The 207,807-nt window shown below is 40.4% G+C and overlaps 1 protein-coding gene across 1 annotated transcript; it reads left to right on the top strand.

The window, feature by feature from the left end:
• The first annotated feature begins 50,682 nt into the window (after window positions 1-50,682).
• ptprdb (protein tyrosine phosphatase receptor type Db) lies at window positions 50,683-205,138 on the top strand. The gene is made up of 42 exons (XM_082537853.1): window positions 50,683-50,773; window positions 75,074-75,099; window positions 99,064-99,139; window positions 100,285-100,329; window positions 137,581-137,727; window positions 148,934-149,079; window positions 151,743-151,884; window positions 157,940-158,128; window positions 159,401-159,409; window positions 161,962-161,979; window positions 163,688-163,798; window positions 165,253-165,522; window positions 167,407-167,516; window positions 168,363-168,560; window positions 170,130-170,255; window positions 170,411-170,558; window positions 170,641-170,789; window positions 171,654-171,798; window positions 172,612-172,914; window positions 174,034-174,227; window positions 176,053-176,079; window positions 176,679-176,796; window positions 177,076-177,663; window positions 178,056-178,150; window positions 178,777-179,033; window positions 180,717-180,810; window positions 181,533-181,757; window positions 181,856-182,016; window positions 184,015-184,026; window positions 184,335-184,447; window positions 185,081-185,178; window positions 187,149-187,272; window positions 189,443-189,618; window positions 193,007-193,126; window positions 193,558-193,712; window positions 195,259-195,544; window positions 197,904-198,082; window positions 198,167-198,293; window positions 200,009-200,134; window positions 200,226-200,380; window positions 201,484-201,619; window positions 201,714-205,138. Exons 5-42 carry the CDS (start codon window positions 137,646-137,648, stop codon window positions 201,780-201,782), a joined length of 5,781 nt encoding a protein of 1,926 aa, XP_082393979.1. The 5' UTR covers window positions 50,683-50,773; window positions 75,074-75,099; window positions 99,064-99,139; window positions 100,285-100,329; window positions 137,581-137,645; the 3' UTR covers window positions 201,783-205,138.
• The last annotated feature ends 2,669 nt before the right edge of the window (window positions 205,139-207,807 follow it).

The raw sequence follows: 207,807 nt of genomic DNA, 5'->3' as shown, positions 1-207,807 counted from the left end.
TCACACAGTCATATATGCCAAAATCCAAAATTGTTAGGCTTTTTTTAATTTTATTTACACATGCAAAAACACAAATAAAGTCATATGCACTAAGTGTAAGATGATTATACAGTAGTTAATACACTTGGGAATGTGAGACAGTCACTACTGGGTTTGGTTAGGGTATGAAATTTTTGTGCTCAGTGAGCTTAATTTAGATATAGCATGAATGAGGAAACAGTTGGACCCCCTAGAGAAAGGAAGTCCTGAGGTCTTGTGAGGAATTTGGTCCTGGTCCAATATTGGCCCACTCATCTGTAGAGCTGGGTGGGAGGTCTGACATAGCTATTGCATGCTCATCTCCTTGCTGGTCATTTATTTTGGCCAGGGTTGAAGCCATATTAGCTGGGTCAACTGCAGCCATCCTGGTGGAAAGGACAAAAGAGCAGTTGGCAGTGATTAGACCAGTTGAAACAGGAAAAAAGGAGAAAATATACAGCCGTCTGATAACAGGAACAACTCACATTGTTGTACAATGGTATAATATTAGGTTAGTGCTAGCAGGAAAATGGGATAAATTTCACACAAATGAGAAAATCTATTTTGCTTCACGCAAAAACAAAGACAGGCACCTTTCAAGCGATGAAATCGGAACACACTTTCAAATGGCTTGTTCGTAATGGTTGTCAAACTGCTGTTAAGTATGCCGCTCTAAGCGAATGTTAATATTCTCACTGGAAGGTCTGTTTATTTAATGATTTCCACACCAGATGGAGAAGCTTACAAACTGTGCTGAAATGAGATACCTGGGAGCTAATGACACACCTAGATACAAACAGATCACTTGACATTATTGAATAATTGCAGGGGATACCGTCCTGGCTGAAATTTTTAATACGTCTTAGTAGACTACCCCTCAAGGGCAACAATGCGGCTGTCCTAAGAGCATTTCCATTATGTTGCCTGGGTGCTGAATATTTGCACGTTACCCAGAATGCCTGATGAGTTTAATGTTCACACAGCTGCTTTGGGTTTTGTGTTGGGCTCGGGTGAGGTTTACGTTGGTTATTGTCAAATGGATATTAAGACATTTCTGTCCTCTTGTCTCTGACTTTCAAGGTGATGTGCATCATGCATTCAAGTGTGGCAGGCAAACATTCAATATGGATGGGAAGACTTAATAAGAGAGTGGGGCCTGTTAGGCCGAAATAGCTAGGCTAAAGGTGATTGTGTTGAAACTACCAGTCACTCAGATAGGAGCTGGATTTGGGTTACAGTTTAAAGCTCACTGAAAAATAATTTTAGAGCACTGTGGAGTTTTTTGTTTGTTTGTTTTTGTTTTTTGTTGAGCTGTTTGCTTGAAGTTCCAAGGATAATGAAGTACGATCTTTTTTCTGCGGCTATGATTTCAGCCAAGCACCCACTGAATTGTGCGTCAAAGACAGATGCCGTCCTTTCAAGTGAAACCTCATGGACACCAAGTTCAATGCAATACCAAAGACTTTGTCCCAGCATCTTTTGTTCAGGTACAGTTGTTTACAGCCACCTTGACTCTTGAAATACTTTTTTTGGGGGAAACATTTATTGCTAAAGAGTTTAAAAACCAAAAAAGTATTTAAAAAGCAAATTTTGTTTTCTATTAACAGGAATTTAGGTTCTTCTGATGACGACTGGATTGTCACTGCTGCTGCAAAGTCTCTTAACAAGGACACATTTCAAAATTACTGTGTCGACTGTTTAATAATTCAGTGTTGCTTTGTTATTGTCTGTGCAAGGCAGGCATCACATTTCTACTTGTGTCTTATACACATTCACTCGCTGAAGCAACACACAAATACACAGACTCTCAATCTCTAAAATCTCTGAATTTTTAGTATTTTTTGTTTACAGTTGATTGTCACCACATGCATATTTTTCACATGGTCTCTCACTGCAAGCACACAACTGTAGCTTAATTATTGAGCCAAGCCCACCGGTCTGATTAGCAAAAGCAGTGGTATTAGCCAGTAATGCTCTTGGTTCACGGGACTCACATTCTCATGTGACATTTTGAGCAGAATCCCGGGGCTATTACACTATAAAAGCGCCAAGAGGGAATCAGCTGAGAAGCACACAACTGGTGGCTCCTGACCTCCTATGCAGGTCAGTACATGATATTTAGGCAGGTCACAATGGAAAAGTAAGTAAGTGTAGCTGAGGAAAGAAATCAGTGAAATCTTGTATCTTGTAATCTGTGATGAAGCCTAGTGAAGGCTGCCAATAAAATTTAAGCTTTGTTGCATTCGATTATTTTTAAAGTTTAAAGTTAAGATTCCATTTTAATTCCGCATCTGTGAAGGTTGTTTGCACCTTCTGCTTGCTTGTCAGTCCTAAAATAGTTTAAGAGATGTCACTTTGTATAAATGCACAGCTCAAAAAAGTTAAGGGATCACTTAATGCATGCCATGTCCATGGAGTCTGGTCAGTAGTCCACTGGAGATCATTTTGTAGGGCTCTTGCAGTGGTCCTATCATGCAAAAGAGCTGATACCAGTCATGCTACTGGGTCGAAGCCCTGCAAAGCTGTTCTTGTGTAATGGTCAGTATCTCTTTCTCAGTTCTGAGACTGTACAGGGAGACACAGTGAACCTTCTTATGGTGGAAAGCATGGATGTGTCCTGAATTGACTGCTGGTACTGTCTCATGTTACTAGCAGTAACAAGAACACTAACAAATAGAAAAACTAGGAAAAAGGGAGGAGGGGGGGATAAGAAAACCATTCTGTTTTTAGGGAGTCTTGTTATTGCCTCTGCAGTACGCCTGTTGTCATTTTCATTTGCACCAAAGCAAGTGAATTGGATTCACAATGGTTTATGATTTCTAACAAGACAGATTGATGTCCCTGAAGTTTAACTGGCTCTGTGTTATACTGTGAAAAGGAAGCATTACCTTAATTTTCTTTTGAGCAGTGTAAGAAAAAATAAAAAGGTTGGGAAGAGAGAAAAAGGCCAGGCTTAAAGAAGAATGTGAACACTGTATATTAAATGTTTTGAATGCGACTTTGCAGTCAGCAGATCTCAAGTCAAATAAACACCTGTGGAAGATTGTGTGTTAGGTTGTGTTAGATTGCAAAATGACACAATTCTGGCAGCATTTTATGACTCTTAATGTTGTCCCTTTCCTTTATTTTTGCAGATACTCTCATGTGTGCTGTACGCATCTATAACACTGCAAGAAACACTGGTGAGAACATACTGTTGAGGGTCACCATTGCCCGCAGGCAGTGTATCATCACTGTAGTCATCTCCTGTAGTTGCCTCTGGTTCAACACACTCTTCCTCACATGCACGCTGTCGGGGCAGGCTGCTGCACGCACACAAACACATAAACAATATCCCTTTATCACTATTATTGCTCTTCTTGCTTACTCTTGACCTTCTACAAATTAACTGCACGTTGCAATGAGTCATGTAGAGAAATAAAAAAGTAGCCAAGTATATAACTGAAGCAAGACCATTCTCTTTTGTGAACAGAGGAGGAAATTCTGACCCAACACTGGATACAGTGGTCTGATTTCATCATGTATCAGTGTTGAAATGTTACCTTGAGCTCAGGCAACATCTAAAGCAATCATGTGCCAGTTCTGCTCTGAGTCCCATCTGTGATTGTAGCACTTTTGTTGTTACAGGTAGCAATCAAATGGTTTGTTTCGGATATCAGAGAAAAAGAAGTGGAAGGTGGCTGACACTAGTGCAAATGCAACAAATGTTAGTTGCATTCACGTTCACAAAAGTAATTAAAAAAAGGAGGGGAGTCTGCTTTACAAATACTGAGTCAGACAGATATTCATGCAATGGTATTGTACAAATTTGTGTTGTAAAAGAAATGTACTCTAAAATGAGGCTGTTTGATGTGTAGTCTAACCTAATCAAAGCATAATAATGGAAGGCAGGCTTTAAAGGAATACTGCTGGCCAGAGATTAACAAGAAAAGCATTTTTGCTAACAAGAAAAGATTAGAGCTGTAATTTTAGGAACTCAGGGGCTATAAAAGAACTGTTTTGAATCAATGTTCCTGTAGATCAAGTACACAGAAGCTGGTGCAACTTACTTGTTTTTGTGACTACGTTTGACGATATAGATAATGATGACAGCAGTCTGCAAAACCAGGAAAACTGCAGCAGTAACAGCTCCGATTTTCCATGGTTCCAAGCCTAATTCAGTTGATTCTAAACAGATACAATAAGGCAGAGAGAGATAAATTGCAGGGCAGAGCAGGTGGAAGCATTAGATTTAATACAAAGTTTGACATACTTGTGGCTGATGGGCAGCCACAAGTATGTCAAAGTGTCCAGCAAATGTACAAACAGGAAGCTCTTATATGGATATGTGCAGTCTAATTATACATGATGGTTTTTCATAGAAGAAAAGACCTTTTGTTTTTTGCCACCGCTACGTCATTTTAAACAATCTGCCAGTAAAATTGTGCCAGCCCAAACTGGCATGTGTCTAATGGCACTGGCTCCTACAAAAAATATGAAGCAAATACAAGAGGCAGAAAACAGCATGTTGTAGTGACAGGAGGGTCCAAACTTTCTGGTCTTCCCCCACCAGTTAGGGTATAGTTAGCCTGCACAATTGCTCAGTGGAATGGAAAAACATCAAGCTGGCCATCTGCATATTTTGCTGGCAGAATCATGATAATGATCTGTTTTCTTCTTCTTTATTCTGCCCAAGTTTTTAATGTGGAAAAAAACAAATCTCCTGTTGAATATTTCCCAAACTATTTATAGCCTAGGATGTGTTTCTAAAAGTGTTTGAGAACTACAGCAAATCTAATATATGACTTTTGGAGGGAAAAGTTACAGCTGCTATTGTAAAACTGCTGTAAAAACACACACACACACACACACACACACACACACACACACACACACACACACACACACAGACAAAAAGGTGCAACAAAGCCTAGAGAGGTCAGTCCCAGGGCAAACGCAAAGACCACATTGCAATCACCAATCAATCTACCATGCATGTCTTTGGGCTATGTAAAATACATAGTTATCTATACTGTAAGTTTAGCTTTTACCTGGATCTTTAACTAGCTCATTGGTCTCCCCCAATGCCTCTCCTTCAGTCCTCGGGTGTTCGGCTAGATCATCATTCATAAAATTATCCAGTGTAGGATGGGCATCAGCTGGGTCATACAGGGAAAGGTCATTGGTCGGGGTGATGATCTCATTGCTGTTAAATTTCTCATCATCTAGGTTTCTTTCTTCAGTCTCCACATCAATGAGGAATAAATCCACAGTGGAAGCCTGGTTCTCAGAGCTCTGCAATATGGTGGTTTCAGCACCACCATCAGGTTCTGGGCCAGAGATCCCCACCACATCTAGAAGTGAAGTTTAGTATGTGACACACACATGAAAATGAAGAGTAGAGGCCTAGACTAAGGTTTTGTCAAGTGGAGCAGTGGAATGTAGAATAAAGTACAGATGTGCCATAGCTAAAAGACCCTGGTGGGTCGTGATTTGTATGCATTTGTAGCAGAAAGTGTCTTTTCTTTTTTGCATAGGTCTCAATGACCAATGACCGTAGAGGAATGGAGGATTAAACTGGTAAAGGATTCATGTTTGTATCAATGTACTCAGAGTAGAAATGTCAGATTTTCTGAGTAAACAGAGCAGGACTAGCCAGTGTTAAATATTCTTATTTACATTATAGGGGTTTTCGGACATAGTCTAGTAACCAGCCTTTTTTGTTGCACTAAAAGCTGTTATAGTCCTAATTTAAGGTCTTTAAGTATGTTATGATGCACACAATGCAATGCTCAACCAAATCTGCTGAGTCTTATGCAAATGCAATTTTAAAGACCATGGCAGTTTTAAGTTTTTGTGACCCAAATTATGAGCTGGTTCTAGATATTCTGCATTTCAGATATTTAACAGAGACAGATGAACTAAGATTAAAGTTAATATGACAGATAAAACTTACTCTGTCTAAAAGATGAAAGATTATAGACTGAAACCTTATTTCTTAGTGTAGGTTACACTTCAGTTCCTGTGCATTTTCTACATTTTTGCAACTCCACCTCACCTTGATCCTTTTTTGTACTGTCAATTGAAGTCTCCGAAGCAAGCTGCTCCTCTTCTGCTTCTTTTTGGCCATCTCTTTTATTCACGAGCACCACTGATTTCCTCTTGATCACACTCTCTCCATCTCTGTCATCTACTTTTGCTTCCCCCACAGTTGTACCTCCTAATTCTACCTCTACTGAAGCTCCTTCCTCCACTAAATGACCTTGTTCTTGTTTTTCTTCTGGTCCATCTGGCTCTTTAGCTATGTTTACATCTTCCTCCTCAAGTATTGGCTCTCTGACTGCAGTTTGCGTGGCTTCTATCTGATAATTGTCCAAAAGCAGCGCTATTGTCTCACCTGCTGTTTTGTCTAGCCAAGTTTCTTTCTTATCTCCTATTTGTTCCACATCAGCCTCTCCAAGATTGAGTTCAGGCTCTCTGTGTACTGCCACCTCCTCAACATCCAGAGTTTCCTTTGTCTCCTGTATTTCTGTTAGTGTTGCACCTTTTTCTTCTGAAAGCACAGCCTGATCTTTGTTGTCCTCCTGAACTTTTGCCATTACAGCTGAATCCTCTCCTGTCTCGTCTAAAGTGGCTCCAACTCCTTCTACAACCTCATCACTGAATTCAGTTCCTAGAGTCTCATCAATAACCCTCACAGTGTCTGCTTCTCTGACTCCAGTTTCTACACCTGCTGTGGTTTTCTCCACAGATCCAGCTGCTGTTTCATGCTCTTCCATGACAACTCCTCTATCAGTTACATCTTCAGATGCATCCACCCCTGCTTCATCCTGCTTCTCTTCAACACCAGCATCTTCTTCACTGATGCCCATATTTTCATCCTCCACTTTCTGCTCCAGCACTTCTGCCTCAAAGTCAGCTTCTTCCTCAGCTGCTTTCTGGACTGTGCCCGGATCCACTTTTGCATCACTCCCTCCATCCGCTTGTCCGAGAGCGACCTCCACCACCTTCTCCAGCAGTTGTTTCAGCACTTCCTCTGTCCTACGACCCTCCACTTGCTCTGAGGCTTCCTGCACAGCTTGCTGCACCTCCTTCAGGCTAGGAGGGGACAGTACTGCTGGTGCCACCCCTGCAGAGGTTAGCTCTGGTTCCTGTGGTGAGGTCCGTCCATAGTGGGTGCCCTCAGTGGAGGACTGGATAGAGGTCATCAGACCTAAGTACACAGTGAACAAACGGGAATATAGTACGTTTAATGACATTTAATTATTTTTTTGATAGTGATGAATATTGATAATTTAATATACCTAAGGACTAGTTACTACATCTTTGTATATAATATGCATGACATTTTCACATGTAATGAACATATAAAGTATATGTGGTAGCATTATCTCAGATTGCCAGTGAATCAAATCTAAACACATCTATTTATACTTGTTCCTTCACTTTGTCATACTATTATTTATTCATTTTGTAGATTATAGTTAATTAAACTAGTGGTTTGGAATCAGTAAGCAGTTGTGACTCGTTCATCAGAACATCTCTGTATACATAATCACACCTATCTACTACCTCCCTACCTTGTATTATTAAAACCACTAGGAATCCTTTCAAAGCGCAGTACTCCATGTGTACTCCAAATGTGTACTCCAAAGCAATCACAGTAATTTCCAGGAAGATCCTTTTAATGTCTTTTGTTTCTAGAAATCTTGCTCAAAATGCCAAGTGTGAGTGTGTACACCATCACAAGACATACACTGAGACTCCGGATGGTTGGACTGCAAATACCCAAATGGAGTGTGATCCCAGCAGGTGACGAAGAAATGAGGGAGGGTGGAAAACAAACATTGCCATGTTAAATATTGTCACCTCAAGGTTTCTCTGTACCACCAGGTGTCCCTATGGTGTCGTTAGATGAAGTAGCACCGCAGCGCTAAATGGTTTTGAGGCTCTTACAAGGGTTGTGGTGAAGCATGGACGGCATGTCACACACACAGTGAACTCTGGAGGAGCAATTATAAGGAGAGTGTGAGTGATGCAACCATTTAGGCCTGAAACAGTGCTAGAGAAAGCAGAGCTGAGTTGGAGCCCAAAAGACTACAAACAAAATTTCACAATATTTAAAAATATTTAATGAGTTAGTTTACAGAGTGAAAAAAATCCCTTATGTTACCAGGTTTTTTATTATATAAAGCATTTGTTTCTACTAAGATGCCCAGTTCTCTGTTATCAGTCCGATGTGCACAGCTAGGATGTCGAACAGCACAGTGATGCCTTATGGTTTCCTATTGTTGCATCTAGGGTGTTTCTATTCAGTCTCTTGATTGCATGATTAGTGTGGAAATCCAAGGAAATTGGAAGCAGGTGTTTCATTAATTGGGTTGTTTCTGTGAATGCACATAGTGTATGGCTAGAGGCAATGAAAAATCCCTAGGTGGGTGTTTTTTTATGCAGTTTATTTATATTCATGTCTAGGTTAGCATCACAGAGGCACTCCAAGAGCACCAAACACCCACTTGGATAGTTTTGTTTTTTATATGCATACAGTCATTGAAGTAAGCATGCATATCCATATTGTAAAAGTACAACAGCCGAATAAAGTAACCAAACATTGTTCTGTTACTACACCTAGTTTATCACATGCTACCTCCATATATCTAGGGCTGCTTAGGTTGTCCACCTCTATGTTACAGACAGCAATATCTCAGGACTTTTTGGATGGTTGGATGCATGTAAAGCTTGACTGTGGTGATCAACAGCCATTTGTGTCTTTCTATTCATGCATGCATCCTAATGACTTTGCTTGCCTCTGATGTTCTCTATTGACATTAGGAGATTCAGATTTATGTCTTTGAGTAAAGAGACAAATAATCTACAGTGACCAACTAATTTATCGGATGACCATCAAATTTTGCTAATGCTTGAATTTGTTCACTGTGCTTTGCAAACTATAAATGCAAAACGGTCAAACTTTCTGATTGTAGCATGCTGATGTCAGTGCCATAGCTCAAAAAACAGCACACAGCACTATGTCTGTGAAGTTTGTTAGTTTCAAACTGAGATCAATCATTAGTAAATAGTAATCTTAGCTGAAGAAATAAGACCAATGTACTGCCTAAGAAGACAGAAACATGACCAAAAAAAACCCAGCAAATCCAAGTCAATGAGATTTTGATGAAGAAACCTTCTGCTGCTCTCTTGACCCAGTGAGAAGGGTCACCACAGCAGTTTTACACCAGATCTCCTTGCTTACACAACCCGAAAGGGGATTTGCATCTCTGGCTGGAATTGAACCAGCAACGTTTGCTTTCCAGGCAAATGTGTAAACACCACACTATGGAGCATATTCAGTGTGGTTTGGATTATATGACATCGTATGCACTTTCCATCTTTACACTTTAAAATAAGCTGAGTAATTTCATTAGCACAATTTATCGTCATGCTAGATTTTCGCTATCATCTCAACTTTGGTAGCATGACTAGAGCCATTCACTAAACATAAATACCTCTATTCATTCACCCCCACGTCAGTGTGTACTGGAATGTAACATTTTTTTTACCCCACCGCGACACAAGAACACACACCACCACCACCCCCATTCCTCGACCTCTGTAAGAAAAAGTAGTGCCTTTGATAGCTCATACCGTAGCTGCATTGTGATCTGCCTAATAATAGTAAGACTTCTGGGAAGCTTTAATGTATCTTGCTTTTCAATGAATCATCTGATCCTCACCAAAGGCTACACTGATTCTTTCACCACAGGACCAGCATGGCAAAATGATAAATTCCTGTCATCGAACCAGCAAGATTCCTTCATCTACAAGTTTATTATCTTTCAGACTCATCAGTCTATTGGTCTGTTCTGAGTTATGAAACCAAATATGGATATAATCATGTTTTTTTTTTAAAAACAAAACAAAACATCATTTTATGATAAGAATGTGTCAGTGGAATTCTCTGTAGTTCTTTGTGTTGCTTTTGAAGCCACATGTAGTGCTGCGCAGTGCTCCCTGCTTCATTTTGATTTTCTTGACAATTCACTGCCAAATCTGCACTTCTGCATATTAAAGACACTCTGTGTCAAAACAAACCAGAGATAGAAACTGAGACTTGGTTGCTTCAGAGGAGCAACAAGACATAACTCAATTGTTTTGTTCTCTGCTTTCTTTGTTTAATGCTTTTAAAGTCTCTTCAACTTTTACTTTCTGATCTCGCTCGCTCTCATTCGTGACTCCAGGAGATTTGGTCTGAAAGGTTAATACAGTCACATGAGCTTCACACTGTGCTTTGTGCTACCAGGCAGTAGCACCTCATACTTAGCTTGTGACTAAGTCTGGGAGAGGGGGATTATTACCAAGATGCATACTGTATGCATCCTAACACATATGTCTGATAAGTTTGATGATAGCTTAAAATAAGACAAATAAATGTGGGCAAGACACAGGTGAAAGCAATCACCTAAAATCAAACCAAACGATGTAGAAAAGGATAACAAGCAAAAGCTAACTCACACATGAAACAGGAGGAACACAAACTTGTCTTACTAAACCACAAGAAAACCATGACAAGGCAAAAAATGAAATTAGATCTTTATTAATGTGAATGGTCAGTGACCCATAGTTGACACTGTCCCTATTTATGCAACGGATTTCCCCGAAGGTGAATAAAATAGACCTTATTCTATTATTTTATCTTATTCCTGTCATCTTACCAAAGGGAAACTCTAGAAAGTGCACAGCCTCTGAAGCTGCTCTGTGTTTAGGGCTGAGGGCAGCAGCACCTTGTGCAGTGCTGTGAGTGCATAAGAGCTGCTATCTGTATTTTGCATGTCAGTGTTGGAATTTCAGAGGCGGTCTCTATGAAGAAAGGGCAGTGGAGGTGAGGAAACCAACATTAGCCTCTACCTACACTAAAATGACCCATTTGTTAGCAGCAGAAGTACTAGAAAACAATCACTTTAAGCACATAGCACGCAGTTTTATGTGGTTCTATATTGTTGATTTGAACAGAAAAGACTTACAGATTTCAATCATTCACAGATGTATATTAATTTCGCATCAAAAACGTTAACAAAAATGCTCAAGAAGCTTTTTCTTTAAGAAAACAGTGTTTTAGGCTTGAGTCATTGACACAAAAAACCGATCAGAACATAAGGTCATTATTGTCAGGTCTACATTTTCAGATAGATGTAGCTCCACTCTAGGCTGTATCATTTTTATGCAAGAAAACAACAGCAGCACTGTAGACTCCCTAATGAGTGTCATGCACATAGAAGGAAAACAATGAATTTACTAGTTTTGAGACATTTGCCACATGTAGGCGATCCACGATCAATTTTTTTTAAATTTGTGTCTTTCTTTTGTGTGTGTGTGTGTGTGTGTGTGTGTGTGTGTGTGTGTGTGTATGTGTGTGTGTGTGTGTGTGTGTGTGTGTGTGTGTGTTTTACAAATATTTTATGTCATTGTGGGAAAGGATTTGTCCTCCCTTATTTCCTGGAGTGATGCACTTCTTCAAAATATGTGGTCAGGGTCAAAGAAAATATTTTTCTAAAATGGAATGCACTTGCCCTTAAGCAGGTAGAATAACTGAAAACAATGAAGTGAAATTAAGACAAAAAACGAGCCCATGATTTTTCACAGTACTTCATTTATTACACCATTAAGCTACACAGTCTAAGCATGTAGTTGACTCCTGCATCATCTCTCCCAGCCCATGGAAGACAAACTAAACAACAAAGAAATGGATAACATGTGAAATGACTAGTATGAAATAAATCTGAATTGTTATATTATCAGAATATTTACAGTTGCTTTTGCATGTCATAAACAGTTCAAGTAAGTAACGTTAAAGTTGATCTTAAGTAGTAAAAAACACCAGTTATACAAAAGACAACAATATGCTGAACTTAAAAAGACTCAAGATGTTTGGGGAATGTAAGCTTTGATTTGCTTTCTTGTGTGAATATATTTTCCACATTACATCAGGGAATTCCCTGAAGCGGAGTGCCAGCAGGATCACACCGAGACTAAATGCTCATTCAGAGCAGGGCATCATGCTTGAATCATAGGTTAGTGTATCACAGGTTAGTCATAGTTAATCTTCCGTATGATTTTTCACTCGGTCTGGAAGTACTTACCATACCGAGTACAGATCTGGAGATAAACAAACATTTTGTCGTCTAAATAGAACAATGCTTTTGACTGACATTGCAGGGAATTGTTTGAATTTCTAAGTCATTCCCGACACAGGGAGGCGTTCCATTTCATCAAATCTTTTCCTCTTCTATCTTTTCTCTGCCTTTTCTCCATTCTCTCTCTCTCCGTCTCTTCCCTCTGTTTCGCTGTCTGTAGTTTCAGGAATTTTTCAAAAGGATGTTCACCAAATATCTAGGACATCTTTTTGGGTCACCATTAAAATGATCCTCCAAACTTGTAAAGCATGTGGGGAAGTTACCTTTTTTTTTCCTTTTTGCATATATGGAGATCTGAGCCTTCCTGCCGACACAAACAACAACAACATCAACCAGTACCAACAACAGAAATAATGTATGCTCTCATTATTATTCCTATTTAGAGTTCTAATTTATTCGGCCTTAGTGGGGAACAGCAGTTTCAAAGGAAAAACCATGAAGAGTGCCTTGTTGATAAGGCACGAAAGTTAAGTCAAATTATTCAGTCTTCCCCTCTGTTTTTTCCCCCTCTCGTTTTCTCTCACTCATGAAAACACAAGCACACACTCTACATGCACACATCACTCAGCATCCCCACTTCAAGCGGTGACAATTTACAATTAATTAGAGAATCCATATTTTCTTGCTTGTTTATGCTTTTGCAAACACTCTATGATCTGCAGCTCAAAGCAGAGCAGCGAAGACAGAAGCCCAAAACCTTCCCCCGTCAGCTCCATATGCTTGGAACGTGCTTTATCACCCAAAGATTGACAACCCAATATGAACTGCCAAATAAAACATCCCAGTCACTCCCCCTCATAAATGTACACCCAACAGCAGAGTAGAGCCCCACTAGTGATTAAGTCATCACTCATTTTGCTTTCATTTTCAATTGTTGTCTTATTTCTGAGAGGGGGATCTCTGACTGGAGCTCACTCGAATGTGGTTTACACTCGTGGTTAAGACATCTCACCCAAAGTGCTCACACATGTATCTTCAGTGCGAGCACTTTGGGTAAGAGAGAACTGCAGGGAGGAAGAGGGAGTTCATTTTCAACTGCTTTCAGCCAGTGCTCTCATATGCTCACACCATTGTCTGCCAACATACAACAGAGTTTCTTTCTCTTTCTGTGATGTTAAAAAAAGAAAAACAATACCTCCCTGCACACTTCTGCTTCTCCTTCTAAATGGAACACTTATATAAGGCACCATTGTGGATTACATAAATATCTCAAAGTTATCAATATTTCATCCTCTGTGCGTTTGATGTGTTTAGTAATTGGATATTTATGTTGTGGGCTTCCTCTCTCAAACTCCCCATTGCACTTTGGTATTTGTGCACATGCGTGTACGTATAGTACATCTCTAGCTGCACTGTATAGGTGTGTGTTTGTTTTCATGTATAATGCATGTGTGCGTCTGCATGCCAACATGCACCAGCAAGCATATATTTGTTGTTGTTGTTGTGTGTGGGCGTGTGCATGCGTGTTGTTTCCTCCTTTTGCTTTTGGAGTTTTCTTGGAAAGAAGGTTGACTTAGTGGTGAATTCATTGGAAAGAACAACTGCAAAGTGCGTGTGGGTACAGATGTTTGTGCATCTGTTTCTATGGCACTCTGAACTCTCTGTAATTTTAGACAGGTAAAGTCAAGGAGGCCACCCGGCAAGACAAAGCAAAGCCTGCGAGAGAGCGTGCCTCTCTCTCTATCTGTGTGTGTGTGTGTGTGTGTGTGTGTGTGTGTGTGTGTGTGCATGTGCGTGTGTGTGTATTTTGTTTTTTTCTGCTCACGGTGGGATGGTCAAGTAGAGGAGAGGACTGGGAGGTTTGTCTGTCTCACTGTGATGTCTCCCGGGGGCAGAGAAAGCTGGTTGTTCTTCTTTGATGAAGACAGAGAACAAGGACAGAAGAAAAAAAGGGGGAGGAGAAGAGGAGGAGAAGCACTAGCATGGGACTCCTTAGTGGGAACTTGAGTCTAATTAATGTTTCACAATCTTGACAGCTAATGTGACAAAAGAACTGTCTGTGTTTAGAAAGTATCTGACAAACCATTTAAGGACTGATCTAGGTACAGCGTAACACCGAGTGGTGGCTGGCAACCGAATGAAATATCAGAAGGAAAAGGGTGAGGGAGGAGCACTGTGCCGCGTTATTATGTGTGCAAGTAACGGCAGACGTATCTAGATGTAATTCCCTTTTGTCACCAAGCGAGGGAGCTGTTGGGTTTGATTTCAGATATCCCAAAGGAATAGCAGGACTAGCCTGCCAAGACAAAAAGGAAAAGAAAAAAAAACAGAGATGGGAACAGAGAAGGGAGGGAGGGAGAAACAGTGAGACAGAGAGGGAGAGGAAGCAAAAAGGAGACTGACTAGTACCTTCACAGTCCATTACATCACTGTTCTCTATGAGAATACTCCTCTCTAGCTTACGTCAGTGGGAAAGACTCCAATCACACTTCTGGTACAGGAGCAACACCTTCATCATGTCACAAATCCAGTCCTAGACTGCTGAAGCTACAGACCTAACAGTGGAGGAGATGTATGGCACACCTTCTATGCTTGTGAGATTTCGTGCTTTGGCATTCAAAATCCATAAAGATGTTAAGGATAGTGTCGCTTAAAGGACTGCATTAAGCGGGGTTGGTAAACATAAGAGCAAATGCAGCTCCTCATAGCTATTCTGGTGTTGACAGCTTTACTGCTCATCAGACTAACAGCACCTCTGCCCCACTGCTGATGTGCCTGCTTACCTGCCTGCCTCCTCAGCAGTTCAGCAAAAACTTGTCTCAAAGTACCAGAGAGAAGGGGAGAGGAAAAAAAGAGGCAGCACCAGAGTGCACAAGTGAGAGTTGATATGCAAAGGGGAACGTGATGGCACATATAGGTATTATTATGAGCACAGGTGTGACACATACATGTAAATGTGGTTGGGGGATACAGCCCCCGTATGTGTGAGCTAATGATTCCAAACACTCTTCCTTTGTGAAAGGAGCTTAGTGCCTGGAGGTCCCAGATAACCTGTTTGTGTGTTTTTTGCTGTGGCTGCGGATATTCCAGTCTTATCATCAATCATTAGACTTTCTCACTGGCTGTTTGAATCAAGTTTACCCTGCTGTGAACACATTTAGTGTAACAGGATCTCTCTGTGTGTGTGTGTGTGTGTGTGTGTGTGTGTGTGTGTGTGTGTGTGTGTGTATGTGGGTTTGAGTGAGTGCGCACATGTGTGAAGGTCCTGCTGTGAACGCAAGTACAGCAGCACTCAGCACTCAGCACTGGACATCACAGCAGGCAGCACCTGAGAGAGATTGAGAAAGTGTGTGGATGCATGTGTGTGAGTGCGTGTGGTTGGAAAGGGCTGCTTTATGAAAAGGTGATGGGTGGGGAAAGAGGATAGGAGAAGGGAATGAGAGTGCATTCACCACTGAGAACCTAACAGAGCTGTGCGGTAATGCTTGAGTTACATATGGTGCATCGTTCCACAGGCACACATGAATACACATACACCTACAGTCTCAGTCCAGGTGCAGTGGCTGGTGTCTGCTTGTGATGAACCATCTACTCCCAGGCAAAAATAGGTCAGACAGCCTCAAGGCCTCTAGAGTAAGGAAAGCTGGCCCTTTCTGCAGCTCTGTCCACGTCATGCACGCTCCCACACACGTTACATCAGGATGCTCAAAGTGTAAATTATACTCAGCTTACAAGTATACAAAATTAACTTGCTCCCTCATTTGGATGCAAAATCCATAACTGCACTCATGCTGTCCTTGTGTCCTTTCACTGTCTCCATCACTGTCTCTGCAGCCGGATAAGGAATCCTCGTCATCTGCACACACACACACACGCACGCCTGTGTATATCAGCGTGCATTTACTATTTGCTTGCCACCTGTCAGGTCTAAATGTAAGTACAAATACAGTAAGTACTGTGACAATTTACAGTTTTTCTCAAATGTTAAAACACAAAAGCCAATCCTGTAACCCAAATGACCAGTAGTCTAAACACATTTACTAAATGTAGCCACCATATTCCAGTACCATAAACACATGTCACATGAAGACACAATTCACAAAACACAACCCTCTGTACTCATAAATCTAAACACATTTTTCCTTGCTAAAACACATGTTGCAAAACAACTCTGCTCATATCCTCAAATGAAAGCCCATGTGATGCAAAATGCTTGCCACAGTCACCAATCTTTGAACACAGGGAACACACCTGGCGTCATTCACTACACACAGTGACTCAAAATTGAAGACACTTGTTGCTAATGCTGTACCCACATGTAAAAGCAAGTTCAGAGTGCACAGTATGCTGAAGGTTCCAAACAAACACAATGGATGAAGGCAGAGTCAGGGGAAGAGGAATTTGATGCAGAGGAGGGAGAAGAGCTGGCCCTGGAAGAAGAGGAGCAGGCCAATGAGGAAGAGGAGTTCAAATGAGAGGAGGAAGAGGAGCAACCAACGAGGAAGAGGAGAAGGTCCAGGAGGGAGAGCAAGACAACCTCGCACCATCATTACGGACGAGATGCGAGCAACAGCTCAGCGACATGATGCCGCACAGTGATTGTGGTGTGTGTGTGGTGTGAATAACGTAAATAAAAAAACTTCACACCCTGTTCATGTTTTCAAGATTACTGTTGTGTGCAATAGATTCTGTTTTTGCATTGAGTTGTGTTACAGTAGTGTACGTACATGCAGGATTTTCTATAGATTTATACTACTCATATGAAACTCACAAATCTAAATGCCTAATCCTCTGCAGAGATCTACGACGATCCGTTACTGTATAGCTTCTAAAATATGCATTGGCAGTTACGAAACAAAGAACCTTCTCACAAATTGAGCATTGTGTTTTCAATTGTTTTGCTGTAGTGTGTAATGCTGTGTATAGTGTTTACAGTTTTGACAGCTTCGAGCTGCTCTCTTGGTGTGGGAGTTTGAGTTTTGCAGTGGGAAGGTGTGGTTGTGTTTATGTAGCTTTAGAGAAGGGTGTTGTGTTTGGACATTGGGGGACCTGGTGGTAACGTTTGTGAAATGTGTTTTAGCATTTGAGAAAAACTGTAATCACAAGGCAATACAAAACATATAAGCACAGCCCCTTACCTGTCAAGTACCTGTCACTGCTGCAAACATAATATTATTACTTATTAATATTCCAGTGGGAGAAGGATTTGTTGTGCTTAATTACAGGCTTTTGGCTGAAATTGGCAGTTAAAAAATACAATTAACATAAAAATACTGTGTTATTATTAAACATGTTAAATAATTCGTCACATCAGGAGACCTGGTTTGCAATGATTTGCATTAAAGATTGTGGTTATACAAACTAATGACACGTGTAAGTATACAATTTGCATGCAAGTATATGAGTGAAAAGAATCTAGCCATGCAAACTCGCAGTTGGGCAAACACTCCCATGCTTTGGAACAACCATTTAAACCTGACAGCCTACAGAATGGCTGAATGAAAATAAAACAATACAAAATGATCAAAATATGATTTGCTTATCAGCATGTGTACTGATAAAGTAAAAAATCATGAAACCTGGAAGAAAACAACTCTTCTCGGTGTCAGGATTCATATTTGAAAATACCCGTGAACAGACAAATTGCAAGTGTATCAAGTATAATATGTTGGTTGCAATCTTTTGTTTTTATCCTTATGTATTTTTGCATCCATCCATCCATTTTTTAACCATTAACTAGAAAGAGGTAGGGACAGATCGGCCTGGACAGGTCACCAGTCTATCACAAGCCTAACCTAGAGAGGCACTCTGGAATTAACAGCACTGACAATTAACAAAATAAGTTTTTATAAGCACTTAAATCAAACATGTTAATGTTAAAATATATTTATTGTTGTTTTTCTATAAACTTTGCAGTTGAAAAAAACAAAAAATCAAAATACAAAAATGAAGCACATTGTTGTTGGTGGTGTTGTTGCTTATTAAAATGCAAAATTATAGTTGTTTGCTTGCGTTCTTGAAGAGAAAAATGTATTTTTTTGGTTGAATATTGCGCTTGGTTAGTTTCCGACTTCTCTGAGAAGTCCAGTGTGCCGGCTCACCAATGGTAACCACTGCAACACATTATCATGCTTTCATGTAATTATCTTATCCAAAAATACATTTTTAACTTTAAGTCAATGACTTGTGGTTTTGTGGCAGTTTAAAATGATAATTTTAGAAACTTAACCCCTTAATTTCAAGTGTATCATATTTGATAGAAAAAGTTTTTGTGAGTTATTGTGACTTGTATATCATCCGTGGGAGTTTTAAAGACATTTTTAAGCAATAATAATAATAATAGTAATAGTAATAATAAAATTTATTGTTTTTTTTAATAATAAATTGCAAAAAAGGCAGATGTATCAAACATGATGCAAATTAAAAACATGCAATAATGCAAGAAACATTCCTTTTAAATGCTTGATGGTTCAAGCTTTAAAGGATTAAATTGTGATTTAATCACTACTTATACAGAAAACAATTCAAAAGTGTACCGATGTTCACCAAATTCAGCTTTTAATTTCAAAATAATCAACAACACTCTGTTTACACAAGAATTTCTGTAACACCCACATTTCGACCTGCTGAAAGAAGTCAGCGACATTAGTCAACAACAGTTATATCGTGGTTTTAATGTGGTGTCTACTGGTCCGACACAGGCAAACTAACACAAACGCACAGACAGTGCCAAACCCCCTCTCTTTCTTTCCCTAGTCTCTGTATCTGGAATTGGGATTAGCACTTCTGGGTGAGGTATGGGAATGAGGCTTACCTGCAAGTTGGAGCCTAGTGCTCAGTTCCTCAGCAGAAGAGAAGGAGATTAGCCCAGCACGTAAACATTCTGGGATTACTCACTACCAAGGATTAATGGATGCATGCATTTTATGTTATGAAATTTATATACTCTCAAAGCAAGGGCCTTCTCCCTTCATGTTCATGCTGCTTACTTGCACTGAGATTACCCCAGCAGAGAGGTGGGGTACTTAGAGCCTTTCCAGTGTGGAAACTAACGGCAGGAGGATTAGTCAGCAAATCTAAATCGACACATGACAAACCGCTGCGATATCGCTCCTCCGTTCCTTATTTGAGTTGTGCTATTTTGTTTACTCACAGGTTGTGCCCATGTCAGTCAGTTTGTGGCTATTTGTTTGTTAGAATCAATACTGCTATTTTTTATTCTGTTTACTTGTAAGTTCTGCCCAGTCAGTGAGTCGGTGGCTATTTGTTTGTCCAGAATCAATATTTTTGTTACATCCTCACCTGCTAAGCAAAGCAGCTGCCATCACCGGGAAAAGACCTTATGTAACCACTCATGGAGTCCGCCAAAATGAACAGATGAGTTACTGTAGACAAAAACATATTTGTGTTTACGTGTGTGTGTGTGTGTGTGTGTGTGTATGCATGTGCTCGCATGCATATCGCCAAGGTTTGCTCTCATTTCTGCAAGAGCCAAATCAGGGAAGGGCAGTATTTCGATGTGCCTCATTTGAAGTACAACTTGGAAATGTAATTGGTCTCCCGACACACACAATTGCATACAAACACACATATGCTTGGTCTTTAACTTGCTCATTCTGTTTTCCATGCCTTTGAACCCATCAGAATGCATTAGCCAGAGAACAAAGACTGTGTACTTTGGGTGATGTTGATTAGTCAATTACACAACAGGGAGCATGATAAGAAAACTCTGGTGGATCTCATGAATATAATGCCTCATTATATCCTCTACCAACTGTTTCTCTTCAGAGGGTTTCCCATACTTTTACACAGTACAACCTGTGTTTGGATAGTAGTGTAAGTGTCAAGTTCATGCTTTATTTAAGCATGTAGTCCAACATCACAATTAACAAACTTGCCCCAGGCGGCTTTGCAATTAACAGTGTAGTAATATGACAGCACGGGCAAAAAGACTGACAAAATATAGGTAAATTATAAACATGTATGAAAGGTATAACCCGGACAGCAGCACCTTTCAATGCTCCTTAGTTGCATTATTATTATTATTATTATTATTAATCAAAACAAGGTTTCTCGCAATCAAATTCTCAAAGCATTATAATTGCTTACTGAAATTTCCTCTCGTAGGAGAAGAAGAAAGGAAATAGTTTCCTTTCTGCAACAGCGGCTCAGTCACAGCAACCTAATAAAATTGTACAATAAAATACAATATGAGCTCATCTTTCCTGCAAATCTGTTTTTGGTCCCTGGATACATATCTCTTGACTATCTGTCAAATATTAGGTCAGGCATTTCAGAGGAGCCTTCTTGTTTTTCCTTATTCTCCAGCTTACTGAGGGAGACATGAAGGAGCATCTTCTCCCTGCTTCAGGTTTCAAAGAAGTGTTACAGCTATGCACTGGAAACAAAGCAAATGTTTTCATCTCGACTTTTAAGAGAACCTACTTGCTATTTATATCCCGTCACGAGCAGAGGAAAGATGACAGCGCTCTCATTTGCTGCTTTCTTTCTCTCTAAAATTCCTCTGATAAAAAAAGTAATCAGTCACTTTCTTTCCTCACAACAGCCCTCGCTGTTGCGTAGCGTTGGCACGACGCGCGTGTCAGTGCGCGTGTTGTATCTGCGCTTGTAAATGTGCGTGTGTGTGTCTGTGTGTGTTCTACTTGGATGACAACTTCAGCATATCAAAGGCAGATCACACATGTAACTTTGTGAAATACACAAATGCATGTTTGACATTACATTTCAAATAAAGTGTCATTAGAATAATATTGGCTAACAAAATGAGTGCTTTCTGAGACACTAGGCGTGAGGAGGATTAAAGTAGCAATTCTGCTGTTATGCTAAGAAGGGTGGGGAAACACAGAGGCTCAAAGGAGGAAACAGCGAAGTGAGGACAGAAAAGAGGACAGAAATATATAGTCTGACAGGTGGCTGACTTTTTCTGCAGTGTTCCTCCCTGAAAAAAATAATAGGCCACTGTATAAAGAAAGACATTTTTTTTAAATTGGTACATTACAAAAAATTATGTTGGCTACAGGTTTTACCAGTATCTCTGCATCTTTTCAAATACATACCCTGCTGATAAGACGGTATAGCTAAAGATAATGTAATTTTAGGAAAATGTGTGCTTTCACTGTTTTATTTTGAAGCTGAAGGGTCACAGATACAAACACTTCCATGAGCACAAACCAAGAGTAGCCTGTTGCAAAAGTCCTTGTACCGAGTGCTTCTTAAAATGTGGTAGGTGTCACAGTTCAGCTTTGTACTGTATATCATCCCTTCCACCTACATATGTCCTCACCTCAGTTGTCCTTACCTACCTGGCACAGCCCCCTCACATGGGGAACCCAATTCCCCCAATTACCTCCCCTGTTTATATACTGTTCTCTACTTGCCTGCTACTTTTCTGGACTTTCATAGTGCTTCTGTTTATTGCATTTTTCATTAAACCACTTAAGAATCATTCCTCCCTTGCTGGGGTTATCCATACTTGGGACCTAGTCCTTGCTTTACTAAATGTCAAGGGAGTGAAGGCACTGGGGTATCGAAACCTATCGTTACTTGATAACATAGTTCCTATAGCTATGATTGTACATGACTGAATAAGAAGGCTTTGTTGACAGCTCCTTCACTGTACTTAAGACATGTTTTTTTTATGGCTAAAATTACATTTCAACTAGATATCAGCATATCAGTATTATGTAAAACATTATGTACAGGTGGCATTCTTGATAAAAAATCACATTCTTGATAATATTATTCACACATTAAATTCTTTTAACTTGTTTTTCTACTAATTTATACAATGTTCCTATTAGTTTTGACTGGACCTCTTCTAAGGCAAATGAAAAGAAAAATTCAAGAAGAATAATCTCTGCAACAGTTACAACAATTAATAATGATTTTCCGGCCATTGAGTGTAACACATCCTCATATAATGGGATTAATTTAATTACGCTGTTTTCTGGTTGTTGCTTTGCCTCTGGGCTCCCTAACTGTTAAGTTCTCTCGCTCTATCTCCCCTTGAGGAGCTCTGTAGACTTAAAGATCACAGACCCTGAGGAGGATTTTAATGGGTGCAAAATGAGCATTTCTTTAGGCAACAACTCAACTTTCTCCCACTCAGTAACTTTCCTGGAGCATTACCTCCAAACCACCAAGTACTTCTTCGCTGTTGCTTACTCTCTTTGTTTCATGCACAGTCCTTCCACCGATGCCCACATCCTGTCTTAATAGTAAGTGGAGAAGAGCTGGGAGTTCTTCTCATTGGAACTACCTCAAAGACCGTCTGCTGCTTAATTATCTTTAGGGTTTTGTGGTGTTTTATATTTCTTATAGACCCTTCACCGTAGAGGCAGTAATGCAGTATAGTGTACATACAGCTTAGAAAGTAGCCTGAAATAATATTGTTAGAGAGTGTCCTCTTTCAAAACTACAAACATGAAAGAACCCCTCTGGTCATGCAGACATCCCTGTAGTATTAAACATGATTGGCTAAATAATGTCATTGTGGTGTAGCATAGCTTTATAGCATCTGAGTGGAGACATAGATGAACAAGTATACTTAAGCCTCCAGCAAATGTTGGAGATGTTAGAGTTGTTAGATGTAGCGTTAGAGGCAAGGGCCCATTTGCATATACACCTATTAGCCTTGGTACAATAACCTTAATCTAATATTATGCTGGTTCACCTTGTGCAGCCGAAGGCAATTGCAACCCACTGGGGCATATAGATGGAGTCTCTGGGGACATCCGTGGTGTGTGCCACAGTGATGTTCAATCAGGACTGAGATCTACAAGTCTTGAGGCCATTTTCCTGAGATGTTTTTATAGCATGGCTTTCCAATAAATATACAATAACCGTAAAATGTTTTCTCACATAAAAAAAACTGTAAAAACAAAATCAGAAAATATGGCATAATTTTATAACTATGTGATTTTTATTTAATAAGTAAATCAGAATCAGAACAATTTGATAATCCCTATGGAGATTATGTCAATCTACAGGCATTAAAGAAGTGGAAAAAAAACTTTAAACAAAAAGTAAAATAAGTATAGGTTCTGTAATTTTATGTAAATGTGTTTGTTAGATAACACATATCTTGTCTAATTTTGAAGTTTACAAACAAGATGTTAAATACATTTTTAACAAGTGTATAACATCTAAAGCCAACAACAAACTGTGGAAATCTACTTTTTACAATTGAAAACAGACATAATTACTGTAACTTCACACTGTACCTTATAATAACATTACTGACCAAAACTATTAAAATTACACACAAGTTATAGTAATAGAAATGGAAAGGGTACTATATGTGGACAGTACAGCCTCATGAATGCCAGGAACCAAGGTTATAGTGCAAAACTTTGCATATTAACTAGATGATAAATACTTCTATCTTCACCTTTTAGTAGTTGTAACATTGTGGCTGGTTGACATAGCTCTATGCATACTAAGAGAGACAAAGGTGAAGAGGTAAATGGCCTGTATTTATATAGCGCTTTACTAGTCCCTCAGGACCCCAAAGCCCTTTACACATCCAGTCATCCACACACACATTCACACACTGGTGAGACACTCTGGGGAGAGGCGAGGCTGCCGGACACTGGCGCTACCAGGCCCTCTGACCACCACCAGTAGGCAACAGGTGAAGTGTCTTCCCCAAGGACACAACGACCGAGACTGTCCAAGCCGGGGCTCAAACCGGCAACCTTCCGATTACAAAGCGAACTCCCAATTTACAAATCTCAGTACACATTTGTAAATCATATTTCACAGAAATAAACTGAAATATTTTTACACACGTCTCCATACAGATCTTCAAACATTTCTGTTGCATTAATCGCTCCAATGAGTTGGGATCAATAGCCATGAATTCTTCAATATGTAACCTTAGCTTAGCAACAGTGCGTGCACATGGCATGAGTGAGATATTGGTCACCTAACACTTATCAACAAAACACTACTAACTGCAACACACATACTATAACAGTAAAAAAACTTAAGGGTGTAGTTTGTGGGTGTGATCACCCGTGTGTACACCTGTGAGCATGGACGCGCTTGTTTTTTTTTTTTTTAAAAGGTTCCTTCATGTAATGATCCGCTAGAGGGTGTGGGGGGGCCACAGCCCCGTCCTCCAGGGCATGAAGCAGGTATGGAGGAGATCAAAACTCCAGACATCCAGAGGCCCCCAGAACACAAGAGACCAAGGAAGACCAACAGAGGGGCAGCCGCACCACTGTCCCAGAAAGAGCTGAGGAGAGTCCCAGATGAGGGCTCACTCAGCAGCCGCGGAGCAGAAGCCAGGGGGAGTTGCAGTGACGCGCCCGTGAGCTCCGCCGGCAGCCAGCCGTGCCTGAGTAACCGAGCCCCAGGCCGAGAGGCCGGGGGCACCCCACCTCCGAAGTGGCCCGAGCGAGCCCCAGGCTCCAGGCCCCGATAAGCGGTCGCCAAGGAGTGAGCCGGTGTGTACCTGGACGCCCATCCCCGGACACAAAGAACCACCAACGCACCGACGTCTGAGGGAGTCCGCCACTGGCAGGGGAAGTGGTGGTAGGGGGAGATAGGCCTCCAAACCTTGGAGGGCCTAAGATGTCCCCAGAGAGGTGGCGCCTGATACCCAACCTGACATATAGACACAGAAATACAGGCACACACATATACAAACATCCATTCCCACCCTCATGCTCTCATATGTACTTACTCCACACTCAACCAACGTGGAGACAGACATAAAGAGACGCTGTACACACGATCACACTCCCCAAGCGTCCTCTACAAACCGGGTCTAGGTACCCTTGCCCCTGGAGGGGAGAACTGCACCCAGACCCAGGTGATGTTACCCTTTTCCCTGCGGTGGGGGGAGGCAGACCGCCCCGACTCTGCAGCAGCAGGAAGGCCCCACACTCCAGACCACAGTCGGACGGCCAACTCCTCCTCCTAGCCCCCCCGCTCCAGCAGGTCGCAGAGAATGGGGGTGAGAGAAGACTCCAAACAGTAAAAAACCTAAAAGCCCTTCCTTCATTTACAAAAACGTTACATAGCTAAAAGTAGAATTTTCTGTATTCCATATTTCACCACCAGTGATATCAAACTGGCCGCAATACACACAGTTTACACGTGTAAGCTGAGGTGCACAATCTCATTTACAAATAAGAAACAATACTAGTAACTGAATTGTTTATTGAAAGCCATTAATGAGTCCTAGCATGGAGGACAAGGTTGGTATATAGGTGAGCTGTCACATATAGTCGTCATATCTTAACTGCTAAAATCACATTTGCTACACAGCAGGTGTCCTCCCCCATCTGCAGAAGGTTGTTGTTTTCCAAAGGAGTTTCCCATTTCTTCAGTCATTTCTGCTAATCCACTCGCATGCATTTTTTTTTTATTTAATCTGGACACTTATGGCCTCATAATGGTGCCTGTTACACTGGCACCCCTACAGCGCTTTGTGCATGTGCTTTATTCCATATGATATCTGCTAAAGCACAGCTGCTAACTTTCTCTCTGTTGGCACTTTTTTAGTTTCTCTTTCTGATCTGCTGGAAATGACGGCATGCTCAATTCCAGTAAAAGAAAGTTGGAGACACTGAAAATATGCAAAACATAGCATAATTTACTCTTAAAAAGTGATAACACAGATCAATCACTTGAGATCCTCAGTGGTGCTGCTTTTGCTTTTTAGCCCAACTTTCACTGATTTTTACTGTGCATAAAAACTCAGACAGCAACAGCACAGAAGCAATTAAACAACAACAAACTTGATCTACTGATGATCTGCTGGAGAGTCGAAGCATTTCACATTGTTTAATGCCGTTAGCCAGTGTGCAAGGGAGTACACATGCTAAAAATAAGCCCTCTAGCTTGTTGGCTCTGCTAATCCTGCTGTCCTGTTTCATTCATTAATTGCCTGTCCTTCAAAAAGATTAACAAGAGATCAAAATCAAAGACTGCTCTGCTCTGCTTGTTCTTCCTCTCATGTTAGACTGAGGGCAGACACTGCAGTGACTCGCTGTATCTCATCTTGAGCTACAAACAGGGTACAAGTACATGCTGCTAACTACAGTAGATATTTCTGCAACACATTACACAGGCATCCTTACCACAGCATCATGGCAGTTGCTTTTAGAAATTCTTCCCATTAAGTTTAATACTTTTTTTTGTGGTCATTAATTTTTAGAAGCTAAAACCAAAAACTACATAATATACACCAAAAATAGACATGTGGCTAATAGGCCATGTTTATAATGTTGGCATCATTATTATCCTTGGCAGAGATCATCTTTTATGCGCTATAATTTTTGGTTTGCAACAATACAACTATTCTACAGGGTGGGCCATTTATATGGATACACCGTAATAACATGGGAATGGTTGGTGATATTAAAGTCCTGTTTGTGGCACATTAGTATACGTGAGGGGACAAACTCCTCAAGATGGGTGGTGACCATGGTGGCCATTTAGAAGTCGGCCATCTTGGATACAACTTTTGTTTTTCCAATAGGAAGAGGGCCATGTGACACATCAAACTTATTGGTAATGTCACAAGAAAAACAATGGTGTGCTTACCTTTGTAAATATTATACATTTCTTTCACTGTATAGTGATTATATTGGATTTTACCATCACAGAGCTGTGGCAAGAACATGCAGCCTTCACTGGTTGTGTTTCAGTCCAACATACTGTTGTCAGGCAACAGAAGACAAATATGTAAATAAGCTGATGATAATAACTTTGGCCATATCTGTTAAGGCTAAATATTCTCTTCTGCAAAAGGGGTCTTGTAGCCACCAACAGAACATTTGGTGTGACATCCTTGTGGCTGACACATTTTAGACTTAGTTCGAAGAGGCATCTCTATCAAGTAAATAGCAACGACAGACTTCTGAGTCTTACCACAAGAGGTATGAGGTCTGTTCAGCAGCCAGAGCAAGTGCTATACACAGGATTCTAACCAGAAAGGTTTGTTTAGAGACAGTCTTCCTGATTTATAGAGGAGAAACACAACGTTATCTCCCAAAACAATAAAAAAAAGAGTTGATTTTTTAAAATAAATGAACTACATTCATAGAATCAGACTCAGATGAATCTGTCATCTCTTATAAAGAGCTATGTGTGTTTTTCAAAATTTGTTGTTGTCTAGTTTTTATCTGAACTGTCTGACTGATTCTGATTGTTTTTTTTATATATATAATTTAGTGCAAAATTCAGATAAAATTACATTCATGTTTATGTTGACAAAAGGAGCCACAACCCTGAATTTTATTCATTATTAGACCCGAGCGGCTTCTCTCAAAATTAAAAAAACAAAACACTGACTGTTTTAATCATACCCTTGATCTTGTTCCCGTTTAGAGGTATTTCCTGAAAAACCATAATTATTTCGATTTTTTTAAAATTATCCTAGAATTAACCAAAATTGAAAGAAATCATTACTTCTTTCAGAGAGCAGCTACTCTCAGTAAACGTTAAGCCCACACAGCTTGATTATCTTGTCTGAGAAATAAAGCAATTATCAGAGAAGTCTGACTCGTGGTGCAAGTCACCAATGAAAATCTAAAGATGACACCATGAAAGCACGTGATTTTCCAAATACACTATTTAAATTATTTACATCAAAACAATCCTCTCTCAAGCTAAGACTACTACTCATTTGTTTATTAGAATGATAGACGAATAATTAAAAATAATAATAATGTTGTTGCTATGTCTAAATGTCCTATTATTGATGGGGGTAAACAAAAATAAACCCTGGCTTCTTTCTAGGCTCTGTTGAGCCTTGCATTCCTTCAACTCAGTAGTTATGGCTTCACGAGTCAAATTTTAACCAAATACACCAGGAAATAGTTCATGCATACTATGTTGGCTAGACAAAATTGGGACTGTGTCACCATGGCAACCACAAACAAAGCAGCTGTAGTCTTTACTTACCCAGTATTTATACCTATCATAACCAAGTCATGTTTAGTCCTAAACCTAATCAAATGTCTTTTTAATAGCTAAAAATAAGATAATATAAATGATGTGTGAATATCTGTAACATGTACGGGTCAAACTTGTCTCGGGTGTGAGTGGTGAAATGATTTGCTCCACCACTGACCCCTCCATCCCAGAAAATGTGAACTTTTTTGCCTTTTTACAGTGGAAGATATTGATTTCGTGTACATGGACACGAATCAGTACAAATGAGACTGGACAGATGAAAAATCTTGTTCAGGGACATGAAAATGACATTGGAAAATTCATGTTTAGGAACATGTTACATTTGTGCCCAGAAACACAAATCAGTGGATTAGTGGTTGTGACTATTTCACAAACAGAGACTGCTTGCCCCATCTTATCTTAAACCCTCATTATCCCCATTGAGCTTTTGGCTCTAAGAGTGCAGGCTTAATTGTGCTGTATCCAAAGGTACAGTGTAGGATGAGCCTTCAGCTATCAGGCTCCTATCCTGCAAAACCGGCGCTCAGTTTGGTTTGCAAGAGACAGTCTCTCCCCCTCTAATTTTAGGATTAGGCTAAAACTTTCCTTTTTAGTTAATGCTGAATCGGGTGACAATTAACCATCCCTTAATTCTACTGCTATAGGCTCAGTCTTCTGGGGGACCTGCAGTAATGTACTGAGCACACTGCACTCCCCTCCTTTACACTCCTCATGTCACCTCATGCAGCTCTTTAACTTTTGTTTATGCTTTCTATGCATACTCGTTGCATGTCTTTAATATTGTAGCATCTTTAGCTTATAAAATTGAGAGCAATGAGAGGAGTGACGTGAGAAAAGATGGGATCAACTCAACTGAAGGTAAATTGGTTGTGGTTTTCTTGCTTCAAGGTCCAGGTTTGCCATGAATTTCTGAATTCCCTTTCGCCTTCTATTACAGCCCATTCAGAGGAAAATTTCAAGTCTGCAATTGTTGTGCAATGTCCAGACAGTCTTGCAGATCAGAGTTCACTTTAGTTCGACTTTGACTGTGATCCTTTGCTATTCTGAGGGAATCCTTTCTGGTTTTAATTAGAGGGCATTAATTAAATATCTGCAATCCTCCTATTATGTTATTACATTGCAGGTTTTTGGAGAAATTTAAAGGCAAAATATCAAATAGAATTTTACTAACAGCTTTGCAATAGCAATAAATTACTGGCGACATTTGAAAAAAGATGAGAGGGTAACTAATCATGACAAGATAATAATAATCATGAACATAGTGAACACAGTGAAACTTGCTGTCCTCAAGAGAAAGCCTTTCACATTCTTCCCACTCAGCATGCGTGTGTTGATTTGCTTCTTCAACTTGGCAACCACACGAAACATTTGCATGTTTATACACTATATTTGGTTATTTTAAATGTATCCTTTACTATTTGATAGCAAAATCCTGGTGTCTGGCCTGTGTTTCACACTTTTAGTGATGTAATGTTTAAAACATTTCCTTCCATTCAATCCAAAGTCAGATCTTTAGAAAAAGACTAGATGTTACTGGTACGTCACCTACTTTCAAAATGCACAGAGGAGAGGTTAAAGTCTGATGTGGTTAAATATTCAGCATCACTTGTAGTGTAAAGAACAATTTTCTTATTTGACAAAGGTGTGAAGCATGAGTTCACACTCATTCTGACTTTATCTGCCAAACTATTACTGTGTCATGTATTGTTTTGTAAATCTGTGCCAGATTTGGGAAAAACAAATCCTCTTGGATTTCCTCAGAGCATAAAAATTGAGGCCTGAAAACAATATTAAACATTAAATCACATCAGTAGACTATTAAAAGTAAAGCATTGCGTGATTCTGTATTTTTGTAGTTATCTGCATAGAGCAGGAATTATATGTCATACTGCTAACCATATTTTTCACAAGCATATCAGCGCTCATATTATCTTTTCCCTCTTCAATGCAATGGGATTATAATTTTAGTACAACTTTGCTGTTGGCAATCCAAGACCATTTAACTAATCGAAGATTTAATGGCAGCTGTAATGTAGGACTGCTAAACTAATCCGCGTTAGGCATCGTGGCTGCAGAAGTGACAGTAGCTAAGATAAAAAGCTTGTAATGCTTGTAATCCTTGAAAAGTAATGCCAGCACAGTACACCAAAACTGGAGATGTTAAAAACGTGCTTTCACACATCAGCAGTGATACGTGCATAAATTATTTGGCAGGAAATGCTTCAACACAGTTGCAATGTGATTATTATGGCGTACAGAAGTAAGAAGTAAACACAGATCATTAATCTTTTTTTAATTTATTTACTAGCACAAATAAAAAAAAACTAAAAAACAAACAGCAGCACTGAGTGTCATCAACTTCTGTTTGTGGCTTTTAATCAAGCTCATTTTCCCGTATAGTAAATGGAGTAAGCTGGTTTTCTTCACTGCTAAAATTCCCCTTAAAGAGTGTCTCCTCGTGCACCTCTGGAATGCTCCTGCCACTGATACTGAACCCTGTGTTGAAGGTCCGACCTGGGAGAAATGTGCCAATGGTAATGCACAAGAAAATTAAGCAAGCACTGGCCACAGGCTGCAAAACAATGTAGGCTCTTTCACTTAAACACTGATAATCTTTGACATACGCACTGAGTCAGTGGGACCCAGATGTTGATGTTTAGGTGCATGGTGAAGTTGGAGATGTTGCAAGCTGCCAAAATGGACCTTGGATGTCTGTTTTTTGTCAGTATACTCATGAAAACTTTTACCCCTCATACAACAGGTGCACTTTCTAAGATAGATAAGTAGATAGATGCAGCTTTTTGTGGCATGTAGCTACACAATATTAGGGAGGGGGGTTTATTGTTATGGCTGATCATATTTGTTGTATTAATTACTGTTCTATAAGTTTGCGGGTGCCTTGTTGTTGAAAGAGCTTTCAAACGTTTCTGCTCTGGCAGTTAGGACAGGTGTGATTAACAACAGTTTTGTCAATTTCATTTTTTCAATAACCCTTGTTGCACTGATTAATTACATTCCATACATTGTGATCACTCATTCTCTTATGGGGACATTAATTTCAAGAGACTTACTCCCTACATTTATTATACTGAGTATTTTCTCCTCTACCTCATAACGGCTGGAAAACCATTCTCTATCACTGTGATCAGTGAGGCCTAAAAAGAGTAAGCCTTCTTCTTCAAAGTCCCAAAGGTTTTGTTCATCCATTAAGCCAAACAAGTGGGTTTGTAAATGTTAGCGAATGCTGCGCTACTCATCTAAAGTTGTGTCTCCTATCTTCTTCTTCTTCTCTTCTTGCTTGAACTTTCTAGTAGTTATGTATACATGCAAATCTGAAACTACAGTTTTGGTCAGAAGTTTACACACACTCATTATGGACATGGCTGTCGTGGTAATTGCTGAAGTTCTACAATATCTAATGTTGACCAAGCTGAGGCATATTAACTTAGTGAGCGTGACTGACTACAAAAACAAAATTGCTTGACGCTACTCATTGGACTGAACAATACTGAGAACAACTGTCAACATCTGGAAGAAAAGCCGCTAACCTATCATTAACTGGAACACCAGAGTCACTGTCCACAGTGAAGCTAATTTTATATATCCATTCACCAAGAAAGAAGACCCCGCTCAAAAATTGACACCTTCAAATAAAATTTATCGCTGGCCGCATGGACAAGCCAAATGCCTTCTGGAGAAAGGTTTTATACTAATTCCAAACTGCCATAGTACGGCTGTGTGGCAGGCACGATGAGTACCCAAATGCAGGACTCAAAAACTAAGAAAGCCAGCCTTATTTTGCCGTATGAAATAACACCAGATACAAGAAAAATATAACTCAAACTAGAAACTGGAAGACTGAGAAGCCAGAAACACAGAGACACTCAAATAGCAAATAGCTACATAGGGTAGTATGATGGTACAACGCAATGGACAGAGGAAAACACAGGGCTTAAATACACAGAGGGATAACAAGGGAATCAGACACAGCTGGGAGTAATCTGGCATAACGAAGCAAAACTGAATATACTGAACACAGGACAAGGAACTATCAAAATAAAACAGGAACATAACACATTCACAAAGACGCAGACCTGACAATGAGACATGGAGACATGACTGGCTAGTGGAACAGAGGGAACATCAACATGGGTAAAGCTTGTGGAATGGCCTTCCCAAAGGCCCAATCTCAACCCTTTTAAAAATTTGGTCAAGGTGCAGCCCTATAAGTGACATTTAACCAAATATTACTGGGAATAAAATATTAAGCCTGTGTGCATACTTTTGACCGTTTGGATCATAGAAAATCTAACATGAATTTAAACTTGTGCACCAAAAGCAAGCAAACAAACAAACAAAAAAAGCCACACATTATCTTTATCCGTGCTCATGATGAGTGTATGTAAACTTCTGACCAGAGCTATACACAGAGTGTTTGTTTTTTGCTCCCTTTGAAGACCATGTGCACTAAAGTGCAAGTCATTGTTCTTGCAAATTCTTACTGAACAATTTACATTTGAATTTTCATGGATGAAATTTGTAAACACAGGTGCATTGCTAGGTGTCCCACATTCCAGTATAACACATTACTATAATCAGTGCTGCTGTCATTACTTTAAAAAGTTGCTTCTCTTACAAGTAATGACTTTTCATAAAAGGAATTACTTTCCAGCGAAAGTTATTTGTATTACTCCATAAAATGACATGAAATGCATTGTCTTATAAACACCACTTAACAATAAAAACATAGGCTCCAGTCCCACATACCAACACAAAAGCTACACAACAGCAAAAGTTGTGTATTTTTCAGTAACGTAGTAATATTATGCAGGACAAGTGCATGATGGTAAAGTACAAACTTTGACCAGGACAGAACAACTGCAATATACTGCTAATGCAGCTTTGGCTCTTTGCAAGCATCTGTGCAGATGGCATGCTAAGACAAAGCTAGCAAAGAACCCAGAGTGCTCTTAAAGCTCAGTGTTTGCTGACTTAATCCAAGCAGTGAGACACTGAACTTCAACAGGTAACCAAAGCAATGATGAGCAGTCAGATTTGTGGCACTGAAGCCCCCATTTCTACCTCTTCATGTTTCTAAAATAGAATCATGATAGCGATCACTTTGACATCTCTTTGGGCTGGTTTTATACACTTTTGTTTTCAAACTTTAACATTAAAAGACAGATGTTGTGTGTCTTCATTAGGTTACAGGTTTGTGTTGTAGCCCAAGATTTAAGTTGTTAACTGGTAATTATGTGACAGTGCATTTCACAGCATGTTAGGGACCAGCGTGAAGGTAAAGTCATGAGAAGTGTAACCAATGACTTTCGCCAATGAGTAATTAAGTAATTAAGTAATGTACTGCTAATGCCTGTAGCAGTACTTATAAGAAAAGTAACAAGTAATGTGTAATATGTTACTTTTATTGAGTAGTGACCCCAGTACTGCAGAGGTGTGGTTGTTAAATTGATTTTTCCACTTTTCCAGGTGTGCAAATTCAAACCCATCATTTTAAAATTGTTTAAATGAATTTATCAACAACAGTCTCTTGAGTCTCTACATTAATCTAAACTGCCACAGACTGATTCTTTCAGATTTTTCACCACATCTACAGTAACTGTGAGCCAAAACGTTTAAAACATTACTGATTCAAATACTTGCATGGTGTTTATTATTCATTAAGCATAAGCAAGGCTTGTGTGTTGGTCTACATAAATTATTGTTCATGTATTTGGTGTCAGATGTGAGATTTTTAACAGCTAGACCATGCAGTGTTTGCTACTAAAACGTACCTCCTCTCACTCCATTTAGTTCAACTGCTCCTGTCTCGTAATTTCTGCTGTGCATTAAACCTGAGTATCCCGTTTTCAGTGGAAAGCAGCAAAGATTTAACTCTTCTCAAAGGTTTCATCTTCATGTCACCCACGAAAAATCAGATCTCATTGTAAAACAGCTGTAGGAAACACTCTCCAATAGCAATTTTATGATGATTTTTGTGGTACTGTGCTTTATTTACTTTTTATCAAAAATGTATTTCTTCCAGAACTTGAATGAATTAACCGGAGAATATTATCAAAACAGACACAAACTGGCACCACTGTGACTTGAAAAGAAAGATATTCCCTTCTGAGTCCGTGGTAGGCACAAGCTGGTTGCACATAACTATAAAGTTGGAGATATGCAGTAAAGGACCCAAAAATGTTAATATGCTGAGTAATCCTAATTGATCAGTAGGATTTTCCTCTTTTACAAGCATTTCCCATATGCTTTTCACATGTCTGGACAGAGGCAGGACATGGAGTCAAAGAAGTCCTCTTTAAAACTTCAATCAGAGAGCAACTGGAAAGAGCTGTAATCACAGGGAGTTCGTTTTTGGTCCCTAAAAGATGGTGTCCAGTAACCAACTGTGAGCGGCAATGACAGGAAAAGTAGAATGAACCAAACTGGCTGTTGGCTTCTGATTATTCCATTTTCAGCAGAGGTGTAACTTCTAGGTGACTTGTATAACCCAGTGCAGATGTCATATGTGATGCAGTTGGGTGGATGACTGAATGTTTGGGTTCCTTAGGGACTAGTAAATGGTAAATGGTCTGTATTTGTATAGCGCTTTACTTGGTCCTAAGGACCCCAAAGCGCTTTACACTATACACAATCATCCACCCATTCACACACACATTCACACACTGATGGCAAGCTACATTGTAGCCACAGCCACCCTGGGGCGCACTGACAGAGGCGAGACTGCCGGACACTGCCGCCACCGGGCCCTCTGACCACCACCAGTAGGCAACGGGTGAAGTGTCTTGCCCAAGGAGACAACGACCGAGACTGTTGAAGCCGGGGCTCAAACCGGCAACCTTCTGATTACAAGACGAACGCCCAACTCTTGAGCCACGATCGCCACAGTAAAGTGCTATACAAATACCATTTTACCATTCTATACAATGCCATTTTATTCTACTTTACTTTTTCTCATCACTTCATTTTGCATTTTGAATGGTTCTACAACTTGAGCCTTGTTTAGTTTTAAGACTGGATGAATCATGTTAGCTGTATGAGCAACACATTCACAACTGATCATTTCATTACATGAACACTTAAAACAATATAACAATTTGAGAAAATAGCCCTTTGCAACTTAAAGTGGGAGGAAAAACCGCTCAGCGACATCACTGACATTACACATTATACTGACATTACATTCATTACTGCATGCAGTATAATGAATTTCTGAATGAATGTCATTTGAAGAGTCATTAGCAATCAACCAATTCTGTCATTTATGTATGACGATGCGTTTTTATAATACATATTACGTGTGAGGTTTGCATCTTAAAAGAGTGGATTAAATATACTTCTGTCACAGTGTTAAAGGTTTACAGATGTTAAGACATAGATCAGTTGATTGTGATTATGTGACTGTTATGTTGTTACAAGCTAATGAAAAGATGCTACTGTAAATCTGTTGTCACATGAAGGACACATTCAAAGCCGCCGGTCTGTTATTACAGAGAGCTGCCTGGTTCTTTCTCTGTAACTCAGCTGAGTGCAGTTTCTGATGACTAAGACTGAGAGAGACTGTTCACTCGAGACCCTGCTCACAACCCTCCACCACCACTACCACCACCACCACCACCACTACCACCACCACAGCCACCTGCTTGTCATGAACGAAGTCTTTGTGATTGACACAACTCCCTCATCTGCCTTCTCCTCACGTCCGGTAAACACCGTGGCCAAAAAGCAGTGACCTAGTCTCTTTGATGAAAGCAGATGATAAACTTGATAGTAAAGTGTTTCCAGGGATGGCATTTTCATTTTCATTTTGAGCTGGAAATCATCTCAATTAAATTGGCAAATTACAACTGCTGTCATTGACTCACAGTTCTCCTTGAAAACATGGGAAATATCTCAAAGTCATTTTCACACCCTTGTCCTTCTTTGAAAGCTTCTATTCTGTACTTGGCAACAACACCGTGTATTTTACTCTCTCAAACAGGATACAGAATTACAAACACACCAATAAGCTATATGTCAAGCTATGCACCGTGCATCACAAAGTATCACGCCACAATGACAAGGTGTGAGATATAGCTTCAAACCAATATTAACAAAAACATCATAAGCTTCTCATATTGTTCATCATCATGTGCATATTGTGCAGGAATAAAGGAACCAGTTCATTTGATTTAACTGACAATAATTAATACTCTGTATGCTTGACATTTTCAACCTTTCCTACTAATAAATATTAGAAATAAAGCATACTGTATCTTCCTGGTTGTACTTTTTATTAAAATCCAGTTTTTTCTTAGTGTTAGTAATTCAGACGGTTGCAGTATAGTACTTGTAGGTGTGTAGATGTACGTATTATTACCACATACCCAGGTCGTTTGTATTAGGCTATGTATTTGGTATTCAAGTGGTAAAGCAATGCAAAGCAGTCACTTGGTTTTGTGTTTCTTGCGTTGTTTTGTTGCTTTATTTTTGGAAGGAAACTAAAGGCTTTAAGTGCAGCTGCAGGCTGGCCTGTTGGCAGCTGTATGCTAATGGCTTGCCTTGTTTGTGACTTTGAAATCAAAGCAAGTCTTATTCTGGTCAGTGCTGGCCTTAAGGCTGTCAGTTTTACGAATCTAGTGGAAAAAGAAGCAAACAGAATAAAACAAATGCAGTTGCTAACAAAATGGAGATTTCTGGCAACACTCGGGAAACTGTATGCCAGGTATATGCTAAAGCCTTGTGTTTAATTCAGGTACAGAGGTTCCAGTCATAAATGTTTTGGCAAAGTGAGTACATCATGCACAAACAAGACATTTAGAGCATAAGACTCCAAAACAAAAATAATGACAAAATCCCATGACGGCTGATGCAGATGAAGTGATCGTCACTGCATTTTTCTCTAATCAAGTGAGTTCTGTCACTTTTTCTTTGCATCTCACACTTCCTTACGTTACCTTTACGTTACCTTCCTCCCTGTCCCAATTCTTTACCTTTCACTTTCTTTTTGAGAGCTTTTTACTCCTCCATTCGTTTTCTATCTCTGAATCAACTCCCCTTCCATCTTCCACTTTCTCTACCTTCCTCTGTTCTCTATCTTTCATCCCTCCTTCCCTTCCACTCCTTTTAGGCTGTGATATGTAAATGCGCAGACAGCTGCTCTCATTCCCCGAGTTTTGATTCAGCCGTTGGCGTAATTAACAGCTCTGCGAACTGTGACTCATCCCGAACTAGGTGAGAGCAGCTCTGTCAGCCAATAAGCGCATTCTTTTTCCCTCTCTGTGCTCTCTTCTTTATGTCACTCTCGCTTTCTCACATGCAGCGACACATAAACTCACAATGCAAAGTATTATTCATTTATTGGACACTTGCACAGCCATCGCCAGAACTAATCATCTGGGGTCATCTCCCAGCAGCTGACTGGTGCATTGTTTTCCTGCTCTCTCTTTTTCCCCTAAACTTCCTGTCATCTTCTTTCTCATCTTCCTCTTCATCTCCGTTCTCTTTTCGGCTACACCTTGCAGTAACTTCTCTGCTCTCTGGCTCTCTTCTTTTCCCCAAGCCTACTTATCTCTTTAATGGGGATATCAATTAACATTGGAAACTGGGACCTCAAGGCCCCTTAGAGAATTAATGCATAACATCTTAAACCACAGAGACAGGCTCCAAAGCGCTTGCTCTCCTGCACATTTTCTTTTTTCCCCCCCTTCTTTCCATTTTTTATATGATGCTTTGCTTCTGCAAAAGAAATAATATTTCTGCGAGCACTCATTCTGGGCTTGTTTATACAGTAGCTGAAAGTTTCGTGTCACATTTTCATCATTTGGCAGGGGTCGGCGAGCAAGATGGAACACCTATCTCAGTGTGTTGCAAACCTATACTGTGTTTCAACAACATGGCAGGTGTTGAAATTGAACTAAGGTAATGGCCTAGAATGCATGAGTGCAGTGAAGGCAAAAATATTTTATAATTATATTTTTAATATAAAATTACTTGAAAAACAGAATAAATATTTCCATTTTGTTCCTAGTAGGACTGCATTGATACAAAGTTTAATTTAAGATGTTTATGATTTTTTTTCTTTTTTACCGAGGCCATTTCCCCTGCGGCTGTAAACACACATGGTAGCAATACTCCTGAGTTGAACAAAATAGCTTAGGCTTCAATCACACGATTGTAGAGAGGCTGCTGGTTGTCACAAAGTGAAATTAGCTGCAAAGAGGGTGCTCCACAAAAAACAAAAACACCTTTTGAATGGTTTGGTTGTTGGCAGATAGTAGTCACACTTCACAGTTTCACTCCCACTTGGAGAGTGGTTGACAGGTGTTTGCAGACGTCTCCTATGAAAACTACAGGACTAGCTGCACTCTGCTAGCAACCAAAGCAATCACAAGGATATTTTTGGTGCAGAACCATATGTCTCTTTGGAAATAGTTTCACCTCGTGACTGCCAGAAACCTCTGGCAACCATTCATCAATGTGTTGCTACATTTTCCTAGCGAATGGTGGTTGCTAGATGGTCACTGACCCTTGTCTAGGCTTGTCTGACCAGGGTCTCAGATTTCAGTTTTACACATGTGAGAATCAGCTATATATAGTGATCTATAGCTTAAAATGTAATGCAATGTAAGGCTGAATGGGAAGCTTTCAAGATAATAGATCCAGTCTGACAGAGTTCAGTAGGATTTCTTTAACTGCTGAAATAGATGCCAAAGAAATAGATGATCAAAAATGATCTGAGAAGCTTGTTGCAGATTAAAGTTGCAGATCCTGTTTCTCTTTGCATGGTCACATTAATGAACTAGTTTGTTTTAAACCAAACCATGTTATTTTCTTCAATTTAACCACTTCATTTTAGTGCTTACACCTAACAATACAGTGACAGAAAAGGTAAGAGATAGGTCAAAGTAAAAACAAGGTTTGCAGGTTGATATTCTTCCTCGTGCCGGAAAATTATGCTAAAGCGCTGTCTTGGTGCATCGGAAAATGACTCTAAGGGCCTGGCATTAAAATAGCGAGAACAGGATCCTGAAGAAGATAGTATGTGATGAATGATCGATGAGAATGGAATGTGCAATTTTAAATAAAAGGTAAGTTTGTAAGGTAATTTGGGGAGGGTTGTTTTTTTTGTTTTGTTCTCTGGTTGGGGGGGGGGGGGGGGGGGGGGGGTCAATTGCCCCAAAGATAACATTGCCGTAAAATGTTGGTTTATCCCAGGCCATGTACATTATGATTAATTATTCCTGTAAAAGAAGGAGGCTCGTGGTATGAAGAAACCATGCTCTGGAACCCACCATAAACCCGGGCCTTCGCACCAAGACTTTACACAAACACCACATTCTGTCTGCTGTGCATCTGCTGGGAAAGTAACAACCTAACTAAATAAATTAATAAGTCACCGTGACATGAAACCACCCTCAAACTTTACATTTGTTCTCACCGGGTATTATGATGACAGAAGCGGGTGAAAACAGATAAAAATATTCTTTAGGTGACTCCCAGGAAGATACGGTAGTGTCACACCGTGCCAGCTTTTTTTTTTTCTTTACTTGCAGACATGTCGACATGTCATAGCAGGGAAGTCGAAGGTGTATTTTACAGTATTTCAGTTAAGGAAGATCCTGCATTCATGCATGCTGGTTTACTGCCATGCCGTACTGCGATCCTTAATGGAACTGAGTCAGCAGTAGTGTTATTAATTCCACCCGCGCTTTTCCTGCTGTGACAAGTCAAAATGTCTGCTGTGATAAATTTCCATATGAGGGCCATGGAACTGAAGCAGCTGATGAAATGTATTATTTACTCCCGTGAATCTTGTCCTGTGACATGTCTGTCAGTTTGATTTGTGTTGTGACCTCAAGTTAAGACACAGAACAGGCAGTGGACAAATGCTTTAGCACTGAGGTGGACTACTTTCTGAGTAAGCACTTTGTCACGTTGTTTACATAAGCTAGCTACCAACTTATTTTGAAGCTAGATAGCTAAAACTCAGTATTACTGGCCTTTGTTTTGTCTTTGGGACCAAAAAAGATATTATCTATAACAGCCAAGCACAACATTAAAACCACCTGCCTAATACTGGGAAGTTCCCCAGTGTTCATTCAGGGGAAGAAGAGCTAGCTGCAGAAGATTGCAACTCTACAGGACAAGGCCTAGAATACCCCTGCATCTTGGAGTGACATTTTTGATTATCTTTTTACAAATTAAAAAACAAAAGAAACAAAAAATCTATGAAAAATGAGTCACAGTTTGTTTAGGCAATATAATTTTATCATTGCTAAAGATGCATCTTTTTGATCTAAGCTAACTGGCCATCTTCTCAATACATGAAATCTCTGGGTGTCTGTCCCTGTTCTTTTAATTCCCACTCTCCTGCTTTTTTCTCCCACTCTACCTGTCGCTCTCAGTTCTAGTTTCGGGATATTCCATCCTTGGGCAGGGCTCCCTTACGATCTGATCTAGTCTAAAGACGTGCTTCCCGTATACTCATCACTCCTCTGGATGAAAAGCCAGCTGAAACCTTCACTCTTTGCCACATCATTGTCACCATTGTCATGTTTTTCTCCAGTGTGTGGGCTTTGGCTGGATTCAAGTTTTTTGCAACTTGAAGAAATCCTTCAAAACCCTCTGCTTCAAGTTGGACTTACCTGCAGACCAAAACCTTGCAATCCCTCATCAATACTCACCTTGGAAAGCTCACCCGTACGACCATTCTCTGCCACTTCAGTCTTCCCGAACAGTCACCTGACTCCCCTATGAGCAATTCAATAAAAGGACTCGAGTAAGAACGCGAGCCAATTCCAAAATACACAATTCAATCCCCAGACTTACTGAAACATCACTAACCCGTGATCTCCTCTGTCACAGAGCTCTGCTGCTACGCTGCTCAGCCCCTTCCTGTGCTGCAAACGCTCACCTGCATTATACTCGCCTATATACAGACACTATTCCTTGCTTGTGTCGGTAGAAGAGTTAAACTTGTGTTGGTCTTCATGGTTTTACTATTGAGTTCAACCATTCTTGTGATTATGACACCAACTCCTACACAATCAGGAGTTGAGAAACCAAGTTTGGCACCCAGGTACATCTTAGGGCCCTGAAGCTTCTTACATATATGAGATATTATGACATTGTCAGGTTGAATAGCAGCCACTTAGCAACAAGTCAAAATTGCCCGTTTCTTAGCATTTATAGAGCTTTAGACCTTATAAAAGCACTCTTATCATTCTTTTAATTTCACAACAATAACACCTAATTTATATCCACAAAAGCTGAATTATATATGATATAATGTCATCATATTGTCTAGAAACCACTTAATGGGCTAAAATCTTATGCACCTACTTCACCTTATAAAAGCATAATATAATTTTAATTTCATGGCCACACTGCAAGAAATAGGCCAAATAATATGTAAACCTGTTTCCACCACAAAAAAAAAAAAGTATCCATAATTTGAAATTTCGAGTTATCTTTCTCTAAATTTTGAGTTAATAAGTCAAAATTTTGAGAAAAGCACCTTGAAATTTTGACTTTTTGTAGTAACTCAAAATTTCAAGTGCCAATGAATGACGTGAACGATGTCGTTTTCTTGTTACCCAGAAGGATATGGTGCAGAGGAATGCACATTGTAACGCCATGTGATTCAGCTTATAATACAAGGATTTCGTCATTTGTGAAGCCACCCTGAAAATACTCAGCAATTTGTGCATTCATGAGCGGCTGTAATACTGGTAGCTTAGCTGTAGCAGTTGTAGCTGAGGAAGGAAGGAAATGACGTCATTCATTACTGATTGGAAATTTTGAGTTGCTTTTCTCAAGATTTTGAGTTAATAAGTTGAAATTTTTTTTAGTGGCGGAAGCGGGCTTCCATAAAATAATACTGTAGCATGTGCATGGAGTTTTAGGACCATTAAAAGATATAGACTAAAGGCTTGTATTGCTTATGATAACAAGTACAGAAGACAAATTGCTGCCACTCTAAGCTACATATCACTTAAGAACATTTAAATAGCCTTTCTGACATGGATGAATACTATTGTTACCAGAAATCCTCAGAACTACATATACATTTATTACTCTTACATTAGTTTACACCTAAAATATAAAACATAAAATAAATATTTCTAACTAGTATGTGCAATGAAAGCTTTGTTAAGAAACCTTGCATGTGTGGAAATTAGACGTGTATCTGTATTTACCACACTCATTTAAATGGCAGCTCAGTTGCCTTTATACTCTTATAACCTTCCCCAAACCCTATTTTTTATTTCTGTTTGAATCTCAGTTAGTTTAAACTCAGTTAGCTTCTAATAAATTGTAATAATTTTAACTTGCTTATTGTTAGATTATTTAGTTATATTTCATGTGCTCCACACACACACACACAGTTGGTGAATCAAAATTAATTTTCAAATCAAATGCTAAAATTGGTCAGATTTGACCCGATAAGTATGTATGGTTGGAAATCAAGAAAGCAATCAGTATTTTTGGATTTATTAATCAAGTTCTTTGCAGTAAATTTCAGTACACAAGAAACAAAATACTTTAAATCTTAGTAATCTTTGGTTTAGTTGAAAAGAAAGTACAGTCTGCAATCTTCAGGATTACTTATGGTGTTAAGGTGCTCCCTCCTCTTCCTCAGCTGAAAGACGGTATTGTAAATATTTACTTTAATCTTCTATATCCAACAGATTGACTTGGCCTTACAGTTTAAGGTCACATTAGGCTTTTATTTTCCGCTGACTCAGTAACTAAGGTCTTAAGGTCAACAGTGAAATGACATAATCAATATCTAAATGGAGTAGCAGTTGGGAGGTGATGAACTGTAGTGGCAGCACAGGATACGGGCTCATATTAATGGCATTATCGATTTTCAGATTCATCTAGAGATGTTCTTAAAACTCACCCCCACTTCACCTTCTTACACATAAACAACCTCTGGCATTATAGGTTTGGACTAATTGTCTGAGAGATTAAATGTTTGCCAAAGCAAAATTTCCTCCCACCAAATATTTCAGAAGAAGAAAAATATGCCTGAATTTTATACCTATAAAACTTTTGCAAACACACAACGAAAACTTTTTACTTAACCCATCCAACCACAAAAGGCTTGGTCCCATTCATATCCCATACACTCTGAATTGGATCAATAGTGACAGGATCTGCTGCTTATTCCTCAAAGGCTGTCAACAGGAGAGACCCTAATCTATACAAAAAATGGCTGGCCACCAGTGTAAGCTGGAAGGGTAACGTATAAATATATATCTTATATATATATAGCTTATCTCGATATGTATGTGATAACATGCTTGATGTTACTGTGAATACAACATAAGCCAGAGGTCTATCAGATGGGAGGGGTGCCTGTTTCTTTGTGTGTGTGTGTGTGTGTGTGTGTGTGTGTGTGTGTGTGTGTGTGTGTGTGTGTGTGTGTGTGTGTGTGTGTGTGTGCGCATATTTGCTCGCGTGCGTGAGAATGTGCACATGCGTTGTCTCTTTTCCCCTTTTATGGCGTTTGAAACCTTTTTTTCTTACTTAAACCATGTTGCTTTGGTACCCCCTGAGCTTTCAAACCCCTGGGTGGTCGATATGGCCTAGTTTTTGAATTTCCTGCTGCACACGGAGAGGTACACAAACAACTGGCACACATACAATGCACCGTCAGCCCCACTCGCACAGCACAGATACACGCACACAGCAATAGAGACGTTGTAAGTGAATCGACAGAACATGTATGACAGGGCTTTGTTCTTTCCTTTTTGGATTCCACGGAGGACAAGAAAAGCATCTGAAGAGGGAACGGGAAGATGGAGGAAGGGAGCAGGTGAATGTAGAGGAAGGGGAGGAGATGAGGAGGGAAGAAAAAGGAGAAGGAAGAAAAGGGGAATAAAGTATAATAATGTGTCACAGTATATGGAGCCGAGCCAAGACACACACTGTGAATAATCTGTGGTGGGTTTTTGCTGAGCCGGTTGTTGTAGCATTAAAAATATAATGCCAAATATGTCCCAGTGTCTGGCTTGCCTTAATGATGGAAGCCCAGGGGATGGATAATTAAGGCAGAGGGATGGGGAGTTTGTCTCTATACAGCTTTAATAGTCTTCCAATGAGTCCTATTCAAAGGTATTGTGGAGAAAATTGAAATTTTGACCCTATTTATGCTACTTTATAGAAAAAAAACAATCTATAACAGAATATTCTTCACTGAGCAGATTAAATTGTTTTAAGACTGTTTTGTATGTACAAAACGCACATACTGGTTTATGTAACCCAAAAGGTGAAATTGCTCTTGTCCTATTTTTATACAAAACATATAGCACACGCACACTCATTACATACTCAACTAAACCTGAAACATGGGCAACGAATTACCGCTTATTATTTGGGTATTTCATGAAAGAGAAAGAAGATGGACTGATGGATTGGAGTGCAACAGTAGGCGCATAACAATAAGATTCTTCACCTTGAAATACAGGTTTAGACCTAAATCTACTGAAGAGTTGAGTCCCAGAGTGTCTTAAATAAACCGCTCTGAAGCCAACACAGCTTTATCAAGGAAAAGAAGGAGTCTTAGACTCTAAATCCAAAAAGTAAAAGCTTTTAATGTGCACTTCTGCCCTTCTGTACGACTTCCATTGTGTGTCCTTTCAAGGAGAAATTAAGATGACTTCATTGATTAGCCAAGTATGTAATCAATCACTTGACTTCACTGTAAGTGAATATATCTTAACACTATTGTCTCTCTTGGTAAAGTTTAATTTAATTAAAAACAGAAAGCTGTACATATGCTGTGGAACCTACAGAGCTCTAATTACAGAATATAATCATTTTCACACTCCTGCTTATTGTACAATGCAAAAAATATGTTTAAAAAAGCAGAATAATGCAGTCATACACTGACAGTTTTCATTCAAAAGAGAGCACTCGGATGTTTTAATCACCTTATACACACACATCCCTTTCAAAACCCCTCCTAACCCAAGAGCTGAGCCCAGGAGAGTCCCTTATCTCAGCTACTTCTCCCCTTTGAATCATCTCACAATACTGCTTTTAAAAAAACACCTATCAGAATGAAACCAAATTACAGGGTAATGTAAAGAAATACTATAAGTAGAATAGTCGGAAGAAGAAACTAAGAGGCAAAGCAGATCACAATGTTATCTGCCCCAAAAAACATTATAAATTGGCAGAACATCTCTCCACTACCCGGGATGAAAAAAACGCAAACAACAGAGACAGCTCCTGAACAAGTGCCGGCTCAGTGAGCACAATTTGGCAATAGCAAAGCCAAAAACATCATGACAACCAATAGAAATACGTCACAGTCAGACAGGTAAAGTGGAGACACGGATACAATTTCTGCTCAAAGAACACTTTTATTAACAAGTTCAACTGTGACTTTAGATTTCAAACAGCTGAAGTCTCAAAAGTTTAAATACTTCTAATGGAGCCTCATATCTTCTCGCACATATATATGTAGGTATGCATCCACACGCTAGACCCTCAGGGATGTTGAATGAACAGTAAAGTACGACTGAATTGAAATTACATGGATTGAGCTTGAATAAAAGGAACCAAATTGTTATTAATTGGATTTCATACTCTACTGTTGGTGTTGATGGATGGATGGATGGATGGATGGATGGATGGATGGATGGATGGATGGATGGATGGATGGATGGATGGATGGATGGATGGATAGATGGATGGGCCATACTGTTAAGGCAAAGATAAATAAAAACAACAGTACAATGTATCCACATACTGAACCTATACGTAAGAATACAGAGAGTTATACAAGTACAAAGCTGACTCGCACATACACAAACACATGTGCGCGCGCACACACAAACACGCACATTTCATCCCACATGCTCTGTAAATAGAGAACAGGATGTTGCAGACATTTGGGTGTATGAACAAACAAGTGATGCTCCTTGTAAGAGAGTAAGAACGCAAGGAAGGAAGGACAGATGAGAGCGAGTGGTAGAGAGGCACACAGAATCAAGACAGAGAGAGAAACAGGAAAAGCGAGCTGGGGTAGGTGGACAGATGAAGTGGTGAGTCAGGAATGAGATATGAAAAGAACAAGAATCAGCACTTGGAATAATTCCCCTCCTCCTCATTTCTCCTCTCCCATTCTTTCTTTAGACAGGAAAAGTAGGACGAGAGGGTCATGGATCTCATCCTGGACCCAACTCTTCCTCTTCCTCTTCTTCTTTCCATTTCCTCTCCATCCTCTCTCTCTCCTTTTTCTTTTTTTTATTCATTTCATCCTTATTTACATTGCCACTCTACTACTGTGACTAGCAGCTGTCACAGTGCATTCTTATAAAAAGAAACAGAAAAAAAAAGAATGTTCACGAGATATAGCAGGAGACAAATCATCTGCGGGCACAAATATATGAAATATATGAAAGTGTAATTCAAAAGTCAAATAAAAAAAATAGTGCTAGTACAATCAAATACATAACAGCAGTTGGTACTGTTGTCTCACACCAAAAAAGAATCTGTTTGAAAATGAAATAATACACCTACACATATTTTTGTAGCTTTTACATCCTGCTATCATTGTTATACCCCTGTAATAATTCTGCAGTTTTTGACCACAGTACAAAGATCTGTTTGTTCTCTGGGGATCCCGCCTTTGGCTGTGGAACAACAGTCAAGCCCAGAGGGAGATATAAAGTGTCACCTGTGGGGTGGGGATGACAGTCAGATAAATGAAACACATTTTTACATGGGGCATTTTTGGAAGTAATCACTTTAAGCTTGCATGAAGGTGTGAATAATGAGTGTGAATAATTTAAGCATATATAGCATTTGATATACATTGTGGCTGTGACACCATATGTTTGTTTTCTTGCATTTGTCATGTACACACGGGATTTCCTTCATGTAAAATGTGTAGTTGTGGCCCTCAAGCTGTCTTAAAATCATCTGGCCCTCAGCTGGTCTTAGAACTGGGTAAATACAACCTCTGATGAACATCAACACATGATATATTACACTGTGTTATTATTTATTTAGTGAAAATTAAGGCAAAATGGTGTTTAAAATGAAGAGCCCCTGTTATAGATTTTGGTGGATTTAAGAGGGTAAGCAGCAGTCAGATGCTGTACTGATCATCTGAACTGATCACCAGCAAAGTTTAAGTAGTTTGCTGGTCTGGAGCATTCGACTGTGTGTTAACACAATGCCAAGGATGAAAAACATCAGCAATGATCCAACAAATTGTTGCTGTCCATCGATCTGAGAAGGGTTATAAGGCCATTTCCAAACAATTTCAAGTCCATCATTCTACAGTGAGAGTGACTGTTCACAAAACATTCAGTATAGCTGACAATCTTCCCAGGAGTGGACATCCCAGCAAATTCACCCCAAGGTCTTACGCAGCAATGCTCAGAGAAATTGCAAAAATCCAAACGCTACATCTCAGACTCTACAGGTCTCAGTTAGCAAGTGAAATGTCAAAGTTCATGACAGTACAATTAGAAAGATTATGCACGTATGGTTTGTTTGGAGAGGCTGCCAGGAGAAAGACTCTTCTGTCTAAACAAAATGCAGCAGCATGGCTTACGTTTGCAAAGATGCATGTGAACAAACCACTAAACTTCTGGAACAATGTCCTTTGGATAGACGAGACCAAAGTGGAGATGCTTGGTAGGGCTGAACGATTATGGAAAATAATCTAATTGCGATTTTTTGCCCCAATATTGCGATTGCGATGCGATATGCGATTATTTTTTAAGGTATTTGTCTTCTGTATTATTAAACAAAGACAAGCAATACATCATATAGTATGGCCAATACTATATTACATTAATTTTAAACTGTTCTTTCCTGGAAGACAGACCTCTGTTATGATGACATGAGGTGATGCATGAATTGATGACTGACATTTTTATTTAACTTCTTCAATCACAACAGTATATTTGAACATACACAATAGTTTATTTTTAGCTTACAAACATCTGAGCATAAAGTGCTGACAAGGAACCCTGGTGTAAACATTAAAATGAAAGTCAGTACAATGTGCAGATTGCAGAAATATACATAAAAAAATCAGTGGCTTTACCACACTCAGTTTTTCGACATCTGTGAACTACTAGACAGTCATTCAATTAAAAAATAATATTAAATAAATAAAACTAATAAATAAAAAATACACACATCTTACTGATCTCTGCAGTCAGTAACATTACACATAAAGTGCAAACATAATAGCAATTGTATAAACACACACACAAACACGCCTTTAAAGTTTAAAGGCGTGAAATTGGACGGTCTAGTTCTGATTAGCGTCACCGCTGTCTCGGTGGAGTTTATTAAACTCGGCCGTCTGCTTCTTGCTATCTAAAATATAACCAGACACTGGTGTAAATTCTCGACTGTCTCATACTTCTGTTTAATAAGTTTTCTGTTTGACGTTTAGTCAGCTGTGTGAAAACCAAGGAGGAACCCACCCGGGGGATTAATAAAGTTTTATTTTATCTAATCTAATAACTTTAATCTCAGCCAAACCGATTTACTCACGAACAAACAAAACACTGAAAAAAGCCCAACAATAACATTTTTAGGTTGTCTAAGTGACTTATATATTACGTTTAACCCGAGCAGCAAAACTCCGCGGTGATCTGAAAATGATGTGCCGGGAGTTGTGCCGTTCTCGGCCGCATCAGTAACCCTCGAGCTCCCGGCTAGCTGTCGAGCTGGTGGGTAGCAGACGCCTCTGAAAACGTCGAAGCACTTTTGCAAATATGGGATATCTTGATAAACCGAGCAGATATTTGATGTTTACACAACTACTTTCTCGCCTGAAAATATGTTAAAAGTTTATTTTGTGACCCAGAAAGATTAGTATGAGTAATTTTAAAACTTAGTAGCGGCCGCCATTGCTGGAAACTGGAGTTTGGCTGGGCCGCGCTATGAATTCTGGGATATGGTAGTAATTTGGACAGCCTTCGGCGCGTCGCTGTGACGTAATCGGTCTACAAATGCGGCCTCAGGAGGATGCAGCCCATGAATTGTATAATATAATCGCAGTATAATCGCAGCCTTTGCGGTTAGAAAATTGCACTTGATCATGTCGCGATATTATCGCAAATGCGATATATCGTTCAGCCCTAATGCTTGGCCATAGTGCACAGCTCCACAGATGTGAGGCCATCTGCCTGACAGATAAAACTTGGCGGAAAGTGGGTCACAAAACAGGACAATGGTTCCAAGCACAGCAGCAAATCAGTGACAGCTGCAAAAGCATCAAGCTGTTTCAATGGCCCAGTCAAAGTCCAGAACTCGACCTCATTGACAAGCGGTGGCAGGGCCCTATGAGAGCTGTGCATAGATGAATGTCCACAAGCCTCAATAAACTCAAGCAATGTTGTCAAGACGTGTCGGCCAAAATTTCTCCACAGCAATGTGATAGATTGATAAAGTCATACAGAAACCCATTATTTCAAGTTATTGCTGCTAAAGGTGGTTCTACAAACCATAGCATGCACTCTGTTTCCCCCCACACTGCTTCTGAATTTTGGCTTAGTTTTTGTTGAATAAACGTAATGTGTGATAACCTGATAAGACTCAGATCATTTTTTCCCTTTTGTGTCCTGATAGATAAAGTCTTAGAACAGAAAGAGGGTGTACTGTCTGTTTCACATGATTACATAATGTATATGTAAATATTTGAAACAGTGCATTTGTGATTTGTGTTTTACTTTTTTAAAACTTTTTTTGACACCAGAACTTTCATCAACTGAGGTACAAAAGGTTTGCTGAAAGATCCCAGATTCCTCTAAAGAAACATTTGTACCTTGTAGAACATGAATTGTGTATAAAATATAGTTATTACTACTCTTTATCTCTCTCTGTCGTTCTCCCTTTTTGTGTTATCCAAGTCAGACTTTCTGTGTAAGGGAAATAACTGGCAAGCTGTATAATTATTGCTAATCTGTGTGTGTGTCTCTGTGTGTGTGTTTGGCAAGACCATCAGCCCCTTGTGGTTAGAGCGTGCATATTGACTATTACTATTATTATTATTATTACTATTATTATTCTTGTAGCATTTTTAGTGCAACCCTAAACATGCCCGAGTCGAATTGGAAATAATGTTTTAAGACCTCCCATCGGCTCCTGTGATATCATTTCTGGAGCAAAGATGTTCTGTGCTCATATTTCGACCTACTAGAGAAACTTTCAAGTGGTGAATTTTTATAATTCACTTCCGTGGGCTCGTCTCTCTCTCCCTCTCTCTCTCCCTCTCTCTCTCGTTCTCTCTCTCTCTCCCTCTCTCGCTCTCTCCCCTCCGGAGCTTATCTCTGTGCGCATCGTCAGCATCAGTTTGAAGTCAAATCTGACAGCCGCTGCCTTTCCCGGTCCTTTAACGGTCTCTTTTACTCTCTGGTGGTCATCCCGCCTCATTTAAGAGGTACAGCCCCGGATTACAAAGATATACGTGTGTAATTATTGATCTACTTTTCGGGTGGGTAGGTGGGGGGAGATTGACCTCGATTGCCGCCCGAGATGTGGGAATCTGGCTGACGTGCTTTTTTGTCAATGTGGTCTTACCTTTTCTCTTTGCAGTTCAGTCGGGACTGTGGGACCGCATCTGATCGCTGTCTTCAACTTGGGGCGAAGAAAGACACGGGAAACTCCTCGGGATTCTCCATACACCGTGCGCTGATCTGGATATTGTGGTGAGTACACTTTGACCGGAATTGTTGCTTGATGTTTTTTTCCTTCCTCATTTTTTGCGGAAAACATCCCAAAGTGCCCCATTCTGGTTCGCTGTAATGGTCCATATCGGCAGTGTGTTGAAACACCGAGTACTTTTGTCTTTTTCTTTTTGGTTTATTCTTTTAATAATCACCATCAGACACTTCAAGAAGTGTTTTATGAATTGTCTTTTTGTGCCAAAAGCGGAAAACGAGCGTGTGCAGCGCAGCTCCTCCGCTGCTCCCTCTACATTTTAACTTCTCGCTTATTATGCATGGGACTTAAACGTGGCTATTTGTGACAATTAGAAGTGGTGTCAGTATTCCACTCACGGACGGCGGTGAGAGTAAAATACAGCCGGCCGGGTGAGGGAGTTGGGGGGGGGCAGATTAGGTGAGATGAGTGAGGAGTGTGAGAAGAAAGGACGCAGGGATCCCTCAGGGAAAGCGCTGCTTCCCTCCTTTTTATGAGGGGGATTTTATTAGTCTTTTTATTCCCTACAATGATGACATTATCTGATAGTGTTCTAAAGCCTCTACTTAATATGCTTTTATTGTCAGTGCCATTACTACTCATTATATACATAGTGACATCCTACAGTACAACTGCCTGTGCTGTAGGCACAAATCTATGAGGCCATTTTCTGCTTTTATTGTCCTGTTTATCAATTAAGCTTGTCTATAATGGAAATATCACACTTCCTCCAACATAAAACATTACTCTCCCACACACCATCCGTTAGCATCTCACCTCCCACATAGCCACACTTGCTGTCCACAGCCGATTATCTGGTTATGTGCCACCATTTGCACTAATAGAGAGTCCCTACTTAATGTAATGACAACTCTATCTGTCAGGCCATGCACAACAGAGGGCTGCTTAAAGGCTCATAAGCGGTGTCATCAAGGCCAGATTGAGAGGCCATAAAGACACAGAAGACAAGACAAAGTGCCTTCAGAGGTTGTCTGAGTAGTTTTCTGATGTGGTTTATTGTCCGAGTACAGTATGGGGCTGTCATTGTGAAGCATGCGACCCAGAATGTGTGTGCCCTGATGTGTGTGCGTCTTAGTGGCTGTTTGTGTGAGCCGGATCTGCTCAGTCATGTGTGTGCAAGGAAAGAATAAGTGAGCATAAAGAAAAGAGGGACAGAGAGAAGGAGAGAGAGGGGGAGAGATTATGCTAACTCAAAGTATTGAAGGAAAAAGGAAAACCCATGTAAGCAGTTTTTCTTTTTAGCCTATATATTTATATATTTAGCTGTCAGGGTCTTCACTGAAACACACTTGGTTCTTTTGGCTTTGACATGCTTGTCACCAGCTTGAGGTGTATATGAAAGAAGGCCACTGCTTATTTTAGCTATACAACCTGCGAGCATAAACAAGAAGAGGCTAAGAGGACTGACCAAACAAGAGCATAGATTTAAACACATATGAAGGCAGCTTGTAACTTAGGTGACGTGAGTGGAAAGTGCCGGGGTTCACTTGCACTTACTGGCCGAAACGCACGAAGGCCACCGTCTTGCCGCCGGTCGGCGGGCTCAGGATATTCAATAATCAGAATTTATTTCGTGTTGTCTAGCTACATTTACCGTAACAGTAATAATGTATCAAAGAAAATTCATTTCAGTGGGAAATTGTCCTCTGTCGTACCTCCTCAATTTGCCTCCTGCACTCTGTTTAGATGAGTTTCAGTTCTGGGATTCACACAGATGTTTCAGTGGAGAATTTGAACCTCATTGTAGACGTGGACAGGCAATCATGCAACGAGCCAAACATTTAGCCTTTATAACCCCCATCAGTTTTTTTTTTCGTCAGGTGAAAATGAGATGTAGTCTCAGATGATGTGCTGATATGCTGCCGCTGATGGCAGTCAAGATGATGATGATGATGGCAGTCCTATTGTGGTTCTTCTTAATGATAGCTATAATGCTGACCAGTTGATTATCGCTCACGCTGAAGGAGGTAGGTATATTACATCATGGTTATGATGCTGTGATGGTAATGCACTACATCTTAAAACAGAAGAAGATTAAAAGCACTTCATTTCCCACAGTGCTTTTCATTTTGAGATATGTGCAAGTTCTAGTGTCTTTGAGCGGAGGCAAACACCAGGTTAAAGGAAGAAGTTAAGTATCTTGACAGCAGGACAAATGTCCCTGCTTGTATTTGGTGGCGTTATTAAGATGGTGGGCTGAGAGCATCACCACAGTTTTTTAGAACATGACAACCCATGCAAAATGGTAGAGGCATACGAAGCAAATCCTGATTTTTTCCATGTGACAGATTGGGTATGTTTTTCTTTTTTTCTTTTCCTCCGGATGTTGTTTGTTCTCTCGGATGCACACTTACTAAATCACACATAACAGCGCACACACACATGTACTTTTGCGCATTATCTAATTTTCAGCGTGGACAAATATGACAATGAGGAATGAAGAATTTAACACCAAAAACTCATTGATGCAGGCCCACAGTCACATTTGGTTACATACTTAGGTAAAACCTCATTGTGTCTTTTGCTTATCCTCCACCCATTCTGTCAAACAGAACATGGCCTTGGGCTTAAAAATATCTGAGTACAAACACAGTCATACTCACACGGACACACACAGTTTTTGCAGGGACAGCCCTGGCGTGCTGGCACCAAACCAAAGAGGTGGTGATAACGAGGCTGAAGTTAGTTAGGATTTTAGCTGCGCCTGAACCTCCTAACACCCTTTCTAAATCTGATTCATCCCAAAATGAGATGTTTTTCCAAGAGAAGGAGATGAAAATACTCTCTCTTCCTCTGTTTTTCCTCTCCCTCTCTTCTTCCCTTGCCAGTTGAGCTCATCCACCCCCCACCCCCCAATCCACCCAGCCTTCTATTACTCTCATACTCTCACACACTATCTGTTTCACACCCCGTTCCTCCCTCCCATTCTCTCACATCTCTCTCCTCCCCTGGCACCTCGATGTGTTTCTCTTTAATTGAGATGCATTTCAATGTGGTGCAAATTAGCTTTCTACAGCTCCAGCCTAAACTTGCAACGTATGTAAGCGTGTGCCCGTGCATGTTTGCATGCATGTACATGTGCGCGTGCGTGTGTGTGAAAAAAATTCCCACGGTTAAAAGTGAAGGCGTTATACGTTCCTATTCATTTCTCCATTGTGTCTACTGATGCCTCATCTCTCCCACAAATTTACATTTTTAGTACAGCGCTAATAACGTTCGCTGGTTTGGAATGCTTTAGTTTGTCTCTTTTGGCTGGAAGAATTCACCCTCTATGGATTTGAATTCTGATCTGTGCCTCTGAGAGATGACAGTGCATGGCAGCTCATTAGGGAGAGGGATGGAAGTCAGGAGGGTCAGGAAGGTTATAGAGACATGTTTCAGTTATCCACTGCTTGTCTTCCTCTTTCCTGATCTGATCGAGCGCTGTTTTGCTAAAGGGGAAAGCTGCTTGGTGATATTCTGTACACATTGCACCATGAGGGCAGTGGTACAGTGTGCCTCACTTAACACGGTAATGGACTGATAGACTGTTAAAAATGTTTTTGAGTAGAAAAAGAAGGCTATTTGTGCATTTTAAGGAAATTATAGAAAATTAGAGGAGTGTTTTGCAGCTTGGGGATTCACAATCCAAAAGGTCAGAAGATAAATATCAGGGGTAGGGGGGCTTAGTGTTAGGTAATTAACAAGATTACAAGATTAGTAACACACATTTTGATATTGCAAATTCAGCTGACCTTTTCTGACTTCTCAGAAATGTTCTAATCTAACCTGTTTCAAGTTCAAGTTCAAAATTTTATTCGCCACATGCGACCATATGAACTTTTCACATCTTTAAAACTCTTCAGACTCTCCTTTAACATATACTCACTGGGTGAAATGATTGCCCTGCCTGACACTATGCCCCAGGTACGTCTAGTATCAAAACATTAACTTTGTTTAAGTTAAATGATATTTTTAATCCCAAATGAAAGTAATGAAAGAAAAATAACATTTTCAAAATAAAAGCCTCATGTCGGACTTGCATGCTTAATACCCTTCCTTGCGATATTCAGCTCTGCTATACAACTCCTGCTACTATAACACTCTTTGTGTGTGCACATCTCTATTTATATGCACATGTGTAGGTGAGAGGTATATGACTGTGAACATGGTGGGGTGCACTTTGTGTGTGCCGATGTATGTGCACATGCATGTGTGTATGTGCTGGAGCAGGAGAAGTCATTAGGGAGAGTGATGCTGACAGTGGGGTGACCTTGGGGCTCCCAGTCTTCCTCCTGTCGATGAAGGGGATGACTTAGTGCCTCCCTCCCCACCCATGATGGCTCATTTATTATCATTAGGCACACAGTCAAAAGATGCTGCTCAGACCCTCAAGACAGAGAGTTACATCTGTGCATGTGTGTGTGCATGTGCTCGTCTGTGCGTGTATGTTTATGTCACTGAGAGTGAGAGACAACAGGGTGGAGACAGAACAGGAAGCCTTATCTCTTATAACTGCTGCATGTCTGAGCATGTGTTTGTCAGCCTGTGCTTGTCACAGGTACGCTTGCCTTCGCGTTAGCTTGTGAACATGTGCTTATCCGTATCTTGACGGCAGACGCATTGCCTGTCAGTCCACATCTGGCCGTGTGCTTCACTTCTCTGCCTGCGCACCACGCAGTATAAATAAGGGTCTGTGCCATAACCCTAACCTTACGTCACCTTAGCCAGCCAGCGAGCAACATCAGTGGTATATGGCTACATCAGGGCGGCCTCGCTGCTATCGTTTCTCAGCGTGATGGATGGAGACTTCTGCAGGCCAGTCAATACCCAATCTGAGCCCCACTGTCCTGATTTAAGATACAGCAGCACCCAGGTGACACACTCAGAAGCATGCCACTTTAATCACTCTGAACATCAACTCTACACTGCCAAGATTGGTGTGTGGGTGGGTTAGTGTGCGTGCATAAGTGCGTGTGTGTGTGTGTTTTTGTATTAGTATCTCACTCTGTCCAGCAGTGCTGTAATCACACAACGATCGGCAAGTGCTTGCACTTCTGACAGAGTTAACATTTCTTTAGAATGTAAAGGGAGTGACATAAATAACGTATACGAGGTGGGATTTATGCTGTGTGTAGCTTGAAAGGTAGGATAAAACATATATTATATAACGGGGGGTAAAAATTGCACCAAGCCTTATATGAGGTGAACATCCCCAGCTGTAATCCCCATCACCCATAAAATATACTTCTAACAGCTTTGAAAATGACTAAATGTATCTGTTGTCTTTATTTGATTCACTGGAGTCATAACAACATTGGAGTGTGATGTCGTACTACTATATAAGAAAAAGTAGGCAGGGGGGAGATAACTAGACACAGAAAAGACCTGAGAGCACAGTCTGGGTTCATGGTTAACGTTGATTTTAATGTTGATTTCTCGAGAAATTCGACATTCAACCCAGAACTCGACTTCCCCCTGATCGAGTACCTTAACAAGCCTGTGAAAGCATTTTTTATTCTTCAGCTGCTTGGAGCGAAGGTGTTATACGACATGAAAAGGTGAACATCTAACTGATGTATTCATCTTTACGTATTCACTATGTGCTTACACACCACTCTGCGTTCAATCATTAGTTATTATTAATCTCTGGCTCTCTCCCTCAGAGTGTTTTTCATCATGTCTTCCTCCCATCACCCCCAACCGGTCGCGACAGATGGCCACCCCCTCCCTGAGCCTGGTTCTGTCAGAGGTTTCTTCCTGTTAAAAGGGAGTTTTTCCTTCCTACTGTTGCCAAGTGTTTGCTCAAATGAGGTCGCTTGATCGTTGGGTTTTCTATGTTTCTCTGTTTTATTGTACATTATTATCTTTACCTTACAATATGGCGCCATATAAATAAAACCAAACTGAATTGTCTCTGAACATTTTGCGCAGGCAGTGAGTTTCGTTTACATTTAATATGTCCTTGCTATTTTATTAACGAAACGTAATTCATGTAATTCAGTTAATTTGTTTTTTTTAGTCTTTTTCTAGTCTCACATTCATTCTGCTTTACGGTAAAACGTACTATTAGTGAAAAAGGTGGGCAACTTAAATTCAGCATCCTCGATGTGTAACAGTGTTTCAGTTTACGAGCGCACCGTGCAGGAGAAAAGGCTTCAGTGTGTTCAGTAATCAAGGGAAGATTGTGTTTGCATGAGTAAGCGGCTGGATATCACTGCTTTATCAGAGTAATCTGTTTGCACTGGTTCAAATTGTTCCCTCTTGACATGTCATCATTCACATACTATACATGCACAAAGCATACTTAGTTGTGTATACAAAAACACGCTTGCACACACACACACACGCAAACACAGCCCCTCCCATTCAGCCCCTCCGATTTGGCTGTTAGTCTAATTTATGAGGTGCCGTTAATTTGGCCTAAACGCTCGTTGCGAGACCTCCCTCCACTCTCATCCCTTCATCTCTGTATCCCTCCTTCTCTTCCTCCCTCTCATCAGTCACCCGGCAGAGTAAATCAGAGGGGTGGTATTGCACAGCAGGCAATACATAGACTGGACACCTTGACTAATATACCGCTGTCCTTCTCCCTTCCTCTCTTCCCGAGTCTATCGAACTTCTCCATCCCTCCCTTTCTCCATGTCTCCTGGCCGCTGTCTAAATCAAATTTGGCTCTTCTCCTTTTCTCTTTTCCCCCCTCTGCTCTCCTTTTAGATTTGCTTCCCCCCTTATTTCTGTCTACACTTCTTTTACCTCCCCTGTGCACTTTCTCTTCGCTCGTGTCCTTTTCCCTCCCCCATACTTCTTTCGTCCACCACTCTTCCTCCACTCTCTTTCTTTGCTCTCTTACCTTGCTTCTCCTCTTCCCCCATTCTCCTGCTCGTGTTAGGTGTAAATTTAGAACAGAAGGCATGAGGGAATGCTATGTGTGTTTGTGTGTGCCTACGTGTGTATGTGTGTGAGCGTGAGAGAAACTACATGAAAGCTTTTCAGACTCGCCATAAAGCGTTCAGATGGGGCTGATTAAAATCCTAAAGCCTTGGTTTTCATCCACATTTAGGATTCACATGAAATCGAATATACACACTCACGTGCACTCACTTATACACACGTGCACATGCGATTGCACATTAACACGCGCAAAACGCATGCACACACAAGTTTCCCTTCTCATTATCTTCCTTTTATTACCCTCTCTTGCTGCCTACTTGTCTTTTTTTCTCCTCTCTCGCTCTGTCAAACACAAACACACTAGTGGAAGGTGTTCCCTTCCGATGCAGTGGAAGCGAACAGAAACAACATCAGGCATCCGAGTCTCCCTCATCACTTTACGTCACATTGTTCTTTCTAATTTCATACATTGCACACACTTGGGAGTAAACCTGCGCTTCAACCGCTCGGCACACCTATACATCACTGTCCATCTTCCCACCTTTCACCCCCTCCCTCCATCTCAATTGCTCTTGGTTTCGTGTCTATCTATTTTCCTTCTTTTCTCTTCTCATTTCTCACCTTCGCTCTCTCATGCACGCCTATCTATTAGCCCAATCTTTGTCCCTTCTCCTCTCTCTTCTTCAAAGTTCCGGAGCACAGAGGGTTTTTAGCTGTTTTTCAGTAAATGTAACAACATCTTGCCTTCTGTTCTGTTCAACACTCCCCCAACCCTCCACCCCCCTGCCCCCTTTTCACAATCTCTACCAGCCCCTCTCTCCTCTTTCTGTCACTTCTACCTCTCTCAGCAGTCTGCTAGTGCACACTTATAGTCGCAAGATAAAACATGCTACCTCTGCCTTATCCCTCTGTGTATTACATAAATCCACCATGGGTATCATTAAGCAAGGCCACCTCCAAACAGTACCTCATTCCATATAAAGCTCAGACTCTTTGGACTAAATTGACTTGAAGTGGCTTAATTAGAACAGAATAGAATAGAATAGAATTTTTTTTTTAAGAATAACACAAAAATATATATATTTTTAGATCATGTTTACTTAACAAGTAGGAATAGGTTTATTGCAGTAGCAACAACTAACACTTAAGGTTCATGTATGACCGCTGGGATCCAGTGATGCTCCAGCTAATGCGCTAAAAATGTAAAAGAAACTAACAGCTGCAGGGAATTTCAACTTCTTGCCTTTATTTTAAGCAAAGTTAAAACAGACCGACCCTCACATCAGTACTCTGAAACTTAATTAAAATCATAGTTGGAATGTTCCAGGTACCTGTACAACCTTGCCAACATTTTGCTTTAGCAGTCATTAATACAGCTTAGGTTGGCTCGCTGCGATCCTGAGAATGTTTCAGTCTTTTTTTTTTTCTAACTAAAATTTAACTGCACTGAATTTAACATTCAGGCTGCTCTAAAGTGAAAGTGAACCAAACTCCCTGGTCCAAAATCTAACATAAGACTTAAAAGGAGAGTGGAGGCTCACATCGTTGAGTCAGTAATACAAGTTGCTACAGAAGAGCTTACTTAAGCAGTTGCTGGCACAAAAATTTGGCTGTTAATTAAAAATGATATACTGAATGTAGCGAGAGCAATTCTGAAAAGTAAAAAAAAAAATCTGTGAAAACAAAATATTAGGCGCGTTTAATAAGTTAGTTAAAAGTTAGTGTACATTTGCATGCATTTCCCATCTCCATCTTCAATAAAGCACTTATTTGCTGCTTTTATACATTAGAACTGTTTCAGTAAATGAGAGATTATTAGGTAAGATGATCATTCGACTAAACATTTATAACCATATATCTATGACAAGCAAGTATCATCTAGAATAGAATAGAGATGTTCTGCGTGTGCAGAAGAGGAAAGATAATCAAGTGTTTCTTTCATTTGCTTGTTTGAATTATATTGTGTGCTTGCCCATAGAACTCACTTGTGAAATTTTATTCACCAGTAAATATATTCAGATCTTATTCATACGGTTCAGTGTCATAAATCAGGGGTTATCTGCTTCTGGTAGTGCTGCCTGCCTGCTAACACAGTCAGGTAAGAGCAGAATGATGAATTATTATTATTGTATAAAAATATTTTCTCTAACTTGACCCCAACTTGATTGTGAGAGATCACTGGAGCCACTCAAGTGTGAAGCATTAAAGAAAAGGTAGTTATTTTAATATTGTTACGCGTGGATTTGCATGTGTGAAACACAAGCGTCGAACTCCCCAGTCACTATGGGTCAACACTTTCAACTTAAATAATTATCAAATTCATAGACAGACACAGAACCTGCAAATCAAGTATGAATCAGATGTGTTTTCTTGTGTGAATCCATTATGTGGCTGTAACTCTGCGAGATCTCTGGGAGGCAGGCCAAGTGTCTCTGGCTGAGTCGCCTCCATTCGCTGTATGTCTGTTCAGTCAGCCACACAGAAGACAGATAGAACTACCAGTCTGCTCACCCCTCCAGTCACACCAATGTAATCAGACCTCAACAGCCATAAACCACCGGCTATGGACACTCTGCCCAGCCCGCTGTCACACACACTCACACGCATAGAAACACAATCTCAAGTACACAGAAACGAATGCAAGTGTAGACTCATGCACAAGGACAGATCTGTGTGCGTAAACAGAAATGAAAGCACACAGACGAGAGATGCATGTACGCAAATCTGTACATGCTGACACATACATGCGCAGACTCGCAGCTTTAAGTGAATCATCGAGAGCTGAGTGGTGGGCCTCCATAAGTTTGAGCTTTTTGCCCAAGGAGCTTAGTCCAAGACATTCCTCTCTGCTTGGGCAGGAAGGATGTCTTCTGACCCAAAGGGAATTTTAATCATTTTGCTAAGTGCTACACTCTGTGTGTGTGTGTGTGTGTGTGTGTGTGTGTGTGTGTGTGTGTGTGTGTGTGTGTGTGTAAGGATGGACTACTGTCTGCTCTGTGTGAGTTACAGTAAGTGAAAGCTTGTGTCTTTATCTCCCTCCCGCACTGTCTCTTCCCTTCCATCATTCTTTTAGCACTTCCATCAGTGTCTGTTTCCCCCTCACCACCGCCTGCGTCTCAGGCCATTTTGTGTCTGTTTGTCTTTTTGTTATCTTGTATCTTTTGTTCTCCTTCTCAACAAACTACCGTTCAATGTCTCCCTCGCCCATCTCACTATCTTTCTTCACTCTCTCTCTACCTCTCCAGCTTTGTGGTGTGAACAATGGTGGATGACTGTGCTTTAGGAGATTTACTGCTGGATCCTCTCTCTGTCAGGTGTCGAGACGAAAGGAAAGCGATGACGAGGGGGGGGCTGAGGGGGCCGGGTGGGTTGGTGGGGGGGAGCAGATGGAAGATAGAGCAGTACACAGGGAGATGAAGAAGGCCGAGAAGGGAGGGAAATGGAATCAGAGGATGACGGCAAAGAAAAGGATGAGACAGAGAAGATTATGCAGGGGAGCATAGAATGAGATAGAATAAGAAAAATGTGAACAGAGTATAGAATAGAAGGAGAGGCTACACTATGTTTTTTAAAAGAGTCTCTGAATATAGTTTGACAGATCAGCCCTGTGCTCAGATGTAACTGAACGCAGTTTTCCCTTACTTTCCCTCCTTTTCTCACTTTCTCACATTAACACATCGCAGACACCGGAATTCATTCTGTCAGTTTCAGGTGAAACATGTATTTGCATGCTGACCAGAAACCAATTTGTGTTCTTTGATAAGCATAAAGATTTCCCCATGTCTCATTTTTATTTAAAACCAACTCTCTCAACAGTCAAGCCCCGAGGGCCTTGTGAGGGGCAAAAGTTGAGGCTAAATGGTCACTGTGAATGTTTTTCACCCACTAATAGACTAGTTACACACTATACTGACCCCAAAGAGGAAACACGGATACATCATTAAAGATCTGGCTGAGTGCCATAGTGAAAAACAGAACATATATTCACAGATACATTTTATTTTAAACATACAGTAATTATTTTTCAGATATATAAATATATTACAAGTGTGCCATGAAAAAAATTCTCATATAGTGCAACTTATCCTGCAAATCCAAAAATAACTACATCATAACAGCACAACGGGCTGCGAGGAATGGGCGAGCGGCTACAGGTACTAGTGAGAAAATGAGATGCAAACAAGGAAGTCACCACTGACGCCTGATTATACAACAAGGCAGGCAATTTATCCTGTTTTGAGGACAGATTTGACATCTCTGCAAAGGTAAAACATCAGAAGATATTTGCTCCTTCTGGATGTTTGTAGAGATAAGCAGTAGGATTATTATACAGCTATTAGCTCAGTGCAACAGATTTGCAGATCATACATCACTCTATAGAACTGAGTCTTCAGTACATTGGAAACACGTGATTATTTGTGCACCAGTGCTAATAGTTGTGTTTTCAGGTGACTTAATCTGCGATCACACCTGGACGCATTTATTGTAAAGTGTGTTCACTGACTTGGAGTGATGTTTGCACTATTTAGACCTGTTACACTCTGCTTACACTGAGAACTATTTTCCAAAGAGTAATAGTAGTAATTCACCTATTATGGAATTACTTGATTTACTAAAAAAAATGCATACCAAGTGTTCAGATCTCGTCTGTATATAAAGAACCAGACAGGATTGAGTTATACAATATTATATAATTATCCATATTTCTAGCTTGGATAATATAGTTATCTAATGGTCCTTGGAGCTCAAGGACTTTTTCTCTTCTGTGATGTCATCTCAAGACTGGAGCTGCATTAGCCCAGCACTGCTTTCTTAAAAGTGGTTGAAAGCACAATTCCTTAAGATTATGACCTGCTTGCTTTTTTATTCCTTTTCCAAAATAATAAAGTGTCCAGTGCTGTTTGCCTGCTTGTCAGCAGGATAAGAATAAACTACACAGCCAAATTTCAAAAATCTTGGTGAAAAGGTGGAACTCGGGCACTGAAGTACTCATTAACTTTTGGTACACCTCCAAATCCTTTATGTGAACATTAGGAAGCAGGACAGTGTCCTTGGATCACTCTCTGTGTGCCGTTGTTGTTACTTTAATTCCTGTGCAGAGGCACTGGTACGACTGATACCATTTGTCTGTTAGCAAGATGATTCAAAAACTATCACTCTGATGAAAATGGTTTAGAGACGTGGAGGATAGGCAAAAAAGGAAACCTGTTACATTTTCGCGTAGATCCAGATCACTTTCTTTAAAACTGTGGAATAATAGTTAGAGAGACACTTACTTTCTGCTTAGTTTCAATCACATATGTTATATTTGACTCCACTTATAAACACGTTACCTAAAAAAACTTCAACCCAAGCTTGGCATCCACATACGAGGAGGTTTAATCCAGCACCAATTTGAATAACTGAACAAATAGCATTACTTGTTAAGCAGTAATTTTAGGTTTCTTTTTAACATCTTAAAACTCATTTTAACATTTAAAACCATTAACAGCATGCACGTATTTCACAGTCAGAAGTCTAAAATACCTTTTTTTTGCATTTTTTTCAGAGACAGCAAAACAATAACAGTCATGAAGCCACATTTAAACAGACAGATGTTTGACACACATTCATCACAAATGTGTGCATGCATGAATGACCACCATCGTGTGCTTTGAAGAAAACTAGAAAACCAAAGAAAGGACATGCACTGCGATAGAGAGAAAACAGAAACAGAAATCCTCTGAGGCACCCATCTGTCATAGAAAAAGAGGAGAGGCAAGCTGAGAGACAGGCAGTGACTGCGAATGGTGGTGGTGGTAGGGCAGGAAGGGGGGTTCACAAACTGAAAAACAGCATGTGAGTGTACAGACGTGGACTGTGAGACAGACAAAAAAAGAGAGACAAGGAGAAATGAAGAGATGGAGAGGAGACAGAGACAGGAAGAGGGAGTGAAAGACAGTCAGCCTGAGAGAGTGACAGAGTGCAGTCCTGAGAGGGAGAGTGTGTGGGTGAATGTGAGAGCAGCGCTAGCTAACTCGTCTGTCAATCTAAATCTGTGATTGACACCTCGGGGTCCAACATTCCCCACGTAGCCTGCTGGCTCTTCCTGTCAGGATGTAGGGCATGGGGTCACGCGCACACATGCGACATATAAAGGAAGGATCACATACTTACTGTGAGCTTTGTGATTGGCACACACACAAACACACACACACACACATCCGTAACTGAAATGTGATGTAAATGTGCATATGTATGACTGTGACACGCATGCACTTCCAGCATACACACACACACACATACCCTTGCAGGCGGAGGGCTGGCAGAGGTGAGGTCTCCTGCGAGGTTCGGTCTCGCTGACTGGGTCTTAACTCTTGACACATGACCTCTGACCTTTACACCGTCAGCAACGCAGCTTTTCTCCAGATCTCTCTCTTTTCACCAGATTGTCTGTGTGCGTTTAGCCAGGCTCTATTTGTGTTTTTAGATTTAAGATCATTATACAGCCATTATGTTATTTATTATTCAGCTTCCTGCCCTTGTGTTTTCCTTCTGCCTTACTTTCTCTCACATTATCCTTCTCTCTCTCTCTTTCATGCCAGCAAACGATGAATCTATTAACATGCATGAAACTGTACTTTAACTACTTGCACCGTAGTACGAAGAAGATAACAAGGTGTCAAACTGGGTGAAATTGCTGTACATTTGAATATGATTCTGCATGTCCTTCCAAGTACACTCAGGGTGTTTTCTTTTTTGTCCTGTGTTTTTGTCCTTTCTTACAGCGTGAAAGTCAAATGGAAACTTTATTTTGTGCATGCATACAATTAATTGCATACATAAAAGATATTATCAAAACAAAAGACACATTTATGCATATTTAATGAGATGCACACGGCTATAGATTAAAAAAAACCCACAATCAAATTGAAAAAAGGTTCAAGGTCAAATTTGAATAAGAACTGAGAACTTAAAACCTAATGGTGGATAAGTTTTACCACGGACTCCGACCTTGCTGAAATTCAGTGACATAACTCTGCTGAAATGACATGACACGTTTTTAAAAAAAATCTGTCTGGCTGCATTGTCGATGGTGTGAAAACGACTGATTTCTCCAAGCGTCATTTGGTTCATGGGTAAAAATGAGACGAACCAAGTGTTATACGTTGAATTTTGTGTCTGTATAGCTTTTGTGTCCCTTTAGAAAATGTCACATGTAATTTACATGCACATACACACAAACAGTAATAAGAGGACGTGTCCATCTGGCAGTCTGTGTATGTGTGCGTTTAAGTTTGTGTGTATGAGTGTGCACCAGTAGGGGTTTGTGACTAATGGGGTCATTATTGATGCTGAGTCAAGATTACTGCTGATAGCAATGGTTGGATACCGACCTAACGAGTATATAAATACACACATAAATGCACACACACACACAGTTCCCTCCCTCTGCCTCTTGCTCACATACGAACACACACAAACTCACACCCACATTTTCATTTTTTCAGGTTCTCGGAGGTGCACTTATGCACATAAACCTTCCACCTCAGCTAATAAACTTACTCACCCAGACATCCCCCTCGCAACCTCTCGAGACCCCCTTTGTTCTTGCACACACATGCATACAAATATTCGCATGCTTACACATTTAGACATGCGCATCACGCTCTGCATAACCAGACAGGCAGCAAGTGTTTTGTGCTCTAATCAGTCACTTCATTATTTTTCCTAGTTTTCCAAGTGCAATATCCATACTCAGCCCCATTCTGTGCATACTCTAACATACAGTGTAGCCGAAAGAAAACTGTGTTTGTTACCAAACAGCTGCGTGTAATGTCCACTCTGTTAAGTGTGCCCAGGCAGATATGCTGTGACAGTTAACCGTGTGCAGGTAATGGGTGTAAGATTTGAGATGAAAAATTTAATCTCAGAGAATTGGAGCGGTGCAGGAAAAAAAACGAAAGAAAGAAAAAATCATTACTATGAAGAATGTGAACAAAATCAAATGAGAGCACTTGTTGTGTAGAGTTCAGCGGTGTGGTTAGAGGATATCTTTAAGTTTTATGGTTTGGTAACTGTTTGCAATATCATGCATGAAATATGAGATTGTGGATGCCCCCTTTGTATGTATATTCTTAAAGAAAAGGAAGTGAGATGTTGTGAAAAGACTCTGCTAAATGCTTGAGTATTGGTGTCAATCCAAGAGTGATAATCTTGACTCAAACCTCACCCTCAAATATACTGCTCAAAACATTAAGGGAACACTTACATCATACATTGGATTGTGAATGAAATATTCAACCTGAAAATCTTTACCGGCGTGCATTGTGTAACCTTTTGAGAACAAAATGATGTAAGAGTAGTCAGCGGAGTCGAGAGCAGAGTTCAAAATCCCACCAAAAATAAAGTTTCAATTGTACCCTTAATTTTTTTAGGAGCATATAAACATAAATGTTTGAGCACTTATAGGGTTCATTCACCTATTCCTCTATGCCTGAGCACGTTTAACCCAACTCACACTCCAGAAGAAACTAAGAAGTCAGTACTTGCCCAAGGATAATTCAATATGCAGACTAGAGGAGTCGGGGATTGAGCCACCGGCCTTCCAATTGGTAGACAACTCCCTCCATCTCCCAAGCCATGGCCACATGTGTGCCTCTCTCTGTGTGCTACGGCAATTTTCGTTGTTCCTGAAAGCCTCTGTTTCTAAATCAAGACTTTTATGAAGTTCTGCTGCCCTGAGCAGACCATTAACATTTCATATCACCCTGGCTCACTCCCTGTGTTTCTCCCATGGGCATGTGGCAGAAATTCCCTCTTTGTATAATCCCTACAGACTTTAAAAGCAGACCATGGTGACCACACTTTTATTATCGGACCTCAGCTGTGTTTTTTCCAGTTTTTTTTTTAAAAAAGATGACAATCAGTGTTAAGCATTGACCCCAAGCACAATCTTTTTTACACCGACTGCACTCCAGTAAATGCTCATTTTGCCAAACTGATTTGCATAATGCCTATGGAAAAAGAGGTGTGTTTTTTTTTTAATCAGCGTAGAACCGTAGGAAGAATTTTTTTCTCTTAAGTTTCATCACTTTGCCAGACTTTATAGTCTTTTTTTCTCTCACTATGTCCTCACTTTCTTAACACTCACTTGTCAGTTCTGAAGCACAGCTTGCCTTAAGTATCGGGGTTCAGCATGTAAGCTCATCTCATTATCCCCGTTTGTGTATGTGTGTATGTGTTTGTGTGTGTGTGCGCGTGCACTTCATGTATGAGTGTATAACTGACTGTGAGAGTGTGAGTGAGTGATGGGTGTGTAAGCCTCCCTCTCTTGCGCTCTGTTTGAAATAAAGCGACAGATAATCGCAGGGCTCTGGTGAAGCGAGCTCATCTGAGCGCCAATCGATACGGGTGCCATAGCTTCAAAGCAACCCTTCAAAGAGGAGAGAAATAGCCATATGCTCTTCGTGTTGCTGTGTGTGTGTGTGTGTGTGTGTGTGTGTGTGTGTGTGTGTGTGTGTGTGTGTGTGTGTGTGTGTGTGTGTGTGTGTGTGTGTCAGAGAGCCAGAGCAAATGTGTGGGGAGAGAGAGAGTGAGATCGGGAGTGAGAGAACAAAAGGAGGAGATGAAATCAGGGAGTCTCCGTGTGTGCAGATGAAGCTGTTTTCATTTGGTAGCAAACATTATCATATCACAGTTGACATGCAAAGTGGTTGTGATGCAACTGATGTCACTATTTAAATTGGACAAAATCATTGTTTCGTTAGCTGGTAATCTCCTGATATTATGGCTCTGTCATCTTTTATTCAGCAAACCGGCGGCAGCTGTGGCCTTTGTTGAGGAAATGGGCTAGGAGGAGAGAGACACACTCTCTGTCTCTGTCTCACACACACACACACACACACACCGAGGCGAAGTTTAAAGACTGGATGTGAAGAAGTGAATAGACTATACACTGTACCGAGAGACAGTGGGAACTGAACGCTTGCAGGAAGGAAGAGTGTGAGGACGAGAGAATGACAGTGAGAAAGGGAGACGGAGGTGTGCAGAGATGTGTTCGTAAGTGAGACTAAAAGAGGGAAAGGGGGGAGAGAGAGATCCCCGAACCACGCTGTGTTTAGCAGTGCCATCTCACCTTCCAGAAAGTGAAAATGAGAATGTATTTTTGACTCGTCGGTGGAAAAAAAAAAAAAAGTCTAGAAGTTTGTGTTTGGGAGTGAGTGTTGCAAAATATGTGTTTTCTGTGCACTCAGACATGTGTAATTCTATTAAGTGTGTGCGTTTGCGTGTGTGTGCAAGTTGAGAAAACAAGAGAATGTATGTGTATACAGCATGTGTGTGTGTCAGCATGTCTAATTAGCTGAGATATGCAGGTGTAAAACAGTAATTAATGGCACAACTGACTGACTTCATTATCTCCACATGAGCTTCTCATCCTGGCTCAACACACGCGCGCGCGTGCACGCACAAATACAGAAACATTACAACATGCTTCTGAATGTACAGTAGTGTGAGAGAATGTGTGTTTTACTACAAAATAGCAGCGCAGTGTTGACTAGATGAAGTGGACACAATCATTGCACACGTCGCCGTTCGGACACTCAGACACTCATTTAGTTTGCAAATGGACTCATTACTAATGAATCACAAGCAGCTTTAGAGCAGGCTGAGCACACAGTAATGGTTTGGCCATCCTCCAGAATTTAGACACTACAGCGCACACATACACTCAGACACACACAAACACACACGCACGCTTGCATTGACAGAGATTGAGAGTGAGTGTCTAAAAGCGCCAATTACCTTCACATCCAATGTAAGAGAACAAGCTGGAAAGCTAATTATAAGTCCCCCACATGTAGATGGAAACCGTTCAAGCTCTCTCTAACACACACACAGACACACACACTTAGGCCCGTGATATGTGACCAGCAATAGCATTTTCTTGTTTTCGTCTGTGGTTGTTAGCTTGTTATGGGAAATATGTTTGTGACATTGGATCATTAGCATAAGTCATGATACAACCTCTGAGCCCAACTAGCTTTATTGAATCATCAATAAGACTGTATAATTTAGTGATTCCAGTTTTAGTCAGATTGATTTACACTTCAGTACCCTGCCAGGCTTGAATGGGATCAAATGAAATTAGATGCCTCAAAATGCACCATGTTGTCACTCAGTAAGTGGAATAAATATGTTTTTTATTTATCATTCAAGTACTATCAATCTTTTCTCATGGTCGTCTGCCAAGACATAAATATTGCTGATGGTCTCTCTCTCTCTTTGTGTCTCTACCCTCTCTGGTGAGTGAGTGATATGGCAGTGATTGGACAGAGTAATTGGTCCTAATGAACATGTCAACAGACTGTTTCTTTCTCTTTCCATTAAACACAACTGGATTAGATTTACTGTGCTTACTCTAACAGCTTAAAGACTCCATCAGTAGGCCACTTTCTGCACGCACACACACACACACGCACACACACACACACGCACACACACACACACACACAGAGACACACAGACACACAGAATGGCTTAGCTCAGTAGATCAATGGCCCCTTGGTCAATGTCTCCTTAGGGAGGGTTATCTATCTGCTCCTCACTAATGAAACACTCTGATCGTGAGTGTGTATGTGTGGGTTTGAATGTCTGCATGCACTCATTGGTAAGATTGATTTTAAATTATATGGATATGGAGTCATGTAGCTTAGTCTTAGGTTAATTACAGAGTGCACCATCATGTATATGTGTGTATGTTGTCAATGTTCTTATGAATATTTAATTTAATTTAAGGAAAACAACATTAGTACGCGTACCAACGTAAAATTGCCTTTGATTTGCTAACTCTGTTTCACTGGTAAGCACTCAATATAAAACCGGGTTTTGAAAACTATAATATGCAAATATAAGAACTATTTCTTACGGTTTACATTCCAGCCACACTTCTTTTTTTGTTACTCTTCACTCAGTGGCCATGTTTTAAATATGTCATGCTGCTACCTGGTTAGACTCCCTTTTGCCTTCAGAACGTCCTTAATTCTCTGTGACAGAGATTCAGCAACGTGCTGGAAACAGTTGGTCCATGCTGACATGATAGCATCACACAGTTGCTGTTGATTTGTTGGCTGCACATCCATGATACAAGTCTCCTGCTGAATTGAGATCTGGTGTCTTTGGAGGCCATTTGAGTATGGTGAACTGTGTCCTATTCAAGAAGTGTACCCCGTTTTGATCGTTACTACCAGTAGAATAATGCACATAGTCATACATGGTCAGCAACAATGGCTGTTCATTTGGTACTAAAAGGCACAACGTGTGCAAAGAAAATATCCCTGACACGGTTACACCACTGCCATAACCCTGAATCTTTGGTACAGGGCTGGATGAATGCCTGCTTTCATGTTGTTGATGCCATTTTTTGACCCTAACATCTGAATTTTGCTACAGAAATCAGTCCAGGTAACATTTTTCCAGGTTTCTACTGCCCAATTTTGGTGAATTCATGTGAATTGTAGGCTCAACTTCTTACTCTTAGCTGACAGACCCCCAGTGTGGTCTTCTGATGCTTAGGTTATCTGCTTCAACGTTTGATGCAGAGATGATCTTCTGCATACTTTTGTTGTGGTTATTTGAATTAAGGTCTTCCTATGAGCTCAAAGCAGTCTGGCCATTCTCCTCTGACCTCTGGCATCTACAAGGCATTTTCACCCAAAGAACTCCTGCCCACTGGATATTTTCTGTTTTTCCTGCAAACCCCAGAGATGTTAGCGTGGGAAAATCCCAGTAGAAAAGCAGTTTCTGAAATATTCAGATCAGCTGGTCTCACAGCAACAGCCATGCCACGTTCAAAGCACCTACTGTAATAAAGTGACTGTATATATATATATATATATATATATATATATATATATATATATATATATATATATATATATATATATTAGGGGTGCAACGATACACAAAATTCACGGTTCGGTTCGGTTCGATACTTTGGTGTCACAGTTCGATATTTTTTCGATACAAAAAATGTTCATGCCTTTTTTAATTTGTCATTCATTAAAATTATAAATATATATTTTAACTCAAAAGTACAGTTTTTAAATTTAATGTTGCTGAAACAAAAGTAATTAAAAAAACAAATATATCTCAGGGCTCTCAAAATTTCAAAATCCCTGGTAGCCCTTCGGGCAGGGACTCTTCAGTTTTTGGTAGCCCAAAATAAATGTAAGTAGCCCGAATAAAAAAGAGAGCAATTTTTTGATTGATGTTTTGTTTCCTGTTTTGTTTCCTTTACAATATTATACATTAAAGTATAATATTGTAAAGGAAACAAAACATTAATCAAAAAATTGTTGAAAAACAAATTACAACATTGTATAAAAATTACAATCATCAACTCAAATACTTGGTTCTAATTAAACAGAAATTTCTATGAACTTGTAAGAACTGTGTAGGACATGAATCAGTCTGTGTCAGAGCCTGAATTTGAAATTTCCGCTGAAGTCACGGGTAAGAGGCAAGTGGAACCAAGATCTAGGCCATTTGCTTCTTGAAGTTTGCAAAGACTGCTAAATTTTGCCAGTGGTAGTTCACTCTTTGCAACATAGTACGCTGTTCTAAACAGATTTTTTCAGGTTTATTTTTAGTACCGGTATGTTATTTGCAATTGGTGTTTGTTCTGGGAAAGATATTGCAGACTGAGCAATAATGCATTTCTTGCATTTCTCATGGGTTCTAATGGGGGCCTTTCTTAAAATGACTGGTCCCAGTAACAAAGGCGCTTGTCGACTCAGAAATCGAGAGAAAACCAACAACACACCCGGCAGAACATTATGTTATTTACACGGGTGCACATAAGTGGTCCGCATGTGCACATTCGCTGTCAAAATAAAAGACGCGCACCAGATAAGAAGTTGCAACGCGCGTTTGCGTCCATATAAAAAGCACTGTTTTTGTCCGCTAAAGTGGGATTTTCACGGCACATTCCGCACCACATCTCTGTGCGTTCATCATTTGTTTGAAGCCAGCTCACCTCCTGCAACCACTTTTCCGAGAATACGCGCTTCTTTTGTGGTTCGGACTCCTTCTGACATTTCTTTGGAGGTAGAGGAACACCAAAGTAATTGCTTAAAGAAGCTTCTTCGACATCTTTAAGAGTTTTAAACAAATGTCTGTCCTCCTCCAGAAAATCTTATGTATGCAAACACGCGTTGCAACTTCATATCTTGTGCGCGTTTTTTTTTTTTGACAGCGAATGCGCACCTGCGGACCACTTATGTGCAGCCCTGGTTATATAGCTCGTCATATTGCAGCCACAGAAATTCTTTTGTCCATGAAACCATAAAGCTGCACTTTCTTTTTGCCTTATAGTCTGATTTGTCATAACTTTTCCGTTTTGTGGTAAGCTTTTCTTTGGCTGTCACTTCTTCACCCTGACCACTCTTATTTGGCTCAGCAGAACTAAAATATATATCCTACTGCTTTTACACACACACACATAACGGTCAGCGATTCTCTGTGCGATCAACCTCTCACATGTTTAAGCTTGCTGCGGGAGATTTCACTTGTCATGTTTGCATAGTAAGCTAAGATTGATAAGACGATGTCAGAGGAATTGGTGTGCAAATTATCATCACTCACCAATCAGTACTGTCGCTCTCTATACACAGTTCGCACGATTGCAAAGTGAAAGCAAAAAACAAGCGCAAATTCAAACGCGATTTCAATATGTCACATATTGACAGCGGCTCACTGATGCCAATGACATAATTGCCCAGCTACATTTCCGAAAGAATGCAAAAGCATTGACATATATTTTTCCTTCCTACAATAGCCCGACGGGCAGGGCAGAGATAGATTTTGGTAGCCCGACTGAAAAAAATCGCTAGCTCTGGGACGTCGGGCTAGCGATTTTGCGAGCCCTGTATCTGATTGAGGAATCACTCATCTTTGGAAAAGAGAGTTTATTACAGAGAAATGGCTCTTTCCAAAATAAAAGCTATACTATACGCTTCTTCTGGGCTATATTCTCAGTAGCATATTGTAGCGGGTCAGGGCTGTTCGGGGTTCTGTTTGTACAGCTATGTTTTGTTTATGTTGCCATAGTGACGGGTGACGCCCTCTCGCTGCGACGGTGTGTCCTTCCGGGGTCAGAGGGCGCCCTGTGTGTTGTTGTTGTTGTTGTTGCTGTGCAGTTGCCGCGCTGAGCAGTTAGCTAGCGGCAGTGTTCTTCTGCAGATGTCAATAAACGGCTGTGCTCCCTGGCTAGCTCATGGGAAGCAAGACCAAACGACACCTCCGTTTCCTCGTTGTCTGAGCTCGCCACATTGGTGTCAGAAGTGGGATGATGGTGGCACCTCATGTTCTGACCCGAGTGACTTTTCCCCGCCGGTCGTGACCGGCCGGTGCGCCAAAAGAAGGCACCTGGACATTTGCAGGACTTTGTGTGGGGTAATGGGGTCGTCGGGGACGACTGACCCCTTAGGTGGGGGCTATGTAGCGGGTCAGGGCTGTTCGGGGTTCTGTTTGTACAGTTATGTTTTGTTTATGTTGCCATAGTGACGGGTGACACCTTCTCGCTGCGACGGTGTGTCCTTCCGGGGTCAGAGGGCGCTCTGTGTGTTGTTGTTACTGTGCGGTTGCCGTGCTGAGCAGTTAGCTAGCGGCAGTGTTCGTCTGCAGATGTCAATAAACAGGGGGGGGGGGGGGCTAGACGGCCAACACGTTAACGAGCTAACTGCGCTAACACACTAGTTCCCACCCATGTAATTGAGCATTGCGTGGCACATCCAACATACTGTTTTACTTTAGTCCATGACGCGCTTACCTTCAGGGTCATACGTCACATGAAAACCAAAATAATTCCAAACGCCAGATCTGAATGAGGGTGGGGGAGGTTCAATTTGCCATGTTGCAAGGAGAGCTTAACTTCTGTCTCGCTAGCTTGCCCTGCGCTCTTCCTTCTGACGATATTGTCTGTGTTGAACGCTCAGTGGATCTGCGCTCAACAGTGCAGCCTAGGCGGAGTAGTCGAACGCAGATTCACTGAGCGCTCAACACAGACAGCATCGTCAGAAGGAAAGTTGATAAAATAAATTACAAATTTTGTATTGTTCGATACATATGCGTACCAAACCGAAAGCACTGTATCGAACGGTTCAATATCGATACGAGTATCGTTGCACCCCTAATATATATATATATATATATATATATATATATATATATACTCTTTTGTACAGTTGGGCTAACGATTCATTACACAACTTCTCTTCATATTAAGTGAGTAAAATGAAACCTGGGTTCTATTTTAGTAATCTATTTTAATGTTGCGAACTCAGCTAGAAGGCACAGACATGATTTTTAAAGTTTGGTCAACCTTTATAATGTCTATGTCAGCATTTCTTACTTTAGCATCTGCTTGTTACAGTTTTTTAATTAGGAAGCAGTTTTCTTGGTCAGTCTTTGTTTATTTTGGTTTTTTTTTTCTTCTTTTTTTTAGGCATGTCAGTGTGTTTTAGCAGTGTGAATGTGTGTGCTATCTCTCTCCAAAGCTTCATGAATTGCAGCCAGGAGAATGTGACAGTGTGAAGTAGAGAAAGTCAGTAGTTGGCAACGGATAAGAGAGAAGAACAATACCTAGCAAAGTAGTATTTTCTGCTTTAAACTCAGGTTTGAAGAATACATACTGTACAGAGATTTTTTTTTATTTATAATGCCTTACAATTTTTTTCTTTGTTTAAATTCTGTTTACATTTGAGCAGCCCCATCAAAACTAAACTTAAGAGCAGCTTCTTTTATTTTCTATTTTTTGAAGAAAACAACTGTCAAGTGACATTCGGAGCAGGAGAAATGGTTTCACTTTGTTTCCTCTTGTAAATCTTCTCCATATTCTTAGTCAAACCTGTCAAAGCACACCTGCTCGACATTTAAAACTTTAAATAAAATCACAGTCATTTTATCGTTTTTTTAATTTCATGTAATCTATCAGTGTAAAACACTGATTAAGTGATGTCATTAAAAATACTCAAAACTGAACTCAAGAGGTAATTGTGCTTTTGATAACTACGTCCAAATCAATTTTACTGGACTTCTTGAAAATTGTTGAAATGACTCTTTACATCCTCACAAAGAATTATTTTTCAAAATGCATGCAGGCCAGTCAACTATAAATGCTCAGTACTGTATGTGTTGCCGAAGGCAAGGGAATGAAATTGCAGAGAAATGCACAACAGCACTGCTTGTGAAATTAAATCACTCCTTCAAAAAATGTCTGTAGTTTTATCTCAGATATTTTCCTGTAAAGTGGAAAGTTGTTGCACCCTATGGTAATCTAATTTCAGTCTCTCTTTTTTCCCCCCTCTCGTCTCCCCTCTTGTCCCTCCCTCTCTCCTTCTGCCTCTCCCCTGTTTCGCTCCTTTTCTTTGCAGTTTGAAGTGCTGAAGTGCTTCTTAAGGTAAGAGTGTCTCATTTCATGTTTTCCTTTTCTTGTTCAGTACTTTTCTTCGTCTGATTTTCTACCCATAAAACACAGCATGCCATCAGCACTTGGCACAGTGTGTGTTTCACGGAACAGTCTGCGTCCTCAAAATTTATTTGGCTCAGTATTCTGCTCACTGAAACACAATGAAATTGTGTTAAGATAACAAAGAGACACTCTGGGTAGCACTCCCACTGCACTCAGCTGGTATAGCCATGGTCTGAAATGTACAGAGCAGAATCAGCAGCCAGTATTACACTTTCCATTGGGATTTTATAGCACGTGTGATATATTTTCATCCTTGTATTAGGCAATAAATATTTTTAAATCAACATATAAGGAGAAGCTGTTTGGCAATTCCGTACACAAACTATAATAAAACACAGTAAGTCCTCTTCTGTGGCATCTTACGACTGAATCTGAACCCGTCTGCAAATCAACAAGAGCAAAAAAAATAAAAATACCTTACAGTTTTTAAAAAGCAATGCCAATATTGTTGTTTATTTGTAGACTACAGGTTTCAGCTTTAGTAAATCTCAAACGTATTACTTTCAGGCTGCAATGTTCTGTAATAATATCAGCAGACTCACAATACTTTCAAAAGAAAATTAAATGTGCTTCAATGCCATACAGCTGGGTTTGACCTTGTGTTTGGGCATAAAAGATGTCTCTGTAATATCTGCAATGTCACTGTTATGTGGAGTTCTGGTAAGAGGACACCAAGCACAGGCACTCAGGCAGCATGAATAGGAAAAGTAACTTTAATAAACTAACTAGCAAAAGCAACAAAAGCTGTAAAGTCCAGACAACGCTGATAAAAAAGGCAAATGGCAAAGTAATCAGAAGAGTAGAGATGCAACGCTCAACTGGGATGCAACTGGAATCAGACAGTTTCCAGTGTTCTTGGCCTGGAAGGTCACATTACATTACCTTTTCATGTATGCACAACACGGGAACAGCAGCGCCACAGCTACATGCTAACATGTTGTTAGAGTAGAAGCCCCTCACTTTGAGTGGAGACCAGTGTTGGTCAAGTTACTTGAAAAAAGTAATCAGTAACTAATTACTGATTACTTCCCCCCAAAAGTAATCCCGTTACTTTACTGATTACTTATTTTCAAAAGTAATTAATTACTTAGTTACTTAGTTACTTTTTAAAAACACGATTTACAACCTGAATAGGTGATAAAGCGATAGATCTTTCTACTTTTACTGCATAATCCATCATACAAAATGTAATCAAATGGAAAAGTCTCTTTTTTTAAACTTGTTTTATCAGTTTTAATCTTTTAACTTTATGCATCAAGCAAAAATTTAATTATATGCAACATTCTCTGACTTGAATAAATTAGTTTAACATTTAAAGCTATTTTCTGCACATTCCAGCACATAAAATAAAATATTTTTGTGTTTACACTCACTCTTTCAAATAGATGCAAGTAAAACACAGCTGAAAATAAATAAAGTCAAACACTCAGCGGTGCTGTTGCTCTATTTTCACCTGTAAAGCAGGACTGCGGTAGGCGGAGGTTTACCCTGGTGCAGGTGTGCCGCGGTCAGTTGAAGAATCCGCAACTTTCTCTGTGAGTTTCCCATTACGTCATGGCGCACTCGGTGCTTGCTTGGAAGTTTAGGGTTTTTTTTCGCTGTAAAAAGAAGTTTTCTTCCCACGCACAATGGACGCTAATGTTTTTGTCACTTTTTATGGAATCAAACTCAAAGTAAGGTCAGTACTTCCACGCTTTAAACGCTGCACGCTCATACTCTCTCCCACAATCGATATGTGATCCATTGTTGATCTGCAGACAGCTGTTGTCACTAACGGCGCACTCGCTTACGTCACTGTCGTGAGACATTCTCACAAAAAATCACGGTTTTAGTAACGCAGTAACGCAGCGTTCCTACGGGAAAGTAACGGTAATCGAATTACCGTTTTTGCAATAGTAATCCCTTACTTTACTCGTTACTTGAAAAAAGTAATCAGATTACAGTAACGCGTTACTGCCCATCTCTGGTGGAGACAGTATGGAATGTTTGCCAAATAAACCATTGGGGGACTACCATAAAAATGTTTGTAATAACAAACTTAATAAGACACTGAAATGACTATCATCCAGCTGAATATGTATATTTTAAAGATGCTAACAAAGGCAAAGTTGCTAAAGCTAAAGCTACCCAGAGCTCAGCCAGCAGCCTCAGTCTGAACAGTGAAAGGATGAAAGCAGAGATGATGGAACAGGTGAAAAAGACAAAATGGTTAATATTCTGTTATCTTTTGAACCTATAAGATAAGGTAAGATAAGATAAGATAACCTTTATTAGTCCCACACGTGGGAAATTTGTTTTGTCACAGCAGGAAGTGGACAGTGCAAAAGTTATGAGGCAAAAATTAGAATACAATAAGAATAAATACAGTACACAACTGTACAGAATAGAATAAAATAAAATACTATATACAGTAGAATAAAATAAAATAAATATACAATAAGATAAAAATAGAATACAAATACAAATACTATATACAACTGAGTAAAAATACAACGATGACAGAAAGGATTATTGCACTTATTATTGCACTATAACCATACTCATAACTCTAACTCATAACCATACCGAAAAATGATGCAAGTAAATGATGCTCCTGTTTGGTAGGATAAAATACAGGTAAAGATGATTGTACAACAACTCCAATATTTCTACCCCTGTTCTAAGAGCAGAAAACTTATTTTTCAGCTGTTTAAGTGAGAGAAGATCTAATGACTCACTAAAGTTCAGGGTAAAAGTTTAGTTATTTCTCCTTTTTTCACTCTGTTGAACAACATGGTAAAAATAGGTAATAATAGGTTAACTAAAATAAAGTCACGATGCATCAGTGCAGAGTTCTGTACAGAGTGCACATGTACATTCATATTCAGCTAAAGTAAGCAGCGTGTGTTGGGTAAACTACAGTTCACAGGTATTCTTTCTCTGTGATAAAGCAGAAATCATTTTTGGAAAGTTATTCATAGTTACAGAAAATGGACAAAGCAGCGTTTTACCAAAAAAAAAACATTATTTGAAAGATGTTGAAAGAATTTTTAGATTTAACAGTGAAAGGAGCAAAAGGTTGTTAAAGGTTTAATCTTTGATTTTGAATGCTTAACACTGGAACGTGTCAGTAACAGTGGAATAAAATACTAATAATCATGGCAGGCTATGTCACATCTACTTCAGAAGGACAAGCTGAGAGGGATGCCGGTCCAACAAAGAATTTAAGAAGGTTTTTTTACCAAAGGTGCAATGTTAACCTTTGGTACAAACCTCAATTATTTGTGTGTGTGTGTGTGTGTGTGTGTGTGTGTGTGTGTGTGTGTGTGTGTGTGTGTGTGTGTGTGTGTGTGTGTGCTTGCGTTTTATTGTTACCCGAGGTAGTGTGAAAAAGCATGTGTGTGTGTGTGCATGTGCGCTTGGGAGGGCATATGCCTACATCTTAGTCTCTGTGTCTTCCTTGTGTTTGTGTCTGGTTCAGTGTTTTGAGTGGGCTCTGCTGGGACTTTGTGTGGAGCCTCATTAGTGGCTAAGGTTTGGCTGGCGTGCTGCTACTGAAGATACTCGGGGCACAAAGTCATATGTTACTCTACTGCTGGCCCATCTGCCACATTGGCCCTCACTTGATACTCTTGAGGTTTGTTTAATTTTTTTGTGCACGTAAATCTTTGTAAGCAAAAATTCACCAGGCACTGTACTTAAGTACAGTTATGAGGTATTGGTGCTTTACATGTATTTAAAAAAAAATACAGTCCAAAAGGAAAAAGTGCTCCTTACGCAATATTAAATGTAAAAAATGTAATAAAATATGATTATTATGGAACAAATGTTTTGAACATTTGATACTGGGTTTCCTAAAACAAAACTGGAACAACAATGTACCCCTCTGCTATGTCAGCCCTTCTAGTTTAAAAAAGTAAGATAATAAAAATCTGTGTTAATAATTCATTGTCCTGCTAGGAAGCATATTATAACACTGCTGTATTTCTTAAATCAGTGTTTGTTTTCGGTATTTTCAGTAACCTAGCACCTTTAAAATTAAACTATTAACTATTATATGCCATACATGCACTGAAGTGTAAATAATTATGATAGGATTACTTTGATGATAGACTAATAGACATCATGCAAATGATTTTTTCTTTTAAGTGTAGACATAATTATATAGATATTTGTTTGCATTTTTCATAAAGGTGTTTTTTTTACAGTATTTCTATTTAACATTGCTTTTATGTTCAAAATCAACGGCTTTGGGTCAGCTGAATACCCTGTCCTCCCTAATCAATAGGAAAGGTATTGCACTATATTCATAAGGATGACCCACAGCAAAATCGGGCCTAGTAAGCATCAACCATTTACCAAGACAAGAGAAAAGGAGGAGCTTAGCTAGACCATCAACATCAAGCTAAAGGAGAGAGTAGACTAAAGTTAGTGACATTCAATAATGGCATGTTGAGTGAAAAGAGAAGTGCTCAGTGTATCATGGGAAGTACCCCCCCCCAGCCTGAGCCCACAGCAGCATAACTAAGGTTTATGCTAAGGTCATCTGATCCAAAAAGGAACATTTTTACCTATTCTTAAAAACAAAGGGTATTTGTGTCCTGAACCCAAAATGGGAGCTGGTTTCACAGGTGAGGAGCCTCTCATTCTACATGAGGAAACTCTAGGAACCATGAGTAAGCTTGCAGTTTGAAAATGACATGGTCTGCAGGGAACCTATGAAAATAAGTTAATATGAGTCAAATATAATCTCTCTTTCTGGATAGTAAACTCGCTGCAGTATTTTGGATTAACTCAAGTTTTTTTCATCTTAGAAAAACCTCATAATAAGGAATTACAATAGTCCAGCCTAGAAGTAACAAATCCATGGAATAGTTTTCAGTATTATGCTGAAACAGGATTTTGACTTTTCTGTGAAATAGAGAAGGTTTGGTCTTTGGTCACTAGCAAATTACAGTAGTTACATAATTTGTGGAAGATGGTGACTTGTCTCCAAGCACTCACCAGCTAGAATCATTGTTAATGATGTAAATTGTGTTGTTTAAAATATATTTAAAGGGTTAAATGATCTGTAATACTAATGGAAAACCATTATTTAGTTTTTCTCAGTTGATCAGAACTGATACTGAATGGAAACAATTTGTCTATTGAGACAAAAGGTTACACTGCACGATAAGGGAAGTTGAATCATAATGAATTTATCCATGACTTCATGCATTAAAAAAATAATTAAAGGTGAAGTAGACAACATGTTTTGCCTCATTGGCTATAAAAAATATCTATGTTAACCTTTCAGTATATTAGAATTTAAGTGGTCCTCGAGAGAATGAGACTCCTGGCAGTTAATGAGGTTTTCATGAAATAATGAATGGCTTTTCATACATTAAGGCATTTTTGAATTTGTGATCGTTCATGTACCTACACACAACACCTGTTAAATATTCTATTTACAGCTTTTGTTTTTTTTTAAGGAAAAAAAATCTCTGAGGGCTACAATCAATTTGATCCAAATGAGTCTTTGCCTTTGTGTTAAATGATACAACCAATAAAAAAATTAATTTACAGTGACGTTGGGTAGGCGATCCAGATACTGTATTTGAGCCAAATCAATGATTTTGGAAGGTCACAGTCCTGGGTCAAAACCAGTGCTTAGACCTTAACCTCTAAGTTTTATGTGTCATGCCTAACCAACGCTTTTGAAGTGTGTTTTTGTCTCTTTCCTCCTTCCTCATTTATTTTCTCCATATTTCTCGATTTGTATCTCTGCTGTCATATCAAGTTTTCGCCTGTTTTTTTTTTCTCTGTCATCAGTAATTCATCGCTTCATAATCTCATTTGTGTTTTTATTCTTCAGACAGAAACTTGTACCCAGCAATATTCAACTGTAAAATCATCATATTAATGTAGAATTTATGGAGGCATAATGTTTTTTCTAGCACACTGAAATCATTTACAATTAGCATTAAATATAAAATAGACTACATCTAAGAACCTGACAGTTATGCGTATATACAGTTCTGGGTATACTGGGCAATCCAGATGCATCTCTGGATTGCCCAGTATACCCAGAATCAATAAAATCTAACCATTAATTTCCACCTGCATTTAGTTGCATAGAGTTGTAGCTAAACATTGGCAGAGACAGTGTACAATCAATATTTTGTTTCAAAATTATCTGTCTTTCAGGAGCACAATCATGTTGGTATATTGATTAAATTAATTCACGCACAGGTTGTTAATATTATGCATGTGTTTGAGAACATACACAATATGGACAAATGTACAGCGCCACCTAAACATTACACCTGCAGGAGCTGTGCTGCCATGGAAACCCGTGCCATCAAGCTCCTGGTTCACAGTTTTATGAGTTTTATGCTGATGTTAATGCTAGAGGGGGTTAAAAACTCGGCAGAGCATTAGGAGCTCTGTAGAGCATTGGAGACTCTCCAGAGTCTCCACAATGTACTTTAATTCTGAAACTCTGCAACCTTACGTGGTTTGCCACTTTCCGACTTTGATTTGTGTCAGTTGTATGCATATTTATGTAGTTTTCTGAGCACCAATCTATAAAACCCATGTTATATTTCACTGTCACTTATACTGTGACTTAAAGCTCTGGAAGTTTAAGTCAGATTCAGGGAAGCAAAGAGATCCACTTCCCAGCTAGACTAGCAAACCAGAAATATCAGAGAGGGCAAAATGCAAGCTAGCATTTTAACTTAAACCCACTGCTGTCTGCTGCCATTAAATCTGCTAAGGGAGGAAGAGTAGTGACCCTGTTATTTCCAAAAATCCCTCGTATTTAGTTTTCTTGTGTTGTGACCAGGAGGACTGTTCAACTCCCCTAACAGAAGTCGAAGGAGCTTGGAAAGAAAGCAACTGGTTTCTTGAAGATGTTTGACCTCTCATCCGAGAGGTCTTCACGAAACTCAAAGAAGTCTAGTCGCTTTCTTTCCAAGCTGCTTAGAATACCATGACCTGAATGACTGAGAACCTACACAGACATATTCCCCTAACTAAAGTTGTACGCATTGATAAAAATAATTATTTTCTACAGAAAAAAGTAATTTTGAAACTAATCAAAACATTTCTATATTAACTTTGACCACAGCAATTTAAATCTAAGCACATGATTGCGTTATGTTGTGAAACTGCTGCCAGTAAATCTAGTAGTTTTCATCCCTCCAAGCAGCAGGTAAGAGGGAAAAAAAGAAAGAAAAGCCAAATCATAAATTTGGATGTCAACAGATAATACAGAAATTTGAATAATTCTATTTGATTTTAAAGTAAAAGGTTTCTCCAGTGGGTCTGGCCATGAATTTGAAGTGACAGGTAAGTAAGCGCACATAAAGATAAGTACAGATAGACATGAGCAGACAGAATGGCCTCTGCATGAACCAGTCCAATTTACAATTTCACTCTGAATGTACAACAGCTCTAAACAAGTGAAGTTGTGTAATATGTTGTTTTCGTGATAAGATTCATTTACAGCCCTAGCTTTAATAGCAGCGCTCAGCAGGAGAAAGGTTAATTATCACATCCTGCTACAGACAGGACACCTCCTCCTGTCAAGCACACACACATAACACTCTGAACCACACAAACAAGCGAGCCATCAAACAAAACTCTCTCTCAGTGTGTAACTGCCATATAAAGATGTAATCCAGCATCTGTTTGTCCTCATTTCCTTCATCATTTAGTCGAGGCCCTTTTTTTTTGTATTTTTCTTTATTTTTCATCCTTTCTTCTAATCCCACCACACGGACTCTATGCGTGGTGATATGCCTGGACTGATGGCACAAATTTCATTCATGTTGTTCATAAGGAAGAAACGGAGAAAAGTCCTCTTAGATCACGCTCCTTCGCTTTGATACAATGTGTGACTTGGGTAGGTTTCTCAGATCAAAAATGAAATTACAGATGGGTAGACAGAGGTGTTCAGTGGGTGTGAAGCAGTGAACCATAAAAAATGATTGCTGCTGTGTTGTCTGGAAGAAGCCAAACAATTTAGAATGAAAAGAAAAATCTGAAAGTGACAGCTGAAAAGAAACCACCGAGAAGTAGTAAATCTTTTTTCTTCTAAAAATGGACAACAATCAGTTCGGTTTAAATTTGCGAACCTATTTACAACATATCTGCATTCCTCATGACATCTACTCATTCTTCAAACCATTTTCTGTTTTTACTCAAACATTTTCGCCCCTTATATTCTCTCTCCATGCTTTTCCTGTCTTTTATCGTCCTATTTGTGCACACATGCACCACGTCCTCGCCCCTCTCTCCATCCTCATTTCATTCCTGGTCTAGACATCTTCAGCAGCAGGTGTTAGGGCTGGGAGGAAAAAAATGGGGTGAGAAAAGAGGGGGGCAGGGAAGAAAGGAGGCTAGGAGAAAGCAGGAGAGGAGTCAAGGGAATAGGGAAGAGTGATCGAGAGCAGAAAGGTAAGTAGATCAGCCACAGAGGTATATGATGGAAAGGAAAGGAATGGGTTAAGATAGGATTGGAGCAGGGAGGCAAGAGTGGAGGTGTAAAGGGAAAGAAGAGCTTTGACTAAATCAGGTAGGTGCCATGCTGAAGAAAGAGGTGCGGAAGAGGCTATTTTAATTCAGGGTAGAAATCAGGTGCTTGAGGTGGGATGCCAAAGAAAAGAGGTAGGAGGGGAGATGTGGAGCAAAAGAGTAAATGAGGTAAAGAGAAAATAAGAGCGGAGGAAGGGAGAATAGTAGAAAGAAAGCAGAATGTGAAGGCAAAAAAGTCCCAGGAAAACATTAGGGCAATGTTGAAAAGAGGAGGGAGCATGGATGGATGGATGGATGATGTGTAGGAGAGAGGATAGGAACACTGTTGTGCTTTTACGGGAGGACACCGGCTGCTAGGAAGTGAGGTGGGTAATAAGGCCATAGCTCATTCCTGTGGAGGTGTCTGAGAGTGTGAATGTCTCCAACAGTCTATGTGTGCTGAAGTTATGTGTCTGTGTGCTTATGTTGCGAAGAAGGAGCAGGCTCGATCCTATTAGTGACTACTTCTCACCAGATGACTTATATTCACCTCGTTTTTCACCAACTGGTTGACAGCAGATGCTTGAGAAGAGGGAAAAAAAACACATGTAAGCACATACACACAAGCAGAATTGTGCAGCTACAGGAGCAGTGACACGTGAAATCTGCTCCTCCTTGCTGATGCGAAGGCCATCAGTGCAGAGAAAAAACAGCTTATGCCGGTGGGCGGGGTGGGGGGATAAAAAGAATTATCTTAGATAACAGAAACAACTGCAATAACAATAATAATAATACATTTTATTTGTAGGCGTCTTTCAAGACCTGCAAGGTAACACTGCAAGCTAACAAATTTAGCCTGCACTACACTGGACTGCACTACCTAGTACTGCCGTAAAATAGACAATTTAAACAATACAACATGATTGACAGTTCTGTGCATGAAAATACCAGAGAACTCCAGGAACATGACATGATCAAATCCAATGTTTAATTTAAAAAGTTTAAAAAATGTCAATAAGGGAGACGCAAATGGCAATTAAGAAATATTTTATTATTTGTATTTATATAGTGCTTTTCTAGTCGATTTGATCCCTCAAAGTGATTTAGACTGTAAGTTGCATTTAATCATACATTCATACTGTGCTTCTCTGGAAGCCAGAGAAATCTAGGTGACCCATCTGGGCACGGGTCCACATAGAAACGTCCCAGCCACCCAGGAGATTCAAATCTGTAACCTTCTTCCTGTGAGGTGACAATACTAACTATTGCATAATCATTCCACTCAAGGGTGGGTGACGTTAGCAGGGTAAATGAACGTATGAGTGGAGAAGTGTTAAATGCAGTGTCGTGTAATGCAATAAATTGAAAACTGAAGCAGCAAATGCAGTCTAATTGGGTGCCTCATAAAGGAGAGGTGCACAGCAGCCGAGCTCCCAGGACTTTTTTAGAGCAGTGACACATTGGGCCCAGGTATTGCCAGTGTTGCTGTTTGGGAAAAAGCCACACCTCCTCTGCAGTGTCTACAACGCCAGCTGCCAGACATGTCACTTGCTGAGCAGTTCTTAAACTTGCGTTCTCTCGTGTCCTTTCTTTCTCTTATCTTGCTCCAAATCTGAGAGTGGAATTAACACACCTTAACATTGTTTTTCTTCCTGTAACATACAGTTTAAGCTACCAGACAGAATTACTATCAAGCTGCATAGAAACAGTTTGGTGCTACTTGGTGAGCTGTGTGAAAGGTTGCATTTGAAAAAAAAAACCTTCTACTTAAAAAATAAATACATTTTTTTTAAATGGTTTTGTTCTCACAATTGTTTAGGCTCACTTTAGTGGTAACTAGCTCCTAAAGCACAACTTTATTGACATGAACCATCATCATCCATCATTATAGTTACATCATGGACGAGTGACAGGGATGAGAAAGTTCGTTTTTTAAAAAAAAAAAACAACAAAAAAAAAAAACAACAACTGTGCAGAGTGGCATTACTTATGATTATTTATGATTTGTAGATTTTGGATTACTCTGCCTAGTGTAATACAAAACTTAATTAGGTTGCTCATTGACTGAAGGGGTTTCGTATGATGTTCTGTGCTTTTTGTTTTGCTTTTTGAGTTCTTGTTTTTGTTTTTTGGGGTTTTTTTTTTTTTGTCCTAATTCTTTCTGTAATTACCAATGTTATTATGTTATTATTATTGTTATTTTCATTATGTTATTACTTTTTGTGTTTGGTTTTCGGATGTCTGAGGTTATCCTTGAATGGCATGGATACAACAGTGTGCACCTAGGAGTGCTCCTGTGGTCACAATGGCCTGCCATGTTGTGGTTAGTTGTAGATGTTTGTGAGCTTTTTGTTTGTTTCTTTTTTTTGTTTGTTTGTTTTTCAATTTAAAAATGAAAATAAATCTTATGAAGAAAAAAAACACTAACCATTTCAGAAACATGAAAATGATTTAGGTAGTTATCAGTAATTTGGTACTAAACCTTACTGTATGTATAACATGTTTCCGTGATGACTAAACCTCAGTCACTCCTACTTACAGCATTAATGCACTGTGCAATACACTGTGGGCTGTAATCGAAAGTGTGACAAAAATATAGTATGCTCCTGGATAAGACAAATGAGTACAAGTGCTGAAGAAGTTATCATAAGAAAATAGGTACTAGCAAACCGTGGCTTAATTATTGAATTTTAAAATACAGTACCTTCAGTACTCATAACTGAAAAAGTAGTCGTATTACTGAACTTCATTGCTAAAAATACTTATAGGAGAAAAGGTAAACTATGTGAATCGAGCTGTGTTTTCCCTTTGGTTTGTTTATGTTTTAAATATGTGATTTTCTTTCCCTGTTCATTTCCCCCTGTTTGTATGTGTATGTTTTTTTTAAAAAAAGGGGCAGTTTTAAAGTGTTTATGAATCATTTCTTAACTGAGAAGGTGGGGAAATTATAAAACTAGTTAAAAACACCGTCCTCTTCATGCTGTCCAAGCCCCTTGGTAGAGCACAGTCTAGCTCAAGCATGGAAATAGAGCATCTCTTATTGAACTAACAACCGTGTTCACTTACACTGGGTGTCTGAGTACTGTATAATCAGTTGCCCACGGGAATTTTGTAATTGCAAGATATTTAACAAAATCCCCATCTATCTTGCAATGGTTTGCAATTTGGACTAGTCCTCACACTTTTACTTCATAAACCCTCCAAAATCTGTTTCTTATTTCTAAAAGTTTTGCAGAAACCCATAAGGAAAAATCAATTCATTCATCCATACATAAAAAACACACATTTTCAATCCCATCTTGTCCTTTAAAGTGAAAGTTCATTTGTGTTATTGTAATTTACCATTTTCACTGTGACATTTTCTCCCAAGAAGGAGGACTGACCCCATCAGACTCCTCACCTGCCATAGTCCGAGCAAGCCCAAGAACTAATGGTTTAGAGGGAGGCTATACGAATCTCACCCAATAATTTTAATTAAATTTATGCATATTCTTCCCTCTGAAGAATTTGGGGCATCTGTATTAGTGAGAGAAGGAAGAAAAAGAGAGAGGAAGAGAAAATGGGTCATCTAAACAGAGGGACTGAGATGCTTCATTAGGATACCCGCTGCAGTCATTCTGTGGTCATTCTAATTCTGCCTCAGCATTCCCATTCAGCGCTCGTGGGAATCCAATATCTGCCTAACATTTGTGACCTCGTCAAAACAAAGAAATAACCAGGAGTCAGGTCACGCCGGTCTCACCCACCACCACAGTTGTGACATCCTGCCACCGCTTTCTATTTATTCTGCCTAAATTAGCACTTCATCTCGCTCGCCTTGGAAAGAAAAATGTCAGGTTGTTTCTAATCCAAAACTTTGCAGGTTCTCGGTGAAATGAAAAAAAATGCAGCCTTTGTCTTTGTCAGTGAAAGAATTAGGATGTTAGCGCTGAGACAATTTGATGTTAACTGTGCAGGGGAATTAGATGTACCATGTAATTTTGCCTTTCAAATATGATAGCTGAGCAGATGGAATAGGGCAAAGCTCTGTCAAAGTTTCTGCACTTCAGAAGTTCCTCCTCCCTCTCACATACCATTTGCACTTTCTCATTAGCTATAATTCTCCGTATCACCCTCTCTCTTCTTCACCCGATAGACGCTTGTAGACGCTTCCTTTCACTTGTTTCACTCCCTCAGTCAGCGCTCTCTTGGCCCCGAGCGCAGTAGACTCTAATATGTCTTTAAAAGTAGGACACCACTGAGTAATTTGTTGCACCTAGCAAATGATAATTCACAATTGTCACCATATATCCATGACTACAGGCCCACCCCAAGCACACAATAGCATCTGCTTCTCAGGAGAACAGCCATTGTGCTTTTTTTTTCCGTCATTGTATTACTGAATTGAATTTGAAAATATAGGATTATTTCACAAAGGCATGACACCATTTCACAGCAGGGATGTTTGTACCCTTTGTGTAAGCTGCGTCATTTCACTGACATTACATGGAATTTGCTGTGTTCTCGATTGCTTACAGCCACCTTCTGTTGTAGCTGCTCTTCCTGGCAGTAAGCGTGAAAATATATCTGCCTTAATTTTAAGCTTTTATGCTTTAATGTTGAAGGCTTAGTGAAAGCAGTTTCACAAGGTTTGGCCTCTCAAGAGACTGAATGCCAACATTAGTATTAGTATCAGCAATATGTAAGCAATAATGTTACTTATATTATTTAACTGTCAGTTTTATGGTTCCGGTGGTTCTTTGTTAGTGTACAGTTTAAAGGGGGTGAAAAAGACATTTACAAGTCAAATACAGATGCAGGTCAATAGCATTTGTGGTCGCCTTGACCCATAGTAGCAGTTGTAAAAGTAAAAGCTTTTCAGTCTGCCGTCTTAGTCTTATGGAAATCTATAAATGGAGTGTTCCTACTGTTACAGCTTCTGAAACACAGGATTGCACTTAAGCTCACATTCATACATTTAGATTTAAATACGTTTTTTCCAAGATGCAGCACAACAGGCTGTCAACATAAGGCTGGCATGTTCTCGCCCAACAAAAGTTGACACTGTCAATCCATTATTACCCAAAGAAAGCCATGTATTGCACATTTCCTACAGGTAATACAGTCTGTTATATAATATTTATTACTCCCCATATAAAGTACATATATATATATATGGTACTATGCTACTCGTTACATTATTTCTGCTTATTCCGTCATATGACCCACATTAAACTCATGGACTGACCCACAACCACCTACACACACAATGGACAACTGTACCCTCAAACACACAATAATAACATGGACTGAACCACCACTCACAACCACTTACACTTTATATAGCCTCTGTAGAAACTATCCACATATCTCACTTATCTTGCACTACTGTATAGTTCTGTGTAAATAATCATTCTGTACATACAATAATTTTTAATCCAACAACTGTTTATAACCTGCATAGTTCACATTTCTGTATAACTGTATATCTCAGATTTCTGTATAGTTTTTTTTATTTCATATTCTGTATAGTTTTTCATATTTATATCCTGTACATAGCTTGTACTCACTACAGCCTGTACATACTTATAGTTATAGAATATTCATAACATACTTCATACCGTGTACATTATAACATACCATAATAGACCCATTTCTGTAATATACTTACATATCTATATTATTGCTAATGTATATTGTAATATATCTATATCGTGGCTAAAGCACTTCTGGATGGATGCAAACTGCATTTCGTTGCCCTGTACCTGTGACATGTGCAATGACAAAAAAGTTGAATTCTAATTCTATTCTATTCTATATGAAATGAAATGCATTTACTGTAGTACAGTAACTGGAAAGTGTGTGATTATAGTAACACGCCATCACACCCAGCACTATTTATGATGTGCTTTGTTCCGTACCAGCTCTTTTCCCTAAATGGACATATCTTCATCTTTAATGGCTAAACACTCCACTGTGTTCAAGCTATTCTTGATCCCTTGTCTATACTGCTTTCTAGGAAGACCACATAATGTGGTGTGTTAAACAATCAAAGGCCTGTACTGTGAAGTAAGATTTTATCTCTTTGTGTGTGAGATAAAATTGTGTGTGATTGTGTGTACAGTGTCCATGTATGTCTATCCCTACGTTGGGTGAGTGCTGAGTATTTGTATATGTGTGCATGAGGGTGGGAATGCATGTTTGTGTCTGTGTCTATATGGTAAATAGCCTGCATTTGTATAGTGCTTTTCTAGTCCTTAAGGACCCCAAAGCGCTTTGCACTACATTCAGACATTCACCCATTCACACACTGGCGATAGCAAGCTACATTGTAGCCACAGCTGCCCTGGGGCGCACTGACAGAGGCGAGGCTGCCGGACACTGGCGCCACCGGGCCCTCTGACCACCACCAGTAGGCAAACATGGGGTTAGTATCTTGCCCAAGGATATTTGGCATGCAGCCAGGAGGCAGCCTGGGATCGAACCACCGACCTTCAGATTAGTGACAGGTCGGGTCTTACCTCTCTGGGAACTCCCAGGCCCTCCAAAGGCCTATCTCCCCTCACCACACTCCCTGCTGGTAACTGATGCCCTCAGGGGTCGGTGCGTTGGTGGTTCTTGGTGTCCAGTGCTGGGCGCTCAGGTATGTACCAGCTCACTCCCGGTGACTACTTGGCGGGGCCTGGTGCCTGGTGCCTGTTGCTCGGTTAGGCCTCTTCCGGGGCAAAGGGGGCCCTCGGGCCTCTGGCCTCTGGCCTCTGGGCCTGTGGCTTAGTTCACTCTGGCACAGCTGGCTGCCGGCAGAGCCAGCGGGCACGCCACTGCAGCCCCCTCTGGCTTCTGCTCAGTGGCTACTGGGTGACCCCTCATCTGGGGCTCTCCTCAGCTCTTCCCAGAAGGGTGGCACGGATGCCCCTCCGGTGGTCCTCCTTGGGCTCTCGCACTCTGGGGCCTCTGGATGTCTGGAGCCTGGATCTCCTCCATGCCTGCTTCATGCCCTGGAGGACAGAGCCATGGCTCTCTACATCCTCTAGCAGACCATTACATGGGGAAACCTTTTGAATACAAGCGCGCTGATCCACACAGGTGTGCACACGGGTGTTCACTGTTCATAGACACAAACCTTTATTGGCTGCTATATCCAAGCACATTGTGCGCTGTCGGTCCTGCTTGCTACACAACAACATTCAATATTTAGTATTTACTGCTGTTTACACTTAGCTAGATTAACGTGATGGTGCTGTGTTTAGTATGTTGCTCTGTTTTTTTTTTTTTTGGCTTGTTTTCTCTTCTTTTTCTCTCAACAGGTGATCCAGGAGATTTCTTTTTCTCTTCTTTCTCGTTTTAAGTGCCCTTTCTCACTGTCCCTCTTCCCTTCTGTTTTTCTTTTCCTTCATCTTTCTTTCTCCCTTTCCTATCCCTGAGTCATGTCTGTCCCGTCTGTAACAACTGAAAATAAAATAAAATAAATAATAACAACAAATGTCGATCAAATGGACCAATACGCCAAGGCCGTGATGATCCATTTGGCAAAGTAAATCCATTGGGTATCCTTGCTGGTCTTTAGACAACAATTCTGACGTCTAAAGAACCACATGGGACAGGCAAAAAAAAAAAAAAAAAGATTTTATCTGTCTTTTGCGTCTTTTTTAAGATCACCAGGTTTCAACTTGCTTGCATCACCCTGGTTACTGCTCTGAAGCACATTAGAGATCAACATGTGTGAAATTAACACCTATTTGCCAGTCAGTTCAATCAAAATATGATCAAAATTCATGAAAGATTGAACTTTTGCTGGTGGATAGTAGGACTGTCTAAAGTTTTTGTGTTTCCATGATGAGCTTCAGTAATAAATACAGATTCGTAGACGCGGCTTTATTTTTTCCCTGGTGGCTGCAAACAATTACTTTTAAACTATTTTACTTTTTGTATGCATTAATAAATGATGTACTTTCTGACCTTACATCAAATTGGAGACAGTCTGTGCTTGAATTGAAAAAATAAAAACTAAAACTGTATTTTAAACATTAATTTACTGTCAGATTCTCTTGCGTCTTTCAGATAAAGTTGTTGTTTTTTACTTGCAGTACAAAGTTTGCACTTTTGCCAGACTTCTTTCGAGGTTTCAAATAGGCTACATTTTATTGATCTGAGGTCTTTTCCAGTCTCACTAATCAAAAACTTTTCAACCACACACACAACGCTTCAGTTTTTGTTTTTTTTTATCATACTGTTTAGTGTTTGTGCTCTCAGACTTTACAGACTTTGTCTGCAGCAGCAGTGCTACTTTCAGTCTGTATTATGTGTTTGACCTCTTACTAGTTTTCCATAGCGTAGGCTGCCAGTGCACTTATTCATATATGTGATTGGGCTGATGCTTCCAGCGTCACCTCTTTTGTGTGAATGCGCAAAGGAAACCCCGGGTTAATTTAGGGAACTGATAATCAGCTTCATGTGCCTGCTTCTTCTGATTGCCAGTGTTGGTGTAACTGAATTCAGATAAGGGAAAGGTACCCAGCATATGTTCAGTTCACTTCACAGTAGTACAGGCCCCAGGTCAGGTATGTTTTTTGTTTTGTTCTTTGTTTTTTTCAGTCTGTTCATACCCACGTTGTAATACAACTGGACCAAAATCTGTGCAGTATAATCTTCTTTATTAATTTCCTGTATTGATGTTTTTTGTTGTAGGAGGTGGAAGTAAGATTTAACTTTTTGTATATAACTTTTTGAAGCATATGAACTAATTATTTTAGTTTGTGTGGCAGACAGCACACAGCTATTAATTACATTATTAATGAAAGCTACTGGTTTGAACCTAAAGCTTTTCGTTAAGTGGTCTTTGGGCATGTGAGTCTCTGGTTGGGTTCACGTAAGATCAGATCGCTTTTGAAGTTGTCTGGATGACAAACTTAGGCTTATGTGTGAAGGCTTGAACTGGACACTAATTTATACTAATCCTGATGATCTGAAAGAAGGTTGATGAACGTTGTGAGACGGAACCACAAACAAAGCCTAGTTTGTCTGCTTTTTTGTTGTTATTGGTTTTTTTTTTTCAGTTGTCAGGTGCATTTGATTGAAAGATGTGCTCCTGTTTCAGTCAATAAAAGTGTCCACACAGGCTGTGCAGCCTGACACGTGAAATGTAGATTGAGCTCTTGCTGGTCTTTTGATGGAACGCTTTAGTCACAAAATTTTACACAGGCTGTTTATAAAAGTCCCATGATTAATCTAAAACTGAAAATCTAAAAAGCAGAAAAATATAATAAAATATGCTGTAGAACTGAGAAAGGTTGGTTGCTGCTTAAGTACACAGGCACTACCACTTCTGTTAATTAAAAATAAATATTAGCACAGAAAATCCAGTTAAAATGGACAAAAAAAACCTTTCACCATATAATGAAAAGCTTTATATGTGGAACCCCTTTACTGTGATCTAACATAAAGGCAGCTGTATATCATTTTTTTATTGTTTCTCTGTGTGCTTCACAATAACTTGTCATTTGTCTAAGGTTATTCTGCATCGTCTCTATTAAAGTGACAGTTTGAAATTGACCTCAAATTCCAAGCCATTTTTTGAGTGAAATACTAAACTACAATATCTGCATCCTGTTGAAGAAAATGAAGTAACAGAGCACTTTATAGAAGAAAAGGAAATCATTTGTATGCATTGAGCCGAGTGGAAAATTAAACAAGTATTGCGAAGGGGTGCTTATAACCCACAATGTAATGCTTGAACCAGATCATTTGCTGAAATAGAAATAGTCATACAGATATGAGATTTAAACTGGGTGAATGACAGCCAATGACAGTTTCATCTAAAGCGTATGGAAAGAGTTTATATAAGAAGAAAACTTAAGCTGGGCTTCTTGCATCAGCAAGGTCTCTGACAGGCAGAAAGCGTTGTTCAATGAAAGTGAGTATGGCAGATGAAAAATACAAAAAGCTGACTTACTGTTCTCTGAATCTAAAAGATGCCCGGCAGCACCATCAGCAAAGAACTGGCAGAAACAAGTGGGTACATCCATCTAATGTGTACAGTCTGGTCATAAGTAGACTTTACTGAATCAGTGCTTATTAAAGTTGTATTTATGGAAGTATCTATAAATGTGGAAACAAAGAAAAGTGATGCTTGAAAATATAAAAACTGGGTCTAACTGAAGGCAATTTAGAATAGAATAGAATAGAATAGAATAGAATTCAACTTTATTGTCATTGCACATGTCACAAGTACAAGGCAACAAAATGCAGTTTGCATCCATCCAGAAGTGCTTTAGCCATGATATAGATATATTACAAAATATATATTAGCAATAATATATATACATATTTTACAGAAATGGGTCTGTTATAGGTATGAGGGTACAAAAATGGGTCTATTATGGGTATGTTACAATGTACATGGTATGAAGGTATGTTATGAATATGCTATAAGTATGTACAGGCTGTAGTGGGTATACAAGCCATGTACAGGCTATGAACAGGATATACATATGAAACTATACAGAAATATGAAATATAGAGCTATACAGAAATATGCAAGTTATAAACAGTTGTAGAATTATAATTATCTTATTGTGCAGAATGATTGTTTATACAGAATCATACAGTAGTGCAGTTAAGAGAAGAGAAATATGTGGCTACTTTCTACAGAGGCTATATAAAGTGCTAGTGGTTGTGGATGTCTGTATGTTCAGTCCATGAGTTTAACGTGGGTCAGATGTCAGGAGGCAGAGTTCAGGAGTCTGACAGCTGTGGGGAAGAAGCTGTTCCGGTACCTGGTGGTCTTAGTCCGGAGGCTCCTGTAGCGCCTCCCAGAAGGCAGGAGGGTGAAGAGTCCATGTGATGGGTGACTGGGGTCTTTGATGATTTTCCCAGCCCTTTTCAGACACTGCTTCCTGTAGATGTCATTTATGGCAGGAAGTGGTGCTCCGGCGATGCGCTGGGCAGTTTTCACGACCCTCTGCAACGCCTTCCGGTCCGAGGCAGAGCAGTTCTCGTACTAGACTGTTATACAGTTGGTCAGGATGCTCTCGATGGTGCAGCGATAGAAGTTCACCAGGATGTCTGAGGACAGGAGTCCTCAGGAAGAAGAGGTGCTGGTGAGCCTTCTTGACCAGCTTGGAGAAGTCGGTCGTCCAGATGAGATCCTTGGAGATGAGGACACCCAGGAACTTGAAGCTGCTCACAGCAGGTTGTTTCTGTCGCACCACTCAGCCAGACGATCCACCTCCTCCTTGTAGGCGGCCTCATCGTTGTCATGGATGAGGCCAATCACCGTGGTGTCATCTGCAAACTTAATGATGGTGTTGGAACCATCGGTAGGTCTGCAGTCGTGGGTGAAGAGGGAGTAGAGGAAAGGGCTCATCACACAGCCTTGTGGTACACCAGTGTTCATTGTGATTGTAGATGAGCAGTGGTTATCCAGCCGGACATGTTGGGGCCGGTTGGTCAGGAAGTCCAGTAACCATTTACACATGAGGGAACTGATGCCTAGGTCTGTCAATTTCCTGATGAGTTGTGAGGGGAGGACTGTATTGAACGCTGAACTGAAGTCTTTAAACAGCATTCTGGCATAGGTGTTGTTATTCGTTGGCAAAGTGCAAATTTTGGTGGCAAAGTGCAAATTTCGTTGGCAAAGTGCTGAAGAATCATGCTTTAACCAGGAAACACAGTAGAGGTTCTCTGCTGCTTTAGGACTGCATTGCTGCAAATGGAGCGAGGGGCTTGGTCAGAATTAGTGACCTTCTCATTAATAAGAAATATAGACAAAATCTCATTTGTCGTCCAATACCACCAAAGAGGCATCTGTTTGTCCCCAACCTTAAAAATGAGTCATAAAGAATTATTTTAGTGGCATGAAAAAGAGCCAAGTCGTGTAACAGATTGTTTGCCCAACACAGAACCCTTCAGTCAACATCAGTGAGTCAGTCTGGGGATTCACAAAGAGGAAGAAGTGACTTAGAGTCCCTAAACAGATGCAAAAACTGTAGCAGGTTCACAGGGATGCTAAAAAACTGTACCCTGATGGACCTGGGGAAAAATCATGTTTTTTTGTTTTTTTTTAAAAACCATGGTCACAAAAGAATTAATTGCAGTTGATAGAGATTATGTTTTTCCCTTTCTGCATTTTTATTGAATAATGATCAGCTCTTACTAAAAATATCCTCACTTTAAAGCAAATGCTTAAAGATTTTACTCATTGTTCTGGATGTACGGTGGGGATAAATGTCTGAGAATGCCAATAGAGGAATCAAATTTTAACTCACTGTTTTGAATCAAATCCCAAGAGACCCAGCTGCATTTGCTATAATAAACCGAGACGTGAAGGAACACCAGAGCTCTGTAATCCGATCAAACTTGAAACGCCAGACAGCTGTACTTACTTTTGATTTTTCAGAAGTGGTAATTTTATGTAGTTTAGGATTAAAGTGAGTGTGTGTCTGAACTGCCTACCTGTCAACTTGCTTCTTCTTATACAGCTTTTTCAATGGGTGGAGGAACAATTGGGTTTTGAATGTAGCTGTATTATTATACTGTATATCTTTTCAGCTTAAAAGGTTCAAGAGCAGCAGGTCAGTTTTGAAGTTTCATTTGAATTATGCAGGCATCTTGAATCCTCTCAAGATGTTTGATCATCCTTGTGGGGTCAGATTTAATCCTCACCCAGTTTATTCCCTTTGTGTAAACTCTTAAACGCTAGAGATGCACACACACACACACACACACACACACACACACACACACACACACACACACACACACACACACAAGTTGTAAACAAGTTGGAGAAGTTGTTGAAGCAAGACTGTGCCATTCCACTCTGAGAGTCCCTGTAGCCAGCTTGACCTGCAACAACCTCCTTAATGTTCTGGGCCAATTTTGATCAGTGCCGCACATACACTTCGAAAGAGTAAACATGTTTACAAACTGAAATATGCTGCTGAAATATATTTCTCTAAAAGGGAATGACACTTCTGGTGAACATATGATCTTGAAACATTTCACACTTTACTGACACTGTAAAAAGATGGTGCAGCTTGAGGACGGTTGCGTCTGCAGATAAAGTTTGTAGGTAATCATGTCAGTGTTGTCCGTGGCTTAACTGTGACACTGCATTTAAAATAGGCTTAAGAGACATCTGATGCCCACTCTGCTGCCCCGCTTCCCCACTTGCCTTGATTTTGAGTCTGAGTGACAGAAGCCTATGAAGAGTGTTTCATACATGCTGAGTGAAGCCAAACCAAAGTAAGAGGAGTTCCACTGAGCTGCCCTGGTTAGGGTTAGACATCAAAAAATTATCTGGGCCATTGCTGTGCAGATCAGTGCAGAAATAGTTTGGTTCATGGTGTGAAAGGGCCATGTGAAAGCACTTCAGTGACCTAAATAATATGCTACCATGCCCAGAACCATTTCCACCACCAGCAGAAACCTTTAAGGTGACGTCCAGACGTAGCACCTAGAGATGAATTCCCTTCAAATTACTATCAACATTTTCACTCTCTCTGAATAATCACTTTCAGCCATTAACATAAAAGGGCTTCAAAGGCTGCTCTGAAGGGTTCCCATGGGAGTCCTCTCAGAGTTTCAAAGCAGCAAAAAAGGTTTGCAGACAGGCTTTCACCAGTGGGTGCCACTTTATTGCATAAAAGTCACAGAAGAATCTAAAGTAACGCCGTGTCCACCAATGCAGGACAAACATAACTTGTCCTATGTCGCTATGCAAGATCTGTAAACTGAATTGCTTGCACCAACACGAGCTTTCTCACTGATCTAGTTTCCAGACTCTCCCTTTCCTGCACAAAGCTGCTGAGGCTTTAATTACTTCTGCTGGGCCAGCACAGGTGAAGCACATTCTCACTAACAAGGTGGTTTCCAACCAGGGAGTACTGAAACCCAACAGGAAAACAACATGATTGAGGGGGAAACCAGTTCCCGCAATAGAGGGTAACCGATGCTTATAATAATCCTCTGCACAACTCATTTCACCAGCACTGTAAGATCATTACAGAGGAAACATGTTGCGAGTGGATGGGAATCGAGGGAGGAATGTGTCATCGACTGAAAATAAAATGTTAGCTTGCCTCCACACGTGATGCACGGTCATTTGCAATTGTGCGAACACAAGCCTGAACTCAGATCACACGCTTAGGTTGTCAAAGTCAGACAAAGAAACACATTCTTTGAATTTTGCATCATTGAAGATCTCACCTTTATAACCTAAAAACAACAGGTGATTACAGGCCAAGGAACGCACAGCATGACCTGGTTATGATTTGCAAACAAATCAATCTTGATATTTACATCACCAGATTCTGCAGTTAATGTATGCTGCCATCACCGTCTTTGCCCTTGTTTGGTAAGTCGGTCAGCAGCACAAACACAGGAGTGGTATAATAGCACAGACCAGTGGTGACTCTTTGTTATGGCATCTTTTGGCAGGGACTGATTTATTCTAATCATCTTGATATTATTAATAGGCTTTTCTATTACATTCTTTCAATTTGATTTTAATATATTTATTGCACATTATATTATTTATTTGGTGATATAAAAAATTTATAGGCTAGCCACCACAGTGCTTAGAGTGGCCATCCCATCAGATACACCAGAAGTAGTAGAAAATAATAAAAAGAAGAAGAAGAAGAAGAAGAAGAAGAAGAAGAAGAAGAAGAAGAATTATAGATTTAAGTTGAAAATGTTCAAAATGTTCTTTTTTTTAAGTGGCTGATTCACAGCATGTGTGTAGAGGACTTTTGGTCAAAATATATAACTTCAATAAAAGACAAATATCATCATCAACGCAAGCAGTTCTGGAAACAACCCTGTAATCCTTTCAGATCCACACTGATTTCCCTCCACCAGTGATTGCTTCTTTGCTACATCTTGATGTCACTGGAGTCACAAAACATAGAAGAGTGACATCTGTATATCTGTGTGCAGGTCTGTGTGTGCACATGCATGTATGGTCTGTTACATTAAACATGCCTCCTTGCTAGTATTCTCACATGAACCTTTGATCTGCGAGTGTGTACTTTTCATGCCGAGGTGCTGCATGCTTTTCCCACTTGGGCATTTCAGCCCCTGTTCCACTCACAAGCCTGTACATCTTGCTGGCATGGAAGCCTTAAAAGCCTTAAAAGCTCCCAGTGTAGAAGTTGAGCCGCGGCTGTCCATTTGACCCAGACTGCTTTTGGAACGACTGAGCTGCACTAGCTGAACTCGGGTTTCAGATTGGAAGCTTTGATCTGAATGCAATGATATAAACAAATGAGTGCAAGAAGAACATGGAGAACTTAGCTGAAAGTCAGAGTTGTCTTTAAGATCAGTGACTTCTATAAAGCTAAAGCTCTGCTCTTAATTCCTTTCCTTCTTTCTCTTCTCTTTCCTTCCCCAACCTCTTTGCTTTCTCACTGTATCCTCTCTTCTCTCTTGCAGGAGAATTCTGGGGAGATTTCTTACTCTTTCATTCCTCAAGGATGAAGCAGCGCAGTGTGTCTGTGCACTGAAACAGGTAGGCAATGATTACCACAGTGAACGTCAGACAGACACATGCACGCACATGAACATTTACCGTCAGAAGCCCCCTTTTCCCCAGGTGTTTTGTGTATGATCTATTTTGCTAAAAGGCTGCACCATGACCACTAAGGAAGAAACAGCAAGGGAGCACACAAAGATAAAGAAAGGAATGGAACCTTTCTTCTGAGAGAGTGAAGAAAACTCAGATGGAGATTCATCATAAGGCCCAGAGAAAAATCAAGTGAAGACGTTGATAGGATGAAAGTTTAACCAAACATCAGCTCCCCACAGGAGTAGCAAATCTGCTGCCGTCGCAGTGGACGGACCGGGAGAAAGACATGCAAAGAGACAGACTGACAGACAGGACAAGACAGAGCGGCGATCCCCAGCTGTTTTTAAAATCCTGCCTCTGATACATTATTGAATATGCGGCTCTCTAACGCATCGCTGAGCTTTCCTCTCATGTTAGTGCTCAAGTTTGTATAGCGTCACCATTCTAAATATAAAGCATTCGCTCACCCCCTTTTATTTTTTGCTAAAAGATGCAGAGGCTGCACGTAGGCTGTGTGTTGCTCTGAGAGCCACTTTCCTTTTCTGAGGCTATAGCTGGAGTTTGAGTTGAGTTTGTGTGTGACTCATTTTGGTACCAAGCCTCAGCAAACTTTACAAAAACCAAAATAGATATCATCAAACTCCTTGAAAGCTGGCTAGATGGTGCATAGAGTATGCTGAAGCACGATGAGTGCTTCACTGGGACTCGTATGTACTGTTTGCTGAAGGAAGGGGATTGATTTTGCTGCTTAACAGCAGGTGGAATACGGCAGATCTAAGACACCTCATTTTTCTTAGTTCCTTTTTTTCTAATTTTTAATATGGTGAATTTCCGTGGATGTTGCAAGGCCAGAGTCCTGAGACTTATATGTTTATATTGTGGAGTACCAGGTGTAATCTACAGGTGGCAGCAGAGCAGCATACCCAGCAGAAATGTTTCTGGAGCAGACTTTATTTGCTCATTTTAAGCGGCTAAGGCTTTTGTACAGTAGGGTCTTCATAAACCTCTGTGGCATCATTGCAAGTTTTCAAACAGATCATTCTTCCGGTCCTAGAAAACCAATATTCTTCAATAATCTTCTCTTGCAGCTCCCACTTTCAAACTTCATGTGACAGGATGAACCATGAGCAAAGGTAATAAAGTTTGCTTTCTTTAACTGTTTCTGTGCTTGTGTGCTTCATTAGTGTATGCAGTGGCATGCACATTTTAAGGGCGTGTGTCTCCGTTGTCTGACAGATGTTGCAATGGCATGATTAGTCCTCTGTGTGTGAGGTTGCTATAGTGACTGTGGGTTGAGTGTTGGGGAGGCCAGAGTGGAATAGAAGGGGTGCTGAGGATGAGAAGAGGGGGTGGAATAGGAAATGAAGTGCTTGTTGCCTCTGGCCTGCGTGTGTTTCTTTTTCTTGTTTTGTATGTGAGAGTGGGCGTGTTTGTGTGATGTTTATGTCTGTTTGTTTGTGTATCTGTATAAAGAGCACAGCATTGAAGAGACACTCGTCTGTGTAATTGGGAATTTGATCAAGATAACTCACTCGAATACACAGTCGATCATGTGCGCACACACATTTTCTTTCTGCGTAGGAGCGACAGAGACAGGGATCCTGTGATGGCTGGAGCGTGGGCTTGGGGTAACCTGTTCTGCCTCACAGACCAACACTATGAGTGGGTCATACTTATCACTTAAACTGCCACGTCAATGAAGCTGTTTAGCTAACTGGTACAAGCAAAAGAAATGCCCTCTGCTTCTGTGAGCACAGAGATTGTACAACACTAGTCTGAAGCACTTAAATGTAAGGCTCCAGAGTAGGACAGTATCAACAGTATTACCCTGAGGGTATCATCTTCCATGAGGCTTTGTCAGACCAAAGTGGGGATCCCTGAGATTGACTTTTAGATGTTTTGTAACCTTTTCGTTTCCTTTTGTGAAGTAAGAGACAGTTTGGGAGTTCTGAAACATATCTTGTTGGTTGAACTGCATAAAACTCAGACGTGATTTACAGGTTTGTTTTAAGGGGAGCTCAAAAGCCACCTATAGACATAGAGATGATTGTGAACTCTTTCATTAATTTTGTGTTTCTATTGTTATCTGTAGGGATAACAATAGCGAGATCAACTTTTTATTACTTGATACACTTTCAAGTACTTGAGCTCTCGCTGTGTTTGATGTTGATTCTGAGTACTGACCCACAACCTGTGCATTCCTAACCCTTGTTTGAGGTTCACGGTTTTGTTGCGCTCCTGTTTACTGATCTGGTGGAGAAGCAATAATTTACAGAGTATATTTAAAGGTTGAGTAATGTTATCTTATCTTCAATTACAACATATGAAGAAAGAATTCATGATTAGTTTCTTCTTTTTTCTGCATTGGTAATTTTTCGTCTTATTTTGAAATTGCCATTTGTTAGGGAATTGTCATGGCTACTGAACGGACCCACGCGCAGACAGTTCTTTCAAGGAAACAAAAAGGGGATTTATTTACAATAGGGATCACCTTAGTGCAAAATATATGTACAGTGAGTTGGGAGGGGGTCCAGGGCTCCAGGGAGAGAAGGGGGGGGGGGATCCACACACACGCTTCCTCTTCCACTCAGTCACCGCCACCGCTCCTCCGCACACGCGCACTCCTCTTCAGCCGCACTCGCTCCAACACTCCACACACTGCCCCACTTGGACAGGTCCGGTGATTCGGTCCAGAATCTACAGACAGAAGGTCAAGGTTAGTTCCCCAACATAAAACACGTGTAAGCGATTCTTCTTTGAATATGCCGTGAGCACGAACTCAGGTGGTTCGACGTTCCAGCGGTGAGCTGCTCTGTGCCACTGCCTTAAATAGCAGCTGGGGAAATCAGCCAGATCAGCCGCAGGTGGACACCATCCACAGGGGTGTGTGGGCCAAGAGTGAGAGCCCGTAATGAGCTCCACCCAGGCAGAGAGGAGGAGGAGAGACAAAAAACTAAAACTAACAACAACAAAACCTATAGCCAGCGTGGGCCAACCAGAGAGACACGGGGACCGTGACAGGAATTCTTAGAAAAAGCTGTAGAAAGTCTATTCAGATCCTTATTATGCTAATTACATTTTTCCCAACCTATTACAGTCTAGCTTTCAAAAGCAGCATCACGCTGAGACTGCGCTTTTGAAATTCTATAACAGTCTTTTGATGGCTTCTAAGATAAGATAAGATAAGATAAGATAACCTTTATTAGTCCCACACGTGGGAAATTTGTTTTGTCACAGCAGGAAGTGGACAGTGCAAAAGTTATGACGCAAAAATGCAGGGATTTGTTCTGTACTCATTCTACTTGACCTCAGTTCAGCCTTTGATACTGTTGATCATAAAATTTTACTTAATAGGCTTAAGTTTCTGGCTGGTCTCTCTGGCTCTGTGTTACATTGGTTTTCTTCCTATTTATATATTCCTCTGACAAGACTTTCTCTGTTAGGGTGAACAAGTTCTTCTCTGATTATGCCTCCCTAACCTGTGGGGGTTCCACAAGGTTCAGTAATGGGTCCATTATTATTTTCTTTCTACATTCTTCTCCTAGCTGGCACCATTAAGTATTTTTCTGATGTTTCTTAACATTTCTATGCAGATGACGTTTAGCTGGATATGTCTTTAAAACCTCACCAGCTGAATTGTCTGTTCGCTCTAGTCTCCTCTTTAACCCCCATTAGTGTCTGGCTCTCAAGCTATTATTTTGTTCTAAACAGCGCAAGACTGAGGCTATGATTGTAGCTTCTCCTCTATTATATATGAAAATCAGTCAGGCTCATGCTTCTATTTGTTCATCTGCTAGGTCCGGCATTTGAAATATTGGCATAATATTTGATTCCTCTCTATTTATTGTTCCTGTTTCTTTCATATCAGGAACATTTTAAAATGTAACATATGGTCTCTTTGGCCAAACCACACATAATTGTTCATGCGTTTGTGTTATCATGCTTAGATTATTGTAATTCCCCGTTTACTGACTCAGATAAATTATGTTTTGGGGGCCTCAAACAGGCACAAAACGCTGCAGTCAGACTATTAATGTTTATAATATATATAATATAATATTTATTATTTATTTATTATTTTATTTTATTTCTTTACCAGTAGATTTTAAGATCTGTTTTAAAATTCTTGTACTTAGATACAGAGCACTAAATGGCCAGGATCCATAGTATTTATATAAACTTTTTACTAAACAAACCTGTCCTCGCAGTATTCGATCACAGGCTCAGAATTTGTTAGTTGTTTCTTGTATAAGATTAAAAACTAGGGCAATAGACAGCCTGTGGCACCAAGTCTCCCGTTTTGTATTGCTATTACAGCTCTTGATTTTCTTGTTTATTTTACTCTGTCTTGTTGTACAGCGCTTTGTGATTGCTTGTCTGTGAAAGCGCTTTATAAATAAACTGTTGTGGTGGTACATATGAAGGTTCCCCCGTTTGATTCCAGAAGGACACACAAACTCAGCCTCAGCTAGTGTCCTATTAGTGCCAGTCCCAAGACAGTTGAGAGGGTTGTGTTAGGAAGGGCATCTGGCATAAAATCTGTGCCAAATCAAACATGTGGATCCATCCGCTGTGGCGACCACTTGGGAAATAAGGGAGCAACCAAAAGAAATTAGTGGTATTTCTGTCAGCTACAGTGCACTTATCAATACAAATACAGTTCTGGTTTGGAATAAACCACTAAATCTTTGCCCTTTTTAAAATGCACTGTAGGTTTATGGGGTGCACAATCTCTGATCCCAGATTTCTTGATTTTGAAAATAAATAAAGAGTAAGTGAATAATTTAACATCTGATATTCAAAACCAAACATACTCCCATATAGGAGATTTGTCTAAAATATGAGTAGGGAAGCATGTTAAAATATCTTAAAATCTGTATTCCTGTATGTAAGGTGTCATGACATGAGGGATTTCTCTGGTAATAAAAACTGACTCAGCTGCTCACTACTCGAGCAGTAGATGAATACAAAATGTTTTTATCTGTACATCACTACTTCCATACTTTGTAGCATTCATCATGACTTTAATCAAAGGATGAACGGATTAGAAATTTGTAGTCAAAGATCAAGGTCACTATGACCTTACAGAGCTGAGTTTGGGGATAACTCAAGACAATTCCACACCATTGTCTAATATAATAAACTGCTGATGTTTATCTTCAAGGTCAAAGGTCATTGTCACATCATAAAGCATTTTCTCACCTGTACTCCAGTCTGACATTACCCAGGGGAATTCACATACCCTCCACTGTCAGAGCAGATTTTTGATGGTTACCACTGTCTCCTCACAGAAAGAAGGTTCTGTCTTGTTTCTTTTATGAGTTTGCACATTCTCCTCTTACCTCAATAGACTTCCTTTGGTTGGTGATAACCCCTTATGAAGGAAGGGTGATCATGTTGTTCCCCAACCCTCACCCTAGGACACCTGGGATAAGCTATCATTATATTTAACTACTTAATGCAATTTAATTCATATATAGATGGAATTTGGCTTACACATATTAGTTCCTTCTATAAATATCTGATTGTCTGTAAAGTTTGTCATTATTTCTGTTATTCAACTGTTTGTTTTTGATTTATAGGCACATTCGGTTTATTTGCCCTTATTACTTTATTTCTTTCTTGATTTTTTTTTCTCCCTGCACATTCAACAGAAAGGGAAATGGAAAAATGCAAATGTTAAATGTTCATGCAAATGTAGAAAATGGGAGACAGGATTACTAAAGAAATATGTGACAGAGTGTATTAAAATGTTAATATTTTAATCACCTAGGTGTGGAAAAACAACTTGCCAGAATTAGCTGATCTCTTCCCAGGAGGGCCCACCTTAAGTGAGCCAATCTCACTTCACATAACAAACCCTTAAGGTCCCTTGCCTATGCACAGCAAACCGCCCTTGTGCTTGTCTCCAGAATCTCCAGAGTGCACAGCCTGATGTGAATAATAGTCATTGTGAGAGATATAATGTGCTGTACCATACAGGGCTGGCTTCACACAGGGATTACACCTAGATGATTCTTCAATAGAGAATTTAGTCTCGGGCAGCCGAGCTTAATCCGCGGCTGTGGAAGCAGACCACAGTGCTGTGGAGCCATGGCCAGATATGACAAAGAACAGAGAGCAGCCAGATTAGTTCATACTAGGAAAAGGGCTGAGCTTGAAGCTGCCTGACAGAGCGTCTCTTGACAGCTCCTCCCAAATCTCTCTGCTCTCTCTAATGCAGGCTGAGGGAAACATTGTTCCCCTTTCTGTCTTTTGGCTTTCTCTCTTTCTTTTGCTCTGTCCTTGTGTCTCTATGTGAGGTAATACCAACACATAGAGAGAAACAGTGTGTGTGTGTGTGTGTGTGTGTGTGTGTGTGTGTGTGTGTGTGTGTCTTATCGCTTCATTAGCCTGTGGATTTCTGGGTCAGTCATAGCCTTGTTCCCACTGTCTCAGATGCGGTAATTACCCTCACGTGAGCCTCGTCTGATAATTAGGATGGTCCAAGCGGGACTCGGCCATACATGCGCATACACACCCTTCATGCTCATACGTGTGAGTTATTAGTGGAGAGCTTAACATGCAGTACAGTACTAATGGGATTATCATTGCTAAGGGTTCCACTCATCAAGCTCTCACTCCTCTCTCTACTCATCATCAAGCAGGATTCTCAAAAAATGAGAAGACTCAGTGCTTTCTATGCAATGTAATTCTTTCTCTTTTTCGTGTTTCTTTCTTCATTACCTTTAAGGACATTTTAATGAAAGTTCATTCAATGGATTCTATGGATGGATGGCAGCACAGGGGCCTTCACAGATGTGCACGCTACTCATGCCAAGAGCACTAATGCACATCCACAGCATCACAAATACTGGCTTTTCAATTGCGCACTGGAAAAAAATTTATGGTCCCTCTCCTCTTTAGCCTGAAGGACGCAGCCTTCATAATTTCCAAAAAGAATCTCAAGTCGTGATTTGTCAGGGAACAAAATCATTTTCTAATTCACTCTTTTCTCCATCTTAAATGAACTTGAGCCCAGACCATGCCCTTTTCATTTTTATGCATGGATTTTCTTTGAATAGCAGTTTTAACTTGTATTTGTTATTGCAGGGACAGTTTTTGTTCATAAGGATTTTCTAAAGCTATTGACCCCATTCTCTGATTTCCACAACAGAATTTCATCTGGTTTTAGTTGAAATATTAAAAATCACAGCCACCTAAATATTGTTTTTCAGCCGTGTCCAAGATTTATCCAGCTTATAATCATTCAATAATATTGTGACATCATTCCCAGTGTCTTTGGCAGCCTTGGCCTACTTTGAAGGGCAGCTGGCTGACATGAATCACAAACAGTGTGTGCATGTTCAAATTCCCTCTGGCTTCCATCCACCTAAATCTCACCTTTTTATTTTTTGTTTGTACCATCAACAGGTTCGCAGGAAGTATGACACACAATCGATGCTTGTATCACTGATGTTACTGACTTCTTCTGAGATTAATTCCTATTGACTTAACCAAATCTATTGCATTGACTTTCTACTAGGTACTTTATTACAGTCATTTTTTGCAAATGCCACGTGGCTCATTGGTAGTCACTATAAATCACTCATAACAGGAAGCTTTAACATAACCAGATAGGTTTGATTGTCCCGGACAAACCCCCATTTATCTAAAACTTGTACTAACAAACTGACAAGCAGGGAGTCCATGCAAGAGCTTTTCTTGGCCCACCAGAAGAGAGCGAGTGTTTGAGAGAGAAATAGAAGCGCTTTTACAGCCTGCATTAGCTGATTGTCTGTGTTACTGTTTAATGTACAGCATATACTGAAGTCTCCAAGTCGTAATAATTTTATTTTAAATTTTTGAACTGCTTTTCTATGCACCCATCTTTAATTCTTATTTTGAAAGGCTGAGCTTCTCTGAGATGATCTTTTAAGCTGATGCACCATTACTGAATTGTGATCAAGTAGGTTTTTTTGTTTATTTATTTTTTTATTGTTAGAGTTACACAACTTTTTCAGTCTTTTTTTTACCCCATCTCTGCTTTTTGAAAAGTGTTCCTGTGATCAGATTAAAATGACCTTACATTTTTTAAAGAAATATGGTTCTCAATGATTGAATTCTGTTTTTTCCATTATTTTTCTCATTATTCCCTGTCTGTTTCTGCTGTTGGGTTTAAACAAAATATCTAAAACACCAAAATAAGATCTAAATTAGTTTCTATCTATGACTATATAGTAGTATTTTCCAAGCATTTTGGTCAGTGACTCCATGCAAACAAAGAGTCTTTTGTACAAACCCTTATCTCAGATTGCATATGCAGTTCTGACCACTTAAACCAGACTGTTTTGTTTGTTTTTTCTGTGTATCTGAATCTGTTTAGAGGCACTGAGAATTGAAACAATCCAGTATTTTACCAGAAAACATAGGAAGAGGAAAGTGTTTTGTGCAAGAAATAGTTTTATGCTTTATTGCCATAAACCCACCTGGACAGTCTGAACACCAGACTAGGAATTACTGGTTTATAGTCATGTGTGTCATAATGAAATTAATTAAACTTAGAGTAAGCTTGCATAATATAGTCTGTGCAAAAGTGTACAGGTACTTGAACAGGTTGTCCTACTCAAAGTGATGCATGAAAAAAATCCTTACATTTGAATAAGAATATGAAACCAAAACAGAAAAGATATGACTGTGAGGAAAAGTAATACTGATTTGTTGGTCTGTTCATGTATCTTTTAGTTAAAATGACATATTAACCTCTCCTCATCTGAGCCACTCTCGGCCCTCTCTCCCATCGCCACTGCACCCATTTCATCAGCTCATTTAAAAGTAATATAACCCATAACCATTCAATTTCCACTGTGTTTATTCTGTTGACAGAAATGGTAATGGAGATATTGACTGCAGAGCGATTGTGTCTAGGCCATTGTGCTGAGTGGTTCGATGGAGTGGAGTGGATGACTGGAGGGCTATCTATCTGTGATGTTACATATAGTGTTGAAGTCATGGGAAAGAGAGACCCTCTGAAAGCCACGAGCTTAAATACCATGCATAACACGCACAAACATAAAAGGACAGCACAGACACACACACACAGGCAGACACACAGGCAGTGGATTAGGATGAGGATTATCAAAGCATAGCTGTAAAACAGGCAGAGACAGATCAGTGTCATACTTCATAAGCACTCGCACACACACATTGAGTGTGTATTAAGAGTGTACAGTAAGATGGATTTATTTTGAGGTGGATGGTATGATGACTTTGGTTCACGCATCATGACTGAGCACCATTCAAGCTTAAATAGGAGGACAGTTCGGTTTAACAGTAGAGAAGCTTTAGCAATCAATTATGGAGCTATAGAGCTCGAATGGAAGGAACATAAAGCTGCAGATATTTCCTGTCTGGGTCTTGAAGCATTTTACAATGTGTTTTTACTTTCTACTAAATGACCAAAGTGAAAAATTACAGTGAAGCACACATTTGAGAGCTTTATATGTTTCTATTACATCCATAAAAAGAAAAAGATAAAACCTCAGATGATGAGCTGTGATGCAGCTAAAGTCTGACAAAAAGTCAATGAATGCCAAGCAGATAATATTTGACCCTCTGGGTAGAAAGGATCATGGTTACCTTTAAACTGGAATGTCAAAACGAGATATGTCTTCTTCAAGTCCCTAATCACTACCTTTATAGCTGTACAGGCTATTACGATTGTCATCTAATTAGTCACTTTGTTAATTCTTAGTAGAAAAAAATCTTTTCCCTATATCTAAAGACATAAATGCTTTCTATGTCACTGTGGTCTGATTAACATCTATAACAGCTAGACATACAATCATTGTAATTTTCATGGTTGATTTTGATTTTTCTGAGAGCCTGACCTGCTTTTCTTCCAAAGAACTATAACTGCCATAATGTACAAACAAAAATGAAATTTTCTCCTCTTACTAAAATAACAGAAAGCAAAGTTCTCTGCTTCTCGAAAGAGGTACAGATAAAAGAGCTGCTGTACTTATCTGATGATTTCACCTTACTAAACAAAAGCGGGTGCAGCCGATTTATGCAACAAAACAAGCCTCAGTCACTTACATAATTTTAGAGTACGTTTTATACTTCACCAGATAACAGGACATCAACCTTTTTCTCTTGTCTCCATAATTTTGCTTATATCTGCTTTTGTCCTTTCACTGCTGATACCCAGGCTCATGATGAAGCTGTTGACTTTAGCTTTAGCGTCTTCAAACGAGGCATGTTGAGCTGGCTGATGGTGATGTTCACCTACAGTTTACTAAAGCTAAATGTGTGGCTTGCTCACTAACAGGGAAAACTTTGCTAATAGCCAATGGCTGCATTCAAACCACATGACAGCATATTGGGACTGTTTGCCTGCGCCACTGTGCGTGTATTGCATATGCATAAAACAGACTGGCGCATTATTGGATATAGGTGAGAGCGACCACGGTCTGAGCTTAGTTCACTGAAAATGTGTTCAATTCTGGTCTTCAGCAGGCTGATTGCTGCATCTTTAATGGTGGCTGGTGGACTTTGTAACCAATCTTGACCTAAGTTGTCATGCTGAGCGTGGAAGACACAAACTCACATTATCAGAAAATGAGAGCTCTCAACCACTCACCTTGTTAGTTTGTAACAGTCTCTGATTCTGTGCACTGCTGTGAATCAGAGTGCATATGAGCTTTATACTTTGTGCTGTTTCTGATGAATTTCAAAGTAAATGGTAAATGGGCTGCATTTATCTTTTCTAGTCTTATCGACTACTGAAAGTGCTTTTCACTTTAAGCCACATTCAACAAATACCACACACTTTCATACAGCGCTTTATTGAATACATACAAAGCTTTGTCACACACAGTGACATATCAAGGGCAGTTTTGGGGTTCAGGATCTTGCCCAAGGGCACTCTGATATGGTGATTGAAGCATAGAGCTTCCAGTTAGGCAGGTCTGTACTCATCCTAATATTGCGATGGTACCTTCTGTCCGCACTAGTCAGAGCTCAGTCACACACTTCATATATGATGAAGCACCAGTCATATGCTGACTGAGAGCCTCAATCTGCGGCCATCTAAACTTTAGCCCTGCCGCATCAGGCATGTCGGTCACCAGACATCTGTCATCAGCATGCAGCTCAGCGGAGGTCTGTGGCTCCTCCGTGATCCCATCTTCTCTACTACTGTCAAATATAATAATCAATCTCTTCTTTGCTTCCTTTTATATTCACTCTGCATATTTCTGCCTGGTCTACTCAAACTCTCCCCTCTTACCCTCCTCCTCTTTCTCCTCCTCCACATTTCTCCTCTCTTCTTTCAGCATGCTGAAATATATAACTAGCAATTTGCCAATCTCTCCCCCTATGACACACATGCACGCTCGCGCAGACGCTCATGCACACACAGACACATGCAGAGTTATCCAGACCGCAAGAGCTTCTGTGGTGTATAATGACAGATAATTGGCTATTGTGGGTTTGCCCTCGGCAGCAGGAACCAATCACAGTGACAGCCACTTCTCTGTGACCCGTGCATGCGCGAGTGAGCGTGTGCGTTCATGCAAGTGTGAGTCTCTGTGTGTGCGAAGTGCTGATAGTATTTTATTTTGCTGTCTGCTTTTGTTGCTCCGTGCATAGAAGTAATTGCTTGTCGAGTGTGTACAGCAAGTAACTGACAGCTCTCTTTATAGTTCACAGTAATGCATTTATGTAAACATAAATAAGCTGTTCGGCGGCAGCAGTTTGTGTGACAGTGTGAGTGTGTGTGTGCGGGAGCGTGATTGTGCGAGTGTGAATATGCAGGTACAGCCTCCTTATATAGCACAAATTTCTTTTGCTCCTCGTTTTACATTTTCAGGGTTTATACACCCAACTTGAGAATCTACAGCCTAACACAGTGCAGCCTTGCCAACAACCATCAGTACTGTGATCATTTGCCACTCATTTTGAGTCAGCATCCATGGGTAATGGTCTGTCTGCTTGACATTTGTATAGAACCTGTTGAATCCAGCTGTTCCTAACAGTAGAATAATGATTTTCTTTTTTCTTTTTCGTTTTTTTTGAGGGGGGGTGAAAAACAATTCTGATGTGTTGAATTGTCACCACATCAACAGCAACACTTTTAGCTCCTACAGTGGTGCTGATGAAGGATATCTTGCTCTTTTTTCGTGATTCGCTCATCTATTCCTCAAACCTGCTTTCTGTCTCTCTTTCTCTACCACTTCCTCTTCTCTTGCTGTCTCTTCACTCTTTTATCTCTCTCCCTGTTTGCACCGATTCTCATTTCCGCTCATTCAATAGTGGGAAGTGCTGATCCAACCCATGCACACAGACTAAATGAGATCCTGTGTGCGTGTGCGCGTGCAACGTGTGCATGTAGCTCTGTGAGCATGATTGTTTCTGTATTGCTAATACACTGTACCATAAAAATGTGAGCATTTGTGTGCGCGTGTGGGGGAGGAGTTGTGTACTTCATCACGCCAGCCAGTTCAATATTCCCAAATGCAATTTCCTCAATGTGAAAAGCTCAGGCTGGGTGTTCATCATTCTATACTCCCTTCTTAGTGTTCAATAAAAGCTTCTTTAGAACTGCCAGGCTGCTCGCTCTGTGGCTCTTCCTATTTTGTCACGCCTTCATTTTCAGTCTTTCTCACCGTGCACAGTCAAGCACATGTGCACGCACGCACACTTTGAAGTGTCATACCTTTGTGGCCTTTGTTAAACAGATCTGTCTCAGGTGCACGGTTACAATGTGTATCATAGCATGTTGCCTGAATGCTTCTTTGTAATTCTGCTCAACATTCTGAGCCTGTAACATGTCATTGAGACCACCTAAGCTCATCTGCAATGTGTTTGCAAAAATCAATTCTAGTTATGGAGGTTTTAACATTTATATATAAATGAAAACACATTTCAGAAATCGATCAATTCCCGTTGCGAAAGCTCTGAAATGCCTTTTCCAGCAGCTATTTCAGAGGGGATTGACATCGTCAGAGCTAAATCAACATGTTTACAGTAGTGAAAAAGAAAAAATACTCAATCCCTTTAAGACTGATAACAAAGAATTCATAAAAGAAAATGGTAGGTGTAGAGTGAATTGGACAATACAAATGTGTTGTTATCCTTGTTTATCCTTTTAGCGTGATTCCGATATATGACTGCAGAAAAGAATACAGCTTTCATACACTACAATAAACAAGTCAACAGCTTTTCCCCTGACATCCCCCTGACTGTTTATGCCTGCCTTATTAGTTGCATTAGTGTCTCCCGCTATGAAATTATAGTCGTAATTGTCCAGGTGCAACTAGAGAAGGTGCCATCTCCAATACCAGCCAAAGTCGCTAACGGTTAGCAACTGCAGCCTCTAATGTCTGTGCAGAAAACAAATGACGGGAGCACTAGCAAATGTCAAGTTGGTGCCTAAAGGAAGGAAGAGATAATGATGTGTTATGCAGTCATAGATGTGCAAATTATACAAAACAAATTTTTCACGTGCACTAAGAGAAAGATGCCCGTGCGTGTCACTGACTTGTCGGTGTTTAGCTTCTGATCCATCTGGCAATCCCACCGTACTAAAAACGACCTAAAACACGCAGCTGGAGTCATAAAAACACAATCTTAAGCTACAAGGACTGGGATTCCTGCAACAGATAATAAATATCCTGAGCACAGAGCTCTGATCTCAACATCACAGAGTGAATCTGGGAGTACAGAAAGAGACAGGAGCGACCAAGAATCCACTACACAAGTGGAAGGCTTTCCTTCAGCAAGTTCAAGCCTGAACCTTGTAACATTTTCCTGTGTTTAGTGAACCTCCATGAAATTAAAGAAATAATCAATTAAATATAAATTTGCATATATCATCAGGCATTTTCTTGCAGATCACTCCTTTAAAATGTATCAAGCAATTTTGAAAAATTGAAAAAAATCAACCTGATGATGTAAAAGTGTCAAAATCTCAATTTTTGAAAACTATTCTTCTCAGTATCTAGAGTCGTCCAGTTTGCATAGCATGTACACGCTGTGCAGCGTGTGTGTGTATGTGGGAGTCGAGTGTGTTGGGAGGGGGACATTAATCATTAAGATCATTAAGGTTAAAGAATGTGTGAGTGTGTGTCTGTGCGAGTAGTGCAAGTGGGTGGTACTGTGACTCTCTGTGATGCTGAGATTGGAGGCAATTATTCGAAATGTCATGGCTTTAATGGGCTTCTGCTCTGTTCCCCTCTCATAAGTCATGACTTGAACTCTCAAAGTGATGAAACAAGAGCCCGTATGCTGCGACGCTGTGTGTTTATTAAATGCTTTTTTGTTTAGCATACTCTATCGTTCCTTTGTAGCCTCCTTTTACCTTCATTTATGTGGTTTTCTTTCTCTCGCAGGCTGTGTTCTGGCAAAACTTTTCAACCCGTCAAGCGTGCGTGTCAGCAACAGAATTAATGATGACTGCTTTCTAAATATAATTAATGAAATAATCCCATTTATGTTATCTTTTAGAAGATGAAAGCACCACATGCCGCAGGTGGCGTGATGCAATCGGCTTCTTTAGATTGATACTTTTTCTCATTTTGCCTCTTTAGCTTGGACTTGAAACGAAGTAGTCAAGGAATTATTAAAGTGTGGACCACATTGTTGTTTTGACCAGTCCTAAAGCTCCTGTTATCTTTCTGATAGGTTTTTTTTGTTGTTGTTATTTTTACAGCCTAATTACGCCCACTTGCATTTGCTATTCTTTGTACAGCTTATTGAGATTTCTCATTAAGCTGCTACCAAATGCAAATTACACAATAATAATGAACTCGAGACCTTTATCGGCTTAATTTGTCATGAAGTAATGAGGCAGCAGGCCGCACCTGACCATGAGACTTTTTGTCAGTGAACTTATTATTAATAAGCTTGTGAAAATGGAGGGATGATGTTAAAAGGAAAACATGGCTTTAATTCTTGAATGGCAAAAGAAATATTTCTGTTAAACATCTTGAATTAAAGCTGAAAGTCTCACACTTCTTTTGAATTACTTTGTTTTAAATCCCATGGCGTCGCACAGAGTGAAACGTACAAAAATTGTGCTACCATCCCGATATTTATGGACCTCGCTACTATCTCTACACCACAGGAGTAAATCCATAAGTGAGCAGGACACTTTGTATTACAATCACTTATTTAAAAAAGAAAATTTGCCGCCCTTACAGCCTGGAGTACAACCAGCTTTCCCAGAACTGTCGGGACTTTTCGTAAAACATATTGGAACAATTTGCACATCATTTAAGCCCCATATTTATTTGGAAATGGTACAGAGACAAGATATGAAATGTCGGAAACTAAACTATTATTGTTCTTATCCTCACTTTGAATTTTGTTCTTATTTGCATTTCACAGTCCCCAATTTTTGGAAAATGGGATTTTAATTTGTTCTATCTGCTTGTTAACAGTTTCGCAGAGAATATTATTGTTCCAGCTTTTGCCACAGTGGAGCACTGATATGTTCATAGGGGTTAATAAGTGCATTTAAACAGTACTCAAGTTCATGCATGGCTTTAAAGCTGATAGATAAATTGGCTCAAAGTGTGCACAGTGCCTGCGGGGAGCATGTGAACCACAGTGCATGTGTGTGTGTGTGTGTACACAATCTTGCGTTTTCACATACAGAAAGGATCCATGCATAAACACACACTGAACGTTGAGCGCACAAATCCATACATATTTATTAGAGGATCAGCTGACTATTTTATCAAGAGCTGTTTGTACTGTGGACTTGATAGAGAGCGCGGGGTGAAATGAAGCAAAACAATAGCAACAATAGTTGCAAAGAATAGTATAGGAAACAAACTGACACATTATCACATGTGTATTGTGCAAACGTGGTGCTGTGTCTTGAAGCTTATCAAAACAGAGCTCTGAATTCTATTTTAGCCAGTGACGCTATCTTGATGGCAAACCCCTTATCTCCTATGTGCTGAGTGGTTATCTTTTGAGTGTCCTTGCATGTGCATGTGCATCATCATGCACGTATGGGCATTCACATCGTTCTCCCGTGTGCGTCTGCGAGAGAAACAGAGCTTTGCATCTGTGTGGGTGTGTGTCCGTGTATGTCCCAGCCCTGCCTGAGGTGGTGTTTTCTTTCACCCAGTGAGCTGAGGAGTTTCTGCAACAAAAGCACGTTTACGGCTCTCCATCTCATTTACATTGTGCTGATGGGAATCTGCTGAACGACTGATTGTGTTTGGTGTTCTAGGTCAGCACACACAGATAAGTCTGTGTGCATCTAAGTGTTTCCCTATGTGTGTGAGTGGCGCACGCGTGTCTTAAGGCCCGTCTCGCCGGCTGACTTTGCTGACTTTCTTTATCTTTGTCAGCCCTGACACTGTTAGCTTTTTACACGCCATCTATATTTATTTTCACACAAAACTTGCTCTGCAGCTCATCATAAAAATGAAATGTAGAAACACTGTAAGCCACACTGTGTTTAACCTCACACGCTGTTATAGGCCTATACGTAATTATTGATTTGATCTCCTTATTAGAGTGAATTGTTGAAGCTGCTCAGAACACGTTGTTGCCTGCGAGGATGACTTCTTTTATGACCATTCTGGCATATGAATAAACAGCAATGCATTAAATTAACACCAAACTAAATCACTAACATCCATACTGGCATAATCTTGTTAGAAGCATGTAATCGCTGTAAGCAGTTCCATCTGGTAAGATTTTGGATTTGATCTTGCACTCATCATACAGTTAACTAAGCTGTAGTCAGAGCAGTTCATCTGTTTGGCAAAATTAAGGTGAAAATGATTTTGTTTCTGCTATCACCCTGTTGGACTCCCTTTTCTGTGTCTGTATAATAGCACAATTTGACGACTGTTGGCCTAATACCATGAAATGTTCAGGCAATAGCCCGAGTTTATCTGGGAACTGCTCCTAGCTGCAGATAAGATCAACACCACTTGTCCACAGATAAATTGCTCCTGTGATTGCACCCCTCCCTCTAAAATTCTGCATTTTATCCCAGAGAGCCTTTTGACAAAAGAAGAAAAAAAAATTAAATCTAAACATGAAGTTTTAATTTTCCCAAAATAATTGAGAAGACTGACATTGTCAGTGTTTGACCCCCCCCCCCCCCCCCCCCCCTCCACCCCCAGGCAGAGGAGATGATGGATGCCATATCTCTTCATTCTGTTGTGATATAACACGTAACGCACAAACTGCATTAAAAGTCAGCTCACTGCTTATTTCACTCCTGTCAATTTGATAAGACACCGAAACTGAATATGTGACTACTGCCGAGCTCCTTATCCACCAGCCCTTTCTCGCCACTCGTTTGCCTGGACGATCTCATCTCTTGCCGGGGGAGGGAGTGACGATAACGGGAGTTGAAGCCTTTTGGCGATTCCAAATCGCTGTATGGAACTATGCAACGGACTCCCCAGAAATAGCGTCGCAAACATTATGAGCGGCGCCTGCGGCTTTAAATATGCCCCAACTTCACTCCAGCTACCACACCGGGGGACTTAAGCAGCTACCTTACCGAGTCACACACACCGGGTAGGAAATTATTGGAGCGAGAGAGAGAGAGAGAGAGAGAGAGCAGACGCACGGCGCTGGATTATTTGGGCAAAGCGGCTGCAGCCACGGTGGATGTTACACAGGGAGACGAGTGACGGAGAGCTTCAATCTATTCAGACTGTGAGTTTTTCCCAACGACGGCGCCTGGCAGGACGCTGATATGGTGAGCGCGCCTCTCGTCATTTTGCCCGTAGTTGCTTTTTCTTGTTGTTCTTTTTGTTGTGCACAGCCGAGCCTTAACTTCTTGTCATTAAGCCTTCCCTTTGCAAAGCGTCCATTCGCATCTTTCCGCTCGTGGTGTGTGCGCGTGTGGGTGCATGCGTGCGCGTCCGTCCTCCGGCGTTAAACACGTATGACCGGCGATATAATCAGACTATTTTGGCGGATCCGTCCTGTCCAGCATGAGCAGGTACTTGTTTTATGGGTGTTTCAGGTGCAAGCCCTGGCTTTGAATTCACACCATTTGGGAAATCATTGTGATATTTCTGTTATATTTAGGACTTGGAGCTTGTCGTGGAGAGTCAATGGAGAGTTAGTGCTCATCTTAATTTGTCCTGATCAATTTTATTAATTGTGATCGGTTTATTAGAGCCTGTCCTTTTCTGTGGAAGGCTATTCTCTCGTTGTGTTATTCCTACTGGGGCTTTACAGGACAAGATGACTGTTGCCCATTGATCTTTGTGCTCTTTATTTTATGTCACAGCCATATAAATATACACTTAATAGATTGTTAATCAGAATTGCATTTCTGTCTGTTTTGCTGCGAGATGACCACAGTTCTTTTCGCTTTAGAGCGGCCCATGAAATGAGGTTTTTAATGCTGATTAGAGATTAAGGAGGCTGTAAACCGCTTGGTTGATGCTGCCTGGGGTTTGGTGCTCCCCCTCTAAACATGCTCAGAGGTATTTTCCCATGACTGGACCGATGCCACCGGCACAGAGGAGACTGGATGGACTGCTAATGGTGTAGACTCAAAGCAACAGGACTTGTTAATGGCTGTCAGTCACCTCAACCTGTATTGAGTTGGCTCCTTGCGAATTTATGCAAAATTGCGTGAACATTTTAGACTCTAGCAGGCTACAGTGGATTATAGAGGGCGAATTTCTGCCTGTGGATTTCACTGCCAGCCTGCATCCAGTCCATTGGACACATATAAGAGGTAATTCGAAACACAGCTGATCTTCGTGAAGCATGTCCAGGTTATCAAGTCTGCAATATGCTCTCACCTGTGAGAGATGTAATGACCGCATACAGTTTTGCTGCTATATTCCTGTATTTATGCCATAACTCAAAGACTCTAATGTGCTGTAATGTGCTGATGGCTGTGTGTTTTTGTGTATGCGTGTTTGACAGCAGTCAGCAGTCTTGCTCAAACACTGTCTATGGCAGCATTACAGACCTCACTAGCTTACAAATCAATCATGCAAGTACTTTTACAGCAATTAGGTTTGAGGATGTGAGAGAGAGATGTACATAGAGAAGGTAAGTAGGAGAGGTGCCTGCATGTGCTTGACGGATATCACATATGCAGTTGTTTCTCTAACCCCACTATGCTTGAATCTACATTTAGCATGCTATGAAAAAAAAACTACACTTACTTTTTTTTAACTATTCATCCAAGTTATATTTAATTTAATGACCAGGTGTTCATCGCATTAATATTCTATGCAAAGAACTTGTGAAAGGTTTTTTTAACACTAAGTGTGAGCACTTCCTAATGTGTATCTTAAAACTGAAAGCTGAAACCAAATAATTCCCTTCCCGAAACACTGATGAACACTGTGATGCCTATGATTAGCTGCCTGTTTGATTTGAACTGTTAAAAAGAAAAGGAATACACACATACATGCATCACAAGACCTGCTTTCGCTGCTCTCTGCAGATACTTTTCGGGCACATTAAGCAGTGACTGCTACCGCTTTTACGACCACAGGCTGCTACTGACGGGTCAGAGGTGCCCTGTGACATGCCAGTCTGCAGATGAACAAGTTTACTCCAGCTGATCTTCTGCTGTTTTCCTGAGCTGTGTGTGATTGTGCGCACATGTGGGCACGCGTGCACGTGTACATGCGTGGCTCTGCAGCTGTTCCACCTTGTGGAGAGATTAAGTTTCACAAGATGTGATGGATGCCAGTGTCTGCAGAGCCAGGTGTGTGTGTGCATGTGTTTGCGTGTGTATCTTGCATGCTTGTCAGCACTTTTCTGTGTACACATATGCACTAAGCTGTGACATGATTGCCTATACATGCAGTAAATGTTGGGCCAGACTGGGTGACGTTAAGGTCAGGGAACTCATGAGTTGGGCTGGTAATTATAGTGGCTGTGCTATTGGTCCCCACACCCCAGCCTACACAGTTTAAACCAGGAAAACATGAGCGGGTCAACAGTGCCAGATTGCTGCTCGAGTCAAGCTGTTCTGCTGATAACAAAAGACAGAGTCAAGAAAAAAAAAGTTATACAAAGGAAGAAGACGACAGGCTGGCCTTATTATAAGGAAAAAAAGGTTCTTGTTAAAAATATCTGCCTAGATATTTCTTATATTTATTGCCTGGTGTGGTGGAAGAGTGAAAAAGTAAGCGTGCCTACAATTATATTCCCCTTCACTCATGATCTGTAAATGTTTTAGAAGAGGCTATTTTGAGAGACACGCTTGTGGTGAAAGGAAGCCGTAAGTCTAAAGGGATGAGCAGGAGGCACTCGCTTCAGCTACAGTTAGTCAGCATCCAGCTGTGCCGCTGCTTGCAACAGTGATAAGATGACGAGCCGAGAGGAGTGGAATAGGTGGACGAGCAGCTGAGACAAGTGGAAGAGGCATAGCGATGCTATTGATTTACTTTGCAGTTGGAGGGGACAGCTTCCAATCTATATCGGCTTTCCCTATCATCTGTCCATCGGTTCACCCCTCTGTCTCAGCCTTCCCTTCTTTTTCTATGTCTGATATCTAGATTGCCCCCTGCTTTCACTTTCCCACACTCCTCCCAGCATCTGAGGCTAATCGATACTCTACGTGTCATGTCTCTGTTTAATTGGTTTGTTCTCTGCTTGATCTGCTTGTTCATGTTACACCTAATTTTTGTCTTTTCATCGCCCCTTTTCTTTTCCATGCTCACTCATCCTTCACTTTGCCTCGTTATTTTTGTGTTTATCCGTCCATCACGCAATCACACCCACATACAGGCTGTGAATTGTTAATTAATAGCGAAGATGTCTTCACCTGTGGAGATGAGCATATGGCAAGGTATTAAAAATTTAACTTAAGACTTTCCTAGCTTCATCTGTTCTCCACTCAGGTGGGCGTGTTCTTCATGTCTCTTCTTTTCGTGCTTCTGTATTACTGAAAAACAAAACTGTTTGGTTGTATCCTGTTTTTACTTGGATTTTTTTTTTTAAATCAAAGCAAGCAAAGATTTTTTTTCTGCTCATGGACATTTTTAGCAGTGCTCTGCTTATTATTCCATAATAGAGAAGCACTGGCATCAGATTTCCATATTTATTACATGGATTGTGTATTCCCTATGTGTGTGTGTCTGTGAGCGAGAGAGAGAGGGAGGCTGAGTATCTGTGTTGGATTTTCCAGGAGGAAAGGGGTATGAGATATGGAGTGCATGGAATAAAGAAAAATAAAGGAGAGATTCAGAGTGTGTGACAGAGACCGAAAGAGATTGTGTTTGGGGTTGTCCCTTTACAGATCCCCTTCATGTACCAATCCCAGGGAGGCAGGGAGACACCCTGAAGGAGCCAGGCACAACCACAACAATTCTGTTTTCCAACCACACTTGCACACACAAAATCACATGAGCGCACAATCCGAGCCAAACGGCCACAGTCACGACTTATGTGTTTCTTACGCACTCTTTTCAGGTTCACATTTATTTTTTCTGTCTTCTTTTCCCTGCCCTCTACTTCACTTATTGTCTCCTCCGTGTGTGTGTGTGTGTGTATTGTGCTCTTTCTTCCTCATCTTCTATCCCTGTGGTGCGCATGATGGTTTAACATAGCAAACTGGTGCCAGACCACAAAGCTTTATTCTCTCTTTACAGTTCTTTCTCTTTTTTGGCTCTCTCTTTATCTGTCTCTCCCCTCCTTTCCTTCCCTCCCCTGCTTACTACTGTACAGTTTAATCTGCAGTGGGGGCTTAGTGGCACGGCTGCAAGACTTCCACATCACTTCGTTTTTTTGCTGCCAGAGAATCTACTTCTGTTTTTTCCCTATTGCCCTCTTTGCCTTAGGTCCTCTAAAGCTATGAATTTATTTAATCATTTATTCATTTTTAGATTTCCTCAGAAATTGTCTTCACAGCAGTGCTTGAGTGACACGCATTTGCATTAGAACATTATTCTATCTTTAGCCACTATTCAGTTGACACAGCGGTAAAACTCAGGTGATGTCTGTGAAATCACTGCTATGAGTTTTTGCACCACATATAGCTGCAAAGACAGGGCTTCCAACCACTGCTTGATCCACTTTTGAATATATAACTTTGACGACTGATTGTCATCTAAACATTTGTTCTTTCTTCCTTTATTTTTCTTTGGCAGTCATCCATTACCGCTGTGGTATTTTCCCAGAGATTACTTGTCAGTCAGACAGTGTTGGCACCTCTCTGTCTTGGAATTTATCCACTGATTGTAAATAAAAGATGGGCACGGCCCTGAGTCTGAAAAGTGAAGTCAGCGATGGATTGCCTTAAACATACATTCTTTCTAATGGCCAGCAGGAGGCGCCGCATCTGGCTGGAGCAAACTAAAAACGAAAGTAGGGTAAACTTGGGTGTGACTATCATTGGTACTGACATGTTACCAGCACATGAGGCTACAGTGTCATGTCATGTTTAAAAAAATGCTCAAGTCAAGATTTCAGGATGGCACAAACCAATTTGTGAGGTGACAGTGGCTATGTCTATTTTACATTTTCTGTAAGTTACACACTTTTTTCTCATTTTTTTCCCCTTGCAAGCAGATGTTTCCCATCATATGTTTTTAATGTCAACCCGATACACGTTACTGCTGTTTTATATAAATCAGAAATAGAGCTGCAAAGTCCACACTGGACACGAACGTCTCACAGATGACTATTCCATTCTACAGTGAGTAATTATCCAGGTCATTACAAATATGAAGGCGTAGTCTTTGCTCTGTCCTCTGGAGTCTGTTGTTCTAACCACAATGACAGGGTTTCAGTACTTTACCTACTTTCACAACCTCTCCATTCTCAAACAAAAGTCCAAACCGCAACTAGGAACCTAAAATTGGTTTCCACCAATCACCCACAGCTCATTAATTCTATTAGTCTCTCTTAGCTCCTAATTCTTCTGCCTGTCCAGGATTAGCCTTCATCGCTGCTTGTCTGTTGATTTATAATTAATAACTTTGATTGTCTTCGTTGTTTGTTTTTGCCAATTGAATCAGAAGAGGTCTTTTGAGTTGAGCTTTTTCTTTTGTTCTCATGATCATTCTTCATCCTGTTGTCTTTCATTTTCTCTCGGCTTCTCTCTGGGGGGCTGAAAGTCCAACACAAATCCTATTTCTTGTTGTTCATGTTCAGGAATTACGTTCAGCCGTGCTATTTCCCTCAGACTCCCTAAGGCACCTGGGATTAAATGATGCGTGATATGTGATGTGTGGGTTTTCTGTGTGTAACAGCCACAGTAAGACTCACCTTTGGTGCTCTAAAAGACTCGGGGTTTGTAGGCTGTGGATTCGTTGAGTGTGTGGGAGCATGTGTAAGTCTGGGCGTGTGTGTGTGTGTGTGTGTGTGTGTGTGTGTGTGTGTGTGTGTGTGTGTGTGTGTGTGTGCATGGGGATGAATAATCTCTTTACATGCACCAAACATTTGAAATTACGTGGCATTTTTTGTCCTTAGAAGACCTTAGACACCAGGGAGCAAATGTTGCAGGCATGGCCTAAGATTTTGCCATATCAGATGGACTTAGTTCACAATAAGTGTTTCATTTATTTCAGAATGCATTTTTTATTATGCATATTATAGATAGTGACAATACCCATTTTTGATATTTGGATTAAAGAAACCAAGAAGCAGCCATATGTGTTTTTAATACGGGGCTCTATGCTGATCGACTCGCTTTATGAGCCTGCCTCTAGTGGAGACCTGAGGAACTGCAGTTTTTTGCACTTCCAAGTCAGTTCTCAGCCTCAGAGGTTACGGCTTGGATTATCTGAATGACACAGCATATGTATAAGTCTTCAAAATGTAGTGTCTATTGGATAACATAAAGTTAGCCGTGTGATACCTTAAATATATATAATAGCTATAACACTAATATCAATATCAACATTAGGAGATGCTATCTCTAAATATATTCTAGATCAGGGGTTCTTAACCTTGTTGGAGGTACCGAACCCCACCAGTTTCATATGTGGAGTCACTGAACCCCTCTTTAGTGAAAAATAAAATATGATTTTTTTTCAAATTCAAGACATTCATATGTTTTTTTCTGGTGCACAAAATGAGCCGTGCATGTCACGGCGGAGGCTCTGCCGAACCCCTGAGACTGACTCACCGAACCCCTAGGGTTCGATCGAACCCAGGTTAAGAACCACTGTTCTAGCTCAACACTGAACCAACAGAAAAGGTTTGCATACTGTGCTCATCATTCTTCTTATAAACATGTGCTATGAAATCATTGCCTTTCCTCTCTAATGTATCCCAAACCACCTACTCAGCAATCCCCAACTACTCCATTCCTGGATGCCCTTTAGACACAGGAAGTGCCTTAGCAGGTTTCTCAATATCTCGATATTAAATTAGACTGGTCATTTAATACATCCCTTGGTGTACAGATTGGCATCATTTTCCCTGTGCATACTCTGAATCTCTCGGCCAAAGCAAAGAGACACCTAACCTACTGCGGCCTTTCATAAAAAGCTCCTGTAATAGGTTTATTGAAAATAACAAGGTTGTCTTCTAGAGTTACAGACGGGGCTCTGCCGCTGTCTCGGCTCGAACATCAATAAACTGTGGAGCGTTTTTTTTTTTCAATGGAGTGATTTTTTTTTTTTTAGGCGCGTTTCGACTGCTTACCAAGGTATCCAGCCTAATGCTGAGAAATATGAGCGTCCTGAGATTGTTCATAAAAGGGCACGAAACAACCCATAGAACAAAGCACAAAGTTGAATGGGGAAGCAGTTTTATTCAGAGTTTTTCTTAATCGTTTGTGTATAAGAAGCTATGAAACATACCTCTCTACATGAATACCATCTATTTGTGTTGATACTCAAACTCTCAAAGCATTGGATAAGATAATTTATATATATCTACAAGCAGCTGCTGATCATCACATAGGTTAATTGCACAACTGGTCTTCAGTTGTTTCAGCAGTGTGGTTTTTTTAAAGCAACACAGGGACACTTCAGAAATCAGTCACGTCACAGATTGATCCCCTTCCTCCTGCACAGCTCTGTCACCGCCTGAGCCTGAGACTGTCTGTGCTCCCCAGCGGGTGTGTGCATGTCCAAGTGTGTGCGAGTCTCTGTGTCGGCATCTGTGTTGCCTCCCTTTTCACAGAAAGGCAGACATAATAGGCCAGTGTAAAAACTATGGCACAAACACACACGCAAATATATATGTGTATGGAGTTAAAGGCACTAAAACGCGGGATTATAATATAATCTGACATTTCTTGGCTGATATGCTGATTCACCGATTAGAAACCAGTCTGCCATGCCAGGGGTGAGTGTGTGTGTTTGTGTGTAAAAACAGAGACATAATAACAGATAAAGTGTGTGCATGGGTATGCGGTGTTTGTAGGCATGCTTTTTTGGCTAGATGATATGAAAGAGAGCGATCATCCAAAAGACAATTGTAAAACTACATCCCTCTTTGATTAGAACTAGAAACCTCTGTATTGTCATCAACTCACTCGGGCAAAACGCACTCTGTCATTCTCACACATGCTCACATACAAGCGAGCGAGTTATGATAAGCTTGCTTACCCCAAATGGGCTTCCCCGCCCATGCGCACACAACTCCATCTGCACAAGCAGCATACATTAAGCTTGCTCAAATTGGCTGCCTAGCACAGACACACACTGCATCACAGAGATATTTTCTTTTCTTTTTTGTTTTGTTTTCCTGTTGTGACGTGTGCTCATTTTAAGCAGCCTAGCTATGCCGTTCTACTCTCCTCACAGACAATTTAGCTGCCTCTCTGCTGCCCTGGGTGGCAGCCAGTAAAATGGTGGCGCTCATTGTGGAAGGCTGCTGGCTGCTATTGATTTGGCCCAGCAGGTCTCTGTGGATGCACACTGTTGCCCTGCCGGCTAGGCCCAGGGAAGGGAACTCTAGTGTTTGTACGTGTGTGTGTGTGTGTCAGATATAAAGGGAAAAGGGATTTTCAAGTGTACATTGGTGCAGTTTGTGACGACAACTCTCCTAAATCCCATTCTGCAGCAAGGCTGCAGTAACTATATGGTCTGAACTGTTTAAATCCCTTTGGGAAACTATAGGAAAGTCCAAAGTGATCAATTAGCAGGAATATTTTTGATGTGATTTCTTGTGTTTACTCAGAGAACAGATTTACCCGAAAAGTGCTGCTTTCTGCAATATTTCACTGTCATCTCACCTCCCTTTTCCTCACTTTCTTCCACCACTTCAGCTCCTTATACAAGCTTTGAAAAACAAACAAAGGGAAGCTGGCTTCAGACTATAAATAATGCAGAAACAGAGATTGGGGTCAAATGCTTTGGATTCCACAACACATATCGCTGAATGGATGCTTATGCACATACGTGCGCACATTTCGCAGATCACATAAAGCATTGTGTTTTTCTTTGTTAAGGGCAAAATTTATTCCCCGGTGATCAGTCAGTGTAGTAATTAAGTGCACTTGCACAGTGTCACATATGTAGCAGAGCACTAGATGACCCTCTCGCACACAGTTACTACTGTATAGGTGCAGAAGCTGTTGACTGCCGTGACGTCCCTCGATGGCAACGCGTGACAAATGAGTCTGTTCAGAACACATTTAGGTCTCGTTGCATCCTATCCCCCCTCCACCCGTACCTCTCCTTTTCATAACTTCGACAAGGGCAACTCAGCCATCCTCTCCATCCACAGCTCCTATCCATCAGCACACTGCCATAATCTGCCGCTGCCCCGTGATGAATTACTTTTCACGTGCTGATGTATGAGCCTATCAGCCTTTGAGGAAATGACAGATTAGATCATTATGCCTCTTTATGATTATATGAGCGTTGTTGTTATTGTTTTCTATACGTTGGTGTTTATCCAGTGCCAGTTTGTGTTGTGTTATATGAGATTCATTTTTTCACTGTAGACTTTTCAAGGAGGGTGAAAAGAAGGAGATGAGATGAGCTGGGTGTTTATGAAGGTGGACTGTAGTGGAAGAAGCCAGTGCACAAGAAACAGGATTTCTTCTAAAGAAAAGCCTTTCAAGGAAAACACCTTAAAGTCTTGCAGTCTATGCTCTGTGTGTGGACTCGAAATTTCACAACCAATCTAAGCAGTAGAGAAATTTGGTATCGGTGACTATTTCAAAGTGATTTCCCTCCAGCGCATTAGGCAGAAATCAGTGCAGAATGCTCGTTGTTCTAGAGGGAAGCTCTTCCTCTTTGAATCTTAAGGACAACATTGATTTTATATGGAAACAAAACATTCTGTAATAAACCTTGATTATGCTGTCGGTCCAATGCCAAGTAGTCTATATTTGGAAAACTTCTGTACCCTCAATTTGTGATTTGTAGTTCACATTTGAATAAGAAGAGTTAGTTGAGATTGAATGCATTGGATGTGTGTAGTTTATAACCACATTGTGAAAGGAGCAATATGTGCTCAAGTATGTACTTCTACCTGCTTTGTGCTCATATGGAACCAAAGTGTACAAAATCTTTTAATAAGCAGTGCTGAAGGTTCTACAACATCTTCTGACGACAACTTTATATAACCGTCACATCAGACAGCTTGCTCCCTTAACTTATGGTACAACATTCAGCAGCATAAAATATTATACATATATGGGGTTTTCTTTCAGCTCTAGCCCTGAAAAACTAGTGCTAGCAATTAAAAAAAGCACTCAGTGTCAGATTATTGTGCTCTCAGATTCAGCACTTGAACAGCATTCCCCATGAGCCCTGTTTTAGGTAAACCAACCCTGCAATTAATTCATCGAGTGATGCGTGTCTCCAGCAATCACAAGCAAAGGTTTTGTTTTACAGTTTATATAGTAGAGAGTATGTACTGTACATGTTTACTCCGTGAGTGTTCGTTTCATTCAGCCAAATGCTTTCTCCCTGACCCCTGACTTCTGAATCCTCTCCAGTTGTATGTCACTCTGAGCATCAATGGCTCATAGAAACTAGGACATGCCTTGACAGACAGCAGGCTTTTCACATTCATCTTTCCCTAGCATGTGGAGGTGTTAGGGTCCATTTAACAAGCCTGAAGCTGCAAGATTGCAACATGCAAGATTTTCCATTGCTGCCTTCATCGTTATCACCAAACAACCAAGAATATTGCTGTGTTAATGCCTGTGAGAAAGCACTGCAGGTCACATATCTGTGCACCTGCAGTATTCTCTTCATGGTGCCTAGTCTCCTCTGCTGTAAGACAACCTCTGCACTGCTGTCACTAGCCATTATAAAGTGTACACCACCTTACAGGTCTTTTCTCCTCACAGGCCAACACTCACACACACATAAACACACAGAAGGAAGCACATGCATATATTCTCCACATTTTATACGTGCACAGCATCACACGCATCATAGATTCTTGCTCTTGTTTGTGCTCACATCTTGCAGTTTTTATCCACTCTCACATACAAGCAGTAGTATCTTATTCTTTTTTCAGCTGCTCCATTTAGGGGTCACTACAGCAGCTCATCTTCCTCCCTGTATTCTTATCCCCAGCATCCTCCTCTGTCACACCAACCCTCTGCATGTCCTTTTCTAATTTTGCCTCCAAAACAATTGTTAAAAGTATCTAAGTACATTTTTTTCTAATGTTGTATAGATGTGTGCACAGTTTTGAGGACCTTTACTTGAGTATTTTTGCTTATGCTACATCATACAGATTTTTTTTTAGTGATGCTGCTTGTTTTATGGGTGCATCATGGGTGCAGATTTCCTGCTTTGTGGAACAACACAGTCAGTCTGTATGTAAAAGGTGATGTTAATTAATACACTCAAGCACTTTATTACTGCTCACTATGACTCCCATGATAAGCTAGTTTATCGCTAAAGGTGAAAACAACAGTAAACAGTTCACCTGTCTCTGAAGAAAGATAACAAAATCGAGCTAACAGCACCCTTAAGGCCCCTCCTTCTTCTTCCCCTCCATCCAGTCGTATTGCTAAGCTAACTGGCCGCTGGGTGTTACTTCATATTTAATGGTCAGATATGAGGGCGGTTTCAATCTTCTCAAAATGTCCACCAGAAAGCCAATAAGCAAACAACCTAGTTCTTTTAGGAAAGTCTCCGAGTTCCACCACTGCTCCCTCTCTCCTGTCGCTCTCTCTAAAACAAAATATTCTTTTCTTTCTCTGAAAAGTCTCAATGAGTTTGGATAAACATGCATCACTGATAGATCTGGGACGTAAGTCATATTTTGAAGTCATGGCGCAATAAGATCCTTATCTGTTTAACACTCCACTGTATTCATCTTACTCTAGGAACTCAAACAAGCAAGCCTGCTGTTATATAAAACCCTGGATCCAGTTGAGACAAATGGAGCACTGATACTAACAAGCAGAACTTTTTATGGGCTGGTTGGGAAATCATGTTAATCTCTCTGCCTCTTGGATTTCTTGCTCTTCAAACCACACACACACATACACACTGCAGGTCCAAACTTCCTTCCTTGGTGACATCATTGTGTTGCGGTGCCCCCAGCGGCAGCAGCCCAACGAAGGGCGGAGGTGCTGTGATGTCTGATTTGATTCACCCTGACAACCAAGGACCATTTGGGAACCCTGTAACCACGGCAACTCTCATCACAACATTCAGGGTGGTTGGTCGACAGGGCCGGTCAGGGTTCCTTGCATCCATTTTTAATGGCCAATGTGCTTAGTTGCTCTTCCCAGGCTTGTCTCCCCGCGGTCCCATCTCCAAGAAGGAGAGGCAGCCGCACTTGGTGGAAAAAGTCCCCATTACATATTTATTGTCCCCACTCTTAATTATTGAGCCAAAGGATATATAGCCAAGCTCTCTCTCTCTCTCTGTCTCGCTCTCCTGTCTTTCTTTTTAACTCGTAGCGATCAGATCTTCTTTCTCCTGTCTTTTTTTGCTCTCCCATCTCTCCATTTGTCAGACCTCTGTCCTTTCAAACTATGTAACTTCATATCCATATAAAGTAACCATCAATGGAAAATATGAGGTTTTGTGTAAACTGTAGTCTCAGCAGCTTGTGTTTTGGAAAGTTACCCAGCATGTTTGAATTTTCCTGCAGAAAACCAATGGAACTGGCACATGTGACAAGTGTGTGATGTTGCATGTGTCACAGCTCGAAGCAAAGCTATTTCTTATTTCTCAGTTTATACATACACCTCATTAAGCAATTTTGCATGTGTACAACTTGGTCTTTCTGCTCTTCTTTACCTTCTTTAAATTGGCAGCAGCATATGCAAGACATAATCAAGATTCTGGCACGTTTCCTTCCTAATTATAATAGTTATGGTTGATTATATAGTTGGAAAGAATCCTTCAAGATGCTGCCACGTGCTAAAAAACACATTTAAAAATCCACGCATGGTGTTCACATCGTTGCTTTTCCCTGCATGTTATTTTGAGTCGTACCCATGTACTCCCACTACTCTGCTAGCCAAAATCAATCTGAGGAAAAAAGCTTTGGTAACCCCATCCTTCTCGTTCAGACGTTGTAACATGACATTGGAGAAGATTGATCTAGAAATGTATTTTTGGACTCCCTTTAACCTTGAGGGTAGTTACTCTTTACGACTTTTTAAAATCCCCTTTGTCTCTGTTTCGTTGTTGCTAGGAATATTTGTGTGTCTGTGTTTTTCCAGTAATCAGTAGGTTTCAGCCTTCTTCAAAGTTTTCCCTGAGCTTGTACAGATGAATAGTTGAAAAGGAGAGATTAGATTGATTTAATTTGCCCACTTTGCATGAAATCAGCCGGAGGGAAGCGTGGAAAAAGCATGACTTTTTACTTTCAAATGGAGCTCGCTTTTATCTAGTCAGCAGTCACTCCTCTCATTGACGAAGAAAGTGGTTTTCTCTCACAATAGGAAGGCCATCTCTTGACTTGTGGTGCACCGTGGAATTCAGTGAATGTGTGAAGTAGAGTTTATGAGCTGCTGCGTGGTTCCACTGCCGCCGCCTCGTCCTCCTCAGTGTCAACAGAAAACAGGAGGTTCGCTCAGTTGTTGAGCACCACTGGACATGTGAGTGGCTGTTTCTGTGAATGGTTGCATGTTTTGAGACCACAGGTACTGTAAGTGCATTCAGTGGACTCTCAGGGAAAGTGAGCAGAATGCAAAGGACTGCGCTGAGTGAGCTCTCAGGTTGATGAACCTATTGAGCACCCAGGTTAGATAGTATATAAAAGAAGAGGATTTGGGAGATAGGTTATAGCTGTAGATAACAGGTCCAGTTACATAAGGGTTAGCCCGCTTCTGGAGGAAATCCATATTTTATTTGATGTGAGAGCCGTTCAAAGGGCTGTAAATTATTACTGCCATATTCCTGCTTTTAGAGGTCACCCTGGCAGCTAGATAGATATTTGTATGTGTGTTTGTGGATGTGTGCCTGTGTTAGCGCTCATGTTCCCCCTGATGTGTATCCAGTTCTGCTAGACATGTGTAGCATGTCACAGGGCTGCAGCAGCAGTCACACCATAACCATACTGCGGGCCCATCGATCCATAGATCTATCCTCTCTCCGTCCATCCATATACTAAAACACATTACAGAGATGACTGCCTCTGATGTGACACTTTACCTCCAGCGATAAAGGCTTTCCGCTGTACAGTGAATGCCGCCGGAGGAGGCACACTTGGAAGCACGAGAATACGAAAAATATGACATAACTAGATTTTGAAGTACTGTACACGAGTGCTGTTTCTACTGTTTCTGAGGCTCATTGCAGATTTATCACTGTCCAGTACACTGCGGCACAATTTTGTTGTTGTTTACCAGACTTGATTGAGAAAATGAGAAGTGGTGTAATTCAGAGATGGTGTGTGCAGTTTACACTATAACCGAGGTGACGGTGGTGCAGTGCCCTGGTAAGTTGCTACATTGCTGGGACGTTGCCAGTTCTTTCGGTTGATTAATGAGTTAATTGGCTTATAGTTTCTGCTCTAATGTGAATTTTAAATCACAAGATTTTTTCTTTTTTACAGCTCCTGCTGCGCTTTTTAAAAAAAAAAAAAGACATTTAATGAAAACAGGATACGTGTAAAACATGGCTGAAAATGTTTCCACTGTGTTGCCGCTACTTAAAATAAGGCATCTGAGCTCCAGTTACACGGGCACAGACATAAAATTACCACAGCGAAGTAACCGCATTGCTGTACTTTCTCTGTCTCTTTCCAGCTCTTGGTTTGTGTGCCACTGAAATCCCTCTCTTTAACCTTCATGGCCCTCAGCTGGTGCTCATCTCTCATCTTCTTCCCAGTTCCTCCCTCCATCCCTCCCTGCTGCTATCTTTACAGCCCTCTTACTAATGCACCGCTCAATTAGCCTTCGATGAGGCTTCCACTAAAGGCTGGATAAATAGGTAATTACATGTTGTCATCCCCCCACCTCTTGCTAATCCACTCAACTTCACTCCACTCCTCTCTGTCTACTTCTCTTTCCCTCTTGCTCTCTCGATATCATGGGTGGCTGCCAGAGATGGTCCAATAGAAACTCAAGAGTGGGTCTGTTAGTCACAGCTGGCTTAACCAGTGAACTGGCCATATTCAGCAGTCTGCTTAGTGCACAGTTTCCCACCCTTTTTTTCCTCCCTGTTATTTGGTGAAATGTATAATCATAATGGGAAAACTGGAACCACCCACTGGCTAAATGATGACACTATCTTGCCTGCTAATAGACTGTATGCAGTCCGGGGTATTTTGGTCTGTCAGAAAGAGGTGCCATAAATGGTCAGCGGTGGAGAGCAATAGTTGCAGTTTTTGTGAGACTGACAATCAGAAAAGCACTCGCTTTGGCTCAGCACTCTAACGGCTATTAAAGCAATCAAATCGCCTGCCTGAAGGCAACAGTCCACAGGCAGTCGGTGAAGCTAGTGGGATGTATTATTGTGCCGAGGCCCCAAAAAAAATAGAAACAAACTATTCATCAGCTTCAGAGCGACTGAAATAAATAATTGCAACCATGTTGTCTTTGAGTTGTCATCTGTTACATCAGTGATAACAGTGTTTACCATAATACATAAATGGCTATTAAACAGTATTGAGCCAGTCAGGCTTGTGAAGTTTGCCATTCTCGAGGTTTCCACATTATTCAGCAATGTCACAGCAGTATGGATTTTCATCTTTCAGGTGTTAAGAACAGACTGCTTTCACGCAAGGAGCTGCTGAAAAGGGAGAACCAACTCAAAAGCTTTTATTCTAACATCAAGGAAACAGAACTGAGGAGGAAGGAAAAATGGGTAATGTCTGCAAATTAAAATAAAAATGTGTTCTGAAATGAAATAGAAGCCCGTCTCGCAATCTGAAATAGGTACTCTTTGCCTCTTTGAGTATGAAATTTGCTCTTATTTTTATTCAAGAAAATCCAAAATCCCCTGTTATCACCTGATAAGACACTTGATTGACATTGCAGTGCTCCTTAAGAGAGGTAAGATGTTGGTGAAACCATCTTACAAAGGCAAAAAAGAAAATGATAGTTTGCTTGAGAGTTTGGGATTGGATGAAAGTTCGGGGTAGCGAAGGGAGAGAGAAAAAACGAAAAGGGGAGGCAGAGAGAGAAGCAGCCAGGCTGAAGAAAGATATAAAGGGAGGCAGAAAGAAAGGATAAGAGGCATGTCGTGAGGGGAGGAGGACAGAGTGTTTGGTGAACCGGGGGAAGTGATAAATTGAGTACAGCCAGATAGCCTAAATCCTCATCTCAATCAATCACATTTTCTCTTCCTCCCCTCTCAGTTTGTCTTATTGATTTCTTGTTGCTGCCAGTGTCCTGAAAGCCAGCTCAAATGACTTTTCAGAGTTTTGGGGGGCTCCATTTCCCAGTGAAAACTGGTATTTGGTCATTTGTTCTCATAGCTATATATAGCTATATGTGCAGCAGCTCACTGTTCCACATTGCACTCACATTAAAGTGCTTGACGTGTGTTATGGTGTGAACTGAGGAAATTGGGGCGTCTCTTTTTAACTTTAAGAGCAAGTAAATCATATGTCCTCTTAAACAAATGGAGATGTAAAGCTTGCTTATTTTGAAAATGTGGAGATTAATATCACAAATACATGTGATTTCAATTCATCATCTAAAATCTATTGCTCTTCACTTCTCCGTCATTGTACTCGGTGAGGTCAATAAGTCACGCAGCAGTCAAGTTTCAAGTGTATTGCTCCAATTTGGATTTACAGGTTTAAAATGTTGGTGCAAGAGGTGCAGCAAGTTCACAAATGTATGTGGTTTTTGATCTGTCATGCATGGCTAATGTGGAAAACATTGAAAAAAGTTGAGGCACAGATGGCCTTAATTTTTTGAAAATGTCATCAGTAATGAAAAACAATAATTGAATATAAGCATTTGAATCTTTGGGATATGCAGCTGATGTATACAGTTTACGTGCGTCTCAGCGCCCACACGATACCACCCTCTGAGTCACTTTTGAAAAGGCCAGCGAGGTGGCTCGGCAGAGCACTTTCTCTGTGTCTCTTGTCTTGTGTTTTTCTCACACTGACAAATAATAACACATGGGCATATGATGTATCTACCTGCATACAGCGGCTGCTCTTGAACGCTCAAAGGTGGGTGAGTTATCCTCTGCAGAGGCAATTAAAATGTGCCAGCGCAACGTTAAGTTTTGTGCCTTTAAAGATCATAATTTCTCTTAAATAAATGCTGAGGGCTTACTTCTGGAGTCTGTTTGAGTTTGTTTGTGTACACTTGGGAAGATGATGGATAACTGGTAATCAGCATGTGTATGAGTTTATGTGCACGCACATGCTCAGTAGTCATATACATCAAACAAACACTCTCCCTTCAAGCCATATCCAGCTGTGTTTTCTTTGTTGTGTTAGGAGACAGTTTGACAATTTGCTCCTTTTTCTTCTTTTTCTTATCGTATACTGCTTGTTATCTATCCGTTACGTCAGTGAGTGCTTTCAGATCGTGTGTTAGTGACAAGGCAGCATCTTCAACTTCGCCGTTAAGCCGTGGTATTAGTTTAAGGAGCTGTTAAATAATCAAACGACATGTTGCCGTCAAAACCACCTACACCGAGAAGGAGGAAAAGCTGAGAATTGAAGTCCTTTAGGAATTAAGTTAGTCATCTTGAGAAGAAGAAAAAAAGCCAGTTTTGCCACACGAGTGCTTTCAAGGAACCACCAGGTGTTACCGTGGTTACTAAATGATCTCATACAGGTCATTTGTAAGATGACTTTCTTCATAAAATAACAGCACCAGAGATGAGCTGACAGCTTTCACTCCAGAGTTCGTATGAGCTGATCCATAAAACTTGCTGCATGTGTGAAAGCGGCCCGAGATAATCAAAATATGGTCTTTGAGAAAACTTGAGCTCGCTGCTGAGGAGTGCAACAAAAACCTTGTTGTTGCCACTTAGCTTATCTTGTTTTTTCTCGTGCGGCGCTATGATGCAACAAACACAAATTGTCTCTTCATTGACATTTCTGTCAGTCTGCCACCATTTCAACAGGGCAAATAGAATAAGTTAATTAGTATGTCTAATTGCATTTGGTGGCTCAGCTTTTGGAATATCAAATCAAATTAGGATTCTCAGTGTTCTCTTCCATGGCACACGGTTTGCCTTAAGCTATGCTTTTTAGGATCTGTCTTTTGTCTTTGTCTCTATCTTTCTCAACATCCCTTCCAGCTGTACTAGGCTCTCGCTTTGTAGTCTCCCCTCCTCTCTCTCATCATCCGCCCACACTTTCTTTTCCTTTTCTTTCCGTTTTTGGATCAGATTTTCACTTTCTTTTAATTAGTTTTTTTTTTCCTTTTGACTTGTACTTCCTCAGCTCTCAACTTTTGATCTCTTAATGAATTGTTTCTGTTCTAAATTGACTGTAACAACTGGAAGAATGCAATAGATTAAAATAAATACTATAAATAGCACTTAAATGAATTTAACCTTGTTTTTTTCTATGTTTTCTTGATCATTATTATTATTATTATTATTATTATTATTATTATTACTGAAACAAGGCTCCGGACATATTTTCTAATCCTGTTCACTTTTCTACGTCCGTCTGTCTGTCCCGGACGTAGAAGCATAAGCTGGTCTCCCACTCTTCAGTTAGTCTTTGTTCTGTCAGAAGCTATTCCAGCGATAAGTGTAACAGATAGCTGCAGGCCCAGGCAGACAGACAGTGTATAATTGAGTGATAGGGACTAATGTAAGTGAATGGCTTAGGGCCGACTGTGATCTACAGCAGCAGCAGAAGCTCGGGCATAGAGGGAGGCTTTCTGTTAGGCCGTCAGTAATACTAGCAACAACAGCCAGCAGATGACAATCTGGTGACTACCTGGCTGTGTGTGTGTGATTGTCCGTTTGTGTGTGTAAGTTTGTATTTTGGGCTTCTTTTAGTCTTTTTTCCATTACACGTTATTATATTTCTCCTCTCTCCACACACCTTTTCTCATATCTTTTTATTTATCACTACCTCCATCACTGCCATCCCCTAAACCACCCTGAGTTAGCTCTTTAATTAACGTGACACGCTGTGAAGTGAGTTACTAAATAATGCAGGCTTTTCCAGTGACAGTGAATAAGCTGCAGTGATTAGTGGGCATACACAGCACACACACACACATAAAAAAAAAGATCCATTCTTACCAATATTGAATTTTCTGCAAATTAGACTTAATTACACAAATGTGCATATGAATGCTCTGTGAAGAATGCTCTGTCTGTTATGAGTATGCATTTAGAATGACAATAGCAGTCACCCTGTAGTTAGTACAATAAGTAGAGTTTGTGTAATTGAGAGCAGTTTTTACAGCTAATAACAAAATAACTTGTGAATTAGTTAGTAAGAACACACACAAAAAAACGTGTTTTTCTTTTGGGTAGATCCTCAAGAAACACAATAAGTATTGTGCCTGGCCATACTGTACTAGAGTAGTGTAAATCAGTGCAGGACTTAATTTGTGCACGGAGAGATCTAGGTTATCCCAAAGCAATTGTTCCAAACCTAACCAAGTGGAAAATCCAGCGAGGGTTTTAGTTGTTTGCTGCCTTAGCTGCAGGGATGCAAAGAGCTCTGGGTTCCAGTGTTCTTCCACCCCACCCCCCTTGTCTTTTTTTAATCAGATGGCTTGTTCACGAGTGGAGGGGATTAAGACTGCTGCCGTCGCTGATGAATCTGTCCAGTTTTGGAAGGCACACAAACACATGCACATACCCTCTCAGTGACACAGCTGCAGGCACGCACAGATGCATATGTAGATGCACACACAGAAACAGTTCAGTTACAGGTACTTGCAATCAGAGTTAGCGAACACAGGAATTCACGTAAAGCAGCATGAGCATGAACCCGCGCATATGCTCGCATGTACGTTACAGCATAGGCCCAGACGCATCCCTCTCCTGCCTCTGCTCACTTTCAGTGTCTCTCATTCAACACTGTCAGCTTCTGGACAGCAGCAGTGATCTGCCATGTCTCATTGTGTCATGTGATTTGAGCTGTGAGATTTCTGACACACAGACTGACGCCTGTCTCTTCTAATGCCAAACACTCACACCAGGCACTGCAGATGGCACAAAGACAGACAGACAGACAGACAGTTAGAGGGACAGAGAGTTAGGAATAATACAAAAAAAATTGACTGATGGAAAGGAGAAAGAATGATGCAATGGAGAGAGTAACAACAAATGACAGGAAAAGGGAAGGAACGTAAGTTAAAGAGAAAGGATATGAGGAAGTGACGAGGGAACGTTTTGGAGAGTAAAGACTTTAAAAGCAGGAAAGGACCTGACAGAGTGTAAGGAAGGAAGGAGGCTTAAGATGAAGGGATAGAGACATTGAGCTGTATGTTGATCCAACACTGTGCAACATAGCCAGCAGATAAAACTAGTCAGTCTCCTCCCACTTTAATCTGCCCATCATCCATCAATCCCTTGCTCTAGCCTTCCACCCCTCCATCTTAAAGCCAGTCATTCCTTTTTTATCAATTTGAAATCATGACGATATGACGCACATTTGGAAGAAATCCATTACTGAAGTACTTTGTAGTACTTAAAAGCTTTGTAGATTATATAATGGGCAAAAAAAATAAAGCAGAAAAACTCAGACCATTGCTTGCTTGGCAGATTGGAAAAAAAAGAAAGAAAGAAAAGCATAACTGAACTTCAGAAGTTGCTGATTTTTTTTAATGCCAAATGTTTGCCATAAGTTGAAATTCATCAGCTACTTAGTCAACTCTCTCTCTCTCAAACACACACACAAGTGCACACACATCAAAACACACCTCTGGCAATGAGTGTATGGTCTTAATGAAGCGAGAAGGGGAGAGGCAGCTGCATAACTGGAGTGTGAGGCCCAGAGGGAACTCACACACTTCAAGTCTGTGTGTGCCCGTGTGTGTGTGTGTGTGTGTGTGTGTAGCCACAGTTGATATAATGTCTGAAATTCTCTAAAAAGTGGACTAATAACTGTGTTTCCTTTTCTTTCTTTCTCTGACTCCCTGATTCCCTCCCTAGGTTGTGAGAGCCTGTTTCTATTGTCCTGTTGTACAGTGAGGCAGTGAGCTCACGGCTGATACAGCATGCATGTGTCGACATATCCCATGATGCACTCCTGTCCAGGCCTGCTCCTCCTCAGCTTCCTCTTCCTCGCTGATGCTGACAGTGAGTGCTTTCACACTCTGCACTAGTGCAGACACAGCCACACACACACACACATGCACGCATATAATATTGTGCAGAGGTTTGTGACCCTTATATGTTTGGATTTGTGTACATTGAGGAGTCTGAATTTAATTTGGTTTATTCTGATGAAATCAAACCAAACAAACAGCCAGAGTCATGAAAGCAGAACAAACAGATCTGCAGTAGATGCCATGGACTCAACAGAGCCCTGATCTCATTAACATTTAGCTACTCTGAGATTACATGAAGTTCTTCAAGATGCACATGACAACAAACCTCCAAAGTATGTAAGGTGTAAAAAATATAATAAAATGCTTTTTTATAAACTGTTGCTGTAATTTATTGTACATTGTGATTCATTGCTTCATTGCTAAAGCTAATTGTATATATTATATGTTATATATACAGTGGGGCAAAAAAGTATTTAGTCAGCCACCGATTGTTTACAAATTCTTTACAAATCCTACCATGTGAATTCATGGATTTTTTTTTCACATTCTGTCTCTCACAGTTGAAGTGTACCTCTGGTGCAAATTACTGACCTCTGTCATCATTTTAAGTGGGGGAACTTGCACAATTGGTGGCTGACTAAATACTTTTTTGCCCCACTGTAGCAGTTTGTGTTTCATAGACCACTATTCCAGATATCACATCCCTACTATATGTGTGTGTGTTTGTGTGAGTTTATACATCTGTGCATGAGTGTATGTTTGGTAGCAGGTTTGATACAAGGCCAGATGTTTTTGTCCATCCCAGTATTACTTGGCATGGATAGACAGACCACATATGGCAAATCAGATAATTTCCCTACTGCTTGTGTAATTGTGATTATACCATGTGCATGTGTGTGTGTGTGTGTGTGTGTGTGTGTGTGTATCCATGTGTGATCCCTGTGGCTCATCACATCATCCAATCCTCATCCGATATATTTGTCAAGGAAATTTACATGCACATTAGCATACTGGGTATAGTCACATCCTGGACGAAACTATAGCTGCAATTACTGCAAATCGTTACTTTTAATGTTACTGAACAAAAAAAGAATTTATTCATTTATTTATGTATTTTTTGTTTGTTTGTTTATGAAAGGATGGATTTTCCCACAGCCTAAGTTGATGTCATCAAAATGCTTAATATGTGTAACCACTGGCTAAATTAAAACTGAAAGACAATTAGTTTATTAATAGTCCATTTTGGAATTTTAAAATTTTGATTTTTTTTTTTATTTGTGCTCTAATGATTACAAGATAGTTGGTGATTCGTTTTCTTAAGCATAAGCTAGTTTACCAATAGTTTAAGCTTAGCTTGTTTAACTGAATTAATTTACAAGATCAAATCTGTACAAAAATCTGTATTGAGACACATTTTTGATCTCATGAAGAACATGTGTCCTACGTGTCCTACCAACATTATTAATAAGTGTAAAGAATTAAAATCTTTACCAGGTGTTTCTTGTCTCCAGTAATTGTCCACAAAATTTTTGGTATTTTAAATTTGCATTTTCATCTGCATTTATGAAACTGTGGAAACAAAAAAGCTACATTTCAGTGTTGTGATTTTTTTCATTATCAACAAAACGGAATATTTGTGATATGGAGGAAGGTCAGTTCTATCTATTTGTGCCAATGAAAAAAAATTAAAGCAGCTTTCTCTGATAATAAATAGAACAGAATAGAATAGAACACTTTTTTAAATAACTGGAGACTGTATAGATTGACAGACCGCCGGGAGCTGCTGAGAGGGACAAACGTGGCTCTGGAGATTTTGGAAACCAAAAACGTCGTGTTGAGTTGATGTGCTTGGAAACATATCCAGACTTTTTGAGAGAGAGACATGGCCAGGTCTGACTATTCAGGTTGACAATTAGCAATGAGGATCTTATAGCAGAGATGATGAAATGCTCCGGTCTGAGTTGAGACTAAGCATAAAAGACATTAAGGCATAAGAGGAATGTGGGAGTACTAAAAGACTTGATACTCAGAAAGGGAGTAATGTAAGAGGAAAAGGCTGCTAGTCAAGCTTTATGAGTCTTTTAAACATCCAGGAGTTATACTTTTTCAGTCAAAATGGTATCTAGTGGAAATTTCATTCCGTGTATTTGTTTTGAAATGCTTGTTGCATAAGTATATAATACATGAAGCATGCGTAGCTGTTTGTGGTTATAGAATAGAGCACATTTTTCATCATCACCTTCTAAAGCAGGCATACATATGCACAAAGCTGCTGTAATGACACACAAGTGCAGGCTTCAGTCAGCCATTTCCATCCTGCAATGTTTTAAAAGTACACAGTCACCCAGAGCACAGTTATAGCACACACACGCACACATATTCGCAAACCACTCTTGTTTTCCTTTCAGCCTCCTGCCCTCTTGTCCCACGTGTAAGTTCCAGGGTCGGCCAGTTAAGGCCCAGTCATCCATCAAAACAATGATGCTCCCACAGTTCCTCTATAAGAGTTCGGGGAGCAGCACAGATGCGACAAGGGGGGAAAGGATTCATACTTTGCCTTCTCTGTCTATGTTTTTCTTTTCTCCTGCCCTCATCTCATTCGTTGTGACTTTCTCCATTGCTCTTTTGGCGCTCGCTCTCTGCCTCCTCTCAGCACATCCATGTAATCTGGTGAGAAAGAAGGGACAGAGGGCTTGAAAGGGGGCGGTGGGATGTTTCTTCCCCTTTTTATCTCATTGTGTATGACATTCAGAGCTTCTTTTAATATCAACAGTAGGGACTCTGAGATTTGAATACTGAGGATTCAAACAGGGGTGCTGGGACACACTGGCATCTTTGGTCTTCAAAATGTGGCGACATGTTTTGAAATGTTAAATTCATTCTAAAAATTGCTTTCAGTTGTGCTTATCTCTCCTTAAACTTAATGCAGAAGGAATAAAACACATTTGAAGGATAATAGGGTTTTCTAGAAAAAGAGGCCACATTTGATTTTTTTATGTGTATGTGGCATAAAATGTTACTAAATTCTAGAAATCCCGACGACATCGACGCCCTTGCTCGACACCCAAGTTACTCGTATAGTTACACTAGAGTATTATGACGCAATCAAATGGAACAGTATCCCATGTGCATAGCTGGAAACCTTGCATGACTTCACCATATGTGCATTCTGCACACAAGCGCTGGTACGACTGTGCAAGCAGTGCACTGAGCTTGCATATGTGATTTCACGTTTTTATTTTTTTAATTCACCCTCTTTTACTCTCCACCTCTCCCCCCACACACTTTTCTTTCTCTGTGTTTCTGTGCGCGTGCATGTATATGACATCTATCTGGTGGATTAAGAGTAATGCCCTGATCCTGTCACAATCTAGGCCACTGCCACACGTACGCATCAAGATACGAGAAACTCCATCTCTCTGCGTATCATTCAGGGTGAGCGGGAACAAAACAACAACAGGGTTTCTTTCTGCTGGCCTGCATTTGCCCCCAAAAACCACTGGGTTGCCATGCTTCCCCATGTGGCTTGGATGTATCAGTGAAAACTCCAGCCCGCAGTATGTGAAACACAACACAAAGAAACAGCTCATGTTTCAGAGGCTTACAGTAGGGATGGCATTATCGAGTCGCAGCCATGTGCTTTCGTAAGGGGACTGTGCATTTTGAAACCAAGCAAGAGTTTTTTAACATTTTGCCTGAGGAAGATTTCAGTAATGTGAAACTTTCCCTCAGCTTCGTCACTTCATTAATGTGTTGTAAAAACTGGGCAGCTCCGATTTATCTATTTTGAAAGGTTTTTGTATAAAGGGAAAAAACACAGGAGATTCAATAAACTCCTTAGTCTTTTTGTTCTTGTTGTTTTTTACTAGAAAAAATAATCTTTTCATTCATATTAGACAAGCGCACAACACTAGAAACAAAGAACTTGCTCATGTGGTGACCGATTGACCTGTCACCCTCTGAACACATTGCCATTGCCAGTATTTACTTGGCCTTTTGGACGAGCTTAAAGTGAGAGATGGTTGGCTCAGAATGCTACAGTGACAGTGGAGCTAGCTTTTCTTACTTTCACACACACACACACACACATGCACACATAAAGAAAATAAGTAAATGTAGCTTTTCCTATTTGACATTTCATCCACATAAATTTTATTTTAGGTCACTTTGAAAGGAGATTTTGAAAAACCAGAGTGAAGATTTTGTTTTCCAACATCAAATGTTTGTGCCTTTCTCTCCTTTTTTATTGGCAGACTGCGTGTTCAGTATTTTTTCAGGCTCCCGAATCGCTGACATTTCGACACAGTTGAGGTTATTTTGCCACCTGTTGCTTTGGCATGCACTTGATGACAACTGACATCATTTTTTGCATTTTCATTTTCATGGAAATAGTCAGAGATATTTTAGAAAACTAACATGGAAAATTCCAATACGTGTGGATGCAGCCATAGTCAGGATTCATTGGATCAGGGTGAAGAAACAGGGTCACAGAGGTCAGGTTAGCCTAAAGGTCAGGGTCAGCGGGTTGAGCCCAAAGAATTTGTTAAGTGCGTGAAAGATATACAAGCAATTTACTTTAAGGGATTTTGTTTCTTTTGTGATTTGTATCACTTTGCTCACTGAAAGAGGAGAGTAAAGCCCCGAACCTGGTTGACATGACTGGTTATAACGTCAGCACCTGCCCAACGCAGTTTGGGCCATGATGCAGACAGTTGCTGAATTCCTCTGTAGGCTCAGATTTTCAAATGACTGGCGCACTAGTGATCAATAACAGTGTCCAACTGTTCAAAGTATAGCCCCAAACTTTATGTATGTATTTAAACTTTGTACCTATTTAGGTATGTAGCTGACATATGAATGAGTGATGTCATTCATTATTGGGTGAGGTCCAAGAAATTAAGTTGGTATGATCACACTTGTGAAACTCTCTGTAGTTTGTTATTAACATACAGTTTTTGTGTGAATTCATTGCCTTCAATGACACTTTTTTGTACTGTATACAAAGATTTTTGTAGAAATAAATATAACAGCTCCCTATTCAGTATTAAGCCAGATCCAGCAGTTGTTTTGTATAAACTGAACAGGCAGATCTAACACATTATATATCTTTTTAATTTTATCTTCGTTGTGAGTAACCCTTCTCTGTACAATCACAATGGTTTAGTTTTACATTTGAGCTTTTGTAAAAAATTTTAAAAAAGATCTTTCATTGCTTTTGAGTTGACACTGTTGGTCTCCACATGAAATCAAAAAAGTACATGCCCCTCCAGTCCTCCGCTCTACTTCAGAGCTATCAAAGGAAGCAAAGTGTAAAACAGGTTATTTAATGGATAAAGTCTTTGCTTTAGAACTGACTTCAATTCTTTACTAATACCTACATTTATATATAATACATTTTTTAAAAATGAAAATGAGTATAGACCAATAGGCGATCTGTTTACATTAGGTCCTCTGCTCCTGTATCTTAAAAATGAAAAAGGCAATATAAACATTTTTTTTTAGGCAAGTAAAGGATTTATGAATTTATGGACACATGGAGAGTAGAAGGGTTAACAGTTTTCAGAAATCTGCTCCGATAGTGGAGAAAAGGATTGGTTATAAGAAATGTGTGCAGCTCATTATTAAATGAAAATGCCATCCATCAACTTAAGTAATTTTAGTCATTATCCAAATAATTCATGGTATGTTTTCTGAAATAATTCATTATATTGTATTAAAATTCATTTTCAGTGATGATGTGTCACCTCATGCTCATCTGCTCATTTTAAATCTTTGATCTGTGCAGCAGAAGGTGACAGAAATGGGCCACATCACAAACAATTTCCAAAGTCATTAACACACGAAACTAAAATGGCAATCAAAGTTGTGTTACTTTATTTTAACTAGCTCACGCTAGGATTAAGGGCCTTACTATTAACTTTCTGGGAAATTAGCCTGTTAAATTATTGTTAAATTGACTATTTGTGATCCCTCAATTTGTTCTTTATTGTTATTAATGTCCAACCCTGAGTAAGGTGATAGGCTGAGAGCAGGACAGTGCATGTGAAACTGAAGAAATATGAAGCTTCTCAGTTTTGTGCTATCACAGGCACTGTAGCTATTAGCAGCTAGCATAGCTGTGCGCTCATCTGTGAGTAACAGAATCTGACTACCTTGTCTTAGCATTAGCTTAGCAGGTGCACTCATCTGTGTTGAGGCCTGGATAATGTTAGCTTTGCTGTAACGTAACTGACCAGTGGTCTGTAACTAATGCAGTGCGACCAGCACTGAAAACCCTCTGTTCCTCTTTATGGGAAGCCAGCTCTGACCCAGTAAAGTAGTATACCCAGTGGGAAGCCCATGTGCTTCTAATGACCTGTGTATAAAAAGAGATCCTGTTTGATTAATTCCTCCCCTTGTGTTTCTAACAAATTAACCCTGATTAACTCAGCACTAGCCAAAACCTGCGGCAGCTTGGGTGGGTAAGTGTCATGCTAATTGGATGTGCGTTAACTATCAGCAATAAAAGTGCATTTTGTCTTTCCCTGCATTAGTGTAAAAATCACAATGTTTCGTTAATGCTTGTTAACATCAGCTGGCAGTTGCTCAGAAACTCCTAATCTATGTCAAATAAGTCAAATAATAAATTCACCCAAAAAACTGCAGGGCTTTGAGTTTAAAGAAGGATGTAATACTTTGCTTTGGCTTGGTTCAAATAGACACTTAAACTTTGTGCAACCTGAATAACATCATATTTTAATGTGAAATTGTTCCAAATGTTACGGCACTTTATTGTGTAAAATTTAATTTTGCTAAGTTGAAATTGCTCATTTTGCCAAATAATTTCCAATTAATGCTTCTGTGTTCTGCAGAAGGATGATAGCTCTGTGTTTCTGTGTTTATTGGCCCAAGCAATCCAATTTCATTACCAGGACGAAAGCGAGCAGCTGATAATTTGCTCTTAATGTGTCCGTTTGATGTTAATGTGTTTTAAGTTATGGTTCTGGCCAGCTGCCCACCCATTCTCGCCTGACTATCATGGCCCTGGCTCAGTCTTCTATATTGGCCTCGTTCCTCAACTTGTCTGACAAGCCTGATTCAGTGCTCTTTTGAGTACTGATCGGCCAGCCACATTTAGATCTTTTCTCTATCCCTAACATACTAATGAATCTCAGGTGCAGCACAGATGTTTGGTAAGATCTAATCAGCGTTTTTAGACATGATCAAAACTTCCAACACAAGTACTCACATAACCTGTTCATACGCATGATTACACGTCCACACCCAGGATTATCTATGAGTACGTAGATGAAGATGCCCCTGATTTTGATGTGATCATAAAGGTTAAAAACAATTTGATCCTCATTTCCAAACATTAGCCAGCACATAGGAAAAGCTGACCTCAGTATCTGCTCCTTTTAGCTGAAACCTTAGTCTTTCACTAATGAAAACTCAGCTTACTCCCGCTATATTTTTATATTGTTTATATTAGTTTTTCTTTTCCAATTGATATCTGCAGTATCAGGCAGAATAGTCCCATTTCGTGTTGCTCAATCCATTGCTTTTTGTTGATTTGATTTGTTCGGATCCGCCTGTCTGCTTTATGGCTTTTTCGTATTGGATCGGCTAAGTGATTGCGGGCACACAAGATGAGATATGAGGGCACATAATTTGCAGCATTTTAAAAGATGTGTAGGAATGAGTTCAGAGCCCTTAGCCTGTCCAAAATATATTGCTATTTAAGGGTTACTTTTAGTAGAAAATGTAATCAAATGAATGAAAAAGTCATCCTAGGTTTCTGTAATCAAATGCATGAGTCTTGAGAATAAAATATACATTTCAGTCGTTGTTCATTACTCGGCACATATTCATGAATTTCTCTGCGCATTAAAAGTAGACTTTTATTTATCAAACCTTTAAAGTTCCACTACTTTCCATCTGTTTTCCCTACCAAACATCAGCTCTCCATTCTTATATCTAATCACATTCCCAATCCTAGTACACTATATCCGTAAATCATGCTCCCTGAAGGTTTGTTCTAGCATCTGTTCTTACAAACCCGATCTCTCTCTCCCTCCCTCTAGGTTAAGACAGCATCTGCCAGCTATAATATGCCCCCATAGTCTCCTACACGGTGCCATTAGCTTCCTTTAGTCTGGCTATTTGTCTTTTCAAAGTGCTTCTTCACTGAGCCCCCATCACCCCATTGCGGTTAATTCCGAAATGGCATAATATTTGTCACCATTTACAAAATTAAAACTAAAAATTGGACGGAAAAGACAATGTCTAAATGTGAAAGCATGTGTGAAGAAGTCAAAATTATTCAGGTTATAGATCCTCAGTGCTACTTGGTGGTAACCAAATTCTTATGTTTCTTTTATTTTTAATTACAGGGAAGATCTGAAGATTATCTTTTTGTTTACCGTAGATCTTTAGCCATGACTCAGAAGTGGTGCAGGGACAGGAGCTGACCGAATAATTTCTGCAATCTGTTGTGTAGATTAGGTCCCACTATATGGATTGCTATGTAGGCCACCCTTCTTCCACCCCCCCACACACACTCACACCAGAGTGGAAAGATTGGCACCGTCTAATTCCCTCTAAATCTCTCTCTGTGGACCACTTAGTAGTTTTCCTTCACTTCCATCTTGGATCACATTGAAGGATGGTGTGAGGAAATGTGGTAACATATGGTAACATTCATGAGCACCTTCTCACTGTAATTGTTCTTCATTTTTCCGAGTCCATCTACATCAGCAAAACAATGAACCTGTACATATTCCGTCCCTCCTGAAAACATGTACAAATATTTAAGTTTCCTTTTGAGTTTCAGCTTCTCTCCTTTGGCCCAGATGTCAATGCTTAATCCCACCAAGTGGCACAGTCACAAAAAAAACCCTGATGATCAAGGCAAAAGACAGACCAGTTAGGACACCCAGAGGGAGGAAACCAGAGGCGGAGAACAGTGAAGATGAATTCAGAGAAAATACAGTGAAGTAACTGAAAGGGAAATCAAAGAAAAGAGAATAAGGATGAGAGCCAATAAAGAGAGGGGAGGAGAGAAGAGATGGGGAATTGCGAGGAGAGAGTTGGGAGAAGTGTGGAGCATACGGTTGGAACCCCACCTCCCTTCATAAAGTCAGTCAATGTGACAGGAAGACTTATGTAACACCCCAGAGATGGAGGGAGGAGATGGGGAAAGAGTAACAAGGAGAGGATGAAAGATGGAGGAAGGAGAGCAGCTGTGAAGCGGGAGAAAGAAGGGATTCAGTGGTTAAAAAAACTGGGATGGGGTAGAGAGATAGAGAGGCAAAGCTTAACGTAAGACAATTAAACACGAGATATATGAAGAGAATGATCAGGGTTAGGGTGGGTAAAAAAGAAGAGGGGGATAGATAAAAAAAAAAAGCAATTGGAAAGATCTACCGTTAGTATGGCCCTGCTGCCTTTACACTTTTCATTTGTTTTGTGGGGGAGAGATTAGCAAGAGGATTAAGAGAGAGATTCTCCTGCTCTTCATTCTTTCTCTTTCTCTCATGCTCTCTCTCTCTCTCTCTCTCTCTCTCTCTCTCTCTCTCTCAGAGGGACACACCCATCTACTCGCTCATGCATCACACACACACACATGCATTATAATGACACACGCAAAAAATGTTGCACATACTTTACATGTTATAGCTGCAGGCAGGTCATTATTTCTGTTCTCTGTTAATCTGCAGACTGCTTTTCTGCTTGACTGATTTGTTAACTAAGATACTAAGATACTTTTTTTACTTATATTTTTGTTTTGTATACATGTTTACCAGGAGGATCTGCGAGTTTTCTTATTTTAAAAGCTTGGCCTGATGAAGGTATTTCTTGCCTTGCAGCTGACTGAAATAAATACACGACTAATAAGTTGTCAATTTTTTTTTGGCAGTCACCGCGAGCCTGTCGATAAGCATTTAGTAGCCTAGTCGTAACCCGAAACATGCGGTTTGCATGTAATGTGGCACGGAGGATGAAGAAGAACCCGGAAACATGCACACGTTACCTTTTTCTGGCTCTCTGACACAGACGCGCACACACACACATTGTTTTAGTCAGTCATTGAGGTAGATTTGGCTGCGAGCCAGTGAGGTGTAGAGGTGATTGGGCAGCTTGGGGCTCTCCGGCTATGTTTGCCAGTACATCTGGCTCGCTCGCGCTCCGTCTCACCCCTCGGTGTCTTGCTCGCTCCCTCTACTGCTCTCCATCTGTCTCTCTCACTCGTTCCTTTTATCTCATTCACTCCTCTGTTCATTTCTTCCCACTCTTTCACACACACACTCACTCTCTCTCGCTCTCTGTTTCCTTCCCTTTTCTGAAGAGCTTAGCTTTTCTCCCTTACTCCCTCCCTCCTTTTAAACAGCAAAAAGCAATTTCTCTCCCTTTGTCAGGGCGGTTGGCGGTAAGCCCTTAAGTAGGGATTTTCTGGTTTGGCTGGAATGCCATTAGGCAAGCTGGTGGTGACGTGCCGTGACTGACGTGCCGAATCTATTTGATGTCATGATGTCACAATCCAGCGGAGGCTGCGGTTATGATATTGTTGGCGTCCCTGGAACGAGGGGCTTTAGTGGTCATGTCAGGAGTAAGTCTTCATAAATCCTTTATGACATATAAATATTAAGCTTCTTTGGTGGTACAGGGACAGAGGGAAAAACATGGCGGAACATACACAGACACATGTACAGAGAAAAAAGGACACACACAGACACACAGACAAAGCCAACCTCGTGAACATCCAACAGAAAGATGTGCTGAAGGTGTAGAGCTACTTCAAGAAGTAGCTGACATTATACCACACACACTCACACACACACACTTACACACATTTGGATTGTTGAAATCGTTTCCAGGCTGCATCATTGTCCTTAATTTTTCCTACTTAAACTGCATAACACATACACAGCTGGCGTCCCTCTTTCCCACTCCGTGTAAGTGCAGCACAGATCACAATCACACTTTAACTGTTACTGATGTGTAAGCAGAAGTTTGTGGTTTTATATGAAGTGATATTTGGGTGCGAAACAACAAAGCAGAGAACGGAAAAACATAATAATCTATTAGAGAATATTTGTAGGAGTGCCTGTAAATAGTAGTGGTGGAAATTCTATCAAGATTGTAACTGTATGTCACAACTTATCGTTTTGCTTTGCGGCATGTGGATGTGCATCCACACAGAGTAACACGCTCAGTGTGAACCTGATGTTTGATTTATGTTTTTTTTCATGCAGCACCCCCTAGATTCACACGAACCCCAGAGGACCAGACAGGAGTCCAGGGGGGAGTCGCGTCCTTTGTGTGCCAGGCCGCAGGAGATCCACAGCCCAAGATTGTCTGGAATAAGAAAGGCAAAAAAGTCAGCAATCAGCGATTTGAGGTAAAGAAGCTGAGATACTAATGGGATTTGAAACGTTGTGTCTCCTGTAACATTAACTAACTTTTTCCCGTGGTGAAGTGCTGTGAAAGAAAATAGATTAGTGTCCAACAACAGAGATTTATTGGCTACTTGGAAGCAGCGGTGTTTGCAGTGAGTGGCCACACAGAGCACTGAGGCAAGATGACTGCTGCTACTGTCAGTTCTTGTTAGCATTTTCCTGTCATGTTTTCTTTATAATTTTTCCCACAGCCCACGATTTATTTATTTATTTTTTAGTAAAAAGACTGCTTTGGGATGTTCACCATGGCAGACCATCTGCCTCCATCTCACCCCATCTCTAGCATCCTCCTTCACTACATCCATGAAGCTTCTCTGTGGTTTACCTCTTTTCCTCCTGCCTGAGAGCTCCATCTTCAACACCGTGTGTCTAATATTCACCAAAATCCTTCCTCTACATAACTGTCCCTCTGATATATTCATCATTTCTAACTTTGTCCATTCTAGTCACTCCCATCGAAAATCTTTGCATCTTCAACTCTGCCACCTCTGGCTCGACCTCCTGTCTTTTTGTCAAACATACATCACAGCAGGTCTCACCACCATCTTGTAATCCTTCCGATTCACTCATGCTGTTATCCCTCTGTCACAAATCATCCCCAAAACTCGTCTCCACCCACTCTTCCTGCACTCACCCCTTCACCTCTCTGACGCCAGGTATTTCAACTGATCTACCCTCGCTACTTCTGCTCCTTAAATATAGCTGTTAAAAGCACCGATATAATTGGCAATCAGCTGAAATCATTTTCAGCTGTTATTGTAATCACTTAATTGTTCAAAGTACTAATGAGAATTGTGGAAAACAAAAGAGGAAGCCGAAGATAATGTGTAATTTTTATAGTTTATTGTTCATACTGAGATGTCAAATATTAATAGGTTCAGTTTATAATCTTTGGATAATGCCAGGTTAACTGTTTATGCTGTCATACAACATAGCATGAAAGTGAAAAAGGATATTCCCAAAACTATTCGTCTAAAAAAAACTTTTTAAGAACAGATGCCGAACATTATAGTCCCAGCCGGCTGACAGCGAGGATGTTCTTTTTTTGTCTTATGAAACAAAACCCTTTGACGTTGAGAACAAAAAATAATAGCTGATGAAGTCAAACCGGCCTCCTGAAAACTGTCTAAACATTCTTTAAATTTCCTGACATTTTAACAGAGCAAACGATCAATTATTTAAGAAACGTATTCATGAAACGTATTCATGAACAAGGATTATTCCAGAGCGTCAGAGCTATTGTAAAAGCTACTGACTCAATCATTGTCTAAATATAACAGGACTAGTTCTTGACACATTAGATTCCCCACTGGGAGAAAGGTGTGCTGTTTGTACAAAAATTGACATGTAGCTGTATAATGAGTGCCCATCACTATTATTATGGGATCATCTGATTGGTGGGGTTTTCTCTCTAATAATGTAGGGTCTTGCAGCATAAAGTACCCTGAGGCAACTGTTGTTGTCGTCTGTCCCTATTAAGAATAAATAAATTGGAATTGTGTGTATATATGTATACATACATATGTAGGTATGTATATATATATATATATATATATATATATATATATATATATATATATATATATATATATATATATATATATATCTTCCTGTTCATGATTAAATCACTCGAGGAGATATTTTATTTTTAATCCAGACTATATAACATTTGGGCTACCTGCTGTATATTTCCCATTATATATATATATAATCCAATGCATCTGTTTGCATACAACAACAAAAACTGTCAATTTGAACAGTTTTTTATACTGCCATACAGATGTCTGGAATGCTTCAACTTTTTCATATGTCAGTTGATGCCTGGGGCTACACTATATGAGATTCTTATATGATCAGCCTTATTGGTTTCCCGTAGGCTCTAACCTTTGCTTTATTTCCCCACCCCACAAGTCACTCTTAGATGGAGATGTTGAATCAGCCTTGGTCCTGCTCAGCCAGTGTCACCCTCAGCTTAGGGTGCTTTTCCACTTTAATAAGTGGAGTTTCCTTCCAGGTTCAAGTTCACCTCAGTATCTTCCTGTTCATGATTAAATCACTCGAGGAGATATTTTATTTTTAATCCAGACTATATAACATTTGGGCTACCTGCTGTATATTTCCCATTGACGTCCTGTAGGTTAGGACTTGTTGTGGGATTTATTTTTATTGGATTTCAGTCAGTGGAAACATTCCCAGAATTCAGAATCCAGATCAATTACATGCATGTATTAGACTTATGCAACAGCAGTTATAATGTGCAGTCCAGCAGATCTGAAAAATCTGGTCATTACATGTGAAAAAGAACATGAGAGATATTCAAGTGTAAGGTCTTTGCTTCTCTCAAACCTGAGATCTGTTTTAAGCTGTGTTTTCAACGATGTCATACTTTGGATTCAGCTTTCCATAGTAAAAAAAAAATGGGGGGAAAGCCTTAAAAACCTTTTCCTTTGCAAATACAAATGATCCAAACAAATATGCTGCCACTGAATTTTGGGAACTGCACGTTATGCACTCCTTCATCAAGGAAATCTTTGACCTTGCGCATTCTCCAATCTATAATAGAAATAGAAATTTTAGCTGCTTTAACATATTCCCCCACTAACAGGTTATAGAGTTTGATGATGGATCCGGCTCAGTCCTGAGGATCCAGCCGCTGAGGACCCCCAGAGACGAGGCAGTTTATGAATGTCACGCCTCCAGCTCTGCAGGAGAGATTACTGCCACTGCCAGACTCACTGTGTTACGAGGTCAGTGTGAACTCCCCCACACAGTTTTTCCATCCAGCTGTCTCACATCTTAGGTGGCGTTTATAATCTGTACATAAACAGCTAATAAATTGTTTATGACACACTTCATTTTATAACAAATGGGGTTTTCCTGGCTCAGAGTGAACCTTTGAGGGTTCACTCTGAGGGTAACATGAGAATTTTTATTGACGAAAAACAAAAGCATTTGTCTTTTCAGGAGTTTAGAAAGACCTCTAAAAACGAAGTAAAGTAGTCTAGTAAGCGTCTGCATCACACCTAGCTGTGCCATTTCATTTGATTGTGAATTGATCAGGCAGCAACACGCCATCCACTCTAGGTATGCAGACTAGTAGTTCATCCATCCATCCATCCATTCTCTTCTGCTTATCCATTTCAGGGTTGCAGGAAGGGGAATGCTGAAGTATATTATGCAATTTACATACGTGTGTGTGTGTGTGTGTGTGTGTGTGTGTGTGTGTGTGTGTGTGTGTGTGTGAGAGAGAGAGAGAGAGAGAGAGAGAGAGAGAGCGAGACTTCAGTGGTTAAGAAGTTTGCCTCACAGTGAGAGGCGTGTGGGTCTGAATCTCCTGCTCCTCATCTTTCAAAAGATGAAAGGAAATGCTCTTTTCACTTTTCAACCAAAATTCTTCAATAACCCAAAGAAACAAGGGTTTCATTTTTTAACTAAATGTCAGTGTCATTTAGACTTCTGCAAAAGTCATCTTTTCAACAGCTTTTCAGTGGCTTTTTACTGGATGGATTGGCCCTGTTTAAAACCCCATCCTTTTGTTCCTAGTAATACTTCTATGCCAAAAAATTCTCCATCCATTCATCCAACCTGGTAGCTGGGAGAGGCTCCAGTCCCCCCAGCTGCCAGAGAGCGAGAGGCGGGGTACACACTGGACAGGTCGCCAGTCTGTTGCAATCTCTTTATAAAGGCAGGTTCCATGCCCATGTGCTTGATTTTGTACAACTGTGGCAATAAGGCTGACAATATGTACATGCAAAGATTAAGTAGTGCGCCTGTTTTGTCCATGTAGTATATTTGTATATACGTATACAGTATATACATCACCCCACCTTTAGACCTTAAAGGTGAGTTGCCTCAATGCACTTTATATTGTAAGGTAAAGACCCTCCAAGACCCTCCAATAGTACAGAAATATATATATATATATATATATATATATATATATATATATATATATATATATATACACACATTAAACAATCATTGTTTTTGCAGGTTTTCTTAACTAACTAACTGAAGCAATATTTAAAAAGAAATAGTTGCAATGGTTAACTGCTCCTCTGATAATTTAGTGACAATGATTTGCAAATGACTATTCCTGTTTGTAACCCAGAATAACAGGATAAAGTGGGTGTAACTAATGGATGGCTGAGTGAATGGATGGAAATTGGAGGCTTGGGGGATTCTTCGCAAGCGGCTATATATTCAAGTGTGAGCCTGGATCCGCTGCAGTAGACGGTTTAGTGTTCGCAAGAGTCCATTAATGCAGATAGTGATGTTAGTGTTAGTGGAGTCCATTAGGAGAACATTATGTACCAGTTGTTTGAAGCTCAAGAGTGTCTTAGTGAGTGAAGTTGCTCAAGTGTGGATAATCACATTGCCTGCCTTTACAGTACATGCTCATGGGGAACGGACATGCAGCCTATTGTTCTGTCTTCTCATGCTTTCTCTCCCCTTCTGTCTTTCTCTTTCTCTCTGTGTCCCTCTTGTCTGTCTGATGGGTGATAGCATAGTTTTCAGTTCTTCCTGTTTCTCTTATACTTGTTTTTGTTTGTTTCCAAGTCCATCCCTCCTACTTTTACTCTTTCCCTTTCCTCTCTTTATCTTTTCAAACATTCCTCCTTTTCCCAAACTCTCGCTCATTCTGTCTCTCCTCATGCTCTTAGGTCTACTACACAGCAGCCTCTAAATTATTCACATCAGACCACTCTTTGCATCTTCTGTGCTGTTCCGCTCCATCCATCCAGAATTTTTCCTGTCTCACATGGTCGTCTTTGTGCGTGTTTGTGCACTTGTCCATCTGAGTGCAAGCAGGCATGCTTACTTTTGTGTGTGTCTGCGTCTATTTTTGATTTTTGTTTTACTCTTGATGGATGAATACACTCATTTCCAGGTTTTTTTTCCTTATCAAGACCATAACCACTCAAGCACACACACACTCACATAGAGACATACAAACGTATCCTCAATCTAAAACAGTCCGCCTTTATGTAGTGATTAGCCTCTTTCTGTTCCTCTGAGGACTCATTGTGTTGTGGATGAATAAAAGGCCACCTGGGAGCAGCTAATAGTCCCCGATAGACTGTCAGTCCAAATGTACCCACACAAATACACACACACGAACACACACACACATACACACTTAAACAAAAGCACTCAAACACACATGCAGTCTTGTCAGTCATGTCTCCATGCCTCCCCTCTGGCTCTCTAAAGACACAGCTCCGGTGACTGACTGACTGACTCACTCTCTGACAGGAGGGATCCAGTGTTAAGGTCAGCTGGCTTAATTACTGAGGATTAGAACCAGGCTAATTGAAATCTGGGCTTCCAGTAAATGGCTGTGATTGGCAGTGGTTGAAATAATAATGAAGCTGAGAGCAATTATGTGCTTTAGTATCCGTGGCACAATCAGGTATTGTATAACTAGTGGTTGAAGACAAAGCTTGTGCGTTATTTTAGGTACTTGAGCCCAAAAAAATAAAGTTAATGATGGAGTTTTGTAGTTCCAACTTATTTACTTTCTTCTGTTTGTGTTCAGTGACAACTTCTTGTTGTCATGTGGTGCTTTTTGCAACAATAAATGACTTGTAACAGTGCTAGAGTGTTGCAGGCACACCTGACAAACCCATCACAGACAGAAGGAAGAGGTTAACACGTCAGAAACACAACATTTTATTAGGAAATCTAAAGTCATCTGTTTTATAAGCATTCACTGTTTATACTGTGCAGCAGTTGTGAATGGCAGAAACAGGTTTGTTTGCAGGTGCACTCTGGGTTCTGATACAGCAGCCAGCTCATTCTTCCCATGATTATAAAACCAGGCTTGACTTCCAAATTTACAGATGACAAACCCAGAAAGCAATGCGTGCAGAATTCATTTTGGAGGTCTTATATAAAGGGGACAGTGTTCGCGCAGTGGTTCCCATGATTGCGAGAGCGGGGCTTTTTCTATGAGCTGTGAAATTATCTGGGTGGCTCTCAGTGGAAATGGTGAAGTAGGGAGCACATCCAAATGAAACAATGTGATGTGTGCAAGGCCACGCCAACAAGGGAGTGTAGGGTTACTAATCTACCCTGACCTCAGGGGGTTCTTAGCTGTTACCATTCAGCAGCCCAGTCTCAAATACACATGCTGCAGCGGCTTTGACCCAAACACACTGCGGTGTTGCTTACACCTGTCGCCATCATGGATGGCGGAATGCTGATTGTGTGCGCACGTTAACTTGTGTGTGTGCTTTAGCCAATTGAAACCTCCCTCAACCTTTCATTTACATCACTTTCCACCTTGTCAACTTTAAATTTGTGTGTATGTGTTTGTCTTTGTGGTGTTTCTTTGTACATATACCTCTATGTGTGTGCAAATATTTTCAGCTATTACATGAGCATACTTGTGTGTTTTGCAAGGCTTTAAACGCTTCAACCAGCAGTGGTACATTTCCAACTTTGTTTTCTTTGCGCACATGCTAAGTGGTTGTAGGAAAGGGGCAGAGAAAGATGCACGTTCTCAGGGAGTAGCATTCTGACTGTGCATCCTCAATGTTCAGTGCAGTGTCCCACCCCAGGTAGATGAAATAGAATGCATTATTCCTGCCTACAAGGGGCTGGCTTTGAAGTAAGCGTTTGCATAATGAAAGCAGAGAGAATCATGATTGTTATGCTGTATAGGTCCCTTGTGCTCTCTCTCCCTCTCTATTTCTCTATTTCTCTCTCTTGTTCTCTCTCGCTGTGTTTTCCTTTCTGTCACTCTTTCTTTTTCCCAGTCTGTTTGAATCTATTCTGGTCTATTCTCCTTCTCTCTTTTTTCTTCTTCACACTTTTGCCCTCTTCGCCACCCGTGCTCGCTGGCACGCTCGTACACACAAACACCTTCTCATCTTGTTCTCTTGGTTTATTATGTCCGTGTTTCCATTTGTCGGGCGTGGTGATTGATTGAAACCGGAGCTGTTAAAAGGCCACACACGCACTCATGAAACCGGCGTCTCACGACCTATCAGCCATGGTTCGATGGGCTGGTACCAGAATTAGCATCTCCTTGGCGAGGTTCAGCGCTAGGATTTCCCGTTAATGAGGTTCTGTTTGGCGTAGAGGGATAAAGTCACAAGGGATTCTGGGTAAAACAAAAAATATATGTATGCGAGTGTTTGTGTGTGTGGGATTGTGGAGGGTTGAGGGCTTAAAATAAACTTGTCTTCTATATAAATATTCCTTGTTCGTCTGACTTTATTTAACGATTTTATTCCCTGTATTATAGATGACTCACAAATGTGGCATTCATTGTGTAGCCTTGAACAAAGTTTTAAAAACCTGGTTTGCTCTGTAGCTTTTTGATTCAAAGGGGGGATACCGTATCATTTCAGTTTTTAGTGAGCTGGGTTCACTCGTCTTTGATCCCCTACTTCCTCGAAGCCATTGTCCCCCCCTTCTGTTAAATCTCCTACTTCAGTTGAATGAAGTTGGTTCGCTGCCTTTGATTTCCTCTCTCACAGTGAAATGACTCTCTATTTTTGATTTAATTGATTTAATGAAATTACATTTGATTTTCCATCCCAAAAGAGTGCAAGTCCCAGTAGATAAGTCTTTATAGGGCTCACACATTTGACTTTATGCAACCTGCTCATGCTGTAGAAAACGCGGCGCTACAGAAACTGTAGCTCACCTGATTCCTGTTCAAAAAGCTGTTGCCTAAAGCATTAGTGAATTTGTCAGGTAGGATGAAATGTTACTTATGCTATTTGACCTCACTATTGGATTCTTCAAAAGTCTTGCCTCTGGACTCAAGGCTGATGAAACATATTTTGACTTAAACTGAATCCAAATTAGTCTTTTACCATTTAGCTCGCAAGTTTTCCCCTGAAAGTTCCTCTGAGACTGGACTAGCATTTGAACCTCCCTGATGTCATTTCGGTGCTTAAGCTGTGTGTCTTCAGGCCTCAGGAATTTCTTACATTGAGCACAGACTGATCACTGTGTGAGAGCTTTCTTAATAGCCTAAATTGCACTGCTCGCAGACAGGCGGGACAATCTCAAGTATTAGTTTGACATTTGGGGAAACACAGTTATTTGTTTTCATGCTGAATTCTTGGTGAGATCTACTCCCAAAGATTTAAGTAAGGGGGGTGATTGGCTGCTTTTCACTTCACATCCTTGTACCTGACAATTTTAAGAGGATTGTTTGTTTGTTTGTCTGTTTCTTGAGCCACTTAACACTGATCTCATTTAAGCATAAAACGATGCCTAACTCAAGGGATGAAGTAGTGTTGTGTCTACACATAACAGACAACTTAGGAAAGAAACTGTTTTAAATTGAATCTTTAGGCTTTTTGCCTAACAGCCTGTAACAAAAACACATAATTTGTTCCAATTTCTTTAGCTGAATCCACAAAAAATGCCAAAGATAACACAATTTTACAGGCATAAACTTTTATTTTTGCGCCAACAAGGTCATTCCCAAAGAGTTATTAGTACAAACTAGGCATATCTCTGTGTGGTCTGCAGTGTGGGCTGGAAGAATTGAGCAAACTGGACAGCTGAGGACAAACAAAGTGGCTCTCAGTGGGAGGGTGTTTTTTAAGGAGTTGAGGAAACTGGGAGAAATAGTCAAGGTATTCCAAATTACAGAAGAACTGGACAAAAATCAGAGACAACCTGTCTCATGGAACGATGGACTCAAATCTATTCAGTACAATCAAAACATGACAAACGTGTAAGTGAGGGTGAAAAGACTGCAGGAAGATGTTAGAAGAAAACTGCTTCTCTGTCTTACTAGGTTAAATATTTTACTTGTGTACCTAATCCTTCCAGAGGATCAGCTGCCCTCAGGGTTTCCCACCATTGACATGGGCCCCCAGCTGAAAGTGGTGGAGCGTTCTCGGACTGCCACTATGTTATGCGCCGCTAGTGGCAACCCTGACCCAGAAATTACCTGGTTCAAGGATTTCCTCCCGGTCAACACGTCCAATAACAATGGAAGAATCAAGCAGCTCCGCTCAGGTAACCAGTGCTTTTATCCCTCCATTCTTTTGCCTTCTCTTCAATCCCAGATTTTATTTCCACCTTAAGGGTTTTTCCTCCACCATTTTGTTTTATGTCCCCTTCTTAATATCTGCCCCTTAAACCCATTATTTATTTCCCATTCCTACAAAGTTTCTGTTTTTCTTGCCCTTGTTAACCCTTTTTCTTACTCCACTCTCCTCCTGCTATGGATACTGGCTGTATTTCTCAGCTGCCTCTCTTTCTGCTGCTGCTGCTGTTGCTGCTGTTGTTATGAGTTGACTGTATACGGTTGCCAACCCTTCTAAACTCTTCTAAGCCTTTTTAAAAGTGGACTCCCGACTTTTCTCCTAATTCTGAGGTCTTCCTGTGCAAGTCACCATCACAGACAGTTAAAGTTTCTGTAAAAGAATACTAAAAATGTCCCTAAGAGACATCAGTGGGCTACATCTCTAGTAAAAACTGTATCTACAGACAAGATTTAGCAAAACCAAGTGGTGGTGGCATGTACTGACTGAATGGCCTCTCTAACATAGAGCTCACTGCTGTGACTTACTTGAATAACATTTTGTTTTTCCTGATTTGAGCGTCCTGGGTGGATGTGACACTGAGCCCAAGAACATGTATTCGTGTTATCTGAGAAAATCTGATAACAGAATTTCAAAAACCAAAATTGAATAATACGAGGACAGTTTATTCTGTTCCAGTCAAATCATTAATCCATTTCAATCGAGATTTTTTTTTATATTTTTGTTTTTTTCTTGAGCCACAGTAGTGTGTAAGTCTGCTCCCTCCTCAGTCCTCCTTCTGCTTTCAGGGACCGACTCTGGACCTAAAACCCCCTTTCTTGTGATTGGACACCCAAGTCTCTGGCTTCTGTGTGGATATACCAACCTATTTGTTTGTGTCCCTGCTTTTTTTATTATTATTATTATTATCTGGCTCAACCCCCAAGACCCTGCACTGGATTCTTTATTATCTTAATTTATAAAGAAATAAAAAAAAAACATTTAAAGGATGTAGAAAAATTGTTACAACTTAAATGTAAAATACTTGGTAGTTAGCCATGTTAGCTTTTTTAAGTGGTTATTATTATGATGAAAAATAGCGTGACTTGTATGATTCTTTAAAGTATAAATTTCCATGTCATTACTTTTTTTTGTGGAGTTTTCAAGGTGTTTCTACTAAGTCAACTCCTCTGTGTAACTAATGGTCCGATTGTAATGCAATGTCTATGCTGTTTCTTTTCTCTTTGTATCTTTTTAACCACAGAGTCCTTTGGTAAGTGCTTCTGTTCCAAGGCCCACACCCTCACTGTCCACTTTTCTATATACTGTTCACTAATGTTGCTACTGATTTTGCTGCTGCTCACTTTTACAACTATTGCAGTGTTATTAAAATGCATGGCATACTAACAGTTTTTACACAGCACAAAGCATAGATGTGAACACACCCACTGTAATACACGCACTTGTCTCTCAAAGCACCTGTACATTGTACTGGCTAAAGGTAGATGCCACAAAGAGGACGTACAAACACACACACACACAGACATGCACATAGAAAGACACACACACACTCTGTCAACCTAGATGTAGCTGACCTCACCCTCATCTGTGCACCTGCAGCCCTTCCACGCCCAGAGAATAATATTTTTTCTCCTCACACTCACCTATTTACTTTTCCACTCCTTTGCTAATTCAAATATTCTTTCCCTCACTCACTCACTCACCCTGCCTTTCACTCATCCACTTACTATCTCCAGTCTGCTGTATAAAGTTACCAGTCAATAGCTATGAGCTCTAGATGGCCACTGGTGGAGCCAGGATAAAGAAATCAATCGAGACCACGTTTCAGCCTTCTAGACATTAGCTGTGCATTGTGATAGGCATATATGAAAACATATAAGTCTAGCTGCTGTGGTGTAAAAGTAGTGGTCAGACGTTACACTGCATTAGTGTAAAAAAGAGCTTAGTAAGGATTAACTGTTTTAGAAAGAAGAAGAAACAATCTCGTCTGCTCAGTTTATGGATAGTTGAAAATTTAGTGATGCTGTAATTTCCACTAATTTTCCAACAATCACGTGAAATGTTTTAGACATTTGAATCATTTACTTGATTTAGAAAAACTTCTTTGGCATATAAATGCACAGTGGGCCAAATATGCGATTACTACAGCTTAAATTTTCCTGTAATGTGAGGACTCAGACCTTAGCTTTTCCTCATGTTACACCTTTAAAGGCAGAGTTGTATCTGTTAAATTGCAAATCTACTTTCTGATATATAGTTTAATCTGATTAAAACTGATGTTTTTTGTCATGTTAGTTTATAAATTTTAAAATTTCATTATAAGACTGAGGGGGGGGGAAGTAGAGGCTGGCTTTAGCTTTCATTTCTCATAGGTAGTATTACCTTAAAAAACTTTGCTATACTTTTTTTAAAATACATTTTCAGTTTAGATACCTTAAGATGAGCCTAAGAGACATCAGCTCGACACATGCGTCTGATTTCAGTTGAGCATTTCTTGGCTGACAGTTGATGCCCTGCTGAAAGCGCTCTGATGTGATAAGCCCTATTTTAGTGGTGGCACAAAAGCTTGCGCTTTATCGGTTTGGTAATTTCCTGACCTTTAAATGACTTTACTTTGCGACCACACTGTGCGCACGTCACACAAACAGGTGTGAGTTCATTCCAATAAGTCAGCGCCGCGTGGGGTGTCTGCATTTTTGGTGGAAAATATGTATAGACGTGCTGGGAAAAGTTATCTGGGAACCACGCTGTTGTGATTTCATCAGCGAGAGCAAATGAAGTATGACAGAGTATGAAAATATGTATTTATGATTTATGCAAATACATCACCTTAATTAATCGCTCTCCAGACAGTTGAGTCTTTTAAATCACCATAAAAAATGTTTATTTTGTGCAAAGCTGCATGTCAGCATTTATCATTTAAGGTAGTTCTGAGAGATTAGGGCACATCAAAGGCTTCTGCCACGTTTTTATTGTTTGTTTCTGGTATTATTCCACAACTTGAATAAAAACCCACACCATCTGCCTTTGGCTGAAAATTTGATGTGTTGTGTGTTTAGGATGTGCCTTTCGGCACCACCCAGACAATAATAACATTTTTTAATCAGCCTCTTGCTGTTTTTGGAGCTGTTGTCATCATGCATCACTGTAATTGGCACAGCTGTTTCAGAGAATAGAGACCTGTGATGTGACTGGCTAAGAGTGAATTTACTAGGAAATTCACTACTCAGATGAACTCAGAAGCCACGAACTAAAATAGCGGGTGCTTGCCTTGCATGGGGCAAATATCGCATTATCTAATAGAGGTTTTAACACACTTTGCAACTAGCAGGATTAAACCTGGTTTCGAGCCATTTAGAGGACAAGAGCAGTTAAAAGCTCATAGTAGTTAATGGACTTAGAGTTCGCCAGTACACTTTTTAGACACCCAGATGAGTGTAGTGCAGACACCCTTCTCCTATAGCCACATCCACCCCTGCTACAAGTCAATAAAGTCCAATCAATAACCCATCTCCTTATAGCTCTGTCACTGTCTATCGCTCTATCTCAGGTCAGTTTTTCCTCTTCTCAGGCTTATTCTGTCTTAGTTTATTCTATTTCCTTTATGCCTCTTCTTCCTCTCGCTCTGTAAGGATCTATATTTTGAGTCTTTCTCTCTAATTTGATTCTTCTCCTTGCCAAGTTACTCCCCACCCCCACCCCCTTCCCCCAGTCCCTCCCTCCCTTATCCCCTTCTCCTTCTGTGGTACTAACATTTTCTTCTTCTTCTCCTTCTCTAATCTCGTGCATTCATTGCCCACTCAGGTGGCACGCCCATACGAGGTAAGACTGCTGGGAGGACCAACATGACACAGTGGCCTGATTCCTTTTCAACCCCTGGTTCCTACTTGTCTCACAGATCTGAAAAGCAGCCCCGGGTGGGTTAATCAATATGGGGTTTAGTCCAAAAGACTCAAGACTCTGTGACATTGGTAAAACTCATCCAACTGCTTCAGATCTGCAGTAGGTGCAAGAGGAGGAATTGGAGTTGAGCAAGCAACTCATTATACTATGACTGTCACCTCCCCTCTTCTCATCCTTCATCCCCTCTTCACACTTTAATTTTTCCATCTCAGCCTCAGCGTTCACTCTGTAACAAAGAAGTCCATTGCTTCCTTCCTCGTCATGTTGTGATCTCTCTTTCGTACCCATCAGTTTAACCACCGTTCACATCGACCGTGTTTCCAATCAAACGCATGATATGTTTACAACTTGGTTTTCTTTCTTTGTTGCTTAGTTTGAGGTGAAAAAGCGTACTCACTTCTACCTCTGTTTGTTTGTTTGTTGCTTTTTAAATTTTTGTGACCTGAATTTCTTTTTTTTTTTTCTCTCTTTTTCTCAGAGGTCTTGACCTAAGCTTGGCCTGGCCTCTCCTTCTACCTTGTCTCTATTTGCCCAATCAAACGTCCTAGTTTTGTTTTTCCTCCCAGCTGTTATTCGCTCAGGCTGAAAAGTCCAGATGGCAAAGACTCAGACACACACTTGCAAACATGAGTGCGCTCACACGCACACATAAATTCTCAAATCTCCACACGCACACACACAGAAACACACATACTTTCATGGTTTTTACCATTACCTCTCTCTTTACCTCTCTCATTACCGATAAAAAGCCCCAAACAACCACTTTTTTGATAAAGTTTTTATGGGCGCTTTTTTGCCTTACCACACCATCTTTAAAGAACCTCTGGTTGACTCTTTTTTTGACAGTTTTTCTATTTTCAGGGAGCGAGAAAACATCGGTCCCTTCCCAAGGCTTTGCGTATGTCGTTCTTTTTTTTTTCCCATCTGTTGGCCTTGACGGAGGTCGGTTGATGTCTTTACCTCCTTATTGGGTGTGTTTTAAATTGACATCACACTCCTGATCCCATTGGTGGATCCGAAAGGGTTGGGGAAATCTTATTGCCATGGCAATATCTTTTGTCAGACGTTATCCTTGGAAAATGAAACATGATTTGTTGCTTAATGTAACTGCATCTCAATTTTCAGCATTTTTTTTTCTTCTCAAAATACAGTGACGGATTTCTGCGCATTCTAGCTGTTTGTTTCATTTGCTTTGCATGAAGACCGCATTCTCCTTTTTTGTAGGTTTTGTTTTGGTCTTTTGGGTTGTTTTTCTCTTTTTTTCTTTTTTCTTTTTTTCATATTTTGAAATCAGGAAGCTGACCCTTGTTTTGGGCAGATTCTTGCTGAAAGTGGTAGAAACTTGTTAAAGTCGCTCTATAGATTTGGCTCTGTTTGTACCCCTACTTTCCTCAGAATGAGTTCAGCCTGTTTGTTTTCTGAAAATGCCCACAGACTCATTTATTCTTATTCTTTCTGCAGTTTTTTTTTTTTACCATTTATATGTTAATGTATATACTTACTATATCAAAATTCCTAATGTCTTCCACTTCTGTGTGATTGCTCTTTCTTCTGTCTGTCTGTCTGTGTGACTCTCTGTCCTCTCTTTATCTTTTTGCTCTTCCTCTCCGTCCCTCCATGCATCCAGGTGCCCTCCAGATAGAGATGAGTGAGGAGTCAGACCAGGGGAAGTATGAGTGTGTTGCTACCAACAGGGATGGGACACGTTATTCCACCCCAGCTAACCTTTATGTAAGAGGTAAGAGTTTGAACACTTTTTTTATGATGATGCAACAATTCTAATGATTATGTGTGGATGAGATGAAATTTACACACACGTATCAGTAGATAGACCTATATTAGGAATATATCTAATTTATTAACATGATACAATGCTTTTAAGTAGACTATATTTTATAGTTTTTAGCTATCGAGCAATGAAACTGGATGGTTTAAGAATGAGCGCTCTTAAGGCTGGCCTAAATGTTTCACTCGAGTCACTTATCTCTTTGCCCTGCCTTCTTAGCCTTTAGACCTCAGAGAAAAACCAAATCATTGTCTGGTTAAAACTTGTATTTCTCTCCAAATCTGACAGGCATCTCACCTCCTCAGGCGCTGTCTTCCCCTCTGCTCCTTCAGCACACGCACGTTCACACGCATACCCACGAAATGTTTGAATCTCGGAGACATTTTTATTCCTGGGGCCTTTTGCTCTGTTGTCTGCCTTCAACCCACCCCTTAAAAAAGGTCTTAAACAGTGGAGCATCTTTTTTCTTCTTTTTTTCTGACTCCAACATGGCTCATGGGGATACATAGCAAACACTGAATTCACACACATTAGGATACACACCTATGTCATATATAAAATCCACATGCACGTACACATAAACACAAACAGCATACAGTCAGTGATGTGTGTCTAACAGTGCTTGCAGGGCCAGGGAAATCTTGCCGAGCTGCTCAGTGAGTGTTTGACAGGCAGTCTATGGAGACAGCTGGCAGAGGAGCCTGCCTTAAACAGGAACGCTTTCACCAACGTTGGCCATGTATGGCCTCCTTTTCTTTCCTGTCCTCCCCTCACACGTTCTTGCCCTTCCTTGCTCGTTCTCTTGTCCTTTCTGTATTTTGCCACCTTGCAAAGCTCTTTTTGTCTAACATATCTCTCTTTGTCTTGTATTCTCTTTCTGATATTTTGCATTTTCCTGTCTTTTCTTCCTCCTCCCGCCATGTCATATCTCCCACTGCAGAGCTGCGAGAAGGTTGGTACTGTAACGACCGAGTGGTTCTCTCGAGTCCTGAGTTGTTGTTTTTTGCCTTTTTTCTTCCATTAAACTGACACTTTCTGTTTGTGTGGCTCAGCTGTGGGCTGTGTGCAATACTGAAAGTCTAAACCCGCCTGTACATTTTACTCCAGAGTAATATACCATGTGCTGTTTTTCCATGTGAATGCATGTGTGTGTGTGTTGTGATTTTTGCTCTCCTTTTTTCTGTCTTTTATGTTCATAAAATTTTAAAATTCACATTAATAAAACATCTTGATATCACATGCACCCTAATGGTAGTGTACCAGACTGTTCAAATGCTTGTACTCTAACTTGAATGTCATAAAACTTTATCTCAGAACTCAAAACTCCTGATTGTTCTCCATCGCTCTGCACAATCATTAAATTGTAATTGTTTGTCTTCTCTTGCCTTCTTTGCCGTTTGGTCCAGTGCGCCGTGTCCCCCCTCGCTTTTCCATTCCTCCGGCGGATAGCGAAATCATGCCAGGAGGGAACGTCAACATCACCTGCGTGGCGGTAGGCTCACCCATGCCATATGTGAAATGGATGCTGGGGGCAGAAGACCTGACGCCAGAGGACGACATGCCCATTGGCCGCAATGTACTAGAACTGACTGACGTACGCCAGTCCAACAATTACACGTGCGTTGCCATGTCAACGCTAGGTGTGATTGAGGCAGTGGCACAGATTATAGTTAAAGGTGAGTAGTGGAAAGGATAGGAACAAAAGAGTTATACACCAACCTTAATCGAGGGCGATTTTGCTTATGACTTTGTAATAAGGCAGAACTGCAGTACTCTCTTTCTCTCTGTTTAACATGTATTTTTATTACAAAAGAATTAAAAAGTAAGACAGTAAAGAAACTTATTTGGATGAGAGCTCCTTTATATACAGATGTTAAAAATATGTATTGAAGAGGAAAGTAATGAGTGCATCTAATGAACACACTAAAGATGCAGTTCTGTACTATATGGACGCAGACAAATAGTCACTGAATACATTTGAAGCAGATACAAAGACAACTACATGTTTTACAGTTAATTAAAATTAAGAGGAAACTATTATAATGGAAGCCAGAAAAAAGGTTAGTAACCAAACACTCTCCACCAAGCAAACAATCACAAAAAAACAATGTCACTAGCTGCAACCTCCAAACACTCACACAGCTAACTTAGTGCAAACACACAGCTAACTAGCTGCAACCACTCACATGGCACTCTGGCGCCAGAGCTCACCTTTCTCTGCCCTTAAATACCTTTAATTGCTGACGTGAGTCAGCTGTACGATAGAAAAAGGTGGCACCTAAGGCAGGAGAGATGGTAGGACACGCCCACACAGGCAACTTCAGGAGGAGGACCTGCTAGGGCCGTAACATGGACTTATGAGATTTAGTTAGATTTGTTTTGTTATGGTTTAGATTGGAAAAGGCTCTTTTTTATTGCTGTAACAGCTGTATCAGTTTGAATACTTAATTATTTCAAGAGGGTTAATTTGGTTTCAAATGCAACTCTATTCCTTGGGGAGCTGCTTTAAGCAAATGGAAATCAAAAGACAGTGTAGTGATGTGCAAATCTAAACTCAGTATTGTATGAAAAACGTGTTAAATACTGAAGCTGAGATTTTACTGTTGTAGTTACTTTGTGAAGAATGTGCTGATTTTGAATTGAGTTCCTGTAACTCTCAGAAAAGTTGGAACAGGGGTAAGAAAGAAAATTTGTGTTTTAAGAAAGTTCTTAGGAATAACGCCTGTTGGAGTATCTTTCAGCTATTTAGGCAAATGGGTAACAGGTAGCTAACGTAATGATATACTGTATGAAAAGAGCATCCATAGAGACTTTTAAAGTCTTTCAGAAGGAAAAATGGGGATTGTCATCACAAAAATTAAAAAGAAATGTTGAAATTTAAAGAGCTTGTGGTAAATCTATGTACTCAAAGGACAAGACCTAGAACAATATTGAATTACTATGATCTTCATGGCCTCAAGTGGCACTACATTAAAAACTGACCTAATGGGTTTGTGAAAATCTCTCTTTGAGCTCAATGAACAATGCTTGTCATGGTTTCTACTGTAAGACTTCACCATGCAATGAATAAATAAACATGAAAAGTGTAAGACAAAAATCCAGAAAGAGTTGCACGAGTTACACTGTATGAGTTCTGGGCCTGAACTCATGTAAGATTGTAAGACTCAGTCAAAAATATGAAATTCTTCTTTAAAAAAAATCAAGAACTGCATCCTGTGGGCTACCAGTAAACTAGTCTTACTTCTGTCAGCAAGACAATACCAAGCCATGTCTATACATTAAACTAGCACAGCTTTGCAGTAAAATGCTGTTAAGTGGTCTTAAATTCATTGCGTGTTTCTCTTCAAGACAAAATATTTAGAGAATTAATTAAAAAAAATATATATGACAAAGAAGGCCCTGATCTGCTGAGCAGCTTAAATCCTATCAAGAAACACTGAGAAAATGTTGCTTGGGGCGCTTAAAAAAGAGGTGATGCACTAGAGTGCTAAACGTGTCTCTGCCCAGCTGTCTATTACAATAAACAATAAAATATGTCTCGTCTTTTTTCCACACTTCAGCTTTGCCAAAGGCTCCTGGCATGCCTGTGGTGACAGAGAGAACTGCAACAAGCATCACTCTCACCTGGGATTCTGGAAACCCTGAACCCGTCTCCTACTATATCATACAGGTATAACAGACTTGTAAGCACGTAAACATTACCTCCCTCACAGCACTATATGTACACAAATTGCTGAGACACACATTATACAACTCGAATTCCAAGAAACTTGGGATGTATAATGCTGTATACATAAAACACAATCCAGTGAATTCCAGATCTCATAAACCAATATTTTCAGAACAATGCACAGAAAGCTTGAATTGAGGCATTTTATCATTTTATTAAAAATACAAAACGTGGAACAATTTCGCAATAATGTTCCTCAATGTAAACGTGTAAAGACTCGTTATCGAGAATAAATAATATCGTTAAAGGATTTAGAAAATGTCATGTTTTCTATGTTCTGTTGTAAATAAAAAATGCTATTTATGAATTATTGCATTCTCTGCATACCCAGAGTCTTAGCACTAGGATTTATCAATATAAACTGTTATTATGTTGGCCTCAAGCCTACTTAGTATGGCTGCAAAGGCAGGAATCCCTGTTTCTCCCAATACTAATAACCTCCCTCGAAGTGTTCAAAGTAAATCTGGTGTCCTGTGAATACTCCCTACTGACAGTGGTAAATTCATAAAAGAGAATGAATTAATAGTACTATGGTTAACAGTAGTATTGAAATACTCACTTTCTAAATTGCAGGACTCCTGCATGAAACATGAATTGCCAAATTTCACTCTGTACATTTCAATGTAAATCTAGATGAGTAGATGCAGGTATGGTTTTACATAGTTTTGATGTATTTATGTATACAGACACAGCTGTAGCTGTTAACTCAATACAAAGTTGTTTATTGCAGCTTGAATTCAGTCTGTACTACTTCTTCTTCCCCTTTTCATCTCTTGTTTCATCTAGCATCGCGCCAAAGGCTCAGAGGACCCCTATAAAGAGATTGATGGCATTGCTACAACACGCTATAGTGTGGGCGGCCTGAGTCCTTACTCTCACTATGACTTTCGGGTGGCAGCTGTCAACACCATTGGTCAGGGCCCCTCCAGCGAGGTGGTGGAGGCTCGCACAGCTGAGCAGGCCCCCTCCTCGCCTCCTCGCCAGGTCAGGATGATGCCTTTATTTGACAAAGTGGAAAGCAGTTTTTACAGCGATAAAAATGTTCTTTCCAAATATGGATCGAGGCTATTTTTGACTCTGAGACAGCCGTTGCTGGAGCTGTCTGTCCATCCTGTTCTATTCTCATAAAAGCTTTGAGGGAATTTCAAATTTGGTACAAGCATACATACTGGAATGATTAGAATTTGTTCAAAGGGCCATATACCAGGATTTATTTCACTAATTATTGCAAACTATGGTATACAAAAATGTGGAATTGGATAAAATATCACAGTGATGGCATTTTAGCCAAAATAAATCATCATAATTTTCTATAAAATACATGTTTCTTATATTTATATAGGGTTTTAAATCATTTACATTTGGTCAGAGACCAAATTTTTCTAAGGCTTCACCTCACATATTATACATTTTACATATCATAACATTTCATATTACATGTAGAGAGATATGGATGTAATATGCAACTTGACTAGTTAGGCATATAAATACAAATTGGTATTTCTGGTTCAATATGAGGATGCATTTATGTAACCTCTATTTTAATGCATTTCAGTGTGTGCTGTTTTCCAGTGCTGTGACAAACTTTTTTCCCCCTTCTTGATTTCTTAGTTTTATTTTTGTTTTGTTTTTGCATATTTGTCATGTTTACATCTCTCCAATCATCAAACAACTTTTAATATTAGACAAAGATAAGTAAATACAAAATGCAGTTTTTACACAATGGTTTCATTTCTTTATGGAAAAAACATGCCAAACTTCCCAGGTTCTGCATCAAAAAAGTAATCAGTCCTCCTTTTTCAATTATTAATTAATTGTGATTAATCATGTTTTTGCAAAGAGTTCAGTTGAACTAGCCACATCCAGACCTGATTACTTCTAGGACTGCTGAATCAAGAAACCCCTTACATATCTGACACCTGTCTGACAAAATGAAGTAGGCCAAAAGATCTTTTTTTAAAGTAACACATTGTGCCACAATCTACAAACAACTCAATAATAGCTGACAAACAAAGACACTGACATCTATCAGTCTGGAAGATGTTACAAAGCCATTTGTAAGGCTTTAGGACCCCATTGAACCCTGATGTAAACCATTATTTACAAATTGAGAAAACTTGGAACAGTGGTGAACCTTCCCAGGATTGGCCAGCCTACCGAAATTACTCCAAGAGTACATCGGTGACTTATCCAGGAGGGCGCAAAAGAACCCAGAATAACATCTAAAGAACTGCCAGCTCACTTGTCTCAGTTAAGGTCTTACAGCTGGTGTAAAACTAACACAGCATTTCAATACAAAGAACTTACCAATAGTCAAACATGGTGGTGGTAGTGCGATGGCACTTTCACACGCGCAATATTGACATGTCAACCAAAACGTACACCTTCTATAGATGAAGGGTCTTTTCCCCCTAGACTTAAATGCGATCATTGTCCGTTTGGCAACCACATAAACTGTCCCCTGTTGCCTATTAGCAGAATCCAGGTTTAAACTTTCTCCACATTTGTGTCACTTTTGCACTTGGTGTTTAATTTTACTCTTTTTATTTGTAGGTCATAGGTCGGATGCTGAGCGCCACAACAGCAATGATCCACTGGGATGAGCCTGAGGAACCTAATGGACAGGTGGTTGGTTACAGAGTGTACTACACCTCTGACAATTCGCTGCCAGTGAACCAGGTGTGTATTCCTGTGTGTGTGGTTTGGCTTATTGTTATTGTTACTATTTATGCATAACAGATGATAACTTGTGTTGCCAAGATGTATAAGGTATGAGAGTGTATCTGTGTGCCTGCTTGCATTCATGCATTGTGTTGTGCACCGGTGTTGTGCAGTGGGAGAAGCAGATGGTGCGTGGATCCAGCTTCATCACCATCCAGGATTTGACTCCTAACAAGACTTATTACATCCGAGTGCTGGCCTTTACCTCTGTAGGAGATGGCCCCTTGTCCCAGGACCTGCAGATTATAGCCAAGACTGGAGGTAAAATAAGAGAAGCAAATGGCATATAATGGTTAAGATTATGTAGTCTTAGTGTTCTTTAAACAATCCTCTTCCCCTTTAGTTCCTTCTCAACCATTAGATTTTAAGGGTGAGGCAAAGTCTGAAACCAGTATCCTGTTGTCCTGGGTGGCTCCAACGACCCAGGGTGGCCCAGATAACCAGATTACAGGATATGAACTTGTTTACCGACGAGCTGACAACACAGAAGAGGTAAAGATGGGGAGATAAAAAAAATTGTCACTAAATGGGCTGTTTTCATAAATTTCTAATTTTATAGGTAAAGTTGTGGTCAGAAGTTTACCTAAACCCATCATTGGTATGAATGTCATGATCATTTTGGACGTTGAATGTTTTCTTTGAACTGTTCAGTTTTCAGGGTGGTATGATTGTACAGAAAAGAAAACTTTAATGACTTTAAAAAACATGAATTGAGTGCACAAGTTTGAATTTAATGATTTATTTATTTCTCGAGTCCACACAGGCTCAACAGGGCACGCAAACAGGCTCAATTTGAATCTTGATTCTTTTAATCATTGGTGATCGTGACTGATTACAACTGGTAGTTTCTCTTTTCCCGCATAACATGGATTAGTTTCACAGCAGTTGTTGGATTGACCAATTTTTTAAAACAATGGGAAAAACGAGTAAAGAAACAGAACAATGATCCCAAACACACATCAAAACCATTTTTGAAATGTTTGATGTTACGTTTTTGGAAGGGCTTCCCAAAGCCCCAACATCAACTCTATTGAAAATTTGTGGATCAGCCAGTTCTGTCTCAGGAAACCAACCATTTCAAACAAACTCTGCTAATTCTGCCAGTTCAGCAAACAGTCACTAAAGATGTATGCTGTAAAATCAGTCACCTGAAAAAATGAAAAGTTGAAAGAAATCATTAAAAGCTCCAAGATACCATGACATCCATGCCCTTAATGAGTGTCCCTAAAATTCTGATCACATTGGTAGGTGGATAGACAATAACAAATTCAAATACGATTGTGTAAAGTGATACTAATTTGATATCATTATTGATCTAGTTATAAAAAGTTAACTCTTGTCTTTTTGTCCCTTCAGAAAAAAGTGAGCTTTGAGCCCGCCACATCCTACCTGCTCAAGAACTTGAAGCCCTTTTCCACCTACACCTTCCAGCTAGCTGCCAAAAGCAAAAATGGAATTGGGGCATATACCAATGAAGTGTCCATTGACACACCACAGACACGTAGGTCTACCTGCACAGACTGCAGTGTGTGAAAGTGTGAAGGTGTTTGTGAGAGCGAAAGAGAAACAAGATCCAGTTTTGACAATGCAAAAGCAAATACATGTAATGCTAAATCACGTAGGTTTCTCTGCTGCAATTTTAATTAGACACATATGTGGCATTGTTGCATTGTCAAAAAGGGGCCATCATGAATCAAGACCATAGCTGGAGCTGACCTCAGAATTGATATTTCAACAAATATATAAAAGACCAATAATTATTTCAAGAACTTAGCTTTAGTTGATGTATTTTGCATACAGTACTAAGCAATTCTTTTAAGATTGCCAGAAAAACTTCATTTGTTGGCTACCAATCTGAGGTCCGTAAGAGACTCAGTAAAACAAGGTAAGACGAGGTTGGCAGATAGACATGAGAAGTCCAACATGGACCACAGAGGCTTGTAGGCTGTAAGGACAAATTATGGGAAGGTATGTGTGTTTCAAGCTCTAGTCAGTGTTTTTGTCATTCACTCGTTTTCATTAATCAAACATTGCTACCAAACAGAAGTTGACACCCATCATTTCAGTATCTCTGTTCAACCATCTTTTAATTTCTATGGTCATTTTTCAAAAGAGCTTCAGTTCTCCAGAGTTTCTTTTTCATTTTGTGTTTCTTTGTCTTTTGCTCTCTGTCTCTCATCTGCTCAATTTCACCCCCATGGCAAACCTCACTTCTCCACTCACCTCTCCACCCACCAATAACAACTTGTACACACAACCAAATAACATTTACCCAAACAACCCCTATTGTGCCTCCTCAAAACTGGCCAATCAGTTCCTTCAGCACCTCCCCAGGACATCAAATGCACCAGTCCCAGTTCTACCAGCGTCCTGGTAAGTTGGGCACCACCACCTGTGGAGTTTCAGAACGGCATCATTACAGGATACTCCATCCAGTATGCCACTACAGAGGGCAACAAAACATCAAAAAGAATTGATGGAATTTCTCCGGAAAGTTCTCCGTATCTCCTGGAAAACCTAGAGAAATGGACTGAGTACGGCATAACCGTGAGGGCACAGACGGAAGCTGGGGATGGACCAGAAAGTTTACAGCTTCTTATCCGCACTGAGGAAGATGGTATGTTCCCAACAAAAGATACAAATAAAAATAGGATGGTCCTCCCTACTAATAGTCGCTACCTCTAACTTACTAACCAAGCAGCACCCTAAACTAACAGCAAGCTTGTTCTACTGGCCAGTAAACTCATTTATTCTGTTCTTGAGCTGCAATTTAAACGGACAATGCATTTGTGAACCACTGTCAGACCCTCCAGTGAAAACCTCCTCTTTATTTTTCCTTTGTAACCACCAGAATCTGCCAACATACAGAATCTCCCTCACCACTGCTTTCTCTTGTCAGCAGCAGTCCCCTTTTTTCCTGCAGCAGCTGGCATTATCCGCTTTTATTTTTTTTGAACCAGCATCTTTTTTCCTCACCTTTCCCTTTCTTCTAAAAGCCCGTCTTTTTACTAAAAGGATTGCTGAGATGTTCCTGTCGAAAGCTAGCAATAGTCCCCTCTAACAATAACAAGGCTGTCGGTGTACCTCAATCTTTCCTCACCTTGGCTTTTCTCACCAGTAATCTGTCCTACCAAATCATTTCCAGTACCTTTACAATTATTTTGATACATCTAATGTTAAACCAGTGCAGTGTCTTATTGTATCTAGAGTAATTTGTTATATTTTTGATTCCAGTACTCTTTGTGCTTGTGGGTGGGTCTGTCAAATAGATAAAGGTGGCTGGAGTTTTTTCCTTCTTTTTGTATATTTTTGCTTTTTGGGGAAAGAAGTGTAGTTCTTGGCAGTACGGGAGAGGTTTTTCTTGATAACAGTATTTTCTCTTTGACTGCCTGCCACTATTTATCTGCCCCTGGCAACAAATCCTTTTCTATCTGCCATTCTTATCTTTTCTACATTTGCTTCTTATCCTCCACTGCTTTTTTCCTCCATGTTTTTCCTCAAGTGCTCTCATTTTTTTTACTATTTTGACTTTTTTTCCCTGACATCAGAGCTGTTTTAGACTTTTTGTAGGGTTGTAGTTTTTCACCTTTTTTTAGCTTTTGGCTGTTTTTGCCCCTGAAAGCATTTTTTTTTTTTTTACTAGAAAGAAACTTCACTAAAGTGAAGGCCTTTAACTGAGAGGTTTAACTGCCCATCATCTGTGACCCTTGACTTCTATCCAAAAATGCATTTGTAGTTCCAAGTGGTCCTCCACGAGGGGTGGAGGCAGAAACTGTGAACGCCTCGGCTGTTAGGGTGAAATGGCGAGCCCCTGCACCTGAAAGACAGCACGGTCTGATCCGAGGCTACCAAGTCCATTATGTGAGGATGAACTACGGAGAACCTCAGGGTCAGCCATTCATCAAGGACATCCTCATAGATGACTCACAGGTAACCCGAGAATATTACCTTAATGGGTAATCTGTAAATAAGTAATCTATAAATGCAATATAAAACATTATGAGATAAATTATATTACATGGTAATGCTGATTATTAGCACAGTCAGCTCAGTTCAGCAGCACGTAGGTTTACTTGGACATATTATACAGATGTCAAAAACCACGATGTGGCCATTAAGACAATAAAGTATCTTATTTCAATTGTGCAAACACCATCTGTCATAGAAGGTGTTGTGCTGGAATTAGGACCCAAATATAGGACAATATAGGCTTTTTATTTAAGTCCAAAATACATTAACACAAGTTCAGAAACACAAAGAGAACCATAAGAAACAGCAAAGAGCAAACAGAAGAAAGGTCAGTGAGGACTAACTAGGGATTAGACTCAGATGTGTATAATCAGCACAGGTGAGGACAATCAAGTAGGGAGGAAAAAGAACACATGAGAGGACCAACTTTTTAAAGTAAAACAGGAAATGTGTAACAACTGTTAGTTTAAAAAAAAAAAAAGAAGCGCAAAGAAGGACAACAAGACAGAGGCAAAGGAAGCAAAATTAACCCAACAAAGCAGGAAATGGCTAGAAGACAATTAAAACCTAAGAAGACATCAGACCAGGTAGCACTGGTGAGCCACGACATTACTATAGAACTGAAAACACTGAAGAAACTAAACATGTTAGAAAGAAAAAAATGACAAATTTTAACTCAAATTAAATATGAACCAAGCACACAAAAAACTAACACTAGAACAGCAACTTCACAGGTATTCAGAAAACTAAATGAGAGCTAGAACTTAAATAAAATAGTGAAACTAAAGGTGAGCTTTACTGGAACAATAAAAACAAAACAGGGATCCAATATTACTAAAATAGCAGGAAACAACACTATGACAACAGAATTAGTGACTACACATTTGCTAAATAAGAAGCTAACTCTCTTATTTGTCTGTATAATATCTCATACCTGCAACCAGTACGCTTAGTTTTGCATGAATACGGGAAACAAGCTGGTCCATCTTTGTGCAGGTCGGCGAATGTCAGACTTTTTCTACCCTTTAGAAATGAAAGAACCTTCAAACCCTCACCACAATTTTAAAGAATCAACAGTTATAGAGACATCAACTAAAAAGGATCCAAATTAAATTTTGCTTAAATGCACCCTCTCTGTTGTCTAAATCTCTTCACCCAGCTGTGGGCTTACTTGTATTTGAGAATCAGTGTTTTCTCCTGATTGTGCTAAGTCAACAGTCCGCAACCCGTAGCTAAACACTTAGCGAACAGACGTGAGAACAAAATCATTATTCTCATCACATGTTATGTAACTCCACTAATGTCCAAGTAGTAATAACAGCTAGTAACTCATGTTATGTGCCAGCAAAAGCAAGCAAATGTCATGTCAGCCAAAGTCCGTTGGTAAAGAAAATACCACAGTGTTAAGTATCGTACTTTACATCTTTAACATCTAAACTCAACATTAAAAATGCGCTTTTTTCAGTAAGGGTAAACTATTTTCTGACTCTTACTCTTTCGAGTAAGTGGAGCTAGCATTTGTTTCTTCTTGTTTTGTTTTCTGGTAAATGTGAGAATTTTTCCCATCGCAACTCTAAAAGTAATGTGAACACAGCCTGACTCACAGAATTCCTAAAATAAGATTTACAATCTGATAAGGTTAAACAGCCTTAATGTGTGTTATTACGTTTTATTTAAATTAAACTGGAGATTTTGTTAAATGCAGATAAAAAAAAAAGTCCTTTTGACTATTACTCATAATGTGTTTCTCTCTTCTTTTTTTTCCTCCTGCTGCTTCATCATTCAGTGGGAATACGATGACTCAACAGTATATGTGAGTAAGCATTTATTTGTGCATATTATTTGATGTTAGAAAAAGAAAAAAAAGTAGATGAGTCATATTTATGAGACTGGAGCTTTAAAATTAAGTCTTTAAACGTCGTGCAAGAACACATTTCTATTTCTGTATTGCGTGTTCACCAGGAACATAGAAAAGAGAATATATTTAATAAAGGGACCTAAAAAAAAACCCACAGATGACTGATAATATGAGTCATTTTTTGTATCACCAAAATATTCTTGTTATATATACGATTTACACACATACTAAGAAATTAACAAAATATATGTGTTTATATGGAGACAAATCAGTTTTTAATTTCTTTGTAGGTAAACGATATTTTGAGTTTAAAAAATGATTTAAACAAGAGTATCCGTACATGTCTTGATATTGTTTGTGCAGAAGTGAGCTGAATAACTGCACAGTCACACTGTCAGGCACAAAGACTGTACGCTTTTGCTGTACCTCTTTGTGTTGCTTTAACCGCACCCTCCTTGAGTCTCTTTATGTTGAGCAGTGACTGCTCATTATCCCGAGGACAAACAAAAATTAGTGGCCTTTTGTCGCTGACAATGCTTTTTGTTGTTCTGCAGGAAGTGGTGCTTGGGGACCTGAAGGCAGATACTGCCTACTCTGTATCAGTAGGGGCTTACACTGCCAAGGGCGATGGCGCTCGCAGCAAACCTGTTACTGTGTGCACCGCCCCGCCATGTAAGTGTGTCTGCACAGACCCAACCATACACAAAGACACAGAGGTTGAAATAAATGACACACGTAGTTGATTGTCTTTGAGAGTTTGGCATCACTAATGATAATTATTGCCCATTGAAATGGTCTCACACCTTGCTGTGCCACAAGAAGCCACGGGTGCTGTATTAATCGTATTGTGCAGTTTTGCTCGAGGTAATGAATAATGTGCTTTGTAATTACCGTCTAATTTTCTTTTCATTATTCTCTCCCTCTCTCCTGTTTCTTTCCTTTCCCTCGTAGTGCCCGAGAAGCCCAAACTGCTGGTGAGTGCCACTGACTCGGGTACGGCCCTGCTTCAGTGGTACCCCCCTCCCAGTCCAGCCACCCCGCTCCTGGGGTACCGCCTCACCTTCGGCCGCGTTGACGTTCTCCCTTTTACAGTGGTTGAGTTTCCCCCCAAGGAAAACCGCTACACTGCCCAGGATATCCACAAGGGTGCTAACTATGTGTTCAGACTGTCAGCCCGCAACAAGATGGGCTATGGAGAAGAGGCTGTAAAAGAGGTGACTACTCCAGAAGACGTCCCGAGTGGATATCCAGAAAATATTATCTCAGAAGAGGCGTCTGCCACCTCGCTTCGGCTGGCGTGGAAAACAGTCCCGCTGATTGAGCAAAATGGGAAAATTTTGAAATACTCGGTGCTATACAAGGATATAAACAGTCGGGGAAACGCTACAGAGGTTGTGGTGCCCACTCAAAGGTCGAGTGTTTTGTTGGAGGGTCTGAGTGCCGATACTGTGTATGATGTCAGGGTGTGTGCGTTCACAGCTGTCGGTCCTGGGCCTTACAGCCCCAGTGTCCAATTTAGGACCCAACGGCTAGACCAAGGTAGGCTCACACTCACATTCTAACGACCCATCTTCACCAGGCTCAGGATGCTAGACACACTTCCAAACAGCACATTTGAGAGTAAATCAAGCAAAGTCCCACATGAACATGAGACATCTTGTGGCTGCATCCTAAGTGTCCTTTTTCGTTGTCTTGTCACTGTAGCCTTAGACCCAACATCCTTTTCCTAAAGCAAGGTAAGAGTTTTGGGTCTTGGGCAGGAATCACAGTCCTGTGTGTTAATAAGAGCAAATAACTAGCATGAGGCTGGTACTAGAGAATGATACGCAGGTAAGACCAGTAGGACTGGACAGTAGAGACCGTAACTGCGAATGCTGGGCCACATTAATACTCCTTTCTTTTTTTTCTTTTTTCTTTTTCCCGTCCCGTAGTTTTTGCCACCAACTTCAGAGTAAAAGCATCCATGAAGAACTCTGTCCTGCTGTCCTGGGAGATCCGTGATAAGAACCCTGTCCAGCCGTTCACTGTAAGGAGATGTATATTTGTTTGTTAGTAGGTATAAAAATTAGCCGTGCCTCATGCAGTTTAACGTTTATAAGCTGAAAAAGCAGGACCTTGATAAAAGCGTGAGATTAAATTCAGAATTGCATGTTTTGCAGTTGTATATGGCAGATTAATTATGAGGAATCATATTTCCAACCACTCATTATCTATGAAACTTCACTCTTCCTGTCAAGAAAAGATAATGAAGTCTGGCTCCTTAACAGACAAAGGAAGATACTGTTACTTTTATCTCACAATTGCCACAATTTATGTCAAAATCTTTTCACTCCATCTTGGAGTCATAACGTAGTTAAATGTAAATACACAGACATTTGATACATATTTACAGATTAAATATGAAGAGAAAATTCATAGAACATCAAAACCTCTCACGTCTGTGGTAAACAAATATTCATGAACTGGTATTTTTTATAACAAAATAGCATCACAACTTGATTTTCTTCATTGTCAGTGCAATCCATCCTTTGTGGTTTCTACTTCCATTGGAGGAACTGCACAATATAAGCATAATTTTATTCTAATCAGCTAAGTGTAAGGCAAAACTAGGCTTCCTATTTAGACCTCTATGTGCATTTGTGGTGTTTTCAGATCCTGTATGGGAAGGGCCAGTCTGTGGAAGTGGATGGCAAACAAACTCAGAAGCTGATCACTGGTTTGGAGCCAGACACTCAGTACTCTTTTCTGCTAACCAACCGAGCCAACAGCGCTGGGGGCCTGCAGCACCGTGTCACTACTACCACCGCTCCAGACATCCTGAAAACCAAACCTATTGTAGTGGGAAAGACTAATGCAGATGGCATGGTGACTGTGCAGCTACCGACTGTACAGACCACAGCTAAAGTCAGGTAGGAAAGACTTAAAGCATGTAGACAGAGTGGATTTGTTATCCTAAATACCAACTGTGAAAGCTTTAAATTATTACTTTGTATCAATATATCTACGGACCCTGTGAGGTCATTTTACTATGTCTCGGAGCTTACAACAAGTCTGAGAACTCCCTCAACAGGCCAAACGAATCCCCACTACTGAACATTTTATCTGCTTTTTGGCACCAATAATAAATATAGATACAAAGTCCAAATAGCCATACATGTTTAAATATGCATACTTCTTCTCACAGCTATTTTCCAGAAGTCTGTCTTTCTCTGTCACTTCAGTAGTGTTTTGGGGTGGGGGGGTTTTTCCACTCTTTTATTGTTTACAAGATGGTCACTCAAAATGTCAAAATAATCCAAAAACACAAACTGGATTTAAATACGTATCGATTTGGATACTATTCCCTCTTTACAAATTCTTATTGTCAGATTCAACATGAGGCCGCATACTGTATTAGTAGTTCTCTCCCAGCAGATGCCACACACTTTCAACGTACTATACTGTTTCACAGCAGCTACAACTACAGCAACATACTAATGTATATTAGTATAATGTATATCATATTGATGGTCAGATACTGCATACTCTTTTTAAAGTAGAGATAACACCCAGAGTTAGATGAGAGGATCAATAGCACTTTTCTGTCACCAGCAGCCACTTAGCTTAGCTAAGCACTTGAAACAGCCTGAGTCTGTTTGTAATAGAAATTGCCAACCCCTTTTCTTATGCTCAGAAAGTAACTACAATTTTTTTTAAACTTTTCATAAAATTAATTTTCAAAGAATTAAATGGATAAAAAATCTATGAAAAAATTTAAATGGCTACAATTTAGGTCCAGGTCATTTATTTAGCCCTGTTATGCAATTAAAGTTACGACTGCTCTTGTGAACAACACATTTGTACTTTTGAATTTGGCTGCATGCGTCTTCCCCACAGTTCTGTCCTCTCTCCTTTTTCCTTCTACAGAGAAGCAATGTCATAATGTTGCCTCCACTATGCTTTACTATAGAGATGATATGAGTCAGTGCATTGTGTTTGCCAGATGCTTGGAAATCTGACTTCACAGTGCACCATTTGGCAAACTCCAAGTAGGCTCTGATATGCATTTTTCAGAAGTGACTTCTGTCTTGCTTCTCTACCATGAAGGCCAGTTTAATGGAGTTCTACTTCCAGGGAGTTTCCTTCATCTTTGAAGAGCACCTTTGAAGTTCCGTTTAATGATCTTGTGGTTTTAAGTCACTTTCCAGACCAAGACTATTCCTGCTCAGTTATTCCACTTGACCTGACAACCATCCTTATGATTATCCTTGTACATGGCCTTCGTGCCCGTGGTACCACTGATAGCGTTAGAAAGTTTTATGCCCCTATCCTTTTCTGTGCTTTAAAACAATATTATAATTGCTGGCTTTAGAGTTTCTTAACTTAATGGCTTGTTTTTGTGAATTATGGGTCTTTATATAGACAGGTGTGTCCATCATGTTCCATACACATCAAGAATAAATAAAGTGTAACATCAAATGCCTCCATACTTTTGTGTCTGAAATCCTTTTAAAGTATTCTGTTAAATGTCAGAACACTGACTGTTCTTAAGAAACTGTGCAGTTTGGAGTGTGCTTCCTCAGGCCTGATCCCAGTTGCATGTTGTGTTTCAGGGGTTATTTTGTGGTAGTGGTGCCGCTGAAGAAGCAGAGAGGGGGAAAATTCTTGAATCCTTGGGAGGACCCTGACCAAATGAACCTGGATGAGGTGAGACGTGCAGCAGGCAGGAAAAATAAAAAGCTAAATAATGGTCACACTTGTTATAAGGTAATACCGATGCTGGGGGGGAATGATTATGTTAATCAGGATGATGGGGGTAATAACTGTTAAATGCGATGCAGATTTTTTGTCTGTTGTATCAGACTTATCAGACTGTGCCTTGTTACGTGAAGGCAAACGGCCTAACCATCCATTCCTTGCTCACTCTAAACAATGCTTTCACATGCCATTTCCCATCTAATTCCACTCCCTGCCTTTTTCTAAAGACTTCACCACCTCATTATTCTGCTCTGAAAGCAATTGAGTCAATAGAGTTTTATGGCGCCTACTGTCTCAGTGGATAAATGTGGCAGCAATTCAGTTGATGAACAAATTTGGGCTAAGGTGATATTGCACTGTACAGTCCATTGTTTCTACAATAATGAGGGTTTTGTTTGGGGTAAAATTGTCAAAACTGACCTTTTTTTCTGAAGGTTTTTTTGTATGTGGGTTGGGATGGGAGGGGGGAGTTTGAAGCAGACTGATGATCTGGTCATGCCCTTTGTTTGAACTTGGTGCAACCAGCATTTGCAGGTTGTTGTCCTATTTTTATGTCACGTATTTGTGTCAGACGTTTTTTTGTTTCTTTGTTTCCTTTCTGTCAATTTTCCCCATCTCCTCTAAACTCTGAACCTGCCTGCTCATTTTCTCTGTTTTGTTTTTCCTCATAGCTCCTCAGAGAGATCAACAGAACCAGCGTCAGCCGAGCCCTTCGCATCCGCAGACAGGCTAGCCAGTCAGATCCCAGGGCTTATGTCACCGCTCACTTCAAGACTCTGCCCATTGAATTCACATTAGGGGACGGCCGAAACTACGGCGACTTTCGCAACCGTCCACTGCAGAACGGACAAGACTATGTTTTCTTTGTGCTGGCGCTGCTCGACCTCTCCGAGAATGTGAGTGCAGATGCAAACACGCCCAAACAAATCTACCGTCTGGGTACACTGGTGTTTAATTTATACGTGTAACTGCTTAAACCCTTGGTCTCTTGCAGACTATGTATTCAACCAGCCCTTACTCTGATCCTGTGACATCATCATATGTGGATCCTCAACCAATTGTTGATGAGGAGGAGGGTCTTTTGTGGGTGGTGGGGCCTGTGCTGGCTGTGATCTTCATTGTCTGCATCGTCATTGCCATTCTCCTCTTCAAGAGGTAAGATCAGCACGATGGAGGAAAACAGAAATAAACGCTGTTCAGTAGTACATTTGAATGCTGACACAAAGAAAGCTGTAAACAAAAGAGATTTTGAGTTTTGCTGAATATGGAGAAAAGAATTTAAAGCTTCACATAAGTCTTTATAGTAGGGACAACAGTTATTCTGCAGGGGTTTATCCATTTCCATCACTTAATGTATCTTTTTTGTTCATTTCATGAATATTTCCTACAAGTTATCAAGCAGTGTGTGACAGAAAAAGATCCTAATCAGCAGACAGTGTCAGTTTTCTTTCAGAGATGTGCATACAGATTATTATCGTTTACATCAGTTGTCAGATCTATCATTTTGTGTGAACATCATTTATATTTCTAAATGAATAAAAAAATCAGCATTTCCTTGTTGCTTTAAAGGTTAAACCAGTGGGTTAAATGTATGGTGAAATATTTATAATTATTTATACTAATAATAGCTAAGCTTAAATTTGAGGTTTTCATAGATATGTATTTTTTTCTGTCATCATCAGTACTGTGCAAAAGTCATGAGCAATGCTTCTTCAGGCTTTCTGAAGGTCATTCACCTCTAAGGTGATTCCCAAAGAGCTATTAGCTGAACATTTTTCATATCTCATAATGGTGTACGAGCTGCCCTTAAAAAAACTGAGAAAACTGGACGAGTGCACAGGTTTAAAAACATCTGAAATGATGTCTTTAAGAAATAAGAACATTTCCAGGACCTCAGAGATGCATCTGGTCCTTCACGCGATCCATCTACTGTTTGCTGAAGCCTTATGAGAAATGGCTTCAGTTGAAGAGTGGCTGTCAAGAAGCCACTCGTAAGGAAGGAAAAGTGGAGAAAAGAACTGGACCTAAAATCAGTGGCAACGGGTCTTCTGGAGTGACAGGAATGACTGTTTTCAGCCATCTTTCGTTATAAACAGCCTCTGTCATGGTTCGGAGCTTCATTTCCGCTGGTGATGTCAAAATTGATGGAATCATGAAAACTACCATCAGCGTGACAATGACGCCCAAACACACTGCCAGTGCAACAAAAACAAACCTGGAGAGAAAAACAGACAACAGAGCACTATGAGTCATGGATTGGCCTCCCCGGAGCCCGAACGTCATTATTGACAATATTGAAGCAGCGCGGGATCCTCTTGACAGAGAATGGAACAAAAATAAAGCCAACATCCAAACAAGAGACTTGAAAGCCCTTCAAGAAGCCTGGAGAACTATTCCTGACGACTACTTAATGAAACTACAAGAAAGCTGCCTAAGAGTGTGTTTTGAGGAAAAAAGATGGCAACACCAAATAATGACTTTCAAGCTCATTAGAAGCAAAGTCTGTTTTTGTCTTATATACTGAGTTTATATACTTCCAATAAATTGTTGCACCAATTTCCCATTTTTGAAGAAAACTGCAAATAAAAATAAATAAAGTATTTGCACAGTAACGCCCATTTAAAGCCAAATATAGGGAGCAGTGTTAGCTAGCATGAGAGAAAAGTGAAAGATAACATTATCACCCATTAGCACTATTCACGATAAGCTCGCCAGCCAATCTTCTAGCTAGAGGTTAGTTAATGCACATGAATAATTAGTGTGACTGATGCAGCTCAGCAAAATTATTAACCTTGATGGTCATAATCTAATACTCAGTACAGCCCTAGAGTGTAACTCCTGGTGATTTCTAGCTATTCATTTCACACTTGTTCTTAAGCTGTACCATTCCAGGGCAGAGTTGCTAGGTGTTGATATGTATGTAGTGTCCTTGTGTGAAAAAGCTTTTGTGTTTAGATTTACTGTTGATCTTTATAGCTACAGGAGGTGCTGTTTTGCATATTTAAGATCATATTATTATTCCTATCCATTTAAATGAGAGGAAGAGAATGATGAGTTCAGCAATGCTTTAGTCCCTGATGTTTGTTGATTGGACACTAATGTTATTCATCCTTGTCTCTGCTTTTATCTACACGTCTGCCTACGTGGATCCAGCAAACCTGACAGGTAAACAAACACTGCTTATTACCATTTCCTCTGTCCTACGGGGACAATTTCCTTGCAAAGAATCATTTAGAAAATTGAACCCAGAAGAGTCAGGATTATTGCCGTGTTCCTTTATTGACAATATATTAACTAGAAGTATACTGGCTGAATTGTACATTTGTAATCCCCCAAGCTCACTTTATTCAGTGTGTTGGATAAAGATATGTATGGGAAGAGTGACAGCTGCACTGCATCGGCTGGTTTATGTCCATCATTTTAAGTGCATTTTAAGTAGATCAGGTTGAGGTAAATTATGTTTGTTCTTCCAGGAAAAGAGCCGAGGCTGAAGGAAGAAAGGGCAGTTTTCCCTGCAGCAAAGCGATGTCCTCCCACCATCCCACTGATCCTGTGGAGCTACGCAGAATCAACTTCCAGACTCCAGGTAGATTGGGGAGAAATATCCACATGCAAAATATGCTATATGTGGCCAGTGTTGATGAGATTAACTGTGGTGTTGTTTCCCTTTTCAGCCTACCGTGTATCAGTGTACCGCGGTTATCGGCGTCTGTCAAGTTAGTTGGTCCTTGTCCCCCTCTTTCTTTCTTTCTCTTTCTTTTTCTGTCTTTCCATTTTTTCTACTCTTTTCCTTCTCCATATCCATGCTAACTAACCATCCATCCCGTATAGGATGAAGCTGCTTGACATTTCATCAAACGCCTCCGGAATACTTCTACTGAAAAAAAACAAAATTAAAATCATGCTAAATTTTTATTGCCTGTGTCATAGCCTTTTTTTAAATCTTCACCAGCAGTGTGCGTATCCTCTGAAGACATGTTATTGTGCCTCAGTAACTTTCTGAACATGCACATTGTTCCTTCTGTCTGCCTGGAGAGAAAACGGTCACTTAACCAAAAAAAAAAAAAAGACAACACTTCCATTTGCTTCCTCCACTCTCCATGGACCGAGCACTAAACAACACCTCCTTTGAGAATCCTAACTCTTAACGTTTTCCTCCAAAGGAGTTCAATTGTGTGTGTATCAAAACCGCCTCTTTTTCTGTTTCTGTGCTCGGCAGGCATGGCAAGTCACCCGCCCGTCCCCATCTCTGAGCTGGCAGATCACATTGAGCGCCTCAAGGCAAATGACAATCTCAAGTTCTCTCAAGAGTACGAGGTATGAATGCTGATTATCTGATGCACATAAACACACGCACACACTCGCATATTTATCATTGACCTGCCGTTTCTTGCTCTTGCTCAGTTCCAGTTCTGATAGCGAGCGCGAGTAGATTTAAAGCCTCGCATTGACTATACAGTTAAGTTACGTTTGGATTCGTCTCCGTCGAACGATACAAAATCGAGCGCATCTCCCTCTCTCTGCTGTCTTGTTGTTATCTATACAAATATAAGAGGAAAATTGAAATTGCAAGCTCAAAGAGAGTTTGCTTACAGCCAGATGGTTATCAACCCCTCATTTCTACACTCTGGTGGAGAAAAGGGGAGCTAGAAATAAAGCGGCAGCCACAGAGAGCAGACTCGCCAAGAGATGCAAGAGGCAAATGTTCTCTGTAAAATAGACGCTTCTTGATTAGTTTCCTTCAACTTACAGAAGAGTTAATGTGGAACAACAACAGAAAAGCCATTTGCTTGGAGATAACAGTGTGGCTGAACTTGTCGTGCTGAACTGTGGCCCTCAAAAAAAAAGACATTAGCAGAAATATTATGGCTGTGTCGCAAATAGCGCTACAATGAGCTCCACGGAGAGCTGTTAAAAGAGTAAAAATGTTTTCTTTTCCCTGCATAAAAAATGTGTTTAGGCCAAGGGCTTCTGGGTGGAGGAGACTGCATAAGGCCCTAATTGGTTGCCGCAAAAGAGAGACAAATTGTGTGTGACAGATATATAGTACGTATATAGAGAAAGACAAGGACACATTATGCAAAAAGTAGAAAAACAGAGCAAGAATGTTTTTTGGGGGGCGGAGAGTGTTGGGAGAGAGGATAAAGGAGGATGGAGGAGACATTGAGGGAGAAGCTGTATGCAATTGTGGTGTGAGCTGGAACCACTCTGTTGAGCCTCACATTCTCTCTGCATGACTGTGTGCTTTGTTCGGTACTGAAGCTTTAACGAAGGAACAAGAGAGATGGATGGAAGAGGGACTGAGAGCGAGAGAGAGGCCAGAAATGCTTGCGGTGTAATAATCAGGCACACATGATGTCGGCTGCTCATGGAAAGCAGTCTTAAACATACGTGCACGTATCCAGTACCGCTCCTGTCCACTTTTTCCTCAACCAAACCATAATTATGTGTCGTAAAATATTCAGAATTGCTAAATTGCTCTGGCTCTCTCCTCTTCGTCCCTCTCCATTGACAGCCCTATAATGACCTCATGTCTGCCTCTCCCAGCTAACAGCAATGGTTGCTGTAATTACCCTCTAGGAACTTAATGTGTTGCTCTAACACAACCATCCCCTCTCTCCCAGGGTTATTGGTTGCGCTTTTATCGTCTTTCTCTTTTAGCTAGTTTTGAAAGTGGAAAGTCTTTCTTGAAAAGGGATATCATGGTTGCCCACGTTCCTATACAGTATCAATAATACCTTCTTAATTTTCAGTTTGTTGTTGGTTTTAACAGTGGGTTTTGCTGCAACGATCCTGCCCCGGTGCCTGTGAGCTCAGATTCTTGGAACTGTTAAAATCTTCCTGTTCTGGATGCCAATTTCTTGCACGTTGAGGTTCAGTTTAAGAGATAGCGATATCGATGCCAGCAGTAAATTTTAAGTGCTAATGCTTGGTGCTTATGTGTGATTTTAGAGAATCAGCCAATGCTGTGCACGCATAAGCAGCATATCGTACCTTACAATCATACGGGGATTAAAAGTGGTATGTAGCAAGATTGTTTTTTCCTCATTGCAAGTCCTGTGAATCATTCGTGCCACGGCCATTTATCTTAATCTAATGTTTTTGACAGACTGCATGCTAGTCTCACTGTCTGAAACCCACTTGCTTTAATAATGCCAAAATATTTCTGGTAACAAAAACATGATTGAGCACAGAACAACTGTGGTAAGCCACATGAAACGATATAACTGCAACAGCTTCTCGTTGATGTTTGTTCTTTGTTTGACCTTCGCTTGCGTGTCTTGCAGTCAGTCGATCCTGGTCAACAGTTCACGTGGGAGAACTCCAACTTGGAGGTCAACAAACCAAAGAACCGCTACGCGAACGTCATTGCCTACGATCACTCCAGAGTTATACTCTCCAGCATCGAGGGTAGGACACGCTTCCGCTGTGTTTGTGTGCGTGTGTGGGTGTGCATGACCTGTTACCTCCGTCTTTATATGGCTACGGTAATGGTTTCAGGAAATGAGGCCACTCTGGTCACTTTCTCAGGGCCATTTAAGGTTTACGATTTGGTTGCAGAGTTATGGTTTGGGCTAGGCTTTAAATTGGGCATGAAGTTGTGATTCTTGAGTTTGGGTGTGGAGGCAAAGTAGTGCGTTATGTCATACTGTGCATGTGTGTATATGACTGTGTGAACTTTTGCGTGAGAGCTTCTATCCGTGAAAGATGGGATGTTAATAGTTCGAAGCTGTTCTGCACTGGCTGTTCCCATGCATCACAAACCAAGTGCTGAGCCTACGTAAACACAATGAAAACAATCATTTTTTCCCATCTAACCAACTGCTGTGTCTTACCCCACTGTTTTACCACATCATATGACTGGTTTGGACCCGGCCTGACCAATTTAATATCTGAGGAGATAGCGTGTGATCGTGCTTTATTTAGACTGTTTACCGATTTATTCATGGTGTGCCCATTTTCCTGGATTTGGGCTTTCTGAATGGTTTAAAATGAGAAGAAACAAATAGTTCTGTACTCAGTGTGCATTTTGAAGCGCACTCACCCACCTCAGCTGGGAAAGACCCGAGGCAGAGAAACTGGCAGCTCCAATGTGGAGAGAGGGAGGCAGTGGGAGGCCAAGCCCAAACAGATGAGCCTTATCTGGGCAGAGCATGTGTGAGCAGCCCCTCCGCCCCCGCCTGTCCTGGAGCTGGAGCCCTGGCTGTCTGTCTTTCTTCCAGCTAAGAAAATGCAAATACTGTTGAGCATGTCCAAACACACACACACGAGCGCTTTCATGCACGCATAAACACACACAAAAAAACATATATATGCCCAGATGTGGACGAGCACAAACATATACTCTCCTCGCAGCCGCTTCCATGCGTTGCTGAACGCAGACCTTCTGCCAAGCCAGCATTCCCACCAAGTGACTGGAAAGTGCGAGTGTGTGTTTTATCTGCAGATTGCTTCTGTTGTAGTCCATTGCAGTAAAGTTGTAGCGCAAAGAATTTAGGCAAGCTGTCTTTTAAAGACTGGGGTTGATAAACATATGTTAGAAGCTCTTCTTACCGTCTGTCCACATCCTATTTAAAGTAAGTTGTATAAGCATTCCTCTTGCTCCTCTGTCATTTGAGTGTGTGTGTCTGCTGTGTGTGTGTGTGTTTGCGATGTTGGCGTGGGATTTTACAACTGTATGGGACTGATTCGTGCTCGTAAAATAAGCTGCGGGAGGAGACTCGGCTGCAGGAGTTTCTTCCTGTCAGCATCCTGCTGTTTGTTCATTGATTTCAATCTGTTTAAACGTAAACTGCCATCTGAAGGCTCAAAAGGAGTTTTAGGTCCCATTTCGGCAGAATCGGGTCACAGCTGAACATACGCATGTGTGCCTGAGTGTATGTGTGTGTGTGTGTACTTTGGTGTTTTTGGCGTACGTGTGCATGTTTGAGCTGTGACTCAGTGATTTTTGGGATTATGGTATTAGGCCCTAGATGAGCAGGCCTGATCCTAAATCAAACACACACAGACAGTCTTTCACATCTCTCTCACACACACACACACACAATCCCTTCCAGGACAAGCAGTGTCAGCCGAGTCTTACACAGAGACGGCCTTACAGTCATATTGCCATTCAAAGCGACACATCCAGAGTATACTCAGATTAGGCCCGTGATCGTCTTAGCATGTATTATAAAACAAGACGGCTGAACAATCCAACACCAAAGGCCTCTGGGCCCTGTGAAAACATTAATCTCCCTGCCATGACCTCACATGATCCTCACCCTTTATTACTTGCACATAAACCTGCCTTTATAGTAGTAGACTTGGATTATTTCAACATGGAACAGAATAAAAATCAGGTTCATCTGCAGACAGTAATTTGATGCAATCGGTGCCATGCATCATTCCCATACTCTCAGCATACAGACTTAGAATTGAGTGTTTCATCACCGCCTGTATCTTTTGCTCCCATCTGTTTTTCTGTCTTTTCCCTTATTTGCTTTTTCCATCTAATCTTTTCTCCAATTCAACTTGCACACATGTGTTTCTATTCTTTTCTCCACCTTAAATAACATCCACTTTTTCTCTTATTACTCAGGTGTCCTGGGCAGTGACTACATCAACGCTAACTATATTGATGGCTACCGCCGTCAGAATGCCTATATTGCCACTCAGGGCGCCCTTCCCGAGACCTTCGGGGACTTCTGGAGGATGGTCTGGGAGCAGCACACAGCCAACATCATCATGATGACCAAGCTGGAAGAGAAATCACGGGTAAGGAAATGGAATAAGGTGGGAGTGTGCACGACTGCAGAGCTGAATAGAGAGAGCATCACAGAGAATGAGTACAAATACAATATTACAGACGAAGCCAAAGACTAGAGCAGGACATGATAAAGCATAAGGCTAGATGAGAAAAATTGTGGTTTTATTATTGGATTAAATGTATCAAATGTAGTATAAGAACTGGGTAAGCTCTATTGTGAGGTCCACTGCATAAAATAGGAGAAAAGTTACACGTTTGGTTAAAATTAATGAGGTTATCTATTTGTCTTTGATTATGAAGCATCTACTTTTTCACAAGCTGAAAAGAATATGATATATAGAGTTCATCTGCAACAATAAATATATTATCGCAGCCTCCATTACAGCTCAGTAATGTTCTTATAGTAGGGTAATAGTTTCATAATAACAACATAATCAGATAATAATATAATAACCAAGATATTAAGCAAGTAATACAAAGGTATTAACAATTTGTAAACTTAATATTTACATTTATAAACCAAGGATGCCAGTGAGGTAGAACTATTTGGTAGCGTTGTGGTCGCCATGTGTTAAGGTGGTAACAAGAAAATGTTTTGGCTTAAAACTTCTACTATTATTACATTATTGTGGCAATAAGCTGATAATAATACGGTAATATTGGCTGGTGTTTTCATTGGATAGCTTCAAATGAAAATTGTGTCTAAATTGGTATCCACAAAATCACAATCATTGAAACTTAAATTAAACTTTTTGTTAGTGAGAATGTGTAGGCCAACAAAAGCTGCTGTTTTATACCATATGCAATGCTGTCCAGTCACTCCGAACTGGAAGCTAATGTTCTGTGGCTGAATTAACTTTTAAAGTTTGTGGGGAAAAGAGTCGTTTTGTTGGTAATTAGTACTGAAATATTGTTAGTGAGCTCCTAAATATTTTTCAGCATTAGCAGGCATGCTGACGGACAAACATTTTTCATCATCGGTATCGTCAGTATTTTTTCTTTACATTAGAAAGCAAGTTATGTGCAACGTGCGACTAATGCATAAGCTGTCATGATGGAGGCGTGTATATATAACCGATGGTTAGAGTGACATAATGAGTGAGAAATGCAAAACAGCTAAATTACAGCTAAGGTGTTGTGGCATGTTGTGAGGAGATACAGAGAGACTAGAAAAAGACATGAGTTTTATTTTATTTCATTTTATTTTATTTGAATGCACGAGGACAATAGATTGTAGGTGGAGTGAACAGAATAGGCTAAAAGAGGACACGCGAGGAATCGCTGGAATACAACATTTAGTGCATGACGATCAAGCTAAATGTTCTTGGGAAGTCAGAATGGGCGTGTAGTGTATCAGAGTAGAAGGCAAAAAAAATAGCGTGGATTGATGAACCAGACCTGGAGGAATTACAAGTACAGCTAAATTGGGGTAAGTAATGAATTAGAAAATAATCTGGCTTCGAGGCATTTGCTATTGTTAACAGAATGTGCACTTGAGTAAAAATTCAGTGTAATGAGAATGTCATGTCAGAGTAAAATGAACATGAATGGCTTGAGGTATGAATCATGACTGAAGTGTTAACCAATTATGTCCAAAGACCTTTTCAGAAAATTATCCTTTCTTCCCATTTGTGCTTCTTTTCCTATTAACCTGTGCCTTGTGTTAAAACACTGTTTCCTTTTCAACTTTTTCCAACTGTCTCTGTTGTGTCTGTTTGACCCTCAGATGCCCTCTTATTTCTTCTCTAAGGCAAGATCTCTCTTTCTCTCCTTTGCTAAAATCCCTTTATAAGTACAAACTCACTTCTCATGGTTTTCTCCTTACCTTTATCCCCCGTTTTGTTATAGTTTTTCTGCTCCCTCCCCACCTCCTCTTTTTTTTCTCCAAGCAATAGCAAATAATGCATTGGATGATAATGCAAAAATTGTATTGTAAACTGACCACATAGTTAACTAGTTAAAAATGTTATTTTTTGCTTTTAATACAGTTCATAAAGAGTGCACATAAGTGTTTATGGTTTGCATGATCGCACCCACAATGGGCATTTTCCTCCACTTCCTGTCTTGTGACTGTGTAGTATATTAAGTAGTCCTTGTTTTCTGGCCACATTGTCATAAGGTTTATTTTTTGGTTGTTTTTCGGTTGGGTTTTTTGGGTTTTTTTCCACTGCAGAGCAAGTTTGTGTTGAGCTTGTGAAGCTGTAAATTGTCAAAATTCAATAAACAGCGTTATGAAATGAAAACATTCAATTTGAAGATATTTAGCTGTTTATTATCAGCCCACTAGCTCTGCACGTACTGTTTGAGTGAGTAGTGGGCTGCTTGTTGGAGAAAATTATTTAATCTCATTTAACACCTCTCAACATTATACCATTATGTGTTTACGCATTAAGCGCACAGATGATCACAGATGGTCCCACTGTGGGAACGATGCCAGCATCCTTCCTTTTAGCACCAATCAAACCACGCTAGAACAGGGCACAGTTATGCTGCTAGCCTCATAAATCAATGGATAATATAGTCTTCACACCAGGGATTTTATTTTTTTTGCGATCCTGTTTATGCTCTGTCAGTGTGAGCCCCCCCTCCTCCTTACACAGGCAACCGTTCCTGTCCCCACAGTCTCTCAAGGTCTGGTGGGAAAACAACAGTTGAAAAGCTGTAATTACAGCCTGAACATCACGGGCCAAAACGCATAATCCCCAGTCTGGAGCAGTGGAATGCAGAGCAAGCTGAGCTGAGCTCCCTGCAGTCTTTGATGTGAGGACTGGAGGGATCAGCACATAACGTTTGGTTTGGCCTGATTCTGCCAAGCCCCCCCTCATCTCCTCTGGGATTTTTTTTTCCTCCCTCCTCTGTGGTCTCCGAAGCCGAATCGAAGAACTACAAATATGACTGCCGGGTGCAGGGGAAATCAAAGTGTTTTGCTTGATAGGGATGCTGGGATTTTGTGTGTGCTACGATTGGTTATGTAGGGATTTGTGGGGCTGCGATGTATTAGCAACGTACAGCATCGAATATGTGAAGGATGAGTTTTCGGTATCTCTTGGCTTTTCTGAGCACTGGTGTGGATCTTTGAGAGAGCCCACCAACCTATAGCAGTTAACTAGCATGATCAAACGCCCACCCCACCCGACACAGACACACACTTACTAAAACCCCTTTTCATATGCTGGATTGTCTCTGTATGTACATTACTGTCTGATTCTCTCAAATTCTCTCACTGATCTGCTTTAGCACTCCTCTCCCCCTTCTTTTCTTTTTTTTTGTTCCCTCTACACATGCACTCAAAGTCACGTCAGCTCTTTTCTTTCTCTTTTCTTTCACCAAAATCTTTGCAAAGAATTATTCAACCTGCTCTTCGTCTCTCACAGCTTCTCCCCTCTTCCATTTTAGGTGAAGTGTGATCAGTACTGGCCAACACGTGGCACAGAGACCTACGGCCTGATCCAGGTCACTCTGCTTGACACAGTGGAGCTGGCCACCTACTCTGTCAGGACCTTCGCTCTTTACAAGGTACTGAAACATGGCATGTATAATGGAGTGTGCGTAATTGATCTGTTCAAATATTTATACATACTTCGTTGCAGGTCTATAAACAAAATTTCATTCCCAGCATGGTTGGATAGCATATTTTTAGAGCTAGCTCTGAGAGCTCACACTATAAACCATCCTGCTGCTGTAATGAGTGATCAAACCACATCAGCGTATTAATCAGTGGCTGAAGAGAGTGCCAACTAATACACTTTCTTTATATTTGAGCAGTGTTTGCCAAAAACTATAGTGCCCTGCAGATTTCTTTTAAAATAAACTAGACTAAACCTGATAGCCTGGGCAGCTCATGACATGCTTGTTTACGTTTTTTTAATGGGATTTGTGGACATTTACAAAAATTACAGAATAACTAAGTCTTTATATTTAACCCCACGTCTAATCTGCTCAACCAGAGCGGCTCAAATGAGAAGCGTGAAGTCCGTCACTTCCAGTTTACAGCCTGGCCAGACCACGGGGTGCCTGAACATCCCACCCCCTTCCTGGCCTTCCTTCGCCGGGTCAAGGCCTGCAATCCTCCAGATGCGGGACCCATGGTTGTCCATTGCAGGTATGTGTCTGTGTATTTTCAGTTCGGCTCATCCATTCTTATTATTCACTGAACCAGAATTATTTATGATATCCATCCACAACCATAAAGGAAACAGGTCTGCTCCGTGACTGTGTGTTTGTGAGTCTGCATGAAACACTTATGCGTTATTTTGGCATTTATGAGTTAACAACATTTTCAAAAGCCTGGCAGTCGGCGAAAATCAACAAGAGTCCAAGGGTGCTTGTATAAAATAGTTCAGAGGCGCTGAAGTAAAATAAGATTGACCTGCGATTATGCAAACCCCAAACATCCTGGCTGGCTTAGACACCCACATTCCTCCCACAACAACCTCCTTCATCTCCATCATCAGCTACCATGCTGACCCTATTTTCCATAATTAGCTTTCACAGTTGACAATATACCATTTAGGCTGGGGGTACATCTGGGTTCACAAGTTTATATTCAAATGAGCTGCTGTCTGAGCAGCAGGAGGCCAATGTGTTGGATGGAGAAGAGACTCTGGGAGCTTGTCATTACGGGCTTGGCACAGCGTTTAGCTCCAGAGCTCGAATGAAGCTTCTGTTTGCTCTTACTGGCAATCGCAGAGAAAAAAAGATAGAGCAGGGCAGTGGGAATATGGAGCAGAAACTCTCGGGAGGAAGAATTAGTGAGGTATGGATGTGGAGGAGAATGAAGGAGGGGAAGGGGGTAAGGCTGAGACAATGATGGAGAGGGAAAGGTAGCGAGGGACTGGGAGTTAGAGGAGGAGATGTGTGCAGAGTGAGAAAAAAGAAGGTGAGGTCAAATCCAGGACACAGTGAATGAAAGTGATGAATTAAAGAAAAGGAAAGATGGAGAGAAAATGGTTTCCAAGAAGAAGAAAAGGACAAATGTGAGTGTGAAAAAGTGTCGGGGCTGGCGTGAGAGGGTACTTATCGAGGAGAAAAAGAGGCAGAGCGACGGGGGCGGGACGCAGCGGAGAAGGTTGGCAGGAGAGCAGCTCTTCCTAATCTTCCGTAGCAGTCAGATGGAGTATCTAACAGGATTATCAGTCAAATTTAATTATCCTGGCAAGACTCCATCATAATGTGCTTTTACATTTCAACCAACCTCTGTATCAAACAACGGACCAAATCTCATTCCACCTCGACAACGCTCCCGCGCATGCACACCGATATTCATTTAACCACATAAAGAATTTTCTATTCACTTGCACAAACTTGCTTGGTCAGGTTGTCTCACCGTTTACTAGCACAGCAAAAATGTGAAGTGTTTGGGTGGGCAGCTAAGGGTATTATATTTCCGGATCGTGTGTCGATAGGGAGGATATCTTCTTAATGCCAGCGAGACAGTGTTGCTGACTCATCGCTGATGTCAATTTTTACCTGCTTTGACAGAAATATTGCTGGCTGGGATCTCGATGATAGTTAGCTGATTTAGGCAAAGCATGTTATGTTTGAGCTCTGCGGGGACAGATTTGCACCAGGTATTAGGACACAGCGCACACACTGCAGTTTATGTGAGAAAATAACCTCACTATCTGGTTCTCTTTTCCTATTTCCAGTGCTGGAGTGGGCCGCACTGGCTGTTTCATTGTGATTGATGCCATGACAGAGCGAATCAAGCATGAGAAGACCATCGACATCTACGGTCATGTCACGCTGATGCGCTCCGAGAGGAACTACATGGTGCAGACGGAAGACCAGTACATCTTCATTCACGATGCACTGCTGGAGGCGGTGACCTGCGGGAACACCGAAGTCCCTGCGAGGAACCTGTACTCCTACATCCAGAGGCTGACGCAGATTGAACCAGGAGAAAATGTCACCGGCATGGAGCTGGAGTTCAAGGTGAGGAGGATTCACTTTGTTCCTCCGAAGGCTATAAAATTAAGCCCTACAGATTTATGGTGGTTCATAAAACCGATTCATGATAATAATGTAACACTTCACTGGTTTCTGTAAGGCCGAGTTGTCTTTTTCTTGCCCTTCGCCACCTAAAAGGTTAACAGTAAGAGCCAGTGAAAGCATCTTTGAAGCACTGCAGATCTTCAGGGCCTGCTCAGAGATATCCAGCGGGATAAATCACTGTCTGAAGACTTTACCTACTGGCCATTCTGTCCATATAAAGAACAGAGCAAACGTTCATATTTCATATTTAATTCTTGACCTTGAAAGCCATAATTGACCAAAAAACAAAGTTGCACTTCAGGTCCCATGCTGAGGGTTTTCATAGGAAGATGGTTCTTACCACCAAAGCTTGGGAAGAACGTTGTCTAAAATGACATACAGAATGTTTAATTCAGGAAGCTTTGACTTTGATAGCCCCTGAGCATCTTTCCCAGGGCTGTTAGTGGTTCTTACAGTTTCAATCCCCCTCTGAGAGATTCATATAGATGGTTGGATTTGAAGGGGATTATGGGATTGCACCTTTTGAATCTAAGGTAAGAGAGTTAGCTTTTCTGAGGGTTTCTGAAAGCATCGCAGTTTGGGAAGTTTGATAGGCATGCACGTAAAGACCAAATAATGTAGGCCAGAAAGTTGAAGTTTGTAATAAAATCTTAGGGGGTTGGAAGTTATAACAGCTTTTTCAAAACTTTAGGGAGCTGATTAGAATATAAAGTGAGAACAGCAAATGTAGGCATCATAAACAATCGCAGTGAGAACATAAGGGATTCAAAGTCTTGCTGGGAAGTGTTATTTTCATTATATTCTAGTTGTTATTTTGTTTACTGTGTTGTTTACCTCATGCCAGATGAGTTCTCTGCAGACCTGACTGGCCTGGCTGGGTGAAAAAGAGAGAATCGGTTGTAGCTTTACAGGTATACGTTGAAAGCAGGTGGCTTAATTTTTCCCAGGAATGGCTTGTGTCTGCTCAGACAATCAGAGGGCAAGGTAAACACAAAGTGACTCTGAGCAATCTCCCTCATCCTATGCCCCAGCTGTCCTCCCTCTAATAGGAGCGCTCCCCTCAGAATGACAATGAACTGAGCGCTCGCTGTATTGTTTTCACAGCCTTAGATTGATGTGAAACACATGGCGGGGTTGTCCCACTCACCATATTTCATCTCACTTGAACTCGCGTAGTATATCACAGCCCACCGTCTGAAAGATTACTTTCCACCTCCGTCAACAAAACACCAAAAGGTTGGAACTTCTCGTGTAAGAGGCGTCATGTCCCTCAAATAAAATCACAAAGTTGAAGCAAGCGTGTGAGGAAAAGGGAGAGGTGAATGTTTTCTGGCTGCTTTTGGTAATCCAACACCTTAATACGCCGTGTTTTTGCTTCTTTTCACAGAGAGTTTATTGGTGGAGTTCTCGGAGCTTGCCAGGAGGGCATGATTTTCTCCTTGGTGAAAAATATTGGCATGTATCGAAGCGGTGAAAAGCTTTGTTTTTGCCAGGCTTTATTGATAAGACCGCGTCAAATTCAAACCAAATGACATGAAGAATTACTATTGTTGATGCTGGAAACTGGGTTCAGAGTACCCAGAATGAACTGGTGAACTTGTGATTAGTGGGGATTTTCCAGCTCAGTCTGTCTGTAAGAAAATAAGGTACTGCTGTTTCTCCCACAGCACTCCGGTAGCCGCTGATGGTAGACGTTGGGTTCATGAGACCCCATTGTTTCCCCCTGAGTCTGCGGTTTCCCTCTGCCTATTCTCTGTTTCTCTGTGTTTCTTTTTAAACCGTGTCATCCAGTGGTCGAGTGTGAGCGAGTGTACTGCATGTACTTACGGCTGCCTGTCTGCACATATCCACATATGAATGTGTGTGTTCCAGTTTTTCTTTTTCTTTTTTTTTTTGACTGGATCAACTGTGGTTCACATGTGTGTGTTGAGACAGTGTGGGGCCTTGTGGTTTCCTGCCCCCTGACTTTTGATTTTCTCCTTCCTCTCCCTGTTCCATTCCCTACCGCTGCCCTCGTCCCCTATATCGGCCCTGCTGTGTTGATTCAGTTGAAGATGTCTGACTAAATATCCTGAGGCCTGCAGATTAAAGATGGTTTTCTAATTCCACTTGTCCAATAAAAAACCAAACCTTGTGCTTTTTAAAAGAGTACTTTTTTTTTCTTTTACTTCCTTGCTTATCCGTCCTTTTTTATTTCGCCATCATTTCAGTGCTCTCATCAGTGCTGCTTGTAATTCTTTTTCTGTAATTTTCATCTGCACAATATTACAGCATATTTCCTTTATTTCTTATATTTCAGCGTCTGGCCAGTGCCAAGGCCCACACATCACGGTTTGTGAGTGCCAATCTGCCGTGCAACAAGTTCAAAAACCGGCTGGTGAATATCATGCCCTACGAGACCACGCGTGTGTGTCTGCAGCCAATCAGAGGAGTGGAAGGATCCGACTACATCAATGCCAGCTTCATTGATGGATACAGGTCAGTTTAACATCAGTCACTTTACAATGTTCTCACGCATGGGGAGAAATTTATTTTCATTTATACTTATCCATGTGTTTATAGGCAGCAGAAGGCCTATATAGCAACCCAGGGCCCACTGGCTGAGACCACAGAGGACTACTGGAGGATGCTGTGGGAACATAACTCCACCATTGTTGTCATGCTAACCAAACTGAGAGAAATGGGACGGGTACGGATAAATGCACTCAAACACACTCAAATGTGATACATGCATTGGTCCTGCAGGATAAAAACATATAGCTGCACTGGTTGAATGTCTTTTTAATTAGCGTATCACAGTACTGTGCAAAAGTCTTGAGCTACATGTTGGTTTTTTTCCTTTGGACATTGGCAGCTTTTCTACTCATTTTCAGTCCAGTGCTTGACCATTTCAGAGGAATGTTGAGCTACTTAACACTGACCTATGAACCGTTCAAGGATAAAAAGGAACTGAACTCAAGAGATGAACCAGTGTTGGGTCTACACAAAGCAGCTTAGCAAAGAAGCAATTTTAAATTGTAGCTTTAGGCACTTTGTTACTAACAACCCATCACAAAAATACAGTTTGTTCCAATTTCTTTAGTTGAAATTACAGAAAATGCCAAAAAATTACACAGCCCATTATCATAAAATAGCTTTTTTTTGCACTAACAAGGCAGCTTTCAAAGGGCTATTAACTGAAAACCTGTTAGCACCTGACAGTCATGTCCTGGAGAAATAGGAAAAAAATGCTGCAAAGACCTGACACAGGGCCTGAGAGACGCATCTGGCCCTACAGACGACCCACCCACTGTTACCTGAAGCTTCATCAGGATGGTCTCAGTGAAAGGGTTGCTGTCAAGAAGTTCCTCTTAAGGAAGGAAAAGAGAAAGAAAAGACTGTGATATGCCAAAGAGTCTCAGAGATCCATTCCTGAAGACTACTTAAAGTAGAAATAAAGAAATAACAACAAAGCTTGCCTAGTAGTCTGTGTTGAAGAATAAAGGTGGTAATTACAAATATTGATTTTCACACGCGATAGAATGGTTAAAGATAAAAACAACAACAACATATAGACTGATTTCCACTCCCATTGTTAGGCTCTATAAAGTCTTATATTTTAGACCAAAGGAACCTGAAGAGGTTACAAATAACTTCAGTTAACAACAAAAAAGCATGTCACTTCACAGAAGGAAAGCAGACCATCCTATTCGGCTATTCAGAGCCCAGAGAATTACCAGTATGGAGATGTGTGTAGCTGTACAAGCTCTTAACTAAAAACTAGACAAAGAATTTACAAATCCTTTGAAACTCACATTAATTAAATGTGTTTGGGCTAGCTGCAGCTTTTAAACAATAGACCCACATTTTTCCCTTGATTAAGTGCCTAAGCGTGTACTATAACATGCAGTATCACACAATATATTGTCATTTGAGCTAATTATTTTCAGTAAAAGAATATATTGAAGGGCTGACTGAATAGCAGCATAATGAGCAGCTCCATGTGTTGTTGTTGCAGAAGTTTACATCAGGAGAGGACGGAACTGTGAATAACAATGTCCTCTTAAAATGGGCAGCAGAATACCTTTTGATGCCTGCAATAGGGGAAAAGCGAATGTTTCGTGATTAAGAATTTGCAATTTTGGGGGGGGAAATCTATCAAAAATTTAATATAATGAATTAAATATAATAAATGTTTGGGCGTTATGAAGCATTATGCATGGCACAGTGAGAGTGATATGACTTTCAGTATTAATTCAGTGAACATAATATCTCATCTGCATTGAGATGGTCTTGAAATGAATAATGAATATCACAAGTTATGGTGACATTTCCGTTATAAATTGCCTAGAAATGGTTCTCCTCACACACTGAGTACTTTAAATATGATGCAGCGCTCTGAAGAGAAGCCTTTGTACTCTACAGGAGAAGTGTCACCAGTACTGGCCTGCAGAGCGCTCAGCCAGGTACCAGTACTTTGTGGTGGATCCCATGGCTGAGTACAACATGCCCCAGTACATCTTGAGAGAGTTCAAAGTCACTGATGCCAGGGTGAGTCGTCAGCCTGTGAGCAAGACAGACTAATTTGTACTGGCTTCCAGAATTTTCTGAGTTTCAAATTACCATATTTTCTTTCACCCAGGATGGCCAGTCACGGACAGTTCGTCAGTTCCAGTTCACAGACTGGCCCGAGCAAGGAGTGCCAAAGTCAGGAGAAGGATTTATTGATTTTATTGGCCAAGTGCATAAAACTAAAGAACAGTTTGGCCAGGACGGGCCAATTACTGTGCACTGCAGGTAAGGTCTAGGCTGCCTACAAATACCTCAACATTTCACATATTGTTCATTAAGTTGTGCAGACTCGATAAAAAAGAATACCTACAAATTCACCAGATGACCTGTGAGAGATTCTTGGAACATTTTGTTTCTGCTTGAGTAAAGACTTGGGGAATCTTTTACGTTAAATTTATTCCACTTCTCTGTTAAATATATACAGTGCTTTAATATCAGACAAAGATAAATGAAAAATGCAGTTTTTAAATAATGATTTCATTTAATAAGGGAAAAAACAAACCTTCCTGCTTCTATGTGAAAAAGTAGTTAAATGATAGATTAACTGTGAAAAAATCCATTTTTTGGGAAGCTAAGTTGAGTTAAATTTCAATACCACACTCTGGCCTGATTACTCCCAAACCAGTTGAATCAAGAAATCACTTGAATAGAGCCTTTCGGACAAAGTGATGATCTCCCAAAAAAACCCCAAAAAAAAACAACAGATGATGCCACGATCTAAAGAAACAGCTGAGATATAAAGTCACTAACATCTATCAGTCTGAAAAGGATTACAAAGCCATTTCTAAGGCTTAGGGACTCCAGGGAACCACAGTGAAGGCCATAAATGGAGAAAACTCAGAGCAGTAGTGAACCATCCTAGGAATGACAGGGCTAACAGAATTACCATGCTGATTACCTAGAGGTCACAAAAGAACCCAGAAAAACATCTAAACAACTGTAAGCCTCACTTGCCTTAGTTAAGGTCAGAGTTCATGATTCAAAAATAAGAAAGAGACTGGGCAAAAACCTTTTTTTTAAAGTCCATTTTGTATTTACTTGGTTTTCTTTGTCTAATATTAAAACTTCTTTGATGGTTGAAACACCTAGCTGTGACCGATATTGGAAAAAATATGAAATCAGGAAGAGGGAAATAGTTTTTCACAGCACTGGACTTTTTTTCTTGCTGATACGCTAATAAAGCACCACCACCGCTTGCTGCACCACGTGTGAGCAAATATTCAGAATAACGGTTTGGCACGACTAGTAGCAAACTGAGCTAGTGCATGATGCATACATAAGGAGATGTATTTCCAGCTCTGAATACGTTTCCACCTGTGCTCCAACAGTGCTGGTGTAGGAAGGACCGGTGTGTTCATCACCCTCAGCATCGTGCTAGAGAGGATGAGGTACGAGGGAGTGGTGGATATTTTCCAGACTGTCAAGATGCTGCGCACCCAGAGACCAGCCACCGTTCAGACAGAGGTGAGCTTTCTAAACCACTTCACGTCTTCAAAGAACACTTGAATGTTCGTTTAGTCTTTCTTCTCTTCTTCACAATTCTTCTGCTTCCCTCTAGGACCAGTACCAGTTCTGCTACCGCGCCAGTCTGGAGTACCTGGGAAGCTTTGATCACTATGCAACATAAACCCAGTGGCTGTCGATCATGCGCACGTTCAACCGAGTGCATTTTTCTCATGTTATGCACAGCCAGAATAAATGCACTAGGTTGCGATGTGCAGGTATGAAGACTTTGCCACTGCATGCAGAGTGAAGGGGGACCATCGGCTTATCCGTACCTAGAAACAGCACCTCTAACTGAGCCATAGCAACCTGCTTGACAAGGGTGTTTTCCTGCCACCCTCAGCCCAAACACACCCATTGGTCAGTCTGAAGCAGCAACTTCAACCACTGTTCCAATCAGAATACTTGATCAAATATAGATTTTTTTCTTTTTTTATTTGTTTCAGTGCTTTTCCGAGCACCCAGATTGCGTTTTTTGTTGTTTGGGTGTGGAACTCCACCAGTGTAGCATCACCAACCTAAATACGGGACCCAGCTACAGCATTTTTTTCTGTCACAGGAAATTTCGATTTTTCTATCTCGAGGACAGTTCAGAAGGAAGCTACAAATCCATCTTATGGAAACCTCGTGGACAAGAAAGAACTGGGATATCAAGCACCAGAGAATTGCCAACAGGAGCCTGAAAACACAGAGCACAGAGTATTAAAAAGACCAAGAACACGCAACTTAAAAAAAAAAAGACACAAGAAGTGTGGGTTGTTTTTTTCTGTCTTATTTTGGAAACAGACTCTTGTTTCCTGTGAATGAAAAAGAAGACATTTCTACCATACAGTAATAAACACCACCAGTTCAACCTTATGCTTCACGATTTAAGATAAGGGAAGGTTTACTGAGGTCTAAAAATGCATACTGCAAAGTAAAACATTAATTTAGTTTTCTAGAAAAAATATGTGACTATATTGTTTTTTAAAAACTGGATATTCCATATGGCACGTTCTGTTTTTCCATTCTTATAGGTTTATGATTTTGTCACCGTTGCCCATACATGGGCAAAGTTGCTTTTTTTTTTTCTGTGTAATCCAATGAGCTGTAGCCATTTTCTTTTTCTTTTGTTAAAGTGATACGGTACTGTTTTAAAGTGTACAATCAAATCTAGTGTGGAAAATGTTCACAGTTCTATGAAAAAAAATCGAGTGTCACTCTCCTGTATTCTCCACCCACACGTTTCGCATGCACACAGGACTCTCAGCCTCATTACTGTCTCACTTGCGACGTTTAAAGACACGAAGACGGTAATTTCTCAATTCCCGAGGGCCCGCCGGGGTACAGTATTAGCACTGCTGCTACCAGAAAGTCCCCAGAATAATCCCGCCACGTTGTTCTGCGCGTAGCCCGAAAGAAAGCTGGGCGGACCACGGCTGAAGCTAGTAAGCGCAGAGAGCAGACAAAATATTAGGTGTCCAAATAAGCTTCATTAAGATTTCCTAAGCAGAAAGCGAGACGAGCGAGCAGGAAAGGGATGGGAAAAGGAGAACAATTTTCTTACTGGAATGCTCACCGTTGACTTTTCTCTGTGTCTGATTCAGTGTGCAATAAGTAGATGTATTATATATTTTTGTGTCAAGTCACTAACTGCAGTTATATGCCATGATGATGATGACGGTGATGATGACGACGATAATACTGATGATGGTGCATCATTTTCCAGACACAAGGATGTTACACTTGATGTTCCCTCCACCATATAAAAGTGTTAGAGAAATAACCTCTGACCTCTTAGGAAGTCGATTTTTTTTTTTTTAATCAAGTCACATGTCCAGTAGATGATGTCATCCTTCTTTGTGTCACGGCGAGCAACGAATGATCGAAGTCATATTACAAACTGCATCTAATAAGTATTTTAATTTTAGATTTCTAGTGCCTTATATTACACGCCTATTTTGATAAAGTTACTTTAAAGGGTTTTTGTGTATTTTATGTATGCTTGTGTGAACCGAATGTGTGTGTGTGTGTGTGTTTTTGTTATGTTACAGTATGTGAAAAAGTATTTTATGGGATTTTTTTTGTTTTGTTTTGTTCTTTTTTTTCTTTGTTCTTTGTTGTTGTTTTGTTGTTTTTGGCTGTGAAATTTTGAATGGAAGGGTTTGTGTAGGCTGGACAGTCGTACTCACATTTCAAACCCAGCAACTGCATCATCATATCTCTTTTCATTCAAAAGAAAATAAGCATATGTTACAAGAGACTCGACTGCAGAAAAAATGTGGTTTTAAAGTAGGTTATTAGCAAGACAGACTGATCGTTTTTTTAAGGTTCTACGTCAAGCTTTCCATCTTTTCCTTACACAGGCTTTGTGGATATACTGTCATTATGGACACTTTTCTTTTACCCGCCATGAAATTTTGGTGCAGATTTTGAGCTGGCTCGAACAAGTCATACTTGCTCGGCTGTATAGAAATCTGTAAAAGCTGAATGGCTCTTTGTCAGTCTGTTTGAAAGGAGGAGCATCAGCCCGTAAGAGGATGCTTAAGTATCCCAGCTGAAGCCATTTACCTAAAATCAGTCACAGTGGGTCATCTGTGTTCCTCATTCTGCTGTTCCGCATTTTTCCTTTTCTTTCAAAAACGAAGGCTGAGAGAAGTTCAGGTGCTACGTCTCCGCTGACACAGAACCTACAGTATATACTCATTTTTTTGTAAGCCCATTAACTCTCGGCCATATGAGGGATTGTTGACAGTTTTCCACCATCTTAAAGTAACCTTGTTGTTGTTTGTATGCATGGTACCACTTTCGAGATGCCCCTTTGGTCGCACCTGTTACGGGAAGACTTGCACTTTCTCTCTTTGTACTATGCACTAATATTTAGTATCCTGTTAACTCCGATAGCCCCGGCCTCCCCCCCTCAAAAAAAGGAGTCTTACTTGAACTCAGCAAAGATGGACCCTGCAATGCTCACACGGTTGTGTATATGTAAATAACACAAAACACAGAGAGTAATTGAAATGCATAAATAGATGACTACGTAAAAGTAAATGAATTAACTGATGATAACGGCAAAGAATGAATAGAGATTTATCAGATATACAGAGCGATATAATAAAAGGATGCACCACAAGTCACAGTTTTTATGGCACAGCAGTATGTGCAATACATCACATTGTGGATTTGTTGTACCACAAAAGAGAAGTTTCACAAAACGAAGTGTTCTATTTTACCCTGATGTATCATGTAGATGGATTAAACTGGAGTTTATAAATTGTATAAAAAAATGAAAATATGATGTGTTATTGGGATCAGTTACCTCCAATTGGTCTGTACATGTAAACCTTTTTGTTTCCGTTTTCTGCTCCGAGTCAACAAGTGCTTTTTATTTTCTTACATTGGTTCTCGGAGCGCGTGAAAACTGAAAAACAGGTCTGTATGGATTTCTGTTCTTTATCGACACAAGTTTCATTTGTTACAAATAAACTCAAGTGAAAATGACTGTTACCGCTGTCATTTTTAAATGTTGAGTCAACCTTTGAATTCAAAATTTGGGCTACAAATGAAGGTTATCTGTGATAAATCAGCAAAAACACCAAATCTGTTGGTGTCTATGTACATGGAAATTTTAATTAACCACTTACATACAGAATCTAGTCAGAACTGCCGAGACCTGAAACAGGGATTGATATTATCTATAGATTTACGTAGCTACTGCAGGATGGTGATTTTAGTGAAAAATGACACGAAGATCTCCAGCTGGCCACAAGTGGGAATGTGTTTGACCAAACAATCAGACTTCAAGTCAAGTCAAGTGCTTTTATTGTCATTTCAATCAGTGGTACAGTGGTACCTCACACAGGGAAACAAGACAGTGTTCCTCCAAGACCATGGTGTTACATATAACAGACGATCAACACAGGACTACATAAAGTGCAAGTGTGCAAAAAACAGCAGACTGAACAAAACAATACGGACACAACAGTGCAATAGGAAGTTCATGAGGGTGACCTAAGGATCGGATGTCCTCTAGTGAGGCCTGTGCCTGGCACCCTGAATGTTGTCCTGTGCTGTTTACAGCAAGTTCACCCTGAGCACATGTGACACATGACTGTGAATAATGTTCAGCATGATCGATTGATGGGATGGGGAGGCATATTCATCATGGGGCACACAGACCTCTATAGGCTAGGCATTAGGTATTGGGATGAAATCCTCAGACACATTAACAGACCCCATGGCGGTGCTGACAGTCAGTGCCTTGGTACCACTGACCAGCCCCCACTCTCGCCTGTCATAAATCCAATAGAAAACCTGTGGCTGTGGGATGTTATGTTTCGGTTCAACCACCAGCCAGGTTGGACCTCAGACTGCCCAGGAGCTCAGTCAGGTAGGAGATCCTCCATTTTCATTTCCATCTGACGATGTACCCAGCCCATATCAGTGTAGATATGGGCTGTGGGGTGATCGTGGCTCAAGAGTTGGGAGTTCGCCTTGTAATCGGAAGGTTGCCGGTTCGAGCCCCGGCTTGGACAGTCTCGGTCTCGGCAAGACACTTCACCCATTGCCTACTGGTGGCGGTCAGAGGGCCCGGTGGCGCCAGTGTCCGGCAGCCTCGCCTCTGTCAGTGCGCCCAAGGGTGGCTGTGGCTACAATGTAGTTTGCCATCACCAGTGTGTGTGAATGGGTGGATGACTGGATATGTAAAGTGCTTTGGGGTCCTTAGGGACTAGTAAAGCGCTATATAAATACAGGCCATTTACCATAGATATCCAGCATGATTTTTTCCCCATTGAAGGCTGATGTGCTTTGAAAGTGTTCCTTTAATTATTTTGAGCAATGTGAATATGCAGCGTTAAGTCCCATTCTTTTCAGTAATTCATGCATAATGTGTAGATTTTATGAGATGTCTGTATAAAAAATTAATAATACACTGTGTAACTGTTGAGAACTGTTGTCAGTACTGTCTATGGGCTACAAGAAAATAAAATATTGCTTACAGGCTGTTATTCCAGGAGCAACAGAAAACCAAATTCAGACAAACTCCACCGACAAGACTTAGCAAGCTAAGTCATAAAAACTAAATTAACAAACAGTAAAACTATTATTATTTTTTATAAATGTGAGCACCTTCAAATGGGCTCCAGCAAAAGCAGGCAGGAAATAGATGCAGGTGAGTATTTTCTTGTACACATTTTCAGCAAAACAGCAACGCTAATAGCAACTCAATCTCCACAAAAGGGCAAACAAAGGTGCCTTTACAGCTCATAACAAACGTGATTTTCCACAGTTTTTCCCTTCAAAGCATCTTTACGCTGGCAGCAGTCAAAACAATAATATCATCGTACGTGGAGACAATTACATTTCATGTTAATACACCACTTTATTAGGTACACCTGCTCTACTGTTTGCCAACAAAAATCTACAATCAGCCAATCACATGGCAATACATCTGTTCATTTAGGCATGAAGACATGGTTTAGACCACCTGTTGAAGTTCAAACCATGCTTCAGAATGGGGAAGAAAGGTGATTTAAGCGGTGCCAGATGGCCTGGCCTGAGTATTACAGGAATTGCTGATCTACCCACCCACGATTTTCCTGGACAAGCATCTCTCTGGGGTTCATAAAGAAAAAAGCCGAAAAAGGCAAAATATCTGGCAAGCAGCAGTTCTCTGGGCCAAAATGCCTCGTCGATGCCAAAAGTGAGAGGAAGGCAGCAGTAACTGAAATAACCACTGGACAGCACCCCCTCACTCCAATATTCCACCTCTGGATTCAGACCCATTCCTGTGTCTGTGTGTGTGTGTGTGGGGGGGGGATTTCCCTGTGAGTTATTCGACCTGTGACTGATGAAAAATACTGATCCAAGACGAAAACATGGGCGATTATCTCTTCTAGTGTTGTAATTTGCTCAGCTCTTGTAACGATTCTCTTTCTCTAAGTTTGATTTATTTGATTCCTTTTGAGATGTTATATTTTGCTAGGCCAACTGTGGTGTGGTAGTTACTGTGGTTGTTGTGAAAGCTTCATTTACTGCTGGTTAATTAACTGCTTCTTTGAAATGATTCCTTTCTTATTTCCTCTTTAAACTAATGTGTTTCTTATTATGTGAATGGCACGAAGGCCTTATCAGCCATAAGCCACTGTTGAGGCGTTTCTAAAACCAAG

This window comes from Aulonocara stuartgranti, assembly GCF_965226115.1.
Source record: "Aulonocara stuartgranti genome assembly, chromosome: 6".
NCBI classification, from domain to species: domain Eukaryota; kingdom Metazoa; phylum Chordata; class Actinopteri; order Cichliformes; family Cichlidae; genus Aulonocara; species Aulonocara stuartgranti.
Note: the sequence above shows the minus strand (reverse complement) of the source record. Positions and strands in the feature narration are given on the sequence as shown.

Bases quoted from the DNA above. Each gene is read 5' to 3' on its own strand.
- ptprdb (XM_082537853.1), top strand. From the start codon at position 137,646: ATGCATGTGTCGACATATCCCATGATGCACTCCTGTCCAGGCCTGCTC. The intron at 170,790-171,653 runs GTAAAGATGGGG...TTGTCCCTTCAG, and splicing joins GAGCTGACAACACAGAAGAG to AAAAAAGTGAGCTTTGAGCC. The intron at 180,811-181,532 runs GTGAGACGTGCA...TTTTCCTCATAG, and splicing joins ACCAAATGAACCTGGATGAG to CTCCTCAGAGAGATCAACAG.